A 273,060-nucleotide genomic window follows, 5' to 3' on the forward strand; every position below is an offset into this window, starting at 1 on the left:
GGCTATGGAGGAAGGAGCTACAATGGGGTCAAGGGAGCTACTCCTCTCTGACTATCGGTGCCATCTATAGATTTCCTAATACCAACATAGCTTCAATCTCAGTTAACGTAAAGAATCTTATCATAAATCACATCATTCTGGGAGGTGATTTCAATATTGACCTGGGTCTTCAAAACAACCCTCAAGTTGACTATTTCCGTAACAGCATGCACTCCTGTATGCTAATCCCTACAATCACCAAGCCCACCCGAGTCACTCAAACAGCTGCCACTACTCTGGATCACTTATGGACTAATATAACAGCTCCCCTTACATCTGGGGTAATCACCATTTGGTCACCACTTGGTCCGGGAGACATCTCCCGTCACGCAGGGTGCAGTTGCACCTCCACAGATCTCCAGTATCAGCTCTTGATACTGGTAATGGCTCAAAAGGGCCACCACTTACGGGCTATTCATGCCTGTGCCACCTTTTCGATGGTTTAATTGTCATCTTGGACACATTCATGGGAGACATCTCCCGTCACGCTGAGTGCACTTGCACCTCCACAGATCTCCAGTATCAGCTCTTGATACTGGTGATGGCTCGAAAGGGCTACCACTTACGAGCTATTCATGCCCGTGCCATCTTTTGGGTGGCTTCATCTTCATCTTCTTCATCTGTTTAAAACACGGGAGACATCTCCCGTCACGCTGGGTGCAGTCGCACCTCCACAGATCTCCAGTATCATCTATTGATACTGGTGATGGCTCAAAAGGGCCACCACTTACCAATTCATGCCCGTGCCACCTATTGGGTGGCTTCATCTTCATCTTAACACATTCACAAGGGAGACATCTCCCGTCATGCAGGGTGCATTCGCACCTCCACAGATCTCCAGTATCAGCTCTTGATACTGGTAATGGCTTAAAATGGCCACCACTTACGGGCTATTCATGCCCGTGCCACCTTTTGGGTGGCTTAATCTTCATCATCATCATCATCATCGTGTTTGACTACAGGCAGACCATCTGGTCACCATTTGGACCGGGAGACATCTCCCGTCACGCAGGGTGCAGTCGCACCTCCACAGATCTCCAGTATCATCTATTGATACTGGTGATGGCTCAAAAGGGCCACCACTTACGAGCTATTCATGCCTGTGCCACCTTTTGGGTGGCTTCATCTTCATCTTAAACACATTCACAAGGGAGACATCTCCCGTCATGCAGGGTGCATTCGCACCTCCACAGATCTCCAGTATCAGCTCTTGATACTGGTAATGGCTTAAAATGGCCACCACTTACGGGCTATTTATGCCCGTGCCACCTTTTGGGTGGCTTCATCTTCATCTTAACACATTCACAAGGGAGACATCTCCCGTCATGCAGGGTGCATTCGCACCTCCACAGATCTCCAGTATCAGCTCTTGATACTGGTAATGGCTTAAAAAGGGCCACCACTTACGGGCTATTCATGCCCGTGCCACCTTTTGGGTGGCTTAATCTTCATCAATCAATCAATCAATCTGGGGTAATCTATGACAGAACAACTGACCACTATCCTACCTTCCTCATAGCAAACATGGACACAGCACCACCAGAAAGCAAGAAACTCTCATTCAGGCTACACAGTGAATCAGCTTTAGGCAATCTTTCTAATGCACTTCACAATATTAACTGGGAATCTGAATTTAATAATACACAGGATATAAACTCATTAACTAACCTCTTTCTCTCCAAAACTCTAAGCCTCTACAACACTGTCCCCTCCTTACCAAACAAGTAACTGATAAAAGAAAAAATAACCCGTGGCTCACAAGTGGCATAATCAAATCAATCAACAAAAAACACGAATATGAAAAGAAATTTAGGTTTGGCCTAGTTACAAAAGGAAGTAGTTAAGAGGTACTCATCGGTGCTTACCAGTATCATAAGAAAAGCTAAACTTTCATATTATGAGACTAGATTCAAAGAAGCAAAAGGCAACATGAAAAGCACATGGAAAACCATCTCTAATATCCTAGGAACTAAACAACACTCCCACAACCAGATAACACACACTAAGGATGGCCTTACACTGTCATCTGATTTAGAAATGGCGAATGAATTTAATAGCTTCTTTTCATCGGTTGGTGCTAACCTTGCCAGTAAAATCCCACAGACTCAGACACAAGGGGCCTCGTAGCCTGGTGGATAGCGCGCAGGATTCGTAATTCCGTGACGCGGGTTCGATTCCCGCACGAGGCAGAAACAAATGGGCAAAGTTTCTTTCACCCTGAATGCCCCTGTTACCTAGCAGTAAATAGGTACCTGGGAGTTAGTCAGCTGGCACGGGCTGCTTCCTGGGGGGGGGGGTGTGTGGTGTGGAAAAAAACAAAAAAAAAGTAGTTAGTAAACAGTTGATTGACAGTTGAGAGGCGGGCCGAAAGAGCAAAGCTCAACCCCCGTAAAAAAACAACTAGTAAACACATATCTCTCAGGCAGCTATCCAAACTCTCTTCTCCTCTCACCAGTCAGCCCGACAGATGATGTGTCCATCATACACTCACTAAAAACCAAAGCTGGGAACATCAGTGATTGATTGATTGATGAAGATTAAGCCACCCAAAAGGTGGCACGGGCATGAATAGCCCGTAAGTGGTGGCCCTTTTGAGCCATTACCAGTTTCAAGAGCTGATACTGGTGATCTGTGGAGGTGCAAATGCACCCTGCGTGATGGGAGTTTTTTTTTTTTTTTTTTTTTTTTTTTTTTTTTTGAGATATATACAAGAGTTGTTACATTCTTGTAGAGCCACTAGTACGCGTAGCGTTTCGGGCAAGTCCTTAATCCTATGGTCCCTGGAATACGATCCCCTGCCGCGAAGAATCGTTTTTTCATCCAAGTACACATTTTACTGTTGCGTTAAACAGAGGCTACAGTTAAGGAATTGCGCCCAGTAAATCCTCCCCGGCCAGGATACGAACCCATGACATAGCGCTCGCGGAACGCCAGGCGAGTGTCTTACCACTACACCACGGAGACTGTATGGTCTCCCTTGTTAATGTGTTAAGATGAAGATTAAGCCACCCCAAGCACAAATACCATAGTTGAGATAAGGATAGATGAGAGAGTAATAGAGTGTCACCAGGGCAGGGCGAGGTACATAATATCTGATCTTAGAAAGAATGCCAACAGTTTTTGAAACTTTTTTTTATATATTTAGAATGTGTCCCTGGAAATTCAGCTTGTGGTCATTGAGAACGCCAAGGAATTTGGCGCTACAAATGATATACTTGAGTACCGTAAGATCCCTTAATTATTATGCTGCACCTGTCATTTCTTGTTTTGGTAAAGGTAGGATGGGCAAGTTGGAGAAGGTACAAAATGAAGCCATAAGAATTATCTTAAGATGCCCAAGAAATGCTATGATTGAGATAATGAGGATGGAATTGAATCTGAAGAGTATTGGGATAGAATTTCAGAGATAAATGTGCCTCTGCCATTAGATTAATGAGAGGTGGGGAGCTAATGAATTAATCCTCTCGGTTCAAAATGAGGGAAGTGATGAACAATGTATTTATTATTTATTTATTTATTTATTTATTTATTTATTTATTTACAAGAAGGTACAATGAGGGTTAACAAAGAACATAGAAATTAAGTTGAATTTACATTATTGTAAAGCCACTAGCACACATAGCGTTTCGGGCAAGTCCTTAAACTAACATAATTTTTAGATAATTTAACAGTAAAATTGACAAAAAATGTTTACAGGTACATTGCAAGAAATTTTGACACAAAAGCAGATTAGAATAATACACAATAATAAATACATAATAATGAAACAAGGATTACTAGGTACATTAGGATAACGTTTCAGGGTAATACATTGGCACACACTCGGCGTGTGTGTATGATAAAGAGGAGAGCATATATAAGTACCTTATGCTCTAATGTTATAAAATATGATGTTATTACAGAATGTATTGATCTGCCTAAGAGACAATTCACGCCACTATGGGAGGATTGTAATGTAGATGTAATAATTATTCCCTTGCAAAAGAAAAAAAAGTATGTATAAGATAGGAGAGCTGAGGGCAACATATGATTGTATAATTAGAAAATTACCTACATAAAACACTCTACATGTATACTGTGATGAGTTAGTAGCTAGGGATGGAAAGGCAGGATGTGGAGTCTTGATCAGGGAGTCCATTGACATCGGCACTGTAGATAGTTATTGGACGCCGCTTAACTGACAATGTCTCTTCAAGGTGTATTAGGAGGATTACAGGAAGTATTCTGTGGACAGGATAATTGAACTCCGGCTTAGTAATTATATATCATCCACACAAGCTGAACTGCAGGCCATTCTGGCGTGTTTGGAGGAAGTACGTCATGACGACAAAAATGTTTTTGTATTTGTCGATAGCCGAGGAGCACTGGAGTCCTTAAACAGTCGAAACCCAGTCTTCATGTCTATAGTGGAGGACTGTAAGAGAAGAATAACTGAGATACAGCTGAAAGGTTATAGTGTGAAATTCATGTGGATTCCGTCTCATGTTGGAATAGTGCTCAACGAGGTGGCGGATGACTTGGCCAAACGTGCCACATCAAAACCACAAGTTGACATTGAATGTGAATTCACAATGAGACAAATAAGAAGCAAAATCAGAAATATTCAGGCACAGGCGGGAGTGGAGAGGAGAGAGATAATGTATGAGAGAAGTCAAACCATGCAACACTACATGTATGTGAGTCAAAACACCCATTTCACTTATGGTAAAAGGAGAAATGCTTGGAGTGACTCTGTGTACATGCGGCTCAGGCTTGGGTACAAATATTACTGGGAATATGGGATAGATGTTCATGGTAATGACACGAAGTGTAAACTATGTGGTATGTTAAGGTCTCACACCCTTGCCCATTATATTCTTGATTGTCCGTTGATTAATGTATATAGAAACACTGAGATAAGGACTGTTCCTGAACAAATAGCCTGGATGTGTCACAACGGAAAGGTTGATGATATTCTTGAGAGATATAAGAATTTTGCACCAAGATTGTAATATTTTGTTGAATTATCTGCAGGTGTCTTGCAAATTGTCTATACAGTATACCTAGGTCATAAAAGTATTTGTGTGTACGTCTGATACCATACTACTTGTGAGGGAGGAAATGTATATTTTTACCTCTCAGAATGTTTGGTAATGTGTTTATTTGTGATGTGTGTCTATGTATATATTAACACGTTGTACTGAATGGGGTGAGAATAGCTTGAGCTACCTCATCCCTTTGTGTGTATTTTACCTCAATAAACTTATTTCAATTTCAATTTCAATTTACAGGAAGTAGTCAAATGTGGTAAAAATGCCTGCTTCTTTATTGACAGTAGAGGAGCGTTAGAGTCTTTAAATAGCAGACGCCCAGTTTACCAGAATATTGTGATAGTGTAGAGAGAATGTTAAGAAATTTGATAAAACTAGGTATAAAGTAAGATTCATGTGGATCCCTTCACATGTGGGAATACTGTTGAATGAGGTAGTTGACGAGATAACGAAGAGAGCCATGGAAAAAACTCTTGTTGATGTTGTATGTCAGATAACCTTGAAACAAATAAAAACAAGAATCAAGTTAATCCAAGAGGGTGAAGAAATGGTAAAGATCCACATGAATCCACATGAATGAAGAAATGGTAAAGAGAATGGCAATAGTGGACAGTAGTAACACACTTAAGAATTATTCAATAATAAATACAAATTCCTCCTTCACCTATGGTAGAGAAAAGTCTACTTGGAAGGATTCAATTTACATGAGATTAAGATTAGGATACAAATGTTCTCAATTCATTTTATACTTTAATCTCAATTAGTATTAAGTTTTAGTCTTTAATGTTTTTCCTGCCTGAAACGCTTTGCGTAATAGTGGCTTTAGGCATTGTATGTACTAGCTATAAATCTATCAATTTTTGTAAAACATCTTGTATGTATGTACTTTACCCGAATAAACATTTAGACATAGACATAGCCTAAGCTACTCTATCCCTTTGAGATGCATTTTTTTTCTTGTCTCAATAAACATACTTGAACTTGAACCCAGGATGATGCACATGACATCTTTCTGTACTACTGTACATCTAGGCCTTGTAATTGTTTAGGGGAAAAGTTAAGAAGATGCAAGGCATAATAATCAACAACAGGTCGTATAAAAACTACGAGTATATATTATGTTAATGTCAAATCCTTTGCCCCACCATGCCACACTTGGTCCGGGAGACATCTCCCGTCACGCAGGGTGCAGTTGCGCCTCCACAGATCTCCAGTATCATCTTTTGATACTGGTAATGGCTCGAAAGGGCCACCACTTACGGGCTATTCATGCCCGTGCCACCTCTTGGGTGACTTAATCTTCATCAATCATCAAATCTACTCATCCACGGGAGACATTTCCCGTCACGCAGGGTGCAGTCGCACCTCCACAGATCTCCAGTATCATCTATTGATACTGGTGATGGCTCAAAAGGGCCACCACTTACGAGCTATTCATGCCTGTGCCACCTTTTGGGTGGCTTCATCTTCATCTTAACACATTCACAAGGGAGACATCTCCCGTCATGCAGGGTGCATTCGCACCTCCACAGATCTCCAGTATCAGCTCCTGATACTGGTAATGGCTTAAAATGGCCACCACTTACGGGCTATTTATGCCCGTGCCACCTTTTGGGTGGCTTCATCTTCATCTTAACACATTCACAAGGGAGACATCTCCCGTCATGCAGGGTGCATTCGCACCTCCACAGATCTCCAGTATCAGCTCTTGATACTGGTAATGGCTTAAAATGGCCACCACTTACGGGCTATTTATGCCCGTGCCACCTTTTGGGTTGCTTCATCTTCATCTTAACACATTCATAAGGGAGACATCTCCCGTCATGCAGGGTGCATTCGCACCTCCACAGATCTCCAGTATCAGCTCTTGATACTGGTAATGGCTTAAAAGGGCCACCACTTACGGGCTATTCATGCCCGTGCCACCTTTTGGGTGGCTTAATCTTCATCAATCAATCAATCCTTTGCCCACAAGAGTTTTGAGAGGTTTAAGACGCTCAACAAGTATTTTGCACAGGTTGCTGATGAGATTTGTATCATTAACTTCGACTCCAAGATATTTATAAGACTCGCAAGTCTCCACGGGCACTCCATTAATAGTATAGTTAACATGAAGATAATGGGGAATAAGAACCCTTGTTTAATCAACAGATTATGAGGCCAGATTCTACTACTTTCTTGGAGAATACATCAAGTAATCCTTGTAACCTTGGTTTACTGTGTGCCATAAAACAAATATCATCAGCATAACATATAACAGTTTCAGTAGGTTGTACAGGTATGTCATGGATAAGTTTGTGCATAAGTACAGTATATTGAAGAGCATAGGGCTTAAGGACACCACCTTGAGGTGTGCCTAGTTCGAAGGCATCTTGTACTTTTAATTCCTTTAAGTAGGACACTAGCACGCCAGTTGGATAAGTAGCTCTTTATTCAACTCAGAAGATAACCCTTGATTCCAAATTCAGTAAGCTAGCTGCTATAATATTATTTCGCCATTCGCTACATCCAAAGCTGACTTTAGGTCAATAAAGGCTGCCTGTGTCCCATTCTGGGAGTTTACAAAATATTCAGCAAAACATGTTTGTGTGCTACAGTTGGGCATATTTTATTGTGAGGTGAATAGAGGCAATAGATGAGAGGAAACGTGCCCAACCATTTCTGTCATTTTGGGATTACCATTTGTGAAATAATTGAATGAAAATTGAGTATAGCATTTTGAGACAATTTTTAAATAAATAGTTATTCTCCCTTTTGTATTTATATTATAAAAATATGTACGGTTAATATATCAGAATGAGGAGCGCACCGCCCCCTTCACTTGTCCAGGTCACGTGACTAAGTCATCTGTTGTCGTCAGCTACTTTCCCTCGAGAAAGTTTCATTGAAAATTGTGCTGACCAGCCTCCCGACGTTGATATATCAAGTTGTTATATGCCAAATTGGGTAGTGAGTATGAGAGGAGGACGGTGAGGAGGAGGGTGAGGAGCGCGCGCGAGGCTGGTGTAGTGAGGAGACTTGTGAGTGTTGAGGCCCCGCTGCCTCCCGGGAATGTTTACACGGCGCGGCCCGCTCCTGCTGCTGCTACCCTGGAACCCTCGCTCATATCAACAGTCCCTCACATATACTAACTCTCATACTAGCGCCTCGTATATTTTGTGGTGGGAAAGACTTGTACGGTGAAGATGAGTCGGGTGGTCTAGTTGTGAGTTACGCTGATGTGGCCCGGTGACGGCGGCTCCCACAGTTTGACGACGGGATAACCCCCCCGGCTATTACGGCACCACTGCCTCCTACGGCACCACTGCCTCCAACGGCACCACTGCCTCCAACGGCACCACTGCCTCCAACGGCACCACTGCCTCCAACGGCACCACTGCCTCCAACGGCACCACTGCCTCCTACGGCACCACTGCCTCCAACGGCACCACTGCGGCACGACCGCCTCCTCCAGCACCACTGCGGCACGACCGCCTCCTCCAGCACCACTGCGGCACCACCGCCTCCAACGGCACCACCGCCTCCAACGGCACCACCGCCTCCAACGGCACCACTGACTCCAACGGCACCACCGCCTCCAACGGCACGTCTGGCAATAATGATTATCGAGAGCCCAGACCTGCTGAAGCAGTGGCTGACAAGCTATCTGGCGCCACTGTAAGTACCATGTACAACGCTCTTCGTTAGCTTCTCATTACTTGCCTTGGTATAACACACACACATAATGGGACAGTCTTCCTCAAACTTCAGATCGTGACCCATTACTGAACAACGGAAGGCTAACATGCATTATGCACAGTACAGTATATTCATATATAAAAAACCAAAACTTTTTAGAGAACTTTCATTAGAGTGTGGTTTAATCATGTACGAGATGGTACAACAAACAGCACTTTCCAGTTGTAGGAAGTTTTACATTATTAAATTAGACTGTATTAGTCTAAGTTAGGGTGTTAAGCTTCATTGGATAGGTTAGAATGGGTTAGGTTATATAGGTTTTAATGTGTTGGTGAGCTGTCATATGTGATGGGATTTGTATTGTATTTACCGGAGGGTTGGTACCAGCAGTCCCTTATTATATCATATCTCGCATATTTCCCAGTATAACCTTTGCATGTGATTTAAATTAATGAAATGCTTAATTTGTAAGTTTTGGTTTTTTATATATGAATATACTGTACTGTGCATAACGCATGTTAGGCTTCATGAAATCATTGTTCATAAAAATATAGCCTGCGAGTGACTAATGTTCCCCACCCCCCCCTGCTATTCACATGGACAAAACTGGGGCTAGCCAAAGGAAACAAGATGAAATTTATTATTAATGAATGAAACAAACTTGCTGTTATATGGTTCCCCAGTTTGCCCGAAACGCTTTGCGTATTAGTGGCTTTAGGCATGTACTTACTGTACTTAGGCATGTACTCAAGATAACCTCAAGATAACTTCTCTAACCTAAGAATCTTCCACCGTTCTTTTATCCTATGTATGTACAGTACTGTATGTATTTTTGTCTAAATATATTGTCATTATAATTGGAACTACTATTAAAAGTAATATAATTTAAGGCTAAAATATAAAGTTTTCTAAGAGCTCAGTTCATAGGCCAAATTTATTTGCTTTAGACTGCAATAAAAAACTGGAGCCAGTAAGAACAATTTAAACACCCTATAGATACATGAATGATTTGAACCATTTTTAATTACCATACTATATTGAGTAATTAAAGTACAGTATCTACTGTATTTTCCGGCATATAAGATGCATTTTTTTTATATTTTTAAATGTTTAAAAAAAAATTGCTGTGTCTAATGTAGCCGTATTACGGAAGTGAAATCAAGTGCCATAGGAAAGGGACCTGGACGAGCATACTGGGTAAGTTCGCTAGGCACAAAAATCATTGCTAATAATAAAATATGGAAAACAAGCCACATTATTACAGTAAATTGCAGTATTAAAAATAAAATATTGAAAACAAGCAGTTATCACGAACTTATGAAAAATTGCTTACGATATACGTCGGCAGTTATGAAGGAAGATCACATCATCTTGCCACCTTACCCAGCATACATAATTCACTCCTGATATGTCATACATAATTTAATGACGGTGTTACTTTTAAGAAACATTCATTATCTAAATAAAAAATGCTCTTTAAGCTTTAAAATGAACAGAATTTTAAACTCGTTCACCTGTCAGCCATTTGTAATAAGTGAATGACAACAAAACCATAGTGATGCAATGGTGCGCCACCCGTGGGTGCGCCGCCCTGCTGTACCTAGTAATGCAGCAACACAAAACATCACAGCCAGAAATACAAGTTTCACATCCTGTATAGCAATTCTCTTGCCCAAAATATAAACAACTATACAGCTGGACTTAGAGGAAGTAAGAGTTGACATCCCGTCTTCCATCCTTCTTACCGAGGATCTCGTCAATGGCCTTTGACCCGAGGGGGGGCTCCAGTGAGAGTGCTGCTCCCAGGCCTAATGACATGAACTCTGGGCAAGACAGATCTAATTCTAGCTATGATGTTTTGAGTTTGAGGAGACAACTTCACATTTGGAAGGGTTTAGGAAGAGACCCAGGTTTACTTCTTCTTTATTTGTCTGATGTCTTCCAAGAGGGGGTCTAGGGGGCCAGCTATAGTGCCATCATCCAAAATTTCTATTTATTATGTTCAAAAATTTATGAAAAATATTAAGAAATATGAGGAATATTGAGAAGTTTTAAAAATTTGTATATTCAGCACAGTCATGCAAATTCTATTATCAAATCACATTGTATTTTGCTTCTACTGCATTCTCTTGTGCATACATTTTCAAACATTTTGACTTAAAATTTATAGTAATTACCCAAAAATTAAGGTAGAAAACCTTGAGAGTATGAACATATTGTCACTGTACAGGGACCCTAAGGTGGCTGGAACGTTTATGATTAGGAATGTGCCAATGGGTCGGAATGTTAAAGTATTAACAGGAAAAGAATAGGGAACTTACTTATTGTACTTATTGAACACTTCATGAAACACATCTTGCTAATTCACACGCATCTTTCCAATCCTAGTTCTATGAGCTGTAGGCCTAGCCAACACTGACTTCTACATTCCAAGATTTTTCAGCTGAAAATACAAGCTCTGCCCCTAACTAGTAAGATCCAATCATGGCCATTCACAAATGAGCTATCAATCCTCAATTCAGTCTCAAAATCTTTTAGACCTACAAATGGTGATTTGGTGAGCACCCACTTTAGAAGTGTTTACTTAAGGGTACTATAGATGTTCCCATGACTAGAGAATGCCTATCCCTACCAAATGGAATACTATTTTCTACAGTCCTCACCTTTTACCCATTGTCTACCTTTATGCTGGTTCCGGGAATCAATGCCCCTGCTGTTCAGCCTCTGACCAGGCCTCCTGGTTGGTGGTCTGGTCAACTAGGCCCATTAGGTGCTACTAATCACAGTCTGACATATGAATCACAGCCCAGTTGATCAGGTGTTTTGGAGGTGCTTATCAAGTTTTCTTTCAAACTCCATGAGAAGTCTGCTTGCAATTATGCCAAGGTTATTTATGTAAGTGCAAATAGCACAAGAAAGTAAGTGGAGTGAGTGTATGTTTAGCATGTTTAGGGATTATAACAGAGGTGCTGTGTGTTGTCTGAAGTCAGAGTTTGTTACACAGTGGCATAAGCTTACAAATTTAATCCATTCCCAGAGACGGTTCGTAACCCAAAAATTCGCAAATTGAAGCAAATTTTCCCATAAGAAATGATGTAAATTGAATTAATCCGTTCCACACTCCCAAAAATATTTACTTCAAAGTAAATTTTATGCCTAATTCACCCAAATCTTTAGTACTAAAGTATGTACAAGTTATTGCTTATCTTTACTGATGACTTGTTGGCGTATAGAAGATGGTGAGGAGGGGGGTGGGGGGGGGGGGGGGCTGTCAAGGGGCCTGACAGCCGAGTGGACAGCGCTCGAGATTCGTAGTCCTGAGGTTCCGGGTTTGATCCCCAGTGGAGGCGGAAACAAATGGGTAGAGTTTCTTTCACCCAGGTGCCCCAGTTCTCCTTAACATGTTTGCTGGTGATGCCAAGATATTAGGGAAGTTAGGAGATGTAGATGATTGTCTTGCTCCTCAAATTGACCTAGGTAAAATAAGTGCTTTGAAATACCAGGTGGCAAATGGAATTCAATGTGAATAAATGTCATGTTATGGAATGTAGACTCGGAGAAAATAGATGAATGCAACTTGTATATATAGTTGCATTGGTCTTTAGTTGCAACTTTCCACATATAAATTATGTGGAAAGGAATTACATAACTCTAAGTATTAAGAACGAGACCTAGAGGAGGTTTTGGGTAGTGAGCCACACAGAGGAACACATAAAGAACATTGAGAGAGGAGCATATGCATCACTTTCCAACTTCAGACTTGCTTTTAACTACATGGATTGTGAAATACTAAAAAAACTTCATGACTTGTGAGACCAAAATTGGAATATGCAACAGTTGTAGGGTGCCCAAATCTCAAGAAGCTCATCGATAAACTGGAAAATGTGCAAATGCATACAACAAAATGGCATCTGGAACTGAAAACAGAAGTTATGAGGAGAGGCTAGAGGCATTAGAGATGCCAAAATTTGAAGATAGAAGAAAAAATGTGATGTGATCACCACTTGCAAAATAACAACAGGAATGGACCAAATTGACAGAGGAATTCCTGAAACCGTCAATTTAAAGAACAAGCGGACACAGATTCAGGCTAAGGAAACAAAGGTTCCAAAAAATATTAGAAAGTTTTCTTTTACAAACCGAGTGGTAGACGGTTGGAACAAACTGAGGTGGTGGTGGAGGCCAAAACCGATAGTAGTTTCAAAGGTACTGGTAAATGTACCAGGTTCAGGTACTGGCTAGTTTTCACTGTCAGATGTTATACTTACTGAGTCAGGGTTCTTCCCCTTTAGCTTGAATCTGAGTCCCCATGTGTTTACCAGGTTGGCATGGGTCATTGTGGCCTAGCTACATCTCTGGGGTTCTTGAGTTGGCTTACCTCGATGACTGGTGGGTGGGAGTCTCCAGTCAGTCCGCATGCCAGTGATGGTGTTTTTTTCCCAGCTTGCCAGGTTCAGACGTGGCTGGACCAAGTTTGGGACACTAGGTTGTCTTCTCTGTCCCTGCCTCTGGTGGTCTTGCTCTGCCTGCAGCTTTGTAGCCATCAGGTGTTGGATGGGGCCTGGGTGACTCGCTAGTTGATTGAATAATCGGGCGGGAGCCTGAATGTGGCCTCTGTGGTATTCCCACTGGACAGTGTTTTGCTTTGGGTACTGTACTTGCTTGTCTGGTTCTGCCCATTTTCCAGGTCAATTTGGGCCCCACCTGCATTTCTAATTGTTGGTTCCGGGGATCAGTGTCCCTGCGGTCTAGTTTCTGATCACTAACAACCTTATTCAAAGTTGGAGGATATGCAGATAACTTTCATGGCCTGAATTCATTGTTAAACATTTAAATGATTGGGGCCACTTAAAATTTCTGAAGCTGTTCTCTTTATAGCACAGGCGAGAGATAAATAAGAATTTACATTTGAAAATAGTGGAAGGAATGGTCCCAAATCTGTACACAGAAATAACCACTTAAGAGAGCAGGAGACACTACAAAAAGTGTTAAAATAGTCCTTTTTGAAAATTAGAGGTGTAATGGGTATGCTAAGAAACAACAGTAGTATCAACATTTTGGGATGAAGTCTTTTCAAAATTACCTATATACATTAGGTGCATAACTAGCTGACCTCTCATTACTCAAAAGAGAACATGATAAACTCACCCAAAAGATTACTAATCAACTTGGCTGTAATACATATACTGTACCATATTAGGCTGTAAATGCTGGAATCTAACAGCCTGGCTGACCAGACTACCAACCACGTGCCTAGTTAGAGACTGGACTGCAGAGACAGTGATTTTCAGTACCACCTCAAGGTAAGGTTTACTGGTGAAACTACTTTAGAAAGGTGTGATAGACCTGATAATTGTTTGTCCTATTAGTGGTGCTGAGGTGGATATCTTGCATGTGGCCAAAAGATTAGCCAAGAACTTATTTTGGCAAATATCTCGATTTGTGTGGCATCAACTGAATTATACAGATAAAACTCCTGTCTTAATTTATGCCATAGATCCAACATGTTATTAAGCATATTGTAAGTAGCATAGGCAACATTACCCTTATGTTACTTTGCTCATGTTTTTTTATTCAGTGTCCTTAATATATTTATTGATCTTTCAGTAGCAATGATTTTACTTAAAACCTTCTCCTCAGGTGTGATGCTGACCCCGAGGCATTAGCTAAATATTGTCTTGCTCTGGTCCGCAAAGACCGTCCTGTATCTGAACTGAAGGCTAGTATGATTGAGCAACTTGACGTTTTCCTTCAAGCAAGTAAGTATTGGTTTATTAGAGTGATAAATGTTCATTAATTATCAGATCTTAGTATTAGTATTCTTCATAATATAAAAATGGCTGTGTATATCTGTAAAATTCTGTGCCATACTACATGACAATATTCATTATTTTCACACTGTTTTTATCCCTCAAATAATTAATTTTAAATAAATAAAATTTAAAAAAATAAAACTTGGGCTTCCGATAGAAAGTCTCTTTCTGAATATGTTTATTCTACTGCTTTTCAAGGTTCACAGTACTGTACTGTACAGTATATCCAATCCTGTCCTCTCATTTAATGCATTGCAGTTTTAATTCACCGAAGTTTTGATTGTATTGATCACAGCATCAAAATTTTGATGCTTTAGTGAAATTAAATGAACAGCAATAATAATGCTGCTTTGGAAAAATTTGCATTGACTTCAATAGCAACCTATTAAAGTCAAGCAGTCTCCGTGGTGTAGTGGTAAGACACTCGCCTGGCGTTCCGCGAGTGCTATGTCTCATGGGTTCGTATCCTATCCGGGGAGGATATACTGGGCGCAATTCCTTAACTGTAGCCTCTGTTTAACGCAACAGTAAAATGTGTACTTGGATGAAAAAACGATTCTTCGCGGCAGGGGATCGTACTCCAGGGACCATAGGATTAAGGACTTGCCCGAAACGCTACGCGTACTAGTGGCTGTACAAGAATGTAACAATTGTGTATATCTCAAAAAAAAAAAAAAAAAAAAAAAAAAAAAAAATTGCAAATTTTTCCAAGTTTGGGTTCTCAAGTCTGTAATTACCCAAATACTGTGGAACCTCAGTTTTCGAATGCCTGTTTTCAGATTTTTCGGTATTTGAGCTCAATTAAAAAAAAAATTGACTGTACTAAAGGTTTGCCTCGGTACTTTGAGTTTGTTTATACACGAACGGGTCCACCGAGTGCGTGGTGTTGCAGTGAGGCACGCCTCAGTTTACCAGTGTCCAACCCCAGTGACGACTGCGCTTGAATTCTATGTGAAGAATTTAATTGTTTTTGTGCTTTTCTGTAGAGAACCCCTTCAGCTTCCTGGAGCTTCACGTCAGCTCCGTTCTGCAAGCTCTCTCGTGCGTTTTTTCACCTGTGGCCTGCTCATGCGTCGCCCAAGCCTTCTTGGTCTTTGGACTGGGTACTCTCATTTCTCTCTTCTCTGTTTGTAGTGGCCCCTTCAGTCCGGGTTTGTTTTCTAAAGGCCTTGTTCTTGTTGGCTTTTAGCCTCTGGTGGTTGGGTTGGGAAGCTTCATACTCTTCTCTGGTGCAGGGGTTTCTGCTCTTTTGGTCCTTGGGGGTCACTTTGTTCGTTTGCAGACTTCTTCTTTTCTGGCGAAGAACGAGATGGCTGGTTTCCAGAGGAGTCCGTTGGTTGGTTTGATCGGGGGTGCATCATGTTTTGTGTCCGGTTGCGGCTTTACATTGCTAGCTATACGCTACTGGTTTAGCGACAGTAGACATGCTCTGGGTAGACCTGATATCCCTGGTTCCCTGTTCCAGGGCTTGCCTCTCAGGTTGTCCTCAGGGTTATTAAATCTAGCCAGCCTGAGGTCTACCCCTCGTACTCATGATGTGAGGAAGTATGCAGCTCTTGCTGCCATCTTTGGTACTGTCTTTGGTCGACATTCGGAAGCGAGGGTTTTGGAAATCAAACAGGATCCTGGCCACCAGATATCTTGTCAACGCTCTGGACCCTCTGTGGCCTTCTTTCCTTGAGGTATCTGTCGCAGCCAGGTGTCTCGTCTTCGCCATGAGACCTGCGGTGCTGCCACCTCCCGGGGTAAGTCCCTGTTATTTACTTACCTGTGGGTAATTAGCTTCAGGGTGCCGACAGGGCTCCCCACAGAAAACCAGCGTTGAATGTAATGAAACACCATTTTCTGGGTGAACCCTAGAGGCTCCTGACTCTCCGCCTTCGGTTTGCAGTTTTCATTATTCTACAAATCATTCTAGGGGTGGTTTCCCCCAGCTTGCCTAAGTGGGTGTGCTAGTGGGATGATGATTTACTTGTTTCACTGTTTTCTTTTGGGGGAAGTTCTTTGGCTCAGTTTGGACATAGGTTAAAATTTGAACCAGTTAGAGGTTTGTATTGTTTCGCTTACTTTTCTGGTGGTATTCCCGGTCGATGGAAGACATGACAAACTCTAACTGTAGAGGGCTCATACCGGCCATTGCTCTCTGCCCCTCTCTGAGGGAACCAGGTTCTGGTGCTGGTCTCCGGTAAGCACTCGAACTCCAAGGACAGATGGCACCAAACTAATATGGCACATGTCAATTTGATAGCTTAAGGGAGCCTCCTGGGCTTCCCTGAAAATGGCGTTCCATTACATTCAACGCTGGTTTTTTGTTACAAAGTCGATCCTTTCAAGGTGCTTCACCATTCTTGACCTGATTACTTTCTCCACCACTTAACAAGAAATACTTTTCAATGACACTGGTATGTAATTTAGTGCCTCCTTTTTATCCCCCTTTTTGAATATTTGGATTACATGTGCCTTTTTTCCAAATTATTTGACTTTTTTCATGCACCTCAATCTTGAGTGGTATGAATTGTTCCATTGCATCGGCACATTTCCGAGTAGTGAATTCTATCATATTGTTTGCTGGCTTCCCTTCAATTTCCCTTCTTTTATTGGATTTCCTGCAGAAAGTCTTTCATTTTGTTGTAGTCCCCCATGTCTGTAATTTCTTCTTCAATGGGTTTCATTGTGTAACCAATTCCTTCAGCTCCACTATGTATTCAAGCATGACAATGCAGCAGTTGCTAGCTCTTAGAGGCATCTCATACTCTATTTTTTTTGAAAATCTGCTTCAATTTGGGAAATGCCAAATCTAGTGTTGCTGGTAGATTGCCCAAAAGGAATTTTATTTAGTTCTTATACTTGGTTCAAGGTTGCAATGCAGAGTTTGCCACTCCTATCAAGTTTTGCCTTTGGGCTTTTAATAACCTCATCTTTTTTGTTTACCATCTCTTGTAATTCTTGAAGCTCCCTTCCCAAGGAAGCTACATCTTCTTTAAGTGCCTGTATTTCTACTCCCCCTTGTCCTTTTCTCCTCTTTCAACTCTTTGTGCATTTTTACATTGGCCCTCACTAGTTCATCCATGCTGTTCCGAAGGTCTACTATGGTAATGACCTTCCCTTGCTCCTCATTCATGTGTTCCTCTCATGCCATAAATTTCTTCCATGTGGTAAGGTTGATATCCTTTGACTGCTCCATATCTATCCTATTCATCCCTCCTAGCTGTCTCTGGCACTCCAGCAACACAGCAGGTACACCAGCTAAGTATGTCTTGCACTAATTACATAACGACCCACCCTCCCACGACACTGATAAGCGTTGTGGTAGCTCCTGGTCAGTCTTTATGTTGGGGCAGGTGGTGGGGTGGTGCATTCTCTTGCCTTGCCAGTGAGGTCGCAGTTGGTGGTCAGGTCATTCGCCATACTTTGTTCCAATAGTAACTCTACAATGCATTGCAACACTTTCTTTCAAAAAAAAAAATACACCTTTTGTATACACCTTTTCACTGTAGTAGTGCATGTTTATCCCTCCCAAATTAATAGAAAACACTGGAGTTCCCCAGACCACAACCCTGACAATCCCAACAATAGTTGGGATCGTCTCAAAGCTCTCCAAATGTACTCACTAGAAAGGAGACGAGAGAGAGATCAAATAATATACACGTGGAAAATACTGGAGGGCCAGGGGCCCAGATCTACACAGTAAAATAACAACATGCTGGAGTGAACGATATGGAAGAAAATGCAGAATAGAACCAGTGAAGAGCAGGGGTGCCATAGGCACAATCAGAGAACACTGTATAAACATCAGAGGTCCACGGTTGTTCAACATCCTCCTGTCGAGTATAAGAAATATTGAGAAAAACCGTGGATATCGTGAAGAGAAAACTAGATTGTTTTCTAAAAGAAATGCCGGACCAACCGGGCTGTGGTGGGTATGTGGGCCTGCGGGCCGCTCCAAGCAACAGCCTGTTGGACCAAACTCACAAGTCAAGCCTGGCCTCGGGCCAGGCTTAAGGTATAGAACAACTCCCTGAACCCCATCAAGTAGGTATTGGTCATGGTCACACAGTGTGAATGTAGTCACATTTTTGTCAGCATCGTCTCTTGTGTTATCTTTCATTCTTTCACCTTCTGCCGATTTTCGCTTCTCTGGTGCCTTTCTGGTTTAGTTTCTGGCTTTTCATTCTTTCCTTTTTCTGTCTTCAGTTTTTTTGTCTTTGGCCTAGTTGGGCATTTTCTTTTTTCATATCTAGTCGCAGTGATCCACTATTCCTTACATGTCTCTCTCTAGTTTTCTTTGTTCGTTGGCTTTTCCTTGGCTCCTTGTGTTTGTACCTCTTTATCTTCAGTCATCTGCCATATTGTCCTGCTGCTATGCCCTGCGGACTCCCAACGGGCCTGTGGTGTGCATCGATGTGGAGTTCTGTCCATCTTCTTTCATGATGTGTATTGAAATGTTCTTTGTGGTGTCTTGTGGATTTCCTGGGCCTGCACTGGGCATTCATGTTGTTGAGTTTAGATGCCTGGTGCTGCCCTTTCCATCTTTGAGGACTCCTGGTTGTTGTTGCTCTTTCTGCCTCTAATAGGCCCCATTTTGTTTTATTCTCCGTGATGGGATAATTATAGGAGCCACCGAGGAGCTACTCTTGAACGCCAACATTCACCAGTATGGAACGCCTCTTTCTGGTGAGCCTTCTAGTGAGTCGCTGTTCGTGCCCATCTCCTCTTTGGGGCTATTTATTTAATATTTTATATATTTAATGCCCCTAGCCTCTCCTCATAACTCTTGTTTTTCAGTTCTGGAAGCCATTTAATTGCATTTTTTTTCTAGTTTATCGATGTGCTTCTTGAGATATGGGCACCATGCAACTGCTGCATATTCCAAGTTTGGTCTCGCAAATATCATGAACAATTTTCTTCAATATTTTGTCATTCATGTATTTAAATGATACTGAAGTTGGAGAGCACAGTGTAGATGCCTTGCACAATTTTCCTTGTGTGGTCTTGAGGTGACAGTTTTCTATCCTGGACCACCCCTAGATCTTTCTTTGAGTTGATGACCAAACCACACATCAGAAGATGGAGAAACGACAACGTTGTGGTCCGTCCTGGTCCATTATCAATCTGTGATGTCATTATCAAGTCATCACATGACTTGAAAATGGTCCAGGTCCTGGATGGACCAAAACATTGTTGTCTCCATCTTCTGATCTGTGGGTTGGTCATCATATCTTTTGCCATGTTATTGTGACTCATTGTCTGTTTATCATAGTTCTTTAAAGCTTTTTCACATAATTTGTATGTTGTGTGTAGCATATATTAAATTCCACAGTCCATAACATGGCATTTATTCACATTAAATTCCATCAGCCAAATGTTGCTTCATACATTTATTTTGTCCTGGTCATCTTGAAGGGCATGACAGTCATTTAAGTTTCCTATCTCCTCTAGTAGTTTGACATCATCAGGAAACCATTTTATTACAAATCACTCCCTATTCCTTTTGGTGGATCATTGTGTGTAACAAGAGGAGTTAACAACCTAATTATCGTGTCCCTAGTTTTCAAATTTATTTCTATTGGCTTTGCCATTATATACCCGGAGCATACCTAGAGAGAATTTTGGGAGTTCTACTTCCCGAGCCTGGCCTGAGGCCCGTGTTATGGTGCACTCTACCTTTGTGGTGGCATTTCCTCTTGGTTAGAATGATTTAGATAGTGGGCCAAATTCTCTGGTGTTTGGTTGGCATTTATGACTGACAAGGATGGTATGGCATATGAGTAGGACTATCCAGGTAGCTAGAGCTTCTGGGGGCCCACCAGAATGAGGCATTTCATTTAATTTTCTTAGTTTTGGGTTGATGTCTGATCTCCAGCTCTGTACCTCATAGGGCCAATTAGATTTTGGTCTTGTCTTCCGATAGGTAATGACAAGGCTCGGAGGCATGGTGGGATTAACTATGGCCTAGTGGTACCAGTGTTTAAGCTTGAGGAGTTACTGGAGACAACAGAAAATGGCATTTCATTACATTCAACCCTTGATTTGTTTTAGTTTATTATGAACTCTGCTAACTTAGTGTTTGGAGGCTAGCAACTTTGCTCAATATTTTTTCAATAAGACACAAAATAAATGTATCAATCCGCTCTCGCACAAGACAGCACATATGACTTATGCTTATAGTCAATATTTGGCTTATGAGTAAGTACATACTGTATGTGGTATATTCCAAGTACTAGTTTTTTTCAAGGCACTAACTCTTCCTCCCAGTTTTATTAAACAATAGAAGTTTTATACAAAATTTGACAATATCCTGAGTTACTTTACAATTTATTTAAATATTTTAGTTTTGTTTTATTATTTTTATAAAACTGTAATATCAATATAGGTATAGGTTAAGTACTAATAGTATCTTAACATACTAAGGAGGTTAGGTTAGGTCGTGGTTTTCTATTCAGCTTTTCAGGTAAATTTCAAATATTCACAATAAATTAGTATATATCACATATGTACTTATTCATAAGCAAAATATTGACCAAGCAAGTGCGAGAACGAGTTGCATGTGTATGTATGTATGTATTTATTTATTTATATGAAACTTGATATATAAATTAATTTTGTTACATGCAATTATGGCACCTTTATAATACATCAATAACCATATGAGTTTTATTCAATTTTTTTTTCAGACACAAAATCATTTGTTGACAAGTTTCTTCAGGTAACAACAGCAAGATCGTACTTGCCCAAACGGTCTGCTCCATCGTCGTCGTCAGCCAGCTCTTTTAACCTTGACGCATCGTCTACTAATTTTACCAGCAATACTGATGGTGGACCTCCACCATTACCCCCAACACCTACCCCTAAACAATCTTCTGGTCACTCCCCTGATTCTACTACTCCGCCCAATGCTGTACCGCCACCACCACCTGCTTCATCGTCTACCAGTGTACAGCCTGCCCCACCACTACCGCCACCAAGTTCTGCAATTGTTGCTCCTCCTCCGCCACCCCCTGAGTCTGCTCCCCCACCTCCTCCAGCCTCTGTTATCACTCGTAAAGAAGAAGTATCGTCATCGCAACGATCTAGAAAATCTGATTCTGTAAGTGTTAGTTTGTCAGTTGTAATTAACTTGTTTTATAGTTTATACTATACTTCTGATCTTCATGTCTGTATTTATTTATGAAGGAAAGAGGGATTACAATATTTTTTAAGTCAGATTGTTTGTGAGAAACTGAAAAATGCCTGCGAGAAGAGGCTGGAAGCAATTAGAGAGTTGCAGAACTTGAGTCATAAGGTTGATATAAAATAATGCTAAAGGGTTTTTATTCTTTAGTTAATAACTGTTAATATACTGACTCGCTTTCGGTTTGGAGTCTGCCCCCACACCACCTGAGGTTAACTATGTATGATATAGCTCCTTTCATGTTATGCAACATTCAGGTTCACTTCTCCCTTGGAGCCTATCTGCTCGTCTGGCTCCCTAGCCTCCGGCACTCGTTATCCTGTCCGTATTACAACCGTTTTCAATGTGGGGCTCATTTTATCCCAAAATGAAACAGTTTTAATACACACACGTATGTCTTCTCCGCCGTCAAATGCGGCAGGTAGGGCTCTTTCCCCCCCTCCCCCAGGTTTGTTTCAGGGAGCCCTTGGGTTCCTTGGATTAGTTTTTTTTTTTAGGTTTCTTCCTCTCGGCTTCTCCTTGGTGTAATTACCTAAGTGTAGTTACAGGATGAGAGCTACGCTCGTGGTGTCCCGTCTTCCCAGCACTCTTTGTCATATAATGCTTTGAAACTACTGACGGTCTTGGCCTCCACCACCTTCTCCCCTAACTTGTTCCAACCGTCTACCACTCTGTTTGCGAAAGTGAATTTTCTTATATTTCTTCGGCATCTGTGTTTAGCTAGTTTAAATCTATGACCTCTTGTTCTTAATGTTCCAGGTCTCAAGAAATCTTCCCTATCGATTTTATCAATGCCTGTTACTATTTTGTATGTAGTGATCATATCACCTCTTTTTCTTCTGTCTACTAGTTTTGGCATATTTAATGCCTCTAACCTCTCCTCGTAGCTCTTGCCCTTCAGTTCTGGGAGCCACTTTGTAGCATGTCTTTGCATCTTTTCCAGTTTGTTGATGTGCTTCTTAAGATATGGGCACCACACAACTGCTGCATATTCTAGCTTTGGCCTAACAAAAGTCGTGAACAATTTCTTTAGTATATCGCCATCCATGTATTTAAAAGCAATTCTGAAGTTAGAAAGCGTGGCATAGGCTCCTCGCACAATATTCTTTATGTGGTCTTCAGGTGATAGTTTTCTATCTAGAACCACCCCTAGATCTCTTTCTTTATCAGAATTCTTTAAAGATTTCTCACATAATATATAGGTTGTGTGGGGTCTATGTTCTCCTATTCCACATTCCATAACATGGCATTTATTAACATTAAATTCTATTTGCCAAGTGGTGCTCCATGTACTTATTTTGTCCAGGTCTTCTTGAAGGGCATGACAATCATCTAAGTTTCTTATCCTTCCTATTATCTTAGCATCATCAGCAAACATGTTCATATAATTCTGTATACCAACTGGTAGATAATTTATGTAGACAATAAACATCACTGGTGCAAGAACTGAACCCTGTGGTACTCCACTTGTGACATTTCTCCAGTCCGATACATTGCCTCTGATCACAGCCCTCATTTTTCTATCAGTCAGAAAATTTTTCATCCATGTTAGAAGTGTACCTGTCACTCCTCCAATATTTTCCAGTTTCCAGAACAACCTCTTATGTGGAACTCTGTTGAAAGCCTTTTTTAGGTCCAGATAGATGCAGTCAACCCAAATATCTCTTTCCTGTAATATCTCTGTTGCTCGATCATAGAAACTGAGTAAATTCGATACACAGGATCTTCCAGATCGAAAACCATACTGTCTATCTGATATTGTGTGGACCTAGGTCCTAGGTGTGGACCTCTTCCGAGACCCAGTTTACATCTCTGTTGGCTCCGGTTTTGTTTGAGTTCGGCTTCTCTTGCACTGATCAGGTGTGTATCGTGATTCCGATGTGTATCGTGATGTGTCTTCCTGGCTGGCAGCCTGCCTCGACGACTGGTTGGTGTGGGCTCCCTGCTAGTCTGCCTGTCTGCTGTCCAGGAGTTTTGGTTCTTTCCCAGCTTGGCGGGTTCGGGTTTACTGGTGCCTTAATCGAAGTCCCAGTTGGTTCCATGTCAGGTTCGGCCTTGACTGGGCCTAGTGTTAGTTTCTAGGACTGCGTCTGTTTCTTTCCCTCCAGCTTTGCTCTGGTTGCGGTCCCACCTTCTGCTGTTTTGAGGGGGGACCTGGCTCACTCGACGATTGCTCGAGTACTGTAGTTGTGCGGGAGCCTGCACTCCCTGCCCTGCTGGTTAATCTGCTGGGCAGATAAAGGCTGTTCTGGTATGAACATCCCTAGGCATCTTATTGGCCTATTTCAGACTTTCTTTGTACTCATGGTTCCCAGTCTAGTTCCTGGAGGCAGTTAGGTAGGGCTGGAGTGTTAACAGCTTTTGGTTGAGGAAAGCCTGTAGTGGAGCCAGATTACAATTTGTATACACGAGATCAATTTGAGATCACGGCACCTACCAGCAAAGGACTAACCGGCGTCCTTTGCTGGTCAGTGCCGTGATCTTGCTTCTTGGAGGGCTGCGGTTTCTTGTGGTTTGCATGCCAGCCCTTTTGCAATTCAACAAATCCCTCCCCTCCCCCATGCCTTTCTGGGAAGTGGTGGGGGGAATGGGAGCTGGATCGGTTTTCCAGCTTCTTTCTCCATAATTTGTGTGATTTTCGAGTTTTGTGTAGCCTATGGTGAAGTCGCTTACTCCCTCTCCTTTTCTTAGGGTCAGGGCTTTTAGGGCAATTGTCTTTTCATCGCATTCATGGGGTCATCTCGGAATGGGTTGCATCTGGCATGATCGGTACAACCATGTTTCTTTGGTGGGTGTCTAATCCTTTCCTTGTTTGTAGAGTTGACTTGGCCTCTTTTGTGCTTGAACAAGTATCGGCCCTGTATCGCCTCATATTAGAAGCAGGCTCCTGAATGATTTTCCATGGTTTCTCAAATGTGAACTGGCATGTCATTATTTATCTGTGGTTCAGGAATTGGTTAATTTTTGTAGTGGGGCATGAGGCATACTACTTTCAGGTTCATCACTTCAGGTTGATTTTGGCTCCTTGTGTTTTCACTAGGTTGATTCGGGTTTGGGGGTTTGTGTTCTACCCTACCTTGACAGCTTGCTGACTTGGAACCCCAGTCAGTCTGCTTATCTGCTAGCCTTGCCTTTGCTTTGGTTTGGAATTGGTGCCTTTCTCTTTGTGGCTGTGTTTCCTGATTGTGACGCACCCGCAGTGGATGCCTTTCGGCTGGACTGGTATGGGTTTCTGTAGCTCTTTATCCCTGGTCCAGCTATTGCTCTGGGTCCTTGCCAGGTCTTGGAGGCCTGCCAGGGGAGGTTGGTCCAGACTCCTTGGTGGTTGGCTCAGCCATGGTTTCAGGCAACGCTTACTCAGTGTCCAAACCCAGGGTTTTTCTGCAGCTCCGCCCCTTTCAGCAGATAGGCCCAGAGATGTACCTCACTGGTTCTACCTTCTCGTTTCTTTCCATCTGGTATTATTGTTGTGTTTATAGCCTTCTCTACTGCGAGTTGGTTCTTCCCTTCAGGAAGAAGGGAAGTGTATTGTGAGATTTTTTATCATTTGTTTACATTGTAGGGTGAGTTCGTTCGACTGGTTGTGATGCCTGTCTCTTTGCACCCAGCTGCGTTCTGTATTGGTTCGCTAACTTTTTGAATGCATTTCCCCAATGAGGTGGCAGTATGTCACCAGCTATCTGCACCTCTGTAAGGGGATTACATTTTGGCTCTGGTCTCCTTTAGACCGAACGGAACTCCACAGCCGATGTGATCCATTAGTTGGGGGTCATTTCATTGAGATAGCTTCAGGAAGTCATCGGGGCTCACTCAGATTTTTTATATTTATTTTCTTTTAAATTTAGCACTGGTTTTATTTGATATAAAATGGTTTTAGGTAATTGATACTTTATTGTTATTAGAAACTTCAATGTATTAATTTTATTCTAGGATACATTAATTTAGAAATCTTAATAAATGTGACTCTTATCTTTCATTGAAGGAGAGAGATAGAGATGATAGAAGAGGCAGACGCAGATCACCATCTCGAGGAAGGTCGCGTACTAGATCAAGATCTGGTTCCCGAAGTAGAGACAGATCTCGAAGGTCACGTTCTAGGGGCAGAAGTGGCCGTAGCAAATATGACGATAGAAGAAGAAGATCACCTATAAGCAAACGGTAAGCTTATTTGCTAAAATTTAATGTTAAGGATCAAACTACAGCCAAAGGTTTATAGGATTCCATGGTTTTATAGGTATGCTCCAGGATTCTTAAATAAATTACAAATAATAATTCAGAATGAGAGCTCAAAGTTTTTCAATTTACAGATATCGACGCTCTCGTACGAGATCACGTAGCCGTAGTCCGAGGCGATCTCGAAGTCCTCGTCGATCCAGGTCACGCGAGAGAAAATCTAGATCAAGAAACAGATCCCGTTCCATAACCCCAAGAAACAACAGATCCTCTGCCCGCGGAAGGTCGCCTCCCCCTATTCCTAGATCACCCAGTCCATCGAGAAAGTCAAAGTCTATTCCAAGGGGTAGGTTTTTATTTATACTGTACATAATTTTCTTTATTCTTATGTAACTGAGGAAGTTTGAAATTACCAAAGTATACATTGTTGTTAGTATTTTTGTTGATACATAGTTGCATTCTGACCAGATCTGCAATATCATCCTCTTGGAGAGGTGGCGGTTAAATGTTGCATACACTGTCACATTTCTGATAAATGGAGGTTTTTTGATGGAACACCTTGTACATTTGCCATATAACCCATGTTTATTTGGGCATCATATATACAAAGCATGTGCTTCTTGCTCACAGAGAGAAACAAGAATGTGTAACATTTAAGAAAATTACTGTTAAACATGTTTGGTAAGGACTTGCTTTATAATATAAAATCTTTTGGCAAAATGTTATCTCTAATATAGAAACATAAGAATAAATGACAGTGCAGAATGCCTATTATCTCTATGAGGCAGCTCCTATTTATGTCCACCCAAACTCAACCATGTGTGTGTGTTTAATCTATGAAATAGTCCAGCAATCCCATGTCTTTGTTACTTGGTAATTGGTTTCATAAATCAACAATCCTGTTTCCAAACCAATATTTACCAAATTTATTCTTGAATCTAAATTTCTCTAAGTTTATATCCATACTGTATTTTTTTGGGTCTCTCTGTTTTGTATTAATATATTTAAAACCTTATTTGTATCTCCCTTGTTATACCCCTTTAACACTTGCATTCCGATGATACTAAACTCGCCAAAGAAAATTTCATTGATCTTGAAATTACAGAAAATCAATTTCCCCCCCCCCCCAATCCCAAGCACAGTGCATGACTGTGCATGACCTTGCTGTTTGCGCAGATCCTCCGGGATGCGGTTTCCAATGTTTTTACCTCTTGCCTCGTGTGTCGGCAGGCAGTGCTGGCTCTTTCTTTAGACTCGCATCGGCCCTGGCTCTTTGGTTAGTGTTGCCTTTGTCCTCTTGTTTTCTGAGGACTGGGTTTGTTTGTTGGCTGTGGTGCTAGTGGCTGGGTTAAGGTGACCAGGTTTGGACTTGGCTGGGCTTTGTGTTGGATTCTTGGATTGTGTCCCTTTCTCTCTCCCTCCCGTTTCTCCAGCTGCAGTCTCGCTGTTGCCTGTTGTTGAGGGGGACCCGGGGTTACTCGAGCAGCTGTGTAGGAGCCTAAATTTTCTTTTTCTGGTTTACCCACTGGGCAGGATTTGGCTCGGGTGACTGTTCTGGTATCTACGGAGCAGTCCCTTTTGCCACTCTTGTGATTGTTAGTTTCATTCTCTGGTGCCCTTGCACCAGTTGCCGGTTTCACCGGCTTTCTCTTCGAGTTTCGGGGTTCGGTGCCATGGTGCCTTCCTCCTTCCTCTCTTGAGGTTCCACGGCCGCCTCGTATGTAGGTTGGGGCTTTGTGACCAGCGCTCACCAGTCCTGTCAGGGGCGTTGGTGGCCGTCCATGTGTAGGGCTCACAACATGGTTCGGAAGTTGCAGCAGTATGGCAGTCGCTGTGAAGGATTTGGATTCCTCAGGGCACATCCAACTTCATTTGGGCTGCTCCCCCCTGTGGTTCATTATCTCAACTTTGGGGAGGGGGGGTGGGGAGTGTGTCTGCTCCGTGTCTACGTGGAGCTGGCTGGGTAGCTTTTCTGCTAAGTTTTCGGGGTTTAGCTCACCATACTGTTCACGGTCAGGGAGTGTCCAATGTCCTGGCAGACAAACTGTCTCACTTCATTCCTTTTTCCACTGAGTGGTAGACGGTCATTGTCGATCCTTCCTTTGGCTTTGATTCGCCGATGCCGATTACTTTCCTTCCTTTAGGGCACCCAAAGGTGTACCTCTTCGCATCAGTTTGGTGTTTCTGCGTCATCCTCTGTATGTGGCACCATTACCCGACTGCAAGGCCTCTCGGTGTCCAAACCCGATTATTTTTCCATGGCTCCGCCTCTTTCAGCAGGTCAGGCCAGTACCTTGCTGGTTCGACTTTCTCCTCTGTGATACACGTCTGGTCTTTCTAACGTGTGTGAAACTCCATTTGTTTAGTGATCAGTTTTTTTTTTCGATGGTGTCCCACCTGCATTCTTCGCTGCGATAGTACAATGTTTCTTGGCAGGTTATCCACTATTTTCTTTCTCTTTGTAAGGCTTTGTCTGTGTCAGACAAGGTTGTTTTGGCTTTCCTCTCTTGGTTTTTCCTGGATCATGCTGAATACAGTCGCTTCCTTTCGTGCGGCATTGGCAGGGCTGCTGCAGCTTGCGTTCAAGGAGGATTTCACTTTTGCACCTTTCTGCCGGCTTTCTCGTGCATTTTTTCACCTCCAGACTGAGGTGTGCTACCTGTGATGTGCCACCTGAGCCGTCTTGGTCTTTGGACTGGGTTTTTTCCTTTTTCTTTCTTTACCTTGGTTTGTGGTGGCTCCTTCAGTTCGTGATTGCTTCTGGAAGGCTTTGTTTATGTTGGCTTTGACCTCTAGGTGTCGGGATGGGGAGCTTCATGCCCTTCTCCGGCACTGGGGGTTTTGTTCATTAGTCTTGGTGGTCATTTTGTTTGCTTGCAGCCAGCTACTTTTCTGGCATATTATGAGATGGCAGGCTCCTGGAGTGCTCTGTTGGTTGTGGATGCTTGGTTGCTTAGGCCGGGGTGCATCATGTGTTGTCCGGTGGTGACTTTACGTTGCTACCTGCGGGCCACTGGTTTTGTGATAGTAGTTCCGGTTTCCCCTTGTTTCCTGTTCCAGGACTCAGGTTGTCCGCAGTGTCATTCAGTCTAGCCAGTCTGGGTTTTACCTCATGCCCATGATGTTAACAAGTATGCTGCTCTTGTGACAGTTTTTGATAACGTGTCTTGGATCGACATACGGCGCTGGGTTTTAGAGGTCGCACTGGGTCCTGGCAGCCAGGTATCTCATGGCCATTTCGGTTTCTTCATGGCCTTGTGTGGCCTTGGGCTGCCTGTCTTCCTTGTCTTGAAACCTGCGGGGCTGCTGCCTCCCAGGTAAGTCCATGTTTTTACTTTTTTTTGGGTAGTTAGCTTCAGGGACCCAATGGGGCTCCCCGCAGAAAACCAGCATTGTATGTAATGAAATATGTACCAGTTTCTGGATGAGCCCTGGAGGTTTCCCAACCCTCTCCCTCCGGTTGGCAGTTTTCATCGTTCAAGAACTGGGGTTGTGGACTGCCGGCTTCCCCTCCCCTTCTTTAAGGGAGGGGGGGGGGGGGTAGTGCTAATGAGCAGAAATGCTAGTTGCAAGAAGGGTTGCTAGTTTGATTTTTTTGGGAGTTATTTTGATCTTTAAGGACATAGATTGCACAGGTTAACCAAACTGTAGTCTGTTGTGATTTGCCTACCTTTCTGGGTCGTTCTCTGGTCGATGACAATTATGACATTTTAAATGTAAAGTGCTCATATGCCATTGCTCCCTGCGCCTCTCTGAGGGGCCCAGGTTCTGGCTCGTGGTCCCTGGTAGGCATAAGGACTCCTGTGACTGATGACCCGAACTAATACAGTATAGCACGTATTAGTTTGGATAGTTTTTGGAAGCCTCTGGGGCTACCTCCAGAAAAGGGTATTTCATTACGTTCAACGCTGGCTTTTTCCTTCTCTGTGGGTAGTTAGCTTTAGGGTGTCGATGGGGCTTCTCACTGAAAACCAACATTGAATATAGTGAAACACCAGTTTCTGAGAGAGCCCCGGAGGCTCCCTGACACCCTCCCTTTTTCTGGTCATTATTGGCTTTCATCATTCAAGAACTGGAGGGTGGGTAGCCAACCTGTCCTCTTACAAATTACGTCTAAATTTAGCCGTTTGCCCATAAGCCAAAAATGGACGGACAGGGGTACCTTGGTTTTAGAATTTAATCCGTTCCTGGAGACAGTTTGTAACCCGAAAATTCGTAAACCGAAGCGAATTTCCCAATAAGAAATAATGGGAAATGAATTAATCCTTTCCAGACACCCCAAAAACTTCACTTCAAAGTAAATTTTAGACATAATTCACCCAAATCTTCACTACAAAAATATGTTCAAATTATTACTTACCCTTGCTGATGACTCCTGTTGGTGTATGGAAGATGGTGAGGAGGGTGAGAGAAGGAGAGGTGTTACTGTTTTGAAGGGGAGTCCCCTTCCATTATAACATCAGGCAGTGAAGATTTCTCTGGAGTGCACTCTGGCACATTTTGCCTGCATGCCACAAGGCCCTGGTTGTGGCTCGCTGCTTGGTTTTCTCACTTTTCTCACAAGGAAACGTTCCATTGAAGATTGAGATTTCCTTCTTTGCAACACTTGTCTGTAGTGTGGCATCTCATTGTCATTAAAAAGATCAATGCAACGGCCTACTACTGCTTTATCTGGGTGATTCTTTTCAGCAAAACTTTGCAGTCCTCCTCATACTGCACATGTTTTCTTAATTAGTGAGGAAGGGACATTCTCTACTGCCTCCTCTTCCTCCCCTGAAGATTTGTTGTACAGCCTAGCTAGTTCAACAACACAATGATCTCTTGTTTTTCCTCTATGGTCATTCTCACATGTGATTTCTTGCCTTGAACCTTACCACTGGCTTTCTTGGGATCCATGGCGAGATATATAACAACAACTTTTATGCTCAAATGGACAAAAATCCAACAAAAAACTGTAAATTCTTGTGAGGAATTTAGGCGGGATAGTCACTGGGCGCGAGGCACTGGTAAACTGAGGCGCAATCGCTGTGCCACCACACGCTAGGTCGGCCGTATGCGTATCAACAAACTCATATCCCGATGCAAAGTTCGTATCCCGATTCAAATTTTCCGAACAAATTGGGCATGTAACCCGAAAAGTTCGTAAGCAGGTATGTTCGTAACCTGAGATACCACTGTAATTTGAAAATGAGAAAATTTAAAATTAATTTTTGATTTTGTTTTTCCAAAACAGTAAGTTAAGGGTCCTCTGGATTATTAGGAGGGCAGGAAATTCTCCTAAAGTTTCAAAACATTGTGAAAAACATTAATTGAAAGTTTCTTCTCCCAATCTTACCGAGTTAGCCAGATGACTCAAACAGAAAACGGGACAGTACATCACTTTTGTGAGTCGATTTCATTTCAAATTATGTCCATTTTTGGCCATAGCGCGCATACGAGCAAAGAGTGATGGTATTTTTAGAGGATGGGTTGGGTAGCCTGGCTCACCTGGGCTGGCTTCCCCTCCCCCCTGCAGCCTTCCCCCTCCCCCCTTCCCAAAACAAGTGTTGCTTGTTTTCTTTCTGGGGGAGTTCTTTTGCTCTTTTGAGGACAAAGGTCATATTTTTCAACTAGACAGTGGTCTTTTATTTTGCCTACCTTTCTTGATGCTTTCCCTGGCAATTATGACTTGCAGTACTTTAAATGTAAAGTGCTCATGGGGCATTGCTCCCTGCATCTCCTGAAGGGGCCAGGTTCTGGCTCTGGTTCTTGATTGGCAACATTTACTCTGTGACTGATGACCCCAAATATAGGATAGCACTACAGTGGTACCTCGGAATGCGAGTGTCCCTGTATGCGAGTTTTTCGGAAGACGAGCAGGATTTACTCCAAAAATATGTCTCGGAAGGCGAGGGTTACCTCGGGACGCGAGTTTGTTGATACGTGTACAGGCCGACTGGCACGTGGTGGCATGGCGATCGCGCCTCAGTTTACCAGTGTCTCGTGTCCAGTGACTATCCCACCTGAATTCTTCACAAGGATTTACAGTTTTTTAACGGTTTTTTGGCCATTTGAGCATAAAAGTTGTCATTATATATCTTGCCATGGGTATCAAGAAAGCCATTGGTAAGGTTCAACCTAAGAAAATAGCTGTGAGTAGAGGCAGTAGAGGATGTCCCTTCTTGATTAAGAAAATGTGTGAAGTATGGGAAGAACTGCAAAGTTTTGTTGAAAAAACTCACCCAGATAAAGCTGTAGCAGGCCGTTGCATTGACCTTTTAAATGATAATGTGATGTCTTACTACAGACAAGTGTTAAAATGTAGGGAAAAACAAGTGTCATTAGATAAATTCTTAGTAAAACAAGCAAGTCCTAGTGGTATGCAGGCAAAATGTGCCAGAGTGTGCATACCAGTGAAGTCCTCACTGCCTGATGTGATAATGGAAGGGGACTCCCCTTCCAAACAGTAACTCCTCTCTTCCTCCCACCTCCTCACCATCTTCCATACGCCAACAGCATTCAACAGCAAGGTAAGTAATAACTTGAACATAGTTTTGTAGGTTTATTTAGATGAATTAGGTATAAGAATTTAGTTTGATGTGGGGTTTTTGGGGTAGTCAGGAACGGATTAATTCATTTCCCTCTATTTCTTATGGGGAAATTAGCTTCGGAATGCGAGTTTTCGGAATACGAGGCGTCTCCAGGAACCAATTAAACTCTTAAACTGAGGTATGCCTGTATATCAGTGGGATAGCTTCAGGGAGCCTCCAGGTCTCGCCAATAAACTATTGTTTTTTGCATTCATTGCTGGTGTTTTGGGATTTTAAAAACTGACTTACATTGTAAAAATATCTTTCTTGCTGCTTTCTCTGAAAAGTCTTTTAACATTTTGTCTTAAGTTTAAACTTCTGCCAATTTGCCACAAATATTTTCAGCAGAAACATTAAAATTGGCATTCATCACCGAACTGAGAGAGAGGAAAAAACCCTGTTTTGGTTGGTGTGGTTTGCATATCTTCATTCTGTTTGAGGGACTTAAGCACATTTTTTTTGTATATTTCTGCATTTGAAATATAGTTTTTTCTTGTATTGGCCTCAATTTGGAAGATATGTAAAAATTGGTATATTGAGGTTTTGTAAATTTTTGATGCAGCAGATGAAAAGCGAGAGTCCCCCCATGGAGCTTCACCGGTGTCCGAGACAAAGCTGGAGCCAAGGAGTGACCCTAGTTCCATAATGCAAAGTGTGGTTGCAGTCAAACATCCAGAGTTTACATTACCACCAGCTGGGAAGAAGCAGAGGTGTCGTGACTATGACGGTGAGTACTTGTTACCTCTCTATGGTACTTCTGCTTAGAAACATTTCTTTTGTTTAAAAAGTAATTACATAACTAAAAAAAAATTATCTGCTGTTTCCACAATGTTAATGGCCCTTTCGTTTCTTCGTCATAATTATCATTTGTATAATAAATATTTTATGGCTTATACATAGTTTTGAGTTTTTAGTTCAGTTGCATTTTATTGATACTTTGAAATTCATTGGATCAATAACCCCAATTTTTGTTTATATTCAATAATTGCTATTTTAATTGGAATTTGTTTATTTGTAAATAATTTTTCCACAATTTACTTTTAAATTATTTGCATTGTAATTATTTTGTATCTATACAAAATTAAATTATTGGATAGTGAATTAGGTTTCCAAAACTGATTTAAAATCTTTCAGCTTTCCATTATTTTCTTGATTTAATAAATTGCAGAAAAGGGCTACTGTATGCGTGGGGACATGTGCTCCTTTGACCATGGCTCTGACCCAGTAGTGCTTGAAGGGATCAGTGCTGTGCTGGACTTTCCCCCTCCCCCTGTGCCTGGAGCTGCGCCTAGTGCCCCTGGCTACACCCCGGCCCCAGCACCCCCTCAGGGGGTGCCCACACCCCGCCACCCACCTCCAAGACATCCACAGTTTGGTAAAGCATTATTTAGTTTGTGGTTATCTTCATTATTCCATTAATTCATCCTAAATTGGTATTCAAATCTGGGGTTTATAATTATTAGGTATCCATGCTTATTATTTCCTCCCAGATGAGTAGCTAGTAAGTTATGCTGGTAAGACCTTTTATTGTCATTCTCAGCTCAGAATAACTTGTCAGTAAATATGAATCCATTTGTAGTGAATGTATAAATTTCTATCCCTAATATATTTGATATGTTCTCTTCCTTATACACAACCTCATTTTCTCTGAGGAAAATTATCATGTTAAGAAAGTGAGTTTCAATTCAATCTGGAATCCTTAAAGTTTTAAAAACTTATAAATTTATACTGAATTAACCCTTAGAAGATGTCTCAATTTTAATTGAAGTTTTTCACCGTAGAACATTATGAGGATCAGGTTCTGCTTGTAAATTATTATACAGTATATACTGTGCTATAATTACCCCAAGAGTTTATATTTCTCTGGCAATTATTACTTGACAAAAAGACAAATATTATTATACATTTAAAATTATTAGAATAATTTTGAAGCGTGTGGCATCATTGTGCCCAAAATACTTTCACTAGCTGAAGGGAAAAGCCACCAGAAAGATAGGGCTAACCAAACAACAGCATGTTAAAATAAAAATTTAAAATAAGCGAAAAGAAAATGGGAAAATTATCCAAAAATTGGAGAGTATTTGACAAGATGAAAACAATACAGATATTGGGCAAGCAACACGTTCTCTTCATAACATCAGCTGACTGCTGCTGGATTACAGTACGTCAGCTGCTAGCCTCCACACATCCACATGGCCTGTTTTTATCCTGGTGTGACCATCAGCAGGTTGCTGATGTTACTTTTACTGTAGGTTGCCTGACATGGTGTAAACTTCCCTGGAGTCTTGCTAGCGGTGCCCCTGCCCTTTACATGGTCACCTTTCCTGGTGGGTTCGGGTTTTTCTCTCCAAAACGCTGGCCTCTTGAAGGAGGAAACCTCGCCCTGAATAGTGCAGTCAGTGACTCCTTTGTGAGACTGAGGTTGGGCACATTCTGAGGTTTTCCTCTTTGCTTGTTGCACAGGTTTTCTGTGCACTTGTTTTATGGCATACCAACTGTGCCTTTTGCAGCTGCATTTACCTAAACTGTCAGGTGTGGATTTTTATTGGCACGTGGATTACTGTGCCTTGGATGCTTGGTTTTTGTTTGCTTTTGAATCTTGGATTCTTTAGTATGAACTGGTTTGCTGAGGCTTCTCTCATGAAATGTGTCTTTACTGGATGTCACGGTCTTGTTTCACGTTGACGGTTATTCTTACTGCCTTTACCAAGCCACCTGTGGAGTGAAGATCCCTTTTAACCTGGAGCCTGCGATGTTTGTCATCACAGCATCATTATGAATTAGGTTTCCATCCCAGGGGTGGTGGGGGGGTTCTCTCTCATTCTACCACTCTCCTACATGCTCTACTTCCCCTCCCCTCCCCTCCCCTCCCCTCCCCTCCCCTCCCTGCCTTGCCCAGCCCTAGAATACAGGGATTATATGTTACGTTTTCTCTGGTGTGTGTTCTTCTGTGTGTAGAGTAATTTTGGCATCACATTTTCTGGCCAGTACAGGTTTTTAGCCTCGGTATTTGGTTTATCAGGTGGCTGTCGCTTTATGGGTCTGTTTTCCAGTATGTTGTTGGTACTTGAAATCTACCTGGATGTCCAAGTCAACCCTTTCTTGTTTTTCTGGTGCTGTGGTGGTGGAGGTTGGTGGTTTCCATATGTTCTCCTTTTGCCCCTCCATTCTTTCTCCCGGTCCTTCTAGTGTTTTGGGTCTCTTATTCTCTTCCTTTGTTCTGTTGTTTTTGGGATCTGGGGCTTGAGTTTCTTTGGGTTGTAGCTAAGCTTTCTCTGTGCTTCCCCTGCCACATTGGTGGCCATCTGTACAGTAGTAGAGCTGTTGTGCATGCTGTGGTTCCACTGCCTTCTGTTTCCCAGGGATGTCATTTGAGGCTCAGTTCCTTCCTTCAGGGAAGACACCTTTCTGTCTATGGCCATCTGGTGTGGAACTTGGCTTTGCCCAGGAGTCTTCATTTATAGGGAATTCCAGGGTTGGGGGTTGGAGTCCGAGGAGGATTCATTGATGTTCTTTGTGGGGTTCTTTCTTCACCCTGGCTAGCAGATATCCCTTCTTTTGGGGGTTTTGGTGTGTTACTTACAGTCCCCAAACATTCATCCTCTTTGAGTCAGTGGTACTTAACAGATTCAATGGCACTGTGGGTCTTTGTTTTATGCCTTACTTCTTTCTGTTGTCAGTATTTTAGTTTATTGGCTGTTTCTGTCTCTCTCTCATTCGATTGATTGGCTCGTGCCTCTTTCCCTTTATTGTTCCTGGGAGTTTGATGAAAGTTTTTGTCTTCTAGCTCTGCTGTAAGGGTTCTGGCAGCTCTGCCTTAGTTCTCTGCAGCTCGCTTCACTTGCTGATGGGCTGTTTTCGCCCGTGTTTGGAGTTGGTTTGATTTCTCTCCCAGGTTTCTTCTTTTCCCCCTTTCCATGTTTTTCTTGTATTTCAAATGGTGGTTGCCTTTGTTTTTCTAGTGATGGCCATGTCTTGGTAGCCTCACTGCCATGATTTTTTTCTGTTGGATTATGTCCCTGCTGTGGGCCTTGCCTTTTCTATTGGTGTGAATGTCCAGTGGTGCCTTTTTTTGCAGTTCACCCCTTAATGTTTCTATGCAGTGGGGTGTTGGTCCAGTTTTCTTTCTTGTGTTTAGGATGCTTGTGCCTTCTGGGTGAAGTCTGGTGACCTGGGGAGGGGGTTTCTGTTTCCCTCTTTGTTTTTGGCTGTGTTAGTCCGTGTCTGGTTTCTCTGTGGCTCTAGTTTGTCTTTGTGAGTTTGTGGGATGCTTGGTTGCTTGGTGTTCCGTTCCTTTTCCATGGATTTCTGTCCTGTCTTTCTTCCTTGCATGGGGATCTTGAGCTCTACTTTCTGTTTCATCTTGGAGTCCCTTTTTGCATTTCTCTGCCTTCTTGCTTGACCTTAATTTTTGTTGGCCTTGTGGATGGCTTCTTAGTGTGTGTTCCTGGTGCTGTGGGCCACCTCTTAGGGCATCCCATCATAAAGTTTTGGATGCAATAGGTCTCGGACAATCTTCTTTGAATGCATTCCACTTGCCGACCACTCTTACAGAGGACTAGAACTTCCTTATGTCTCTGAGATTGTGTGTCCAGCTTCCACTTGTGTTCCCATGTTCTACCATTTAATTTAAATAGGCTTCTATTGTACACTTTGTCTATTCCCTCAGGATCTTGTATGTAGTGATCATATCTCCTCTGTTCCTTCTCTAGATGTGGGTTCCATGCTGGTGCTGTATATTCAAGTAATGGTTTCCTATAGGCAGTATGTATGGACTTGAAAGCCTTGCCTTCTTGTTAAGGTTTTTAAATGATCTTATGTTTACTAAATTCTCATATGCTGCTTATGTTATCTAGTTCATAGGAGCTTCTGGCGTTAGTGTTGGGATTATGTCTACTCCAAGGTCTTTTTCTCTTATTGTTTCTTGTAATTACCTTCTTATGGTGTAGTTAAATACAAGTCATCTATCCCTCTTAGCCATTTTCATTACTTTACACTTACTTTGAATTCCAGCAGCTACTTATTTGCCCACCGTGAGGTTTGTTAAGGGTTTCGTGAAGCACCTTCTGTCCTCTTCAGTTCTCAGCATCTGTAAACATCAACATGAATTATTATGTATGGAATTTACACCAAGTCTTTCACACTCTTCCGAGTGCTTTGTCAAGGTCTGTGTGTGTGATTGGGATGAGACTTGCATTTCAGCTTCTAATGAGGCCGCTATCCTGGGTCCAGTCCCCTTATTCTTTTTGACCGCATGACTACATCACCTCTACTTCTAACTTCTGAAGTATCTGCGGTAATGTCTACTACAGAATTATGGTCATGTATCCTTTCTGTAATCCTGCTATTCTGAGAACTGGAGTTATTAATAGATGTGTTCATCTGGATACTATCCCTTGTAATCTGTCCAGACCCCAAGGAACTCTGCTAATGGCACTGCTTTCATTCATCCATTTATTGACATATAATTTTAATTCACTCAGAATCATTTTAATATAAAAAAAAATCCATTTTTACCCTTCTTTTTCTAATATTATTACTTCTATAGATTATTTCACATTTCTTAAAATCAATATTGTGATGCTTTTCCCAACTATGGTTTGCTACAGCACTGTTAAGAAAAGCATAAAATAGTTTTCAATTACCTAAATACAATTAGGGAAAGGATTAATAGAGTAGAAGAGGATGGAAATCCGGGTGGGGTTTATATATTAAGTAGGAGATTGTAATGAAGTTTACTTGGGGGGGGGGGGGGGGAAATAGTAAAATCTTGAGATCGAAATTGAAGAAAATAAGAATGTTGAATCATGGCTGGTAACAAGGCTGAAGCAAACCATAGTTGGGAAAAGAATCACAATATTTATTTTAAGAAATGTGAAATAATATATAAAAGTAATAATATTAGAAATAGAAGAGTAGTGGAAGGGGTTCTAATAAATACTTTGAATACTTTCTCTGGCAATAAAAGCTTTACTTTGGAGGATAGCTTTACTAGGGATAATTATTTTGAGTGAAATCTCAATAAATGAATGAATGAAAGCAGTCTCAGTGGACACATTCCTTCGGTTATTGATAGGGTTACGAGGGATAGCATCCAGGTGAACACCTCTATTAATAACTCCAGTTTTCAGAATAGCAGGACTACAGAAAGGACACATGACCATAATTCCGTAGAAGACATTACTGCAGATACTTCAGAAGTTGGAAATAGAGGTGACATGGTTAGGCGGGTAAAAAGAATAAGAGGACTGGACCCAGGATAGTGGCCTCATTAGACATTGAGATGTAAGTCTAGTCCCAATCACTCGCACTCAGACATCGACAAAGCACCCGAGAGAGTGCGAAAGACTTTATGTAAATTCCTTACGTAAATTTCACAAATACACAAGTGTGGGGTTTATCCTATATTATTATGTCTGTGAGAAGACATTACCATTACTAATTCTTTAATAATGTTACTTCACAAGTTTGAAACTTATGATTTTCGATCATTTACATAAAACACAGGTCTGTCGTGCCTAACCAGTACTATGACTGGCTTATCCATCTTCTGGCAGCATATATTTTAAAAGCTCTATAAGTGAAAGTTGATTTTGAATCTCATTCTTACATTTGTGCATTTTATTGAGAGATGTTTTGCAGGTTTAATAATACAGTATGCCAGTAAATGTTATTCATGTAGAGTCAGTCATTTGTATTATTAATAGATTCATACTTGAATAATATTTATCCAATTTGTAATATTTTTATTTTTTAGTATCTACAGGTGAATACACTCCCCGTGATCCAAGTCTTTGGGTTGGTCAAACCAACACTAACACAGGGCCCTATTATGGTGGTAATGGTGGGCCAGGCAGAGGAGCTAGTGTGGGTCCAAGATTTTCAGCTCCACCTCCACTTCTGCCCAATAGCACGTCACGGGAACTAATAAATGTTCCCGTAAATAATGGAGGTCACATGGGGGTGAGTACAAGTATTGATTACAATTTAATCCTGGTGATCAAAATGTCTAAATGTCTATCATGACAAATTTAAGAATGATATTGTGAGAGATAGTCATTTTCTTCATGAATTTGAATTTGGTGTACTTTTCTTGTGTTTGATTTAAGATAATACATTATTCAGTTATTGATAGTGGGTTGCAATAGGGTTTATGAAATAAGAGATTGCAGAAAATAAACATACACTACCAGAAATGTATTTGTTAAAGATCTGGCAAGCAGACACTGCTTAACCCGGCACTGCACAAGTATTTAACGAGGCATTCCCTCTCTTCACAAGAACAAACAAATTTCCCCAAATTTTGCCATATATTGTTAAAGTGTACAATGTTCTATACTGGTCATAGGAAAATTAGAATTATATTTTTTAAGTTACTTTGGCTGTAATAATGAAACAGTGAAGTCACAATGAAGGCATCAAGTTCTGTTCACTCGTAAAGCAATCTCCAGGTGGGGGGTGTCTCACGGCAGGATGAGAGGTTGATTTATCAGTGTAATTATGTTAGATTGTCAATAGTAGAATTTATATCACAAAATATGGAGAACATCATTAAGTACAGATATATTGGTCACTAATATGCTCACTGTATATTATTTTTAATAAAATACAGTTTCTCTGGGAAGCCCCTTATTGCAATCTGAAGTTATACACCTAGATGGTTCCCATCTACCAAGTCTATCAGCCGTATAGTTCTTAGGCCTACTGGGGACGAAAGCCAGAACCTAACCCCCCCCCTTCCTATCACAGAAGCGCAGGGAGCTGTAACAATGCGCTACCTCGCTGGGGTAAGTCATCCGGAAAGTCAGTGGGGTCAAAAGAAACCACTGCTGGGTTTAAAAACAAAAACAAAAAAACTGAAGCCTTGAAACCTACACAATGATTTCAACAAATCTATACAACAATGATTTGCCAACTTGGAATATATTAAAATAACTTCTCGATACCTGTACCATGACCACAAAATTTCATTCATTGGAAGCTTATCAGCCATCCAGGAAGAGTGGGAAACAAATAATAATGGAACAGGAGCCAAGACTATCCTGTCCTCCAAGTTTCAGGGAGGAAACTGAACTAGATATTCAGGAAGTTGTAAACTCTGATTCAATATGCTCGAAAAGGATGACAGTAGATGAGACAGTGTAACAGACAGCACTGACAGTTGAACAGATGCAGACATTACAACAGACATTGTTAAAGAGAGAGAGAGAGAGAGAGAGACCAGAAACAGACATCTGCAAATTCTATGTAAAGGGCATTTGCAGACAGATATTCTGGAAATAGAAAGGGATTAGAATGCAACTACCACAATCCCAGAAAATGTCTAAATATATTTAGGAGAGGAAAATGTCACTTTGGACCAACATGTAGGTTTTTCTGTCCAGACATGTGAGGAACCTGACTCGAGGACTGAAAATGCTATGATCTCAACTGCCCATACTTTCACGTGAAAGGCACAAAATGCTACATAAAGTGTGGCAAACAAGAAAATGACTTTGGAGGAAAGTCAAGAAACTGCCCATACTTTCACGTGAAAGGCACAAAATGCTACATAAAGTGTGGTAAACAAGAAAATGACTTTGGAGGAAAGTCTAGTAATTTTTTTTTATACCCAGACAAAAGAGGTTTCAAAAGGTGGAACAGAGAGAGTGAGTATGGAACAAGACCCACTTGCATACCAGAATCTAATGCAATTACACCCCACAACTGAAATATAAATACGTTGGGCAACAACCCTGCAACAGTCAATACTGGTGAGAACAAATCTGATATGCCCACACATAATGGAATTGCCAGACATATCTCCCATCAAATTATCCCAAATATAGTAACCTCATTTATTTTTGCCAACATACAAGGACTAACAACAAGAGCACAAAACAAAGTACCTGTACTGTTCATAAATGAATGGTCATTTGACTCTTACCGAATCAAACACAGTATTTGGAACCTTCACAGAAACCCATGCAGGGGAACTCTTGGATAGTAAGATTTGGATATTGTTCCAGAATATAATCTATATAATAGGGAGCCGGTCGGCCGGGCGGACAGCACGCGGGACTTGTGATCCTGTGGTCCTGGGTTCGATCCCAGGCGCCGGCGAGAAACAATGGGCAGAGTTTCTTTCACCCTATGCCCCTGTTACCTAGCAGTAAAATAGGTACCTGGGTGTTAGTCAGCTGTCACGGGTTGCTTCCTGGGGGTGGAGGCCTGGTCGAGGACCGGGCCGCGGGGACACTAAAAAAAAAAAAAAAAAAAAAAAAAGCCCCGAAATCATCTCAAGATAACCTCAAGATAATCTACATAGATATGATAGGGTAAATAGTTCACATGGAGTAGGTTTGTATATTATAGAAGATCTTGTATGCTTGTAGTTCCTTTTAACCCTTCCACTGCTAAGGGGTCCTGAGGACATTTACACCCCTGTGCGCAAGAAAACAAAATTCTAAAAAATTATTTCGTCTTCTAAAAATGTTAATTTGTGTTCCCTGAGTATGGGCAAAATAAAAAAAAATCGTAGGTGACATATTTTGGGCGCAATAGACCGAGGAAGTCTGGCAAAAAGTGGGCATTGACAGAGCGGGCATCAGAACCGGTCAACGTCACCCGCGCTGACAGGTGGGAGTTGCCACAAAGAAATTATCACTTAATTATTTCAATGTCTCTGATTGATTTTTTCTCAGTTTTTTTGCAGTAATATTATTCAGTAGTGTGTATTATATAAGAATCTACATGTTTTGTTCACCACAACTGTACAACTAAGATGATATAGTTAGTTCAGACACTAAGAGTCGTCGCTACACACACAGTCAGCTGGCGGCTCCCTCACTCATTCAAGGTCACACGCACTAAACTTTCTCCCCCAACAATACCGTTTGTGGTATTACACTATATACAGACGTTATATATAAGTATGTATATATTTTGTTCACCAAAACTGTACAGCTAAGCTGATATAGTTAGTTCAGGCACTAAGAGTCTACACACAGTCAGCTGGTGGTTCCCTCACTCATTCAAGGTCACACGCACTAAACTTTTTCCCCCAACAATACTGTTTGCAGTGTTATTACACTATATACACACATTATATATAAGTATCTACATGTTGTATGCACCGTAACTGTACACTCTAAGCTTGTAGAGTGCCCAAAGAGCATAGTGGCCACCCTCTACACAGCCAGACAAATCATGCAGACAATGTCACCTCCATCACCCAAATGGCTCCTCCCAACATAATCCTTTTGCTGTTATTACACTAAGACACACATTATATATACATATCTACATTTGTGTTCACCATAGAGAACCACTGACCTGGTATGGTGAATGCAGACAATAACAGGTGACCACACAGTCAGTAAACGATGCAATTTCCCTCTGTCCCTCAGCATCACTCCTCCCATAGCGCTAATTATTACAACAATCCTGCTATTATCACAACCCTGGTTATTTTGATCACAGTCAGGGGTCATCTATAATATTGTCATCGCTAAATAATAGCAATTATATATTTATTGACATTTTTCGGCGATGCTGTGGTCACAAGCTGAACAGCAATGTTGTTCGCTCATGCTGTGTGCACTAGCCTTGGTTGCTCCAACAGTACTGTAGCTCTCACACCTGAGAATATTGCCCAAGATTTTTTTTTTAAATGGCGTCTGTTTACAAGAGCCCTGAGGAAGCTAATGTGAACCCCGTGTAGCCGCGGGCCATTTGAATCGTTCCGGGCACCCTATGGCATATATATACGCCATGCACACCATGGGACATGTTACTCATGGCGTATATATATACACCATGCACAGTTTAAGGGTTAATCAAACTATATCCTCTCTATAGCCCCTATAATTCTTTGCTTATTTTTTCAAAAATTTGACTTTATTTTCTTTAATTTCATAAATTTAATTTTGCCCCAAAATCACACACACCGGAGATAATTCCTAAATAAATACCCGAGCATTAAGGGTTAAGGAAATTTCCCACGGTAAGAAGCCAGTTACATTTGAAATAGGCATTAGGTGGACATATGTACGAGTCAAGACTATGGAGTGGTGTGAAAAAATGTACAACATTCATATGGTTGCAAAACCTAATTATAGGCTTTAATGCTGCTGATGAATGGAGTTCTCAAAATATTCTTTAGGCATCATTCAAATTAACAATTAATAATTTTTGTGTCTCCAGCAGTGTGGTGGTGGTGGTGTTCGTCCATCCTTAGCAAAGCGACTGGGTCCAGCTGTTCCCCTTCCTCATAATTTATCTGTGATTCAAAAACCTGGACGTCCTGACCTTGATAGCTGCACGTTGGAGCTCAGGAAGATTCCTCCAGGTCTCAACACTATAGCTCACCTTAATGATCATTTTGCAAAGTTTGGGACAGTAGTTAATATACAGGTAATACTTAATTTTCACCTATTCTGCTATTTGTGCCATTATTCTTTTAGAATGCTTTAATGGAAAATATATACTTTATTTTGTTCTAGTGTATCGTACTATACATGAACGTTAAGTAAGGCCACTCCAGGGATGTTGTTAGCAGTAACTTTTTAATGGTGTACCAGTACATGGAATGAATAGGCCTAAGACTAACATGTTATTTTCAACATTACTGATAAGTATTTGTAAAGTAATAAAGCAGTAGCATAGAGGTGTGCTACAAGTATATTAGTGACCCTGGTATATACAGTACATTGCAATGCAAAATTATTTCAAATTTATTTGCTACTGTGTAGTGAGTGTTGTATTTACAAGTAAGTTATGGCCTCATTATTGAATATTTCCATTTCTTTTCTTTGTTCTATAAGAAATTTCTCGTCAAAACAGGTTCATCATGAAGGAAACCCAGAAAATGCCTTAGTCACCTTCAATAGCCACTCGGAGGCCAATGCTGCTTATCGTAGTACTGAGGCAGTTCTCAACAACAGATTTATCAAACTATTTTGGCATAATCCACAGGTAAGTTAATTCTTTTTGTCAGGTATTTTGAGTACTGATAACTGTACAAATAGTACCTGGTCTTCTTCCCTTCCACCTTCTTGTTTGGGCTCAGAAATGTCTGACGATTTCAGAGTCAATTCAAGGTTTAGCTGTGAATGTAGCTCATTTGACTGGGGGGTTTGCCTTGCCATTTTGACGGTGGAAACAGTTGAGTTGTCATTTTTTGCCATAGATGTCGTTACCATGTTTGGGCGTGAACCCACTCGTTGGCAAGCATAAGAAATATTGTTGGAACAACCGTGGACATCTTCAAGAGGAAACTAGATTTATTCCTCCAAGGAGTGCCGGACCAACCGGGCTGTGGTGTGTATGTGGGCCTGCGGGCCGCTCCAAGCAACAGCCTGGTGGACCAAACTGTCACAAGTCAAGCCTGGCCTCGGGCCGGGCTTGGGGAGTAGAAGAACTCCCAGAACCCCATCAACCAGGTATCAACCAGGTAACCAGGACTTCAAGTGTTAACCCTTTTTTTGGACTCTGGGACCTTCCTGCCCACTCATTGCAGTAGCCTTGTGGCTCTACCGCACCAGTAGTTTCTTTGCCTTGCTGCATATTTCATGTGTAGCCTTCCGGATATTTTCCTCATTCAATGCCTTGTGGCATTTGCGGGAAATTCGAGTATACCTTGAATATATGCAGCAATCGACCATTTCCCAGGATGTCATCCACAACAGTCGACTAACAACCAGGTTTCTAATCACTGCTAGGTGAATAGAGGCAATGGGTGCTTAAAGGAGACTTGCCCATATGTCTCACCCTGCCTGGGATGTGGAGCCTTTGCCATCACAACAATTATCTAGTTGTTATTATCTGGAGAGCAGTAGTACATCAAGAACTTCAACAAAATTTTGTAGACCTGAGGCAACGTGAAATCGACACCAGTAATTCCATCTATCATCATACTATCATGCAAAAGGAGCCACACATCTATGGTTCATCCAATAAAATCGGCAGACTTCTAGATGTTACTACTGCTCGGCTTAGACTCTGTTACAAGTATCTCTGGGAATTTTCATTATCTGCTGATGTAGACCTGACCAAATGTAAACTGTGTCAACAAAATTATTCGCACACCCTCCGTCACTGTGTGATGGAGTGCGAAAAGATATGTGAATTCAGAGACAATTCTATGACAAATGTTCAAGAACTGTGTAAATTTTTCATTTAAAACAATCTGCTAGAAGTCTTGGCCAAATATCCCCTAGTTTGCTAACTGTAGGTAGTAACTAAGTGATTGTAACCTATCCACCGCTGCCCATTGGATGAGGGGCGGTGTGCAGGACAAACATATCAATTGTGACACTAGCTCTCCACATATGTCAGTTGCTTGTGGTCGGTCCGGAGCCCATTGTTGTGACAATGTGCATTGAATTTTGTAACTAGCTCAAGATTGTAACTTGCTTAGCTAAATGAATTGTGGGGTTCAGTTGCTGAGCCCATTATATGCCTTTGTAACCCCTTTCCAGTACCAACCACAACATGGGTATGTGATGCATAATGAGTTAAACTAACATGTTCGGCATTCATAGACACGATAAAGACCTAATTTATTGGGATTGTCTAAATGCTCTCAAAATGCACTTTCTAGTAAGGAGATGAGAGACTTATCAAATAATACATACATGGAAAGTACTGGAGGGCCAGGTCCCAAATTTGCACCATAATAGTATCATACTGGAGTGAATGATATGGGAGGAAATGCAGAATAGAACCTGTGAAGAACAGAGATGCCATGGGCACAATCAGATAACACTGCATAAACATCAGAGGTCTTCAGTTATTCAACATCCTCCCAGCGAGCATTGTACTTAGGCTTGCTTAGGGTAGGAGGAAGGCCAAGGGATGGGGAAGCAGAGGGTAGTTGGGGTGAGAGGTGGGGGGAGGGAGGTTTTGGGTGGCATGGTTGGCATTGTGTAGGGGGGTCTGGGGGGGCTCCTTGGGTGTGGCAGGTGGGGTGTTGCAGTTCTTTTTGGGTTCCTGAATTGCTTGTTGTGGGTTCCCAACAACAAGCAATTAAGATTACCGCAGCAATTCAATTACAACAACTTAGGTAAGCGTAATTACCTATTGTGTAGTTACAGGATGAGAGCTACGCTTGTGGTGTCCCGTCTTAGACGCAAAATGCCAGAAGAAAAACTAAAGAAACCCCCAAAATCACGCAACTAGGAAACAAGCAGCTAGAGAGAAACATTGACTGCCGTGTAATAGTAATGCAGGCTGTCCAGCTGCAGTGTGCACCACCAGCAAACAAGCACTCTTCAACCCGGGGCAAGACTGACAGCCCAAGACCCCCAGCCTACCTCAGAGTGAGGACAACCCCCAAGCGAGGAAGCCCTCTAATGAGGAGTGAATCCCAAATACCCCAGGGAAGATAACCCTGAAATGCAAGGGCAGTACTGTACTTATGGAGTACCTAGGGAAGGGGTCCCTAGGCATGTGCAGCTCCTAGTACACTCAATACACCTGGCCACTGCACAACACACGTGTAAGAACAGCCCCTCAAGGCAAAAATCCAGAACAGGAACTTGAGGCCACAGATGACTGACCACCAGCACATCAGTTCAAGAACTGGAGTGGTGGGTTATCGGCCCACCCAGGCCGGCTCTGTAATGCTAATGAGGAGGGGGCTAGTTGGGTGACGTGTTGCTTTTTTTTTTTCTGGGGGAGTTCTTTTGCCATTTTGAGGATGTAGCTTGCATATTTTAACAGTGGTCTCTCTTGATTCGCCTACCTTTCTAGGGTTCTTCCCCGGGTCGATGGCAAGTATGACATACTTTAAGTGTAAAGTGTTCATAGACCATTATTACCTGCGCCTCTCTGAGGGGACCAGGTTCCGATTCGTGGTCCCCTCCCCCATCCTTTCCTGTAAGCTTAAAGACTCTGTGACTGATAACCTCAACATACTGTATAGCACTATATCAGGTTGAATAGCCTCAGGGAGTCTCCAGGGCGTACCCAGAAACTGGTGTTTAATTAATTACATTCAACGCTTTTTTCTGGGTTCAATGACATTGGTGGGTTCAGTTTTTTTCTTTTTTTTGAATGGCTGGGTAGCAGGCAGACTGGCTGTGGTCATGCCTGATCCACTCCTCAGCTCCCCCATCTTTGCTACATCCTACCCCTCTCCATCCCCACACCGGACTTTCCCATAAATATCCCCACCCCCTCCTGCAGCATCTAGACGATCAGTACGGGAGTAATACGGTTCAGATTCTTGGCTTCCGTCCTTCCAGATGGTGGCCTTGGTGAACAAGCCTTGGTTTGTAAACAAACTCATGCTGTTTACAAACTGTGACTGATTGCTACCACAACTGTGAATGCCTTCACAGTTGTGAAGGCAATGCAAATACAGTATGTGATATTATATTACGTTACCAACATAGACATACCCAGTGGATAATCCTCATGGATTTTCAGGCAGTGTGGTAAAGACGCTAATTGAATCACTGCTGAACAAGGGGCACATTTTGGATACTTAGTTATTATACCAGCCCCTTGCTAACTTTGTTGCTGCTTGAACATAAGACTGGAGTCTGTGGCACAGGTAAGTGACAGAAAGAAATGCCAGTGTCTGGTACAGGTGTTTCAGATGTTGGCTGAGAAAAGCGACAAAATTTGATCAGTGCGTTGGAAAGACATAAGAAGTGAAAATGTTGACAATGATTTGTACTGGTGACATGGTAGACAGTGGCAAACAGAACTTTGCAGCACAAGGTAAATCATATCGACCAAATTGTGTAAATCATATCGACCAAAATATAAATAAGAGAGTATGGATAAATGTGACATGATGGTAGGCTCTGAGGAATGGGTGCAGAAAACTGTAAAGTGGACCAGGAAATTGTTTTTCATGTAATTACCTAAGTGTAGATACAGGACGAGACCTACGCTTGTGGTGCCCCGTTTACCCAGCACTCTGTTATATGTAACGCTTTGAAACTACTGACGGTTAAAGATGATGATTCAGTCTTTGGGTGCAACTCTCGACTGTGAGGCCACGGAGGATGCTCCCACAGTTGGGCTACCACGGCTTCTAAGAAGACACATTTGGTCATTGGGTAGAACTTTGCACTGCACGGCCACTGAGGACGCTCTTAAAGCTGGGCTACGATGACTTACATGTGGGATGTGGTGGATGTAACTGTGCTGAAATGTTTCAACATGTAAATTGCCATCCACACTTCTGTGGAAATAAACATTCCATTCACATGGACTGTATGGGTCTCGAACTGTGGACCCCACTCGTGTGAGGCCGTAGTCTTGAAAAGGAAAGTTTCCAGAACTTTCCAGGGCACTCACATGTGGGGTCCACGGTTCGAGACCCATACAGTCCAGGTGAATGGAATGTTTCAACATGTATTTGGTGAAATCAGGCAAGAAACCACCGATCCGTAATTTTAGTCTTGCTCTGTTGTCGCTGTTACTTGTCAAGTTTGGCCAGGAGTGAAATGTTGCAAGGAAAGTTTTTATGCCAACAATGCCTCGCACTGCTCCTAACAGACATGGTTGCAAAGGCTATTTTTCACTACACAAGCTTAGTTATATAATAGGTACAGACAGACTTGCATAAGGTATGTGTTAGTGCATTGTCAAAAGCGCGCGCACAAAGAAGACAGTAGTAGTGGAAATTAGTATGTACCTGGTGCACAGAGTGCAAAGTTGCCTTGTGCACCATTGAGTTTTTCGGTAATTATCACCACCTGTGAAGTACAGTACTGAGTGTGTAGTATAGTGTAATTTTGTACTGTATGGATTTGTGAGCCCCTTGAGGGACTTAAATTAGACGAGAATAGAAATAGCCTAAGCTACTCTATCCTTTTGAGATGTATTTCATTACCTCAATAAATGAAATTGAACTTGTAGTATATATACTACATTTACAATTATTATTTAACCTATCAACAGTATAGGTTAAGTAATAATTGTAAATAAGAAGCAATAAGATGCTTATCTTAACATACTAAGGTTAGGTGAGGTCGATGTTTTCTATGAAGCTTTTCAAGGTAAACTAAAATATTTACAATCAATTAGTATGTCACATATGCACTTATTAAATAAGCCAATATTGACTATAAGCAAGTGCGAGAACGGGTTGGTGTGTGTTAGTGTAAATAGTGTTTATGAAGTGAATATTGAACAAGTATTATTATGACGATAAACATTTGTAGTGGACACATTAGTGACACGTTTGGCATACTTATTAGCAACACACATTCTACTGTGTACAAAACATAAATGACATCCATGTGCATAAGATAAGGAAAAACAAGAAAACAAATTAAATATATTAATAAAAATAGTAAAAAAAAAAAAATGTTGCAACTCATTGGTCTTGAATCTGCCGTACGACCGGCTTTAGGAGTCTCCTATATGAGTGACCATGATTTTATGACATGGTCATGCAACTTCTATGCTTTACTGCAGCCACAGTAAGTGGATTTTTTTATATTTTTGTGTTTCATGATCAGGAAAGGAATTTGAACAATATTAAAAGAAAAATTACGAATACATTTTTTATGCTTATCATCAAGCCGTCATGTTAAACGGGTGTGAATTTCAGTGCTTAAAAGAAATACAAAAAGGATATATATCTGCCTTTCTATAATTGGTTAGTATCATCTAATGTTGGAAGTAAAGGCCAAACAAATATTTTTTTTTTTTTTTGTGAATTAACACTTTCGCGCTCTCGGCGCTCAAAAAAAATCAATACCCTAGATGCTTTCGGCACTTCGCGCGCCTACGCGTAAGACCGAAAAAGTGTACACTCTTTTGACTGTCCTGACAATAATTGAAGGCGCACGTATTTAAATTTGGTATCACTGTGTTCGCAATGAAATTGTCTATAAGAGCATACCTATAAAATGCCGCCCAAGCATAAGGAGTATCAACACCAAATAAAAAACTATGCAGATCACTCGCCGAGAGCGCCAAACAGCAACAAAATGTTTCCACTCTCTTAATGGTTGCGAAGCCTACATTTGTCCTACATCGGTAATTTTGGTATCATTGGAATCGCAATAAAATTCTCTACACGGACATATGCATATGAATGTTTAATATAGGTAATTGCCCACCCGCAAGAGTGTGTGAAGTGGAGAGTAGTTAGCCGCGAGCGCACTGGCGAAAACACAGGGGGGAAATCATGCTTGGAAAGTTTATACATTTAAACGTTTCCTGACCCTACTTTTCTATGTACGTATTTCTTTTTTATACCAATGTGTTCGCAATAAAATTTTCTATAAGATGAAATGTATAACATTTGTACAAAGCATGTGTAAGAGAAGCGCCAAATATAGAACCACGTCGCTCAGTATGCGTTCGCGGCAGAAACGAACGCATTGTTTTCGTTCGTTTGATGTTTGTCATGTTTATACTTGTTGAAACATTTTATAATTTGTATGACAGTGATCGCAGTAAAATTCCCTACACAGACATATACATAACACATACAAATATTTCCCACGTGTTGGATATATCAACGGCTAAAGGGAACCCACTGTCACACGACCGCCACACCCGCCACACCCCCAAACATACTTTGTGTTTTTGTTTTTTTACTCGTAGAAGTTTATGTGATATAATATTCATTCTGGTACCAAAAAATTCGCAAATAAATTCTCTACAAATCATATATAATATAACTTCTTATAGATGATAAAAAATTCAAAATTGGTGTACTTACCCTGTCTATGTTGATTGAAGATCAACAGTTGAGCATTTTTTCTTCACTCCACCATCTTCAGGCTTCTGATCCTGAAGTTGCTCATCTGATGTTTCTTAGGTGGAGTGAAGCTGTTGCCGGTGGTTATTTTTTCTCCACCCAAAATATCTTTTTTCGGTGGTACCTTGTGTAGCAAGGCGCAGCGCACAGTGCCACATCACAAGTTTTACATCCATATATCACGTCCCTCCTTTTGCCAGACTAGTAACAAACACGGCATCTTTTTTTTTTAGCCAAGTGCACGAGTTCATGCGTCAACTTGTAGTTGAGACATTGTTCTGAATCTATAATTCTTGTATTTTTGGGATTCACTGGAATAATATTGTCTTCTACAGGAACCACCAAACTTGTAGTAGAATCTTCTATGAAATCAGAAACATCAAGTGGTTCTATGTCCTCAATGTCCATTTCAGAATTTGTGGTTGATGAGTGGGCTTTAGGTGTTGAGGTGAACAGAGGACGCCTCGCACCAGATGGCCCGGGTGTTGAAACTGCCGCGTCAGCAGGAGCTGCGCTGGCATCTATGTCGGGAACATGTGGTATACTTGTTGTTGTTGGCCATTCCTTGCTGTTCCACGCCAATAAGGCTTTTATTCCTACTGCGTGAAACTCTAATAGTGTTAGTTTTTTTTGTATCTGTTGAGTAATGGTTATACAATGCGTATGCATTGTGCATGGCCATTTGCAGAAAATAGAAAGTGATCTTCTTGGTCCATTTGTGGGTTTTTCTTGCAAACTCATAATATTTGACCATTTGATCAAAATGATCAACACCTTTCATGAACTTATTGTAATCCGCTATGGCCTTGGGTTTGTTCATTTTCACAATTTCTACTCCAGTTCTTCCGTCACCTTTACGAACGCGTTTCCTGCGCTGTGCTTGAGTAGTGTCGGCATTGTGGATATTGGTGATGACAGAGACGGGGCGCTTATCCTTCCAAACTATAACAAAGGTGTTATCCTTACGCATGTATACGGTCGTGTCGGTTGCCATTTTACCCTTTACAACTTGTTGCAGATCCTTGGGGGCGCCACGTTGGAGTCTAAGTGTGCCACATGTGTAAACACCAACTTCACGTAATTGTTCTGTTAGGCTTACCGAGTTATAGTAGTTATCCATATACAAATGATAACCCTTGTTGACTAGGGGCGCCATCAACCCCATCACGGTTTCCACTGTCGTTTTTCCAATTCCACAATACACATCAAATTTATATATGTAGCCTGATTTCCCTTCGGCCAACATATAAAATTTTACACTATATTTATCAGGCTTGTTGGGATTGTAGACCTTGAAAGAGAGGCGGCCTCGCCAAGCCATTGTACCCTCATCGAGACTCAATTCTTTTTTGGGGATATATACAGATTCAAATTTTTCTGAAAAATAGTCCATTAGTGGTCTAACTTTTATCAATCGGTCACTATTATTCACTGGAACGCCTTTTTTGTTATACATGTGGAAGAACTTAGAAATGTGTTGGAACCGAGCAGACGACATAAACAAGTTGAAGAATCGACAATGCCACATCTGATTCGTCTGCCAGTACATCCTCATTGTAGGCATCTTCACTATGCCCATCAGTATGCACAGGGCCAAATATCGCGCCATTTCTTTCACCGACACTGGTTTCCACGTTTTTCTTGCTGACTCGGCCATGAGATGTATGATGTGTGTGGCATGCAAATTTGTTTCATACGCTAAGTATTCAACCACTGCTCTAGTGAAAAATAATTGTAAAAACTGCAATGGAGTAGCAGGTAGTGGAATTGTTAGGCCAGGGGTTGCAGTAAAGTCATCAACGATGGGAGGAGTATTGCTACGATTCCACTCATCACCCAGCCTAGCCCTCTTTGGTACCGGACACGTGCGGTTACCGCGTGGCGGGGCTGGGGCTTCTTCATCACTCTCATCCTCACTTTCACTCGAAATATCTTCATCACTTGAGGAAACCTCATAAAGAACATCATTTTCCGGTTCGTCAGCCTCCAAATCATCATCAGAAGACCCTGAAAAGGCTTCAACAACGTCGGGAATCTTGGATGGAGTGAGATTGACCCCACGATACAGATCGAAAATCCTGGCGATCTCTTCTGTTTTCCTAGATTTCCTACCTTTGTTTTGCGTTCCACTGCTTGTTCCTGGTGCAGCATCCATGTTGAAGGTATTGAATGGGTTTTAGGCACACGAGAACGGAAATAAATGCGTAAAACGGGTCACGTTTGCCGCGAGAGGGGAGCGTAGTGTGGGCACTTGGCGTGTCAACAAAACAATGGGCCGACCACGTGACCGGGTAGGCCGAGATGCCATGTGTTCGGTGAGGGAGAACGGGAATTTCATGGAGAACAATCTGAGAGTATCCCCATCCATTTCGGTTAAAAAATGGAATTTATAGAAATATTTTTTCGATTGACGAGAAAAGTAGGCAATTATGCGGAATCGTAAGAAAAACCAGTGACGAGTTATCTCTAATCGAAAGCGCGAAAGTGTTAATATCTGTACAGTGGAACCTCGGGTTTCAAATGCCCCTCTTTTTGTATTTTGTGGTTCTCGAGCTCAATTTCTACAAAAAAATTGACTTGGTATTTGTAGCTTGCCTCGTTGCTCAAGTTTGTTGATACACATATGGGCCGGCCAAGCACACGGCACGCTTCAGTTCACCAGTGTCTTGCACCTAGTGATGATCGCGCTTGAATTTTTTGTGAAGAATTTAATTGTTTTGTGCTTTTTTGGTCTCTGAACATAAAAGGTCTTATTATATATCACGGTTTGTGGTTCCAAGAAAGTAAGTGGTAGAGTTCAACCTAAGAAAATAGTTGTGAGGATGACGATAGAGGAAAAAATAAGAGATCGTTCATAGTGAGACAGTGTGACGTCTCACTATAGACAAGTGTTAAAACGTAGGGAAAAACAAGTCTATAAATAGATTCTTAGTAAGACAAGCAAGCGGTGAGCCACAACCAGGTCCTAGTGGTTTGCCTGCAAAACGTAAAAAAGAGAGCACCCTAGAAATGTCATCACTGCCTGATGTTTTAATGGAAGGGGACTCCCCTTCCAAACACTTAACACCTCTCCTCCCCCCTCCCCTCCCCTCCTCCTCCTCACCATCTTCCATATGCCAACTAAAGTCCTCCATAAAGGTAAGATACCTATGAGTAGTTTTCTATATAAAATGTTGTTTTTAATTAATATTTTTGGAGGTGTGGAACGGATTAATTAAATTTACATTATTTCATATGGGAAAATTTGTTTTGGTTTTCGAACCGTCTCTGGGAATGGATTAAATTTAAAAATGGCGGTACTACTGTATAAGGATTGGGGGATGCCTCTCACTTAAGTGATTGCAACAAACGTGCTGCAGTTTGATTTGTATTTTTTAAAGTTGTTGGTCGTGGAATGTATCCAATTATTCCAATAAGCTCCTTCACGAAATACTACACTACATGGTCTGGTTTGACATGGTGCAGAAGGCAGCAGCCTACACAAAAGCACCATCTACTTGGAAAGAAGTATGTTTTCATACATATGTGGAGAAAGCTACAGTTCAGTAATCTTCTTGATGTCTTTGATCTCTGTTTCTTTGCAAAGAGATGGGAGATACCCGTTGAATATTTTTGTATATTCTGTTTGAAATTTATTTAGGTCTATTTTTATAAAAAAAATTCCTTATTCTATTCAAGAAAATAGCAGCTGCATATGAAAATTATAAGATTCTTGCTTAGATGAAATTATTGTGATTAGGGAAACTGTAATATTTGTAAGAGTTAATATGTAACATACTTAGATTCAATAAACTAAATCTTCTATTTAATTAATAGCTCTCTCTTTCTCCTCCAGATCAAAACTGATCGGGGAGGTACTTATGCATCTCACACAGTTAGGCCGGTACATGATAGATTAGGTGTACGTCACCCTAACAAAACCCTTAACAAGACAATTGTTGAACCTGTCAGTGAGGATAAAAATGAGAAGGTAAATGATTATTTGGAAATAGTTTTTACGGTGATTGTTAAACCATTTGTAAAAATAATAAATGTTAGAATGGTGTAGTATTTGGTTTGAAACAAATGTTTTGTTTCATATAGTGATTCAAGATTTATGTATGTAATTAAAGGATTTTTGTGAGTTTTTCATACAATAACCTTGATTCTTAGTTTTTAAAGATAAAAATATTATCATGATCTAACAAGTATCTAGATTTTTAGCATTATCACTGGTCAGGATTAAATTTTCTGGGGTTGCCCACTCTGTGACTTCCCAGAGCTTTTGCATTTGTACCATATGGTCATTATCATCTCGCTAGACTATCTCATTGCCTATTGTGAGTGGGGACCAGAATCCTGCCTCCCCACAGTAGTGGGGACCAGAATCCTGCCTCCCCACAGTAGTGGGGACCAGAATCCTGCCTCCCCACAGTAGTGGGGACCAGAATCCTGCCTCCCCACAGTAGTGGGGACCAGAATCCTGCCTCCCCACAGTAGTGGGGACCAGAATCCTGCCTCCCCACAGTAGTGGGGACCAGAATCCTGCCTCCCCACAGTAGTGGGGACCAGAATCCTGCCTCCCCACAGTAGTGGGGACCAGAATCCTGCCTCCACACAGTAGTGGGGACCAGAATCCTGCCTCCCCACAGTAGTGGGGACCAGAATCCTGCCTCCCCACAGTAGTGGGGACCAGAATCCTGCCTCCCCACAGTAGTGGGGACCAGAATCCTGCCTCCACACAGTAGTGGGGACCAGAATCCTGCCTCCCCACAGTAGTGGGGACCAGAATCCTGCCTCCACACAGTAGTGGGGACCAGAATCCTGCCTCCACACAGTAGTGGGGACCAGAATCCTGCCTCCCCACAGTAGTGGGGACCAGAATCCTGCCTCCACACAGTAGTGGGGACCAGAATCCTGCCTCCACACAGTAGTGGGGACCAGAATCCTGCCTCCCCACAGTAGTGGGGACCAGAATCCTGCCTCCACACAGTAGTGGGGACCAGAATCCTGCCTCCACACAGTAGTGGGGACCAGAATCCTGCCTCCCCACAGTAGTGGGGACCAGAATCCTGCCTCCCCACAGTAGTGGGGACCAGAATCCTGCCTCCACACAGTAGTGGGGACCAGAATCCTGCCTCCACACAGTAGTGGGGACCAGAATCCTGCCTCCACACAGTAGTGGGGACCAGAATCCTGCCTCCACACAGTAGTGGGGACCAGAATCCTGCCTCCACACAGTAGTGGGGACCAGAATCCTGCCTCCCCACAGTAGTGGGGACCAGAATCCTGCCTCCACACAGTAGTGGGGACCAGAATCCTGCCTCCACACAGTAGTGGGGACCAGAATCCTGCCTCCACACAGTTGTGGGGACCAGAATCCTGCCTCCACACAGTAGTGGGGACCAGAATCCTGCCTCCCCACAGTAGTGGGGACCAGAATCCTGCCTCCCCACAGTAGTGGGGACCAGAATCCTGCCTCCACACAGTAGTGGGGACCAGAATCCTGCCTCCCCACAGTAGTGGGGACCAGAATCCTGCCTCCCCACAGTAGTGGGGACCAGAATCCTGCCTCCACACAGTAGTGGGGACCAGAATCCTGCCTCCACACAGTTGTGGGGACCAGAATCCTGCCTCCACACAGTAGTGGGGACCAGAATCCTGCCTCCCCACAGTAGTGGGGACCAGAATCCTGCCTCCCCACAGTAGTGGGGACCAGAATCCTGCCTCCACACAGTTGTGGAGACCAGAATCCTGCCTCCACACAGTAGTGGGGACCAGAATCCTGCCTCCCCACAGTAGTGGGGACCAGAATCCTGCCTCCACACAGTAGTGGGGACCAGAATCCTGCCTCCCCACAGTAGTGGGGACCAGAATCCTGCCTCCCCACAGTAGTGGGGACCAGAATCCTGCCTCCCCACAGTAGTGGGGACCAGAATCCTGCCTCCCCACAGTAGTGGGGACCAGAATCCTGCCTCCCCACAGTAGTGGGGACCAGAATCCTGCCTCCACACAGTAGTGGGGACCAGAATCCTGCCTCCACACAGTAGTGGGGACCAGAATCCTGCCTCCACACAGTAGTGGGGACCAGAATCCTGCCTCCCCACAGTTGTGGGGACCAGAATCCTGCCTCCCCACAGTTGTGGGGACCAGAATCCTGCCTCCCCACAGTAGTGGGGACCAGAATCCTGCCTCCCCACAGTTGTGGGGACCAGAATCCTGCCTCCCCACAGTTGTGGGGACCAGAATCCTGCCTCCCCACAGTAGTGGGGACCAGAATCCTGCCTCCCCACAGTTGTGGGGACCAGAATCCTGCCTCCACACAGTAGTGGGGACCAGAATCCTGCCTCCACACAGTTGTGGGGACCAGAATCCTGCCTCCCCACTGTAGTGGGGACCAGAATCCTGCCTCCCCACAGTAGTGGGGACCAGAATCCTGCCTCCCCACAGTAGTGGGGACCAGAATCCTGCCTCCCCACAGTTGTGGGGACCAGAATCCTGCCTCCACACAGTAGTGGGGACCAGAATCCTGCCTCCACACAGTAGTGGGGACCAGAATCCTGCCTCCATACAGTAGTGGGGACCAGAATCCTGCCTCCCCACAGTTGTGGGGAAGTTTGTGTTATAAAATACCGCACACAGAGGAAAGCTATGCCAAAAAGTTCTACGAGAGGATCACAAAGGCTGTAAAAACACAGACAAATAAAACTCAAACTATCCCAGACAACTAAAAACCACTCCACAACTTCCGAATCCATCATCATGGTAAATTCCTATGCAGGATGGTCTGTCTATTAGTGAAGGGAATTTTGTTTCTGCACTCGTACATCAGTTTATTCCTTCCGGGCTTCTTAACAGATGTTTCTGAATGCCATTGGCCATTAGATTGGTTGTCTGAACAAAGTTTTCAGTTTAACTTTTTGTCAGTGCAAGTTGGACATTACCTGCTGGTCTTGCTACTGTATGGATGAGTACTTGCATTAGTTTTTTTCCAGATCTCTCTTGTTTACCTTTTCACCAGCTTTGTGTTTGCTGTTCAAAGTTCTTGCTTCCTCTTGGCAAGCACTTTCTCATTTTGATTTCTTTTTAGTAGAAGTCTAGTTCTGTGCTAGCTCCATTCTCCATTTTCATTGTTTCAGTTTTCTGCTGTATTCCTGGTTCACTAGGTCTTGAACCACTCTTGGCTTGTTTCCCTGTTTATTCAGCATACCTCTTAGTTTAGTCTGGGATTGCCCTTAGGATTGTCAGGTTTTGGATGGACACCTCAATGTCTACGTTTAAGCCTTTTTTTTTAGTTTTTCGGCCTCAGTTTTGCTTCAGGTTCTTTTTTTGGGGTCTCTTAGCAAAAGCTATCTTTGCAGCATCCAGACATGTGCTTTTCTTACCAGCTGGTAAGTTTAATTCCTCTGTTTCTTGATCAGCATTTGCCACTCTACTGACCCTCTCTTTCACTCCTAGTTTTAAACCCTTTGTTTGACTTAGTGTGATCCTTTCTTTGCTGCTATGCTTTTGGCATTTTAGTTGGCCCTGTCAAGTGTTTGGGTCTTCTGTCTCTTTTTAGCCTTTCATTCCTCCTGAACCATGACTGTTTATAGTATTTGCTCTTGCAAAGACTTATAAACACTGGTTTATAGTCATCTCAATAGTTTCCAAGTAATGCCATCAACGATACTTGTTATGTTACCAGCAGTTGTCTGGGTTGCACTTGGTTGGCCAGTCATATGGGAGAGCTCTATGCTCTACTGTACATCATTGTAGTGCTTGCTATTCTTTTGGTCTGGTGGTTAAGGTTAAATGGCTGCATGTGCCTCCTTACTACTAATGTTTACTCTTTGTAGGAATTCTGTACTTTAATTTTTGTGGCTTGGTTATACCTCTTGTCCAATGGCTACTGTTTGCAGATTCTACAGAAGAGTTAAATTTCCATGTGATAGCAAGGTGATATTTCTGGCTGATCTCTTCTTAAAACAGCATTTTGACCCTAGTCAATTTTCTACACTGGCAGCTTTCTTTTATTATGTGTCTAGAGCCATGTTCTGAGTCCGAGGCTTCTTGTGCTCATTTAAGTGATAGCAGTCATATGTCACTCACCTTCCCTCTTTCCCTGATAGTAGATGTTGTCTTGGGATAGGTGTTACATTCCTAAGTTCTTCCCATATTCATTTGAGTCCAGCATCTAGGAAGTTTATGTACCTATTTACTACAAGGTAACGGGTACATTAGGGTGAAAGAAACTGCCCATTTTGTTTCTCGCCGGCGCCGGTAATTTAACCCAGGCCACAAGATAACGTGTCCAGTGTGCTGTCCACACGGCCATCGGCACACACGGCCACACACCGGTGTGTGTGTGTGTAATTACCTAAGTGTAATTACCTAGTGTGTGTGTGTGTTTGAAATATGGTTTCCCAGCTGTCCCACTGTAAGGGGGCAGGATTCTGGTTGGTTGTTTCGGTCGTGTCACACTCGGTGAGATTGTATCGGTTCTGGTGTACCAGCACATATGCCTAGGGAAGTCACTGAGCAACTTGCAGAAGGGGCACTAAATTTTTTTTTGTAATGTTATAGAGATCGTTCATTTTAGTAAGCAAGGTGAGCTGTTTTGTATAATTGTCAGTGTATTTGTTTCTCATGTTTCTAGTAAAATGTTTCAAATTGTAATTAAATACATGTACAGTATTTAGATTACAGTATGCAGCATTAATAATTTATGAACAATTTATTAATGCCTAGTTTTACCCATGGTAGGCAGAGTTTGGGAATAAATGTTACGTTAATTTAGGGTTGGCTCAAATTAATAATTATTATTTAGTTGGCTTGTTGGTATTAATTATTGGGTAGTTGGCTTGTTGGTATTAATTATTGGGTAGTTGGCTTGTTGGTATTAATTATTGGGTATTTGGCTTGTTAGGTATTAATTATTGGGTATTTGGCTTGTTAGGTATTAATTATTGGGTATTTGGCTTGTTAGGTATTAATTATTGGGTATTTGGCTTGTTAGGTATTAATTATTGGGTATTTGGCTTGTTGGGTATTCATTATTGTGTATTTGACTTCTTAGGTAATTATGGTTATCAGGTATATGAGTATATGAACCCTGAGTAAATATGGTGAGCATCAAAGTTAAAGGAGATTATTGATATTATGTAGTAAAACATTTCAAATATGACTCCTCCAAATACATCATTCACAATATAATATACAGTACATCGTGGAAAACCAAATACAGTACTGCCACACCGGAGCAGTGATCCACAGGAGCAACCCACTGCTTCACAAGACAGGCATTGCTCCTCGTGGAATGGAACAGTACAGTGTACTCTCACTTGAACAAGCCCATACACAACAAACCCCTTCATACCATTCCACATTCCATTGCTTCTGGTGTTGGCTCGGGCATGATCATTTTCCTAACTTACATTTTGTTTTTACGGTTAACTATTCAACATTTATCATTATTTGTTAATGACACGAAAAACATTTAATACGTCTGTATAAACCCAAAAAGAAAATAATACATTATAGTATTTTTTTTTATATAATTGACCTTTGGAGTGAAGCTGCACTTCAGCCTTGAATGGGCAAGTGAGGTGTGTGTGTGTACTGTCATTTAGAGTGTTGTACCTGGTGCTGGTACCACTGCCATAGTCCATCACCAGGCTGGTGTTGCTGCACATTTGTCCTACTCCAATTGAAAAAAATAGAAATCTTGTAAAGTTCACAGTAACACACCCACATTAAGTAAAACATGGCAAACACTGGTGGGGTAAGCATGATGTGATGCTTACTGTGCTTACTGACTCCAGTAAGCACAGTACCGTACAGTATTTCTGAAAAAAATTATTGGTTAATATTAAATTGAATCTAATTTACTGTACTGTAATTAATTTAAAACAATTGTTAGTTTTTTTATTATATTTACTATTTCTAGTTAACAATTTTTTTTAGTGTATTGAGATAAAGTATTTCATTGATGCTGATGTCAGTGAGTACCTGTTCCTAAAAAAATGTCTGTCTGCCAATTGGGTAATTGACAAAATTATCCAGTGCTTCCAATCATCATCAGATTTTGCAAAGGAAGTAAAAGGTGTTACAAGCAGCATTCCAAAGGAACAGGTTTCATTAGTGCAGAAAAACACAGTCCATAATGTAGAAATGCATTTGTTTCCTTCTTACGAGCCACTTCCATTCATCCTGTTTTTTCTGCCCACCACCTTCTCTTACTGTTCCTCAAATTCACTTGATTCCACTCACTTGAGCAGTCTAATTTCATAAATTAATTTATTCAATTAACATACCTAAATCATCTCAGTATTTTCTCTAATCTTGAAGTTTATTCACTTTAGCACTCCACATATCTTTCAGGCATTAGGAGTGAGCAACTGAACCTTTGTGACATGTGGGGTGTACACTATACAAAATATTTTTGCTTTGGAAGTGTGTGTAGTTGCACAAACTGGTAAAATAAGAGGAGAACCTGCTTTGTAGGACAACAGTGTGACGATACATATGTGGAGAAAGCTACAGTCCAGTAATCTTCTTGATGTCTTTGATCTCTGTTTCTTTGCAAAGAAATGGGCGATACCCCATTGAATATTTTTGTATATTCTGTTTGGAATTTATTTAGGTCTATTTTTATATAAAATTTTTTTTATTCCATTCAGTAAAATGGCAGCTGCATATGCAAATTACAGGGTATAAGATTCTTGCTTAGATGAAATTATTGTGACCAGGGAAAATTTAATATTAACTTTTTTTCTTAACTGCTCTTGTCACAGTCATCCTACAAAGCAGGTTCTCTTATTATTTGACCAGTTTGTGCAACTACACAGACGTCCAACGCAAAAATTTTTTGTAAAGTGTACATTCCACATGTCACAAAGGTTCATTTGTTCATTGTGTCTTCTCCACCATTACTTAATCTTTTGTACTCCTTTACCAATTCTTTCTGATTTATTCCTCTTACATTCCCCACCGCCACACAAACCTGCATTGGTAAGAAAGTTTTAGATAGCTGGGTCCCCAGCCTAGTGTGTCTGTGCTTGTAATACATGATGAAGGGGAAGCTTTGCTAATTGCTCTCCTTCCTCACCCCCTAACACACTAAATCACTCAAATATACATACAAAAATACTCCAGATCAACATTAAACAAAATTATTATCTATATATATAGGCAAATTTCTTTGTTGCTTGTCCAGAAAGGCAAGAACAAAAGAATGACCCCCCCCTCCTTAATAGACATAATTATAGTTTATTTACTGTTTTGTACTTTGTACCATCCACTAATCTTCACACACAAATGTGTGTTTAGACATTGGCTATGGTGACTGAGCTTCCCCATGATGCTGCCATGTGTTTCATGATTATATATAGCTTGCAAATTGCCTGCATTAAGCTCAAATGTGCCAAAATCATGGAAGTTGATATATGCAGTTTCTTTGAATTATAAAGCTACATCATTTAAATTAGATTTGACATATGTATTTTACACAGGGGTATTGTGAAATTTTTTCAGATATTAGGAAGTAATTAAAAGGGTTTAGAGATTGAAAGCAAATGTGATTTAAATTACCTTGAGGTTGAAGCAGGTCATGTTTTTGTGTAACAAACATTCTGGCAAATATTCCCATCAATTAAGATTTTGAAGCATGTATGAAAATTTTATTTTGAGTCTGACAGAGTTTGTTCTGGTTTGACTCACTCAGTTAAGATTAGTTTTGATATTTTTAAGGTTATTTTGTACAAGTTGATTATACTGTATATTACTTTAGCCACTTATTGTTATTCAACTTTACTAGGTGATGATGTCACGTGGCAGCCTAGTCAAAACTGTTTATAATACCCACGCCCTTCATTCTGCTGCTGCTGCTGCAAGTGCTGTCAATGTATCTACTTACACTCCTACATCACCGGGAAGTGTCACCCCTACTTCTCCTGTCTCTGGATCCCATTCCTTACCGACAGCAACTGGTGCTGTCACACCCACCTCGCCTCTAGCAGGTCCTCCTTCATTGTCAACAATTGTCCCCGATTCTACACACGCTGCTGCTGTTGACACGAAGAGACAAGAGATTGAGTCGATTCTAAAACAGCGAGAACTCTTGGCTGCTGAGGTAATTAGATGTTTTATAAATGCAGTTTATAAAACAGTTTATAAATACTATTAATTTTAAGTAATAGTATTTTTAGCCTCAAAGTTTTAAATCAAGAAATTTTGATGTAGCAAGTTTTGAAATGAGAAAATGGTGCTGTTATATTTAGGTATCATTTGAAGGGATACCATATAGTTTTCACTTGTTTAAACAAAAAAACAAAATATACCAAAACACCCACCAGGAGGCCTGGTCAGAGACTGGGCTGTGGGGACGTTGAACCCCTGGAACCAACAACCCGTAGACAACAGGTCAACCCTGTTGACCTACTAGGATAGGTCAACAGAAATCTGAATTTCTTCTCTCCTCTACCATAGAGAGAAGAAACAGATGTGATATGTTTACAACACACAAGATACTGATGGGAATAGACAGAATGAATAAGGGCAGCCTCTTTAAATTAACCCTCAAACCGCGCATATCATATATAAATGATATCAGTGACAAAACCGAAACCGCGCACATCATTTATATATGATTTCGTGTCTAGCGCTATAATTTAAACGCCCCGCCTGGGATAGGGGCAGCTGTAGTACAGCCACGACCGATAGTTGCCAGATGCCACCTAGAAAAAAAATCCAGGCCAACATTCTTGGGTGTTACAGCGTCAGTATTGAGCAAGCCACCAAGGCTGGTGCACGCAGCACGAGCTCACAGCACCGCTGTTCAGCTTGTGACCACAGCATCGCCTACAAATACCATAATATAAATGATACTATTATTTAGCAGTGATAGTATTACTGAAGCCCCCTGACTGTGATAAAACTGACCAAGACTGATAATAGCAGGATTGTGGTGATATTTAGCACTGTGCTTCATGGAGGGAGGAGTAAGGCTGTGGGAGGGAGGGTTGTGGCGTCGTTTTCTGACTGTGTGTGGCCACCATTTATTGACTGCACTCACCATACCAGCTTAGTGGTTCGATATGGTGAACACAAATGTAGATACTTATATATAACGTGTGTATAGTGTGAGATAACAGCAAGAGGAGAAGGTTGGGAGCCGCCATTTTGGTGAGGGAGGAGCGTCGTCTGCACGACTTGGCATGTTGTTTACTGATGGCCACTATGGTCTTTGGGCACCATACCGGCTTATTTGTTCAGGTATGGTGAATAAAATGTCTCCGTGGTGTAGTGGTAAGACACTCGCCTGGCGTTCCGCGAGCGCTATGTCATGGGTTCGTATCCTGGCCGGGGAGGATTTACTGGGCGCAATTCCTTAACTGTAGCCTCTGTTTAACGCAACAGTAAAATGTGTACTTGGATGAAAAAACGATTCTTCGCGGCGGGGATCGTATTCCAGGGACCTGCCCGAAACGCTACGCGTACTAGTGGCTGTACAAGAATGTAACAACTCTTGTATAAACAACAACAACAGGTAGATACTTATATATAATGTGTGTATATAGCGTAATAACACCACAAACAATATTGTTGAAGGACAAATATTAGTGCGTCTGGCCTTGAGGGCGGCCGCCGATCAGCTGACTGTGTGAGTAGCTACGTCTTATGGTCTTTACTCACCATACAAGCTTAGATGTACAGTTATGGTGAACAAAACATGTAAATACGTATATATAACGTCTGTGTATAGTGAATAAATACAGAAAGAGTATTGTGGGAGGTGAATGAGGGTGAGTGAGGTGGTGTTGAGGGAGGGAGTGGCAGTGAGTGGCTCGCTGGTGTTTGGCGGTCACTCCTCATTGCTTTTTGACTCACAAGACCAACTTAGTAGTTCGTTATGGTGTACAAAACATGCAAATACTTATATATAACCTGTGTATATAGTGTAACAACAGCAAAACTATTTGTTTATTGTTTTATGAACATAATAATTGAATCACTAATATGCACACCATAATTTTGAGTACAGCAATGGTTCACACATTTCATAATATAAATATACCACAATTCACTGTATGGAATAATATTACTGCAAAAAAACTAAGAAAAAATCAATCAGAGACATTGAAATAATTAGGTAATAATATATTTGTGGCAACTGCCGTCTGACAGCTCGGGCGGAGTAGACCTCGTCTGGCGAAGGCTCTGCCAACGCCCCTTTTTTGCCACACTTCCCTACCCTATTGCGGCTAAAATATTCCACCTACGATTTTTTTTTTTTTTTCCGTGATCAGGGAACAAAAATGAACACTTCTATAAGACGAAAGAATTTTTTGGATTTTTTTTTTTTTGTTGCGCCTGTGGGTGTGAATTCCATTTGGGCCCCTAGCGGTTTGAGGGTTAAGAGAACATAGGACAAAAGGACATAGGTGCAAGCTGGAAATGAAGGTTAACCCTTAAATGGCGCATAGCTATATACCATTTGACACCCACAGGTGCATACCAAAAAAAAAAAAAAAAAAAAATTATTTTTTCTTCCTAACCTGTTAATTTGTGTTCTATGATCACAGGAAAAATAATAAAAAAATCGTAAGTGGCATATATTGCCCACTACAGGGCGGGGAAGTGTGACAAAAATCAGGCGCTGACTGAGCGTGCGTCCCAGGCGGTCTGTTGATCGCCAGCTGTCAGGCCAGAGTTTCCACAAAGAGATAATTACCTAATTATTTCAATGTCTCTGATTGATTTTTCGTAGTTTTTTTTGCTGTAATATTATTCAATAGTGTGTAGTGTGATATATTTATATAATAAAATGAGTGAATCATCGCTGTACTCAAAAATATGGTGTGCGTATTGTTGATTCAATTATGTTCATCAAACAGTGAACAAATACTTTGTTGGTTATTACACTATATACACAGGTTATATATAAGTATCTGCATGTTTTGTTCTCCATGACAAACCACTAAGTTGGTATGCTGAGTGGCAGTGGCAATGGCAGGCAGTGACTGGCTGCCACTGGCTGCCACTCCCTCCCTCACCTCACCTCACCTGCCTTGCCACCATTCTCCACCCACCATACTGTTTTTGCTTTTATATACAGACGTTATATATAAGTATTTACATGTTTTGTTCACCATAACTGTACATCTAAGCTTGTATGGTGAGTAAAGGCAGAGAGACGTAGCTACTCACACAGTCAGCTGGTGGCGGCCACCCTCAAGGCCAGACGCACTAATATTTCTCCTACAACAATACTGTTTGTGGTGTTATTACGCTATATACACACATTATATAAAAATATCTACCTGTTTTATTCACCGTACTTGTACAAGTAAACTGGTATGGTGCCCAAAGACCATCGTGGTCATCAGTAAACAACATAAGTCCTGCAGACGACGCTCCTCCCTCACCAAAATGGCGGCTCCCAACCTCCTACTCTCGCTGTTATCTCACACTATACACACGTTATATATAAGTATCTACATTTGTGTTCACCATAGCGAACCACTAAGCTGGTATGGTGAGTGCAGTCAATAAAAGGTGGCCACACACACTCAAAAGACAACGCCACCATCCTCCCTCCCACAGCATTACTCCTCCCTCCATGGCGCACAGCGCCAAATATCACCACAATCCTGCTATTATCAGAACCCTGGTCAGTTTTATCACAGTCAGGGGTCTTCTGTAATAATAGCATCGCTACATAATAGCATGAACAAGTATATTATGGCATTTTTAGGGGATGCTGTGGTCACAAGCTGAACAGCAGTGCTGTGAGCTCATGCTGCGTGCGTCAGGCTTGGTAGCTCACTCAATACTGAGGCCCCTAACACCCTGGAGTTTGGCCCACGATTTTTTTTAAAAATGGCGTCTGTTTACAAGAGCCCTGATGAAGGTGTGGTGAACCCCGTGTATCCGCGGGCCGTTTAAATCTTGCGTAGTACTCCAAAGCATCATATGATGCGATGCGCAATTTACTGCAAGTCGGTCAAAGCATCATATGATGCAATGCGCAATTGACGGGTTAAGGAAGCCACCTCCTTCCATAGCTTTATGGCAGATTAGACAGATTATTCGAATGTCATGATAGTTGAATTATAATGTAACACGTACAACAATGCAAGCTGTGGGCCATAAAGAGCTAGACCTCATTTACTTGTAGTTATTGTTTGGTAAGCAGTTAGGTAAGCACCACCACAATGCTACCACCGGTACCTCCACCACAATGTGTGTGTTCACCAAAACAACTTTCTCCCAACCTTCCTTCATAGTAACCTGTGCTCACTACACCTTCCTGAACTCATTGTTTTCCAGTATTTATTAACACTATCACATTCCTGGCAGAAGGCTCTTTAACTTTCCCTTTGTGCGCCCAGCATTTCGGGCGACCGCGCGGCGACACTGAAATATTTATACTCTTTTTGGTCTAACCTTAATTTTCCATTTATGTATTTAATTTTGGTATCAATTTGTTCGCAAGAGAATGCTCTAGAGGAATATATATATAAAATTTCACCAAAGCCGACATGAGACCCGCACCAAATAAAAAACTATGGCGATCGTTAGCCGTGAGTGCCAAACAGCGATGAAATGTTTATGCTCTTTTCAGGTTTGTCAACCCCAGAATTGTTCTACGTCGTTAATTTTGGTATCATTGTGATCGCAATAAAATTCCGTACACAGACATATGAATATAAAGTACAAGACATGGGCGCGTCCCACCCGCAAGACCGCGCGAAGTTGCCCAAGGGTTACCCCTACCGAGCGCCCAACTGCACATCGGCTACACTCCTACTGAAAAGTTTATACTCTTTTTCATGTTTTTGACTGTAATTTTCGATGTACGTGTTTCATTTTGGTATCAATGTGTTCTCGATGAAATGTTCTAGAGGAACATACGTATAACATGTCACCATAGCTAACGTGATGCCGGCACCAAATAAAAAACTTAAGTTGTTTGATTTCCGTGCACGCCAAACAGCGCGAACATGTTGCTACTCTTTTCAGGTTTATCAGGTCCAAACTTGTTCGACATCGTTCTTTTTTGTATCACTGTGATCGCAATAAAATTTCCTACACAGACATAAGCATATAAATTATTTAACATGGGGTCACATGTTAAAGACCCCTAAAGTTGCCGAAGCCTTTCCCGCTAGAGCACACTCATTGCCACACCCGCTACACCCAATACACCAGACAAACACATACAGTTTGCTAACAGAATTTTTGTGCAACATTGTTCATTGTGGTATCAAATTATTAGCAATAAAATGCTCTAAATAGAAAGACAATTATAAGCAATAACAACCGCAATATATATAAGCAATACCAATAACAAAGTATAGAGACTAAAGTCGGCCAAGTTACCTGTGAGCGTGAAAAATCTGTAACATGTATATACTCGTTTCAGTTTTCTCACCTTATTTCTCGTGCTACATTGTTCGTTTTGGTATCATTGTGTTCGCAATAGAATTCTTTATAGGGGTATATTCATATAAGATCTAACAGCCCGGAGTGAGTCCCACAGCAAAGCCTAAAGTCGGCCAAGTTACCCATGAACGAGCACCAATTGGCACACCTGCAGACTATTGTATATACTCGTTCAGTTTGATAACATAAATTTTTTACTGTGTCCTTCATTTTGGTATCAAACTGTTTGCAATTGAGAGGCGAGTGTTAAAAAACTAGTCCCATAATAATAGAACAATAAATAGAATTTAAACAAATATTTTAACTTTTTGACGGTTTTTGACGCTCATCACCACAAAATTATTTATATCTTTCCAGTGTTCTGACATTAATTTTCATGTTACATCTTTCATTTTGGTATCAAATTGTGCGCAATCTATAGGCGCTCATTTTGAAACCACCTAGAAGTTGATCAGATGAAAATTTAATTTTATACAAATATTTTAATTTATGACTCTCAAGATAGTCATCGGATTACGTTAAGGAGAAAAACTTATGACTATAAACTCGCCCCTCGGGGCAAAATTTAAAAAAAAAATTTATAATAGGAGGGCTCGGAGCGCAATAGTGTTAAGCATCTATAATGACTTCATTCTCTGTAATCATTATACCACTTAATATATTCTGAAGTATAAAGGCTTGACACCTGTCTTGATTGGCCATGGTCTAAACATAAAATTTTTAAGTTTCTTGTACCAATTCATGTTTTGTGTTTTTACCTCAGGTTGCAGCCAAGCACAAAGTAGAAAAACAGAAAGCTGATGCAATGAAACTGAGATCTGAGGTTGAGCAGCGGAAGAGGCAGTTGTTGGATAAGCAGATGCAGCAGCTCAAGGTAAAGGAAATATGTATTATTTGTTTCAGTGGGAGAAGTTCTGCTTTATATATGGACTTTTTGACCATAACTAGAGTGGGGGTTCTGGGAGTTCTTCTACTCCCCCAATCCTGGCCTAGGACCTATATTGATTTCTGATAACCTGGTCCTATTGATTGGTGCTTGGAGTAGCAGTACTATATGAGCTTTGTTTTCAAAAGCCCACTGAAGTGGATATTTGGGTTATAGAGCCAAATTCGTGTCGAGATAAACCTTCATATCTGGACAGAAATCTGGAAACTGGAGATTTGGCTGGATAATGTAGAATGGCATAGAATCTAAGTCAATTCCAGATAATTATCTAGATAAACTTTGCCATACCCGGACAGAAATCTGAATAACCCGAGATTAGGTTACGTAAATTTTCATAACTACACATTTCATGATCTAAAGTACAGGTATTAAAGACAAATTTCAAGGTAAACTGAAGTTTGTTTTAAATTATATTTTCTGGGGGGAGCCCCGTTGGCTCCCTGGAGCTTATCCAGGCTGATACGGTAATGTCAGACTTTGGCATCAGTCATTTGCATGGAGTTCTACGGGCCTACCGAGGACCATGAGCCAGAACCTGGTCCCCGTCAGGGAGGCAAGGGGAGCAATGGCCTATAGAAACCTCCCCCCCCTGTGTGGTTGGAAGGAGTCTGTCTGCCATCGACCAGGTCAGGCATCTAGAAAGGTAAGTGTCCCAAAACAAACCCTCATTCTGGTGAAAATTGCTTCAAAAAGCCGAACAAGTGGATAGAACTCCCTAAACAGAAACGAGCAAACGATCATGATGTCACTCGTCACAGCGCCGCTGTCTGCGCAGCTCCCCCCTGCTCCGGAAGGGGAAGCCACGTGCTAGGTTGGTTGCTACGCTGGATGCTCCGAGGCTACCCCGTTTTGCTTATAGGGACCCGGACTTGGGGGTGATGGTCGCTTCGACCTTGGTTTTGTCTGCACCCCTTGTCCTTTCCCTGTTGTTGTTCGGTCTAGTTCCCCCCCCCCCCCCCTACTTCCGGCGCAGAAAAGTCTGAGGGTTTCCAAGTCGAGGCAGGGTTTAGACGGTCTTGAGACTCGGGTAGTCTCAGGGATACCCCTTCCGGTGTGGCGATGGAGGCATTAGAGTCTGATCTCCCAGCTGAAGCCTCTGGGGTCTGACCACTGGGCCCCCTTCTGTCCGACTTTTATGGCTGTGCCAGCCTTTTCTTTTGAGGCCAAGGCTTTTGGGAGATGACTCACCCCGGGTCCAGATGCGAAGAAACTCGGGGCTTGGGAGGGGCTGACTTGGGGCCCTTACGCTCCGTTGGACCACGCCTGGAGTTTTCTGCCCTCTGAGCAGAACTGTTACTGTTACAAGGAGTGGGGTTTTCTTCCCCCCTCCCCCCTCTGCGTACGAATTGGATTTGGTGTCTGCCTCACCACCGGGTACAGTTGTGTCCCCCTTCAGGTGCTTCGGTCCTGTCTTCCAGAGGTTTTCGACTTCCCGCATCCAGCCTAATGTGGTGCGTGAGGCCTTTATGGTTTACCTTCTGTGCTAGTCGGATTATGCCTCTATCATGGATCCGTCTTCGTTCAGGTTTGGGTCTTTGTTTCCCTACTGGATCCGGTATGAGGTTCCGGAGTCGTCCTGGCTGGCGGACTGTCCTGTTTTTTGGTTTGGAGGCATGGCATACCTTCTGTCGTTACCGCACGCTTGAGTGGCGTGAGGCATTGACAGTGGTCCAGGTTTTCCTGGGGGGCGAGTTTGAGCACCTCAATGAGTGCTTGTTTGCCCCTGCCCTACCTCGGGATGTAGGCCAGGATTTTACACAACTCCCCCCTGCACCCGAGCTATGTCAATAGGCCGTTCTCCCTCTTCGTCCTTACATCATTTTGGCCTTGTTTGTGCCTCGGAGAGGCTACAGGATCCAGTAAGTTCAGTAGAACTTCGGTTTCAACTCTTTTAACCCTGTCGTAGCTCAGTTTATTAAGGCAGTGTCTGGGATGCTCCCGGACGCAGGTTCGAATTCTTGTCATGGCCCTTGTGGATTTGTTGGTATCTGAGATCATAACGTCCCTGATTATGTCTTCGTTGTATTAGACCAGATCTAGAATAGTCTCATTTTTAGGAAAAATGCAACTTCTCTAGGCCACTACAGCTAAACTGCAAGAGGTAGAGACCCTTTACTTGCATTTTCGTGCTTCATGCGGTGCTATTTAACAATACCAAAAGAAAAATTACTGATGGGACCTGGTACAGTATTATGTCACACGATCAAAGAAAGTAGCTTCAGGGAGCCACCGGACTCGCCCAGAAATTGGAATTTCGTTACATTCAATAGTGATTTTTTTTTATCAGCCTTATGGAATTGTACCATGATGTGTTGAAAAATCTTTTCCTGGTTTGTTCCTATATTTTAAAAGAATTTTTGAAATTTCCATACTATATTGTTAATAATACACATTTATCTGTTCATTCCAGGTACTAGTAAATAAATTGGAAACAAACAAAGCTAACATGAAATCAGAAGAAAAGAAAGTTCTTTTGGATACTATAAAGTCTCTTCAAGCAGCAATTGAAGCCACAAGGTCACAGGTAGTTGGAGGAGATGTACCAAAAAGTAAAGTCCAAGTAGACAGGGAAATCCTTGACACAGAATTAGAGTTGTATTCTGTTCAAGCAGAAGGTGGAGACATTACCAAGTTGCGTGTGCAGCTTAATCAGCTGCGAACACAGCAGCAAGCAGCAGGATACCTGCCTTCTCGCTCTCTTAGACATGGGCCATATGGGGCTGCAAGGTAAATATACTTTGTTATATTTGCTATACAAAAAGTACATCATTCTACTCTGGCCTTCTTATACTCATGGATTATATTAGTGTTAGTTCCAAAATAATTACAGTTCATTGAGTAAACTTAGTTTTAAAGATACTGTACAGTATTGTATACTGTATATAAATTAATTTTAAAATATAGTCTCATGACTGCATGGTGAATGTAAGCTATTGAGTTAGTAATTTTTTTTAACAACCTATTAACCTAAATATTGACATGTCTAGGGGTGGTCACTATATTCGTGGACGTGGAGTTGGTAGCCTGGGACGTGGTGTTCCCCGAGGTCGCGGAAGAGGTGCACGGGGATATGGTCATTCTTTTGCATCAGTGGACAGGCGAACTACGAAGTTAAATGCCTCGGGATTTGAGAGAGAAGACAAAGAAGAAGTCTTAGCTCATTTTAGTGTAAGTTGAACATCTTAAATGTATTTTTCTGGAAGTTCATGTAAGCATTTCAAGGATGTTTCTCAAATATATTTAAAAAACTATTTACTTGGTTTTGGAGTTTGAATTTAATTTTGTGCCATGGGTACATTTTCACATTTATAGTGTGAAAAAGTCAACAAATAAATTCTTAGGGTGTTAACACTTTCACACTCCCTGCGAGCCACCTGTAACGCACCGAAAGGTAGGCCGAGTATTGCCGGTGAACACACAACGCAATGCCAAACTCTTTAACTTACAATGTTTATACTTAACAATAAGTATATTATACTTACGTCTTATACGTAAGACTAAGCAAAAATTTAGGCTTGATGCAAAGAGCGTCATAACGTATTGTGTGTGTGTTGGTTTATGACGCTGAGAGCGGCATCAGGGTAGGAAAGTTTTAAAATCTTAGCTTGGTGCCCTTGCTTCTATTTTTGCCAATTTAATATTAATGAAGGTATAATGGAGCAAAAATATATATAATAGTGAATGAAAGTCCTAGAAGGAAAAATTTAATTCAAATTTCAGACAATGGTAAGCTGTTTTTTAAAGAAGTTGGTTATTAGTGGAAGTGCTACTGAAATTATTAATGCCAAACATGAGAGGGCATTATATGGTAAATATGAAATTACAAATGCTTCTAGCCTTCACTCTGCATGATAGATGTGTTATGGGAAAACTTTATGCTACACAAAATCATGCTTCAATAATTTAATGTTTTATTAGAAAAATATGAATGCATTCCAGAGAAACCTGAATATTACCCTTTCCACTTGTTACTATAAAATAATAGAATTTCTTGAACATTATTACAATGTACAACGTTCTTTATGTGGTCCTCAGGTGATAGTTTCTTATCTAGAAACACCCCTAGATCTCTTTCTTTATCAAAATTCTTTAAAGATTTCCCATATAATTTATAGGTTGTGTGGGGTCTGTGTTCTTCTGTTCTACATTCAATAAAATGGCATTTATTCACATTAAATTTCATTTGCCAAGTGGTGCTCCATATACTTATTTTGTCCAGGGCATGACAATCGTCTAAGCTTCTTATCCTTTCTATTATCTTAGCATCATCAGCAAACATGTTCATATAATTCTGTATTTCATCTGGTAGATCATTTATGTAGACAGTGAACAGTAGGGCTGATGGATCACCAGTAATCGTGGTTAGTCCTGATTCTTTTCAGCCAAGTGCCTTTCTGTGGGGCGCCCCATCAGCTCTCTGAATCATTCCGAACTGATATGTGCTTCGTTAGTTTGGCAGTCATTAGTCACAGGAGTTCTTATGTTTTCCGGGAATCACGAGCCAGAACCTGACCCCCTCAGAGAGGCGCAGGGGGCAATACCCTATGAGCACTTTAAATTTAAAGTATGTCATACTTGCCATCAACCGAGAAAGGACCCAGAAAGGTAGGCAAATCAAAACAGACCACTGTCTGATTAACCTGTGCAATCTACATCCTAAAAGATCAAAATAACTCCCTAGAAAGAAACCAAACAAGCAACAATTTCATACGATTAGCACTTCTGCTCGTTAGGGGGCAAGGGGGGAGCCGACAGAGCTCCTGTGTTGGTAGCTACTCAAATACCCTCATTATTTGGGGATGAGACTCGGGCGGCTTCAGGGGCTGCCCCATTTGATGCGGGGACAGGCATTTGAGACTTATCCTCCCGTCGAGGCTTCTGGGTCTTTCCAGTGGGTCTCTTTCTTTGATGCCTTTTCCTTGGACTGCCTTTTCTTCAAGAGTGGAGGGCATTGAGCATGGCTCTGCCCCAGAGCCTGGTTTGGAGGCTTCCGGGGCTGGGGGGTTGGCCTGGGGTGCTTTGGCCCCTTTAGATCCTACCTGAGCTTAGGTGCCCTTGCTTCCTTGTATGAGTTTGTTATGGTTCGGCTCCCCTCTTCCCCCTCTTTCTCCTAGGTTCGATTCCAGGTTCCCTTGGGTTCCGCGGCTTCGTCCTTCCAGAAGTTTTCTACTTTGATTTTCCCTGTGGAGGTTCAGGAGGCCCTCCTGAACCAGGAGGTGCCTACCTCCTGCAAGACCCAGATTTTGCCTCTGTGATGTACCTGATCTCTTGAGTTTGGGTCTTCATTCCCGTATTGGGTGTGTTATGAGGGTTTTTCTTTAATATATAGTTTGGTATGACTTAATTTAATGTAATTACCTAAGCATAGTTTCACGGTTTAGAGCTACACTTGTTGTAATGTTCCTCCTAGTACTCTGTTTTATAACGTTTGAAACTGCTGATGGTTTGGCCTCCGGCACCACCTCACTTAACTTGTTTCTACTGTCTACCACTTTGTTTGCAAAAGGAAACTTTCTAATATTTTTTCACCTTTTGTTTCCTTCGCTTAAAGCCGTGACCTCTTGTTCGCGAAGTTGCTGGTTTCAGGAATTTGTCTCTGTCAGTTTAGTTAATTCCTCTTAGTATTTCGTAAGTGGTAATCATATCACTTCTCTCTTCTTTCTTCTCATTTTGGTACGTTTAATGCCCCCTCTCTCTCCTCGTAACTTTTGTTTTTCAATTTCAGAAGCCATTTTGTAGCATGCCTTTGCACCTTTTCCAGTTTATTTATGTGCTTCTTGAGATTTGGGCACCATACAACTGTTACATATTCCAATTTTGGTCTCACAAAAGTCATGAACAGATTTTTAATGTTTCACTATCCATATATTTAAAAGAAAGTTTGAAGTTCGAAAGCGACTCATACGCTCCTCACAGAATGATGTGTGTATGTTCCTCTGGCAATTGCTTTCTGTCCAAAAACCCACTCCTAGGTCTTGTTCTTTATTAGAGTTCTGTAATTTCTTTCCACGTAATTTGTAAGTTGTTTCCACATTCCGATTCCACATTCCGATTCCACATTCCGTTTCCACATTTCCGATTCCACATTCCATAACATGGCATATATTCACATTGAATTCTATTTGCCACTTGATGCTCCAAGCACTTATTGTATCCAGATCAATTTGAAGGTCATTTCAATCGTCTGCATCTCCTATCTTACCCAGTAACGTAACATCATTCACAAACATGTTCATATAATTCTGTATTCCTTCTGGTAGATCGTTTATGTAGACGATGAACATTACCGGTGCAAGAACTGAAACCCTGAGGTACTCCACTCATGACATTTCTTCAGCCCAAGGGAGCCGGTCGGCCGAGCGGACAGTGCGCTGGACTTGTGATCCTGTGGTCCTGGGTTCGATCCCAGGCGCCGGCGAGAAACAATGGGCAGAGTTTCTTTCACCCTATGCCCCTGTTACCTAGCAGTAAAATAGGTACCTGGGTGTTAGTTGTCACGGGCTGCTTCCTGGGGGTGGAGGCCTGGTCTAGGACCAGGCCGCAGGGACACTAAAAAGCCCCGAAATCATCTCAAGATAACCTCAAGATAAGATAATACATTGCTTCTGATTACTGCCCTCATTTTTCTGTAAAAAAAATTCATCCATGTTAAGAACCTCTGTCACACCAGTGTGTTCCAGTTTCCAGGCACTTTGTGCACACAGTACGGTGCTGAAGTTGTGGCCAGAGGCTGATTTGGATTCTTCCAACCTCCATGCTACGGCTTCATTCGGACTGTGCCCCTGTGGTTCGTTTTCTGAACCTGTGAGAGACATTTTGGTCCATTACCTTTTGGAGCTAGATGTTTTGGGGAGCTTGTCTGAATTTCAGGGTTTAATTCTCAGTATTATTCACATTTAGGGAGTGTCCAATGCTCTAGCAGACAGTCTATCTTGTCTTGAGAATGGTCCAGGACAAACCAAAACGTCGTCGTCCCTTCACTTTCTAGTGTGTGGTTTGGTCAACAGTCTATCCTGGTTCCTTCCAATATCCACGGGGTGAATCATTAACACTGCTTCCTTTCTTTGGTATTGCAAGACATTCAGGCTCACTGATGTGGATCTCTTTGCATTGATTTGGATCCAGCACCTTTCTCTTGATGAGGCTGTTGTTCCTCGATCACAAGGCTCTCGCATTGGATTCCTTTAGCTGAACTGGTGGGGGTTTGTGACTTTCCCCAGCTCAGCGGTTGCTCTGGGTCCTGGCCAGGTTGGGGTACTAACAAAGGATGTTGGTCCTTCTGCCCCATTGGTGGCCAGCTGTACCTCAGTTTCAGGCGCTGTTTGCTGTGTCTGAACCTAAGCGTTATTCCGCAACTCCACTTCTTTTGAAAGGTTAGTGCAGTGACGTATTTTACTGATTTGACCGCTTCGGCTCTTTGCATCATGTATTTTTTACACATCCTTATTGCCATTTCTATGGCAAGCAGGTGGCTACTTTGATGGTGTCCCGCCTGCAGTTTTCTTGGCGACAGTATGAACCTTTTCTGGGGGGAGCTCCTACGGCTCCCCGGAGCTTACCAGGCTGATATGCTAATGTCAGACTTTGGCATCAGTCATGTGTACGGAGTTCTTATGGGCCTACCGGGGACCACGAGCCAGAACCTGGCCCCTTCTAGAGAGGCAAGGGAAGCAATGGCCTATAGAAACCCCCGTGTGGTTGAAAGCATTCTATGTCTGCCGTCGACCAGATTAGGCACCCAGAAAGTGTCCCAAAACAAACCTCTATTCTGGTGAAAATTGCAACCAAAAACCGAACGAGTGGATAGAACTCCCCAAACAAAAATGAGCAAACTAGTATGACGTCACCCGTCATCGCGTCACTGTCTGCGCAGCTCCCCCCTCCCCGGGAGGGGGAAGGGGTAGCCCCAGACCTACCAAGCTGGTGATCCACACCCCAGTTCTTCGGCTGATGCTAATTGCACCAGTTGTGTGCTCCGGTTCTAGTGGTTGTTTCAGCACTGTACCTAGAGTGTGGTGTCTGTCTTCTAGGTGGTGTGTGAGCCGGGAATGAGTCTCCAGTACTCTGGCTGCATGTGCCTAGGGTTACCTTCCCTAGGTGCCCTGTAAGTACTGCCCTTGGGGCTTGGGGTTACCTTCCACAAGTTCCTTGGGTCCTGCTTCTGCTAGGCCGTTTGCTGCTCGGTTTTTGGCCACCCTTTGTGTGATAGGGGGTTCGCCTTAGGGTAAGGGGCTATTTGCACTGACGGGGCGCAGGGTGCTGCACAGCTTGTTTTCACCAATCATAGCGGCCGACTCTGTTCCGCCTGGGTACGCTGTACTCTTGCGGAGTTTTCTTTTTCTGTTTGTCTACCTGGTGGGGGGCTCTGCCTTTGGTTTTTCCCCCCTTTGTGCCGGGTTCTCTTCCTTCTTCCGGTGGTTCCCCCTGCTAGGTTCCCGTGAGTGTACACGTCCCGGGGGTTCAGCTCTTAGAACGTTGTTTGGTAGCCATGGGCGGCGGTTTGCAGTACCCTACCTGGGATTACCTGAGCGTGAGTCCTCTTATAGTAAACGCTCAGGACACTGGGAAACCCCTAGGGTGAGCGTGGGCCCGATGGATGTGGCCCTGGAGTCCCCCCCCCCCTCGCTTTGTGCGAGTTCGAGGGTTGCTCTGTCACCTTGTCTCAGAGTGACTCTTCACTGTTTTGCCTCCATCTGCAGCCTGTGAGGTCGGTGACACCAATAAAATGCTCTAAATAGAAAGACAAAAATAAGCAATAACAACCGCAATATATATAAGCAATACCAATAACAAAGTATAAAGACTAAAGTCGGCCAAGTTACCCGTGAGCACGCAAAATCTGCAAAATGTATATACTTGTTTCAGTTTTCTCACCTTATTTCTCGTGCTACATTGTTCGTTTTGGTATCATTGTGTTCGCAATAGAATTCTGTATAGGGGTATATTCATATAAGATCTAACAGCCCGGAGCGAGTCCCACAGCAAAGTCTAAAGTCGGCCTAGTTGCCCGTGAACGAGCACCAATTGGCACACCTGCAGACTAATGTATATACTCGTTCAGTTTGATAAAATAGATTTTCGTGGTATGTCCTTCATTTTGGTATCAAATTGTTTGCAATAAAAAGGGGCGTATTTTAAAACTAGTCCCATAATAATAAACAATAAATAGGATTTTAACAAATATTTTAACTTTTGGATGCTTTTTGACACTCATCACAAGAAAATTATTTATATCATTCCAGTGTTCTGACATTAATTTTCATGTTATGTTTTTATTTTGGTATCAAATTGTGCACAGTCTAAAGGTGCTCATTTTGAAACCACCTAGAAGTTGAGTGGATGAAAATTTAATTTTATACAAATATTTTAGTTTGATTCTCAAAGATAGTCATCGGATTACGGTAAGGAGAAAAACTTGTGACTATGTTAGGAGGACTCGGAGCGCGATACTGATAATGTTCCCAGGCTTCATCAACCTTGTGCTGTTTTGGGGGTCGTGTCTTTTGACCTGCTGTCTTGGCCTCATTGTGACTACCTGCTGTTCCTTCTCCTTCCTGGTGTGTCCCTGTTTTTCTTCTCTGAGAAGTTAGCTTCAATGAGCAACAAGGGGCTTGAATTAAATGTCAATTTCTGGGTGACCCTTAGTGGCTCTCTGATTCATTTCTCCCCTCCCCTTCTAGATTATTGTTTGAGGGTATTTTGTGTGTGTGCATTTGCTGCAGAAGTGATTGCTTCAGCCAGTGGACAGCACAAGTCCTGGCACCCTCCCTTCCCAAATGAGTGGCAGGTGTGGGGTGGAACACCACATGTTTGTTTCAAGAGATTTGATAGTTTACATCGTTGGCAAGGTTTGTTTTGTGGGTTATCTGGCATTAGTCTCTCTTGAACCTAGCGGTTGTCTTAACTGGTTCGCTGAATTTCTGGGTGCCCCTTTGAGTTGGCCAAATGGCACCTGCTCCTTGTGATTCTGTGAGGGGGGAGCCAAGTTCTAGTCCTCGGTAGGCCAAACTGAATTCCACGGCTGGTGCAATCAAGTAGTTGGGAGCTGTCTTAGCAAGATAGCTTCAGGTACTTACCCGGGTCTCCCTGAAAGCGGCGTTTCATTACATTCAACACATGATTTTTCACTTGGCCACACTTGTGGAAAAAGAATTTGTGCACTCCACACTGATTTTTTTATTGATAAGAAGTGCATTAAAAAACAAGAAAGGAAGTTTCTCCTAGTACTTGGTTCATAACATAGACCACAATTACTTTATAATATGATAGTGGGACATTCGGAAAGTACAAAATGCTACAGCTACATAAAAACATGATTCATTTCAAAAATATAAGTTTGGACGGGTCTTGTACATATGCAATGTTTACAAACTCAGCGAGAGGTGTGAGCTTGTTTTTGTTAGGTAAGCTCATTTATATTAGGTCTAATTTGAGACACTCATCTCATCAACACGCACACAATCCTCTCTCTTTTCTTGTCTTTGATATTTGTCAGAGCTCAATATCCATGTGAAGAACATGTCATGGACACCTTTGCTTGTCCTTGACTCTTCCCGCCACACATGCCATCCTCTCTCGCTGCGCCCTTTGGGAACCACTACCACTAGGCCAGTACTGGCCTAGTAAGTAACTTGCAAATTCTTCACAAGTGAGAGGTGTATTGTAAAGTGTAGAAATGTATGAAGTGTTTACCAATTATCCATTCAAATATTAATCAGCTCTGATTATAACTCCAATTATCCATTAGAGTTATAGATCCATATCCATTTACTAATTTTATTGATGGGATGTGTGTGTCCCTATGTTTGGCTTTATCATACTCTATTTTAATGAGTGGCAACCATTTTCATTGATGAGTGTGTCATTTAATAATATTGTGTTTAATTATTACATTACAGTAATATGATATGCCTTATTTTTGTTATTTACTTTTTAAAGTAAAATGTTAAAATTGTAGGTGTTTATATATATCCTCTATATATGTTTCTCGCTCCTCTTGTAAAACGTCCATCTGACCCAAATTGATAATGAAAATGTGAGAAAATATAATTTAAAACTATTAAGAAGTAAGAAATTAAAATAAAATTAAACATTAAACACTATTAGAAAAAAGAATAACTTCAATACAAAGCATTGCTGCAAGGGAAAAATAAATTAAAAAATAAATGCACAAAAATTGAATTGGAAGGTAAATTAGTACCTTCAGTACTGATCTACAGACCCCACCCCCAGGAAACAGCCCATAACAGCTGTCAACTCCCAAGTATCTGTTTACTGCTAGGTGAACAGGGGCATCAGGTTGAAAGAAACCCCTGCCCATTTATCGATTCCCTAAGGATCGATCCCCGGTTCTTAGGGTTATGAATCCTGAGCGCTGTCCACTCGGCTACCAAGCCTCAGGTATCCTAATGTGTTGTAGGATACTGGTTGAAAGAGAGCAGGCCTGAAGGACACGTACTCACATACAGTAGTTGTGCTTGCAGGGGTTTGAGTTTCTGCTGTTTGGTTTCGCCTCAACTGTCGGTTAACTGCTGTATAGATCCCAAAGATATTTTTGGCTCTAACATATCTACATTGAAACAGTGCATGGAGTCTGCCTCCACCTTATCACTGGCTAGTGCATTCCATTTGTCACCTACTGATACTAAAAAAAAGTTCTTTCTAATGTGTTTGTGGTTTATTTGAGTACTGTACAGTGGAATCTCGGTTTTCGTATGCCCGTTTTTGTATTTTTCTGTTCTCAAACTCAATTTCTTCAAAAATTTTGATTCGGTACTCGTTATTTGCCTCGGTTTTCGGAGTTTGTTTATACACATGCAAGTCCACCAAGCGCGTGGTTCTGTTCTGCTGGGCGAGGGGCGGGACGAGGTGCACAGTTTACCAGTGTCTCCCGCCTAGTGACGATCGCGCTTGAATATTGTATTCAAGTATCATGTATTAAATCCTTATTTTTCTGGGGGGAGCCCCGTCGGCTCCCCGGAGCTATCCCAGGCTGATATGCTAATGTCAGACTTTGGCATCAGTCATGTGTATGGAGTTCTTAGGCCTACCGGGGACCACGGCCAGAACCGGGCCCCCTCAGAGAGGCAAGGGGAGCAATGGCCTATAGAAGCCCCCGTGTAGTTGGAAGCATTCTATGTCTGCCATCGACCGGAACAGGCACCCAGAAAGGTAAGCGCCCCAAAACAAACCCCTATTCTGGTTAAAATTGCTACCTAATACCGAACTAGTGGATAGAACTCCCCAACCGAAAACAAGCAAATTAGTGTGACGTCACACACTGCCGCGCCGCTGTCTGCGCAGCTCCCCCCTCCCCGGGAGGGGGAAGGGGGAGCCCCAGACCCCCCGCGCCGGCTACCCACACCTCAGTTCTTGAGGCTGATGCTATTGGCGGTGGTCGTGTGCTCTGGCTCCGGTGTCGCTACTGCACTGTGCTTTGAGTGTGGTGTTAGTTTTGTGGGTGCGAGAGCCAGGAGTTATCTTCAGTACTCGGGCTGCATGCGCCTAGGGCTGCCTTCCCTAGGTGCCCTGTAAGTACTGCCCTTGGGGCTTGGGGCCACCTTCCACAGGCTCCTCGGGGTCTGCCTCTGCTGGTCCGTTTTACCTTTCGGTTTTTCGGCCGCCTGTTGGGCTCTTGGGTGTTCTGTTCTCCCTTGTTACCGGCAGGTAAGAGGCAGTTTGCACTGGTAGGGGCGCAGGGTGCTGCTCAGCTTGTAATTCCCGACATCGCGGCCGGCTCTGTTCCTTGGGGTTCGCTGTCCTCTTGCGGGGTTTTGTTTTTCTTTGTTTTTTGCCTGGTGGGGGGTTCTGTCATTTTATTCAGTTTGTTTTTGCCCTTCCACTGTTCTCCTCGGTGGCGCCCCCTGCTAGGTCCCCGTGAGTGTACACGTCCCTGGGGTTCAGCTTTAGAAGTTTGCTTGGTAGTTTTGGGCGCCGGTTTGCAGCACCCTGCCTGGGACTACCTGAGCGCGAGTCCTCTTAAAGTAAACGCTCAGGACCCTGGGAATCCCCTAGGGGGCGCGTGGGTCCGATGGATGTGACCCCGGAGTCCCCACTCGCTGTGTGCGAGTTTGAGGGTTGCTCGGTCCCCTTGTCTCAGGGTGACCCTCATTGTTTTTGCCTCTGCCACGCTGCCTGTTGGGTCGGTGATACTTTCGACCCTGAGTCCTGTGAGTGTTGCTGCTTGCTTGTGACTCAATTTACCCAATCCTCTGATGATTCTATTCGGGTACAGGCGGCACGTGCGTTGCAGTCTAGGTTTCGTCTGTTGCAACGCGCTCGGTTGGTTGCTTCCCCGGATGCCCCGGGGCTGCCCCGCTTTGCTTTTCGAGACCCGGACTTGGGGGTGGGGGTCGCTTCGATCCTGGTTCAGTCCGCACCTCCTCGTCCTTCCCCTTCTGTTCGTTCTGGTCCCCCGCCCCTGCTTCCGGCCCCGAAGCGTCTGAGGGTTTCGGGGTCGGAGCAGGGGTTACTTGATCTCGAGACTCGGGCAGCTTCGGGGGTTGCCCCTTCCGGGGGGGCGGCAGAGGCATTCGGGTCTTGTCTCCCGGCCGAAGCTTCAGGGTCTGACCAGTGGGCCCCCCTTCCTCCAGCTTTTCCGGCTGCTCCGTCCTTGTCTTGTGGGGTCGGGGCTTGGGGAGAGGACTCGGCCTCGGGTCCTGTGGTGACGGACCTCGAGGCTGGGGAGGGGCTGACTTGGGGGCCTTGGGCCCCGCTGGACCCCGCCTGGGTTTTTCTTCCCACTGAGCGGGGCTTATTGTTACAAGGAGTGGGGTTTTCTTTCCCCCCCTCTGCGTACGAGTTGGATTTGGTGTCGGCCCCTCCCCGGGTACGGTTCCGTGTTCCCCCGGGTACGTCGGTTCCGTCCTTCAGGAGGTTTTCGGCTTATCGCATCCAACCTGGTGTGGTGCGCGCGGCCTTTGCAGCTTACCTCCTGCGTGACCCGGATTATGCCTCGGAAATGGATCCGTCCACGTTCAGGTTTGGGACTTCGTTCCCTTTCTGGCTCCGTTACGAGGTTCCGGAGTCATCCTGGCTAGCAGACTGCCCCTTGTTTGGTCTGGATTCCTGGCATTCCTTCTGTCGTTCCCGCACGCTGGAGTGGCGGGAAGCTTCCACGGTGCTTCAGGTTTTCCTGGGGGGTGAACTTGAGTACCTAAATGAGTGCTTGTTTGCCCCTGCCCTTCCCCGCGATGTGGGCGTTATTCAGCTCCATGTGCAGGTTCCCTCCCTTTCGGCGGCGCTCGTGGCGGAGGACTTGCGCGCTCGGGGCCTTTTGTGTTCGGCCTTGCGGTTCTTTTCCCTCCTGGAGCTGTCTTCGGATTGGCTCGTGGAGGATGTGGGGACGCTTGGGTCCGTCCCGGGGTCCGGCACCTTGTCCTCGGCTGCGCGTTCGTCGGCTGCCTTGTTGAAGCTGTTCACGCCGATTTTGCGGGATGCGGTTTCCCTGTTCTATGCTTCCCGTCTCGCGTGTCGGCAGGCGGTGCTGGGTTCCTCCGTGGAATCTGCTTGGGCTCTGGCTCTTAGGCGTTCTTCACCTTTTTGTCCTCTCCTGTTTGGGGAGTCGGCCGTGGCGCAGTTTATTCAGGCTGCGTCGGCGGCTTGTCGTCCGATGTCGGACTTGTTGGTTTTCCGGGGGTCCCGGGGTGGGTCTTCCCGGAAAGGTCGTGCCAGGGCTCGGGGTTCCTCTCGTCGTGGTAGGCCTCTGGTGTCAGGTTTGGGGTTGGCTCCTCCTGCGGACCCTCCCTCGTCTGGTCGGCGCGGTGTTCGCGCTGTGCGGGGTTCTGGGTCTCGTAAGGGTCGCCGGCCCTTTCGCGGTTTGCCCCTTTGACGGGGCGATGGGGGGGCGGCTTGCGCTGTTCGCCCGCGCCTGGTCCCACGATTCGTGGGCCTTTCGGGTCGTGTCTCGCGGCCTGCGGTGGCGTTGGGTGGCCCCTCCCCCCTTTGGGGGGTCGGGGCTGGCGGGGCAGGCTTCTTCCCCTGCGCTCTGTCGAGTCGTCTTGGAGTGGGTACGCTTGGGCGTCGTCGAAACGACGTCGTCCCTCAGATGGGTTTCCCGTCTGTTTCCGGTTCCGAAACGGGACTGCGCGGACCTGCGGTTCATTCTGGACTTGTCCCGTCTGAACCCCTGGGTTCATTGCCCCTCCTTTCGGATGACTACGCTGTCTCAGGTTCGGCTCCTCTTGGAGCCGGGTGCTTGGATGGTGTCCCTGGACCTCCGGGACGCTTATTGGCATGTCCCGATTCATCCGCGGTTCAGGGACTGGCTCGGTTTTGTAGTGGGGCGTCTGAGTTACCGCTTTCGTTGTCTCCCGTTCGGGTTGAACCTGGCACCTCGCGTGTTCACACGCCTTACACGGGTTGTGGTGGCTCGTTTGCGTCTCCTAGGTGTTCGGGTGTTGGCCTACCTCGACGACTGGCTGGTTTGGGCTCCCAGCCAGTCAGCTTGCTTGCTAGCCAGGGATTTGGTTCTTTCCCAGCTCGCCGGGTTCGGGTTCTTGGTGAACTGGAGGAAGTCCCATCTGGTTCCCTCTCAGGTTCGGACTTGGCTGGGTCTCGTGTGGGACTCTCGGACCGCCTCCTTGTCTCTCCCTCCGGAGTCTCTCCTGCGGCTGCGGTCCCGCCTTCGTCTGTTTCTGGAGGGCCCTCGGGTCATCCGGCGGTTGCTCGAGGGGCTGTGCGGGAGCCTGAACTTCGCGATGGTGGTCTACCCGCCGGGTCGGGTTTGGCTTCGACGGCTGTTCTGGTTCCTTCGGGGTTCCCCCTTCCGCCTCTCTCGCGATCGCAGAGTTCGACCCCCGGGGGACTTGCGTCGGTTGCTGCGTCACCGGCTTCCTCTTCGGGTTTTTCGGGGTTCAGTGCCTTGGCGCCTACCCGAGCCCTCGCTCGATGTGTACACGGATGCGTCGTCTCTCGGCTGGGGTTTTGTGACCAGTGCTCACCAGGCCGGCCAGGGGCGTTGGGATCCGTCCTTCCGTCGAGCTCACAGTACGGTGCGAGAGTTCGCGGCAGTGTGGTTTGCTCTGGGGAGGATTCGGGTGGCCCGCGGATCGACGATTCGGCTCCATTCGGACTGCTCTCCGGTGGTTCATTGCCTGAACCGCGGGGGTTCGATGCGGTCCTTGTCTCTTTGGGGTTGGTCGCTTCGGGTGACTCGTCTGCTGAGTTCTCGGGGTTTGGCTCTCCTGGCGGTTCACGTACGGGGCGTGTCCAACGTCTTGGCCGACGCCCTGTCTCGCTTCGTTCCCCTCTCCACGGAGTGGACGGTCGACGACGAGTCCTTCCGTTGGCTTTGCCAGACGTTCGGGCGCCCCGAGGTGGACCTCTTCGCGTCGGCGTGGTCGCGGCGTCTTCCCGTTTATGCGGCGCCCTTCCCCGATTGCGAGGCCGTCGGGGTCGATGCCTTTCGGCTCGACTGGTCGAGGTGGGGGTTCCTGTACCTCTTTCCCCCAGTTCGGCTGTTGCTCCAGGTCCTGACTCGCTTAGAGACTTACCAGGGGAGGGTTGTCCTTCTGGCCCCTTGGTGGCCGGCCCAGCCTTGGTTTCAGGCGCTGGTTGCTCGGTGTCCGAACCCGGGGTTTTCCCGCGGCTCCGCCTCTTTCAGCAGATCGGGCCGGTACGTCACGTAGCTGGTTCGATCTTCTCCTCGAGTCTTCGCGTATGGTTTTTTTGACTCGAGTCTATCATCATCTCTATGGTGATCAGGTGGCCTCCTTGTTGGTGTCCCACCTGAGGGCTTCTTCTCGGCGGCAGTATGAGGTTTCCTGGCGGTCCTTCCGTTTCTTTTTGCGTCTTCGTCGTGTTAGCTCCTTGTCTGTTCGGGTGGTCTTGTCCTTCCTCTCGTGGTTGTTTCAGGACCGTCATCTTATGCCTAACACTGTCGCTTCGTATCGTGCGGCGCTGGCGGAGCCGCTTCAGCTTGCTTTCGGTATCGATGTTACGTCTGCGCCGTTTCGCAAGCTGTCTCGTGCATTGTTTCACCTCCGGCCTGCTCATGCGTCGCCTGAGCCGTCCTGGTCTTTGGACAGAGTGCTCGCTTTCCTTTCATCTCCTCGTTTCGTTGTGGCCCCTTCGGTCCAGGATTGTTTTTCCAAGGCACTTTTCTTGTTGGCTTTGGCCTCTGGGGGTCGGGTAGGGGAGCTTCATGCTCTCCTCCGGCGCAGGGGTTTCTGCTCTTTTGGTCGTGGTGATAGTTTTGTTCGTTTGCAGCCGTCTCCTTCTTTTCTGGCGAAGAATGAGACTGCTGCGTTCCGGAGGGGTCCATGGGTGGTTGATGCTTGGTTGGTCAGGCCGGGGGTGCATCATGTTTTGTGTCCGGTTGCGGCGCTTCGCCGTTATTTGCGCGCCACAGCTTCTGTGTCCGGGGACGCGCTGTGGGTTGATCCGGTTTCCCTTCTTCCCTGTTCGCGGGTTCGGGTCTCTCAGGTCGTCCGCAGGGTTATTAGGTCTAGCCAGCCTGCGGTCTATCCCCGTGCCCATGACGTTCGTAAGTTCGCGGCTCTTGCTGCCGTCTTTGGGAATATGTCTTGGTCTGATATTCGGGCGCGGGGATTTTGGCGGTCGAACAGGGTCCTGGCTGCTCGTTACCTTGTGAATGTCCCTGGCCCTCGTCGGGCCTGTGTTGCTTTGGGTCGGCGGTTGCAGCCAGTTGTCTCGGCTTCGAGTTGAGGGGTGAGCGACGACCGCCTCCCGGGTAAGTCCCTCTTTTTCTGTCTGTGGGTAGTTAGCTCCGGGGAGCCGACGGGGCTCCCCCCAGAAAACCAGCGTTGAATGTAATGAAACGCCATTTTCTGGGTGAGTCCCGGAGGCTCCCCGGCATCCCTCCCTCCCTCCGGTCGGCGGTTTTTCGCGTTTTTGACATCCAGCCTCAAGAACTGAGGTGTGGGTAGCCGGCGCGGGGGGTCTGGGGCTCCCCCTTCCCCCTCCCGGGGAGGGGGGAGCTGCGCAGACAGCGGCGCGGCAGTGTGTGACGTCACACTAATTTGCTTGTTTTCGGTTGGGGAGTTCTATCCACTAGTTCGGTATTAGGTAGCAATTTTAACCAGAATAGGGGTTTGTTTTGGGGCGCTTACCTTTCTGGGTGCCTGTTCCGGTCGATGGCAGACATAGAATGCTTCCAACTACACGGGGGCTTCTATAGGCCATTGCTCCCCTTGCCTCTCTGAGGGGGCCCGGTTCTGGCCGTGGTCCCCGGTAGGCCTAAGAACTCCATACACATGACTGATGCCAAAGTCTGACATTAGCATATCAGCCTGGGATAGCTCCGGGGAGCCTCCGGGACTCACCCAGAAAATGGCGTTTCATTACATTCAACGCTGGTTTTTTACTGACTGGCTGATTGACTGTGAAGGTATGACTGACCATAAATGCCTAACTGATTGTTACCACAATAGTGAATGCTTGACTGCCTTTGGTTATGACTGCCTGTGACTGGTCTCGACTGTGAATGCTTCACTGACTTGTTGTGACTGTAACTGATTGGTTTTGACTGGCTGCCACATAAGAGGCAGTGAAATGTGTGAAAGGAAAATCTGGAACCAGTGATGCATATATAAAAGTGTTTAAGGAGAGCAGGGGACGGTCTCACCACCTCCCTCCTCCTCCTCCACACCCTCCCCATCTCCCTCCTCCTCCTCCACACCCTCCCCATACACCAACATCGCTACTCCCTCCCTCCCTCCTCATCGTTTCCCATACACCAACACTGCACCTCCCTCCTCGTCGTCTCCGATACACCAACACTGCTCCTCCCTCCTCATCGTCTCCCATACACCAACACTGCTCCTCCCTCCTCACCATCTCCCATACACCAACACTGCTCCTCCCTCCTCACCGTCTCCCATACACCGACACTGCTTCTCCCTCCTCACCGTCTCCCATACACCAACACTGCATCTCCCTCCTCACCGTCTCCCATACACCAACACTGCTCCTCCCTCCTAACCATCTCCCATACACCAACACTGCTCCTCCCTCCTCACCATCTCCCATACACCAACACTGCTCCTCCCTCCTCACCCTCATTGTTTTGTGTATGAAAAATGAGTAGTAGTATTCTGTATAAAATGTATTTTTAAGTTAATATTTTTTGGTGTGTGAAACGGATTAATTCAAATTACATATTTTCTTATGGGAAAATTCGTTTTAGTTTTCTTATTTTCGGTTTTCTTACTGTCTCTGGGAACGAATTAATATAAAAACTGAGGTACCACTGTACTAAGTTTCCACCTGTGTCCTTTTGTGCATGTACCACCTGTGTTAAATAAGCCATCTTTATGCCATCAATTCCTCTGAGAATTCTTGAATGTGGTGTTCATCTCTTCCCATAACTTTCTCTCTTCCTGTGACAAGATGTATAGTGCCTGTAGTCTTAACTTTTAGCTCATACCCATCAGCTTGGGTACTAGTCTGGTGGTATACCTTTTAACCTTCTTTAATTTAATCTTGTAATTACCTAAGTGTATAGTTACAGGATGAGAGCTACGCTCGTGGTGTCCCGTCTTCCCAGCACTCTTTGTCATATAATGCTTTGAAACTTTGTGTGTTACTAGATACGGACTCCACTCTGGAGCTGCATACTCAAGGATTGGTCTGACATATGTGGTTATCTTGAGATGATTTCGGGGCTTTAGTGTCCCCGCGGCCCGGTCCTCGACCAGGCCTCCACCCCCCAGGAAGCAGCCCGTGACAGCTGACTAACACCCAGGTACCTATTTTACTGCTAGGTAACAGGGGCAGGGCGAAAGAAACTCTGCCCATTGTTTCTCGCCGGTGCCTGGGATCAAACCCAGGACCACAGGATCACAAGTTCCGCGTGCTGTCCACTCGGCCGACCGGCTCCATGCATGGTATACAAGTTAGGAACTTGTATACCATGCAAGGCCTGTAGTTCAATGCTTCTGCCTGTCACATTTTTTTGTATACAGTATTAGGAGCTACATTAGCTGTCTTCCATATTTCTGGTAGGTCTCCTATTTCCAGTAACTAATTATATATCATGGAGACTGGCAAGCAAAGTGCTTCTGCACACTTCCATCACACTCATGGTGAGATTTAATCAGGTCCAACAGCCTTTCTCACGTCCAGATCAAACAAATACCTCCTAACTTCATCTCTGGTAATTTCAAACTCTTCCAAAGCTGCCTTGTTTATTGTAACCTTTCTTAGTTCAGGTACCTCTCCTCATTCTACTGTGAAGACCTCTGGGAATCTCTTGTTGAATTCTTCACATACCCTTTTATCATTCACTGTGTACCTGTCCTCACCTGTTTTTTCACTGTTGTTTTCCTTCTGATGTGACAGTGGATCAGTTTTGGGTCAGTCTTTGCTTTATTTGCTCTGTCATTTTCTGCGGGGAGCCCCTACGGCTCCCCAGGTTCTGGCTCATGGGCCTCGGTAGCTAAGACTCCAGTCGACTGATGCCACTGTCTAATACATACATATCAGCCCAGTAAGCTCTGCGAAGCCTCTGGGGCTCACCCAGAAAATGGCATTTCATTACATTTAACAATGGATTTTTCTCTGCTTCTCTTCTCATACTGATGTGACATACTGATGTTTTCATTCTTGGCCCTTGGGTATCTCCCACTGCTCTCTGGCATTCTATTACTTCTGTAGTTCCTCCACACCCTTATGTTTCATTGCCCTGCTTCCTCACATGCCTGATTAAACCATGGATTCCTTTGTTGCTTTTTCTTTTTTTCTTTTGGGATAAAAGATAAATATAAACAAAACATGTTTTGTTCATATTTAAACATGTTTACTCCTTCCTGACACTTTTGTGTGATGTAATCCATCAGAATTGACTCTGAATTCTGTTTTCCATGATATTTATGTTAGGATTTTTGTTATCTGCCCATAGTTTCCCCTTTTGGTAAGCCAGTCCTTTAGCTTTCTAATCCTTTTTTGGGGGGAAATTACTCCTAACTCCATGAAGTACTCAAATTTCTGTACACTGTGGTCACTCATTCCTCAGGAGGCTTCCAGCTTTACTTCTCTTATGTCCGATTCATTCAATGTGAATATCAGATCGAGTCTAGCTGGTTCATCTTCCCTTTTCATTCTTATGGGTCCCTTGACTTATTGGCTTAGAAAGTTTCTCGTTGCCACATGCAGTAGTTTATTTCTCCAGGTATCTGGTCCTCCATGTAGGTCTCTGTTCTCCCAGTCTTTATTCCCACTGTTGAAGTCTCACATGATTAACAGTGGATCTATTTCTGCAACCAACAGAAGTTGGTATCCTCTTACACCTAACAGTTGGCTGTTCTTTGCTAGAACTTCCTCTTTTGTGGTCTCGTTTGTGAACACTATTAGTCAATTTGTCTAAAGACAAATCAACCTAGCCAGAAAACTTTTTCTACACTTTTTTTCAGCCCCCTCCATCTCTAACCACTTTAGGAGAGGTGTTAGGTGGTTTGTGGGGAAGGTATGTTCTGTAAACTGGAATGCATAATTAGGAGAGTAAGTATTTATTAAGTAATAATATATTGATATCCAGTTTGGTACAGTATTTTACATTTTTCTACCAGTATATCTTCTGAAAGCTGAATATATATATACAGTGGACCCTTGGTTTACGAATTTAATCCGTTCCAAGAGATGGTTCGTACACCGAAAATTCTAAAACCGAAACTAGTTATCCACAAGAAATACTGTAATGTAAATTTAATTAATCCGTTCCACACACCCAAAAATATAAACATAAAATTAAATTTTATACAGAATACTACTCATATTTTTTTACTATACAGGTACCTTACACTTATTGAGGACTCTTGTTGGCTTATGTATGGAAGACGATGACGAGGGTGGGTGGAGAAGAGGTGTTAGAGTTTGGAAGGGGTGTCCACTTCCATTATAACATCAGACAGTGATTACATTTTTGGGGTGTATTCTCTCCTATATTATGCAGGCATACAACTAGGACCTGGTTGTGGCTCACTGCTTGCGTGTCTTAATAAGAATCTATCTATAGACACTTTGTTTTTCCCTTCATTTTAACACTTGTCTGTAATGAGACATCATATTGTCTCACTATGAATGCTCTCATTTTCTGTGGGGAGTTCCTACCGCTCCCTGGAGCTTACCGGGCTAATATGTATTAGACCGTGGCATCAGTCGATTATAGTTCTTTTGCCTACCAGGGACCACAAGCCAGAACCTGACCTCCTCAGAGAGGCTAGGGTAGCAATGGCCTATGGAAACCCCCTATGTGTTTGGAAGCATTCCATGTCTGCCATCGACCGGGGTTGGCACCCAGAAAGGTAGGCGTAACAAAATAAACTCCACTTTTTTTTTCTTTAACCCTTAGCTGCACAATACATACATATAGATGATTTCAGTAATAAACCCGATACCGGATAATACATTAATAGCTGTTTACGTGTCTAGCACTATAATTTAAACACCCCGCATGGGATAGGGGTAGTCATCGGCGAGCCGCACCCAACCATAAACAAACGCCACCTGGGAAAAAAATCCAGCGTAGGCTGCCATTGTGTACAGGCCTCGGTTACCCTTACCCAGCAGACACCATGGCGAGCACATCAAGTTCCAACGACCGACCCCGCTCAACGAGGCGTTCCTCGCGACCTCTGACCGAGGACGAAATTAATAAGAATTTGTTCCCGGATGGTGGTGATTCTGATATTGATGACTCTGACTTTGATCATGACTACACACAGCCCTCAGATGTGGATACGAACGATGATGAGTGTGAACATGCTGGCTCCATCAGGGCTAGGCCTAGCATCTCGCCCATGCCTCCTCGCCCTCACTCAACCCCACTCGACCCCACTTCATGCCAGACCACACAGTTCATGTGCTACCTTGCAGGATATTGATGTTTTGGTCGACGAGTCTGAGGAAGGCGAATTATTTTCCGGTTTTAGTGACTTAGAATCGAAAAATAGTTACGGTGCTAGTGCCAGTGGAGTGTGTGGTGTTGCCAAGCGACATTTTGTTGCATCAACAGCATCTAGCCCAGCCATGCAGCACCGCATGGGACCACATGGGGACGTTGATGAACAAAGACCCTCAACATCAAGTAATTTTCCGTCACCGTCCCTGCCTGCCCCTACTGTTCCTAGACCTGCTTCAGATCCTGGTCCACGGTTTTCTTGCTGTGGTGCTGCTATTGCCTCTTGAAAGACACCAGGTGTTTTTGTGTGGAGTGATGGGACAGATTTTGTTCCACAAATTCCTGTTTTTTGATAATCCAGATGTTGTGATTACAGACCTTTTCCCTGATAAAGGTCCTGATATGTATAAAATGGACTATTTTACCGCATATTTCGATGAGCCGCTCATGGAGTATATTGTTCAGGAAACGAACAAATATGCGGCTGATCTCATTGATGTGGAGGAGTTATCTGATTTTTCACGTTTACAGCAATGGAAAGATATGACTGGGTGAAATGTATGTGTTTTTGGCACTGTGTATGTTGATGAAACATTGTGTCAAACATGTACTTGATCATTATTGGAGCAAAGACTATACTGTTCTTCACCGATGTTCAGCAAATATATGTCTGCGAGACAGATTTGCAATAATCCTCAGGTGTCTTCATTTTGCAAATGATGAAGACAAGAATGATTATGATAGACTTTGGAAAGTAAGGCACATCCTGAATGAACATATTGGAAAGTACAGGGATTGCTACGTACCATCTTAGAAGCTGGTGATTGACGAATCCCTTGTGCTTTTCAAAGGACGTCTTACCTTCAAGCAGTATATTCCCTCCAAATGCCACCGATTTGGATTGAAATTCTTTGTACTGTGTGACTGTGAAACAGGAATTGTGTTACACATGATCATGTATACGGGTACAAATGTAGACATTCCTGCTAATGACTGACATGGCTTCTCAGGTAGTGTGGTGAAGTCACTGCTTGCACCATATCTGAACAAGGGCTACATATTGTACATAGATAACTTATATACCAGTCCCTTGCTAACTAGGTTCTTGCTTGATAATAGAACTGGAGTGTGTGGCACAGTGAAGGCAAAACGAAGGGAAATGCTAGTGTTTCACACTGCTATGCAGGTTGGTGACTGCGAGCTAAGAAAAACAGGAGCAATGCTTTCAGTGTGGTGGAAAGACAGGCATGAAGTGTACATGTTGACCACCATTCACCATGGTACAATGTTGGACAGTGGCAAGGTGAACAGAACAAAACAAATAATCTATAAGCCAGATTGTTTCTATGGATTTAAGATCAACATGCATTTGGTAGATAAATGTGATATGATGACCAGACCACACACTAGAAAGTGAAGGGACGACGACGTTTCGGTCCGTCCTGGATCATTCACAATCGACTTGAGAATGGTCCAGGACGGATCGAAATGTCGTCGTCCCTTGTCTTTCTAGTGTGTGGTCTGGTCAACATACTTTAGACACGTTATTGTCACTCATCACCTGCAATGTGATATGATGGTGGGGGCAGTAGAGTGTGTACGGAAAACAATGAAGTGGACCAAGAAAATGTTTTTCCACCTTGTTGACGTAACAATGCATATTGGCAAGTTACAATATGTATCTTGTCAAAAAGGTGGTAAACGAAATTTCTGTGCGTTCAGTTTTACTGTAGTGACACAATTACTAGAGAAGTTTGGCAAAGTAATTCCTGGCATACAGAGGCCCATTCTGAACCCGGTATTGCACCATGCTCCAGCACCCAGGCTTGCTTTCAAGGATGCCTTTGTCACACACACAATCTAAGGTATTTACCACCAACTGCAAAGCGTGCTGTTGGCCAGCATGAGTGCATTGTATGCAAGACAACATGCAAGAGGTAACAAAAACGAAAAATGGTGATGACTTGGTGCACAGCGTGTCAGGTCCCTCTGTTCTATGTCAAATATTTTGACGAGTATCACAGTCTTGATGAGTTCTACATGTTCAAGACTGGTGCAAAAACATGTAAATACAGAATAAGTGGGTGTAAATATTGAAAATAAATCATAAGAAATAGTATATTTTACTGAAAAATAAGACATTTTTGTGCAAATACTTGACACTAATAAGTGGATATAATATACATTGACAACAGTTCTATGATAACAAATCATCAAGTGAGAACATATTGAACCACACCAGTGAAAAAATGGGTGTAAAATATGCCATAGATACTGTAAATAATACAGCGAAAATAAATTCACGGCAACTCGGGCTCCTTCACCATCGCGCCTGACTCAGCCAGGGCGCACAGTGCTCCAGCGAAGATGAATTGTGCGTCATCGGCCAACTTCTCGGCTCATTTACGTCATTGGTAAGTACAATTAAATTTATTATTTTTCCCGTGCTCAGGGAACACAAATAAAGAGATTTAAAAGAAAAATAAATTTTTGGGATTTTTTTTGTTGTTGCGCCTGTGGGTGTTGAAGCCATTTGGACCCCTAGCTGCCCAAGGGTTAATCCAATAAAAATTGCTACCTAAAAGTCGAATGTTGGGAGGCATTGTGATGTTGGGAGGCTCCTCCTCCTCTGGGGGTGGGGGGGGGGGGGGGTTCGGAGCTGGCAGTGTGGGCTTCTTTCCCTTCGCTCTGCCTGGTGCTCTTGTTCCAGTTCCGCTATGGGACTGTGCGGGTCTTCGGTTCATTCTGATTTTGTCCTGTCTGTACCGCTGGCATCTTCTGGATGACTCTGTCCCTTATCTGGCTTCTTTTGAGGGCCGGGTTGTTGCGTGGTGTGTCTGGCTCTTGGGTCGCGTGTTGGCATGTCCTGTTTCCTCCAGGGTTCAGGGCCTGGTTTGTTTTCGTAATGGGGCGACTTGCTTCTCATCTTCATTGTTTTTCTTTTGGCCTGCTTTTGACACCTCGCATAACTGCAGCTTACCTGGTTCATGGTGGACATCTACAACTGGTTGGCATTCAGGTGTTGGCCCACCTCGAAGGATGGTTGGTGTGGGCTCCCAGCCAGTCTGCTTGTCTGCTCGCCGGAGGGGTGGTTCTTTCCCAGTTTGCCAGGTTCGGGTTCATGGTGCACTGGGAAAAGTCCCATTTGGTTCCGTCCTGGCTGGGTCTTGTTGGGGGACTCGAACTGCTTCCATCTTTCTCCCTCCGGAGGCATTACTGCAGCTGCGGTCCCGCCTTCAACTGTTATGGGGAGTTCCCGGGTCATTCGGGAACTCCTCAGTTCCTGAGTGACCCGGGAACTCCCCGGTTCCCGAGTAACCCGGGAACTCCCCAGTTCCCATACTCACTCGGCAGATGCTCGAGCATTTGTGTGGGAGTCTGACCATTGCCATGCTGGTTTACCCGCCGGGTCGGGTCTGGCTTCGGCTTCTGTCCCGGTTCCTTTGGGGCCCTCCTTTCTGCCTCTCGTAATTGCTGGGTTCGGCCTCCGAATGCCTTGCGTTGGTTGCTGCGCCACCAGCTTCCTCTTCAGGTTTTTTAGGGTTCAGTGCCTTGACACCTTCCGGAGCCCTCGTTCGATGTGTTCACAGATGCCTCATCTTTCGGCTGGGGTTTTTGTGACTAGTGCTCGGCAGCCTGGCCAGGGGCAGTGGGGTCTGTCCTTTCATTGAGCTCACAGAGCAGGGTGGGTGTTCGCTGCAGTTTGGCTGTCACTTCGGAGGGTTTGGGTCGTTTGGGGGTTCCGCAACCCGTCTATTCGGACTGCTCTCCAGGGGTTCACTGTCTGAATCACGGGGGGTTTCTTTGGTCCTTGGCTCTTTGGAGCTGGTCGCTTCGAGTGACTTGTCTGTGGGATTCTCAGGGTTTAGCTTTCTGTGTGGTTCCCATCCAGGGTGTGTCCATCATCCTGGCGAACGGCCTGTCTTGGTTCCCTCTGAAGTCCACAGAATGGCCGGTCGATGCCATCTCCTTCAGTTGGCTCTGCCGGACGTATGGGCTCCTGGAGGTGGACCTCTTCACATTGACGTGGTCTCGGTGTCTCCCAGTATATGTGGTGCCCTTCCCCGACTGCGAAGTCATCACTGTGGATGCTTTTGGCTGGACTGGTCAAGACGGGGTTACCTGTACCTCTAGCCCCTGTGCAGCTGTTAATTCGGGTTCTGGCTTAGTTGGAGACTTTCCAAGAGAGAGTAGTCCTGTTGGGCCCTTAGTGGCTGGCCCAGCCTTGATTTCAAGTGCTGCATGCTCGGTGTCCGAACCCGCAATGTTTTCTGCGGCTCTGCCTCTTTCAGCAAATCGGTTCAGTCGGTACCTGGCTGGTTTGGTCTTCTCCTCCGCTCTTCGCATCTGGTCTTTTGGTACAGGGTTATCGCCACTTGTATGGTGATCAGGTATCTTAGTTGATGGTGTCCCACCCGAGAGCTTCGTCTCTGCGACAGTATGAAGTTTCCTGGTGTTCTTTCCGCCATTTTCTCCCTCTTCGTAGGTTGTCTTCTGTTTTTTATCGGGTCGTCTTCTCCTCCTCTCTTTCTTGGCCTTTTTAGAGCTGTCCTTTGATGCCAAATACTGTCTACTTGTATTGTGCAGCACTGGCAAAGCTGTTCCCGCTTGTGTTCGGGGTGGATGTCACTTCCGTCCCATTCCGTAAGCTTCTTCGTGCTTTGTTTCATTTCTGGCCAGGTCATGCACTGCTTGAGCCGTCCTGGTTCTTGGACCGGGTGCTCTTTTCTCTCTTTTAGGTTTATGGTGGCCCTTTCGGTTCCAGATTATTTTTCCAAGGCTCTTTATGTTGGCATTGGCTTCTGGGGGTCAGGTTGGGGAGCTTCCAGCTCTCCTCTGGTGCAGTGGTTTCTGCTTTTTCAGTCCTGGTGGTAGGTTTGTTCGTTTTCATCTGTCTCCTTTTCTGACGAAGAATGATTCGGCAGCTTTCCGGAGGGGTCCTTGGGTCGTTGATGCTTGGTTGGTTTGGCGTGGGAGGGGGGTTCTGGGGCCCCCTTGAGGGGGTGGCAGTGGTAGTGATGTGTGCTTGTTTTAGTTTGGGAGCTATACCTTCCAGTTCGGCTTTTCGGTAGCAATATTTACCATGTGGAGTTTTTGTTATGCCTTTCTGTTCTTTCTGGGTGCCAACCCCGGTCGATGGCAGACATGGAATGCTTCCAAACACATGGGTTTCCATAGGCCATTGCTCCCCTAGCCTCTCTGAGAGGGCCAGGTTCTGGCTCGTTGTCTCCAGTAGGCAAAAGAACTCCAATTGACTAATGCCACGGTCTAATACTGTATATATACACATCAGCCTAGTAAGCTCCGGGGAGCCTTCGGGGGATCGTCCAGAAAACGGCGTTTCATTACATTCAACGCTGGTTTCTTTCCTCTATCATCATCCTCACAACTATTTTCTTAGGTTGAACTTTACCACTGACTTTCTTGGGACCCATAGTGTGATATACAGTATAACAAAAAGTTTTATGTTTAGAAACCAAAAAAAAACAAAAATAATTAAATACATCACAAAGAATTCAAGCGCGGTCTTCACTAGGTGGGATACATTGGTAAACTGAGGGTGCCTTGCCCAGCAGAACCATGCGCTTGTTGACCCTTACATGTACTATATCAACAAACTCAAAAACCGAGGCAAACCTCGAATACAGAGACAAATTTTACAAGGAACTTTACCTCGCATACCAAAAAATTTGTAAAGAGGGGTGTTCATGAACCGAGGTTCCACTGTACTGTACATTTATATTTTCTTGGAGGTATCTCGTCATCTTGTCAAGAGCTTGTGCACTGGTGTAGCTAAGCCTGAAGAAGTCCTCGAGGTCCTTGAGTTCTATACTGATATATTTGGCTTTCTTTATAAGGTGAGGGAGAGCTTGGAAGTCGGACATCTACCCAAAACCAAAAAAAGCTCTCCAGAAAGATTAGGGAAAATAAAATGAGCCACTGTGGGAAATACATAAGACTGGAGGCAAACAACCATTGCCACACATGAACAACTTAACTAACCACCAACAGATGGCATTCGAGGTCACCCAAAATTCTGGCCAACCACCCAATTTACTCACATTGGTCCATTTAATGGTGCACCTATCTGCTAAAACCTGAGAGTTACTCCTTTTAACTAACTTGTGTTGGTTACTGTTGGAGCTGTAGTTCTAAATCTTTATTCCATTTTCTTCATGATTGTTTAGTTTCACTCATGTTACGTGTTCTCTGTGTGCTATTTTGCTCGAGCTGTGTGCCATGGTTACCTTCCCCAGGTAGCTATCTTGCATTTATTCTGTTCCTTTAGAGATAAATTCGTGCTTTGAGGAGTTCAAGTTCTATTGGGTTATCTCATCTCCAGGTAGTACATGGGACTTTCTATTCACAGTGAGGTCCATTGTTGGGGAGTTGAATTTAGTCAGCTATGTGCTTGTGCATACTTTGCTCCTGATCCCCAATTCCTGTGCAATTTGGTGCCTAGTCTGGGTGTGCACTTGAGTTGTGCAAGTGGTTCTTCCATATTCAAGGGTTTGTACTCCAACTGGGTAAATCAGGTCATGATTAGAGGTGTGATTCACTGGTTCACTTACTTTGCACTTGTTATGCCTGCATGTTTGTGTAATGGTTCAGGCAACCAGTGCCTTTTGCTACGGTGAGATTTTTTTGTATCAAAATCACATTTGGTCAGGATATCATGGTTTCCCTGACCAATTGTATCCTGGATTTTGCTGCTTGCAGCTTTACAGAATGCTCTTGAGAATGTTTAAATGGTGATGTCCATTCCTACTGTCTCTTGTCATTCTGCTAGGAGAGTTCAGGGGTCTTTTCTTCCTGGGGTGTGTGCAGTTTACCAGTGTTGGATTCTAGTGCTAGCCAAGAAGCCCTCGGGAGCAATGCTCTATTGTTCTACAGCCTTGTCGCATGATCATGTCTTGTGATACTGGTAGTTACAACCTATAGTTGATGTCAGTAGTAGAAGCAGCCAGACCTTGTCTGGCTGCTTCCTCTGTCACTTCTTCTACCAACCCACTCCAGTGACCTACTGTGGGATGGTGCTACGTTCTCCCTAGTTGCTTATTCTCCATGGTTAGGTCCTGGTGGTTTTGGTCTGTATTCTTTTTTCATTTGTCACTTTGTCCTTTTGTGCTGGGGTGGATTTTCTTTTTGCCTTATTACTCTAGAACTAGGGTGTGTGCAATTGAAACTCCCTTGTCACCCCCTTGGCTTTTCGGTTTGCTTCGGGCGGTTAGGGTTGCCTGTTCCGGAAGGGTTCAGTGCCCGGCTTAGCATTCCATTGCCTAGGCTTCCTGCAGAGTTCATTCACCTTGCAGCCCCTGGAAACCTCCCCGTGGGCTCAGTTGTACTATGGATATCTCTATTCCAAGCCTGTTTTCAGTTAGTGTAAGTTTAAGGGTTGATTAAGGGCAGCAGGGAATATCCCCTCAATTATAGGCCTGTATCATTGCCAAGTGTAATACTCAAAATACTGGAAAAATAATTAAAGCTAAATGGGTGGAACACCTAGAGAAAAACGATATAATATCAGACAGACTGTATGGTTTTCGATCTGGAAGATCCTGTATATTGAATTTTCTCTGTTTCTATGATCGAACCAGTGAGATTTTACAGGAAAGAGATGGTTGGGTTGACTGCAGCTAACTGGACCTTAAAAAAGCTTTCGACAGAGTTCCACAAAAGGGATTGATCTGGAAACTGAAACATATTGGAGAGGTGGCAGGTAAGCTTCTAACAAGGATAAAAATTTTAACTGTTAGAAAGATGAGGGCAGTAATCAGAGGCAATGTACCAGACTAGAGAAATGTCACAAGTGGAGTACCACAGGGTTCAGTTCTTGCACCAGTGATGTTCATTGTCTACTTAAATGATCTGCCGGATGAAATACAGAATTATATGAACATGTTTGCTGATGATGCTAAGATAATAGGAAGGATAAGAAACTTAGATGATTGTAATGCCCTTCAAGAAGACCTGGAAAAAATATGTATATGGAGCACCACTTGGCAAATGGAATTTAATGTGCATAAATGCCATGTTATGGAATGTCGATTAGAACATAGACCTCCACAACTTATAAATTATGTGAGAAATCTTTAAAGACTTTTGATAAAGAAAGAGATCTAGGTGTGGTTCTAGATAGAAAACTATTACCTGATGACCACATGAAGAACGTTGTGCGAGGAGCCTATGCTACACTTTATAACTTCAGAATTACTTTTAAATACATGGATGGCAAAATACTAAAGAAATTGTTCACAACTTTTGTTAGGTCAAAGCTAGAATATGCAGCAGTTGTATGGTACCCATATCTTAAGAAGCACATCGGCAAACTGGAAAAGGTGCAAAGACATGCCACTAAGGGGCTCCCAGAACTGAAGGACAAGAGCTGCGAAGAGAGGTTAGAGGCAATAAATATGCCAAAAGTAGAAGACAGAAAAAGAGGCGATATGATCACTATGTACAAGATAGTAACAGGAATCGATAAAATTGATTGGGAAGACTTCCCGAGACCTGGAACTCTGAGAACAAGAGGTCATAGATTTAAACTAACTAAACAAAGATGCCAAAGTAATACAAGAAAATTCACTTTTGTAAACAGTGGTAGAAGGCTGGAACAAGTTAGGTGAGGTGGTCGTAAGAGGCCAAAACCGTCAGTACTGTGCTTTGAAAGTGTTATACGACAGAGTGCTGGTAAGACAGGACACCACTAGCGTAGCTCTCATCCTGTAACTTCACTTAGCTAATTAAACTTAGGTAATTACACACACACACACACACACACACACACACCAGATATTTGGTGCCAGATATTTGGAAAGCAGCTAACGTAGTCCCGATATACAAGAAAGGGGATAGACAGGAGGCACTGAACTACAGGCCAGTGTCCCTAACCTGCATACCATGCAAGCTGATGGAGAAGATTGTGCAAAAAAAAACTAGTGGAGCATCTGGAGCGAAGGAACTTTGTAACACAGCATCAACATGGGTTCAGGGATGGCAGGTCCTGCCTCACAGGGTTACTTGAATTCTACGACCAGGCAACAAAAATAAGGCAAGAAAGAGAAGGGTGGGCAGACTGCATATTTTTGGATTGTCAGAAAGCCTTTGATACAGTGCCACACAAGAGGCTAGTGCGAAAGTTGGAGATGCAGGCTGGAGTGAGAGGGAAGGTACTCCGGTGGATAGAGGAATACCTAAGCAACAGGAGACAACGAGTCTGTGTGAGGGGTGAGGTCTCAGATTGGCGAGACGTCACAAGTGGAGTCCCGCAGGGGTCAGTCCTTGGACCTATACTGTTTCTGGTATATGTAAATGATCTCCCAGAGGGTATAGATTCGTTCCTCTCAATGTTTGCCGACGATGCAAAAATTATGAGGAGGATTGAAACAGAGGATGATAGTAGGAGGCTACAAGATGACCTGGATAGACTGAGTGAATGGTCCAACAAATGGCTGTTGAAGTTCAACCCGAGTAAATGCAAAGTAATGAAACTAGGCAGTGGAAACAGGAGGCCAGGCACAGGATACAGAATAGGAGATGAAGTACTTAATGAAACAGACAGAGAGAAAGATCTAGGAGTTGATATCACACCAAACCTGTCTCCTGAAGCCCACATAAAGAGAATAACGTCTGCGGCATATGCGAGGCTGGCTAACATCAGAACGGCGTTCAGGAACCTGTGTAAGGAATCATTCAGAATCTTGTACACCACATATGTAAGACCAATCCTGGAGTATGCGGCCCCAGCATGGAGCCCGTACCTTGTCAAGCACAAGACGAAGCTGGAAAAAGTCCAAAGGTATGCTACTAGACTAGTCCCAGAACTAAGAGGCATGAGTTATGAGGAAAGGCTGCGGGAAATGCACCTCACGACACTGGAAGACAGAAGAGTAAGGGGGGACATGATCACAACCTACAAAATCCTCAGGGGAATCGACCGGGTAAACAAGGATGAACTTTTCAACACTGGTGGGACGCGAACAAGGGGACACAGGTGGAAGCTGAGTACCCAAATGAGCCACAGAGACGTTAGAAAGAACTTTTTCAGTGTCAGAGTACAGTAGTTAGCAAATGGAATGCATTAGGAAGTGATGTGGTGGAGGCTGACTCCATTCACAGTTTCAAATGTAGATATGATAGAGCCCAATAGGCTCAGGAATCTGTACACCAGTTGATTGACGGTTGAGAGGCGGGACCAAAGAGCCAGAGCTCAACCCCCGCAAGCACAATTAGGTGAGTACAATTAGGTGAGTACACACACACACACACACACACACACACACACACACACACACACACACACACACACACACACACACACACACACACACACACACACACACACACTAACATAGTTCCAATCTACAAAAGTGGCAGCAGGGAAGACCCCCTCAATTATAGACCTGTATCATTGACAAGTGTAATAGTGAAAGTATTGGAAAAACTAATCAAAACTAAATGGGTAGAACACCTAGAGAGAAATGATATAATATCAGACAGACAGTATGGTTTTCGATCTGGAAGATCCTGTGTATCGAATTTACTCAGTTTCTATGATCGAGCCACAGAGATATTACAGGAAAGAGATGGTTGGGTTGACTGCATCTATCTGGACCTAAAAAAGGCTTTCGACAGAGTTCCACATAAGAGGTTGTTCTGGAAACTGGAAAATATTGGAGGGGTGACAGGTAAGCTTCTATCATGGATGAAAAATTTTCTGACTGATAGAAAAATGAGGGCAGTAATCAGAGGCAATGTATCAGAATGGAGAAATGTCACAAGTGGAGTACCACAGGGTTCAGTTCCTGCACCAGTGATGTTTATTGTGTACATAAATGATCTACCAGTTGGTATACAGAATTATATGAACATGTTTGCTGATGATGCTAAGATAATAGGAAGGATAAGAAATTTAGATGACTGTCATGCCCTTCAAGAAGACCTGGACAAAATAAGTATATGGAGCACCACTTGGCAAATGGAATTTAATGTTAATAAATGTCATGTTATGGAATGTGGAATAGGAGAACATAGACCCCACACAACCTATATATTATGTGAGAAATCTTTAAAGAATTCTGATAAAGAAAGAGATCTAGGAGTGGTTCTAGATAGAAAACTATCACCTGAGGACCACATAAAGAATATTGTGCAAGGAGCCTATGCTATGCTTTCTAACTTCAGAATTGCATTTAAATACATGGATGGCGATATACTAAAGAAATTGTTCATGACTTTTGTTAGGCCAAAGCTAGAATATGCAGCTGTTGTGTGGTGCCCATATCTTAAGAAGCACATCAACAAACTGGAAAAGGTGCAAAGACATGCTACTAAGTGGCTCCCAGAACTGAAGGGCAAGAGCTACGAGGAGAGGTTAGAAGCATTAAATATGCCAAAACTAGAAGACAGAAGAAAAAGAGGTGATATGATCACTACATACAAAATAGTTACAGGAATTGATAAAATCGACAGGGAAGACTTCCTGAGACCTGGAATTTCAAGAACAAGAGGTCATAGATTTAAACTAGCTAAACACAGATGCCGAAGAAGTATAAGAAAATTCACCTTCGCAAATAGAGTGGTAGACGGTTGGAACAAGTTAAGTGAGAAGGTGGTGGAGGCCAAGACCGTCAGTAGTTTCAAAGCGTTATATGACAAAGAGTGCTGGGAAGACGGGACACCACGAGCGTAGCTCTCATCCTGTAATTACACTTAGGTAATTACACTTAGGTAATTACACCCACACTCCCACACACCAACAAATCAACACATGGACAAAGGAAGAGCTGGATAATAAACAAGAGGGTCTCATAACAATAATGAGAGAGATTATAGCGAGAGCGGATAAAGATAGATCACAACTGTTGGTAGTTGGGGACTTCAACTTGAATCTGTAGACTGGAAAGCTATGAAGCTAGAACAGAGGATTTTTGGACCTGTAGATTCATAGATCTCATCCTGGAAACATTCTTGTATAAACATTTTAAACAAGCTTCGAGGATGCGGGAAGGGGATGTTCCCTCCATGGTAGATTTGATATTTATCAGGAAGGAGGAAGATATTTGACATTTAGTACCTTTTGCCCTTGGGTGAAAGTGTCCATGTCTTTTTAGGAATAAAGTATGCAATGCATTATAATCTGGAAGAAAATAAAAGTGGTTAAAGCAGTAGAAAAACCTGACTTCAGGAGAGGACATTATGGGGACCTTAGAAAATTGTTTAATGAGTATAATTGGACAGACTTGTTGCTAGGCAAGGAAGTAAATGAGATGTATGTCAAGTTTTGTGAAATATATGATAAAGGCACAACAAAATTTATACCAAAGCAGAGATGCAGAACCAGGAAACAGGATTGGTTCAACAGAAATTGCGAGAGGGCCAGAGACCAAAAGACACAAAAATGGAAACAATATAGGAAGAGGCCAAACCCCCAAACATACCAGCGATACAGAGATGCAAGAAACAACTACAAGGCAGTGAGGAGAGAGGCAGAAAGACATTTTGAAAAAGGAATTGCAAACAAATGTAAAACAGAACCAGGCCTATTCTATAAATTCATGAACAACAAATTGTGGGTAAAGGATAATATTCATAGGTTGAAAATGGGAAACAGATTCACGAAAAATGAAAAGGAAATGTGTGAAACATCAAACAAAAAATTCCAAAGTGTGTTTGTACAAAGGGAAATTTTTAGGGAACCAGACACAATAAGAATTTCTGAGAACAACGTTGAGCACATAGAGGTGTCTAGAGACAAAGTGGAAAAAATGCTCAAGGAACTACATAAGAACAAAGCTGTTGGCCCAGATGGAGTTTCACCATGGGTTCTGCGAGAAAGTGCATCTGAGCTCAGCATTCCACGTCAACTGATTTTTCAGTCATCCTTGTGTACAGGAGTCGTAGCAGACGCGTGGAAAAAGGCTAACATAGTTCCAATCTACAACAGTGGCAGCAAGGAAGACCCCCCTCAATTATAGACCTGTATCATTGACAAGTATAACAGTCAAAATATTGGAAAAAATAAATAAAAGTATATGGGTAGAACACCTGGAGAAAAACAATATAATATCATAGAGACAGTAGGGTTTTTGATCTGGAAGATCCTGTGTAACAAATTTACTCCGTTTCTATGATCAAGCCACAGAGATTTTACAAGAAACAGATGGTTGGGTTGACTGCATCTATCTGGACCTAAAAAAGGTTTTCAAAAAGAGTTCCATATAAGAGGTTTTTCTGGAAACTGGAACATATAGGAGGGATGACAAGTATGCTTCTAACATAGATGAAAAATTTTTTGATAGAAAAATGAGGGCAGTAATCAGAGGCAATGTACCAGACTCGAGAAATTTCACAAGTGGAGTACCACAGGGTTCAGTTCTTGCAGCGGTAATGTTCATTGTCTACATAAATGATCTGCTAGATGGAATACAGAATTATATGAACATGTTTGCTGATGATGCTAATATAATAGGGAAGATAAGAAATGCTAAAATAATAGGGAAGATAAGAAACTTAGATGATTGTCATGCCCTTCAAGAAGACCTGGACAAAATAAGCTTATAGAGCACCACTTGGCAAATGGAATTTGATGTGAATAAATGCCATGTTATGGAATGTGGAATAGGAGAACATAGACCCCACACAACCTGATAGCTGAGTGGACAGCGCTTCGGATTCGTACTCCTAGGTACCGGGTTCAATCGCCGGTGGAGGCGGAAATAAATGGGCAAAGTTTCTTTCACCTTGATGCCCCGTTACCTAGCAGTAAATAGGTACCTGGGAGTTAGACAGCTGCTATGGGCTGCTTTCTGTTGGTGTGTAAAAAAAAAGAGAAGGCCTGGTCAAGGACTGGGATCGCGAGGACGCTAAGCCCCGAAATCATCTTAAGATAAGCTATAAATTATGTGAGAAATCTTTAAAGACTTCTGATAAAGAAAGAGATCTAGGGGTGGTTCTAGACAGAAAACAATCACCTGAAGACCAGATTAAGAACATTGTACAAGGAGCCTATGCTACACTTGCTAACTTTTGAATTGTTTTTAAATACATGGATGGGGAAATACTAAAGAAGTTGTTCATGACTTTTGTTTGACCAAAGCTGGAATACGCAGCAATTATATGGTGCCCATATCTTAAGAAGCACATCAACAAAATGGAAAAGGTGCAAAAACATGCTACTAAGTGGCACCCTGTATTGAAGGACAAGAACTACAAGTTAGTGGCATTATAAATGTGCTAAAACTAGAAAATAGAAGAAAAAGAGGTGATGTGATCACTACTTTCAAAATAGTAACAGGAATTGATCAAATTGATGGGGAAGATTTCCTGAGACCCCGGAACTTCAAGGACAAGAGGTCATACATTTAAACTAATGAAACAAAGCTGCCGGAGAAATATAAGAAAATTCACTTTTGTACACAGAGTGGTAGACAGTTGGAACAAGGTAGGTGAGAAGGTAGTGGAGGCCAAATATGTCAGTAATTTCAATGCGTTATATGACAGAGTGCTGGGAAGACAGGACAGCACAAGCGTGGCTCTCATCCTTTAACTACACTTAGGTAATTACAGGTGACACCCAGCATGGAGTCCGTACCTTGTCAAGCACAAGACCAAGCTGGAAAAAGTTTAGAGGTATGCCACAAGGCTAGTCCCAGAACTAAGAGGCATGAGTTACGAGGAAAGGTTGCGTGAAATGCACCTCAAGACACTGGAAGACAGAAGAGTAAGGGGGAGACATGATCACTACCTACAAAATTCTCAAAGGAATTGACAGGGTAGATAAAGATAAACTGTTTAACAAGAAGGCAAAGGCAAATACAAAGGCAAAGATTGACAATAAAAGTGTCCCCTCGTTCGAAACGTCGGGTACCGCAGTCTTAAGGGTGAGAGTGTGTGCCTCCCAAACACCCGGCATCAAAAGAAAGAATATTCAACAAAGGCAAAAAGTTGGCGGGAAGTGACAATCAGAAAGGAAGAGAGTGGGGAGTCAAAAAGAAACATAAGGAAGAGGAAAAACCATCCTGCACAATTTGTGAAGATGGCAGCAGGAGCATAAGGCTTCAAAAGGACAGAGGACTGCCCCAAGGAGCATCACACCCCGGCAGCCACCCACCAAGCCCCCTCATGACGACAACGGGCTGGAAGGGGAGGGGGTCTGGAGGTGTAAAGAGGAAGAAGGTTGTGCTAACAATTAAGGACAATTTATGTTATTTTCACAAGTTACTCTGTGAAAATGGCTGGTTGGATGTGAGTGTTGCTTAGGAATTTGGTATAGTTACTAGTACTGTCTCTGATATAAGTAAACAAAAACATGAATACTTGAAATACATTTCAACCAGTAACATAACAGTGAAGGTGCAAGCACTAATAGAGGATGCAGTAAAAAAATCTCTAAAACCTTCACAGAATGCAGTTGGATGAGGCTTTGCACAGCACTTCACAGATGGTGTGACAATTTGAGTGCAGAAATAAGAAATGCTGCAAGCAGGTTTGCAACCAGCCTTGGAATATAGGATTTCCGAGCAAGTGTTAGTGGATTGCAGGGTTTAAAGCGAGGCACAATATTGCGAGGATAAAAATTGTCAGTGAAAAATTGAGTGCAGATACAAGCAGTGTCGAACCATTTAACCTCTCAACTGCACGGCTTCCAAATATGGCACCCCCCTAATGCGCAGGAAATAAATTCTCTAAGTTTATCTAAGTTTTTTTTTTTTTTTAAATGTCAAAAACCCTTCCCTGAGTATGAGTATAGTAACTGAAAGTCAAAATTGTACCTACTTTGGCTGCTATGGGGTCCGTAAGTTGGCGTGTGACGTCACCATTCCCCGTTTGCCCGTGGCGTACGCTTCCGGGGCCAGTAGGGCACCCGGGGCATGATGCTCGCGCTGCCGCGAATATATTTTTGTTCATTTTTTGCGTACAGTTCCAAATACATTATTTGTTTTTACGTGACAATCCTTTGTATAATGAACACGTACACTATATTATGGCAATAGAACATCCATAGTGTTCTAAGACACTGTTTTGTGCACATATCCGGCACATATTTCCAATGTATCATGCTAATTTATGTATATATACAATCTATTTACACACTGTACAGTATCACACACTATATACACACTCACCATAAACACACTCAGAACTCCAAGAGTGTGAGCTGCCACACCCAGCCAGCCAGTTCTCTCTCCTCCAACATCGTACTCGCCATTACTCTTCCTCCCACCATACTGTTATTGTTTTCATTACACTATTTACATATGCTATGTATACCTATCTACATGCTTTATTCACCAGAACTATGCAAGTAAGCCGGTATTGTACCCAAACAGTACAGTGGCCACCTGCTGTCTGCTGCATGAGAAATCACACAACAGACAGCAGACGACGCTACGATTACAACGTCGTCACCTTCACCAAAATAGCTATCTTGAGATGATTTCGGGGCTTTTTAGTGACCCCGCGGCCCGGTCCTCGACCAGGCCTCCACCCCCAGGAAGCAGCCCGTGACAGCTGACTAACACCCAGGTACCTATTTTACTGCTAGGTAACAGGGGCATAGGGTGAAAGAAACTCTGCCCAATGTTTCTCGCCGGCGCCTGGGATCGAACCCAGGACCACAGGATCACAAGTCCAGCGTGCTGTCCGCTCGGCCGACCGGCTCCACTCAACATAATCCTGTTGCTGTTATTACACTGTATACACACATTGTACTGTCTCCACTCGATCATCCGGACTATATGGGAAGGACCCCCAGCCGGATTATCACATTTTTCGGATAATGGTACTTTTTCACCTACGAGTCCAAAAGTGACCATTTCCAACTATTTTTATACAACAAACAACATAATTTGAATTGCCTTGCCACATACATTTATTAAATATTCAACTAGAAACCTTAACTTACCTTGTTGGTGTTCGTCTTCTTGATTGATGCCACACATCTTGAAGTTAAAAATTCTTAACAATTTACGTAACCTATACTAACACAACACTAAAATTAACACTTAAAATTACTGTACAGTTCATTAACCCCTTAACTGCGTTGCCTCCAAATGTGACACCCCCGCAGTGCGCAGGAAATAAATTCTCTGGAAAAAATTCTTTTTTCTTTTTAAAGTGTCAAAAACCCTTCCCTCAGTATGGGTATGTAAAAAAAAAGTCGAAATTGTACTTACTTTGGCTGCTATGGGGTCCGGAAGTTGGGGCGTGACGTCATCATTCCCCGTGCGCTCGTGCCGTAAGCTCTCGGGGGCGGTGGGGCGCTCGGGGCGGGGCGCGTGAGTTGCCGCGAATATATTTTCGTTCATTTTTTGCGCACCTTTCCAAATACATTTTCATTGTTTTTATGTGCCAATCCAATGTATAATGAACACGTACACTATAATATCGCAGTACAACATCCGTACTGTCCGTAGACACTGTGTTACGTGCATGAAACTTGTGTACACATATGCAGCACATATTTACTATGTATCATGCTAATTTGTGTATATATACAATCTATTTACACACTATACACTGTCACACACTATATACATTCACTATCAACACATTCAGAACACCGTGTAGCAGCTGCTTCGTATGGGCCAATAGCAGCTGCCTCGTATGGGCCAATAGCAGCTGCCTCGTATGGGCTAATAGCAGCTACCTCGTATGGGCCAATAGCAGCTGCCTCGTATGGGCCAATAGCAGCTGTCTCGTATGGGCCAATAGCAGCTGCCTCGTATGGGCCAACAGCAGCTGCCTCGTATGGGCCAACAGCAGCTGCCTCGTATGGGCAACAGCAGCTGCCTCGTATGGGCCAATAGCAGCTGCCTCGTATGGGCCAATAGCAGCTGCCTCGTATGGGCCAATAGCAGCTGCCTCGTATGGGCCAATAGCAGCTGCCTCGTATGGGCCAATAGGAGCATTTGGCCATGAACACATTCAGAACACCTCGAGTGAGAGCAGCCACACCCAGCCTGTCTCCCTCACTCCAACATCTTACTCGCCAACATTGCTCCTCCCACCATATTGTTATAGTTCTTATTACACATGTTCTATATACCTATCTACATGTTTTATTTACCAGAACTATGCAAGTAAGCCGGTATTGTGTCCAAACAGTACAGTGGCCACCATACACTGCATGAAAAATCACACAGCAGACGACGCTACGATTACGTCACCTCCCTCACCAAAATAGCTCCTCTCAACATTCTTCTGTTGCTGTTCTTACACTATATACACACACTATATATACCCATGTACATATGTGTTGCCCATAGCGAACCACTAAGCTAGTATGGTGAGCAAAACATTGTGTGTGTGGCAGCCACACACACAATGAGGCTACCTCAATTCTCGCCCTCCCTCCCTCATCAAAATTCCTCCTTCCACAATACTACGCACAACGCTAATTATAACCACATTCCTGCTATTATCACAATCCTGGTCACTAATTCCTGTAAATGAATAATTGACCACACGTTTATTTTGAAAAGGAACCTAAGAAATCATTTGAAGATTCCTAGATGAACGAAATAATGCTGTGGTGCTGTGGCTAGCGCTGTGAACATCGTGAACAGCATTGAATTACTGATATTTGAACATTGTACCCAGTCATTATCACACTCAGGCTCTAATATAACACTATCATAGCTAAATAATACAAGTTATATATATATTTTGACATTATTAGGCGATGCTGTGGTCACATGCTGAACAGCAGTGCTGTGCGCTCATGCTGCGAGCGCCAGCCTTGGTTGCTCACACACTACTGAGGCCCACACCCGGGAATGTGGACCACGATTTTTTTTAAAGATGGCGTCTGTTTACAAGAGCCCTGAGGAAGCTGATGTGAACCCCATGTAGCCGCGGGAGTTTTGAATGGAACGTGAAAAATACAAATACCCGGAGGCGCGTTGCGCAAACCAGACGTGAGCCTGCAGGCGCGATGCGCAGTTTAAGGGTTAAGCTAAGTTAGTTTTGACTGCCAGCTGCTGAAGCCTCACTGGTTGAGGGCATTTGGGTTGCCTGTGAGGCCTCACTTGTTGAAGGCGCTTGCTTGCACCTCACTTGTTGAAGGCGCTTGGCTTGCCTGTGACGCCTCACTTGTTAAAGGCGCTTGCTTGCGCCTCACTTGTTGAAAGCGCTTGGCTTGCCTGTGGCGCGTCACTTGTTGAAAGTGCTTGGCTTGCCTGTAATGCCTCACTTGTTGAAGGAGCTTGACTTGCCTGTGGCGCCTCACTTGTTGAAGGCGCTTGGCTGCCTGTGACGCCTCACTGGTTGAACAACACGTAACTTGTCTTTAATTGCTAGGACAATCTTCTTCCTCTTAACACTTCCAGAACGATTGATGCTGCTACCAGACATATTCTTGGCCAAAAATGTTCAAAATTACTATGAAAATTAAGAAAGTTATTTAAAAAAATATTTCACTAATGGCGCAACACTGTGAGGCCGCACTGGTTGAGGTGTATAACTGTGACTTGTCTTTTATTGTTAGGACAACTTTCTTCCTCTTAACACCTCCAGAACGATTGATGCTGCTACCAGACATAGTCTTGGCCAAAAATGTTCAAAGTTACTATGAAAATAAAAAAGTTATTTAAAAAAATATTTCACTAATGGCGCAGCACTGTGTATAACACGAGGGACGGACGCACATGGGTTGACCAGTGTTGGACGGGTCCACTTGGGATAGCGCGTTACGTAGGCTGCCAGGAGGAAAAAAATTCACAATATTTTTGAAGGAAACTTCAGCCTGTGCACAATGCTTTTAGGAAACTTATTTATTTGTTATTACATAATTACTAGTAGTTATTTCATTTGTTTTTGGCTATGATTAATTGTTCTAAAATTATTGGTAATTCCTGTACCCAGGTGGTCCCTCCTGATGCACCCCTCCCACCCTCCCAACACCACCCACCCACCCCACCCCCCTCCTCCACCATGCGTCTAGAGCCACAGACGGGATTAATACGGTATGGCTATATTTTCATCCGGCCAAACCAGCTTTTATCCGGTTCCTGTGGCCATTTTGGCCGGATATTGTGATAACTTTATCCGATCACGATTTTGGCCGTATAAGGGCGTTTTCCGGATGTTTGAATCCCGGATAATCGCGGGGTTACAGTATATACCCATGTACATATGTGTTCCCCATAGTGAACCACTAAGCTAGCATGTGAGCAAAACAAGAGTGGCTGCCACACACAAAGTGAGTCTACCTCGATTGGTACTCAGTGCTAATTATCCAATAATTATCACCACACTCCTGCTATTATCACAATCCTGGTCACGAATTCCTGTAAATAAAAATTTACCACAAGTTTATTTTATAAAGGAACCTAAGAAGTCATTTGAAGATTCCTAGATGGACAAAATAATGCCGTGGTGCTGTGGCTAGCGCTGTGAACATCGTGAACAGCATTGAATCACTAATATTTGAATATTGTACACAATCATTATCACACTCAGGCTCTTCTGTAATACTATCATGGCTAAATAATACAATTTATATATATATAATGACATTATTAGGCAATACTGTGGTCACAAGCTGAACAGCAGTGCTGTGAGCTCATGCTGCATGTGCTGGCCTTGGTTGCTCACTCAGTACTGAGGTTCTCACACCCGGGAATGTGGATCACGATTTCTTTTAAAGATGGCGTCTGTTTACAAGAGCCCTGAGGAAGCCGATGTAAACCCCCATGTCGCCGCAAGAGTTACGAATGGAACGTGAAAAATACAAATGCCCGGAGGCGCGTTGCGCAAACCAAACAAGGGCCTGCAAGTGCACAGTTTAAGGGTTAAACACAAATTAAGACCATACTTTTGGCTAATAATTTTTATTCTTATCAAATCTATAATGGTGATGAAATTGGGCTGTATTTGAGTAGTTTTCCAGAAAAAACTCTAGCTATGAGGAGTTTGGGTTGTGTGCCAGGGCATAAGGTCAACAAGGACAAGCTGTCAGCCATGATGGGTGCCAATGGCACAGACAGAATCACGTGTGCAATTTTTGGCAAATCCAAGAAACCAAGAGTCTTTCAACATTGCTTGGACAGACTGCCTGTGAAATATTGTAGCTCAAAGAATGCATGGTTTACACGGGAGATCTATCTTTCTTGGTTTTGTGATGTGTTGTGCAAGGAAATTCGTTACCATCAAATTAAGAAATTCAAAGTGAGGCCAAGCAAAGTTCTGGCTTTGCTGTTGCTTGATAATGCACCTGCCCACCCCAGAATTGGCACCTTATCCTTGCATGATGGCAAGATAACACATATGGCACTTCCTCATACCACCTCTCCGTGTTATCCGTGCCACAAAGAAATTGTACACCAAAAAGACACTCGAGAAAGATTTGGTAGTTTTGCCTCTCGAGGAAGATGAAGAACTTGGCATGGACAATAGGGCTAAAAGAACCCTTGAAAATTTGAAGAACTACTCCATCAAGGAAACAATTTATAACTGGGCCAAAGTGTGGAGTGAAGTAAAGGAATTAAGTTTGAACAATTTCTGGAATAAAATCCTCAAAGCAACAGTCAACAATGAGGAGGAAAATATGAATTTTTAGGGATTTGCAGATGAAATCCATGAAATGTTCAGAAATGGTGTGTTCAGAAATGCCGGCAAAAATTTAGACATACATGATGTGGTTGATTGGCTTGAAAGAGATGCTAATAACCCAGGATATGGTGTGATGAGTGAAGAAGAAGTTGGCCAGTCCGTTACTGGTGAGGTTGATGAAGAGACAGAGGATGACCATGGAAATGATGAACCAACACCACAGACAACAAAATACAGCTTACTCGTTTTCTGTTGACATGTTAATTAATTTTTCATCTCACTGTGCTAATCCAGAAGTTAGTAACATATATCAGTACTAGAGGCAAACCAAAGAGCTGATCATAAGAGAGGCTAATGAACACAGGAGGGAAGCTAAGCTCTATTCTTATTTGGTAAGAACAGCCAGCAAAGGCTCTTCAACCAGTGAAGCCTCACAAGTAAGCCTAAGACCTTCAACCAGTGAAGCCTCACAAGCAAGCCAAGGATCTTCAACCAGTGAAGCCTCACAAGCAAGCCAAGGATCTTCAACCAGTGAAGCCTCACAAGCAAGCCAAGGATCTTCAACCAGGGAAGCCTCACAAGTAAGCCAAGGGCCTTCAACCAGTGAAACCTCACAAGCAAGCCAAGGACCTTCAACCAATGAAGCCTCACAAGCAAGCCAAGGGCCTTCAACCAGTGAAGCCTCACAAGCAAGCCAAGGATCTTCAACCAGGGAAGCCTCACAAGCCAAAGACCTTCAACCAATGAAGCCTCACAAGCAAGCCAAGGATCTTCAACCAGTGAAACCTCACAAGCAAGCCAAGGACCTTCAACCAATGAAGCCTCACAAGTAAGCCAAGGGCCTTCAACCAGTGAAGCCTCACAAGCAAGTCAAGGATCTTCAACCAGTGAAGCCTCACAAGCAAGCCAAGGATCTTCAACCAGGGAAGCCTCACAAGCAAGCCAAGGATCTTCAACCAGTGAAGCCTCACAAGCAAGCCAAGGATCTTCAACCAGGGAAGCCTCACAAGCAAGCCAAGGATCTTCAACCAGGGAAGCCTCACAAGCAAGCCAAGGATCTTCAACCAGGGAAGCCTCACAAGCAAGCCAAGGATCTTCAACCAGGGAAGCCTCACAAGCAAGCCAAGGATCTTCAACCAGGGAAGCCTCACAAGCAAGCCAAAGACCTTCAACTAGTGAAACCTCACAAGCAAGCCAAGGATCTTCAACCAGTGAAGCCTCACAAGCAAGCCAAGGATCTTCAACCAATGAAGCCTCACAAGCAAGCCAAGGATCATCAACTAGTGAAACCTCACAAGCAAGCCAAGGACCTTCAACCAGTGAAGCTTCAGCAGCTAGCAGTCAAAACTGACCTTGCCAAGCTCATGTAATGTTAGCGTTGTTAGGTTAGGTTATGTAAATTTGTCAGAATTCTTAACTTAAAGATGTGTAGCATCAATCGGGTGTAACTTACCTTCAACAAGGTAAACCGAAGTTTGTTTTAAAATTAAAGTGCTAATAAATGTTTTTTTTTAACACTTTCGTCCGGTGACGACGCAGCATTGCGTCATCAGTTTACTGTCGGTAATCTCGGTAATGACGCAATGCTGCGTCGTCCACTAAAATAATTGCAAAAATCAGGTTTTTATCCAATTTTTTGGGGGACTGGTTTTAAAATGCGCGCGATAAAACAAATGTTCAACCCATGTTATTAAGAACTCCATACACATGACTGATACCAAAGTCTGACATTAGCATATCAGCCTAGTAAGCTCCAGGGAGCCTCCGAGACTCGCCCAGAAAATGGCATTTCATTACATTCAATGCTGGGTTTTTTAATGTTACAGTGCCTGTTTTGTATATTAAACAGTTGGATACTGTGTAACCAATTGCTGTTCTTTTTAAACATTAAATGTAGAGAAATAATCAAGGTAAGAGTAGACATTAATTGTAGATAACTTTTTGCATTTATAGGCAAAATGTTACCAAGTGTTAAAGTTTACTCTGATACAGTAATTGTGTTTCTCTGCACTGTTGTCACCACTTTATTGTTTTTACTACCAATTGGATTAAACTCTGCTTATAAATCCTAATTTGTTTCCTTAACAGACTTTAGGCAAGATAACCAATTATATATGGGATGGACAAACTCCTGCTGTGACTATTCAGTATGCTTCACGGCGTGAGGCAGAGAAGGCCATGAGCGAGGGTCGGACTCTTGGAGACCGTCTTCTCACCCTTACGTGGGTCTTTGATACTGCTCTCCCAATCTCCACACAGTCCACAGCAACGAGTATGGCAGGACCTCATCACGTATCGTCACATACATACACCAGTGTTGCTCCACACACCACTACGCCATTGCTCTCTTCAGATGACACTCTGGTGAGTGGTGTTAGGTATTCATTGTTATATCCAGAAAATAAACTAAAACAAATTCATGCATAGTATAGACTTTTTAAGCTGGAAACTTATGAGTTGTAATACTGTATTCATCATCTTGCAGGTTGTAGTGATAATACATTCCCAATATATCATGAGCAATGTGTAGGCTTCAATTTTTATTTATTCTTAAATTCTTCTCTTTAGGAGGAGATTACAGAAGAAATTGTAGAAGAAGTCGAGACAGAAGAAGGTGAGCAACCAGTTCTGTTTGAAGAGGAAGAGGAAGAAGTAGAAGAAGATGAGGAAGAAGTAAGATCCTGGAGGAGGTAGATATGGCATTAGTGAAAAGTGATGGACATAAGAGGAAATGTGTGAATTTACTGATAACAAATAAAAATTTGTTTGGTTTAATAATGCAGTGCAAGTCGTTCAGACAGACGTGATAGATTCGAGACAGAACAATTAAGAAGGTTCTCATTGTTAAACTTTAACTTGTAAGAAAATGACATGCAGGAATAAAATTATCTTAACAGTTATTATTTTTTTTTTAACTAATTTATATTAGTAGTAGCAACAAACTATGACTCGGATGAATTGATAAGACCAGATATTGCCCATCACTCATTCTTGATATCAGTTGTTTCTTTTCAGTGTTAACTTAAGTGCGTATTTTTTGTTTTGTGGTTGCTCATCAGTGTAATAATGGTATCTAGGTTGTACAGTTTCCAGCTCTGATGGATGGCAGTGTTTTGTATATAAAATGAGATGTCAGTCACAATGTTCATTGATATCTATTATTAAGGTTAACGTGTATGACACTTTTTACTAATCCTTAGAAACCCAATTTGCATTTAATTGGTGCAGTACAGTAGGTATATGAAATCACAAGCAGGAAGTTGCGGCAAAAAAAAAAAAATTGTATTATGGCTAATTGATTTTTAATATTTTTTGAGTAAATTAAACAACTAAATACTGTATGTGTGAAATGTTTTTTTGCTAGTTAGATATGGTAAATGTAATTGTTTAAAGTAGCATCTAATCCATAATTAAGTTTATCTTAGATATGATATTAGTTGGTAAAATTTCAGCGGGGTGATTTAAACCAGTAGCACAATACATCATAGTAAAAAAAGATCAATAAAAGTATCATTTTGATTGACAAAGATAGCTTTGTTCATTTAAAGATAGCTAGTTATTAGTACAGAGAGATTATTTTGTTTCAGTAGGTAATATAATTGTCTTAGAGGGTATGGTGCATAATTTCAACGTTAAGAAATGTTGATTCTGTATTGAAATTGTTATACTTATAAATAATCAATATATTTATGTATACTGTATATCAAGCATTTGATTATTTTGAATCTACTGTTTTAATGTACTCAGAGTAATAATTTGATGAACATTTAGTATGGTATTATTTATTAACCATACTCTCGTACCAATATCGATTCCATTGAACCATTGTTTGGCCGAACATTCCTGCCATATTTGAGGTGTAAGATCGTGATTCTTGTCTTCTGTCACTGATTTTCTGAATCTTCAAGGAATATAAATGATATTTAGGACCCCTTGAATGTTCTGTAATGCAGACAGTGCTATATAGCCTTTTGGTCTTGGCTCTATTATTATTATTTTTTAAATTTTGGACAGTCACACTAGATTTGCATTGATACAATAATGTCAAATTTTTACTGATTTGTTTTATTGAAGAAGACAGTGCTAATACCGCCTGTTTTGTAGACTTGTAAACATGATTGAGGATTCTTAGAGTATGGAAATATACTGTATATACTATACATGTATAGTATACATAGTATATTATGGCCATTTCATCTGCTTTTACATACAGTATTAAGCTTTGATGGAAAGTTTGTGAGAAATAATTGAAATATTCACAAAACATGTTGTGAGAAAGATGTTTTCCATGGTTTCAGGTAAATAAGGTCGAGCACTGAGAATGTTGACAGTTTTTATCATCATGTTTCTGAGTGCAACCAAATTTCAAAACCTATGTAATTCAATTAAACAAAAATAACTATATGAGATAAAAAACAAATGGGAGTGCTTTTGTGTATTAACTCATTATTATGTTTCTTTTTTTTCTTGTATACTTATATGTGATATTCCTTTTTCATTGAAAAGATTTAGGTGCTCTTTAGGAGCACCTTTAGGAGCACCAAGTCACTTTAGGAGATTTACCTTTTCAGTTCTTCTAATATGCAAGTTAAATTATTTAAATCTACAGGTAAATATTTGTTGAGCAACAAAGGAAGAAGTAATGATGTTATCAATCCTTTTTAATGTTATCTTGAGGTTATCTTGAGATGATTTCGGGGCTTTAGTGTCCCCATGTTGCTCACTCTCTCAATCTCTCTTGCTTTAAACATTAGTTCATAACAACCTAATAAGCTAAAATGTTAGTATTTTCGATGATTTTCATCTTACCCAGTGATTATATTAGCAGCTTGCCGTATTCTCTCACATACACACACTTCTTATTAATGTGGCATAATTTTTACTGATTTAATTGTAAAAACTTTTATGTTCTTTATAAAATTATAGTATACAAGATTTCCATGTTAATTTGAGAATAATATTTTGGCAGACTTAAATTAAGAAAGAAACCCTTTAAGTAAATCTTAAAACCAGTTCCATAACTTGCTTGGTAATTATAAATGTTATTTTATTAATCTCTACTATATATATGCAGTTCTTACGTAAATCAATAAAAATTGTGGTTACTGTTTAACTAATGTGGCAGTTTTAACATCCCATTCTTTGTTATCTTGCATTTGTTGGCAGTCAATCATATTATTTTAAGCTATCATTTATTGAATAAATTTTGTAATATATTTTTTTGCCTTTGTGCCATAAAATGCTCCATAATGAAGAACAAATATTGCCCATGCTCTGCACAACTGCTTTGTCAAATAGATTGTGATAGAAAAGTTGCAGGTTGATGGGATATGCGTGTTTGGTTGACTATAGACAGCAGTTGAAGGTTAAATGCTTACTTGATATACCAAGAGGTCACAAAATTATCTAGGCAGGCATCCAGTGAAAAGTTGTAAGTTGGGGAAATTTACATGCTGAAATTTTAGGTACATCAAACAATTTGTTATAGATTAACTATCAACTCGGTGATGATTAATTTGTGGTGCATAATTACCCAGACTGGTTTAATACACACAAGCATTACTTAAAATAAATATATATATAATATATATAATTATATAATATATATATATATATATATATATATAAATATATTATATATATATATATATATATATATATATATATATATATATATATATATATATATATGTCGTACCTAGTAGCCAGAACTCACTTCTCAGCCTACTATGCAAGGCCTGATTTGCCTAATAAGCCAAGTTTTCATGAATTAATTGTTTTTCGACTACCTAACCTACCTAACCTAACCTAACCTAACTTTTTCGGCTACCTAACCTAACCTAACCTATAGAGATAAGTTAGGTTAGGTTAGGTAGGGTTGGTTAGGTTCGGTCATATATCTACGTTAATTTTAACTCCAATAAAAAAAAATTGACCTCATACATAATGAAATGGGTAGCTTTATCATTTCATAAGAAAAAAATTAGAGAAATTATATTAATTCAGGAAAACTTGGCTTATTAGGCAAATCGGGCCTTGCATAGTAGGGTGAAAAGTGTGTTCTGGCTACTAGGTACGACATATATATATATATATATATATATATGCGAACAAGCCTGAATGGTCCCCAGGACTATATGCGAATGAAAACTCACACCCCAGAAGTGACTCGAACCCATACTCCCAGAAGCAACACAACTGGTAACTACAGGGCGCCTTAATCCGCTTGACCATCACGGCCGTCAAAAGGAAGTGATAGCCGAGGCTATTTGAGCCACTTCCCCGACGGCAACTCGGATGGTAATCTTGGGCATAGCATTTCACCAAATCACCTCATTCTTTGGGGCACACGTGAGGAACACAAATGCGAACAAGCCTGAATGGTCCCCAGGACTATATGCGAATGAAAACTCACACCCCAGAAGTGACTCGAACCCATACTCCCAGAAGCAACACAACTGGTAACTACAGGGCGCCTTAATCCGCTTGACCATCACGGCCGTCAAAAGGAAGTGATAGCCGAGGCTATTTGAGCCACTTCCCCGACGGCAACTCGGATGGTAATCTTGGGCATAGCATTTCACCAAATCACCTCATTCTTTGGGGCACACGTGAGGAACACAAATGCGAACAAGCCTGAATGGTCCCCAGGACTATATGCGAATGAAAACTCACACCCCAGAAGTGACTCGAACCCATACTCCCAGAAGCAACACAACTGGTAACTACAGGGCGCCTTAATCCGCTTGACCATCACGGCCGTCAAAAGGAAGTGATAGCCGAGGCTATTTGAGCCACTTCCCCGACGGCAACTCGGATGGTAATCTTGGGCATAGCATTTCACCAAATCACCTCATTCTTTGGGGCACACGTGAGTTTTGTTCGCATTTGTGTTCCTCACGTGTGCCCCAAAGAATGAGGTGATTTGGTGAAATGCTATGCCCAAGATTACCATCCGAGTTGCCGTCGGGGAAGTGGCTCAAATAGCCTCGGCTATCACTTCCTTTTGACGGCCGTGATGGTCAAGCGGATTAAGGCGCCCTGTAGTTACCAGTTGTGTTGCTTCTGGGAGTATGGGTTCGAGTCACTTCTGGGGTGTGAGTTTTCATTCGCATATAGTCCTGGGGACCATTCAGGCTTGTTCGCATTTGTGTTCCTCACGTGTGCCCCAAAGAATGAGGTGATTTGGTGAAATGCTATGCCCAAGATTACCATCCGAGTTGCCGTCGGGGAAGTGGCTCAAATAGCCTCGGCTATCACTTCCTTTTGACGGCCGTGATGGTCAAGCGGATTAAGGCGCCCTGTAGTTACCAGTTGTGTTGCTTCTGGGAGTATGGGTTCGAGTCACTTCTGGGGTGTGAGTTTTCATTCATATATATATATATATATATGTCGTACCTAGTAGCCAGAACTCACTTCTCAGCCTACTATTCAAGGCCCGATTTGCCTAATAAGCCAAGTTTTCCTGAATTAATATATTTACTATAATTGTTTTCTTATGAAATGATAAAGCAACCCTTTTCTCTATGTATGAGGTCAATTTTTTTTTATTGGAGTTAAAATTAACGTAGATATATGACCGAACCTAACCAACCCTACCTAACCTAACCTAACCTATATTTATAGGTAAGGTTAGGTTAGGTAGCCAAAAAAAGGTAGGTTAGGTTAGGTTAGGTAGGTTAGGTAGACGAAAAAACATTAATTCGTGAAAACTTGGCTTATTAGGCAAATCGGGCCTTGAATAGTAGGCTGAGAAGTGCGTTCTGGCTATTAGGTACGACATATATATATATATATATATATATATATATATATATATATATATATATATATATATATATATATATATATATATATATATATATATATATATATATATATATATATATATATATATATATATATATATATATATATATATATATATATATATATATATATATATATATATATATATATATATATATATATATATATATATATATATATATATATATATATATATATATATATATATATATATATATATATATATATATATATATATATATATATATATATATATATATATATATATATATATATATATATATATATATATATATATATATATATATATATATATATAAAATATAAGACATTGGTGTTCATTGTTTTATTAGAATTGTCATAATAAAACAATATGCAGTAGGCACTTTTATTTTATTTTAATTGGAAACACTAATTAGAAACTGGTTTGCTATTTAACATATGTTGATCATGAAGTTCCATGAGACAAAACATTACATTAGTTTTGTTTGTAAATTAATTATTTTGGGCACTTTGAAGATGTGACTAGACAAAAATTATATATTAATATAAGTATTTGTGACTTGGCTTGCTTAAGCAGCTTCTTGATTCTACTAGTATTTGTTAGTGAAAGAGTGCAATAAAACGCTGCTATTCAGGTACACAGTCATAGATGGCTCCATACCAAAATTAACCATTATGAAGAACTGAAAAAAAAATAATGACTAGATTTACTGTCTAAATTGTCATTATCAAAGTTGATTTAGTATTACTTAAAAAAGCATCATGTCTGTGTACATTAATTTTAGATCTAGGAAATAACATGACATGCACTTAGCAGCCTCGTGTAACCAGCATTTAATAGTTACTCCTGGATTAAAGTTCAATGTTAAAATAGCAAGCACAGTATTATGAATATTGTGGAGACAGTGCCTCTTCAATGAACATTTTTAATATAAAAATAACTGACATTTTGTAAGAGACGCTATACTTAAAGCTTATATTAACAGCTACATTATTATAAATTGTTATATCAGTGATCTATATTGGTTGCTTTAGGGTTAAATGACATGCTTTGCATTTTTGGGAAAGATTATATGGTGAGGTCTCTGGTAATTAATATTAATATCTTGAAAATCACCACTGGTCTTAACATGGCTTGATCAAATTGTCATTAATTTTAAGGTGGCAACACACTTGCCAGCTAGTCTACATCTTGTTTAAGTGTGTATTCTTCATATTAGACATTGACCATTAGTGCTGCAATGCACCATTTGTATGATAGAGCAGAGCACCACATTTGTTATATTAAATATATTCATTTAAGTGTACTTAATATCTTTAGTAAGCTATATGAAATTACCTTTTCCTGAAGATAATTTTTAGGGAAAAGGTAGTTGCATTTCAGAGAGTTAAGTCTAAACACAAATTGGAAATGCTTTTTCTTAAAAGTAGAAGGAATATATGAATAAAATATAATTTTTTTCTTTCCCCAGTTATTGTTAATGAAGAGATCAGTATATACTATTAGACTTGATTACACAGCTGATGATTAAAATTTAAGTAACTTGAATGTTATATAACTTAGTTGAAGGAAAAAACTGAGTCTGTTTAATATTAATGTTTGGCAGTGTGTAGTTTCCTCTTCCACTATACTGTATTGTTATTGTGCTCATCGGTATTCTTCACTTATCATTATCAATGAAGTAATGAACTAATAGTGTCATTTGATGAGTAACAGTATTAAGGTACTTTTTTTGGTTTTGGATGAATTTGTTATAAAACAAAACTTGGTGTGCATTAAATTATACATTAGTGTTGGGTACAATATTAAGCTGTTACCCATGTTCATGAAGGTGTTAATGACCATTACTCAACACTGACTACTGCATTGGTTGCAATAATAGCACACAGTTATTCATTTATTTATGTTAGATAAATTTATTGGTGTGGTATTTTTTTTCCTCCAAGACAGAAATAGCTTATGTGCAGTTTAGTGTTAACTGTTGTACTGAAGTAGAGTAAAGATCTCTAAAAGGAAATGTATTGGTTTTTGTCATTATAGATGATCTGACCATATGCTCTGTCAGTTGTCTGAAAATGGACCACCAACTTTAGGTTTTAAGGCCTTAGTACTAAGAGTATAATATGTCAATTGAAATAGCCTTGCTCTAAATATTCATCATCAAAGATTTTGCTTCACCATGGCCTAGGGCTTTTTATTATTTTTGCATGTGCATGTTTGTGCACATACAGGTATGTGTGTGTGTGTTGTTTTAGTGTCTACACCTGTGTGTATGCACACAAGTGGCTGTGTGTATTGTGTACTTTTTCATATTTTAGTAAGCTATATTTAACATGTCATTCTTCATAATTATGACAAAAAAATTGCACAGGCATTGCAGTGCATAGTTTGGCATGTAGCTCATTCAGTCACTTAAATCAGTCATATGTATTTGAAATATAAATTTTGTTCTTAGTTATTGTACATTGTTGTAGTCAGAGTTTAAACTCTAGGAATTCCTATTAGAGTCTTAAGCCAGTGTTTCACAAATATGTCCATTTGATATTTAATGATGCTGTTGTATACACCACTGTATATAAATACTTGTTTGTATCGTTGAGATATATTTGAAAAAACAACATATGGACCAAACAAGATTGCAAAACAAAGCATGCAAAAAATATATTTTTAAAGCATGCACATTAAGGTCCTGTACAAAAAAAAATATGTATATACATGGTTCATTGAATACAATATAAAAAAAAAAAGGAAAATGAACCACAAAATATAGTTACAAAAGGGATTATATAGACAACCAATCATCTCATTATTCCATTTCACAAATAAATTAAATTGCATCTCCATACTATCATAATATTTATTGTTTTACTGACAAATTGATCCTCATACCTAGTGCCTTTGTCCCCATTCCATTCCAGCTCGTTGTTGCCGTGAGGGGGGCATGGTGGGCGGCTGCCGGAATGTGATGCTCCTTGAGACAGTCTTCTGACCTTTTGTACCCTTGTGCTCCTGCTGCTGTCCTCTCTGATTGTGCTGGACAACTTTACCTTTTCCTTATGTTTTGTTTTTGTCATTCCCCGCCAACCTTTTGCCTGTTTTGATTCTTTCGGCCTTCCTTTATTTTGGTGTCTGGGTGTTTGGGGAGGCATAGTCTTGCATCCGTAGAACTGTAGTACCCAACGTCTCGAACGAGGGGACCCTTTTATTGTCACTCCTCCTTTCGTCACTGAACCCGATCTCGACTACTGACGGTTCTTAAGGTGGCATTTGTGGGGCGTATACTCACGCGTATACTCCAAGGGGGGGGGGCCCCCGGCAAGATCGGCAGCATGTCTTTTGTTGGGTGTCCTGCCACTAATTGTGGCTTCATGGTGGGTGTGGTGGCACATTCGTGAATGAAAGTCTATCATCATTTTTTGTCATAATGTTTTTCTTGTACATTCTCAGGCTTGTGGGTTGGACAACCAAGCCCCTGAGTCTGACTTTGTTGGAAGACCTGGCTCTGTAGCCCCCGCTGCATTGGGCCCTGACCTTGCTCCTCCAATGACCCCCCCCCCCTCACTGTCTGGCTCCTCTCCGTGAGGGAGCTTGGTGGGCAGCTGCCGGAGTGTGATGCTCCGTGGGTCAGTCCTCTGTCCTTTTGCAGCCTTATGCTCCTGCTGCTGCCTTTACCAATTTTGCCAGGCCGCTTTTCCTTTTACTCGTGTTTCCTTTTTCTCCCCCCTCTTCTCTTATCTAATTGTCATTTCCTGCCGACCTTTTGCCTGTTTTGATTATTTCTTTCGACCTTCTTTTGTTTCGAAGCTCGGGTGTTTGAGGAGGTATACTCTTGCACCCGTAGAACTGTAGTACCCAACGTCTCGAGCGTGGGGACCCTTTTATTGTCAATCCTCCTCTCGTCACTGAACCCGCTCTCGACGGACTCACGGTTCTTAAGGTGGCGTTTGTGGGGCGTATACTCACGACGCACCCCTGGGGGGGCCCCGGCAAGATCGGCGATAGCTTCTTGTTGGGTGTCCTGCCTCTAATTGTGGCTCCATGGTGGGTGTGGGGGGGGCATTCGTGAATGAAAGTTTTTCCTCGTTTTCATGGCTGATAATGTTTCCCTTGTATTTTTTCAGGCTCGTGGGGTGGGCGACCAAGCCCCGAGTCGGACTGTGTTGGAAGACCAGGCTCTGTAGCCCCTGCTGCATTGGGCCCCGACGACCTGACTACTCTCCTCAGCTCCCCTCCCTCCCTCTGCGGTAGGGTCGAGTCCCCAGCCCCCAGTGGTGACCACCTCGTCCCCTGGCACGGTTCCGTCTCTCATTGTGACTACTGCGCCTTTTACCCCTATGAACTCTGGGGGTTCTCAACGCCGTTCCCGCCACGGCCGCACTCGCACGATCCCTTCCCGTAATACGCCTTGTTTGGTCCCGCTACGTGGGCTAAATACTTTGATCTCCACCATCTGGATTCTTCTACTGACGATTTCTCCCTCCATAAACACCTTGTTGATTAAGTAGATGCCTCTGTTATTTTTAACTCCACCAGTTACGGTACGCGTGTTGTCGCTGCTCCTTCTCAGGATGCAGCTACTCGCTTGGCCGCTGTCCTGCATTGGAGAGACCCCTGTTCGGGTCTCCAAGAACGCTCGGTTAAATGCCAGTGTTGTTCACTGTTCTCCTCCCGCACCATGTTGCAACTGGTGTTCGGGACCTCAACGATTGCCATGAGGATATTAAACATATCCTCGAAGCCTAAGGCCATTCTGTCCTCCAGGTGGACACGTTTACTACACCCCCTCGTGGTCATCGCCGTCAGCCCCTTCGAGTTGTAAAAATCACCTTTGATAGTAGGACCCTTCCGCCCTCTATTATTCTTGCTGGTGCTAGATGCTCCGTTCAGGAGTACATTCCCCCTCCTAGACTATGCAATAAGTGTTGGAAGTTCGGGCACGGTGTCCTCAAATGCACCAGTACTGTGTGTGTGTGCCTCATGTGTGGGGACGATAGTCATTCAAGTCCGAGTGCACTTCTCCCCAGGCTCGCTGCCTCAATTGCGGTGAAACCCACCCTACCTTCTCACGCTCGTGTATGCACTACAAACTCGATGAAGCCGTCCTCAACTTGAAGCACCGTGATCGTCTGTTTTCCTGAAGCGAGACGCCAAGTTCGTCGTCTCACCCCTTTCGCGGGCGTCTCCTACGCTCGCGTGTTGCGTTCTACCTCTCCTCGTCCTTCCCGTCTTCCTCAGTCTCACAACCGTTTCCAGGTCTTAAACCCGTACACCCACCACCACCTCCCCTATTCCTTTGCCTCCTGTCCCGGATGGTCTCCCTCCCGGTTCTCCGTCTGGGAGAAATTACCCCCTTCCTACCCAGTCCGCCATATCTCCTTTGTCTTCTTCCCCATCTCCCCCCACTCTTTCTTCCCGACCCTCCCCCCATTCTCTTGACCCTCTACGCCACCTGTCTGTTCAGGCTGATATCCATCATCCTTCCAGCAATCTTCGTGTTGTTCGCTCTCGTTCCTCTTCTCCTGCTGAGACCATTGAGTCTGTCGCCCGGTACGTTGTTACTGGAACGCCTGTCTCTTTGAGCCAGAAACGTAAGCTTGGCTCCTCTCCTTCTTCCTCTCCGGCGGGTAAGAAGGTTTTGCTTTCTTCCTCGCCCCCTCCCTCTGACTCTGTCACTACATCCCCTCCCATTTCAGTAGTCGAACCCCCTGTCTCTGATATGGAGGTTTCTTCCGCCCCCGATGCCCCCTCTGTTGCTGCCCTTCCTGAGGTGCACTCCCTGATTTCTGCCCCCCCCCCCCTCCTCCAACTGTCCTTGCCTGCCCCTCTCAGTTGTCCTCTCCCCTCCGGACCCCGTCAATCCGCCTCTGGTCTCTTCTCTCGCTCCCTTCCCTCTTTCCTTACTAAGTTTACCCATGCCCCCTAACCCTGATTTTGCCGACCCTGTTCCTGATCCTGAGATCCTTTAGTAAACTGTGTTCCTCTTTCCCTTAATTTCTTTCTTGTTCTCTGTTACTGTCCTTTCTCTTTGATAATGTCTATTCTTCAGTGGAATATTCGTGGATTTTATGCCAACTTCCATGAACTCCAATTGGGGTGTGGGTTCTTCTGTTTTGGAGGGGGTGCATCGGCCGTGGGAGGTGCCAGCCATGCCTGTGTGTATCGACGACTGTAGTTCTAATGCTTTCATCCCTTTGCAGAAGCGTGCGCGCCAGTGTTCCGAGGCAATTTCCCTGGATGACATGGACAGTGTGGGCGGTGAGGCCTCTGTGGGTTCTTCGGATGGTGAGGGTGTGGACCGAGTGGATGCGGTGATGGTGGCCGTGCCTGTTGTGGGGCCTGGTGGGAGTGGTGTGGTGCGCCCTGTTTTAAAGCACTCGAGGCGGGCTCAGTGTGTGTCTCCTTCGTGGTGTGCCTTGGGAGGAGGTGGGGGAGTATAGTGCTCTAGTGTCCCCTGCTGTAGGCGACGGGGTTGCGAGGGGCTCCGAGTTGCTTCCTGTGCCTCCTGCTGTTGGCTCCCCGCAGTGGAGGGTTGCCCCTGATGATCGGGACCTTGTCAAGTTGCTGAAGAAGGATGTGTACCGGGAGGCCTTGGCTCCTGTACCCAGTGATGAGGTCGATACCGTGCCAGCGTCCCCTGCGGTTCCCCCTCCTTCGTTGCCTTGTCCCGGCTGCCGGGGTCGTGACCCGTGAGGATCAGGTGTTGGGTCCTTCTCGGGATGCCCGAGTGCTTCTGATCTCGTGGTGCTATTCCTACGGGCAAAAGAGTTTGTTTATGGGGTGCTGGATAAGATGTCTCTGCCGTGGGCGCCGCCTGGTGGCCGGGTGTCCACTGACATGTTGCTGATTTGGGAAGCATACTTCTTGCGCTTTCCGATACGGAAGATCCCGGAAAAATATTAGTAGGCGTCATGCGCTCAACGTACCCCCCTCCGGAGCAGCACGTCTCTCTCTAACGTCCACCTCAGTTTTCGTCGCCGCCCCCTCTATCTACAGCTCCTCCCGCCCAGCACTTTTGACCCTTATCATTCTCAATATTCACGCATCTCCTAACATCTGTACTGGTGCAGTCATCGGGAGGACGAACCCTTCATGCAAACTGCACCTACTTTTAAGAAGTAGAAGAAGAAGAAGAGGTGCAAAATAATCCACTAAAAATCTGATATATGCAAGGTACATCATTTTGACAATTCTGATATTGGCACCATAGCCTGAGTGATAACCTGCAACAGCCTTGAGAGCTTGGAGCCTCTGTATTGACGACAGAGTCTGAATACAATTAACCAACCCGTCCTCGACTCAAGTCCATTACATTCAGCGGTCAACCCCACAGACGCATTCGTAAATTTTAACATGCTGTTCATTCAAAACGGGAATTTTCGCAAGTATAAATTAATATTATAATATATTAGCATATTGTGCACATATAGATATAGGATAGGTTAGGTTAGGTGTTTAGGTTCTGTTGGCGATTATTTGTATTTGTAGTATGTGGGTGAAGCATTTATAGCGTTGTGATTCGAACAAAATTCGTCAGTGAAGCACTTGTTCCGGATATGTTCGAACGTTAGCAGTTGTGAGTCGTGTGTAAACCGCTTTTCATTCATAAACAGGGGGTTTGGTGGGTGGATGGAATCACTTTTGGATCTTTGTTTGGAGGACGGGCTGATACAACAGGACCATACAGTGGTGCCTCAAGGCCAAGGTATTTCGTTCGAATAAAATTTGTCAGCGAAGCATTTGTTTGATAAGTGTTCGAACGTCATCAGTTGTCTTCTTCTTGATAGTAGGTGCAGTTTGCATGAAGGGTTTGTCCTCCCGATGACTGCACCAGTACAGATGTTGGTAGAGGCGTTTATGTTGAAGATGATAAAGTTTTTCAAAAGTGCTTGTTGCGTTGTGCTGTAGACGGGGGAGCGGCGACTAAAACAGAGGTGTGTGTTAGAGGGAGACTTGCCGCACCGTAGGGCGGTATGTTGTGTTTATCATCATCATCATCATCAGTTGTCAGTCAGCCCATCCTTATAAAGGCCAAAGTTCATTCCATGCACCCGCCAAACCCCCCTGTTTACCTGTTTATGAATGAAAAACGATTTACCAACCCGTCCTCGACTCAAGTCCATTACATCCAGCGGTCGACCCCACAGACGCATTCATAAACTTTAACATGCTGTTCAGTCAAACCAAGAATTTTCTCAAATATAAATTCATATTATAATATATTAGCATATTGTGCATATATAGGCGTAAGGTAGGTTAGGTTAGGTGTTTAGGTTCTGTTGGCGATTATTTGTATTTGTAGTACGTGGTTGAAGCATTTATAGTGTTGTGGTTTGAACAAAATTCGTCAGTGAAGAACTTGTTCCAGAAGTGTTCGAACGAAATCAGTTGTGAGTCGTGTGTAAACCGTTTTCATTCAAAAACAGGGGCTTTGGTGGGTGCATGGAATTACTTTTGGGTCTTTGTTTGGAGGACGGGCTGTGGTTTACACATGACTCACAGCTGATCAACTGATGACGTCCGAACACTTCCGGAACAAGTGCTTCGCTGACGACTTTTGTTTGAACTACAACACTGTAAATGCTTCACTCGCGTACTACAAATACAAATAATCGCCAACAGAACCTAAACACCTAATCTAACACGCCTAACTTTACATTTAAATTTAATGCAAAATAATAGCAACTTATATATGAGAACAAACCAATTTTTCTCTATACAGTATGTTAAAATTGAATGCGTCTAGGGGGAAGAGGGGGGGCGGGCAAAGCTGTAAGGAGCCTGGCCTGAGGACGGGTTGGGTCGTGAGCCGACTACGCTTGCCACAACCATGGGTTGTTATGGGAACTGCGTCGTTGACTTGGATCAGTTTCTCCACGAGGCAGACAGTGAAACTGGCTGGCAGTGGCGCTCTCTCAGCTCCCCTGGACGCGTCCGGACGCTCACCCACGTGACTTGGGTAGCAAGACGAAAGTGAGGACCAGAGGCAAGGAGTAATGGTAAATGGATTACAATTTAATATAATTTACCACTTTGTCTCCCCCTTGCACACCTATTATTACCACTGTTCCATGGCTTCATACACCCAGGTGTATAATGTGTGACGAGTCTGCAGCCATAGACAGGTAATACCAATATCTGTAACAATTCATTTTGTTGGGGGACAAGCAGACTGTGTACGTATATACGTTAGGCATATATCAAGGTCCCCAAGGTCGAATTACTGACCGTCCCCAAGATGTACCCCTACAACAGTTGCATAACTGTTCACTGCTAGGTGAACAGAGACATTAGGTGATAGGGAACGTGCCCAACCGTTTCTGTCCCGCCCGGGATTCGAACTCGGTATTGACATTAAGGTCAACCGACCGCGAAGCTCATTAAGGTCACCACCTGATTAGTGATGATCCGTTCAAGTTTACTCAAGTCTTCAACAGATAAATTGAAAACTTGTGATGAGCCCCTGAAAAGGGGTAGGGCAAACTTCTGGTATATTTACCTGAATTTACCTGAGGGCCACTGACATACTATAGGGGCCTCGATGAGGACAGGAAGCTGGCGGATTGTCAAAGGTTCCCCCCATTTGTCCTGATGATTTTTTTAAGCTGGATTTTAAAGTTCAGCAGAGTTTTAGCATATACGGCTTCGGCGGGTAGGCGGTTCCATGGGTTTATAACCCTGTGGGTGAGAAAGCATCTCCTGTACTCGGTCCTACTTTGTGGCTTGTTGAGCGTGAAACCTTTGCTCCTTGTTTGTGTTACATCTGACCTTTACATTTAAAATATTGTCCAAATTAACACCCTCCAAACTGTTCAATATTTTTAATGTTTCGATGAGATCAGCTCTATCATGTCTGGTTTCCAATGTTGTTAATTAGCCCTGTGACCCTCAACCTGTTCTGGTATGAAAGTTGACTTAGTTCTGACATTGTTTTTGTTGCCCGGTGTTGAACGTTCTCCAAAAAAAACTATGTCTTTCTAGAGATGAGGTCATCATGCCTGGATGCAATACTCCAGGAGGGGGGGGGGGGCGCACCAGAGACTTACACAATTGAATGACTACTTTATTTTTCTTAAAGTCAAAGGTACGCCTGATTATTGCCAGGGTTTGGTGCGCTATTTTTTTTTTTTTTACCGCCGCTCCCACCTGTTGTGCAACTTTTAGTGATTTTGTTCAACGGTGCGGTGGTCACGGTACTGTATATGTCTTGGAGAGATCCTGGTCGTCATGGGTTCGAATCCTCGTCGGGTCATTTAGCGTCCTTAGTGATTATATATAATATAATCATTTTGAAGGATTTTGTAAAAAAAATGGTTGATATACTGCAAAATAAATTATTTATTATAAATTATTATATAATATATATATACAGGGTGGTTCAAAAGTAGGTGGACAGTACATGATAACATTTATGCTGCGATTATGTTTACATACAATTATACTTACTAACACAATTATTACACAATTATACTAACATAATTATTACATCGTCAATTAAATTTGATTGAGTTTTGTGTCTTTTAAATTTTGTGTCAATTAAATTTTTATTGTCTTGTGTTTCTACAAAAGCCATCAACGCAGGTGCTCAAACTGTCTCCCATCACAATTATTCCACATACTCTCCACCTACTTTTGAACCACCCTGTATATATATATATATATATATATAATATATATATATATATATATATATATATATATATATATATATATATATATATATATATATATATATATATATCTAACTTCATTAGAGATAACAAAATCTATATTTCTTGACCAGCAAGCTTATAATTTCACCCTCCTCTGGCATATGCATTCTATATATATATATATATATATATGTCCTCTATGAGTTATAATTATACATGCAATATGTTGGAATTTAAACATTCCAAGTACAGTTTTATAAATAGTTAAGGCTAAGTTAGGTAATCTAGAAGCTACTTTAAGTATAACAATGTACACTGACTTTGTTCTCAACATCAATACATGTCCATCCAATATATTCTGTTAAGGGCGGTCAATAATGTTCAGTGTGTACTGGTTATTCGACGGCTTCCGAACCTAACACGAGGACGCACTGGGTGTACACACCTGGATAAACAGGTCCAGTTATGGGTAACGAGGTAAAGTCATGCTTGTAAATTATTACGTGAAGGCTAGCAGGCGGGATATAAAGAGCTAGCTCTCACTTTCTCGTAGACACTGTTGGGTAAGCACTGCTAGGTAAGGTAAGCACTGTCTTGTGTTTCTACCAGGAATATGTGTTGGATTCCCAAAGGAGAGCCAACAATATCCCGTCAATGCAAGGACGAAGGAGAACCCTTGAGGTCATGTTCCTATTATTTTGGTAAAACAAGACACGTTTCGCTTTGGGATTTGCTTGTGCACTGTGCAGCCACAGGGGAGGGGACCTCAAGGGCTGGTCCCGTTGTTTGTGGTGTGGCTGGAGGCGCAGGGGGGACCTCAAGGGCTGGTCCCGTTGTTCATGGTGTGGCTGGAGGCGCAGGGGGGACCTCAAGGGCTGGTCCCGTTGTTCATGGTGTGGCTGGAGGCAGATGGTTCGGGAACAGAGCTGAAGAAGGAGTAAGGACATGCCTGAAAGTAATGTAGGCAGCGATCCTCAGACTTGCCCTGCTGCTCAGCTTCCGTGTACTCCTGCAGGCGATGGCGCGTTGGGGACGTGGACCTGCTGGGACTGAGACAACCACATTACACTCAACAACTGCTTCATAGTGATGAACAAGACAACACACACAGTGATGAACAAGACAACACACGCATAGTGATGAACAAGACAACACACGCATAGTGATGAACAAGACAACACACACATAGTGATGAACAAGACAACACACACAGTGATGAACAAGACAACACACATAGTGATGAACAAGACAACACACACATAGTGATGAACAAGACAACACACATAGTGATGAACAAGACAACACACATAGTGATGAACAAGACAACACACATAGTGATGAACAAGACAACACACACATAGTGATGAACAAGACAACACACACACAGTGATGAACAAGACAACACACATAGTGATGAACAAGACAACACACATAGTGATGAACAAGACAACACACATAGTGATGAACAAGACAACACACATAGTGATGAACAAGACAACACACACATAGTGATGAACAAGACAACACACATAGTGATGAACAAGACAACACACACATAGTGATGAACAAGACAACACACACACAGTGATGAACAAGACAACACACATAGTGATGAACAAGACAACACACATAGTGATGAACAAGACAACACACATAGTGATGAACAAGACAACACACATAGTGATGAACAAGACAACACACACATAGTGATGAACAAGACAACACACAGTGATGAACAAGACAACACACACATAGTGATGAACAAGACAACACACACATAGTGATGAACAAGACAACACACACAGTGATGAACAAGACAACACACATAGTGATGAACAAGACAACACACACATAGTGATGAACAAGACAACACACATAGTGATGAACAAGACAACACACATAGTGATGAACAAGACAACACACATAGTGATGAACAAGACAACACACATAGTGATGAACAAGACAACACACACAGTGATGAACAAGACAACACACACAGTGATGAACAACACAACACACACAGTGATGAACAAGACAACACACATAGTGATGAACAACACAACACACATAGTGATGAACAAGACAACACACATAGTGATGAACAAGACAACACACACAGTGATGAACAAGACAACACACATAGTGATGAACAACACAACACACATAGTGATGAACAAGACAACACACACAGTGATGAACAAGACAACACACACAGTGATGAACAACACAACACACATAGTGATGAACAAGACAACACAGTGATTTTATCAGAATTCTTTAAAGAATTTTGATAAAGAGATCTAGGGGTGGTTCTAGATAGAAAACTATCACCTGAGGACCACATAAAGAATATTGTGCGAGGAGCCTATGCCACGCTTTGTAACTTCAGAATTGCTTTTAAATACATGGATGGCGAAATACTAAAGAAATTGTTCACGACTTTTGTTAGGCCAAAGCTAGAATATGCAGCGGTTGTGTGGTGCCCATATCTTAAGAAGCACATCAACAAACTGGGAAAGGTGCAAAGACATGCTATTAAGTGGCTCCCAGAACTGAAGGGCAAGGGCTATGAGGAGAAGTTAGCATTAAATATGCCAAAACTAGAAGACAGAAGAAAAAGAGGTGATATGATCACTACATACAAAATAGTAACAGGAATTGATAAAATCGATAGGGAAGATTTCCTGAGACCTGGAACTTTAAGAACAAGAGGTCATAGATTTAAACTAGCTAAACACAGATGCCGAAGAAATATAAGAAAATTCACTTTCGCAAACAGAGTGGTAGACGGTTGGAACAAGTTAGGTGAGAAGGTGGTGGAGGCCAAGACTGTCAGTAGTTTCAAAGTGTTATATGACAAAGAGTGCTGGGAAGACGGGACACCACGAGCGTAGCTCTCATCTTGTAACTACACTTAGGTAATTACACGACGCAACACACACAACACAACACACACGACACAACACACATGATTCAACACTTAAGACACAAGACACACACACAACACACAAAAGATAGGCCACACTCCATATAGCCAGGCTGACCAGAGCGGCGGGTGTGGTACACACGCCTGACTCAGGTATATATAGAGGTGGCGGGAGACAGGTGTGTGTGCGGACTATGCCTCAACACCCGACATGAAGGCGGATGTGGCCTCACGCGGTGAGAGTTGCCCGCCACCAGGGAAAGTCACTCGGCTGTCCGTTCATGGAGCTAGGGAGCCGGTCGGCCGAGCGGACAGCACGCTAGACTTGTGATCCTGTGGTCCTGGGTTCGATCCCAGGCGCCGGCGAGAAACAATGGGCAGAGTTTGTTTCACCCTATGCCCCTGTTACCTAGCAGTAAAATAGGTACCTGGGTGTTAGTCAGCTGTCACGGGCTGCTTCCTGGGGGTGGAGGCCTGGTCGAGGACCGGGCTGCGGGGACACTAAAAGCCCCGAAATCATCTCAAGATAACCTCAAGATGGAGTGTGAGATTCTGGACAGGAATTGTTATTTATGTGAATGAAAGAAGAATTGAATGAGACGGATGGAATAAGAATCGTGGATGATAAGAGACTAACGAAGCTCATCGTTAAAAATCTATCTTATAAATGAGAATGATAATAAGGACTTATACATACTCCTTATAAGGAATGACAAGAGTTATACATACTAGCGAAGCCACTAATGTAAAGCCAAAAAAGGAAATGTTTGCAAGGAAGAGCGGATTAGCAAATGTACTGAGGTCCAAAAAAGTATTCCTACAGAAGGATATGACAAGGGACGAGAGAATGAGAACAGCAGCCGCGAGGAGGGAGTGCAGGGAGAAAGAAAAGAATCAGGGAACCACAATCCAGAACCCTACAATCCCAGAGGGGAGTGGGGAACCCTCCACAAGCAGTTCAACAACCACAGTGAGAGGAACACCACCCCACCTTCCACCCAATAGACGTCCTACCTGCCCCAACCCCTACCAGCCCCCCATTAGGTGCCCACCTAAGGCACCCTCCCCCCACTCCCTCCTCCCCAGGACCTTCCTTCTCCCCCAAGCCCCCCATCTCTTCAAGCCCTCCCTCCTCCCATACCCCCCCCCCAAGCCTCCCCTTCTCCCACACTCCCCCAAGCCTCCCCCCTCTCACCTACCCCCCTAGCCTCCGCCTATCACCTTCTCCTAAGCCTCCCCCTCTCCCCCACCCCCGAAGCCCTCTCTACTCCTCCACACCCCCCCCCCCCAAACTAGCTAATCAGCTGTTAGCCAGCCAAGTTGGGCTTGCAACTTGGATCAGATTAGAATGTTGATCTGATTGATCAACATGATTGATCAACAATCAGAACAGCCTTCAGGAACCTGTGCAAGAAATCATTCGGAACCTTGTATACCACATATGTAAGACCAATCCTGGAGTGTGCGGCCCCAGCATGGAGCCCGTACCTTGTCAAGCACAAGACGAAGCTGGAAAAAGTCCAGAGGTATGCCACTAGGCTAGTCCTAGAACTAAGAGGCGTGAGTTACGAGGAAAGGCTGCGTGAAATGCACCTCACGACATTAGAAGACAGAAGAATAAGGGGAAACATGATCACTACCTACAAAATTCTCAGAGGAATTGACAGGGTAGATAAGGAAATATTGTTTAACATGGTTGGTACGCGAACAAGGGGACACAGGTGCAGACTAAGTGCCCAAATGAGCCACAGGGACGTTAGAAAGAACTTTTTCAGTGTCAGAGTAGTTAACGGATGGAATGCATTAGGCAGTGATGTGGTGGAGGCTGACTCCATACAGAGTTTTAAATGTAGATATGATAGAGCCCAGTAGGCTCAGGAACCTGTACACCAGTTGATTGACGGTTGAGAGGCGGGACCAAAGAGCCAAAGCTGTACCCCCGCAAGCACAAATAGGTGAGTAAACTATTGTGAAAACACAAGAAACATAGAAGATTCGTTCCAATGATCCTATGAAGATACTCAACAAAGACACATACGCCTATGTCAGGTGTCCGGGCCAGACATTGGCTGGTTGGAGTAATCCCAAGTTAAACGATTTAAGAAATACTAAATATTTAAGTCTGTAACCTTACCCACCTCCCGCGTGGCTTAGGACGATAACCATGCACTGTCCCTGGGGTACAGTGCATGACTATCATCACCTCCCCTGAGGTACACAGTGCATGGTTATCATCACCTCCCCTGAGGTACACAGTGCATGGTTATCATCACCTCCCTGGGGTACAGTGCATGGTTATCATCACCTCCCCTGGGGTACACAGTGCATGGTTATCATCACCTCCCCTGAGGTACAGTGCATGACTATCATCACCTCCCCTGAGGTACACAGTGCATGACTATCATCACCTCCCCTGAGGTACAGTGCATGACTATCATCACCTCCCCTGAGGTACACAGTGCATGGTTATCATCACCTCCCTGGGGTACACAGTGCATGGTTATCATCACCTCCCTGGGGTACACAGTGCATGGTTATCATCACCTCCCTGGGGTACAGTGCATGGTTATCATCACCTCCCTGGGGTACAGTGCATGGTTATCATCACCTCCCTGGGGTACAGTGCATGGTTATCATCACCTCCCTGGGGTACACAGTGCATGGTTATCATCACCTCCCTGGGGTACACAGTGCATGGTTATCATCACCTCCCTGGGGTACACAGTGCATGGTTATCATCACCTCCCTGGGGTACACAGTGCATGGTTATCATCACCTCCCTGGGGTACACAGTGCATGGTTATCATCACCTCCCTGGGGTACACAGTGCATGGTTATCATCACCTCCCTGAGGTACACAGTGCATGGTTATCATCACCTCCCCTGAGGTACACAGTGCATGGTTATCATCACCTCCCTGAGGTACACAGTGCATGGTTATCATCACCTCCCCTGAGGTACACAGTGCATGGTTATCATCACCTCCCTGAGGTACACAGTGCATGGTTATCATCACCTCCCCTGAGGTACACAGTGCATGGTTATCATCACCTCCCTGAGGTACACAGTGCATGGTTATCATCACCTCCCTGAGGTACACAGTGCATGGTTATCATCACCTCCCCTGAGGTACACAGTGCATGGTTATCATCACCTCCCTGAGGTACACAGTGCATGGTTATCATCACCTCCCTGAGGTACACAGTGCATGGTTATCATCACCTCCCCTGAGGTACACAGTGCATGGTTATCATCACCTCCCCTGAGGTACACAGTGCATGGTTATCATCACCTCCCTGGGGTACACAGTGCATGGTTATCATCACCTCCCTGGGGTACACAGTGCATGGTTATCATCACCTCCCTGGGGTACACAGTGCATGGTTATCATCACCTCCCTGGGGTACACAGTGCATGGTTATCATCACCTCCCCTGAGGTACACAGTGCATGGTTATCATCACCTCCCCTGAGGTACACAGTGCATGGTTATCATCACCTCCCCTGAGGTACACAGTGCATGGTTATCATCACCTCCCCTGAGGTACACAGTGCATGGTTATCATCACCTCCCTGGGGTACACAGTGCATGGTTATCATCACCTCCCTGGGGTACACAGTGCATGGTTATCATCACCTCCCTGGGGTACACAGTGCATGGTTATCATCACCTCCCTGGGGTACACAGTGCATGGTTATCATCACCTCCCTGGGGTACACAGTGCATGGTTATCATCACCTATGTTTTCATGAAGTCTGAATTGAAATGAGCGAAGAGATTTCCATACAGTTTATTGCGAACTTTCACGAGTTACTGGAACAGACAAACTGAACTCATTTGGGGTTGCAGTGATGGAATACGCGAGTATGGTTAGTGGGGAAAATAATGAGTAGTGAAGATGATTGTGATGAAGATAGTTCTGCATACACAGTGATACAGACAGTGAGTAGTGACGACGTAAAATGAGGGGAAGAGGGGGGGGGGGAACAGGCAGGGGACGAGTGGACTAGATAGACAGAGATATATTGTTAGATCCCTCTATATTGATAGAGGTAAATATATAGAAGTAAATAGATAGAAAAGTAGGGAGAGAGAGAGAGAGAGAGAGAGAGAGAGAGAGAGAGAGAGAGAGAGAGAGAGAGAGAGAGAGAGAGAGAGAGAGAGAGAGAGAGAGAGGAGAGAGAGAGGAGAGAGAGAGAGACATACACCAGGTACCCCCACTGTTATATAAACCAACTCACCTGAGGAAGAGCTGGAGGACCTCACCAAAGAAGCCGTGGTTGGTGAGGGGGGACTGTGAGAGCTCGCAGATGGCTCGCAGGAGGCACGCCTTCCCGTCCACACCCAGAGCCTCCATGCTCTTCTCTACCACCCTGTACATCACCTCCCTGAGGTAAAGAGTGCAAGGTTATCATCATCTCCCTGAGGTAAAGAGTGCAAGGTTATCATCACCTCCCTGAGGTAAAGAGTGCAAGGTTATCATCATCTCCCTGAGGTAAAGAGTGCAAGGTTATTATCATCTCCCTGAGGTAAAGAGTGCAAGGTTATCATCATCTCCCTGGGGTACAGTGCATGGTGCATGGTTATCCACCCCAATACTGACTCACTCTAAATTGTTACAGATTTATATGAAATGTTTCTGCTAGAATTTGTTCATAAATAGTCAACTTCCACTCCACAATAATGCAATAATATCTCACACAGAGCGCTCATAGTCACACTACATAAGTACTCGTGCTGCTAGTACGTACCTGTCGCCTCCAGCCAGGTCACCAGGGGTCGGGACCTCGCGCTTCTTCCTATTAATGCCCCAGGTGTTGTCCTCGGAGGTCATGCCCAGGGTATCAAAGTCGACTGCAACAACAATAACAACACTTGGTCACCGGCCCGTCTCCCACTCCACCTTACAGTATCATGTGTGTTAATATGTTGTGTAGCGCCCTGCACCTTATCGTCTCTAGGAGTCCCAGCCGTAGTGCTCAGCTGGGGACGCAAGTCCTGAGTCATAGTGCTCAGCTGGGGACGCAAGTCCTGAGTCATAGTGGTCAGCTGGGGACGCAACACGTGAGTCATAATGGTCAGCTGGGGACGCAACAACTGAGTCATAGTGGTCAGCTGGGGACGCAACACGTGAGTCATAATGGTCAGCTGGGGACGCAACAACTGAGTCATAGTGGTCAGCTGGGGACGCAACAACTGAGTCATAGTTTAATGTTTGTAACATGGGAGTCTTTACTAAAAGCGAGAATAAAATAAACAAATAATGTTGTTGTTAAAGATTCGCTGCCTGGAACAAAAAGTTCCAAGTAGCATGGGCTATGGTGAGCCCGTAGTAAAACAAATAAAGCCAAACAATATATATATATATTTACTTAAGGGGGATTATATTTAATTTTACAAACAAATATTTCAAAAATTATTTGTTTGGGAGCATCAGAAAGATCAAATAGAGTTGTATCATTTCTATTTACTTTTCTTACTTTTATTTTTATTTATATTAAACAAACATATATTTGGACCAAAAATATAATTAAAAATTTATAATTTGAACAACTAATAACTATAGATAACTACATAGGTGGCTCAGTGGTAACTCATTCGCCCTGGCGCTTCGCGAGCGATTTAGCTTGGGTTCATATCCGGGCGGCAGAGGATTGACTAGGCGTCAATCCTTAACTGTGCGCCTCTGTTCGCCCAGCAGTGAATGGGTACCTGGTTGTTAAACGATTTGGCGGGTTGTATTCCGGGGAGACTAGTGGGTAAGGCTTACCATGAACTATGGGAAGGGAAAGCTCTCAGCCTGCTAACAACAGTCATCTGGTCCTCTACCCACCTGTGTGTATAAAAAAGTCTGAACATGTAGAAAGTGACGTCGTTGTGCCCATAACCCTGGATGACTCACGCCAGCCAGAACGTCGTCACTCGCTGGGTTTTTCTGATTCGTGGGTTGGGTGCCTAAATTTCAATCATATTATTGTGATTTACTGTGTTCCTATTAATTGAATTATGTTTATTTTATAGCAAACAACTAATGCAACTTTGCAATGTTCCCTTTATTTGTTTGCGGTGTCACCTTTGGAAGAACTAATAGGATACGAACAACAAATTTGGTAATGACGCCCAAAATATTTTTCACGTGTTATGAATAAACGAATTTTGGTTGTTTAATCTTTGGCCACAACTATCATTAACTAACATTATTGATACCGTAATGAATTCTGCAATGTATCAGACCTATCAATAAACGTTAAATATTGACCATCATGAAATGCAAAATAGATTATGTTCAATTTTGTCCGCAAGAGAATGCGTATCGATACACTTGAGTCGAACCAAATGATAATCAAATTTATCGCAGAAGCGATAAAGATTATTGACGAGAAACTTAAGGAGTTAAGAGTGAAGGAGCAACCTCACTGATCTGAGTACCGTGGAAAGTGTTAAGAACAGGTTAGGTAAATACGAGATGAAAGTGGCTGGACGCCCGCAGGCCGCCTTACCACCACCACTAGGCTTCCTCAAGTCTTTGTTACATTTTGTTGGTAAGAATTTGTTGACAAAATGTTACTACTGATGTACATTTCCTAGTATTTTATGTATGAGCTAAGTCACTATCAAGAACAAAACTGTTCACTGATACGATATACAAACCACAAAAAATATTAATGAATCAAGTCATTCCTGGTGTGGAGTCACTAGCACTAACACAAGGTGAGTGCCGGAAGTGTACATCCCATTAACTGCGAGGATATTGATGTACTATTTGGGATTTACCATCCACTGGGGACATGTTGTGTTGAATTAATGGGCGACGACGATCTGGAGATCGGATGCGCCCCGGCGTACCCGTAAAGGGTTAATCGCCAAGCCTAATGACAATAGATGATGCGGACCACCTGAGGCAAATATGCCTCACGGCATAGACACGCACAGGTACACCAACACACAAAACATAGATACGACACAGACACACACACAGTGCCAACAAGGGACGCAGCCCTCAATTATTTCCAGTAAGCACCCACCTCTGCCACTTATCATGGCCACCCCCCCCCCTGTGGACCACAGGAGCGAGACGAGACTGAAAGCAGACGAGGAGAGGACCCAGGCTACTTCTTCATCACGAGTACCAAATCGCGCTGCACACGACCGCCATCACTGGGATCAACAATCCCCCACCTTGAGGTACCGGCAACCGAGGGCGATGGGCAGTCAGGAACATGCATAGAGGCCACTCCTCCCCGACCCTGCACCACCACAGGCATGTCCACCCCCACCTCTTCCTCTCTATCCACATGGACAAAAGCGGCTCCACAACCAGGGGAAAGCGACCTGGCAGACCCTTACCTATGTTTCTGGGAAGGAATCAGGTCATCCAAAGACAACGCATCCGTGAGGCGACGAGAAGGACGCTCATCCAATGTAAACAAAGCACCTGGAGCCGCATCAGGAGACGAGGAGGAAGCCACATCACGCACGTCAGTCGCACCACATCAGACGAAGATGCCTCACGGGGAGCCGGGACCACCTCCACAGAAGCAGGTACAGCGTGGACTTCCACCGGAACAGACTAAACCACACTCCCCGTGGTCACAATGCCCACAACCGGCTCCGTGAAAACCACAGGAACCTTCACAACAGCCGGAACCGCAAGAGGGCAGTCGAGAACTTCAGGGACTGCAGGCACAGCAGTCAGAACTCATAGTGTCATGCCGGCATAGTGAAGGAACAACCGTCAAACTTTTCCAGAAATGCCCGGAACACCTCAGGGCGAATAAACTTCACCACATCTCGGTGAGCTTGAAGAAGCTGCACCCCTACCAGGTACGACAGCTTCACACTAGTACCTCCAACAGGGCAATGCCAAGTCCAGTTTGGCATTGGTATTGCACTGGACACGCAGAACACCACTCAACCTCCAACGACATGCTTCGCCCAGCAACTGAGAGAAAGGATGGGGTCACGTCTGCATCCCTCTAGCGGCCGACCAGCGAATCCCACTGAGGACATGGTCATACGCTTTACACCAGCCACGACACTAACGTTGCCACCCTCAGGAAGCACCAAACTCGGTCTTGCCCAGAGATCAGGTAAAATACTCACTTCTGAAGGGAAAGGAGGTGGTCATGGAGGCGCCAAAGCCGAGGCCGAGGTTCCTGTCCATGGGAAGACTGAGCGTCGGGGTGAGGATGAGGACGCTTGCTGGCGGCATCTTGAGGCGTCGTTCCGGGGTCACGTACAGGAACCCGCTCTGATACCCCACCGACGACGTTCTGTCAAGGTCATATCCGGTCACATTCATGCTCGGAATCAACTAATCATATTTGATACTAAGTTTGGTTGTGATATTTGTAAGAAAATGTATTTTGATCTAACATAAAATCTCCGGACTGGACCACTAAATGTGTAATATCACCCATAGATGTGACCTCTGCCATTTAACACTACTAGACAAGATACATTTGAAACTTTACTTGTCGTTAATGAATAACGTCGTAACATTACTGGTCGTGTTAGAGAGGTTTACCAAGGCATAAACACTTACTGGTTGTCACTTGGTAGAGTGTAGCAGAGGTTTACCAGCGTCACCACTACCGTCACCAGGCAGGCCTCCAGACGAGCCATCGTCCTGGTGAGACAAGTGTTAGTCAGTGCCAGCAACATTAAACACTGGTGTCTGCATTATCGCCTCGTTGTCAAAACAATGCAAGTGTCTGAATTTTTCAGCAATAAATTATTTACAGGTATATTACATTTCTGTTCATCCGGAAGATAGTAAATGTATACAATAACGCACTAATACATCGCAGCTTAAAATTTTCAGGAATTTATCAGATTAATTACAGGTATTCAGGCTGACTGTAGTAGACTTGTCGGGAGAAAAAAGCTGAGGTTAGCAAGAAGTGGCGAGGAGTAACACTGTTTTCTTGACAGTCGCTGGCAGACTGACGGGCGGCGGGCGTCTTCTGCTCTTATATACCTCAGCCTCGCCTGCCTGCCCATCTGACCCGCAGTATGGCAACACCACCTGCGCACGACCCATAACTAGTAACACCCGCACACGACCCATTGCTAGTAACACCTGCGCACGACCCATTGGTAGTAACACCTGCGCACGACCCATTGGTAGTAACACCTGCGCACGACTCATTGCTAGTAACACCTGCGCACGACTCATTGCTAGTAACACCTGCGCACGACCCATTGCTAGTAACACCCTTGCACGACCCATTGCTAGTAACACCCGCGCTAGGCTAACACGACACTAGGATTTTTATGAGAGTAGACAACATAGAGGACACGGCAAACCTCCAGTCAGACGTAAACCAAGTCTTTCTATGAGCTACAGAAAATAATATGGTGTTTAACGAAGATAAGTTCCAGCTCTTGCGCTACGGAAAAAAAGGACAATATAAAAACGGAAACCACGTACAAAACGCAGTCAAATCATAACATTGAACGAAAAGGCAATGTAAAGGATCTGGGTGTACTCATGTCGGAAGACCTTACCTTTAAAGAACACAATAAAGTAGCCGACAAAACTGCAAGAAAAATGACAGGTTGGAAAACAAGAACTTTTCACATTAGATATGCTATACAGATGATGATACTTTTCAAGACGCTAGTGCTTTCTAGAGTGGAATACTGCTGCACAATGACAGCCCCTTTCAAAGCTGGAGAAATTGCTGACCTGGAGAGCGTGCAGAGATCCTTTACTGCTAGAATTCATCCAGTAAAGCATCTAAACTATTGGGACCGACTAAAGAGCCTAAATCTGTATTCTCTTGAGCGCAGACGGGAGAGATGCATAATAATTTACACGTAGAAAATAGTAGAGGGGCTGGTCCCAAACCTGCACACAGAAATAACATCACAAGAGACCAGAAGACATGGCAGGATGTGCAGAATACCCCCATTGAAAAGCAAAGGGGCAACAGGTACTCTGAGAGAGAACTCTACCAACATCAGAGGCCCGAGACTGTTCAACACGCTTCCACTACACATAAGGGGCATAACTGGCAGACCCCTCACAGTGTTCAAGAGAGAACTGGATAAACACCTCCAAAGGATACCTGATCAACCAAGCTGTAACTCATACGTCAGGCTGCGAGCAGCCGCGTCCAACAGCCTGGTTGACGAGTCCAGCAACAAGGAGGCCTGGTAGAGGACCAGGCCACGGGGTCGCTAAGCCCCGAAATCACCTTAAGGTAACCTGAAGGTAAGGTGGTCCCAGCGATCAAGACCACTAAGGTCCCAGCGATCACGTCCCGTGTGATCCTAACGATCAAGCCCTCAGAGGTCCCAACGATGAAGACCTCAGAGGTCCCAACGATCAAGACCTCAGATGTCCCAACAATGAAGACATTACCCTGTTGCTCTTAACCGATTCACGATTTACTGAAACCCTTTCAAATTCACTGATGTTTGATTTTGAATTTTTAAATTTGAATATTACAAAAGTACCTAAAATCGCAGCCGAAAACAAAGAAAATTGAGAAAATACAGAGAAACAAATCAGAAAGTTGAGAAACAGAAAGCTGAGAAAGCAAAGAACTGGGCAAACTTCGTGATCTAGATCATTTCTGTGATGTCGTTGATGTCATTCCCAGCTGAGAAAGTTTACCCGGTGTTCTGATTATGATGGTCCCAAAATATAACAATAACGAGGGTGAAAGGAACTAACGCGACCTCCAGCAAAAGTTTCCTAGTTAACAGCCTGACCCGCGTCACCCTTGACCACAGGTTCCGGGCTCCCTCGCCGTGTGTGTGTTGGTCCAACCACTTGGGCTGGACGGTAGAGCCAAGGTTGCCTCCCTCATCAGGCAGGTCGGCGTTCAATCCCCGGCCGTCCAAGTGCTTGGGCACCATTCCTCCTCCTCCCACCCCGTCCCTTCCCAAATGCTTGTCCCGACCCCTTCCAAGTGCTCTATAGTCGTATTGGCTTGACACATTTTTCCTGATAACTCCCTCCCTCCCTCCCTCCTGTGTGTTGTGCCAGCTTTCCTTTTCTACGAAAGTGAAACCATGAGCTTCCACGAATAGATTTACAACTGGGTGAATGTGTTTGATATAAAGTGCTTCTGATATATCCAATCTCGAATTGTCGTTGTTTCTGTCCATAGTTTTGGTCATAACCAGATGTGGCCTGAAAATAGGTCCTGGTGTTCTATGATGTTGGTAAAGAAATGTTATTGACTTAGTTTATGACCAGTGCAGAAGCTTCGTCATAAAATGAGTCGCATTCATAAGTCAAATATATTACAGAGTTGTTTTTGCTATTTACAGCAATACATGACTCATAATTGGGTGTAGCAAGAGGCGGACCACAGGTCGTCACCTCAGAGTGCTGCGCTCGCTTGCCCTGCACACAGCACCGGGGGGCCGCCTCCTCCCCAGCCAACTTTACATTCCATTGTTCTGCCAGTTATAGACAGGAAAGATCCACGTCCTTGTCTCTTTCACAGTGACACATGTAAACTAGAAGACTGTTTACTTGTCATATTCAACGTTCAAATTGTCCACATTGTGTCCCTCAGCTACTCATTCGTTATTCCTCAATTATATCTCAGTTATTCCTGTTACTCTGCTGTTATTGCCCCAGTTATTTCTTCGTTATTCCTCCGTTACTTCTATGTTATTGTTCCTCTCCATTACTCTGCTAGTTATGTTCCTCCTGCACTTCCTTTATGTTATTCCCTTGTCATTTCACTCCAATTTGGAACAAGAATTCTATTCACATTCCGGAAAAAATGGTGTGTAGAATATCTTTGCTGCGTCTCAGAAGTGATGAGTGTTTGTTAATACATATAAGGAGTTGCCTGGCACAGATGTCTTCACTTGAGGTCAACTCCAACTTGCACCTTCCTCATTAAATCTTGATTCATAGTTAAAACTAGAGGCAGTGTGTGTGTGAGGCAGTGTGTGAGAGGCAGTGTGTGAGAGGCAGTGTGTGAGAGGCAGTGTGTGAGAGGCAGTGTGTGAGAGGCAGTATGTGAGAGGCAGTGTGTGAGAGGCAGTGTGTGAGAGGCAGTGTGTGAGAGGCAGTGTGTGAGAGGCAGTGTGTGAGAGGCAGTGTGTGAGAGGCAGTGTGTGAGAGGCAGTGTGTGAGAGGCAGTGTGTGAGAGGCAGTATGTGAGAGGCAGTGTGTGAGAGGCAGTGTGTAAGAGGCAGTGTGTGAGAGGCAGTGTGTGAGAGGCAGTATGTGAGAGGCAGTGTGTGAGAGGCAGTGTGTGAGAGGCAGTGTGTGAGAGGCAGTATGTGAGAGGCAGTGTGTGAGAGGCAGTGTGTGAGAGGCAGTGTGTGAGAGGCAGTATGTGAGAGGCAGGGCCACAAAATGTTTTGCCAGTTTGGTATTGGAATATAATTTCAGTGTCTGAAAGAGTTCTCCCTCATCTAACGTTGAAAATAATGTGACACATTAAGCATTACTGTGACTAGTATAGCGGTTATAGTATAACCAGGCTGATATGCTCCTGTTATACACCTACACTAGTATATCGTTTATAGTATAACCAGGCTGATATGTTCTTGTTATTACAACTTTCTAAAAATGTAAATGAAAATTAAGAGAATATGTGGCGTGTGGGGAGAGTGAGGGAGGTGAAGACTGGCATCACACACACACTCAAGTGAAAGTTGTGTTGGCGCCGTGGGCAGGAGGTGACGCCGTCACTGTGGGAGGGTGTAGGGGGTCGTGGGGGGCAGGGGCGCTAACTCTCCTACCAGTGCCTCCAGGGAAGTGAGGCCCAGTAGCTCCTGGTGCCCCGCCAGCCAACCTTGTGCTTGTTTAAACTTAACTGCTCTGACCTGTGAAGGTACCACTGAATCACCAATATTTGTGCGGTAATAACGCACATGTGCAAGGAGGCAAGAATCGTGCAAGAACGATGAGACGGTGATAGGAGATATAATTGACAGGAATGAACAAATCTAACAGGAGCCGTGATGAGGGTGCGAACCTATGCGCTGGGTGTTCCCTGTATAGGTTCGAACCCTCATCACCGCTCCTGTTGGATTTGTTCAGTGATATATCACATTAATGTAATTTCTCTGTGTATTGACAAGAATTACAGATTTGCAATGAAAACGAAAGGATTCGTCCTGTCATGTATGATAACAACCCTCGGACGTCTTCCCTCATTATGAGAAATAACATCTCTGTCTCCTCTGACACACTGAAGTGTATTACTGTAGTGTATCAATACAACTGCAGCTCTGGAGACTGTGCGGAATATGTGCTACACTGGACATACCACTAATACACGCAGTAAACATCTTACACTTCAGTTGCAAGCGGGAGGTATTAAGCAACAACATTATCAACACACCATCATCCTTAATCGTCAAGACACAGTGAAAGATACGACAATAATCACACACACCGACGACCGTTGGAGGCTTCGTACGCTTGAGGCCGCGTTCATCCAGGAGCTGACACCAGTAATCAACATCCAGATGAACTTGACTTCCAGCATACAGCTGTTTGATGGTCCTAAATTGATCCAGAGGGAAGATGGAAGATCTGGCAAACAGCCAAAAGCCGGAGACAGGCAACAATCACCTCACCCTATAACAGCACTCACTCGGATGGTGAGTGCCGGCGGGGAAGTGGTTCAAATAGCCTCGGCTATCACTTCCTTATGTCCGGTCGTGATGGTCATGCGGATTAAGGCGTCCTGTAGTTACCAGTTGCGTTGCTCCTGGGAGTATGGGTTCGAGTCACTTCTGGGGTGTGAGTTTTCAGTCGCATATAGTCCTTGGCTATCTTAATCTTTGTCACCTGATCGTAGAATTTTATCAAGCCTGTAAGGCAAAATTTACCCTCCCTGAACCCATGTTGGCGATTTGTCACGAAGTTCCTTCTCTCCAGATGTGTTACCAGGTTTTTTCTCACGATCTTCTCCATCACCTTGCATGGTATACAAGTCAAGGACACTGGCCTGTAGTTCAGTGCCTCTAGCCTGTCGCCCTTTTTGTATATTGGGACCACATTCGCCGTCTTCCATATTTCTGGTAGGTCTCCCGTCTCCAGTGACTTACTATACACTATGGAAAGTGGCAAGCAAAGTGCCTCTGCACACTCTTTCAGTATCCATGGTGAGATCCCGTCTGGACCAACAGCCTTTCTAACATCCAGATCCAGCAGGTGTCTCTTGACCTCCTCTCTCGTAATTTCGAACTCTTCCAAGGCCGCCTGGTTTACCTCCCTTTCTCCTAACACAGTGACCTCACCTTGTTCTATTGTGAAGACCTCCTGGAACCTCTTGTTGAGTTCTTCACACACCTCTCTGTCATCCTCTGTATACCTGTCCTCGCCTGTTCTAAGTTTCAATACCTGTTCTTTCACTGTTGTTTTCCTTCTGATGTGACTGTGGAGTAGCTTTGGTTCGGTCTTGGCTTTGTTTGCTATATCATTTTCAAAACTTTTCTCTGCTTCTCTTCTCACCCTGACGTACTCATTCCTGGTTCTCTGGTATCTCTCTCTGCTTTCTGGTGTTCTGTTATTCCGGAAGTTCCTCCACGCCCTTTTGTTCAGTTTCTTCGCTTCCATACATGCCCTATTATACCATGGATTCTTCTGTTGCTTCTCGGATTTTTCCCTTTGGGCCGGGATGAACCTGTTTACTGCCTCCTGACACTTTTGGGTAACATAATCCATCATACCCTGTACAGACATATCTCTGAGGTCTGTGTCCCAAGGTATTTCACTTAGGAAACTTCTCATCTGTTCATAATTCCCCTTTCGGTATGCCAACCTTTTGATTCCTAGTTCTTTTTGGGGGGAGATAATTCCTAGCTCTACCAGGTACTCAAAGTTCAATACACTGTGGTCACTCATTCCCAAGGGCGCTTCCATCTTAATTTCCCTTATATCCCACTCATTTAGGATAAATATCAAATGAAGCATTGCTGGTTCATCTTCTCCTCTCATTCTTGTTGGTTCTTTGATGTGCTGGCTTAGAAAGTTTCTTGTTGCCACGTCCAGCAGCTTAGCTCTCCATGTTTCTGGTCCTCCATGCGTGTCTCTGTTCTCCCAATCTATCTTCCCATGGTTGAAGTCTCTCATAATTAGTAGTCCAGATCCATTCCTGCTAGCAACAGAAGCTGTTCTTTCTATTATGTTAATGGTGGCCATGTTGTTTCTGTCATATTCCTGTCTAGGTCTTCTGTCATTTGGTGGTGGATTATATATGACTACGACTATAATTTTTTTCCCTCCATTTGTTATGGTACCTGCTATGTAGTCACTGAAACCTTCACAGCCCTGAATACCCATCTCCTCAAAATCCCAGCCTTTTCTTACCAGCAGAGGTACACCACCCCCACCTCTTCCTTCCCTCTCTTTCCTCATAACATAATAATCCTGTGGGAACACTGCGTTTGTTATCGTTTTCGTTAGCTTTGTTTCTGTGAGGGCTATTATGTCTGGGTTTTCCTCTAGTACCCGTTCTCCAAGCTCATTTGCTTTATTTGCAATTCCATATATGTTAGTGTACATTGCTTTGAGGCTCACTTTCTTCTGTCCCTTCTCAAATCGCCTCCTTGGTGAGTGTTCTGCTGGTGGGGGAAGCTGTTCCATGGGTGTGAGGTCCTGTGAGGTGGATAACAGGGTCTCAGAGGATAGTGGGATGAGGGGCAGGGGATCCAGTGAAGGGGGAGGGACAGGGAGGGTATGGGGTGAAAGGGGAGGAAGGAAAAGTGGGGGGGAGGGAGGACTCGGCAGGAGGAGGGGAGGGGTAGAAGGGTGAGGATTGGGTGTGGGGGGAGGGAGATTTGGCTGAACATTTGAGTGGGGGCAGGGAGGGTTTGGGATAGGGGGGGGGGGGTTTCTATGCAGAGGAGGGTGGCGGGGTTGTCCTCCCCTCAACCCCGTGTGTGTGTGTAAAAGAATAGTAGTTAGTAATAGTTGACTGACAGTTGAGAGGCGGACCGAAAGAGCAAAGCTCAACCATCGCAAGCCCAACTAGGTGAATACACACACACACACACACACACACACACACACACACACACACACACACACACACACACACACACACACACACACACACACACACACACACACACACAATTGGACAAATATTGTGTTGACTTTGTCTTCCTTTGTTCCTGTTCTTGGTTCTTGTGAAATGTTCTAACCACCAAAGCCTTTACGTGCATCATATTTAACCCCCAAGCCAGCCTAGCGTTGCTCTCTGTACGTAAAGTTTGTGTCTTGTTCAGAGGGTTGAGGCGAATCATACACTCCGCCTCTAGTATCATTTATTTCATTTATGAATCAATACAAAAATGATTTAAAAACATACAAAATATAAATATGCAACAAATAAAATTGCACAATGGGGAAAGAGTTACATGTTATTAAAGACTAGACATTTTGGAGGCGGTAAAACTGATCGTCACACTAAGCTTTTCTACACACTCCTGCAACACTCCTGCAACACTCAACATATTCACACTGCTCAGTGTTGCAGCGGGGAGTGTGTGTAAACTGTTAGTGAACCTGTGTTGTACTGCTGGGCAGGTGCGTGCGTTTGTCACACACTGCCAGCTGTGTGGTGGGCCAGTGGTGCCCGAACCCTGGCCGGTCACCACCGGCCCCAGTCCGGGCACCACCGGCCCCAGTCCGGGCACCACCGGCCACAGTCCGGGCACCACCGGCCGCAGTCCGGGCACCACCGGCCACAGTCCGGGCACCACCGGCCGCAGTCCGGGCACCACTGGGTATAGTGAGGGAGGTGTACCTGACCGGTGGCCTAGGCCCTCAGAGGTCAGAGAGGGACCCTTGTGGTCTGTGCGGGAGGACCATCACCCTGCAGGGACCATGCAGGCAGCGGCTCGAGTCCCACACACAACTCTTCATTCTTACCCCCTGCTGAAAGGCGCCTATTTAACTGTATACTTAGATGATGATGACACATTTCACTGAATATTAGAAACCTAACCCATTAGTTCTGAATAGCTATTGCGCACGCACACGCGCACGCACGCACACGCGCACGCACGCACACGCGCACGCACGCACGCGCACACACACATCCATGGTATAATAGGGCATGTATGGAAGCGAAGAAACTGAACAAGAAGGCGTGGAGGAACTTCCGGAATAACAGAACACCAGAAAGCAGGGAGAGATACCAGAGAACCAGGAATGAGTACGTCAGGGTGAGAAGAGAAGCAGAGAAAATTTTTGAAAATGATATAGCAAACAAAGCCAAGACCGAACCAAAGCTACTCCACAGTCACATCAGAAGGAAAACAACAGTGAAAGAACAGGTATTGAAACTTAGAACAGGCGAGGACAGGTATACAGAGAATGACAGAGAGGTGTGTGAGGAACTCAACAAGAGGTTCCAGGAGGTCTTCACAATAGAACAGGGTGAGGTCACTGTGCTAGGAGAAAGGGAGGTAAACCAGGCAGCCTTGGAGGAGTTCGAAATTACGAGAGAGGAGGTCAAGAGACACCTGCTGGATCTGGATGTTAGAAAGGCGGTTGGTCCAGATGGGATCTCACCATGGGTACTGAAAGAGTGTGCAGAGGCACTTTGCTTGCCACTCTCCATAGTGTATAGTAAATCACTAGAGACGGGAGACCTACCAGAAATATGGAAGACGGCGAATGTGGTCCCAATATACAAAAAGGGCGACAGACAAGAGGCACTGAACTACAGGCCAGTGTCCTTGACTTGTATACCATGCAAGGTGATGGAGAAGATCGTGAGAAAAAACCTGGTAACACATCTGGAGAGAAGGGACTTCGTGACAAATCGCCAACATGGATTCAGGGAGGGTAAATCTTGCCTTACAGGCTTGATAGAATTCTACGATCAGGTGACACAGATTAAGCAAGAAAGAGAGGGCTGGGCGGACTGCATTTTCTTGGATTGTCGGAAAGCCTTTGACACAGTACCGCATAAGAGGCTGGTACATAAGCTGGAGAGACAGGCAGGTGTAGCTGGTAAGGTGCTCCAGTGGTTAAGGGAGTATCTAAGCAATAGGAAGCAGAGAGTTACGGTGAGGGGTGAGACCTCCGATTGGCGTGAAGTCACCAGTGGAGTCCCACAGGGCTCTGTACTCGGTCCTATCTTGTTTCTGATATATGTAAATGATCTCCCGGAGGGTATCGATTCATTTCTCTCAATGTTTGCGGACGATGCTAAAATTATGAGAAGGATTAAAACAGAAGAGGACTGTTTGAGGCTTCAAGAAGACCTAGACAAGCTGAAGGAATGGTCGAACAAATGGTTGTTAGAGTTTAACCCAACCAAATGTAATGTAATGAAGATAGGTGTAGGGAGCAGGAGGCCAGATACAAGGTATCATCTGGGAGAGGAAATTCTTCAGGAGTCAGAGAAGGAAAAAGACTTGGGGGTTGATATCACGCCAGACCTGTCTCCTGCAGCACATATCAAGCGGATAACATCAGCGGCATATGCCAGGCTGGCCAACATACGAACGGCATTCAGAAACTTGTGTAAGGAATCATTCAGAACTTTGTATACCACATATGTCAGGCCAATCCTGGAGTATGCAGCCCCAGCATGGAGTCCATATCTAGTCAAGGATAAGACTAAACTGGAAAAGGTTCAAAGGTTTGCCACCAGACTAGTACCCGAGCTGAGAGGTATGAGCTACGAGGAGAGACTACGGGAATTAAACCTCACTTCGCTGGAAGACAGAAGAGTTAGGGGGGACATGATCACCACATTCAAGATTCTGAAGGGGATTGATAGGGTAGATAAAGACAGTCTATTTAACACAAGGGGAACACGCACAAGGGGACACAGGTGGAAACTGAGTGCCCAAATGAGCCACAGAGATATTAGAAAGAACTTTTTTAGTGTCAGAGTGGTTGACAAATGGAATGCATTAGGGGGTGATGTGGTGGAGGCTCACTCCATACACAGTTTCAAGTGTAGATATGACAGAGCCCGATAGGCTCAGGAATCTGTACACCTGTTGATTGACGGTTGAGAGGCGGGACCAAAGAGCCAGAGCTCAACCCCCGCAAACACAACTAGGTGAGTACAACATAAGAACATAAGAACGGCATAAGAACCAACATAAGTTGGTTGACCAACATAAGAATGGCATTCAGAGACTTGTGTAAGGAATCATTCAGAACTTTGTATTCCACAAATGTCAGACCAATCCTGGAGTATGCAGCCCCAGCATGGAGTCCATATCTAGTCAAGCATAAGACTAAACTGGAAAAGGTTCAAAGGTTTGTCACCAGACTAGTACCCGAGCTGAGAGGTATGAGCTACGAGGAGAGACTACGGGAATTAAACCTCACTTCGCTGGAAGACAGAAGAGTTAGAGGGGGACATGATCACCACATTCAAGATTCTCAAGGGAAATGATAGGGTAGATAAAGACAGTCTATTTAACACACGCACTAGGGGACACAGGTGGAAACTGAGTGCCCAAATGAGCCAGAGAGATATTAGAAAGATGTTTTTTAGTGTCAGAGTGGTTGACAAATGGAATGCATTAGGCAGTGATGTGGTGGAGGCTGACTCCAAACTGCCTTTAGAAACTTGTATTGTTTAGAAACTTGTAAGGAATTGTTCGGGACCCTGTATACCACTTATGTAAGACCAATCCTGGAGTATGCAGCTCCAGCCTGGAATCTATACCTAGTTAAACACAAGACGAAGTTAGAGAAGATTCAGAGGTATGCCACCAGACTGGTCCCGGAACTGAGAGGAATGAGTTACGAGGAAAGGCTAAGGGAGTTGAACCTCACAACCCTGGAAAACAGAAGGGTAAAGGGAGACATGATAACCACCTACAAAATTCTCAGGGGGAATTGACAGGGTGGACAAAGTCAAACTCTTTAGCACGGGTGGAACACGAACAAGGGGACACAGGTGGAAACTTAGTACCCAGATGAGCCACAAAGACATTAGAAAGAATTTTTTCAGTGTCAGGGTAGTTAACAAATGGAATGCATTAATATTGTGGTGGAGGCAGACTCCATACACAGTTTCAAATGTAGATATGATAGAGCCCAATAGGCTCAGGAATCTGTACACCAGTTGATTGACAGTTGAGAGGCGGGACCAAAGAGCCAGAGCTCAGCCCCCGAAACACAACCAGATGAGTACACACTCATATATACATACATTGTTTAAGCAAAACTTACTGATATAAAACAGCAATTATATATTCAGCAATCAGTAGATATGTTTTTCTAGACAGGTGAGAGAGACGACTATGACAAGAGACGACTACTGTTAGCAGGCTGAGAACTGAGGTGGAGTTGAGGCTTGTTGGCGGAGTCAGTAGTGGAGAGAGCCGTGTTGCTGGAGACAGTGGTGGAGAGAGCCGTGTTGCTGGAGAGAGTGGTGGAGAGAGACCTGGGTTGAGTACTGACGCTTACTTGGGCTCACAGTTATGGTAGAGAAAGTCTATTTCTGAAGCGACTTGGACCCCGCAGGAGGAGCAGCGAGGCAGGGGGTCGGTGGGCAGTTTGAGCGGGAAGGTGTGGGCGGCGGGGTGGTGGGGGAGAAGGGGAGAGAAGATGTAAGGCAGGCGGCGAGAGTCGTAGAGGGAGAAGGAGGGGAGGGCGGAGGTGAGGGAGGCACGGAAGCCATGGAGGTAGTCTGCGGAGACTGGCGGAGGCCGCTGCTGCTGCTGTTGCTGCTGCTGCTGGAAGGACCAGTCCACGCTCACACCTGTTGGAGGAGGTGGCATTAGTGGTGCTGGTGTAAGCTGCAGGACAACTTGCAATGCTTGTATATACGTGCAATAGAGGGTGAGGGTTACGGCTCTGGGGCCAGATTCACGAAGCAGTTACTAAAGTACTTACGAACGTGTACATATTTCCTCAATCTTTGACGGCTTTGATGACATTTATTAAAGAGTTTACAAGCATGAAAACTTCCCAATCAACTGTTATTATTGTTATAAACAGCCTCCTGGAATTATTAAGTAAGGTTAATAATTCTAACACGAATTTCCTCAATATTTCTTATGTTTCTTTTTACTGTTGATGGTAATTGAAAAATCAATTCTCCAAAATTAATTTTAATTTCTAGTCTGACGCGACACTTGAACGCATTTCGTAATAACTTATTACATTTTCAAAGACTTTAGTTTACACACACAAAACTATAACCTGCAAACACTAATGGGTCGGTGGTGGGAGGTGTTGAGGGACCAGGGACGGAGGTGTGAGGTGTTGAGGGGCCAGGGACGGTGGTGGGAGGTGTTGAGGGGCCAGGGACGGAGGTGGGAGGTGTTGAGTGGGGGTGCATGGGAGGTATGGTAGTGGAGCAGCTCAGATGGAGAGTGTTCTTGACAAGGTCCCAGGAAATGGAGGAGTGTGTCAGCACATGTTAGTGTGGCTGCTGCCACCTTCCCAGAGTCCGCGTCCTGACTCGCGGGTCGTTATCAGCAGGTAGGCCGGAGGAGGCCGGATGTGTCCCGGGGAAATATTGGTGTCGGCGAAACACAACTCTGCCATCTGGCAACTTTGGCTCCACCTCAGTACACAACATATAACAGAAAACACAGTTTTGGTTCATTTTGCATATATATATATATATATATATATATATATATATATATATATATATATATATATATATATATATATATATATATATATATATATATATATATATATATATATGTCGTACCTAGTAGCCAGAACGCACTTCTCAGCCTACTATGCAAGGCCAGATTTGCCTAATAAGCCAAATTTTCCAGAATTAATATATTTTCTCTAATTTTTTTCTTATGAAATGGTAAAGATACCCATTTAATTATGTATGAGGTCAATTTTTTTTATTGGAGTTAAAATTAACGTAGATATATGACTGAACCTAACCAACCCTACCTAACCTAACCTAACCTATCTTTATAAGTTAGGTTAGGTTAGGTAGCCGAAAATGTTAGGTTAGGTTAGGTTAGGTAGGTTAGGTAGTCGAAAAAGCATTAGTTCATGAAAACTTGGCTTATTAGGCAAATCGGGCCTTGCATAGTAGGCTGAGAAGTGCGTTCTGGCTATTAGGTACGACATATATATATATATATATATATATATATATATATATATATATATATATATATGTGTATATATATATATATATATATATTATATATATATATGCGAACAAGCCTGAATGGTCCCCAGGACAATATGCAACTGAAAACTCACACCCCAGAAGTGACTCGAACCCATACTCCCAGGAGCAACGCAACTGGTATGTACAAGACGCCTTAATCCACTTGACCATCACGACCGGACATAATGAGGTGATAGCCGAGGCTATTTGAACCACCCCACCGCCGGCACTCGGATAGTAATCTTGGGCATAGCATTTTACCAAATCACCTCATTCTTTGGGGCACACGTGAGGAACACAAATAATTTGATTTGTGTTCCTCACGTGTGCCCCAAAGAATGAGGTGATTTGGTAAAATGCTATGCCCAAGATTACTATCCGAGTGCCGGCGGTGGGGTGGTTCAAATAGCCTCGGCTATCACCTCATTATGTCCGGTCGTGATGGTCAAGTGGATTAAGGCGTCTTGTACATACCAGTTGCGTTGCTCCTGGGAGTATGGGTTCGAGTCACTTCTGGGGTGTGAGTTTTCAGTTATATATATATATATATATATATATATATATATATATATATATATATATATATATATATATATATATAATATAATTTTTTTTTTTAAACCTAGAAGGGGTACCACCTCTGGTGCAAGTGTAGGGACCCATAGCCTCGGAGAAGAAAATAAAGAGTACTCAGAGAAGACCTTGTGGATCCTCACTGAACACTTTGATATTTTCTTCTCCTACCACCCCTATTCTTTTGGTATGTGTGTATATTTATCTAACTTTATTTGAAAATGTCATTACACACAAAAAAGTTATAATATTGATTACATGCAGGGTACAAGGCTGCTTGTCACAAGTTGAACAGCTCCTCCAGCTCCTCAGATGGCGGGCAGGAACCATGGATGCAGTGAGCATTTCCTCTCTAGATTGCCACACTAAGGCGCTGAAAAAGAAAACTGGCAGCTCTAGGGTCTCTAGTTGTTTCGATTAGCTTAGACCCCAACTCCTTCAAAAAGCTAGCAGCACTTTTACCCCAGGCACCAAGTGTCTCTGAGGCAATGGGGACAAAATTGTAGTGGTGCTCAAGGTCTCTGTATTTACGTGACTTGGCCGCTTCCCGGTGATTGGCAGCTCCTCCTGCTTGTGTAGCACTGAAGTCAACATAGGTATTGGCTAAAGTTGAAACGCAAGTGTAGTCAAACACCAACTGTCTACCATTCTTCCAGGGGTTCACCGTGATTCGGTCTGGGCGACCGACAGGCTCATCAGAGTTGCGGGACATTAGGTAACGGGGCTCTCTCTCTGCTGGACAACCAGCTGTGGTAAGGCTCCTCTTAATAATGTCATTGACCTCGCCGTGTCTTGCATGCCATCCTCCTGTCCTTTGGCAGAGAAGGCCATGCCGTCCGTATCTGTCGGCCTCTGCCTCGCCGCAAATACACCTGTATTCGGTGTGGATTGGGGCAGCGAGGCGGAGAGCCACGGCAATTCGGGGAGGGCCTGCGGTGAGAGACGGGTGCCGGTTGCTGACATTGGGGTTGCTAATAGGAAATCACCTGCAAGATAGAAAACCATACTGTCTGTCTGATACTATATCATTTCTCTCCAGATGTTCTACCCATTTAATTTGTATTAGTTTTTCCAATATTTTGACTATTACACTTGTCAATGATACAGGTCTATAATTGAGGGGGTCTTCCCTGCTGCCACTTTTGTAGATTGGAACTATGCTAGCCTGTTTCCACACGTCTGCTACGACTCCTGTACACAGGGATACATGAAAGATCAGGTGAAGTGGAATGCAGAGCTCAGATGCACATTCTCCCAGAACCCATGGTGAAACTCCATCTGGACCAACTGCTCAGACATACGGTGTGTGTGTGTGTGTGTGTGTGTGTGTGTGTGTGTGTGTGTGTGTGTGTGTGTGTGTGTGTGTATGTGTACTCACCTAATTGTACTCACCTAATTGTGCTTGCGGGGGTTGAGCTCTGGCTCTTTGGTCCCGCCTCTCAACCGTCAATCAATAGGTGTACAGGTTCCTGAGCCTATTGGGCTCTATCATATCTACACTAGAAACTGTGTATGGAATCAGCCTCCATCACATCACTTCCTAATGCATTCCATTTGTCAACCACTCTGACACTAAAAAAGTTCTTTCTAATATCTCTGTGGCTCATTTGGGCACTCAGTTTCCACCTGTGTACCCTAGTGCGTGTGCCTATTGTGTTAAATAGCCTGTCTTTATCTACCCTATCGATTCCCTTGAGAATCTTGAATGTGGTGATCATGTCCCCCCCTAACTCTTCTGTCTTTCAGCGAAGTGAGGTTTAATTCCCGTAGCCTCTCCTCGTAGCTCATACCTCTCAGCTCGGGTACTAGTCTGGTGGCAAACCTTTGAACCTTTCCCAGTTTGGTCTTATCCTTGACTAGATATGGACTCCATGGTGGCCAATCCATGTCAGGCCAATCCTGCATACTCCATGATTGGCCTGACATATGTGGTATACAAAGTTCTGAATGATTCCTTAATCACGTTTCTGAATGCCGTTCTTATGTTGGCCAGCCTGGCATATGCCGCTGATGTTATCCTCTTGATATGGGCTGCAGGGGACAGGTCTGGCGTGATGTCAACCCCCAAGTCTTTCTCTCTCTCTGACTCTTGAAGAATTTCATCTCCCAAATGATACCTTGTATCTGGCCTCTTGCTCCCTACGCCTATCTTCATTACATTATATTTGCTTGGGTTAAATTCTAACAACCGGAATTCGACCATTCCTTCAGCTTGTCTAGGTCTTCTTGAAGCCTCAAGCAGTCCTCCTCTGTTTTAATCCTTCTCATAATTTTGGCATCGTCAGCAAACATTGAGAGGAATGAGTCTATACCCTCCGGGAGATCATTTACATATATCAGAAACAAGATAGGACCGAGTGCAGAGTGTACTCGGTAGTGTGTGTGTGGGCGCGCGCGCGTGCGTGTATACACTTACCATGGAGGGGGCGGAAGGGGTGGAGGTCCCTGGAGAGGTGATGCTTGAGCAGGTGAGACGTGGTGGGTGTGGGGAGGAGTGCGGTGGAGGCGCCGTCGTCCCGCCAGCGTCCCTCACACTCCGGGAGGCTGGTGGTGGTGGGCGAGGCTGCGGGCGGGCACGTCAGCGCCTCCCTCAGGTCAGTGCTGGCCCTGGCCTCGTCCTGGTCCTGGGCGCGACGCAGGGCCACCTGCTGCGCCATGATCTTCTGCCGCTGGACGGTCAGCTCGCAGCTGGCACACTGACACTCCTTGAACGGGCAGTAGCGCTTGTGCCCTCTCAGGGGCGTGTGTTTGTTGTGGTTGCGACAACGGGCGCATTTTGGCACTCTGTTGCTGCCTCCTGGTGACTGCTCCAGCTGCTGCTGCTGCTGTGGCGGCGGCGGCGGGGTGACACCGTCGCTGAAGCCCTCGTCGCCCGGGCTCGCGGTCCGCAAGTTGAGAGGTCGGCCGTCCGCCATGTTCCTCGTCTCAGTTTACCTTTTGTAGAAAAGTTTATGTAATATAATGGGCCAATAGTCGGACATGAAGGATAATTACCACCGTCCAGGTATTACAAATCACTTCGCTAGTATGCAACACTTATTTACTTCACAAAGGTCACTTTCGCACTCCAGTCACTCGGCACTCCCTCGTGGAGTGTGGTGGAGGCGGCGGCAGGTGAGGTGGAGTGTGGTGGAGGCGGCGGCAGGTGAGGTGGAGTGTGGTGGAGGCGGCGGCAGGTGAGGGTGGAGTGTGGTGGAGGCGGCGGCAGGTGAGGTGGAGTGTGGTGGAGGCGGCGGCAGGTGAGGGTGGAGTGTGGTGGAGGACGTGGGAATGAATGGTGGAGGTGCGGGATGGTGGCTTTCGTCCATCCAGCCAGAGCGCATGCGCACTCCGTCGTCAGCAAAACGGATATACTTGTATATACCCGCGGCGTGTCGACAGTGTTGGTCGTGTCAGGTGGCCACGAGTCAGTACTGTCCAATTATGCTTACTGCAGAGTGGTCCTCGACCATCATTACAGAGTCCTTCACATGAACACGGTCCTAGACCACGTGTTCCAAACATTTCTATCATACAGGTGGCCAGTGTCACGCCGGGCTGGCTGACCGGTGTCACGCCGGGCTGGCTGACCGGTGTCACGCCGGGCTGGCTGACCGGTGTCACGCCGGGCTGGCTGACCGGTGTCACGCCGGGCTGGCTGACCGGTGTCACAGCAGAGTGCTTACCAACCGATACTAACTATCAGTCATCACGGGGCAGTGAGGTCTAACTCTTTATGCCCCGCGTATTAATCTTGTCTCACCTGTTGCGTAAAAGTGTAACTATTTTGACGTTCGAATTCCCTGTAGAATCACGTCTTAAAGTTGTGGATGGAGGTGACTTCAAGAACTTCTTTTTGTGTGTTCCACTTATACACACATAAACTTCCTGTTCACATTACGAGAACGTTCGAACATTTCCGATTCGTTTGCGTGTCCAACTGCCATTTGAATCTATCCATTTACATTTCGTCAATCTTTCTCTAATTTTAAAGATGTTTTCCTTGTTCACCTTAAAATCTGTCCCAAGTATCTTGTATGTTACCTTCATGTCTCCATATGTTTCTGCTCTCCTTCAGGGTGTGATGTGTATGTCCCTTAACCTGTCTTCATAGTTCAACCCTCTTAGCTCTGGCAGTAATCTTGATGCTAACCTTTGTACTTTTCAATTTTGGTTTATGCTTCTAATGGTGAGCATTCCAGGCCGGTCCTGCACATTTTAGTATTGGTCTCACAAAGTCTATAGATTGCCTTACAACAGCCGTGTTTGTGGGTGACGCTGGAGATATTGGAATTATATCCACTTCCAAAGATAATGGATATCCACTTCCAAATACTTTGATCTCTTCGACTGTTGTAGTGGCCACACCAGGCAACCTTGACTCCCTGATGGTGTACACACCTTCAGGTCTCTTCTCTTTTCTCATCTTCGTTACCTTAATCTTGTTGGGATTGAATCCTAGTAAACATTTGTTTACCAACTCTTGTAATTTGTCCAGGTAACATTCTGTAACTGTAACCTTCCTCCTTAGCTTTGAGTGTTCTGCAAACATTGACATGTGTGAGCTCACTCCTTCCGGTTGGTCATTCACGTAAATTAACAAGAGTAGGGATCGCAGGACCGCTCTTGGGGAACTCTACTTGTTACTTTTCTTCAACTCGAAGCCTCATCTCTGCCTGTGACTGTTTTCTGACCTTGAAATAGTCCCTTTTCAAGTTCATTATCTCCTCGCTTATCCCCACCTTGTGGCGGGTGTTGATGGTGGTGGTTGTGGCGGGTGTTGATAGTGGTGGGTGTTGATGGTGGTGGTTGTGGTGGGTGTTGATGGTGGTGGTTGTGGCGGGTGTTGATGGTGGTGGTTGTGGCGGGTGTTGATGGTGGTGGTTGTGGCGGGTGTTGATGGTGGTGGGTGTTGATGGTGGTGGTTGTGGTGGGTGTTGATGGTGGTGGTTGTGGCGGGTGTTGATGGTGGTGGTTGTGGCGGGTGTTGATGGTGGTGGTTGTGGCGGGTGTTGATGGTGGTGGTTGTGGCGGGTGTTGATGGTGGTGGTTGTGGCGGGTGTTGATGGTGGTGGTTGTGGCGGGTGTTGATGGTGGTGGTTGTGGCGGGTGTTGATGGTGGTGGTTGTGGTGGGTGTTGATGGTGGTGGTTGTGGCGCGTGTTGATGGTGGTGGGTGTTGATGGTGGTGGTTGTGGCGGGTGTTGATGGTGGTGGTTGTGGCGGGTGTTGATGGTGGTGGGTGTTGATGGTGGTGGTTGATGGTGGTGGGTGTTGATGGTGGTGGTTGTGGTGGGTGTTGATGGTGGTGGTTGTGGCGGGTGTTGATGGTGGTAGTTGTGGCGGGTGTTGATGGTGGTGGTTCTGGCGGGTGTTGATGGTGGTGGTTGTGGCGGGTGTTGATGGTGGTGGTTGTGGTGGGTGTTGATGGTGGTGGTTGTGGCGGGTGTTGATGGTGGTAGTTGTGGTGGGTGTTGATGGTGGTGGTTGTGGCGGGTGTTGATGGTGGTGGTTGTGGCGGGTGTTGATGGTGGTGGGTGTTGATGGTGGTGGTTGTGGTGGGTGTTGATGGTGGTGGTTGTGGCGGGTGTTGATGGTGGTGGGTGTTGATGGTGGTGGTTGTGGTGGGTGTTGATGGTGGTGGTTGTGGCGGGTGTTGATGGTGGTGCTTGTGGCGGGTGTTGATGGTGGTGGGTGTTGATGGTGGTGGTTGTGGCGGGTGTTGATGGTGGTGGGTGTTGATGGTGGTGGGTGTTGATAATGGTGGTTGTGGTGGGTGTTGATGGTGGTGGTTGTGGCGGGTGTTGATGGTGGTGCTTGTGGCGGGTGTTGATGGTGGTGGGTGTTGATGGTGGTGGTTGTGGCGGGTGTTGATGGTGGTGGGTGTTGATGGTGGTGGTTGTGGTGGGTGTTGATGGTGGTGGTTGTGGCGGGTGTTGATGGTGGTGGTTGTGGTGGGTGTTGATGGTGGTGGTTGTGGTGGGTGTTGATGGTGGTGGTTGTGGCGGGTGTTGATGGTGGTGGTTGTGGCGGGTGTTGATGGTGGTGGGTGTTGATGGTGGTGGTTGTGGTCGGTGTTGATGGTGGTGGTTGTGGCGGGTGTTGATGGTGGTGGTTGTGGCAGGTGTTGATGGTGGTGGGTGTTGATGGTGGTGGTTGTGGCGGGTGTTGATGGTGGTGGGTGTTGATGGTGGTGGTTGTGGCAGGTGTTGATGGTGGTGGTTGTGGCGGGTGTTGATGGTGGTGGTTGTGGTGGGTATTGATGGTGGTGGGTGTGGTGGGTGTTGATGGTGGTGGTTGTGGTGGGTGTTGGTGGTGGTGGTTGTGGTGGGTGTTGATGGTGGTGGTTGTGGTGGGTGTTGATGGTGGTGGTTGTGGTGGGTGTTGGTGGTGGTGGTTGTGGTGGGTATTGGTGGTGGTGGTTGTGGCGGGTGTTGATGGTGGTGGTTGTGGCGGGTGTTGATGGTGGTGGTTGTGGCGGGTGTTGATGGTGGTGGTTGTGGCGGGTGTTGATGGTGGTGGTTGTGGCGGGTGTTGATGGTGGTGGTTGTGGCGGGTGTTGATGGTGGTGGGTGTTGATGGTGGTGGTTGTGGTGGGTGTTGATGGTGGTGGTTGTGGTGGGTGTTGATGGTGGTGGTTGTGGCGGGTGTTGATGGTGGTAGTTGTGGCGGGTGTTGATGGTGGTGGTTGTGGCGGGTGTTGATGGTGGTGGTTGTGGCGGGTGTTGATGGTGGTGGTTGTGGTGGGTGTTGATTGTGGTGGTTGTGGCGGGTGTTGATGGTGGTAGTTGTGGTGGGTGTTGATGGTGGTGGTTGATGGTGGTGGTTGTGGCGGGTGTTGATGGTGGTGGTTGTGGCGGGTGTTGATGGTGGTGGGTGTTGATGGTGGTGGTTGTGGTGGGTGTTGATGGTGGTGGTTGTGGCGGGTGTTGATGGTGGTGGTTGTGGTGGGTGTTGATGGTGGTGGTTGTGGCGGGTGTTGATGGTGGTGCTTGTGGCGGGTGTTGATGGTGGTGGGTGTTGATGGTGGTGGTTTTGCCGGGGGTTGATGGTGGTGGGTGTTGATGGTGGTGGGTGTTGATGGTGGTGGTTGTGGTGGGTGTTGATGGTGGTGGTTGTGGCGGGTGTTGATGGTGGTGCTTGTGGCGGGTGTTGATGGTGGTGGGTGTTGATGGTGGTGGTTGTGGCGGGTGTTGATGGTGGTGGGTGTTGATGGTGGTGGGTGTTGATGGTGGTGGTTGTGGCGGGTGTTGATGGTGGTGGTTGTGGTGGGTGTTGATGGTGGTGGTTGTGGTGGGTGTTGATGGTGGTGGTTGTGGCGGGTGTTGATGGTGGTGGTTGTGGCGGGTGTTGATGGTGGTGGGTGTTGATGGTGGAGGTTGTGGTGGGTGTTGATGGTGGTGGTTGTGGCGGGTGTTGATGGTGGTGGTTGTGGCGGGTGTTGATGGTGGTGGGTGTTGATGGTGGTGGTTGTGGCGGGTGTTGATGGTGGTGGGTGTTGATGGTGTTGGTTGTGGCGGGTGTTGATGGTGGTGGGTGTTGATGGTGGTGGGTGTTGATGGTGGTGGTTGTGGCGGGTGTTGATGGTGGTGGTTGTGGCGGGTGTTGATGGTGGTGGTTGTGGCGGGTGTTGATGGTGGTGGTTGTGGCGGGTGTTGATGGTGGTGGTTGGGGTGGGTATTGATGGTGGTGTGTGTTGATGGTGGTGGTTGTGGCGGGTGTTGATGGTGGTGGTTGTGGCGGGTGTTGATGGTGGTGGTTGTGTCGGGTGTTGATGGTGGTGGTTGTGGCGGGTGTTGATGGTGGTGGTTGTGGCGGGTGTTGATGGTGGTAGTTGTGGCGGGTGTTGATGGTGGTGGTTGTGGCGGGTGTTGATGGTGGTGGGTGTTGATGGTGGTGGTTGTGGTGGGTGTTGATGGTGGTGGTTGTGGCGGGTGTTGATGGTGGTGGTTGTGGTGGGTGTTGATGGTGGTGGTTGTGGCGGGTGTTGATGGTGGTGGTTGTGGTGGGTGTTGATGGTGGTGGTTGTGGCGGGTGTTGATGGTGGTGGTTGTGGCGGGTGTTGATGGTGGTGGTTGTGGTGGGTGTTGATGGTGGTGGGTGTTGATGGTGGTGGTTGTGGCGGGTGTTGATGGTGGTGGTTGTGGCGGGTGTTGATGGTGGTGGTTGTTGTGGGTGTTGATGGTGGTAGTTGTGGCGGGTGTTGATGGTGGTGGTTGTGGCGGGTGTTGATGGTGGTGAGTGTTGATGGTGGTGGTTGTGGTGGGTGTTGATGGTGGTGGTTGTGGCGGGTGTTGATGGTGGTGGTTGTGGCGGGTGTTGATGGTGGTGGTTGTGGCGGGTGTTGATGGTGGTGGTTGTGGCGGGTGTTGATGGTGGTAGTTGTGGCGGGTGTTGATGGTGGTGGTTGTGGTGGGTGTTGATGGTGGTGGGTGTTGATGGTGGTGGGTGTTGATGGTGGTGGTTGTGGTGGGTGTTGATGGTGGTGGTTGTGGCGGGTGTTGATGGTGGTGGTTGTGGTGGGTGTTGATGGTGGTGGTTGTGGCGGGTGTTGATGGTGGTGGTTGTGGCGGGTGTTGATGGTGGTGGTTGTGGCGGGTGTTGATGGTGGTGGGTGTTGATGGTGGTGGTTGTGGCGGGTGTTGATAGTGGTGGTTGTGGCGGGTGTTGATGGTGGTGGGTGTTGATGGTGGTGGGTGTTGATGGTGGTGGTTGTGGTGGGTGTTGATGGTGGTGGGTGTTGATGGTGGTGGTTGTGGCGGGTGTTGATGGTGGTGGTTGTGGCGGGTGTTGATGGTGGTGGTTGTTGTGGGTGTTGATGGTGGTAGTTGTGGCGGGTGTTGATGGTGGTGGTTGTGGCGGGTGTTGATGGTGGTGGGTGTTGATGGTGGTGGTTGTGGTTGGTGTTGATGGTGGTGGTTGTGGCGGGTGTTGATGGTGGTGGTTGTGGCGGGTGTTGATGGTGGTGGTTGTGGCGGGTGTTGATGGTGGTGGGTGTTGATGGTGGTGGTTGTGGCGGGTGTTGATGGTGGTGGGTGTTGATGGTGGTGGTTGTGGTGGGTGTTGATGGTGGTGGTTGTGGCGGGTGTTGATGGTGGTGGGTGTTGATGGTGGTGGGTGTTGATGGTGGTGGTTGTGGCGGGTGTTGATGGTGGTGGTTGTGGCAGGTGTTGATGGTGGTGGTTGTGGCGGGTGTTGATGGTGGTGGGTTTTGATGGTGGTGGTTGTGGTGGGTGTTGATGGTGGTGGTTGTGGCGGGTGTTGATGGTGGTGGGTGTTGATGGTGGTGGGTGTTGATGGTGGTGGTTGTGGTGGGTGTTGATGGTGGTGGTTGTGGTGGGTGTTGATGGTGGTGGTTGTGGCGGGTGTTGATGGTGGTGGTTGTGGTGGGTGTTGATGGTGGTGGTTGTGGTGGGTGTTGATGGTGGTGGTTGTGGCGGGTGTTGATGGTGGTGGTTGTGGTGGGTGTTGATGGTGGTGGTTGTGGTGGGTGTTGATGGTGGTGGTTGTGGTGGGTGTTGATGGTGGTGGTTGTGGCGGGTGTTGATGGTGGTGGTTGTGGTGGGTGTTGATGGTGGTGGTTGTGGTGGGTGTTGATGGTGGTGGTTGTGGCGGGTGTTGATGGTGGTGGTTGTAGTGGTTGTGGTGGGTGTTGGTGGTGGTGGTTGTGGCGGGTGTTGATGGTGGTGGTTGTGGTGGGTGTTGATGGTGGTGGTTGTGGTGGGTGTTGATGGTGGTGGTTGTGGCGGGTGTTGATGGTGGTGGTTGTAGTGGTTGTGGTGGGTGTTGGTGGTGGTGGTTGTGGCGGGTGTTGATGGTGGTGGTTGTGGCGGGTGTTGATGGTGGTGGTTGTGGCGAGTGTTGATGGTGGTGGTTGTGGCGGGTGTTGATGGTGGTGGTTGTGGCGGGTGTTGATTGGTGGTGGTTGTGGCGGGTGTTGATTGTGGTGGTTGTGGTGGGTGTTGATGGTGGTGGTTGTGGTGGGGTGTTGATGGTGGTGGTTGTGGTGGGTGTTGATGGTGGTGGTTGTGGCGGGTGTTGATGGTGGTGCTTGTGGTGGGTGTTGATGGTGGTGGTTGTGGCGGGTGTTGATGGTGGTGGTTGTGGCGGGTGTTGATGGTGGTGGTTGTGGTGGGTGTTGATGGTGGTGGTTGTGGCGGGTGTTGATGGTGGTGGTTGTGGCGGGTGTTGATGGTGGTGGTTGTGGCGGGTGTTGATGGTGGTGGTTGTGGCGGGTGTTGATGGTGGTGGTTGTGGCGGGTGTTGATGGTGGTGGTTGTGGCGAGTGTTGATGGTGGTGGTTGTGGCGGGTGTTGATGGTGGTGGTTGTGCGGGTGTTGATGGTGGTGGTTGTGGCGGGTGTTGATGGTGGTGGTTGTGGCGGGTGTTGATGGTGGTGGTTGTGGCGGGTGTTGATTGTGGTGGTTGTGGTGGGTGTTGATGGTGGTGGTTGTGGGGGTGTTGATGGTGGTGGTTGTGGCGGGTGTTGATGGTGGTGCTTGTGGCGGGTGTTGATGGTGGTGGTTGTGGCGGGTGTTGATGGTGGTGGTTGTGGCGGGTGTTGATGGTGGTGGTTGTGGCGGGTGTTGATGGTGGTGGTTGTGGCGGGTGTTGATGGTGGTGGTTGTGGCGGGTGTTGATGGTGGTGGTTGTGGCGGGTGTTGATGGTGGTGGTTGTGGTGGGTGTTGATGGTGGTGGTTGTGGCGGGTGTTGATGGTGGTGGTTGTGGCGGGTGTTGATGGTGGTGGTTGTGGTGGGTGTTGATGGTGGTGGTTGTGGTGGGTGTTGATGGTGGTGGTTGTGGCGGGTGTTGATGGTGGTGGTTGTGGCGGGTGTTGATGGTGGTGGTTGTGGTGGGTGTTGATGGTGGTGGTTGTGGCGGGTGTTGATGGTGGTGGTTGTGGCGGGTGTTGATGGTGGTGGTTGTGGCGGGTGTTGATGGTGGTGGTTGTGGTGGGTGTTGATGGTGGTGGTTGTGGCGGGTGTTGATGGTGGTGGTTGTGGCGGGTGTTGATGGTGGTGGTTGTGGTGGGTGTTGATGGTGGTGGTTGTGGTGGGTGTTGATGGTGGTGGTTGTGGCGGGTGTTGATGGTGGTGGTTGTGGCGGGTGTTGATGGTGGTGGTTGTGGTGGGTGTTGATGGTGGTGGTTGTGGCGGGTGTTGATGGTGGTGGTTGTGGCGGGTGTTGATGGTGGTGGTTGTGGCGGGTGTTGATGGTGGTGGTTGTGGCGGGTGTTGATGGTGGTGGTTGTGGTGGGTGTTGATTGTGGTGGTTGTGGTGGGTGTTGATGGTGGTGGTTGTGGTGGGTGTTGATGGTGGTGGTTGTGGCGGGTGTTGATGGTGGTGGTTGTGGCGGGTGTTGATGGTGGTGGTTGTGGCGGGTGTTGATGGTGGTGGTTGTGGTGGGTGTTGATGGTGGTGGTTGTGGCGGGTGTTGATGGTGGTGGTTGTGGTGGGTGTTGATGGTGGTGGTTGTGGCGGGTGTTGATGGTGGTGGTTGTGGTGGGTGTTGATGGTGGTGGTTGTGGTGGGTGTTGATGGTGGTGGTTGTGGTGGGTGTTGATGGTGGTGGTTGTGGTGGGTGTTGATGGTGGTGGTTGTGGCGGGTGTTGATGGTGGTGGTTGTGGTGGGTGTTGATGGTGGTGGTTGTGGTGGGTGTTGATGGTGGTGGTTGTGGCGGGTGTTGATGGTGGTGGTTGTGGTGGGTGTTGATGGTGGTGGTTGTGGCGGGTGTTGATGGTGGTGGTTGTGGTGGGTGTTGATGGTGGTGGTTGTGGCGGGTGTTGATGGTGGTGGTTGTGGTGGGTGTTGATGGTGGTGGTTGTGGCGGGTGTTGATGGTGGTGGTTGTGGCGGGTGTTGATGGTGGTGGTTGTGGCGGGTGTTGATGGTGGTGGTTGTGGTGGGTGTTGATGGTGGTGGTTGTGGTGGGTGTTGATGGTGGTGGTTGTGGCGGGTGTTGATGGTGGTGGTTGTGGCGGGTGTTGATGGTGGTGGTTGTGGTGGGTGTTGATGGTGGTGGTTGTGGCGGGTGTTGATGGTGGTGGTTGTGGCGGGTGTTGATGGTGGTGGTTGTGGTGGGTGTTGATGGTGGTGGTTGTGGCGGGTGTTGATGGTGGTGGTTGTGGCGGGTGTTGATGGTGGTGGTTGTGGTGGGTGTTGATGGTGGTGGTTGTGGTGGGTGTTTTTCACTTTGTTTTTTGTTTCACTTTTTTCAGAAAGTGAAAAAGAAGTCTTGTTTAGGTAAACAGTTTACAGCGTTGTCAAGCCAGTTTATTAACATATACATCAACAGTCATATGACAGTTTGATGAAACATGCTCGTGGTCCCAAGAGACCCAAATAACACAACGAGTGAGAATGTTTTTTAGTATATTTTAGTATTTTTAATATAGCGTTTTTCTGCCCGAAACGCTGCGCGTACTAGTGGCTTTACAAGATTGTAAATACCATGCTATGTATTCTCACAAACCCAATGACCTTCTTGTATATAAATAAATAAATAAATAAATTAATTTATTGTGGACGCCATTCCTATGTTGTTGGTCAGTAGCATAAGGCGCCGGTGTCACACAAAGCGACCACAACTGTCTTTAAGCTAAACAAATTTGTTTTTTATTAATTAATCGTTTTGAATGAAATATTTGCACATTTCTTGAACATTTGTGATGAGAGAAATTTCTAAATCTTTTAAAACAAGTAACACTTAATAACGTAGTGACGTCACGTGTGTAAATGCAGACATTCTGGGCGTCATGTGTGTGAGCTGAGGCTAAACTGCTGCCACACACCAGGATGGCTCAGAGATGAGGCCCTGGGTGGGGATCTGAGATTTAACATTTAAAATCTGAGAGGTGAACCTACACACACCACACCACCACCACCACACCACACACACTACCACACACCACACACACTACCACCACCACACACATACTACCACCACCACACCACAACACACACTACCACCACCACACATTACCACCACCACCACACCACACACACCACCACCACACACACATCACCACCACACACTACCACCACCACCACACCACAACACACATAACCACCACCACCACACACAACCACCACCACCACACCACACACACTACCACACACACACTACCACCACCACACACCGCCACTACCACCACACACCCACCACCACACACACTACCACCACCACACACAGTACCACCACCACACCACACACTACCTCCACCACACACACTACCACCACACACACTACCACCACCACCACACACACTACCACCACCACACACACTACCACCACACACACACACTACCACCACCACACACACTACCACCACCACACCACACCACACATAACCACCACCACACACATTACCACCACATACCACCACCACACACAACCACCACCACCACCACCACCACCAGCAGCAGCAGTCGGAGCCTGGGAGAAGCAGCACGTGGCACAGGGTGTCCACAAGGCGCGTCAGGTGCTGACTGGGACTCTGGAGGCTGCAGAGGGGAGTGATGGGCAGGGCGAGGGGAGGGCGAGGGATAGGTGAGGGGAGGGGGAGGGCTGGGCGAGGGGAAGGCTGGGCGAGGGGACGGGTGGTGGCGTCAGTTGGTCCCAACACCCTGGGCTAAGACCCGTTGAGGGAGGCTGGGAGTTCATCTCTTGTGATGGTCTGGTCGGCACTCGAAAAAAATGGATTTAGGGTGGGGAGCTGCTGGTGTGGTCGTGTCTGGGGGCTGCTGGTATGGTCGTCTCTGGGGGGGCTGCTGGTATGGTCGTCTCTGGGGGGGCTGCTGGTATGGTCGTCTCTGGGGGGCTGCTGGTGTGATCGTCTCTGGGGGGCTGCTGGTGTGGTCGTCTCTGGGGGGCTGCTGGTGTGGTCGTGTCTGGGGCTGCAAGCGTGGTCGTGTCTGGGGGCTGCTGGTGTGGTCGTCTCTGGGGGGCTGCTGGTGTGGTCGTGTCTGGGGGCTGCTGGTATGGTCGTCTCTGGGGGGGCTGCTGGTATGGTCGTCTCTGGGGGGGCTGCTGGTATGGTCGTCTCTGGGGGGGCTGCTGGTATGGTCGTCTCTGGGGGGGCTGCTGGTATGGTCGTCTCTGGGGGGCTGCTGGTGTGATCGTCTCTGGGGGGCTGCTGGTGTGGTCGTGTCTGGGGGCTGCTGGTATGGTCGTCTCTGGGGGGGCTGCTGGTATGGTCGTCTCTGGGGGGGGCTGCTGGTATGGTCGTCTCTGGGGGGGCTGCTGGTATGGTCGTCTCTGGGGGGGCTGCTGGTATGGTCGTCTCTGGGGGGCTGCTGGTGTGATCGTCTCTGGGGGGCTGCTGGTGTGGTCGTCTCTGGGGGGCTGCTGGTGTGGTCATGTCTGGGGGCTGCTGGCGTGGTCGTGTCTGGGGGCTGCTGGTGTGGTCGTCTCTGGGGGGCTGCTGGTGTGGTCGTGTCTGGGGCTGCTGGTATGGTCGTCTCTGGGGGGCTGCTGGTATGGTCGTCTCTGGGGGGGCTGCTGGTATGGTCGTCTCTGGGGGGGCTGCTGGTATGGTCGTCTCTGGGGGGGCTGCTGGTATGGTCGTCTCTGGGGGGGCTGCTGGTATGGTCGTCTCTGGGGGGCTGCTGGTGTGATCGTCTCTGGGGGGCTGCTGGTGTGGTCGTGTCTGGGGCCTGCTGGTATGGTCGTCTCTGGGGGGCTGCTGGTATGGTCGTCTCTGGGGGGCTGCTGGTATGGTCGTCTCTGGGGGGGCTGCTGGTATGGTCTTCTCTGGGGGGGCTGCTGGTATGGTCGTCTCTGGGGGGCTGCTGGTGTGATCGTCTCTGGGGGGCTGCTGGTGTGGTCGTCTCTGGGGGGCTGCTGGTGTGGTCGTGTCTGGGGGCTGCTGGCGTGGTAGTGTCTGGGGGCTGCTGGTGTGGTCGTCTCTGGGGGGCTGCTGGTGTGGTCGTGTCTGGGGGCTGCTGGTATGGTCGTCTCTGGGGGGGCTGCTGGTATGGTCGTCTCTGGGGGCTGCTGGTATGGTCGTCTCTGGGGGGCTGCTGGTGTGATCGTCTCTGGGGGGCTGCTGGTGTGGTCGTCTCTGGGGGGCTGCTGGTGTGGTCGTCTCTGGGGGGCTGCTGGTGTGGTCGTGTCTGGGGGCTGCTGGCGTGGTCGTGTCTGGGGGCTGCTGGTGTGGTCGTCTCTGGGGGGCTGCTGGTGTGGTCATGTCTGGGGGGCTGCTGGTATGGTCGCATCTGGGGGGCTGCTGGTATGGTCGTGTCTGGGGGGCTGCTGGTGTGGTCGTCTCTGGGGGGCTGCTGGTGTGGTAGTCTCTGGGGGGCTGCTGGTATGGTAGTCTCTGGGGGGCTGCTGGTATGGTAGTCTCTGGGGGGCTGCTGGTGTGGTCGTCTCTGGGGGGCTGCTGTTGTGGTAGTCTCTGGGGGGCTGCTGATGTTGTCGTCTCTGGGGGCTGCTGGTGTGGTAGTCTCTGGGGGGCTGCTGGTGTGGTCGTCTCTGGGGGCTGCTGGTATGGTAGTCTCTGGGGGGCTGCTGTTATGGTAGTCTCTGGGGGGCTGCTGATGTTGTCGTCTCTGGGGGGCTGCTGGTGTGGTAGTCTCTGGGAGCTGCTGGTGTGGTCGTCTCTGGGGGGCTGCTGGTGTGGTAGTCTCTGGGGGCTGCTGGTGTGGTCGTCTCTGGGGGGCTGCTGGTGTGGTCGTCTCTGGGGGCTGCTGGTATGGTTGTCTCTGGGGGCTGCTGGTGTGGTCGTCTCTGGGGGCTGCTGGTGTGGTCGTCTCTGGGGGGCTGCTGGTGTGGTCATGTCTGGGGGCTGCTGGCGTGGTCGTGTCTGGGGGCTGCTGGTGTGGTCGTCTCTGGGGGGCTGCTGGTGTGGTCGTGTCTGGGGCTGCTGGTATGGTCGTCTCTGGGGGGGCTGCTGGTATGGTCGTCTCTGGGGGGGCTGCTGGTATGGTCGTCTCTGGGGGGGCTGCTGGTATGGTCGTCTCTGGGGGGGCTGCTGGTATGGTCGTCTCTGGGGGGCTGCTGGTGTGATCGTCTCTGGGGGGCTGCTGGTGTGGTCGTGTCTGGGGGCTGCTGGTATGGTCGTCTCTGGGGGGCTGCTGGTATGGTCGTCTCTGGGGGGGCTGCTGGTATGGTCGTCTCTGGGGGGGCTGCTGGTATGGTCTTCTCTGGGGGGGCTGCTGGTATGGTCGTCTCTGGGGGGGCTGCTGGTGTGATCGTCTCTGGGGGGCTGCTGGTGTGGTCGTCTCTGGGGGGCTGCTGGTGTGGTCGTGTCTGGGGGCTGCTGGCGTGGTAGTGTCTGGGGGCTGCTGGTGTGGTCGTCTCTGGGGGGGCTGCTGGTGTGGTCGTGTCTGGGGGCTGCTGGTATGGTCGTCTCTGGGGGGGCTGCTGGTATGGTCGTCTCTGGGGGGGCTGCTGGTATGGTCGTCTCTGGGGGGCTGCTGGTGTGATCGTCTCTGGGGGGCTGCTGGTGTGGTCGTCTCTGGGGGGCTGCTGGTGTGGTCGTCTCTGGGGGGCTGCTGGTGTGGTCGTGTCTGGGGGCTGCTGGCGTGGTCGTGTCTGGGGGCTGCTGGTGTGGTCGTCTCTGGGGGGCTGCTGGTGTGGTCATGTCTGGGGGGCTGCTGGTATGGTCGCATCTGGGGGGCTGCTGGTATGGTCGTGTCTGGGGGGCTGCTGGTGTGGTCGTCTCTGGGGGGCTGCTGGTGTGGTAGTCTCTGGGGGGCTGCTGGTATGGTAGTCTCTGGGGGGCTGCTGGTATGGTAGTCTCTGGGGGGCTGCTGGTGTGGTCGTCTCTGGGGGGCTGCTGTTGTGGTAGTCTCTGGGGGGCTGCTGATGTTGTCGTCTCTGGGGGGCTGCTGGTGTGGTAGTCTCTGGGGGGCTGCTGGTGTGGTCGTCTCTGGGGGCTGCTGGTATGGTAGTCTCTGGGGAGCTGCTGTTATGGTAGTCTCTGGGGGGCTGCTGATGTTGTCGTCTCTGGGGGGCTGCTGGTGTGGTAGTCTCTGGGAGCTGCTGGTGTGGTCGTCTCTGGGGGGCTGCTGGTGTGGTAGTCTCTGGGGGCTGCTGGTGTGGTCGTCTCTGGGGGGCTGCTGGTGTGGTCGTCTCTGGGGGCTGCTGGTATGGTTGTCTCTGGGGGCTGCTGGTGTGGTCGTCTCTGGGGGCTGCTGGTGTGGTCGTCTCTGGGGGCTGCTGGTATGGTAGTCTCTGGGGGGCTGCTGGTGTGGTCGTCTCTGGGGGGCTGCTGGTATGGTAGTCTCTGGGGGGCTGCTGGTGTGGTCGTGTCTGGGGGCTGCTGGTGTGGTCGTGTCTGGGGGCTGCTGGTGTGGTCGTGTCTGGGGGCTGCTGGTATGGTAGTCTCTGGGGGGCTGCTGGTGTGGTCGTCTCTGGGGGGCTGCTGGTATGGTAGTCTCTGGGGGGCTGCTGGTGTGGTCGTCTCTGGGGGCTGCTGGTGTGGTCGTGTCTGGGGGCTGCTGGTGTGGTCGTCTCTGGGGGGCTGCTGGTGTGGTCGTCTCTGGGGGCTGCTGGTATGGTAGTCTCTGGGGGCTGCTGGTGTGGTCGTCTCTGGGGGCTGCTGGTGTGGTCGTCTCTGGGGGCTGCTGGTATGGTAGTCTCTGGGGGGCTGCTGGTGTGGTCGTGTCTGGGGGCTGCTGGTATGGTAGTCTCTGGGGGCTGCTGGTGTGGTCGTGTCTGGGGGCTGCTGGTGTGGTCGTCTCTGGGGGGCTGCTGGTGTGGTCGTCTCTGGGGGCTGCTGGTATGGTAGTCTCTGGGGGCTGCTGGTGTGGTCGTCTCTGGGGGCTGCTGGTGTGGTCGTGTCTGGGGGCTGCTGGTATGGTAGTCTCTGGGGGGCTGCTGGTGTGGTCGTGTCTGGGGGCTGCTGGTGTGGTCGTGTCTGGGGGCTGCTGGTGTGGTCGTCTCTGGGGGCTGCTGGTATGGTAGTCTCTGGGGGGCTGCTGGTGTGGTCGTCTCTGGGGGGCTGCTGGTATGGTAGTCTCTGGGGGGCTGCTGGTGTGGTCGTCTCTGGGGGCTGCTGGTGTGGTCGTGTCTGGGGGCTGCTGGTGTGGTCGTCTCTGGGGGCTGCTGGTGTGGTCGTGTCTGGGGGCTGCTGGTGTGGTCGTGTCTGGGGGCTGCTGGTGTGGTCGTCTCTGGGGGCTGCTGGTATGGTAGTCTCTGGGGGGCTGCTGGTGTGGTCGTCTCTGGGGGCTGCTGGTATGGTAGTCTCTGGGGGGCTGCTGGTGTGGTCGTCTCTGGGGGCTGCTGGTGTGGTCGTGTCTGGGGAGGGATGCGACTGATAGTACTCATCCATGACTACTAGGAAGGAAGGCCTAGCCCGTTGAGCCGTGCCTATAAGCCTTATTGAATCTGTTGCGTTACATGTTAACTATTCTGCCGTTCAAATTCCTTGTCGACTCTGACCTTAAATATGTGGATGGAGGTGGCTTCCACAGCTTCCCTGAGTGCATTCCACTTCCATTCATACAGGGTATGAGTATTGCCTTATGTTTCTTCAACACTCAGCTTCCACTTGTGTACTCTTGATCAAATCCTCTTTCTTCTCCAGTTCAGGGTTGTGAGATCCACGTCCCTCAACCTCTTAGCTCAGGCACCAGTCTTCTTGGAAACCTCTGTGTCTTCTCAATTTTAGTTTTATGCTTCACAAGGTGCGGATTCCAGGAGTGTGCTGCATCTTCCAGTATTGGTCTAACAACAGTTGTGTAGGTCGCCTTTAAATAGTTGTGGGTGTTTGGTCTTCTAAACAATATTCTAATGTTTGCCAGCGGCCCGTGTGCTGCCCACGTCACCCTCTGTGTGTCCCTCTGTTTTTATTATTATTATTATTATTATTATTATTATTAACACATTAGGTGTACCTGCACTTGTGCAGCTGCCCTAGACTATATGAAGGGGAGTACAGTGTGTCCAAAAGCGCGGGGTAGCATGTGGGGAAGGTAGCATGGGTGTAGGTGGGGAGGGTAGCATGGGTGTAGGTGGGGAGGATAGCATGGGTGTAGGTGGGGAAGGTAGCATGGGTGTAGGTGGGGAGGATAGCATGGGTGTAGGTGGGGAAGGTAGCATGGGTGTAGGTGGGGAAGGTAGCATGGGTGTAGGTGGGGAGGATAGCATGGGTGTAGGTGGGGAGGGTAGCATGGGTGTAGGTGGGGAGGGTAGCATGGGTGTAGGTGTGGAGTATAGCATGGGTGTAGGTGGGGAGGGTAGCATGGGTGTAGGTGGGGAGGGTAGCATGGGTGTAGGTGGGGAGGGTAGCATGGGTGTAGGTGGGGAGGATAGCATGGGTGTAGGTGGGGAGGGTAGCATGGGTGTAGGTGGGGAGGGTAGCATGGGTGTAGGTGTGGAGGATAGCATGGGTGTAGGTGTGGAGGGTAGCATGGGTGTAGGTGGGGAGGGTAGCATGGGTGTAGGTGGGGAGGGTAGCATGGGTGTAGGTGGGGAAGGTAGCATGGGTGTAGGTGTGGAGGGTAGCATGGGTGTAGGTGGGGAGGGTAGCATGGGTGTAGGTGGGGAGGGTAGCATGGGTGTAGGTGTGGAGGGTAGCATGGGTGTAGGTGTGGAGGGTAGCATGGGTGTAGGTGGGGAGGGTAGCATGGGTGTAGGTGGGGAGGATAGCATGGGTGTAGGTGGGGAGGGTAGCATGGGTGTAGGTGGGGAGGGTAGCATGGGTGTAGGTGGGGAAGGTAGCATGGGTGTAGGTGGGGAGGATAGCATGGGTGTAGGTGGGGAGGGTAGCATGGGTGTAGGTGGGGAGGGTAGCATGGGTGTAGGTGTGGAGGATAGCATGGGTGTAGGTGTGGAGGGTAGCATGGGTGTAGGTGGGGAGGGTAGCATGGGTGTAGGTGGGGTGGGTAGCATGGGTATAGGTGGGGAAGGTAGCATGGGTGTAGGTGGGGAGGATAGCATGGGTGTAGGTGTGGAGGGTAGCATGGGTGTAGGTGGGGAGGGTAGCATGGGTGTAGGTGGGGATGGTAGCATGGGTGTAGGTGGGGAGGGTAGCATGGGTGTAGGTGGGGAGGGTAGCATGGGTGTAGGTGTGGAGGATAGCATGGGTGTAGGTGTGGAGGGTAGCATGGGTGTAGGTGGGGAGGGTAGCATGGGTGTAGGTGGGGAGGGTAGCATGGGTGTAGGTGGGGAAGGTAGCATGGGTGTAGGTGGGGAGGGTAGCATGGGTGTAGGTGTGGAGGGTAGCATGGGTGTAGGTGGGGAGGATAGCATGGGTGTAGGTGTGGAGGGTAGCATGGGTGTAGGTGTGGAGGGTAGCATGGGTGTAGGTGGGGAGGGTAGCATGGGTGTAGGTGGGGAGGGTAGCATGGGTGTAGGTGTGGAGGATAGCATGGGTGCAGGTGGGGAGGGTAGCATGGGTGTAGGTGGGGAGGATAGCATGGGTGTAGGTGGGGAGGGTAGCATGGGTGTAGGTGTGGAGGATAGCATGGGTGTAGGTGTGGAGGGTAGCATGGGTGTAGGTGGGGAGGATAGCATGGGTGTAGGTGGGGAGGGTAGCATGGGTGTAGGTGTGGAGGATAGCATGGGTGTAGGTGTGGAGGGTAGCATGGGTGTAGGTGGGGAGGATAGCATGGGTGTAGGTGGGGAAGGTAGCATGGGTGTAGGTGGGGAGGGTAGCATGGGTGTAGGTGTGGAGGGTAGCATGGGTGTAGGTGGGGAGGATAGCATGGGTGTAGGTGGGGAGGGTAGCATGGGTGTAGGTGGGGAGGGTAGCATGGGTGTAGGTGGGGAGGGTAGCATGGGTGTAGGTGTGGAGGATAGCATGGGTGTAGGTGTGGAGGGTAGCATGGGTGTAGGTGTGGAGGATAGCATGGGTGTAGGTGGGGAGGGTAGCATGGGTGCAGGTGGGGAGGATAGCATGGGTGCAGGTGGGGAGGGTAGCATGGGTGTAGGTGGGGAGGGTAGCATGGGTGTAGGTGTGGAGGATAGCATGGGTGTAGGTGGGGAGGGTAGCATGGGTGTAGGTGGGGAGGGTAGCATGGGTGCAGGTGGGGAGGATAGCATGGGTGTAGGTGGGGAGGGTAGCATGGGTGTAGGTGGGGAGGGTAGCATGGGTGTAGGTGGGGAGGGTAGCATGGGTGTAGGTGTGGAGGATAGCATGGGTGTAGGTGTGGAGGATAGCATGGGTGTAGGTGGGGAGGGTAGCATGGGTGTAGGTGGGGAGGGTAGCATGGGTGTAGGTGTGGAGGATAGCATGGGTGTAGGTGTGGAGGATAGCATGGGTGTAGGTGTGGAGGATAGCATGGGTGTAGGTGGGGAGGGTAGCATGGGTGTAGGTGGGGAGGGCAGCATGGGTGCAGGTGGGGAGGATAGCATGGGTGTAGGTGGGGAGGATAGCATGGGTGTAGGTGGGGAGGATAGCATGGGTGTAGGTGGGGAGGATAGCATGGGTGCAGGTGGGGGAGGTGCCAGCTCCTGCCTCACCTGTGCCGGCCAGGTGTCCCCAAGTGGTCGTATTGTTCACTATCAAGTGGAACACTCTGGCCTCTGCTCTCTCAACCATCATTATTGCTTTACATATTATATATTAATATATATGTGTATGTATGCATGCATTTTATGCTCCCTCTAGTCTTAGATATTCATATAGGAAGCCTCTGTCGGGAGCGTAAAGATTTAACCCCAAAAAACACAATACACTTAGAACCGTCTATGGGTCCGGTCCACCCTCCGGCGCGTCACGTGTTGTGGAGAGCTGTAGTTGTTGGAGGACGTCCACCCGTGAACACTGGCCGTGTTCACGGGGACTCCCGCGATCCCTCCCTGTTTAGGCGCCATTTTTTATGATTGTGTTTTATTCGCGATGATTTGAGGGTAATTAGTGATTACCCCGCCCCCCTTGTTGAGCACTTGAGGGTCGGGCTGAGGGGCAGCGGGGCTTGGTGAGGACTGACGGGCACCGTCACCTGGCCGTCACGGCCCCGTCCCCTGCACGTTGTCTCACCGCCCTCACCTGTCTCTCTACCGTCCGCAGTGTCTTCCTCACCGCTCACCTCTCTGTGTTTACTAGTTGTGTTTTTACGGGGGTTGAGCTTTGCTCTTTCGGCCCGCCTCTCAACTGTCAATCAACTGTTTACTAACTACTTTTTTTTTTTTTTTTTTTTTTGTTTTTTTTTTTTTTCTCCACACCACACACACACACACCCCAGGAAGCAGCCCGTGACAGCTGACTAACTCCCAGGTACCTATTTACTGCTAGGTAACAGGGGCATTCAGGGTGAAAGAAACTTTGCCCATTTGTTTCTGCCTCGTGCGGGAATCGAACCCGCGCCACAGAATTACGAATCCTGCGCGCTATCCACCAGGCTACGAGGCCCCTACGAGGCCCCTCTCTGTCAACCTTCACCACCTAGGACAGTACTCGTCGCCACTAGCTAGGCCAGTCACCACCACACAAGGGGATGGCAGTCACCACCATACAAGGGGATGGCAGTCACCACCATACAAGGGGATGGTAGTCACCACCATACAAGGGGATGGTAGTCACCACCATACAAGGGGATGGTAGTCACCACCATACAAGGGGATGGTAGTCACCACCATACAAGGGGATGGCAGTCACCACCATACAAGGGGATGGCAGTCACCACCATACAAGGGGATGGCAGTCACCACCATACAAGGGGATGGGATATTACTAATTGTAATATCTTAACATACTAAGAAGGTTAGGTTAGGTTGTGGTTTTTATTCAGATTTTGAAGTTAAACTTAAATATTCACAATAAATTAGTATGTCACATATACACTTATTCATAAGCAAGATATTGACTAAAGCAAGTGCGAGAACGGGTTGCTGACTCCATACACAGCTTCAAGTGTAGATATGACAGAGCCCAGTAGGCTCAGGAACCTGTACATTAGTTTTGATTGACCATTGAGAGGCGGGACCAAAGAGCCAGAGCGCAACCCCCGCAAGCACAACTAGGTAAGTACACTCCACATTCCCAGGATGTGTGGCTATATTTACTAACAAAACCAGCGACATTCCTCACTTACAGGATGAGTGCCACTTTTAACACAAAGATTGAGTGGCTCTATTAGCTCACAGGATTGATCATTGGTCAATATGCTATGCGTGCTAGTGAAAAGTCACCCGAGTGATACTATACACTTGCATTATTCACTGCATAATACAATCCTTATGACGGTATATTCACTCGCTGAATTATGCATTACAAATAAATTCGCCAGTCTGTAAAAATATAAACATTCCAACAGTTTATTTCGTAAATCATCAAAACTACTAGTTTATCTTAGTCTTCCTCTACTGATATATTCTCCGCAGCAGATTTAGCTTATCTGATTATCTTGATAACAAATAAAGATCCCGACTTGTTGCCTCAATAAAAACTTAATCATTATGAATGCAGTAAAAACAGCAGAGCATTATTGGAGACGGGAACAAGGCTTGGATAAACAGTTCCCCCTCCCATTCCCGAAGACCTTGCGCCCTCCCTCCCGCCAGCCCGCCCTCCCACTAGTCCTAGCTCCCGCCAGCCCGCCCTCCCGCTATCTCTCCCTCCCGCCAGCCCGCCCTCCCACTATCTCTCCCTCCCGCCAGCCCGCCCTCCCACTAGTCCTAGCTCCCGCCAGCCCGCCCTCCCGCTAGTCCTAGCTCCCGCCAGCCCGCCCTCCCACTAGTCCTAGCTCCCGCCAGCCCGCCCTCCCACTAGTCCTAGCTCCCGCCAGCCCGCCCTCCCACTAGTCCTAGCTCCCGCCAGCCCACCCACCCACTAGTCCTAGCTCCCGCCAGCCCGCCCTCCCACTAGTCCTAGCTCCCGCCAGCCCGCCCTCCCACTATCTCTCCCTCCCGCCAGCCCGCCCTCCCACTAGTCCTAGCTCCCGCCAGCCCGCCCTCCCACTAGTCCTAGCTCCCGCCAGCCCTCCCTCCCACTAGTCCTAGCTCCCGCCAGCCCGCCCTCCCGCTAGTCCTAGCTCCCGCCAGCCCGCCCTCCCACTAGTCCTAGCTCCCGCCAGCCCGCCCTCCCGCTAGTCCTAGCTCCCGCCAGCCCGCCCTCCCACTAGTCCTAGCTCCCGCCAGCCCGCCCTCCCACTAGTCCTAGCTCCCGCCAGCCCGCCCTCCCACTAGTCCTAGCTCCCGCCAGCCCGCCCTCCCACTAGTCCTAGCTCCCGCCAGCCCACCCTCCCACTAGTCCTAGCTCCCGCCAGCCCGCCCTCCCACTAGTCCTAGCTCCCGCCAGCCCGCCCTCCCACTAGTCCTAGCTCCCGCCAGCCCACCCTCCCACTAGTCCTAGCTCCCGCCAGCCCGCCCTCCCACTAGTCCTAGCTCCCGCCAGCCCGCCCTCCCACTATCTCTCCCTCCCGCCAGCCCGCCCTCCCACTAGTCCTAGCTCCCGCCAGCCCGCCCTCCCACTAGTCCTAGCTCCCGCCAGCCCTCCCTCCCACTAGTCCTAGCTCCCGCCAGCCCACCCTCCCACTAGTCCTAGCTCCCGCCAGCCCGCCCTCCCACTAGTCCTAGCTCCCGCCAGCCCGCCCTCCCACTATCTCTCCCTCCCGCCAGCCCGCCCTCCCACTAGTCCTAGCTCCCGCCAGCCCGCCCTCCCACTAGTCCTAGCTCCCGCCAGCCCTCCCTCCCACTAGTCCTAGCTCCCGCCAGCCCGCCCTCCCGCTAGTCCTAGCTCCCGCCAGCCCGCCCTCCCACTAGTCCTAGCTCCCGCCAGCCCGCCCTTCCACTATCTCTCCCTCCCGCCAGCCCGCCCTCCCACTATCTCTCCCTCCCGCCAGCCCGCCCTCCCACTATCTCTCCCTCCCGCCAGCCCGCCCTCCCACTAGTCCTAGCTCCCGCCAGCCCGCCCTCCCACTAGTCCTAGCTCCCGCCAGCCCGCCCTCCCACTAGTCCTAGCTCCCGCCAGCCCGCCCTCCCACTAGTCCTAGCTCCCGCCAGCCCACCCTCCCACTAGTCCTAGCTCCCGCCAGCCCGCCCTCCCACTAGTCCTAGCTCCCGCCAGCCCGCCCTCCCACTATCTCTCCCTCCCGCCAGCCCGCCCTCCCACTAGTCCTAGCTCCCGCCAGCCCGCCCTCCCACTAGTCCTAGCTCCCGCCAGCCCTCCCTCCCACTAGTCCTAGCTCCCGCCAGCCCGCCCTTCCACTATCTCTCCCTCCCGCCAGCCCGCCCTCCCACTATCTCTCCCTCCCGCCAGCCCGCCCTCCCACTATCTCTCCCTCCCGCCAGCCCGCCCTCCCACTAGTCCTAGCTCCCGCCAGCCCGCCCTCCCACTAGTCCTAGCTCCCGCCAGCCCGCCCTCCCACTAGTCCTAGCTCCCGCCAGCCCGCCCTCCCACTAGTCCTAGCTCCCGCCAGCCCGCCCTCCCACTAGTCCTAGCTCCCGCCAGCCCGCCCTTCCACTAGTCCTAGCTCCCGCCAGCCCGCCCTTCCACTAGTCCTAGCTCCCGCCAGCCCGCCCTTCCACTAGTCCTAGCTCCCGCCAGCCCGCCCTCCCACTAGTCCTAGCTCCCGCCAGCCCGCCCTCCCACTAGTCCTAGCTCCCGCCAGCCCGCCCTCCCACTAGTCCTAGCTCCCGCCAGCCCGCCCTCCCACTAGTCCTAGCTCCCGCCAGCCCTCCCTCCCTCTAGTCCTAGCTCCCGCCAGCCCGCCCTCCCACTAGTCCTAGCTCCCGCCAGCCCGCCCTCCCACTAGTCCTAGCTCCCGCCAGCCCGCCCTCCCACTAGTCCTAGCTCCCGCCAGCCCGCCCTCCCACTAGTCCTAGCTCCCGCCAGCCCGCCCTCCCACTAGTCCTAGCTCCCGCCAGCCCGCCCTCCCACTAGTCCTAGCTCCCGCCAGCCCGCCCTCCCACTAGTCCTAGCTCCCGCCAGCCCGCCCTCCCACTAGTCCTAGCTCCCGCCAGCCCTCCCTCCCACTAGTCCTAGCTCCCGCCAGCCCGCCCTCCCACTAGTCCTAGCTCCCGCCAGCCCGCCCTCCCACTAGTCCTAGCTCCCGCCAGCCCGCCCTCCCACTAGTCCTAGCTCCCGCCAGCCCGCCCTCCCACTAGTCCTAGCTCCCGCCAGCCCTCCCTCCCACTAGTCCTAGCTCCCGCCAGCCCGCCCTCCCACTAGTCCTAGCTCCCGCCAGCCCGCCCTCCCACTAGTCCTAGCTCCCGCCAGCCCGCCCTCCCACTAGTCCTAGCTCCCGCCAGCCCTCCCTCCCACTAGTCCTAGCTCCCGCCAGCCCGCCCTCCCACGAGTCCTAGCTCCCGCCAGCCCGCCCTCCCACTAGTCCTCGCTCCCGCCAGCCCTCCCTCCCACTAGTCCTAGCTCCCGCCAGCCCTCCCTCCCACTAGTCCTAGCTCCCGCCAGCCCGCCCTCCCACTAGTCCTAGCTCCCGCCAGCCCGCCCTCCCACTAGTCCTAGCTCCCGCCAGCCCGCCCTCCCACTAGTCCTAGCTCCCGCCAGCCCGCCCTCCCACTAGTCCTAGCTCCCGCCAGCCCGCCCTCCCACTAGTCCTAGCTCCCGCCAGCCCGCCCTCCCACTAGTCCTAGCTCCCGCCAGCCCGCCCTCCCACTAGTCCTAGCTCCCGCCAGCCCGCCCTCCCACTAGTCCTAGCTCCCGCCAGCCCGCCCTCCCACTAGTCCTAGCTCCCGCCAGCCCGCCCTCCCACTAGTCCTAGCTCCCGCCAGCCCGCCCTCCCACTAGTCCTAGCTCCCGCCAGCCCGCCCTCCCACTAGTCCTAGCTCCCGCCAGCCCGCCCTCCCACTAGTCCTAGCTCCCGCCAGCCCGCCCTCCCACTAGTCCTAGCTCCCGCCAGCCCGCCCTCCCACTAGTCCTAGCTCCCGCCAGCCCGCCCTCCCACTAGTCCTAGCTCCCGCCAGCCCGCCCTCCCACTAGTCCTAGCTCCCGCCAGCCCGCCCTCCCGCTAGTCCTAGCTCCCGCCAGCCCGCCCTCCCACTAGTCCTAGCTCCCGCCAGCCCGCCCTCCCACTAGTCCTAGCTCCCGCCAGCCCGCCCTCCCACTAGTCCTAGCTCCCGCCAGCCAGCCCTCCCACTAGTCCTAGCTCCCGCCAGCCCGCCCTCCCACTAGTCCTAGCTCCCGCCAGCCCGCCCTCCCACTAGTCCTAGCTCCCGCCAGCCCGCCCTCCCACTAGTCCTAGCTCCCGCCAGCCCGCCCTCCCACTAGTCCTAGCTCCCGCCAGCCCGCCCTCCCACTAGTCCTAGCTTCCGCCAGCCCGCCCTCCCACTAGTCCTAGCTCCCGCCAGCCCGCCCTTCCACTAGTCCTAGCTCCCGCCAGCCCTCCCTCCCACTAGTCCTAGCTCCCGCCAGCCCGCCCTCCCACTAGTCCTAGCTCCCGCCAGCCCGCCCTTCCAGAATCCGTCGGTAGAACACGTGGTTATCGGGTGGTGTCGGCTGGTTCTCCGGGTGCCTGGACAGGGGCCACCACCATACACTCAGGGGCCACCACCATACACTCAGGGGCCACCACCATACACTCAGGGGGCCACCACCATACACTCAGGGGCTACCACCATACACTCAGGGGCCACCACCATACACTCAGGGGCCACCACCATACACTCAGGGGCCACCACCATACTCTCAGGGGCCACCACCATACACTCAGGGGCCACCACCATACACTCAGGGGCCACCACCATACACTCAGGGGCCACCACCATACACTCTGGGGCCACCACCATACACTCAGGGGCCACCACCATACACTCAGGGGCCACCACCATACACTCTGGGGCCACCACCATACACTCAGGGGCCACCACCATACACTCAGGGGCCACCACCATACACTCAGGGGCCACCACCATACACTCAGGGGCCACCACCATACACTCAGGGGCCACCACCATACACTCAGGGCCCACCACCATACACTCAGGGCCCACCACCATACACTCGGGGGCCACCACCATACACTCGGGGGCCACCACCATACACTCAGGGGCCACCACCATACACTCAGGGGCCACCACCATACACTCAGAGCCCACCACCATACACTCAGGGGCCACCACCATACACTCAGGGGCCACCACCATACACTCAGGGGCCACCACCATACACTCAGGGGCCACCACCATACACTCAGGGGCCACCACCATACACTCAGGGCCCACCACCATACACTCAGGGGCCACCACCATACACTCAGGGGCCACCACCATACACTCAGGGGCCACCACCATACACTCAGGGGCCACCACCATACACTCAGGGGCCACCACCATACTCTCAGGGGCCACCACCATACACTCAGGGGCCACCACCATACACTCAGGGCCCACCACCATACACTCAGGGGCCACCACCATACACTCAGGGCCTACCACCATACACTCAGGGGTCACCACCATACACTCAGGGGCCACCACCATACACTCAGGGGCCACCACCATACACTCAGGGGCCACCACCATACACTCAGGGCCCACCACCATACACTCAGGGCCCACCACCATACACTCAGGGGCCACCACCATACACTCAGGGGCCACCACCATACTCTCAGGGGCCACCACCATATACTCAGGGGCCACCACCATATACTCAGGGGTCACCACCATACACTCAGGGGCCACCACCATACTCTCAGGGGCCACCACCATATACTCAGGGGCCACCACCATATACTCAGGGGTCACCACCATACACTCAGGGGCCACCACCATACACTCAGGGCCCACCACCATACACTCAGGGGCCACCACCATACACTCAGGGCCCACCACCATACACTCAGGGGCCACCACCATACACTCAGGGCCCTCCACCATACACTCAGGGGCCACCACCATACACTCAGGGGCCACCACCTTACACTCAGGGGCCACCACCATACACTCAGGGGCCACCACCATACTCTCAGGGGCCACCACCATATACTCAGGGGCCACCACCATATACTCAGGGGCCACCACCATATACTCAGGGGCCACCACCATACACTCAGGGGCCACCACCATACACTCAGGGCCCACCACCATACACTCAGGGGCCACCACCATACACTCAGGGCCCACCACCGTACACTCAGGGCCCACCACCATACACTCAGGGGCCACCACCATACACTCAGGGGGCCACCACCATACACTCAGGGGCCCACCACCATACACTCAGGGGCCACCACCATACACTCAGGGCCCACCACCATACACTCAGGGCCCACCACCATACACTCAGGGGCCACCACCATACACTCAGGGGGCCACCACCATACACTCAGGGGCCCACCACCATACACTCAGGGGCCACCACCATACACTTAGGGGCCACCACCATACACTCAGGGGTCACCACCATACACTCTGGGGCCACCACCATACACTCTGGGGCCACCACCATACTCTCAGGGGCCACCACCATACTCTCAGGGGCCACCACCATACCCAACTTGTATAACAAACAATAACGGCTGTATCAGGAACATTCTAACTTACCAACATTATGTCAGAGGATGGATATCTTGGCCGTTCGGAGAAAATTTGATGTTTGCAACGTCATCAAATATTCATTTATGTATAACACGTATATTTAAATCTACCAGCCTGGGGAGTAAATATGATACAAAAGTGTTCTCCATTACTAAATTTAATTAAATACTCAGCAAATACATAGTCTACCTCCCTAAGTTGATAATGACGAATTGGCGTCTCCCGAGCCGAGAGGAGCAGACGCCATTAATTTTAACATCTTACAAAGTTTGACTTGGAACAGCTTGAAGCTTCGCAATTATTTCCCTCTAGACGCAAATGTCTCGGGACGCACGTATCTCCCGTCGTCAGCACCATCTTCCTCAACAGTAAGGGAAGTGTTCGGTACCCGATAACCCATTATGTCGAGCTATTTCTGGCCAGTAATATAGATTAGGTTAGACCGGTGAACACACCAGGCGAGCCACCCGCTGGGGTGAATTATATTAATCAATTACAAAATTTTCCCCTGATATAGCCGTCATATATTGGTTACCATTATTATTGTGAGCGGCTTTTGACAAGTGAAATTGAAGGGGAAGTAGTATTAGCAGCAGCTACCCTTCCCTACCTGGACCAGCTACCCTTCCCTACCTGGACCAGCTACCCTTCCCTACCTGGACCAGCTACCCTTCCCTACCTGGACCAGCTACCCTTCCCTACCTGGACCAGCGACCCTTCCCTACCTGGACCAGCTACCCTTCCCTACCTGGACCAACTACCCTTCCCTACCTGGACCAGCTACCCTTCCCTACCTGGACCAACTACCCTTCCCTACCTGGACCAGCTACCCTTCCCTACCTGGACCAGCTACCCTTCCCTACCTGGACCAGCTACCCTTCCCTACCTGGACCAACTACCCTTCCCTACCTGGACCAACTACCCTTCCCTACCTGGACCAGCTACCCTTCCCTACCTGGACCAGCTACCCTTCCCTACCTGGACCAGCTACCCTTCCCTACCTGGACCAGCTACCCTTCCCTACCTGGACCAGCTACCCTTCCCTACCTGGACCAGCTACCCTTCCCTACCTGGACCAGCGACCCTTCCCTACCTGGACCAGCTACCCTTCCCTACCTGGACCAGCGACCCTTCCCTACCTGGACCAGCTACCCTTCCCTACCTGGACCTACCTGGTGGCTTCCTGTCTTCTCGCACCCATAGTATACATGCACACCTCTTGTGTACATCTTGATATATGTTGTCAAGATCCCCACACACCTCATATTGTTGTCTTATATGGGGATGCAATACGAGACACACACACAGGGAGGAAGAGCAGACAAGGCGAGAGAGAGTAAAAGAGTTAGTTTATTTGTGGGGATGTTGTAACCAGTGGCAATAATATATATATATATATATATATATATATATATATATATATATATATATATATATATATATATATATATGTCGTACCTAGTAGCCAGAACTCACTTCTCAGCCTACTATTCAAGGCCCGATTTGCCTAATAAGCCAAGTTTTCCTGAATTATTATATTTACTATAATTTTTTTCTTATGAAATGATAAAGCTAGCCTTTTCACTATGTATGAGGTCAATTTTTTTTTATTGGAGTTAAAATTAACGTAGATATATGACCGAACCTAACCAACCCTACCTAACCTAACCTAACCTATATATATAGGTAAGGTTAGGTTAGGTAGCCAAAAAAAGCTAGGTTAGGTTAGGTTAGGTAGGTTAGGTAGACGAAAAAACATTAATTCATGAAAACTTGGCTTATTAGGCAAATCGGGCCTTGCATAGTAGGCTGAGAAGTGAGTTCTGGCTACTAGGTACGACATATATATATATATATATATATATATATATATATATATGTCGTACCTAGTAGCCAGAACTCACTTCTCAGCCTACTATTCAAGGCCCGATTTGCCTAATAAGCCAAGTTTTCCTGAATTAATATATTTACTATAATTTTTTTCTTATGAAATGATAAAGCAACCCTTTTCTCTATGTATGAGGTCAATTTTTTTTTATTGGAGTTAAAATTAACGTAGATATATGACCGAACCTAACCAACCCTACCTAACCTAACCTAACCTATATTTATAGGTAAGGTTAGGTTAGGTAGCCAAAAAAAGCTAGGTTAGGTTAGGTTAGGTAGGTTAGGTAGACGAAAAAACATTAATTCATGAAAACTTGGCTTATTAGGCAAATCGGGCCTTGAATAGTAGGCTGAGAAGTGCGTTCTGGCTATTAGGTACGACATATATATATATATATATATATGTCGTACCTAGTAGCCAGAACGCACTTCTCAGCCTACTATGCAAGGCCCGATTTGCCTATTAAGCCAAGTTTTCATGAATTAATGGTTTTTCGGCTACCAAACCTACCTAACCTAACCTAACCTAACCTATAGAGATAGGTTAGGTTAGGTAGGGTTGGTTAGGTTCGGTCATATATCTACGTTAATTTTAACTCCAATAAAAAAAATTGACCTCATACATAATGAAATGGGTAGCTTTATCATTTCATCAGAAAAAAATTAGAGAAAATAAATTAATTCAGAAAAATTTGGCTTATTAGGCAAATCGGGCCTTGCATAGTAGGCTGAAAAGTGCGTTCTGGCTACTAGGTACGACATATTATATATATATATATATATATATATATATATATATATATATATATATATATATATATATATATATATATATATATATATATATATAAGAATATGTATACATATGAATATAAGAATATAATATATATATATATATATATATATATATATATATATATATAATATATATAATACAAATATATATATAATATATACATATATATCGTACCTAGTAGCCAGAACACACTTTTCGGCCTACTATGCAAGGCCCAATTTGCCTAATAGGCCGAGTGATTTTCTTTATTTTCAATAAATTGTTTCCAATTAGTTTTTTTTAATTATTATTATATTATATTAAGAACATAAGTTATTGAATTGTGTTAGTTTAGGTTAGGTTAAGATAGGTTAGGTTAGGTAGGGTTGGTTAGGTTAAGATAGGTTACGTTAGGTAGGGTTGGTTAGGTTAAGATAGGTTACGTTAGGTTAGGTTAGGTTAGGTAGGGTTGGTTAGGTTCGGTCATATATCTACGTTAGTTTTAACTCAAATTTAAAAGAATTAACTCATACATAATGAAATGGATAGCTTTATCATTTCATAAGAAAAAAATATTGAAAAATATATGAATTCATGAAAACTTGGCTTATTAGGCAAATCGGGCCTTGCATAGTAGGCTGAGTACGACGTTCTGGCAACTAGGTGCAACATATATATATGCACCAGGTCGACACATATTGGTAAAAAGTACAAATTAATCCTATGGCAAAAGTGTCTTAGCTGTACCTTAATCAGGTGGTCCAAATTTCTCAAGACGGAGGCCAGGATCCGTGTCAGAAAATGTGGCAGCACAACAACAGGAGTGGCAGCAAACCACAGGTGTTCAGGTTGTGTCTCCCGTAGTTGTGGGCTGTATAAGGTGAGGATGAAGTCATCTCCGTGCCCCTGGCTGTTAACTAGCATCATGGGTACATACTGTGAGTGAAGACAAGGAATAGAGAGCGAGGATTATAGACTTGTAACACGATCTATAATTCTTGTGTTCCCTTTAAGTCGTCTGACGTCTTGCAAACAGTACCCTTCCCCTCTCTGCTATAACAGTCACGAGGTCTTTGGCTGAGGTTTTTTGCTTGTTCAGCTGCGCAAAAGATTTGGACGATAGATTTTGCTGTATCAGTCGTTCTGTGTACCCTACATGCTTAACCTCTTCTAGATGCCTCAAATAGGCAATCACAAACACATTTGTACTGGAGGCCAAGTCCCTACAGCTTCAAGAGTGGATGCAGGGCAAATGAGAGTTGGAAGTCAATGTATCAAGCGACAGCCAACTGGAAAGGAGGCCCCACGGAAGGTGAGTTTCGGTGAGCGCACACAAAGCTAAACAAACGGTAAAGCAGAGATGATTTAAACGACGAAATGCCAGTATCAAGAGTCTGAAGATGGCAGTTTGGATTGTCTACAGTAGGCGGGGATTGTTGGGGAAGGGGAGGGGAGGGGGGGGGGGCAAAGTGGGTAATGATCAGCTGTTGCCACTCACAGGCAGCATGTGGCGTCAGGCAGGGACGGTGGGTGGGGTGACCAGGGACAAGGGGTAGGTACGTAGGCAGGAACTTTTGCTAGGGGAGAGTGGGGGGTTTAAGAGGGGATCGCTGGAGCAAAGGACTGGCAGGGGTGGAGGTGAGTAGGGGAAGAGAGCAGGGGTCCCTGTGGGGGGGGGGGGGAGCAAGAGGGTCCCCCGCCACCACAACCCACCATACAAAGTCAACACCTTTGCCAAACAACGGCTAACTCCACCGCAACCTCCCTCAAACAAGCAAGCTGGTATTTCCGCTTGTTTAACTATTAATATTAGTTGATCTCTCCAGAAACAGTTCCCATGTTAACAACTACTGCCTTGACCATTCGCCAAATATGCCCGAGTTATGAGAGGTTAACACAAGGCAGTACATCAGTTCCAGTCGTGTTGACACCACCCAGCCAGGGCTCTCAAGTCCTATACAGATGGCGTCTCCTCGACTTTCTTTATGTTATGTTCTTCAAGATATTATGTGCATATTTGTCGGGCATAACTGACCGACGCCTCAGTGTTCAAGAGAGAACTGGATAAGCACCTCCAAAGGATACCTGATCAACCAGGCTGTGACTCATACGTCAGACTGCGAGCAGCCGCGTCCAACAGCCTGGTTGATCAGTCCGGCAACCAGGAGGCCTGGTCGACGACCGGGCCGCGGGGACGCTAAGCCCCGGAAGCACCTCAAGGTAACCTCAAGGTAAGGTAACCTCCCTATCTGTGAATATTTATCTTATCAGATTAGGAAACATTTGCTTAAATTACTTTTAAGTTATTTTAATATTAGATTAAAATTTAACTTCGTTAATTCTAATAGTATTCGAATATATGTCAAAATCAAGGAATCTCTACCCAAAATGCTGCGTTCTAATGATAAGAAATTAATCGTTTTTTAAATAAAATGAATTAAATCAATTTTACTTGATCACGTTGAAGATTAACTGGTCAACGAAGATTAGTTTCCGCGTTTGTTTTCTTCTCTTGTACATGTTTTTTATTGATTTCCTGCATGTGAACTGTGACATTATCCCTCTGTGGTTCTCATCATTCCGTCCAGTTGTGGCTTCCTGTCAGCCTGTCCTGCATTCCAGTTGTGGCTTCCCTGTCAGCCTTTCCTGCATTCCAGTTTAAGCTTTAAGTTTTGTCCAGAAAGGAGAGTTTATTGGGCAGCGTCACTCATCCTGTGAGTAGACACACCGCCATAGCAGCATGGACAACACTCCCCAATAGGAAGAAAACCCGCTGGGTTGTTCATCCTGCCACTTGTACCCAGACACACCTAGGACTTGCTTAACTGTCTCAAGTGAACAGCTCCTCAAACAAAAATAATATTTGTCAACCCTTAAAAACTTATCTTGCGGGTGCAAAATGGGGGAATCTTATGAGAATTTTCTTTTCTTGTTTCTTTTCTTTTTCTTTTTCTCATTTCTTGCCCGAAACGCTATGCGTACTAGTGGCTTTAGGTATTGTATGTACTACCTCTATCTTTAAATCTAACAGAATATTTGTACTGTAACTCTGCAACTATGTATATATATAAGTATATATATACTTTTCCTAAATAAATTATTATTATTATAGAACAGCGTTTATATTTGACAGATAGTATTTTCCTAACTCAAACAATGTGGAGTTTACCATGCTACACACGTTTCTAATTTCTCTTAGATGTCCACACACTCTCAGGTAGTGGTCAAGGCGGTGTCCACTCTCACCATAGATTTTGCAACTCCGCTGCTCATCTGTTGTTTCCATCCCGAATCTCCATGGGTATTTGTATCCAAGATGGATTCTTGCTATTACTGATTTTCTCCCGTGGCGGCCACCTCCTCTTCGTCCATAATAATTAAGATTGCCAGCTGCAACCATGTTGTACCAGCGAACAAATTCACTGGTTTGTGTTTCTGTCCCTCCTTTCCTAAGTCATCTTGTCACGGTGATGTTGCCTGACAATACCTCTAATTTATAGAAGAGACTTGGGTATGAAGTATTCAATATGGTCTCCTTTAGCAGCCAGCACATCTGCTCGTTCATTTCCACATATTCCAACATGGGAGGGGATTCACAGGAATTTGACGACTCTTCCATGATTGGTTACTCTTGTTATTGAAAAACCACCCCCTCCACCACCTGAAGAACCACCCCTCCATCCCCCCACCACCTGAAGAACCACCCCCTCCAGCCCCCCACCACCTGAAGAACCACCCCTCCAGCCCCTACCACCTGAAGAACCACCCTCCAGCCCCCGCCACCTGAAGAACCACCCCTCCAGCCCCCCACCACCTGTAGGATCACAACCCCACCGAGCACAACACAAACAAAAGACAATTTAACATTAACCCGCCACAAAAATCATCCGTCACCCCCCAAACCAATCCACATATAAACCAAAGTGACACAATGACTGATTGGTTACCCCCAACACCTCCACACTCCGCACAGCGAATCTTTGGAATTGTCGGTAAAGTTTATGATTGATCTCAGTAATCCTGGGCGTGGGCCGGGCCGCAGCGGATCAACACGGCCCGCCATCACTCAAACTGACGCATTAAAGCCGCAGATTGCCGCTCCTGCCGGTCGATAATACTGGAGGATTTTCCCGAATATATCCCAAGCTCACACAACACATTCATACCGTAATTGTAAATTAACTCAACTGGTGAAAATATCAACACATTAGCCTAAGTAGTAGAAATAGCCTAGTATTCTATTATTTCTATTAGTAGAAATAGCCTAAGGTACTCTAGTCCTGTGAGATGTATTTCTTCCTTGTCTCAATATACATATTTGAACTTGATATCAACAGATTTATTGTTTAAAGGATTTAATAATTGTTTATTGTTTCCTCTGTTTCTTAAGAAATAATAAACGGACCTAGAGCATAGTAAACCTAAGCTTCCTAACCTATGACAGAAAAATGTATTTGATGGTTAAGTTACAGTATACTGTTGAACATTGATGGTTGGGTTACAGTATACTGTTGAACACTGGGGTAGTACTGTACCCCCACGGGCCTGGTGGCGGCGCCGCGGGTACACACACCAAATACAGAATAAATTACTTGTCTACAGATAACATTTTCAGGATCACTTGAGTGTCATTCACAGCGGTTGATGGCCGCAGTTGCCACCTTCTCTTTAACATTAACTCATTATTTTAACCTACCTGTTTGCTGATTGATGCTTGATATCCATTTGTATTAATGAGCAATTAACATTTGTTTACGGTAAATAGTTGTGTTGAATAATAGCAATATTTTATAGTTATAAATATATTTGATTCACCAGTGAAGGTTGTGCTAGGCCCCGCCCCTACGACAGCTTTTGATGAGTCTATTGGTCCAGCGCTCATGATATCAAAGGGTGATGGCAAACTTTTGTTTTAGCAAATTAAAAATAACTCATGTAATTTAAATTTGTAATATTCTCGCTCTTTGCCGAGAGATATTTATACGCATCATTCTTATCATAATATACTATTATCAGCTAAGTAAATATATCTTGGTTCATATGGCAAGCTTGCCGTATGAATGGACCGAGATTTACTAACGTGGCAAGCGAAATCAGTCTTTGTCTCCCCAAAGCTTAAAGATCATTTTATTGTGAAGAGCAAAATCAGCTTGTAGAGCGCTGAATTTTAGCCTTTAGGTGACAGTATATTAAGAGTTATTATGGTACGCGCGAGGGTGGCGTCTGGCAGGGGGGTGTGTGGCGCGCTAATGGTACTGACGACCGTAAACACTACATCAATAATTACCACAATCTGGCCGCCTCCATAACCTATTGTGAGGAAATTATGCCACAGTCTTAATTATTGGCCTTCTGACACGGAGAGACTACACTTCTGGCTGACATGATACAGCGGCATTACTGTATTTTTATTTTTGTAGGCGTGTTGTAGAACAAGGAGCGGTTAGTGAATGTTGTATATATGAGCGGCTGTCATAAAAATCTCAATTCAATGTTATATTTAAACTTACATTTTAAAATGCATTTAAATCTACATGTGCCCAGACATGATTAGAACTGCAGCTAGTTCGTATGACAATTGAACACTTGAACACGAAGCATACCCTAAATATACTATTATAATAATCCTCAACATTTATGTTTCCAAACTCATATTTTTTTAATTTACATATTATATTAAAAATATTTTGTATTGTGTATGTATATATGTAATGCATATATGTATAAATGTATGTATATATATGTATGTCTAAATGAATGTATGTGTCTATATGTATGTACTCGCCTAGTTGTGCTTGCGGGGGTTGAGCTCTGGCGCTTTGGTCCCGCCTCTCAACTGTCAATCAACTGATGTACAGGTTCCTGAGCCTTTTGGGTTCTATCATATCTACACTTGAAGCTGTGTATGGAGTCAGCCTCCACCACATCACTTCCTAATGCATTCCATTTGTCAACCACTCTGACACTAAAAACAATTTTTTCTAATGTCTCTATGGCTCATTTGGGCACTCAATTTCCACCTGTGTCCCCTAGTGCGTGTGCCCCTTGTGGTAAATAAACTGTCTTTATCTGTCCTATCAATTCCTTTGAGAATTTTGTATGTGGTGATCATGTACCCCCCTAACTTCTGTCTTCCTGCGACGTGAGGTTTAATTCCCGTAGTCTCTCCTCGTAGCTCATACCCCTCAGCTCGGGTACTAGTCTGGTGGTAAACCTTTGAACCTTTTCCAGTTTAGTCTTATGCTTGACTAGATATGGACTCCATGCTGTATATGTGTGTAAGTGTATATATATATATATAAAGTATATATATATATATATATATATATATATATATATATATATATATATATATATATATATATATATATATATATATATAAAGTATATATATATATATATATATATATATATATATATATATGTCGTACCTAGTAGCCAGAACGCACTTCTCAGCCTACAATTCAGGGCCCGATTTGCTTAATAAGCCAAGTTTTCCTGAATTGATATATTTTCTCAAATTTTTTTCTTATGAAATGATAAAGCTACCCATTTCATTATGTATGAGGTGAATTTTTTTTTATTGGAGTTAAAATTAACGTAGATATATGACCGAACCTAACCAACCCTACCTAACCTAACCTATCTTTATAGGTTAGGTTAGGTTAGGTAGCCGAAAAAGCTAGGTTAGGTTAGGTAGGTTAGGTAGTCGAAAAACAATTAATTCATGAAAACTTGGCTTATTAGGCAAATCGGGCCTTGCATAGTAGGCTGCGAAGTGCGTTCTGGCTACTAGGTACGACATTATATATATATATATATATATATATATATATATATATATATATATATATATATGTCGTACCTAGTAGCCAGAACTCACTTCTCAGCCTACTATTCATAGCCCGATTTGCCTAATAAGCCAAGTTTTCCTGAATTATTATATTTACTATAATTTTTTTCTTATGAAATGATAAAGCAACCCTTTTCTCTATGTATGAGGTCAATTTTTTTTTATTGGAGTTAAAATTAATGTAGATATATGACCGAACCTAACCAACCCTACCTAACCTAACCTAACCTATATTTATAGGTAAGGTTAGGTTAGGTTGCCAAAAAAAGCTAGGTTAGGTTAGGTTAGGTAGGTTAGGTAGACGAAAAAACATTCATTAATGAAAACTTGGCTTATTAGGCAAATCGGGCCTTGAATAGTAGGCTGAGAAGTGCGTTCTGGCTATTAGGTACGACATATATATATATATATATATATATATATATATATATATATATATATATATATATATATATATATATATATGTCGTACCTAGTAGCCAGAACGCACTTCTCGGCCTACTATGCAAGGCTCGATTTGCCTAATAGGCCAAGTTTTTCTGAATTAATATATCTTCTCTAATTTTTTTCTTATGAAATGATAAAGCTATCCATTTCATTATGTATGAGGTCAATTTTTTTTATTTAAGTTAAAATTAACGTAGATATATGACTGAACCTAACCAACCCTACCTAACCTAACCTATCTTTATAGGTTAGGTTAGGTAGCCGAAAAAGTTAGGTTAGGTAGGTTAGGTAGTCGAAAAACAATTAATTCATGAAAACTTGGCTTATTAGGCAAAACGGGCCTTGAATAGTAGGCTGAGAAGTACGTTTTGGCTACTAGGTATATACTACTAGGTATATATATATATATATATATATATATATATATATATATATATATATATATATATATATATATATATATATATATATATATAATATATTATACCCCCTATTCGCGTACCACCAGTGTTGAATAGTTTATCCTTGTCTACCCTGTCAATTCCCCTGAGGATTTTGTAGGTAGTGATCATGTCTTCCCTCACTCTTCTGATCCGTCACTGTGTATGGGGGATGTGAACCTGAATGACTTACCATTCTGTGAGAGCGCCGCCCTGCTCCTGATTGTCCAAGCTGCATTGTCCCTCTTACGGTGGTGCATATCCTTGTTGAATGTCCTGACTTCCAGGACGAGCGTGTGTCTTGCTCCCTGACCGTCCCTCGCGGTCACTTGTCCCTCGATAGTATTCTTGGTGACTCGGATACTTTTGATATCGTTCACCTTATGCGTTTCTGTTCTCGTATTGGCATCCTTGGTGATATTTAGCGCCCTCTGATGGTGCTACACAGCCTTCCCAGCTTGGTGCCTTCTTTTGATAATTACTTACCATTCTGTGAGATGGGGATTGTGTTTCAGCATCACATAGCTCTTGAGAGTAACTATGTGACGCTTCACATAATGTAGAGTAGTTGTATAAGCACAGGTGTACCTCAATATGTTGATAACAAAGTGGTTGGGTATGAGAGCTGCCGCCTACACGCCTTCACTAGTTTACTGTCTTATTGAGTCCTTTGGTGTTTCCTTGAGAGAAGCTTTCATAAGCTTTTAGGCTCGGTGGCTGCCACAGAAGGGAGAGGAATTATCAGGGGAAAGCACGAAGCCGTTACGACTATATAACACTTGGAAGGGGGTCAGGATAAGGATTTGGGATGGGACGGGGGGAAGGAATGGTGCCCAACCACTTGGACGGTCGGGGATTGAACGCCGACCTGCATGAAGCGAGACCGTCGCTCTACCGTCCACCCCAAGTGGTTGGGGAGATTTTTTGTAGTTTCAAATTTGTCGTTTATTATAGTAGTGACCCATTAGAGGAACATAAAGTGCTATGGGTATAACTGCGCATTTCCACGCAAATCTAAACACTGACCAGAGTTTTATTACGTAAATCAATTTTCTTCAGATTTGTTCATAACTGTTTACTTCCAGTATGATTATCAGATTCCATTAGCAGTGTAGAGGGCTGCAGTAATTAATATTTAATTAGTAACGTGTATTATCCCTCCCCTCTCCCCTCGGCCCATCCCTCCCCTCTCCCCTCAGCCCATCCCTCCCCTCTCCCCATCCTCCTCTCACTTCCAACCTCACCCAGTGCTCTTCACGCTCCTCAATTAATCGCCATCCAAAGCCCTCCCCCAGTTGCCTTTTCTCTCCCCTTTTCCCTTAGATTTCCCCCTAGGTCCCCCTCGCCCTCCCCCTTTCCCTCCCTCGGGTCGGATGACAAGTGTACAGTCAACAGAGGGGAGTCGCTCCACTCCGGATTACCGACACAGTCAATTGAGCAACTAATGCTTCTTCATATACCCATCTTTTATCCCTTTTCTTATTTTGAATCAAGTAATAATGCGAAAATATAGAAGAAAATGCAATCATATATAATATTACATTATAAACAATGGCATAGCGAGGTCTTCGCGCCGACACGAGGAACGAATGAGGCGGGAATATGAAGCAGAAACGTATTTAATAGCGAGCAAACGCCCCGTGACGACCAAGTGGCGCGGGGCAGCACGTGCGTCGCCCGCCATTAACCCACATTATCGTTGTTTATTCTGTCTTGTGGGGCACCCCAGTCCTCGCCGCCGTGTCCGTCTTGGTGGATTTTTATTGTTTGGTGTTGCCGGGATCAGGGGCGCGTGCTGGACCCTCTCAGGGCTGCTTGAGGCTCGGGGCATCCTCTTGGCCCTTCCTCAGATGGGAATCAATGCTGACGTGACGATTTGGCATTCCCCAGCAGCACCGTAATAGTTAATACACAGAATGGCATTTAGGTCACTGTCTTTTTGGATAATATTTTCTTATCTATAGGATAACGTAGTTATAAATTATTTAATTATAAATGACATTTTCCCCAGTCTCGTTCTTCACTTGACAGTGTGTTGGTTAACATGGCTTCTGGATACTTAATGAAGATGTGCTGTAAGTGTGTGCTCGGACTCACCCCAAGTCTCTCCTTGTACTCTGAAGAGTGTGCTCGGACTCATCCCGAGTCTCTCCTTGTACTCTGAAGAGTGTGCTCGGACACACCACTAGTCCGGTGTGGTGTGTCCGAGCACATCCCCTTGTACTCTGAAGAGTGTGCTCGGACACACCACTAGTCCGGTGTGGTGTGTCCGAGCACATCCCCTTGTACTCTAAAGAGTGTGCTCGGACACACCACTAGTCCGGTGTGGTGTGTCCGAGCACATCCCCTTGTACTCTAAAGAGTGTGCTCGGACACACCACTAGTCCGGTGTGGTGTGTCCGAGCACATCCCCTTGTACTCTAAAGAGTGTGCTCGGACACACCACTAGTCCGGTGTGGTGTGTCCGAGCACATCCCCTTGTACTCTGAAGAGTGTGCTCGGACACACCCCGAGTCTCTCCTTGTACTCTGAAGAGTGTGCTCGGACACACCCCGAGTCTCTCCTTGTACTCTGAAGAGTGTGCTCGGACACACCCCGAGTCTCTCCTTGTACTCTGAAGAGTGTGCTCGGACACACCACTAGTCCGGTGTGGTGTGTCCGAGCACAGTCCCTTGTACTCTAAAGAGTGTGCTCGGACACACCCGGAGTGTATGAGGGAGTAATTTACAGGAAATATTACTTATCGGATTATTATTCTCAGTGTTCTCCTGTTATTCACCTGTGTTTTGTTCTTCATCAAAGTTCTGTTGTTTACAGCACATATACTGTGGCAGGCATTATGGTGACTACTACATGGGCCAGTACCTCGGTCACCACTATCCTCACCACAACCACCAGGAGTCACCACAACCACCAAGAGTCACCACAACCACCAGGAGTCACCACAACCACCAAGAGTCACCACAACCACCAAGAGTCACCACAACCACCAAGAGTCACCACAACCACCAGGAGTCACCACAACCCCCAAGAGTCACCACAACCCCCCCAAGAGTCACCACAACCCCCCAAGAGTCACCATGTACCTCGGTCACCACCACCACCCCACCAGGGCAGGACCTGCCTGGCGCGTGTAGGGCAGGTTCCTGGTCAGCTGGTGTGTGCCACGTGCAGCCCAGCTGACGCTTCCCACGCGCGTGCATCACTATATAGCCGCACGCGCGACACGTGCGCGCACTTGTACATCAGCCGCCCGCACGTGCACGCTAGCCTCGAGGGGCGTCCCGAGAGCACACGACCGGAAGAGTGAAAGTCTGGAGTCACGGGAGAGGTCACGGCGCCCGTGTAACGGAGAAACCGAAAGAAACAAGAGATTTGTGGACAAGTGGCATGACCGTGGGCGTGATGGTGGGCGGCCATGGGCGTGAATGGGCCGCGTGCGTTGCCCCGACGACCGCCCACTCTGAGACAAACACGATCCCCACGCACTCTTGCGTCCGTGTCTCCGTGGAGCCGGCGGCCGCCCGCACCGCCACGCCCCTGCTGCAGGTGGCAGCGGGCGCCGACCTGCCCAGGGCAGCGGCCACCCGCGCCCACCCCGCCCACCACCTCAACCTGGCCCTCACACAGGACAAGTTCCTCCAGCAGCGACACCTCCAAGACGCTCTCACACTCAAGCTACAGGTGAGTGTCTGTCTCTGTCTCTCTCTCTGTCTGTGTCTGTCTCTCTCTCTCTCTCTCTCTTTCTGTCTGTCTCTCTCTCATCCCCCTCCCACCAACTTCTCACTCTCGTCAGTAGAACAGGACCTCCCCACAACTCTCCTCCAGCCTACTGACACACTGCTATTTCCTAGATAAGAACAACTCACACCTGAAACAGCTACGAGAACACTCCAGGTTTCAGTGCCCGTCTTAACTACATGGTAAACACCACATATTGTTCTCAAGTTTCAGTACACTCACACTATGTCATTATTGCGCTTATTGTACAAATCTCCTCCAGGTTTTCCACCTGTGTCGGTCCCAAGGTCACGTGATGTTCTACCTGCTGGTGCTGAACACTGTGGTGGTGAACACCGTGGTGAACACTGTGTGAGGGAACACTGTGGTGGTGAACACTGTGGTGGTGAACACTGTGGTGGTGAACACTGTGGTGGTGAACACTGTGGTGGTGAACACGGTGGTGGTGAACACGGTGTCAAGAACGCTCTCGCTAATTATTCACGGAAACGTAACTTTTTTTCATGGCGTTTGTTAGCGGCTCCTGTTTCTTCACTAATGTTCTCCTGTTCTTCACAATGTTCTGTTTTTCAGCAGTGTTCTTCTATCCTTCGTCAGTGTTCTCTTGTTCTTCACAGGGGTTCATTAGTGTTCTTCAGCTCTTCACCTATGTTCTATTCTTCACTGTGTTTCTGCTCTTCGCAATCAGTGTTCTTTTCTTACCATTTTTTTTTTGTTCTTTCCAAAGTTTCATTGTTTTTATTAGTGTTTTTGGCCAGTGTTTTTATTAGTGTTTTTGGCCAGTGTTTTTATTAGTGTTTTTGGCCAGTGTTTTTATTAGTGTTTTTGGCCAGTGTTTTTATTAGTGTTTTTGGCCAGTGTTTTTTTATTTGTCAGAGTTCTCCAGTTCTTCATAATATTATTTTTTTACCCGTGTTCTATTCCTAACCAGCGTAATTACGTTATTCACGAGTGTTTGGGTTCTTCACTTTTGTTCTTCATCGATGTTCTTCTGGTCTTCAACAAGTATCTTCTGTTCGCAAACAGCACTTTACTGATCTTTACCAGCGTTCATCTGTTTTTCACCAGTGTTCTCTTCTGCATCGATGTTCTCTTCACCATTGTTATTCTGTTATTCAACAGTGTTCTGTTCTTTACCAGCGTTCTTCTGTTCGTCACCAGTGCTATTTTTTCCTTCTTGTATAGTGTCTTCTGCGTTCTCTTTCTACGTTGGATTTCTTTCTGGCTTTCCTCAAAGGAACTTGCTGTTGTTGTTGTTATAGATTCAGCTACTCGGAACAAGTTCCAAGTAGCACGGGCTATGGTGAGCCCGTAGTGGACTTACCTGGCACAGGAGCGGTGCGTGATGAAGGAACATGTTTCAGATAGACTTAATATGCTTCCGAAGGCAGTTGTTCTATCCCTTGTGTAGGATTTTTATTACTTACACACATTCCATGGGAAACTGTTCCAAGTTCCCTGTTTATTGTCTTCCAGTCTAACCTTTTATTATTAAAATTATATTTACTGAATAACCCCTCTCGCTTGATCATTGTTTTAGGTCCATTCTGGGTGTTGATGGTAGTTTGCACTTCAGTAAGCGGCGGAGCAGGGAGGTGCGTTGTAGACAAGGGGCCAGATTCACGAAAGCACTTACGCCAGCACTTACGAACGTGTACATCTTTCCTCAATCTTTGACGGCTTTGGTTACATTAATTAAACAGTTTACAAGCATGAAAACTTCCCAATCAACTGTTGTTATTGTTATAAAGAGCCTTCTGGTGTTTCGGAGCTCATTAACTTTAATAATTGAAAACAAAGCCGCCAAAGATTGAGAAAAGATGTACAGGTTCGTAAGTGCTTTAGTGAATCTGGCCCAAGTGTTGTGCCTTGTTGTGTTGTCTGAGGCTGTGGTGTTCCCCAGGTGAAGGACGGGCTGCTGGTGGCTGGCGATGGCGTGGATGTGGCCACCTGGCTGCCCCTGCTGCCCCTGGCCACGGACGTGCACGCCGAGGCTGCTACACTCACCTACGCCCACCACCACCACCACCACCAGCAGCAGCAGCAGCAGCGGGAGGGCGGCGGCCCGACCCTCAGGGTCACGCTGACGAGGACCGTCAAGGAGGGAGAGACGCCGCCCCTATGGTTCTCATCCGAGGTCGCCGCCCATCTTGGCCTCCCGTTCCTCAACTTCTCCCACATTAGAAGTAAGTGGTAAGTTTTTGTACTAATACTTACGTAGATCAATTAAATATTTATTGGTATACTATTTAACAAATTTAAGAGCTCTTGAAAGTTATCCATTTTCTTCTTCACTAACCCTTGAACTCTTGGTTCCATTTTTTATTATTATTGTACTTTTAGAAAACGTGATTATACAATTGCAATTTTTTTATATAAAAAAAACTAATAGTTATGAAAACTAAAAGTTTTAATAAAATAATTTATTAAATAAAATATTTATAGAAGACCACATCTACGTTAATAGATAAATAAAGTTAATGCACGGGATGGAAAAAGTTAATTTATAGATATATAGTAGGGTAGCTAAGTGTGCTTGGGGTGAGGGAGGCCACACACCACCACACACCACCTCACCACACCAACCATTGACACTTCACCTCATCTCCAACACTGTAACCATCGGCACTACACACGACCTTCCCTTTTAACGACCATTATCACTGTAACCATCTGTTACACACCATCTTCTTCACTGTCACCATCTTCATCACTATCCGGACACCTCCATGTACCCCCATCTCACCACCTTCCCTTCCCTCTTCACCATCTTCCCTACCCATCACCACCTTCCCTACCCTTCACCATCTTCCCTACCCTTCACCATCTTCCCTACCCTTCACCACCTTCCCTACCCTTCACTACCTTCCCTACCCTTCATCACCTTCCCTACCCTTCACCACCTTCCCTACCCTTCACCACCTTCCCTACCCTTCACCACCTTCCCTACCCTTCACCACCTTCCCTACCCTTCATCACCTTCCCTACCCTTCACCACCTTCCCTACCCTTCACCACCTTCCCTACCCTTCACTACCTTCCCTACCCTTCATCACCTTCCCTACCCTTCACCACCTTCCCTACCCTTCACCACCTTCCCTACCCTTCACCACCTTCCCTACCCTTCACCACCTTCCCTACCCTTCACCACCTTCCCTACCCTTCACCACCTTCCCTACCCTTCATCACCTTCCCTACCCTTCACCACCTTCCCTTCCCTCTTCACCATCTTCCCTACCCATCACCACCTTCCCTACCCTTCACCATCTTCCCTACCCTTCACCACCTTCCCTACCCTTCACTACCTTCCCTACCCTTCATCACCTTCCCTACCCTTCACCACCTTCCCTACCCTTCACCACCTTCCCTACCCTTCACCACCTTCCCTACCCTTCACCACCTTCCCTACCCTTCACCACCTTCCCTACCCTTCACCACCTTCCCTACCCTTCATCACCTTCCCTACCCTTCACCACCTTCCCTACCCTTCATCACCTTCCCTACCCTTCACCACCTTCCCTAGCCTTCACCACCTTCCCTAGCCTTCACCACCTTCCCTACCCTTCACCACCTTCCCTACCCATCACCACCTTCCCTACCCTTTACCACCTTCCCTATCCTTCACCACCTTCCCTACCCTTCACCACCTTCCCTACCCTTCACCACCTTCCCTACCCTTCACCACCTTCCCTTCCCTTCACCACCTTCCCTACCCTTCACCACCTTCTCTACCCTTCACCACCTTCCCTACCCTTCACCACCTTCCCTACCCTTCACTACCTTCCCTACCCTTCATCACCTTCCCTACCCTTCACCACCTTCCCTAGCCTTCACCACCTTCCCTAGCCTTCACCACCTTCCCTAGCCTTCACCACCTTCCCTACCCTTCACCACCTTCCCTACCCTTCACCACCTTCCCTACCCTTTACCACCTTCCCTACCCTTCACCACCTTCCCTACCCTTCACCACCTTCCCTACCCTTCACCACCTTTCCTACCCTTCACCACCTTTCCTACCCTTCACCACCTTCCCTACCCTTTACCACCTTCCCTAGCCTTCACCACCTTCCCTAGCCTTCACCACCTTCCCTAGCCTTCACCACCTTCCCTAGCCTTCACCACCTTCCCTAGCCTTCACCACCTTCCCTAGCCTTCACCACCTTCCCTAGCCTTCACCACCTTCCCTAGCCTTCACCACCTTCCCTAGCCTTCACCACCTTCCCTACTCTTCACCACCTTCTCTACCCATCACCACCTTCCCTACCCTTCACCACCTTCTCTACCCTTCACCACCTTCCCTAGCCTTCACCACCTTCCCTAGCCTTCACCACCTTCCCTAGCCTTCACCACCTTCCCTACTCTTCACCACCTTCTCTACCCATCACCACCTTCCCTACCCTTCACCACCTTCCCTACCCTTCACTACCTTCCCTACCCTTCATCACCTTCCCTGCCCTTCACCACCTTCCCTACCCTTCACCACCTTCCCTACCCTTCACCACATTCTCTACCCTTCACCACCTTCCCTACCCTTCACCACCTTCCCTACCCTTCACCACCTTCCCTACCCTTCACCACCTTCCCTACCCTTCACCACCTTCCCTACCCTTCACCACCTTCCCTACCCTTCACCACCTTCCCTACCCTTCACAGTAGGGTTTGCAATCAAAACGTCCAACCAGTTTGACTGGATGGTAGAGCGACGGTCTTGTTTCTTGCAAAATCGGTGTTCAATTCCTGAACTTCCAAGTGACTGAGCACCATTCCTTCCCTTCGTCTTATCCCAAATCCGTCTCCTCATTCCTTCCAAGTGCTATATGGTCATAATGGCTTAGCGCTTTTTCCTGATAATTACCTTACAATTTAAACGACCATCCTCATTACTGCGACCATCTTCACTAAACTGTAACCATCATCACTACCTGCGCACCACTGCTAGGTAGTGGTGTCCGCACCACTACCTATCCGCTCGGGATCCGGTGGCCGAGCGGACAGCACGCTGGTCACGTGATCCTGTGGTCCCGGGCGCCGGCGAGAAACGATGGCCAGTTTCTTTCACCCTATGCCCCTGTTACCTAGCATTAAATAGGTACCTGGGAGTTAGTCAGCTGTCATAGGATGCTTCCTGGGGTATGTGTCTGTGTGTGGTGTGGGTGAAAAAAAGTAGTAGTAGAGTTGAGAGGCGGGTCGAAAGAGCAGAGCTCGACCCCCTCAAGCACAACTAGGTGAATACTGGACTCCCCATTAACACGATTCTCTCTCCTCCATCTTCCTTACCTTTCCTCTCCTTCGCAAGGTTTCTTACCCCACTACCTTCTGGTTCCTTGCAGACGGAGTGTACGTGTGTCCGCACTGCAGCCGACCCTTCACGGCCCCTAACCCCCTGAAGCTGCACTTGGCGGCCCGCTGCGACACGCTGGCCTCACACCTGCTGTGGGAGCGCCTCTCCTGCCTGCCCGCCCGCACCACGCCCAAGCCCTGGTTCACGCCTCTCCTCTCATCCCGCCCTTTCGAGATGGTCTCCGTGTCGCCCAGGCCCCAGACGCCGCCCTCTAGACCCGTCAACAGGTCCCCAGGAAGACCTGCAGAGACGTCAGGGGGCCGAGGGTCGCCCGGTGGCAGCAAGTCTGTCTCTCCCGATTCCACAAGCTCTCACATGGGCGACCCCAGACCCTCTCCACCCAGGTCCTCCCTCCAACAGGAGCCACGGTCTGCTTTTCGTAGAGTCAATAGCAACACCACGGGGCCCCCAGAGAGCCCGGGTCCCAGACTCCAAATTTGCCCAAGGCCTCCAAGTTTCCTCCCTGCCGGACCTTCCCGGGCTTCCTTCCGGTCTTCCACAGTGCATCCACTCATCATGGGAGGCCCGCCGCCCACAAGCAACCATGATTTATTATTTCATCCACGTTTGCTGTTCGGTACACTGCTGCCCCCGCACCCCCAGAGCACCAGTGCTGCCCAGCCTCTTATGCCCGTCATGCCCCTGACGAGTGCTGCCCGCCCGCTCCTGGAGGCGGATCCTGCAAGGGTCGTGGTGGACCCCTGCGCTGAAATGGAGACGCTGGTGTCAAACTTAGGCCGCAGCCGACGAGGTCACCTTTGTCTGTACTGCGGAAAGCTCTACTCCCGTAAATACGGCCTCAAAATTCACATCCGCACTCACACAGGCTACAAGCCGCTCAAGTGCAAAGTTTGCTTGCGACCGTTCGGCGACCCCAGCAACCTGAACAAGCATGTGAGGCTGCACGCGGAGGGCGAGACGCCCTACAGGTGCGACCACTGCGGGAAGGTGTTGGTGCGACGCAGAGATTTAGACAGACACGTTCGCTCGCGCCACCCGGAGGTCCTCCCGCCCTCGGCCCACCCGCTCACCGACACCGAGGATGAAGATATTCTCGATGTGGAAGACGACGACTTCTCGTCGCAAGCTGACGTACACGACTCTGCTTAAGTCACGCCCGTCCACACGACCGACTGCCTAGGTCACGCCCGTCCACACGACCGTGTAGCAGGTTGCCGAATGCTCTCTCTGTCAGCTCTCAAGCTCGGCTTAATTAATTAATTAACACCAGCTTCATTATCTACTCAAAATAACTGTCTGGTCCAAACCAACCATACAGAGTGCCTCACGCTTTATGATACTGTTACCTCTTTATTTGGATCAAATAGTGCCAGATTTTTAATTAAAATAAACTCAAAGGCACAGTTGTCCCTTACTACTTTCAAAATAAAGTTAAAAATGCTAATAGTGACAATAATAAAGTACATATTGTGCTGGTACCTGGCGACGTGTCGCATCGTTATCAAAGCCAACCTCTTAAAGTGACGGTATACTTACAGCAACTGTTTGGTCGAACGCTCAATAAGAATCACGTTTTTTACAATTAATTTTTTAGAGGACAGGAAAAAAAGACAAAAAACCAAACAAACATTTTTAGCCTAGTATAACGCATATATATTTACAATATAGGGCTAGGATAGCGTATATTAGCCCTAGGATTGGAGAGGTTATATTATGTTCTTTATTACTTTTCCATTTTTCTTGTATGCCATCTGGGTTAATTATATAATACTAAGCGTGAAGCTTTTGAGCCCAACAGTCTGTTTGGTCAAATATTGCTAAAAGTATAGTCATTATTATTGGAGGCTGGGCTGTGATATCTTATTTAACTTACGTAATATGTAACATAATCTTTAACTTCTTTCATCTTTACCTCATCTCCCTTCACCTCACTGTCCTTACCCACCCTTCTGTCTCACTGACATCAAACTTCTCGGACCTCATCCCCGCTACTTCCACCTCACTGACACCACCCCACCCACACATAAACACCACCCCACCCACACGCTGACACCACCCCACCCACACGCTGACACCACCCCACCCACACGCTGACACCACCCCACCCACACATTAACACCACCCCACCCACACGCTGACACCACCCCACCCACACATTAACACCACCGCACCCACACACTGACACCACCCCACCCACACTCTGACACCACCCCACCCACACGCTGACACCACCCCACCCACACATTAACACCACCCCACCCACACTCTGACACCACCCCACCCACACTGACACCACTCCACCCACACGCTGACACCACCCCACCCACACGCTGACACCACCCCACCCACACTCTGACACCACCCCACCCACACGCTGACACCACCCCACCCACACGCTGACACCACCCCACCCACACATTAACACCACCCCACCCACACTCTGACACCACCCCACCCACACTGACACCACTCCACCCACACGCTGACACCACCCCACCCACACGCTGACACCACCCCACCCACACACTGACACCACCCCACCCACACGCTGACACCACCCCACCCACACGCTGACACCACCCCACCCACACTCTGACACCACCCCACCCACACGCTGACACCACCCCACCCACACACTGACACCACCCCACCCACACGCTGACACCACCCCACCCACACGCTGACACCACCCCACCCACACACTGACACCACCCCACCCACACATTAACACCACCCCACCCACACTCTGACACCACCCCACCCACACTCTGACACCACTCCACCTACACGCTGACACCACCCCACCCACACGCTGACACCACCCCACCCACACACTGACACCACCCCACCCATACGCTGACACCACCCCACCCACACGCTGACACCACCCCACCCACACGCTGACACCACCCCACCCACACGCTGACACCACCCCACCCACACATTAACACCACCCCACCCATACACTAACACCACCCCACCCACACACTAACACCACCCCACCCACACACTGACACCACCCCACCCACACGCTGACACCACCCCACCCACACGCTGACACCACCCCACCCACACGCTGACACCACCCCACCCACACGCTGACCCCACCCCACCCACACGCTGACACCACCCCACCCACACACTGACACCACCCCACCCACACACTGACACCACCCCACCCACACACTAACACCACCCCACCCACACACTGACACCACCCCACCCACACACTGACACCACCCCACCCACACACTGACACCACCCCACCCACACGCTGACACCACCCCACCCACACATTAACACCACCCCACCCACACACTGACACCACCCCACCCACACACTGACACCACCCCACCCACACATTAACACCACCCCACCCACACATTAACACCACCCCCACCCACACACTGACACCACCCCACCCACACGCTGACACCACCCCACCCACACGCTGACACCACCCCACCCACACATTAACACCACCCCACCCACACACTGACACCACCCCACCCACACACTGACACCACCCCACCCACACATTAACACCACCCCACCCACACATTAACACCACCCCACCCACACATTAACACCACCCCACCCACACACTGACACCACCCCACCCACACACTGACACCACCCCACCCACACATTAACACCACCCCACCCACACATTAACACCACCCCACCCACACACTGACACCACCCCACCCACACACTGACACCACCCCACCCACACATTAACACCACCCCACCCACACACTGACACCACCCCACCCACACACTGACACCACCCCACCCACACGCTGACACCACCCCACCCACACATTAACACCACCCCACCCACACACTGACACCACCCCACCCACACATTAACACCACCCCACCCACACATTGACACCACCCCACCCACACACTGACACCACCCCACCCACACGCTGACACCACCCCACCCACACGCTGACACCACCCCACCCACACACTGACACCACCCCACCCACACACTGACACCACCCCACCCACACATTAACACCACCCCACCCACACACTGACACCACCCCATTCACACCTCTCTTTTGCCTTAGATATTTATACATAGTCTCTATTTTTATCTTTGATTTATGATAATTTAATGTTATAAGTGTTCCGGCAGTCAGCAGGAGACGTGCCATCGAAGTTGGTCGAGAGGTGGTAACTTATAAGGTCTCCCAGACAGTGTTTGTTCCAGTAGAGTTTTCATCTTATGACGTATGCGTCTTATCACACACTTGCCCCTATGACGCTCACGGTCTCAATATTGAGGATATTTTCCAAATTACCTGACACGAATTCTCCTTGTGAGGCCAACTCCATGACTTGATGACTGCTGCTCGAATATGAGCAATTGTCTTGTGAACTTGAAGTTCAAACTTGATCTCAACTGTGTTGTGAGATATAGCCTTTTATAATAAGCTTCCCTGTGCCAATCTCCTGTGATGAATCAATTTTTATCCATATACTCATATTCTACATTTTATGACATTTTTATACCATAATATGCAAAGATATCTGATAGACAATAGAGATTTTTTACTTTAATATTTAAGGATAATAAAAAAGTGGAAGATCTTTTGTTTTTTTTATTGGCAAGATAAACTAGACTAGATTTATCAACAATGTGATGGGTGAAGCGCCTCGCTCTCTTCACCACAACAGAAAACAGTAGTAGCCTAATGTTACACGCACTACCTCACACTCTACAGTAAACTCCCTCCAAACTGTGTATAACGAACACCTTCGTAATCATTTGTTTGCAATACACACAGACCGTAAAGATTTCAATGCACCAATCTCCTTATAAATCTAAATATAGGGCGTTAGCGGGGTAGGTGTTTCATAATAAATATACAAAAATAAATATTGGTATATAGAAGCTGCACATTCAACATTCACCTCGACACAACTTGGATCAAACACGCCGATCCATGTGCAAACATACGGGTTATGCCTTGTAAATAAGCTGAGAATGCGGGCAATTGTGTGTCTCAGCCCAATTAAACCAAACATTCTTCGCAGGATTTTTACTTTTTGTACATACAAAATATATAAATAAAAACACACAAAAGAAAAATTACAAATAATTACTTGCCTACTCAGCAAGTAGCCACTCGAGTACAGGAACAGCAATGATTGTTCTCAACGGGTTCAGTTCCGGCTCCAGCAACGCGACACCAATTTTGAGGAGGATTAAGACGGAGGAAGATAGTATGAGGCTACACGATGACCTAGACAAACTGAAGGAATGGTCCAACAAATGGCTACTAAAGTTCAGATCAAGTAAATGTAAGGTGATGCAACTAGGCGGAGGATATAAGTGGCCAGTCACAGAATACCGAATGGGAGATGAAGTCCTTCGTGAAACGGACAGAGAGAAATATCTAGGAGTTTATATCACGCCAGACCTGTCTCCTGAAACCCACATCAAAAGAATACCATCGGCGGCGTATGCGAGGCTGGCTAACATCAGAACCGCCTTCAGAAACCTGTGTAAGGAATCCTTCAGAACCTTGTATACCACATATGCAAGACCAATCCTGGAGTATGCGGCCCCAGCATGGAGCCCGTACCTTGTCAAGCACAAGACGAAGCTGGAAAACGCTCAGAGGTATGCCGCTAGGCTAGTCCCAGAACTAAGAGGCATGAGTTATGAGGAAAGGCTAATGCACTAGGAAGTGATGTGGTGGAGGCTGACTCCATACACAGTTTCAAATGTAGATATGATAGAGTTCGAGAAGCTCAAGAATCTGTACACCAGTAGACTGACGGTTGAGAGGCGGGACCAAAGAGCCAAATCTCAACCCCCGCAAGCACAACTAGGTGAGTACAACTAGACGAGTACACACACATTCAATTGTTGGTTGGAGGTGGTGCGGCGGCCCTCCGGAGGTTGGGTAAAGACTTGTGGCTTCAAGTTCAAGTATGTTTATTGAGATAAGAAAGACAGACATCTCAAAGGGATAGAGTAGCTTAGACATTTTCTACCCCCCATACTTGTGGCTTGTACCTGTCGTAGGTGGATCAGCAGACTGTAGGTTCCTGTTGTAGGTGGATCAGCAGACTGTAGGTACCTGTCGTAAGTGGATCAGCAGACTGTAGGTACCTGTTGTAAGTGGATCAGCAGACTGTAGGTACCTGTCGTAGGTGGATCAGCAGACTGTAGGTACCTGTTGTAGGTGGATCATCAGACTGTAGGTACCTGTCGTAGGTGGATCAACAGACTGTAGGTACCTGTTGTAGGTGGATCAGCAGACTGTAGGTACCTGTTGTAGGTGGATCAGCAGACTGTAGGTACCTGTTGTAGGTGGATCAGCAGACTGTAGGTACCTGTTGTAGGTGGATCAGCAGACTGTAGGTACCTGTTGTAGGTGGATCAGCAGACTGTAGGTACCTGTTGTAGGTGGATCAGCAGACTGTAGGTACCTGTCGTAGGTGGATCAGCAGACTGTAGGTACCTGTCGTAGGTGGAACAGCAGACTGTAGGTACCTGTCGTAGGTGGATCAGCAGACTGTAGGTACCTGTTGTAGGTGGATCAGCAGACTGTAGGTACCTGTTGTAGGTGGATCAGCAGACTGTAGGTACCTGTTGAAGGTGGAACAGCAGACTGTAGGTACCTGTTGTAGGTGGAACAGCAGACTGTAGGTACCTGTTGTAGGTGGATCAGCAGACTGTAGGTACCTGTTGTAGGTGGATCAGCAGACTGTAGGTACCTGTTGTAGGTGGATCAGCAGACTGTAGGTACCTGTTGTAGGTGGATCAGCAGACTGTAGGTACCTGTTGTAGGTGGATCAGCAGACTGTAGGTACCTGTTGTAGGTGGATCAGCAGACTGTAGGTACCTGTTGTAGGTGGATCAGCAGACTGTAGGTACCTGTTGTAGGTGGATCAGCAGACTGTAGGTACCTGTTGTAGGTGGATCAGCAGACTTTAGGTACCTGTTGTAGGTGGATCAGCAGACTGTAGGTACCTGTCGTAGGTGGAACAGCAGACTGTAGGTACCTGTTGTAGGTGGATCAGCAGACTGTAGGTACCTGTTGTAGGTGGATCAGCAGACTGTAGGTACCTGTTGTAGGTGGATCAGCAGACTGTAGGTACCTGTTGTAGGTGGATCAGCAGACTGTAGGTACCTGTTGTAGGTGGATCAGCAGACTGTAGGTACCTGTTGTAGGTGGATCAGCAGACTGTAGGTACCTGTTGTAGGTGGATCAGCAGACTGTAGGTACCTGTTGTAGGTGGATCAGCAGACTGTAGGTACCTGTTGTAGGTGGAACAGCAGACTGTAGGTACCTGTTGTAGGTGGAACAGCAGACCGGACCCAGGATGCAACCGAACAACAGTTGCCTGTCTACCCATTTACTGGTAGGTGTACAGACATATTAAGTGAATGGAAACATACCCAAGCATTTCTGTCCCATCCGGGAATCGATCCCGGGTTCCCTGATTGCAAGTCGATAATAATATATACATAACAAATTATTACAATATATATATAAAATAAAGTATTGGAGCTACACGACTAAGCATTTTTAAATATTTGTAAATCCTTTTACAACAGAATTGACGCCTCTCAATTAGAGCTTCAGGAATATTACACCATTACAACAGAAGTCAATATTAGCGCAATATTAGCGTATTATATTAACTTCAGCTTCACTAGTCGGCAACACCAGCGATGTAGAATTCAAACGGGGTTCGTATTTCATTCTTATTGAAACCCACAAGTGATTATTATGACAAGAGAACGTTACGTTCTTGTCCTCTTCTAAGATAAGAGAAGGTTACGTTCTTGTCCTCTTCTAAGACAAGAGAAGGTTACGTTCTTGTCCTCTTCTAAGACAAGAGAAGGTTACGTTCTTGTCCTCTTCTAAGACAAGAGAACGTTACGTTCTTGTGCTCTTCTAAGACAAGAGAACGTTACGTTCTTGTGCTCTTCTAAGACAAGAGAAGGTTACGTTCTTGTCCTCTTCTAAGACAAGAGAAGGTTACGTTCTTGTCCTCTTCTAAGACAAGAGAAGGTTACGTTCTTGTCCTCTTCTAAGACAAGAGAAGGTTACGTTCTTGTCCTCTTCTAAGACAAGAGAAGGTTACGTTCTTGTCCTCTTCTAAGACAAGAGAAGGTTACGTTCTTGTCCTCTTCTAAGACAAGAGAAGGTTACGTTCTTGTCCTCTTCTAAGACAAGAGAACGTTACGTTCTTGTCCTCTTCTAAGATAAGAGAACGTTACGTTCTTGTCCTCTTCTAAGACAAGAGAACGTTACGTTCTTGTCCTCTTCTAAGACAAGAGAACGTTACGTTCTTGTCCTCTTCTAAGACAAGAGAACGTTACGTTCTTGTCCTCTTCTAAGACAAGAGAACGTTACGTTCTTGTCCTCTTCTAAGACAAGAGAACGTTACGTTCTTGTCCTCTTCTAAGACAAGAGAACGTTACGTTCTTGTGCTCTACTAAGACAAGAGAACGTTATTACGTTATTATACCGTCTATTAATTGAATATGAAATTGAATTATGGAGAAAGAACACCACTGCCATCTTAGGAAGACTCACTGTCGCGTAGTAAATATTAAGCTCCTGGGTAAAATATACGACCAATTCATCCTGGTCATTAGCGAGCGGTTGTTAACGCGTGCTGTAAGGCCTCGTTGGTGCTCTACAGGATGACAACGTCAGGCGTCAGTCTCGTTGGTGCGCTACAGGATGACAACGTCAGGCGTCAGCCTCGTTGGTGCGCTACAGGATGACAACGTCAGGCGTCAGCCTCGTTGGTGCGCTACAGGATGACAACGTCAGGCGTCAGCCTCGTTGGTGCGCTACAGGATGACAACGTCAGGCGTCAGCCTCGTTGGTGCGCTACAGGATGACAACGTCAGGCGTCAGCCTCGTTGGTGCGCTGCAGGATGACAACGTCAGGCGTCAGCCTCGTTGGTGCGCTACAGGATGACAACGTCAGGCGTCAGCCTCGTTGGTGCGCTACAGGATGACAACGTCAGGCGTCAGCCTCGTTGGTGCGCTACAGGATGACAACGTCAGGCGTCAGCCTCGTTGGTGCGCTACAGGATGACAACGTCAGGCGTCAGCCTCGTTGGTGCGCTACAGGATGACAACGTCAGGCGTCAGCCTCGTTGGTGCGCTACAGGATGACAACGTCAGGCGTCAGCCTCGTTGGTGCGCTACAGGATGACAACGTCAGGCGTCAGCCTCGTTGGTGCGCTACAGGATGACAACGTCAGGCGTCAGCCTCGTTGGTGCGCTACAGGATGACAACGTCAGGCGTCAGCCTCGTTGGTGCGCTACAGGATGACAACGTCAGGCGTCAGCCTCGTTGGTGCGCTGCAGGATGACAACGTCAAGCGTCAGCCTCGTTGGTGCGCTCCAGGATGACAACGTCAGGCGTCAGCCTCGTTGGTGCGCTACAGGATGACAACGTCAGGCGTCAGCCTCGTTGGTGCGCTACAGGATGACAACGTCAAGCGTCAGCCTCGTTGGTGCGCTACAGGATGACGTCAGGTGTCAGCCTCGTTGGTGCGCTACAGGATGACAACGTCAGGCGTCAGCCTCGTTGGTGCGCTACAGGATGACAACGTCAGGCGTCAGCCTCGTTGGTGCGCTACAGGATGACAACGTCAGGCGTCAGCCTCGTTGGTGCGCTACAGGATGACAACGTCAGGCGTCAGCCTCGTTGGTGCGCTACAGGATGACAACGTCAGGCGTCAGCCTCGTTGGTGCGCTACAGGATGACAACGTCAGGCGTCAGCCTCGTTGGTGCGCTACAGGATGACAACGTCAGGCGTCAGCCTCGTTGGTGCGCTACAGGATGACAACGTCAGGCGTCAGCCTCGTTGGTGCGCTACAGGATGACAACGTCAGGCGTCAGCCTCGTTGGTGCGCTACAGGATGACAACGTCAGGCGTCAGCCTCGTTGGTGCGCTACAGGATGACAACGTCAGGCGTCAGCCTCGTTGGTGCGCTACAGGATGACAACGTCAGGCGTCAGCCTCGTTGGTGCGCTACAGGATGACAACGTCAGGCGTCAGCCTCGTTGGTGCGCTACAGGATGACAACGTCAGGCGTCAGCCTCGTTGGCACTTGTGGAATTTTGAGCCATCTTTACCACCCTCTTGCACGAGGAGCTCCGTAGTAACTACAGTTACACCAGGTGTTCCTTACCTTGCGGTTACCATGCGTTGGTTTCCGGGCCCATTGTCCCCGCGGTCCGGTTCCTGACCAGGCCTCCTTAGCAAACATCAGTGTGGTGAGCTGTCAACTCTCCAGCCCTTCACGAAAGCACTTACGCAAACACTTACGAACGTGTACATCTTTCCTCAATCTTAGACGGCTTTGGTTATATTTATTAAACAGTTTACAAGCATGAAAACTTCCCATTCAACTGTTGTTCTTGTTATAAACAGCCTCGTGGTGCTTCGGAGCTCATTAACTGTTTAATAATTGGAAACAAAGCCGGCAATGATTGAGAAAAGATGTACAGGTTCGTAAGTGTTTGCGTAAGTGCTTTCGTGAATCTGGCCCCAGCAGCCTCCTAAAGTGAAGGTTCTCACAGAGACTGGCGGGAGCACCAACATGTAGTGATGAACCACTGTCATGGTATCAACACCGTTGTTGATGTGTGGAGGAGTGATTTCAGCGCCATCTATGGACCTGCACTCCAACACCAAGGCATTAGGTGAGATGCAGACAACGCCATCTGTTGACGGAGGGGTGGCGTCAGTGAAGACGACAGTAGTGACCGTCTGCTGAGAAGGGCTGCTAGTGTGTGTTGCTAGAGACTTCTGCCAGGGTTATAGAGACCTCTGGAAGTGATTTGTGACCCCTGTCAGCGTGTAGCTGAAGCCCTCTGCCAGTGTGTTGGTGGAGAGTAGATGTGGGAGCATTAGGACATTGTGACGATACGGTCTGTGGACTGGCCCATGTTGTGAGTAAACTCGCCGGTGATTACCATTAAAAGTGGACGCCGTATACTTGAAGATAATGGACTCACCGGGTTTTGAAGAACACTGCAGATATATTGAGTGTCCTGTGTGAAAGCGACACTGTGTATATAAGTGCAGTTATATTTCTATAGATAATATATTGGTGAAGGTGTAATTGTGTCTTGTTTAACTCTTTATTCCTTGCACTTTCACCTGTTACCGCTAAACCTTGAGAACTTACTATTGACTTTGGGTGGGATCATAAGAGGAGACTATGGCCCATTAAGTAAAATGAACCCGGTTACTGGCTCAAGCAGGACCACCACCACATGGGGTGGTGGTTCACCGACATGGGGTGACGGACCACCACCACATGGGGTGACGGACCACCACCGACATGGGGTGACGGACCACCACCGACATGGGGTGACGGACCACCACCGACATGGGGTGACGGACCACCACCACATGGGGTGACGGACCACCACCGACATGGGGTGACGGACCACCACCGACATGGGGTGACGGACCACCGACATGGGGTGACGGACCACCGACATGGGGTGACGGACCACCACCACATGGGGTGACGGACCACCGACATGGGGTGACGGACCACCACCGACATGGGGTGACGGACCACCGACATGGGGTGACGGACCACCACCACATGGGGTGACGGACCACCACCACATGGGGTGACGGACCACCACCACATGGGGTGACGGACCACCACCGACATGGGGTGACGGACCACCACCGACATGGGGTGACGGACCACCACCGACATGGGGTGACGGACCACCACCGACATGGGGTGACGGACCACCACCGACATGGGGTGACGGACCACCACCGACATGGGGTGACGGACCACCGACATGGGGTGACGGACCACCACCACATGGGGTGACGGACCACCGACATGGGGTGACGGACCACCGACATGGGGTGACGGACCAGAAAGTTAATTCCTGTATTACTGAATTTGGACAAACCAGAAACTTTTTTTTTTTTATTTTTTTTTAAAGCAACATTAATATAAAAGTTAACCTGAAGTAACCTGACCTCTTCTAGCAGTCCTAGGAGAGGTTAGTTGGGTCTAGGTCAGATTACATGCTTTCTTAGGCCCAACATAGTTCATATATGTCCTATACTAGGCCTATAATATTTAAACTTGGTTCTTAGCTTTCCCCCCCCCCCCCCAGACTCTATAAATATAAAAGTACAAAAAGTGACTTACTTCCCCTTACTACTTACTTCCCCTACTTTACTTACTAGTGAGGTCCATCATTACATGTTGGTGGGTTCCATCAAATACATATTGTAAATATAATAATTTCAGGAGGATGGTTGAACTACAGATTTGAATGACAAACTAGAGAGAATATATCATTAAGTTACAGGTCAATTATTACTACTTATTATTAAGATAATGAATGGAAAGCTCTTATAAGGCGCTCTCAGTAATTCTTTGTTCTTACCTATTGTTATAATTCTCATAGACTCTTATCCGTGGATAATGACAATAGATTTCAAAGTAATTAACATAACTTATGCCACACTGCATTGCCTAATCTGCGTATCTTAACAGCAGATTAATTATAAAATAAGCAAAATAGACAATCTATTAACACTGAACAATGTATATGCTTGTAAAGGCTTCGACTACACACTACATATACACACACAGTAGAAATTGTTGTTGATAAACTATGATTGACAACTTGGAGGAGATACGTTTTGTTGTGGTGTTGAACAGTGCACGACACCCCACTCATGGTGTCACCCCACTGGTGTCACCCCACTGGTGTCACCCCACTGGTGTCACCCCACTGGTGTCACACCACTGGTGTCACACCATGGACGACCTTATGCAACAGTGGAGGATGTGTGTGGTGCTACACATACACCCGTTGTCACACTCTCACACCACGGGTGTGTGTACTCAAATTGTTTGTATTCACTTAAATGTGCCACTTGTCTAGTGTAATGACTCCCGACCTATTTTCCCTGTCATGCCTACTTGGTCAAGTACTGATCACTCTCAGAAGATAATTTACAGTAGTCAAGTCCCAGGTACCTGTTTCCTGCTATGTGAACATAGGCGTCAGGTGAAATTAAATGAAACATTGCTCAAACGCCCCCCCCGTCATGGGCGGAAGCGTTTGAGAAACATGCACACACATACTGCATAACCCTGTGTGTGTGTGTGTGTCTACTCACCTACTTGTGCTTGCAGGGGCTGAACTAGCTCTTTTGCCCCGCCTCTCAACTGTCAACAGGTGTACAGATTCCTGAGCCTTCTGGACCCTTATCATATCTACACTTGAAACTGTGTATGGAGTCAGCCTCCACCACATCTCTGCCTAATGCAATCCGTCTGTTAACTAGTAAGTCCGTCTGTTAGCCGTCTGTTAGCAAGTAAGTCGCCATTAAAATCCTATCAATCTCGCTGGCACAAATGGAGCTCCAATAACTTCCCCTTGAACAACAGTGTTATGGGAGTAAAGTGCTCCCATTATCAACATGATCTACATCTACTATAAGGGAAGTGTTCTACCGAAACCCATTTCTTATCTTTACATTGCTGGCCAGTAATGTTAGGCAGTCTGTAACTAGCTGACTTTGTAACTATAAGGTGTGAAGGATAGATGCAATTGTTTATGTAATAATCTAAGATGAGGCCTGATAAAGACCTTTTGTGCCCTCTGTAATGCTTTTGCGCTACCGCTCACAGGATGAGTATGGGGTGCACAATAAACTAGCTCTTTCCGGCGGCAACAATCACAAATGAACAGGGCGGCCCGGTCACAATGTATTCCCAGTACAAACAACAGGTGAGCAATATTCTCATATCTTTATTTAAATTGCCAATATTTCCTCTGAAATAGCTGTCATATTTAGGATTACTGCCATTATTGTGAGTTCCCTTTAACAGGTGTAATTGAAGGGGGAAGAAGAAGCACAGTTAACTATTTGGCACAACCAGTAACATAACAACCCAGCGGGTTTTCTTCCTATTGGGGAGTGTTGTACATGCTGCTATGGCGGTATGTCCACTCGCAAGATGAGTGGCGCTGCCCAATACTGTCACTATGGCGGTATGTCCACTCGCAAGATGAGTGGCGCTGCCCAATACTGTCACTATGGCGGTATGTCCACTCGCAAGATGAGTGGCGCTGCCCAATAAACTCACCCCTCGGGGCAAATTAAATTAAAAAAATTTAAATGAAAAAATTCAGTAACATGTGGATATACCAGCCTCACCCACCAGGACTACTTGGTGTAATCACCCTTGCTCATAACTGGTGGACCAGGCCCACTACAATACAGATAAGGCCTCCCCATTTTAGTTAATAACATATATAGTCTAATACTGTAGTGAATGTCTACTAATCAATAATTTAGTTTGATAGACTATATATCAATTGGATAAAGCCCCAGAGTGGGTAAGGAATCGTTATGTGGGAATTCTTAAATCAATTCCACTTTAAACATCATAGTTTGCTATCGAAAAATATAAATTAACATAAAATATAAATTATTATATAAATTAATATAAACTAGATATAAATCTCACAAGTCATTTCCCCACATTGTCTTCCCCAGACACATTCATCAATGTTAACATACTGTGTATTAACAATTGGTTTGTTCTAATATATATATTATTATACATAAAAACATTATTTATAGTTAGGGGTAGGTTAGGTTAGGTGTTTAGGTTCTGTTGGCACAACCCGTCCACGACTCAAGTCCATTACATCCAGCGGTCGACCCCACACACGCATTCATCAATTTTTACATGCTGTTCATTTAAAACGGGAATTTTCTCAGAAATTAATTAATATTGTGCATATATAGGCATAGGTTAGGTCAGGTGTTTAGGTTCTGTTGGCGATTATTTGCATTTGTAGTACGTGGGTGAAGCATTTATAGAATTGCGGTTCGAACAGAGGTAGGTGAAGCACTTGTTCCAGAGTGTTCGGATGTCATTAGTTGTGAGTCGTGTGTAAACATCTTTTCATTCATAAACATGGGGGTTTGGCGGCTGGATTAACGAGCTTGGATCTTTGTATGCGAAGACGGGCTGCCTAACCTACTAGACTTCAGAGGACCCAAAACAAAAATGGGACAATGTGTCACTTTCGCGAGCCGCTATTTTCTAGTACGACCATTTTTGGCCGTAGGTAGAGTATGCGTCAAGATGCGACGCTATATTAGGAGGACAGGTTCAGGCGCCTCTTCCTATTCAAGGATCTAACCCAGTACAGTCGAAACTGTTCGCGTGTGTGTGGCGAATGTGTGGAGCGTATGTGGCGCATGTGTGGAGCGTATGTGGCGCATGTGGCCTGTGAGGTATGTGTGTGTGGCCCGTGTGTGGCGCATATGTGTGGTGAGCGCCCCACCACATAACGCAACTGATTTTTTTTACACAGGTGTATGTGTACAGTATGTCTGTAATGTGTGTATACCTACAGAGTTGAATGTATATTTGTAGTGTTGTTTGTATACCTAGGGTGCTGTGTGTATATCTGTATTAGTATGTGTACACCTGTATTCACCTAGTTGTTCTTGTGGGGTTGAGCTCTGCTCTTTCGGCCCGCCTCTCAACTGTCAATCATCTGTAAATAACTACTAACTGTTTTTTCCACACACACACACACACACACACACACACACACACACACACACACACACACACACACACACACACACACACACACACACAGAGGACCCAATGATTTAAGGGCATTTTGATTTAAGGGCAGCAAAGGAGGAGATAAGATACCTAAAGGAGACTCTTCCACAATACCAGGCACAAACCGTACCCCAGGGAGATGGGAATGCTACTGTGGAGGGGACCACCACAACCCAGATCTCATTTGCTGAAATGCTTAAAAAGAGCCCTGAAGCTAGGTCTGCGGTTAAGGAAGTTGCCATGGAAGTGGCTTCCTCTCAGGAAGCAGCTAGATGTACTAGCCGGCTGATAGAGAGAAATAGAGCAGTAGTAGTAGCAGGCATTGAAGAACAAACAGGGACCAGACCAAAGGAGCGGAGAGACAAGGACAAAAACATGATTAAAGAGATCCTTAAAGAGGTAAGGATGGAGGGAGCTGAGCGAAATGTTGAAAAGGTTTTCAGGTTTGGAAAGTACAACAAGGACAGAGACCGAATGATAAAGGTGGTTTTCATGAGCGAAATCGCGAAAGAGGAACTGCTAGCAAGGAAGTGTTGTCTAAAAGGTGTAGAGAAGTTCAAGAAAATATTCCTGCAGAGGGATATGACAAGGGAAGAGAGAATACGGACAGCAGACGCGAGGAAGGAGCGCAGGGAGAGAGAAGGAAATCAGAGTACCACAACCCAGAACCCTACAATCCCAGAGGGAAGTGGAGAACCCTCCTCAAACAGTGCAACAGCCACAGGGATTGGGGCACCACCCCCAAATTCTACCCAACAGACACCCAACCTGCCCCATCCCCTGTCAGCCCCCCACTAAGTACCCACCTAGGGCACCCTCCCCCCTCCCCCCACTCACCCCCCTTCTCCCCCTCACCCCTCTCCCCAGGACCTCCCTTCTCCCCCATCCCCCATGCCCTCCCTTCTCCCCCTCCCCCCTAAGCCCCCCACTCTCCCCCACCCCACCTAAGTCTTCCCCTCTCCCCCACTCCCCTAAACCCTCCCCTCTTCCTCACCCACCTCAGCCCTCCCTTTTCCCCCACGCCCCCAAGCCCTCCACCCTTTTCTCTCCCCCCAAGCCCCCCCATCTCCCCTATCCCCCACAGCCTCTCCTCCCCCCATGCTTCCCCAACCCTACCTCTCTTACCCACCCCCTGTACCCTCCCCCTCTTATCCACCCCCTGTACCCTCCCCCTCTTATCCACCCCCTGTACCCTCCCCCTCTTATCCACCCCCTGTACCCTCCCCCTCTTATCCACCCCCTGTACCCTCCCCCTCTCCCCCACCACCCCAAGCCCTCCCTCCTCCACCAATCCCCCGGTGCCAGGTCCCCCCAGCTCCCACTCACCCCAGATCCCAAAGGTCCCCCCCAGAAAAGAAGCAGAAGAGAGTCAGTTTCAGGGTGATGTACTCGAACATAGATGGGATCACAAGCAAGACAAGTGAACTAAGGGAAAGAGCACAAGAAGTTAACCCAGATGTAATCGGACTCACTGAAACAAAACTCTCTGGAATCATAACGAATGCCGTGTTTCCCCAGGAGTATACAGTAATAAGGAAAGAGAGGGAAGGTAGAGGAGGAGGCGGAGTGGCCCTACTCATGAGAAGGGAATGGAGTTTTAAGGAGATGGCCATCCCGGGCTGTGAGGAGTTCAGAGACTACATAGCAGGCACCATAACAATGGGAGGACCAAGAATAGTAGTAGCAGTAATATACAACCCTCCACCAAATGACAGGAGACCCAGTCAAGAGTATGAAAACAACAACAAGGCAGTTAACACTATAATTGAGAGGGCAGCCTCTGCTGCCTGTAGAAATAGATCCCACCTGCTCATCATGGGCGACTTCAATCACGGAAAGATTGACTGGGAGAACAAGGAACCGCATGGAGGCGAGGATACGTGGAGAGCCAAACTATTGGAGGTGGTGACAAGCAACTTTTTAACGCAGCATGTCGGAGAACCCACAAGGATGAGAGGCAATGACGAACCAGCGAGACTCGACCTAGTCTTCACTCTGAACGACTCCGACATAAGAGAAATCGGTTTTGAGGACCCAGTAGGAATGAGCGACCACAGTGTACTGGTGTTTGAGTACTTGATTGAAGAAGGGTTATTGAACTCGAGGAGGGATACCGAAACCAAAAGGTTAGCATACCGAAAGGGAAACTATGAGGGGATAAGAAAATTCCTAACAGATATAGCATGGGAAACAGAGCTCACGGGAAAGACGGCCCAAGATATGATGGATTACATCACGCAGAAGTGCAAGGACGCAGCAAACAAGTTTGTCCCAGTCCAAAAGGAAAACAGAGAAATGAAGATGAGAAACCCATGGTTTAATCAAAGATGTAGGCTAGCTAAGCAGCAAAGTAAAAGGGCATGGAGAAACTATAGGAATAACAGGACACTGGAGAGCAGAGAAAGATACCAGAATGCCAGGAATGAATATGTCAGGATGAGAAGAGAGGCAGAAAGACAATACGAAAATGACATCGCAAGCAAGGCAAAGACTCAGCCTAAATTGTTGCATAGCCACATTAGGAGAAAAACAACAGTAAAGGAACAGGTTATGAGATTAAGGATAGGGGCGGAAGGATTCACTACAAATGACAAGGAAGTGTGTGAGGAATTGAATAAGAAATTCCAGGAGGTCTTCACCTTAGAACAAGGAGAAATTCCAGAGGTAAGTGAGGGAATAGCTAACCAGGAACCACTGGAAGAGTTTGAGATTACCAGTGGGGAAGTAAGGAAGTGTTTACTAGAGTTGGACGTGACGAAGGCTATAGGCCCAGATGGAATCTCCCCTTGGGTTCTAAAGGAAGGAGCAAGAGAACTGAGCCTACCACTCTCCATAGTGTATAACAAATCACTGGCAACAGGGGAACTGCCAGATACTTGGAAAGCAGCTAACGTAGTCCCGATATACAAGAAAGGGGATAGACAGGAGGCACTGAACTACAGGCCAGTGTCCCTAACCTGCATACCATGCAAGCTGATGGAGAAGATTGTGCGAAAAAAACTAGTGGAGCATCTGGAGCGAAGGAACTTTGTAACACAGCATCAACATGGGTTCAGGGATGGCAGGTCCTGCCTCACAGGGTTACTTGAATTCTACGACCAGGCAACAAAAATAAGGCAAGAAAGAGAAGGGTGGGCAGACTGCATATTTTTGGATTGTCAGAAAGCCTTTGATACAGTGCCACACAAGAGGCTAGTGCGAAAGTTGGAGATGCAGGCTGGAGTGAGAGGGAAGGTACTCCGGTGGATAGAGGAATACCTAAGCAACAGGAGACAACGAGTCTGTGTGAGGGGTGAGGTCTCAGATTGGCGAGACGTCACAAGTGGAGTCCCGCAGGGGTCAGTCCTTGGACCTATACTGTTTCTGGTATATGTAAATGATCTCCCAGAGGGTATAGATTCGTTCCTCTCAATGTTTGCCGACGATGCAAAAATTATGAGGAGGATTGAAACAGAGGATGATAGTAGGAGGCTACAAGATGACCTGGATAGACTGAGTGAATGGTCCAACAAATGGCTGTTGAAGTTCAACCCGAGTAAATGCAAAGTAATGAAACTAGGCAGTGGAAACAGGAGGCCAGGCACAGGATACAGAATAGGAGATGAAGTACTTAATGAAACAGACAGAGAGAAAGATCTAGGAGTTGATATCACACCAAACCTGTCTCCTGAAGCCCACATAAAGAGAATAACGTCTGCGGCATATGCGAGGCTGGCTAACATCAGAACGGCGTTCAGGAACCTGTGTAAGGAATCATTCAGAATCTTGTACACCACATATGTAAGACCAATCCTGGAGTATGCGGCCCCAGCATGGAGCCCGTACCTTGTCAAGCACAAGACGAAGCTGGAAAAAGTCCAAAGGTATGCTACTAGACTAGTCCCAGAACTAAGAGGCATGAGTTATGAGGAAAGGCTGCGGGAAATGCACCTCACGACACTGGAAGACAGAAGAGTAAGGGGGGACATGATCACAACCTACAAAATCCTCAGGGGAATCGACCGGGTAAACAAGGACGAACTTTTCAACACTGGTGGGACGCGAACAAGGGGACACAGGTGGAAGCTGAGTACCCAAATGAGCCACAGAGACGTTAGAAAGAACTTTTTCAGTGTCAGAGTAGTTAGCAAATGGAATGCATTAGGAAGTGATGTGGTGGAGGCTGACTCCATTCACAGTTTCAAATGTAGATATGATAGAGCCCAATAGGCTCAGGAATCTGTACACCAGTTTATTGACGGTTGAGAGGCGGGACCAAAGAGCCAGAGCTCAACCCCCGCAAGCACAATTAGGTGAGTACAATTAGGTGAATTAGGTGAGTACACACACACACACAGGAAGCAGCTCCGTAACAGCTGTCTAACTCCCAGGTACCGATTTACTGCTAGGTAACAGGGGCATCAGGGGTGAAAGAAACTTTGCTCATTTGTTTCTGATTGGTCCGGGAATCGAACCCGGGCCACAGAATTACGAGTCCTGCGCGCTGTCCGCTCAGCTCCCAGACACCTCTGTGGTGAAGTATACCTCTGCAGGTGGTGACCTGACCGCAGTGTTCGTGTAGCAAGTCTAAATATAAATGAAGACGAGGTTACGTTTATAGGGAAATGCCGCAACACAGCGTCTTTCTGAGCCCATTGGTTGGTGGGGACGTGGGCCTCCCCTCTCGGGGCTCCCTGAACTCCCTAATGCTTCATACACCACAAATAGTATTTTCTGATATATATAAATTATAATCCCAGTAGAACTAGCTGCGAATACAACTTCATGTTGGTATATGTAATATTATATATATATATATATATATATATATATATATATATATATATATATATATATATATATATATATATATATATATATGAATGAAAACTCACACCCCAGAAGTGACTCGAACCCATACTCCCAGAAGCAACGCAACTGGTAACTACAGGGCGCCTTAATCCGCTTGACCATCACGGCCGTCAAAAGGAAGTGATAGCCAAGGCTATTTGAGCCACTTCCCCGACGGCAACTCGGATGGTAATCTTGGGCATAGCATTTCACCAAATCACCTCATTCTTTGGGGCACACGTGAGGAACACAAAACAGAATGGTCCTGGGGACCATTCAGGCTTGTTCGCATATATATATATATATATATATATATATATATATATTATATCTTATATATATATATGTCGTACCTAGTAGCCAGAACTCACTTCTCAGCCTACTATTCAAGGCCCGATTTGCCTAATAAGCCAAGTTTTCCTGAATTAATATATTTACTATAATTTTTTTCTTATGAAATGATAAAGCAACCCTTTTCTCTATGTATGAGGTCAATTTTTTTTTATTGGAGTTAAAATTAACGTAGATATATGACCGAATCTAACCAACCCTACCTAACCTAACCTAACCTAACCTATATTTATAGGTAAGGTTAGGTTAGGTAGCCAAAAAAAGCTAGGTTAGGTTAGGTTAGGTAGGTTAGGTAGACGAAAAAACATTAATTCATGAAAACTTGGCTTATTAGGCAAATCGGGCCTTGAATAGTAGGCTGAGAAGTGCGTTCTGGCTATTAGGTACGACATATATATATATATATATATATATATATATATATATTATATCTTATTATATATATATATATATATATATATATATATATATATATATATATGGCACAACTCTCCTAAACACGAGAGTTAAGTATACAACTTTAGAACACTTTCCCACCAGGAGACTCGAACCCTAGCCAGCACAGAAGCCTTCCAGCAACTGGCATAACAGGTACGCCTTAACCCTCTGCACAGGGTTAAGTGCAGAGGGTTAAGGCGTACCTGTTATGCCAGTTGCTGGAAGGCTTCTGTGCTGGCTAGGGTTCGAGTCTCCTGGTGGGAAAGTGTTCTAAAGTTGTATATATATATATATATATATATATATATATATATATATATATATATATATATATATATATATATATATATATATATTATATCATTATATATATATATATATATATATACATATATATATATATATATATATATATATATATATATATATATATATATATATATATATATATTATATAATATAACATAATATAACACAACACTGTTATAAAATGAAGGTCGCGTCTACAAGTATAGCATTTTGTGTGGATGAAGCTTCACCAGCCAGGCTGCCCCGGGCTTGGCCGGAGAGTCTACTACCCTCACATCAGTCATACACCTGGCACATATATAACAGTCACTCCAACGTAGGTGAAGTCAGGTAATATCTAAGCAAAGCACTGTATCTGGATGGAATGATGGTATTATATCACTGTTATCACATGACGGCAGTATGTATTATAGCAGCTTTTACATATACGCCGATGTTTCTGATGGCACCATTGGTCAGCTGATGCTGAGTGGAGCAGGCCAGGGTAAACTATTGTGAACCACCTGACTGAATTAGTCCTGCAGGAAACCCTGTTGTCTCATAAAATTGCCACACTGGCTTAAAATCACAATGAACTATCAGGTATATTACCAAAATATAATTTCTCTCCATATTTTTCACAGCCTTCATTTTACTTCCGTTCATCTGAGAATGATTCAAAGAAAACGTCTCAAAACATTGCACTTTCAATGTGTAATATTATGGCAAACTATACAAAACGGATCATACACTAGTCTGCGTGTGACTTCAAACGTCGAGTAAAGTGACCCACATTATATATATTACCAGTATTAGTGTAATGGCGAGCTGCACTGTTTTTGATCACGTTGATCATGGCTACAACGCCATGGGGCCCAGTATTTTATCTACAGTTATATTTTTCTTGGAAGTAATGGGCAGATAGCCGAAACGTTTCATCACAGGTCCACAGGCCTCCTGCACAGCTTTTAGCTTGATGGAGGAGAGTCTGGAGACCCAGTAGGTCACTCTGGTCTTGGACTCGCGCGAGGTGCTCCAAGGCTTGTCAAGGTTTTTAGTTGTATGTGAGTCAAGAAACTCCTCCATTTTAGGCTCAAAGTCGAGGCCGATATAATCTAGTAATTCACGAGTCTTATTGGCCGGGTTGAGGGACATGTCTTCATACCTGAGGATGTAGATCTTTCCAGGGAATTCCTCCTGGAGCTGTAGCGCCGCCGTAAGGTCGGCCTCCATGTCACTACAGAGGGTCTCCGGGTTGCTACAGTCGGGAGTGTTACACCAATTAACGGTGTCGGTGCGGGAGTTGATGACGCCCCTCGGGTCCCTAACCAGGTACACTATGTGAGCGTTTAACTTGCTGTCTTCCAGGATTGGCCGCAAGAACTTGAGACGAAGTCTGACGATCTTCATGGTGGCCCAGGGGAAGAGCTCACACGCCCCCGTCAAGAAGACTTCGTTAAAACAGAGGGCGTCTCCCCAGTCTTTGATGCTGCAAGTGTTCCACAACTGGACGTTGCGGGAAATCATTTCCTTGATGTTCTGGGCTGTCTTCATGTATTCTTCATGTCCTGAATACCTAGAACGAGATAAATAATCAGGTCATGTAACAGAGACGCAGTGCATTAGTTTAATAATATAGTTTCTGCGTATTTTGTAGAAAATTCAACTAGAGAAAATACAATTCTGCAGATAATTGATTCATAGTTATTATGAATCCAATTACGACAATTGGAGTCATAATGAGTATGAAATTGGAGGGCACATAAACTGAAGATAAACTATGTGATGCACGAGGAGAGAAAGATGGCAGTAAGCAGTAGAGCTGCTGTGTCTCGGGGCACAGACAGCTGTGTAGCCTCGCTACACACCGCCGCCACATTACTAAACACACTCGTGTATCATGAGACCTTCTATTTATCTACATGACATATGTACATAAACGTCTATTGCACGAGGTTACATTTATTTATTTATTTATTTATTTATTTATTTATTTATTTATTTATTTATTTATTTATATACAAGACGGTATAGTACATTGAGTTCATGAGAGTACAGAGACTGGATGTTTATATTCTTGTAAAGCCACTAGCACGCATACCGTTTCTGGCAGATCCTTACTCTAACATAATTTTAAGAAGGTAATTTCTGGCAAAATTAAAAAAAATGTTTACATATACATTGCAAAAAAGTATAAAAATACATTATAATAAAGTACAACAAAAGAACATTGTATAAGAAATTTGACAGAAAAAAAGTAGGTACATTAAAGTAAATTTAAGGGCAATCCACAGGAACATTTCCATATGAGGGTTACCTGCACGACAGGAGGTCATGGATGATCTTTTGAGCTTCAACAGCATCTTGTCCGTCTCTGATCTGACGGAGGCCGAACTGCAGTAGAGGCTCGTAGTGGTTGTAGACGGCCGAGTGGGAGGCCAGCAGCTCCTCCAGGAAGGTGGAGCCCGAGCGCCAGGTGGTGGCGATCACGACCTGGGGGGACGGTGGAGGCATGAGACGCGCCCCCAGGCACACCCTGTGAGCCACACCACGCCACACACCCCGTGAGCCACACCACGCCACACACCCCGTGAGCCACACCACGCCACACACCCCGTGAGCCACACCACGCCACACACCCCGTGAGCCACACCACGCCACACACCCCGTGAGCCACACCACGCCACACACCCCGTGAGCCACACCACGCCACACACCCCGTGAGCCACACCACGCCACACACCCCGTGAGCCACACCACGCCACACACCCCGTGAGCCACACCACGCCACACACCCCGTGAGCCACACCACGCCACACACCCCGTGAGCCACACCACGCCACACACCCCGTGAGCCACACCACGCCACACACCCCGTGAGCCACACCACGCCACACACCCCGTGAGCCACACCACGCCACACACCCCGTGAGCCACACCACGCCACACACCCCGTGAGCCACACCACGCCACACACCCCGTGAGCCACACCACGCCACACACCCCGTGAGCCACACCACGCCACACACCCCGTGAGCCACACCACGCCACACACCCCGTGAGCCACACCACGCCACACACCCCGTGAGCCACACCACGCCACACACCCCGTGAGCCACACCACGCCACACACCCCGTGAGCCACACCACGCCACACACCCGTGAGCCACACCACGCGCCACACACACCACCACCTCTAGGATCCCAGCCAAAGATTACGTAACACAGAGAAACTAGTCAAATGCTTTTATACACAGAAGCGTTGATCAAAGAATATCTGATGTGATCTTATGATTAAGATAATGTGGTCAATTACCTAAGCAATATAAAGGATGTGAATTATGGTGAAAGTGTAAAGAGCAAAGTGAAGAAGAGAAAACGTCGTTTTCGAAGAGAACAAAACAAAAACAGAAAAAACGAAAGAGAAAACGTAAACGAAACTTTACAGTCTTAATAAGGGTGTCGGAAGGCGAGTTAAACGTACGCTTAAAATGTGCGCTTAACTCACCTCTTACACTCTTCTAAAAATATCAACCTAAGATAACTCACCAAATAATTTTTTTCCTAAACTTAAATTGGTCAAATATATATTTAAACGTTCATTCGTACATAGTTACAGATGTGTGGCGCAGTTATCATGTCACTGAGGGGACTCACCACAGGGACATGGTACCAGGGGAACACTGAGGGACTCACCACAGGGACATGGTACCAGGAGAACACTGAGGGGACTCACCACAGTGACATGGTACCAGGAGAACACTGAGGGGACTCAACACAAGGACATGGTACCAGGGGAACACTGAGGGACTCACCACAGGGACATGGTACCAGGAGAACACTGAGGGACTCACCACAGGAACATGGAACCAGGAGAACACTGAGGGGACTCACCACAAGGACATGGTACCAGGGGAACACTGAGGAGACTCACCACAGGGACATGGTACCAGGGGAACACTGAGAAAGTGAGAGAGAGACAGGTATATAGAGATACACATATAGGACTGCGTACCTTGAGCGTCTTGGGACGAGGCTGGGAGGAGAGTGGCCGAGCATTATGAACAGCCTCCATGATGCTCCAGTACTTGCGTCCGCTCACCTCCTCCATCATGCTAACCTGCGCGAAAACAACCAACCATTAATACACGTCTGTCAGTCCATAACCATGTACTAGAAGGTGGAAGGACGACGACGTTTTGGTCCGTCCTGGACCATTCTCAAGTCGATAGCCTCAAGACTATCGACTTGAGAATGGTCCAGGACGGACCGAAACGTCGTCGTCCCTTCACCTTCTAGTGTGTGGTCTGGTCAACTTACTTTAGCTATGTTATTGTGACTCATCGCCTGCATGAACATGTATGTTAACCTTTACCTAATTGTATGTTTATCAACACTTCTCTCTCTGACCAATACTGGCGGCTCAACCTCAATGTTTTAGTCGCTCTTATATAAAATAACGACCGGCATGGGATTGGTTATGCAAATGTATAACTATTAGTATATCTGGTGTTAATACATTAGCAGAAATACATTACAGTTTACCACCACTCTTTTAGCTGGTAAAGGGCGAGGTGTAACCCTATTGATTTGTTGGAGGTGAGGTGTAACCCCTGTTGGCTAGTTGGAGGTGAGGTGTAACCCCTGTTGGATAGTTGGAGGTGAGGTGTAACCCCTGTTGGCTAGTTGGAGGTGATGTGTAACCCCTGTTGGCTAGTTGGAGGTGAGGTGTAACCCCTGTTGGCTAGTTGGAGGCGAGGTGTAACCCCTGTTGGCTAGTTGGAGGTGAGGTGTAACCCCTGTTGGCTAGTTGGAGGTGAGGTGTAACCCCTGTTGGCTAGTTGGAGGTGAGGTGTAACCCCTGTTGGCTAGTTGGAGGTGAGGTGTAACCCTGTTAGCTGTAAGAGGTCAAATGTATCTCTACTAATTTTAACATAAAATTGACAAACAAATCAAAATGCTCCAGGAAATTCTGGTTGAACTGACGAGAAGTAGTTTGACTTTTACTTAACAATATTAAGCCAAGGATTATGCACGGAAGAAACCACACCAAAGCTTGCCCTGAAGACGCATGCGGGCCGCCTCAAGGGAGCACGTCTTGACCCTCACCATTAATCTGGCCAAGATGCTTGCAAAGATCACATGGAGTCACAAGCACTCCCCCATCCGCTCACAACACAATTAACATCAACATTTCTGGCGACAGACATTGTGTGTAAGACCCTCACCTCATAGGGGGTGGATAAACCCCCCATCATAACCAACCCCCCACCAATGAGGTCTTGAACGCATCAGTGCGTTGTGGAGTGCCATCACATGTCCAACAGATGTTGAACCAAACAGTCAACAAGTGATTGATGGTATTGGAAGAGCAATGCACACTGTTCTTCAAGGAATGAAAAGTTGACATACATTTTAGGGTTGCGGAAGGTCTCACCCAATACAGTGACTGTCTCCAGCAGTGCACCCGTCCATGGGGACACTTCCATGGGGACGCACGTCCATGGGGACACTTCCATGGGGACGCACGTCCATGGGGACGCTTCCATGGGGACACACGTCCATGGGGACACGTCCATGGGGACACACGTCCATGGGGACACGTCCATGGGGACGCACGTCCATGGGGACGCTTCCATGGGGACGCACGTCCATGGGGACGCTTCCATGGGGACACTTCCATGGGGACGCACGTCCATGGGGACACTTCCATGGGGACGCACTTCCATGGGGACGCACGTCCATGGGGACACTTCCATGGGGACGCACGTCCATGGGGACGCACGTCCATGGGGACACTTCCATGGGGACGCACTTCCATGGGGACACTTCCATGGGGACGCACGTCCATGGGGACACTTCCATGGGGACGCACGTCCATGGGGACACTTCCATGGGGACGCACGTCCAAGGGGACGCACGTCCATGGGGACGCACGTCCATGGGGACGCTTCCATGGGGACGCACGTCCATGGGGACGCTTCCATGGGGACGCACGTCCATGGGGACACTTCCATGGGGACGCACGTCCATGGGGACACTTCCATGGGGACGCACTTCCATGGGGACACTTCCATGGGGACGCACGTCCATGGGGACACTTCCATGGGGACGCACTTCTATGGGGACACTTCCATGGGGACGCACGTCCATGGGGACACTTCCATGGGGACGCACGTCCATGGGGACACTTCCATGGGGACGCACGTCCATGGGGACACTTCCATGGGGACGCACGTCCATGGGGACACTTCCATGGGGACGCACTTCCATGGGGACACTTCCATGGGGACGCACTTCCATGGGGACGCACGTCCATGGGGACACTTCCATGGGGACGCACGTCCATGGGGACGCACGTCCATGGGGACGCACGTCCATGGGGACACTTCCATGGGGACACTTCCATGGGGACGCACGTCCATGGGGACACTTCCATGGGGACGCACGTCCATGGGGACGCACGTCCATGGGGACGCACGTCCATGGGGACACTTCCATGGGGACGCACGTCCATGGGGACGCACGTCCATGGGGACGCACGTCCATGGGGACGCACGTCCATGGGGACACTTCCATGGGGACACTTCCATGGGGACGCACGTCCATGGGGACGCTTCCATGGGGACACGTCCATGGGGACGCACGTCCATGGGGACACTTCCATGGGGACGCACGTCCATGGGGACACTTCCATGGGGACGCACGTCCATGGGGACACTTCCATGGGGACGCTTCCATGGGGACGCACGTCCATGGGGACACTTCCATGGGGACGCTTCCATGGGGACGCACGTCCATGGGGACACTTCCATGGGGACGCACGTCCATGGGGACACTTCCATGGGGACGCACGTCCATAGGGACACTTCCATGGGGACGCACGTCCATGGGGACACTTCCATGGGGACGCACGTCCATGGGGACGCACTTCCATGGGAACACTTCCATGGGGACGCACGTCCATGGGGACACTTCCATGGGGACGCACGTCCATGGGGACGCACGTCCATGGGGACGCACGTCCATGGGGACGCACGTCCATGGGGACGCACGTCCATGGGGACGCACGTCCATGGGGACGCACGTCCATGGGGACGCACGTCCATGGGGACGCACGTCCATGGGGACACTTCCATGGGGACGCACGTCCATGGGGATACTTCCATGGGGACACTTCCATGGGGACGCACGTCCATGGGGACGCTCGTCCATGGGGACGCACGTCCATGGGGACGCACGTCCATGGGGACGCACGTCCATGGGGACACGTCCATGGGGACGCACGTCCATGGGGACACTTCCATGGGGACGCACGTCCATGGGGACGCTTCCATGGGGACGCACGTCCATGGGGACGCTTCCATGGGGACGCACGTCCATGGGGACGCTTCCATGGGGACGCACGACCATGGGGACACTTCCATGGGGACGCACGTCCATGGGGACACTTCCATGGGGACGCACGTCCATGGGGACACTTCCATGGGGACGCACGTCCATGGGGACGCACGTCCATGGGGACACTTCCATGGGGACGCACGTCCATGGGGACACTTCCATGGGGACGCACGTCTCCATGGGGACACCGGGGAATATAGCAGGAGCCTCTATGCTCACAATAAAGTGAGGTGAAGTTCAACGTCAGTAATGTGGCTATGTTATTCCCGCCTGTGGCAGAGCGTGGCGCAGCGTCAGTGATTACCTTGCCTCCAGTGTCATGTGTCCCTCGCCTCCAGTGTCACGTGTCCCTCGCCTCCAGTGTCACGTGTCCCTCGCCTCCAGTGTCACGTGTCCCTCGCCTCCAGTGTCACGTGTCCCTCGCCTCCAGTGTCACGTGTCCCTCGCCTCCAGTGTCACGTGTCCCTCGCCTCCAGTGTCACGTGTCCCTCGCCTCCAGTGTCACGTGTCCCTCGCCTCCAGTGTCACGTGTCCCTCGCCTCCAGTGTCACGTGTCCCTCGCCTCCAGTGTCACGTGTCCCTCGCCTCCAGTGTCACGTGTCCCTCGCCTCCAGTGTCACGTGTCCCTCGCCTCCAGTGTCACGTGTCCCTCGCCTCCAGTGTCACGTGTCCCTCGCCTCCAGTGTCACGTGTCCCTCGCCTCCAGTGTCACGTGTCCCTCGCCTCCAGTGTCACGTGTCCCTCGCCTCCAGTGTCACGTGTCCCTCGCCTCCAGTGTCACGTGTCCCTCGCCTCCAGTGTCACGTGTCCCTCGCCTCCAGTGTCACGTGTCCCTCGCCTCCAGTGTCACGTGTCCCTCGCCTCCAGTGTCACGTGTCCCTCGCCTCCAGTGTCACGTGTCCCTCGCCTCCAGTGTCACGTGTCCCTCGCCTCCAGTGTCACGTGTCCCTCGCCACCAGTGTCACGTGTCCCTCGCCACCAGTGTCACGTGTCCCTCGCCACCAGTGTCACGTGTCCCTCGCCTCCAGTGTCACGTGTCCCTCGCCTCCAGTGTCACGTGTCCCTCGCCACCAGTGTCACGTCTCCCTCGCCACCAGTGTCATGTCTGCCTCGCCACCAGTGTCATGTCTGCCTCGCCACCAGTGTCATGTCTCCCTCGCCACCAGTGTCATATGTCTCCCTCGCCACCAGTGTCATATGTCTCCCTCGCCACCAGTGTCATGTCTGCCTCGCCACCAGTGTCATGTCTCCCTCGCCTCCAGTGTCATGTCTCCCTCGCCTCCAGTGTCACGTGTCCCTCGCCTCCAGTGTCACGTCTCCCTCGCCACCAGTGTCATGTCTGCCTCGCCACCAGTGTCATGTCTGCCTCGCCACCAGTGTCATGTCTCCCTCGCCACCAGTGTAATGTCTGCCTCGCCACCAGTGTCATGTCTCCCTCGCCACCAGTGTCATGTCTCCCTCGCCACCAGTTTCATGTCTCCCTCGCCACCAGTGTCATGTCTCCCTCGCCACCAGTGTCATGTCTCCCTCGCCACCAGTGTCATGTCTCCCTCGCCACCAGTGTCATGTCTCCCTCGCCACCAGTGTCATGTCTCCCTCGCCACCAGTGTCATGTCTCCCTCGCCTCCAGTGTCACGTGTCCCTCGCCTCCAGTGTCATGTCTCCCTCGCCACCAGTGTCATGTCTGGTCAACGTGTCCTCTTGTAACATGAGTGAAGGTTTCAATATCCTTTGATATCTGTGTACCATTTTGTGCAACAATATTCAAGAATTCTATATAAAGTTATAATAGTCTGACTCCAGACTACTTTATCTTAGTGGTAAGCCATTTTGTCAAATGTCACATCACTCCTAATAAAGAGTGAGTGATACTTTTCACAACGAGAGCATGTGTCATCAGGTTTGGCCGTGAAGCTGTGAGTGCTGATTCACCTGACGTCTTCACCCTCACACAGACCTTTGATCAAGCTTTAGCTTCATCAAGCACCAGCTTCATCAAGCACCAGCTTCATCAAGCACCAGCTTCATCAAGCACCAGCTTCATCAAGCATCAGCTTCATCAAGCACCAGCTTCATCAAGCACCAGCTTCATCAAGCACCAGCTTCATCAAGCACCAGCTTCATCAAGCACCAGCTTCATCAAGCACCAGCTTCATCAAGCACCAGCTTCATCAAGCACCAGCTTCATCAAGCACCAGCTTCATCACGCATCAACTTCATCACGCATCAACTTCATCAAGCACCAGCTTCATCAAGCACCAGCTTCATCAAGCACCAGCTTCATCAAGCACCAGCTTCATCAAGCACCAGCTTCATCAAGCACCAGCTTCATCAAGCACCAGCTTCATCAAGCACCAGCTTCATCAAGCACCAGCTTCATCAAGCACCAGCTTCATCAAGCACCAGCTTCATCAAGCATCAACTTCATCCATCACCAGCTTCATCCATCACCAGCTTCATCAAGCACCAGCTTCATCAAGCACCAGCTTCATCAAGCATCAGCTTCATCAAGCACCAGCTTCATCAAGCACCAGCTTCATCACGCACCAGCTTCATCAAGCACCAGCTTCATCAAGCACCAGCTTCATCAAGCATCAACTTCATCCATCACCAGCTTCATCAAGCACCAGCTTCATCACGCATCAACTTCATCAAGCACCAGCTTCATCAAGCACCAGCTTCATCAAGCACCAGCTTCATCAAGCACCAGCTTCATCAAGCACCAGCTTCATCAAGCACCAGCTTCATCAAGCACCAGCTTCATCAAGCACCAGCTTCATCAAGCACCAGCTTCATCAAGCATCAACTTCATCCATCACCAGCTTCATCCATCACCAGCTTCATCAAGCACCAGCTTCATCAAGCACCAGCTTCATCAAGCATCAGCTTCATCAAGCACCAGCTTCATCAAGCACCAGCTTCATCACGCACCAGCTTCATCAAGCATCAACTTCATCCATCACCAGCTTCATCCATCACCAGCTTCATCAAGCACCAGCTTCATCAAGCACCAGCTTCATCAAGCATCAGCTTCATCAAGCACCAGCTTCATCACGCACCAGCTTCATCACGCATCAACTTCATCCATCACCAGCTTCATCCATCACCAGCTTCATCAAGCACCAGCTTCATCAAGCACCAGCTTCATCAAGCACCAGCTTCATCAAGCACCAGCTTCATCAAGCACCAGCTTCATCAAGCACCAGCTTCATCAAGCACCAGCTTCATCAAGCACAATGTTTATACCCAAGAAGTAGCTTCATCAAGCACCAGCTTCATCAAGGAAGCTGGTGCTTGATGAAGAGAGGATAGAGACCTTGAGGGTCTGGAGAGCGTGTTCTATCCTGGTGGTGGGGACGGCGGCGGGGTTGTTGGTGGCGTCCAGGAAGCGCTGCACCTTCTGCAGCTCCTTGGTCTGCAGCTGAGACAGTCCCTCCAGGATGGCGTTCCGCGGGTCCTCCTTCCCGCTCGCCTTCCAGTCCTTCACGTCCACCACGTCACCCACACGTCACATCAATACAAGATAGAAAAAACAATTCAACATTATTTTAATTATTTTTGTAATATTTAAATATTTGTGTGTTTAGCTATTACATATTTTAACAGCTATTTAAATATTATTTTATTATTTTAATAAATATTTAGTTATAAAATATATTTGTGTTTAGCTATTTAAATATTTTTATATATAAATTTTTAATAATAACTTTTCATATATAAACTGTTAAATGGATTCTTTTTTAAATATTATTTTTTTAAATGTTTAAAGTTTGTCATGAACCTCAGTTGTTTTATTGTGTCTCGATCATGTTCAAGTTCAAGTAAGTTTAGTGAGAAAGGTAAGTAGTAGATTAATTAAGAAGACTCAATTACTGCTGTACAAGCGAGGCGGCTGGGTTGTGTGGGTGGCCAGCCAGGGTCGGGGTTGTGTGGGTGGCCAGCCAGGGTTGGGGTTGTGTGGGTGGCCAGCCAGGGTGTGGGGTTGTGTGGGTGGCCAGCCAGGGTGTGGGGTTGTGTGGGTGGCCAGCCAGGGTGTGGGGTTGTGTGGGTGGCCAGCCAGGGTGTGGGGTTGTGTGGGTGGCCAGCCAGGGTGTGGGGTTGTGTGGGTGGCCAGCCAGGGTGTGGGGTTGTGTGGGTGGCCAGCCAGGGTGTGGGGTTGTGTGGGTGGCCAGCCAGGGTGTGGGGTTGTGTGGGTGGCCAGCCAGGGTGTGGGGTTGTGTGGGTGGCCAGCCAGGGTGTGGGGTTGTGTGGGTGGCCAGCCAGGGTGTGGGGTTGTGTGGGTGGCCAGCCAGGGTGTGGGGTTGTGTGGGTGGCCAGCCAGGGTGTGGGGTTGTGTGGGTGGCCAGCCAGGGTGTGGGGTTGTGTGGGTGGCCAGCCAGGGTGTGGGGTTGTGTGGGTGGCCAGCCAGGGTGTGGGGTTGTGTGGGTGGCCAGCCAGGGTGTGGGGTTGTGTGGGTGGCCAGCCAGGGTGTGGGGTTGTGTGGGTGGCCAGCCAGGGTGTGGGGTTGTGTGGGTGGCCAGCCAGGGTGTGGGGTTGTGTGGGTGGCCAGCCAGGGTGTGGGGTTGTGTGGGTGGCCAGCCAGGGTGTGGGGTTGTGTGGGTGGCCAGCCAGGGTGTGGGGTTGTGTGGGTGGCCAGCCAGGGTGTGGGGTTGTGTGGGTGGCCAGCCAGGGTGTGGGGTTGTGTGGGTGGCCAGCCAGGGTGTGGGGTTGTGTGGGTGGCCAGCCAGGGTGTGGGGTTGTGTGGGTGGCCAGCCAGGGTGTGGGGTTGTGTGGGTGGCCAGCCAGGGTGTGGGGTTGTGTGGGTGGCCAGCCAGGGTGTGGGGTTGTGTGGGTGGCCAGCCAGGGTGTGGGGTTGTGTGGGTGGCCAGCCAGGGTGTGGGGTTGTGTGGGTGGCCAGCCAGGGTGTGGGGTTGTGTGGGTGGCCAGCCAGGGTGTGGGGTTGTGTGGGTGGCCAGCCAGGGTGTGGGGTTGTGTGGGTGGCCAGCCAGGGTGTGGGGTTGTGTGGGTGGCCAGCCAGGGTGTGGGGTTGTGTGGGTGGCCAGCCAGGGTGTGGGGTTGTGTGGGTGGCCAGCCAGGGTGTGGGGTTGTGTGGGTGGCCAGCCAGGGTGTGGGGTTGTGTGGGTGGCCAGCCAGGGTGTGGGGTTGTGTGGGTGGCCAGCCAGGGTGTGGGGTTGTGTGGGTGGCCAGCCAGGGTGTGGGGTTGTGTGGGTGGCCAGCCAGGGTGTGGGGTTGTGTGGGTGGCCAGCCAGGGTGTGGGGTTGTGTGGGTGGCCAGCCAGGGTGTGGGGTTGTGTGGGTGGCCAGCCAGGGTGTGGGGTTGTGTGGGTGGCCAGCCAGGGTGTGGGGTTGTGTGGGTGGCCAGCCAGGGTGTGGGGTTGTGTGGGTGGCCAGCCAGGGTGTGGGGTTGTGTGGGTGGCCAGCCAGGGTGTGGGGTTGTGTGGGTGGCCAGCCAGGGTGTGGGGTTGTGTGGGTGGCCAGCCAGGGTGTGGGGTTGTGTGGGTGGCCAGCCAGGGTGTGGGGTTGTGTGGGTGGCCAGCCAGGGTGTGGGGTTGTGTGGGTGGCCAGCCAGGGTGTGGGGTTGTGTGGGTGGCCAGCCAGGGTGTGGGGTTGTGTGGGTGGCCAGCCAGGGTGTGGGGTTGTGTGGGTGGCCAGCCAGGGTGTGGGGTTGTGTGGGTGGCCAGCCAGGGTGTGGGGTTGTGTGGGTGGCCAGCCAGGGTGTGGGGTTGTGTGGGTGGCCAGCCAGGGTGTGGGGTTGTGTGGGTGGCCAGCCAGGGTGTGGGGTTGTGTGGGTGGCCAGCCAGGGTGTGGGGTTGTGTGGGTGGCCAGCCAGGGTGTGGGGTTGTGTGGGTGGCCAGCCAGGGTGTGGGGTTGTGTGGGTGGCCAGCCAGGGTGTGGGGTTGTGTGGGTGGCCAGCCAGGGTGTGGGGTTGTGTGGGTGGCCAGCCAGGGTGTGGGGTTGTGTGGGTGGCCAGCCAGGGTGTGGGGTTGTGTGGGTGGCCAGCCAGGGTGTGGGGTTGTGTGGGTGGCCAGCCAGGGTGTGGGGTTGTGTGGGTGGCCAGCCAGGGTGTGGGGTTGTGTGGGTGGCCAGCCAGGGTGTGGGGTTGTGTGGGTGGCCAGCCAGGGTGTGGGGTTGTGTGGGTGGCCAGCCAGGGTGTGGGGTTGTGTGGGTGGCCAGCCAGGGTTGGGGTTGTGTGGGTGGCCAGCCAGGGTTGGGGTTGTGTGGGTGGCCAGCCAGGGTTGGGGTTGTGTGGGTGGCCAGCCAGGGTTGGGGTTGTGTGGGTGGCCAGCCAGGGTTGGGGTTGTGTGGGTGGTTAGTCAGGGTTGGGGTTGTGTGGGTGGCCAGCTAGGGTTGGGGTTGTGTGGGTGGCCAGCCAGGGTTGGGGTTGTGTGGGTGGCCAGCCAGGGTTGGGGTTGTGTGGGTGGCCAGCCAGGGTTGGGGTTGTGTGGGTGGCCAGCCAGGGTTGGGGTTGTGTGGGTGGCCAGCCAGGGTGTGGGGCCTGATTAGTGTATTATTTGAGGTGGTGGCGGTGGCCTGCTTAGCATCTGGCTTGGTAGCCGGCTAGGATAGTGTCTGGCTGGGGATTGCTAGGGTCTTGGGGGTTGGACAGAGTCTTGAGGGTTAGAGGGGTGGTGGTGGCCGGCTAAGATAGTACTTATGACACCAAGAGTGTCACCTGTAACTCTTCGTCTTCGTTATGGTACGGTATGGGCAGTTTGTGTCAAGGTTGACTGGACGAGTGGAGGTGTTGGGGGACGCGTCACAATGGCATGTCAGTCTTTAATTGGCAAGACTAAGCCAGTGTCTGGGATGCTCCCGGACGCAGGATCGAATCCTCGTCACGGCCCTTGTGGATTTGTTCATTTAATTGGCAAGGCTCACGAGTTGTTGGTGTTGATTTCTTGTGTGCTACAAGGGCGACAGCTAAACTAGACAGGTGTTACAGATGGAGTTGATGCACTTGTTGGCGAAGGCTAGATGGTGTATGTATGGCGTCAGCTGAGCGTTGCTGATTTTTTCGACCCATCCTCGGACCAAGTCCATTCCATCCAGTGATCGATCCCAAAGACGTATTCATCAATTTTAACGTAGTGTTCATTCAAAACAGAAATTTTCTCAAATATAAATTAATATTATTATATATTAGCATATTGCGCATGTTTAGTCATAGGTTAGGTTAGGTGTTTATGTTCTGTTGACGATTATTTGTATTTGTAGTACGTGGGTGAAGCATTTACAGCGTTGTGGTTCGAACAAAAGTCGTCAGTGAAGCACTTGTTCCGGAAGTGTTTGGACGTCATCAGTTGCGAGTCATGTGTAAGGCGTTTTTAATTCATAAACAGTGGTGTTTGGCGGATGAATGGAATGGACTTTGGCCTTTCTTTACGAGGACGGGATGCCTCAAAAAAATAAATATATTGTAACACACCATGTTAGAATAAAAGATGTGATTAGAGTAGATATTAAGGCCATTGTGAATCAGTAGTTATTGCACTGAAGGCAGTGTTAGTATCATAGTAAAGTCAGCACTCTATTCTTATATATATAAGAAGATATCAGTAATGAAATAATTATACATTTAAGCAAATAATATACAAGTAACCGAACTAATGCAGAATAAAGACCATTGTCGACTCTCGAAATGTCTAGAGGTGAAACCTAGTTGTGTAAAGAGTCAGTTATCGGTTACTGTCACGTTAATATGCAGACGAGGTGAGCGTGGAGCGGGTGCACCAACACAGAGGCGGCGGCAGAAGCAGCAGCTGTACCAGGCTGTGTGCTACGGTACCGTCAGCAGTGACAAGACTCACGTCAGTGTTAGGGGTGGGCGACGGTGCGGGAGTCTTGGCGCCCTCAGCCTCGCCGCCAGCCTGGTGCTCCACCACGGTCGGGTCAGGCGGCTCGCTGACCTCCACTTCAGACACTGTCAACAACACCAGAAACAAAACCATTGGTTCAGAAGAACTTTTAGAATACGTAATTATATAATATAGGATAGTTAAAACCACACTGAAGCACAACTTATACATTTGCACACATACTCAAACTCAGTGAGTTCGAGGCTCTAATGAAAAGTTATAATGAAATAAAAATGTAATTTTGTAAATTGTATATGATGAAATTTGTTATTATATAAATAATATATATATATATTATATATATTATATATATATATATATATATATATATATATATATATATATATATATATATATATATATATATATATGTCGTACCTAGTAGCCAGAACGCACTTCTCATCCTACTATGCAAGGCCCGATTTGCCTAATAAGCCAAGTTTTCATGAATTAATTGTTTTTCGACGACCTAACCTACCTAACCTAACCTAACCTAACTTTTTTGGCTACCTAACCTAACCTAACCTATAAAGATAGGTTAGGTTAGGTTAGGTAGGGTTGGTTAGGTTCGGTCATATATCTACGTTAATTTTAACTACAATAAAAAAAAATTGACCTCATACATAATGAAATGGGTAGCTTTATCTTTTCATAAGAAAAAAATTTGAGAAAATATATTAATTCAGGAAAACTTGGCTTATTAGGCAAATTTGGCCTTGCATAGTAGGCTGACAAGTGCGTTCTGGCTACTAGGTACGACATATATATATATATATATATATATATATATATATATATATATATATGCGAACAAGCCTGAATAGTCCCCAGGACTATATGCGACTGAAAACTCACACCCCAGATATATATATATATATATATATATATATATATATATATATATATATATATATATATATATATGTCGTACCTAGTAGCCAGAACTCACTTCTCAGCCTACTATGCAAGGCCAAATTTGCCTAGTAAGCCAAGTTTTCATGAATTAATTGTTTTTCGACTACCTAACCTACCTAACCTAACCTAACTTTTTCGGCTACCTAACCAAACCTAACCTATAAAGATAGGTTAGGTTAGGTTAGGTAGGGTTGGTTAGGTTCGGTCATATATCTACGTTAATTTTAACTCCAATAAAAAAAAATTGACCTCATACATAATGAAATGGGTAGCTTTATCATTTCATAAGAAAAAAAATAGAAAAAATATATTAATTCAGGAAAACTTGGCTTATTAGGCAAATCGGGCCTTGAATAGTAGGCCAAAAAGTGAGTTCTGGCTACTAGGTACGACATATATATATATATATATATATATATATATATATATATATGCGAACAAGCCTGAATAGTCCCCAGGACTATATGCGACTGAAAACTCACACCCCAGATATATATATATATATATATATATATATATATATATATATATATATATATATATATATATATGTCGTACCTAGTAGCCAGAACTCACTTCTCAGCCTACTATGCAAGGCCAAATTTGCCTAGTAAGCCAAGTTTTCATGAATTAATTGTTTTTCGACTACCTAACCTACCTAACCTAACCTAACTTTTTCGGCTACCTAACCTAACCTATAAAGATAGGTTAGGTTAGGTTAGGTAGGGTTGGTTAGGTTCGGTCATATATCTACGTTAATTTTAACTCCAATAAAAAAATTGACCTCATACACAATGAAATGGGTAGCTTTATCATTTCATAAGAAAAAATTTAGAGAAAATATATAATTCAGGAAAACTTGGCTTATTAGGCAAATCGGGCCTTGCATAATAGGCCGAGAAGTGCATTCTGGCTACTAGGTACTATTATATATATTATATATATATATATATATATATATATATATATATATATATATATAATATATATAATAGTACCTAGTAGCCAGAATGCACTTCTCGGCCTATTATGCAAGGCCCGATTTGCCTAATAAGCCAAGTTTTCCTGAATTAATATATTTTCTCTAAATTTTTTCTTATGAAATGATAAAGCTACCCATTTCATTGTGTATGAGGTGAATTTTTTTATTGGAGTTAAAATTAACGTAGATATATGACCGAACCTAACCAACCCTACCTAACCTAACCTAACCTATCTTTATAGGTTAGGTTAGGTAGCCGAAAAAGTTAGGTTAGGTTAGGTAGGTTAGGTTGTCGAAAATAAATTAATTCATGAAAACTTGGCTTATTAGGCAAATTGGGCCTTGCATAGTAGGCTGAGAAGTGCGTTCTGGCTACTAGGTACGACATTATATATATATATATATATATATATATATATATATATATATATATATATATATATATATATCTGGGGTGTGAGTTTTCAGTCGCATATAGTCCTGGGGACTATTCAGGCTTGTTCGCATATATATATATATATATATATATATATATATATATATATATATATATATATATATATATATATATATATATATATATATATATATATATATGCGAACAAGCCTGAATAGTCCCCAGGACTATATGCGACTGAAAACTCACACCCCAGATATATATATATATATATATATATATATATATATATATATATATATATATATATATAATGTCGTACCTAGTAGCCAGAACGCACTTCTCAGCCTACTATGCAAGGCCCAATTTGCCTAATAAGCCAAGTTTTCATGAATTAATTTATTTTCGACAACCTAACCTACCTAACCTAACCTAACTTTTTCGGCTACCTAACCTAACCTATAAAGATAGGTTAGGTTAGGTTAGGTAGGGTTGGTTAGGTTCGGTCATATATCTACGTTAATTTTAACTCCAATAAAAAAATTCACCTCATACACAATGAAATGGGTAGCTTTATCATTTCATAAGAAAAAATTTAGAGAAAATATATTAATTCAGGAAAACTTGGCTTATTAGGCAAATCGGGCCTTGCATAATAGGCCGAGAAGTGCATTCTGGCTACTAGGTACTATTATATATATTATATATATATATATATATATATATATATATATATATATATATAATATATATAATAGTACCTAGTAGCCAGAATGCACTTCTCGGCCTATTATGCAAGGCCCGATTTGCCTAATAAGCCAAGTTTTCCTGAATTATATATTTTCTCTAAATTTTTTCTTATGAAATGATAAAGCTACCCATTTCATTGTGTATGAGGTCAATTTTTTTATTGGAGTTAAAATTAACGTAGATATATGACCGAACCTAACCAACCCTACCTAACCTAACCTAACCTATCTTTATAGGTTAGGTTAGGTAGCCGAAAAAGTTAGGTTAGGTTAGGTAGGTTAGGTTGTCGAAAATAAATTAATTCATGAAAACTTGGCTTATTAGGCAAATTGGGCCTTGCATAGTAGGCTGAGAAGTGCGTTCTGGCTACTAGGTACGACATTATATATATATATATATATATATATATATATATATATATATATATATATATATCTGGGGTGTGAGTTTTCAGTCGCATATAGTCCTGGGGACTATTCAGGCTTGTTCGCATATATATATATATATATATATATATATATATATATATATATGTCGTACCTAGTAGCCAGAACTCACTTTTTGGCCTACTATTCAAGGCCCGATTTGCCTAATAAGCCAAGTTTTCCTGAATTAATATATTTTCTCTAATTTTTTTCTTATGAAATGATAAAGCTACCAATTTCATTATGTATGAGGTCAATTTTTTTTTATTGGAGTTAAAATTAACGTAGATATATGACCGAACCTACCCAACCCTACCTAACCTAACCTATCTTTATAGGTTAGGTTAGGTTAGGTAGCCGAAAAAGTTAGGTTAGGTTAGGTTAGGTAGGTTAGGTAGTCGAAAAACAATTAATTCATGAAAACTTGGCTTATTAGGCAAATCAGGCCTTGCATAGTAGGCTGAGAAGTGCGTTTTGGCTACTAGGTACGACATATATATATATATATATATATATATACATGTTGTACCTAGTAGCCAGAACGTCGTACTCGGCCTGCTATGCAAGGCCCAATTTGCATAATAAGCCAAGTTTTCCTGAATTTACATATTTTTCTAATTTTTTTCTTATGAAATGATAGACCAATCTATTTCATTATGTATGAGTTCATTTTATTTGTTTTGAGTTAAAAATAACGTAGATATATGACCGAAACTAAACTACCCTACCTAACCTAACCTATCTTAACCTATCTTAAGCTAGCCTAAACTAATATAACTAAGTCAATATTTTATGTTCATAGTATACTATAATAATAATAATTCAAATAAACCAATTGGAAATAATTTATGGAAAATAAAGATAATCACTCGGCCTATTAAGCAATCAAAAACATTGAAATTGAAACATAACATATTTAGTATTAGTATTGTGTTGCTCTTACATGCAACAGATGGCGCTGTTTTTCCAAAAAGCATGTTTTTACCTCTTACAGGTATGGCATCTATATAGAAGGTATATAAAAACACAGGTGTATTCAAATGGAAGGTTGTGTCAAAATTTCAAGGCAATCAGTGAAAAAATTTAGGAGATTACAGCGTGTGTTGCTCTTACGTCCAACAAATGGCGTTGTTTTCCAAAAATAACATGTTTTTACCTGTCACAGGTGAGGCATGTATATAGTAGGTATATAAAAACACGCGCCTATTCGAATGCAACGTTGTGTTAAAATTTTAAAGTAATCGGTAAAGAGGTTTCGAAGATTTCCCTCACATAAAAACAGTTAAAAAAAAAAAAACATTTTTTTTTTCCTGTCACAGACGTGACATCTATATAGTATGCATATAAAAACCCGCTCGGATGCGAATGGAACTTTGTGTGAAAATTTCAAAGCAATCGGTGAAGAACTTTCGGAGATTAGCGATTTTGAAGAAACGAACATTTTAATTTTTATTTATATAGATTTAGTGCAGAGTTAACCCACGTGTTCCTAGATACCATGATACTGAAACCTATCTCCTTCATTTTCTTCTTGAGCGGGGAGTGGCTTAAGGGCATTCATTTTTAAGATACGTAAAACATGTGCGTCTTGATTCGTCAAACACTTGTTTTTAACGAATTTTACGGGGTGTTACCAACAGGAATTAGATTTTCTTGCAAGGGGAACAATATCTATGTCTTCAGTCATATCCTTGTGATGGAAGTCAGAATATAGTTTTCTAAGAGAAGCAATGTTCCATCACAGTATACTGGTGGCACCATGCTTTTAGATATTACTGAGGATGGCCGCTATTTTTCTCGCGTTTATATTTGCTAGATATTTTTGTCTCGGAATCTACCAGGTTATGATACTGTTCCAACTGCCTTTATAAAGTTATATCCTCTTCGAACAGCGTATGGTCTTCCAGGAGTATTATAATTCCATTACGTTTGAGCAATCAGGGATGAGGTCCGCGCTTCTTGATGGGGGTACTCCACGGTCTAGGCACACCATCTACCATCAACGGATGCTGGTCTAGAAAGTCATCATCCTGTACCTGTCCTGTTCCTTGTGTTCACTATATTGTCGTCCATAGACACTATACTGTCGCATATGTACACTATACTGTTATCTGTGTTCATTATTGTCACATGTGTACACTGTAATGTTACTTATATACACTATACTGTCACCTGTGTACAGTAAAATGTTCTAATCTATGGTAGGCATAGATTAGAACCTCAAGGTACAGGAGCCACGAGAAGCCATCAGAATGGCGTCTGCTGGCGTATCTGGGTGGCTCTGTCGACGACATGCATACCGCTGTACTATGACTTGTCTCTCCTCCACACATGGTTATCACCCCCTCTCCCTCTCCTGTGCCCTTGGGCCAGATTCACGAAGCAGTTACGCAAGCACTTACGAACCTGTCCATCTTTTCTAAATCTTTGGCGGCTTTGTTTACAATTATTAAACAGTTAATGAGCTGCGAAGCACCAGGAGGCTGTTTATAACAATAAGAACAGTTGATTGACAAGTTTTCATGCTTGTAAACTGTTTAATAAATGTAACCAAAGCCGTCAAATAATGATGAAAGATGTAGAGGTTCGTAAGTACTTGCGCAACTGTTTCGTGAATCTGGGTCCTTGTCTTCAAGACTAGCCAGTCTACAGTGTTTGGGTGAGGATGATTGGGAAAACAGAGAGCTGGTTTCTTTGCTTTTTAAGCAGGCGTCAGCAGGCGCTACTCCGCTTGTCTTGTGTCGAGTGAAACCGGAGCAGGTTAATGATATTTCAGAGGACCAGGTGAGGTGGTACACAGCCGATCAAGCAAGTTTCTGGCGCCCAGCGGGCAAGCAAGTCCTCGGTGTTGTTGTCGTTTTAGATTCAGCCACTCGGAACAAAAAGTTGCAAGTAGCACGGGTTATGGTGAGCCCGTAGTGGACTTACCCGGCACAGGAGCGGCAAGCAATACGGGTTATGGTGAGCCCGTAGTGGACTTACTCGGCACAAGAGCAGGGCTGTATGCTCAGTCCCGGGCGGCCGACCACTTGTGATGGAAGGATGGAAGCGCAACCAAAGGTGAGTGAACTCAGGTTCCTCCTGAGGCAACTGGTCTGTTAATATCCGGTTTCTCTTGACAAATATTGGCCTGAGTAGGCCTGGTTGACAAATCAGTTACGAGACATAAGAACCTCGACACATTTCTTGAGGATTGATAAAAACATGGGAGCGTTCCATGTTTTTGCGGTCGGGGATCCGCAAAAACACGCCACTGACGATTGCCTTAAATCTTGCAGGAACCTCGCCACATGCCCGGGAGCCACCTCGCCACATGCCTGGGAGCCACCTCGTCACATACCGGGGAGCCACCTCGCAACATACCGGGGAGCAGCCTCACCACTTGGTTGGGAGCCACCTCGCCACATGGCTGGGAGCCACCTCGCCACATGGCTGGGAGCCACCTCGCCACATGGCTGGGAGCCACCTCGCCACATGGCTGGGAGCCACCTCGCCACATGGCTGGGAGCCACCTCGCCACATGGCTGGGAGCCACCTCGCCACATGGCTGGGAGCCACCTCGCCACATGGCTGGGAGCCACCCTGAGAACACAATGATCAAGAGCTAACATAAGTTTGACCAGTGCGGCAGAGAGCCACTTAAAGTCTTGGTTGTGAATGAGTGAAGACATTTGTTTAAGGTTTCTTGTAGTGTTTAGAACCCCGCCTTGTTAAGTCACGTATGTGTACTGTACTCTCACTGGAAGCTGTGTACACTTTACTGTCACCTTTGTACACTTTACTGTCACTTGTGTACACTATAATGACACTCGTGTACACTATAATGACACTCGTGTACACTATAATGACACCCGTGTACACTATAATGACACTCGTGTACACTATAATGACACTTGTGTACACTATAATGGCACCCGTGTACACTATAATGGCACCCTTGTACACTTTAATGGCACCCTTGTACACTTTAATGGCACCCTTGTACACTATAATGGCACCCTTGTACACTATAATGGCACCCGTGTACACTATAATGACACCCGTGTACACTATAATGGCACCCTTGTACACTATAATGGCACCCGTGTACACTATAATGACACCCTTGTACACTATAATGGCACCCTTGTACACTATAATGGCACCCTTGTACACTATAATGGCACCCTTGTACACTATAATGGCACCCTTGTACACTATAATGGCACCCTTGTACACTATAATGACACCCGTGTACACTATAATGGCACCCGTGTACACTATAATGACACCCGTGTACACTATAATGGCACCCGTGTACACTATAATGGCACTCGTGTACACTATAATGACACCCGTGTACACTATAATGGCACTCGTGTACACTATAATGACACTCGTGTACACTATAATGACACTCGTGTACACTATAATGACACTCGTGTACACTATAATGACACTCGTGTACACTATAATGACACTCGTGTACACTATAATGACACTCGTGTACACTATAATGACACTCGTGTACACTATAATGACACTCGTGTACACTATAATGACACTCGTGTACACTATAATGACACTCGTGTACACTATAATGACACTCGTGTACACTATAATGACACTCGTGTACACTATAATGACACTCGTGTACACTATAATGACACTCGTGTACACTATAATGACACTCGTGTACACTATAATGACACTCGTGTACACTATAATGACACTCGTGTACACTATAATGACACTCGTGTACACTATAATGACACTTGTGAATAATTATTAATTAGTTATATTATTATAAAAATTATTGTAATAATAATTGTTGTATTTAATAATTATCACTCTTCCTGCTGCTGGGTCATGAAGGGAACGGGCCTCGGGTGGAAGAGGGCTGCGACGACCTGTGTCTGGAACCCGTAGGTACGGGACCGGGCCGTCCGCCCCCCGGGGCTCGGGCGGCCCCCCAGGCTCTGCTTCAGGAGACTGGGGTCGTTCTTGCCCTTGCTGGGGTGGTTCTTCTCCGGCCCCGACCACGGCGGTCTCCGGGTCTGGCGTCCCTGTGTCTTCTTGCACCAACTTCGAGGTCAACCCCGGAGCTGGAGCCCCCTGGGGGCAGTTCGTTGTTGCCTTCATCCTCGTTCTGACAGTTCCTGCGACGGCGCTGGAACCAATCGTATTGGCGTTTGCCTTTCCATTGGAGACTTTCGGGGTTCCGAGGGGAAACCTGCTGCTTGGGTAACAGCTTCTCCTCCGTATCAACCTACTCTGGCTTTGCGCCCGGGAGAGGCCGCTCCAGTCCGACAACCAGAGAGCAACTCCATAGTCTCCTGACACTGATGGATGCCTACTACTACTCATGACTCTTGAGGACTCACCTGGGCGTCTCGAGGACTCACCTGGACGGGCGTGATGAGTGACGATCTGGGAGGCGAGCAGGAGGCTGATGAGCAGGAGGAGGAGCAGCACCCTGCGGGCCCGGGTCCCAGGCACCAGCATCCACACCTGCAGCATCACCCGCATCTGTGGGGCACCACAACGGTCGTTACTGCTGGGGGATGATGCGGCGGGGCTACGGGACGGGGGCACTCTGGGGGGGGGGTCAAGTTTGGAGGGGTGATGCTGGGAGGGGTGTTGCTGTGAGTATGGTGCTGCGGGAGGTTATATCTGAAGGGTATGCCGCTGGTGAAGGGGGTTGCTGTGAGGGGAATTACTGAGAAGAAGAGGGGAAGGGGCGAGACATGTGCTAGAGGGGAAAGATAAAGTGAGAGTGAGAGACAAACTGTAAATAGTTCATCAACACACAACTCTGCCGTCAGCCCAGATATAGGCACGACAACACGACTGGGAAACACGGAGCTCGGGTTGTGTTCAGGTGCACTCACAACAGCCTCCACACACACACACACACACACACACACACACACACACACACACACACACACACACACAAGCTGGAGAAACAGGCAGGAGTAACTGGTAGGGCGCTCCAGTGGATAAGGGAGTATTTAAGCAATAGGAAGCAGAGAGTTACGGTGAGGGGTGAGACCTCCGATTATCGTGAAGTCACCAGTGGAGTCCCACAGGGGACCTATCCTGGTACTCGGACCTATCCTGTTTCTGATATACGTAAATGATCTCCCGGAGGGTATAGACTCATTCCTCTCAATGTTTGCGGACGATGCCAAAATTATGAGAAGGATTAAGACAAAGCAGGACAGCTTGAGGCTTCAAGAAGACCTGGACAAGCGGCAGGAATGGTCGAACAAATGGTTGTTAGAATTTAACCCAAGCAAATTTAATGTAATGAAGTTAGGGGTAGGGAGTAGGAGACCAGTTACAAGGTATCATTTTGGAGATGAAATACTTCAAGAGTCAGAGAGAGAAGGCTCTGGGGGTTGATATCACGCCAGACCTGTCCCCTGAAGCCCATATCAAGAGGCTAACATCAGCGGCATATGTCAGGTTGGCTAACATAAGAACGGCCTTTAGAAACTCCGGTAAGGAATCTTTCAGAACATTATATACCACATATGTCAGACCATTCCTGGAGTATGCGGCTCCAGTATGGAGTCCATATCTAGTCAAGCATAAGACTAAACTGGAAAAAGGTTCAAAGGCTTGCCACCAGACTAGTACGAGGTCGTCACCACGTACACCCAGTGGTCGTCACCACGTACACCCAGTGGTCGTCACCACGTACACCCAGTGGTCGTCACCACGTACACCCAGTGGTCGTCACCACGTACACCCAGTGGTCGTCACCACGTACACTCAGTGGTCGTCACCACGTACACTCAGTGGTCGTCACCACGTACACTCAGTGGTCGTCACCACGTACACCCAGTGGTCGTCACCACGTACACTCAGTGGTCGTCACCACGTACACCCAGTGGTCGTCACCACGTACACCCAGGGGTCGTCGCCACGTACACCCAGTGGTCGTCACCACGTACACCCAGGGGTCGTCACCACGTACACTCAGTGGTCGTCACCACGTACACCCAGGGGTCGTCACCACGTACACCCAGGGGTCGTCACCACGTACACCCAGGGGTCGTCGCCACGTACACCCAGGGGTCGTCACCACGTACACCCAGGGGTCGTCGCCACGTACACCCAGTGGTCGTCACCACGTACACCCAGGGGTCGTCACCACGTACACCCAGGGGTCGTCGCCACGTACACCCAGGGGTCGTCGCCACGTACACTCAGTGGTCGTCGCCACGTACACTCAGTGGTCGTCGCCACGTACACCCAGTGGTCGTCGCCACGTACACCCAGGGGTCGTCGCCACGTACACCCAGGGGTCGTCGCCACGTACACCCAGGGGTCGTCACCACGTACACCCAGGGGTCGTCGCCACGTACACTCAGGGGTCGTCACCACGTACACCCAGGGGTCGTCGCCACGTACACTCAGTGGTCGTCACCACGTACACCCAGGGGTCGTCGCCACGTACACCCAGGGGTCGTCACCACGTACACCCAGGGGTCGTCACCACGTACACCCAGGGGTCGTCGCCACGTACACCCAGGGGTCGTCACCACGTACACCCAGGGGTCGTCGCCACGTACACTCAGTGGTCGTCACCACGTACACCCAGGGGTCGTCGCCACGTACACCCAGTGGTCGTCACCACGTACACCCAGGGGTCGTCGCCACGTACACCCAGTGGTCGTCACCACGTACACCCAGGGGTCGTCGCCACGTACACCCAGTGGTCGTCGCCACGTACACTCAGTGGTCGTCGCCACGTACACTCAGTGGTCGTCGCCACGTACACTCAGTGGTCGTCACCACGTACACCCAGTGGTCGTCACCACGTACACTCAGTGGTCGTCACCACGTACACCCAGTGGTCGTCGCCACGTACACCCAGTGGTCGTCGCCACGTACACCCAGTGGTCGTCACCACGTACACCCAGTGGTCGTCACCACGTACACCCAGTGGTCGTCACCACGTACACCCAGTGGTCGTCACCACGTACACCCAGTGGTCGTCGCCACGTACACCCAGTGGTCGTCACCACGTACACCCAGTGGTCGTCACCACGTACACCCAGTGGGTCTGACGCCACAAACTTGGACAGCGTCAAGCCAGAGACCAAAATAGTCCCAGTGCAAGACCGGATGGTGAAATATAATGACCCATCAGCCTCGCTGTATAATGACCCACCAACCTTGCTGAATAATGACCAACCAACCTTCCTGTATAATTACCCACCAACCTCGCTGTATAATGACCCACTAATTTTGTTGTATAATGACCCACCAGCCTCGCTGCATAATGACCCACCAACCTTGCTGAAAAATGACCCACCAACCTTCCTGTATAATGACCCACCAACCTTCCTGTATAATGACCCACCAACCTTGCTGTATAATGACCCACCAACCTCGCTGTATAATGACCCACTAATTTTGTTGTATAATGACCCACCAGCCTCGCTGCATAATGACCCACCAACCTCGCTGGATAATGACCCACCAATCTTGCTGTATAATGACCCACCAATCTTGCTGTATAATGACCCACCAATCTTGCTGTATAATGACCCACCAACCTTGCTGTATAATGACTGTGTTGTATAATGACCCACCGCCCGTGTTGTATAATGACCCACCGCCCGTGTTGTATAATGATCCACCGCCCGTGTTATATAATAATCTACCACCACCATCACCTCTACACCACCACCATCACCTCTACACCACCACCATCACCTCTAAGTAGTAGGGATGACGTGCCACAGGTACCTTTTTTTGGGGGGGAGAGGACCCCTGTGGACTGTACAGTCCACAGGTAACTTTTTTTTTTTTCTGGAAATTCGTGTGTAGCGCTTGGGGGTTTTCAGGTAAATTTTGTCAGTCACAGATTTTAGAAGTAAGGATTTCTTATGATGAAAATAATTTCCAAGACTTAGAAGTTTGTTAAGGGCTTATGGGAGAAATTCAAATAACGTATGTAGCTCTTTAGGGTTTCCAGGAGAACTCTACGGACATATTTTACATGTTTTCAACTTACAAAAATCGTCTATGTAAGCCTTAGTTATTCATGTAAATTTAGAAAGTTATCTGTGTAAGTCAGGGTTTTCAGGGGTTCGTACCTCACATCACCTCCCTCCCCCCCTTACCTCGCAATCTCTCGCGTCACCTTTATTTACCTTAAGCCCAGCCAGCCAGACGCTTCGTGTAGGTCTCCTCTTATCATATCTTATCTTATCTTCTCCATAATATCTGGACCGTCCCTCCTCTCTCTCTCTCCACTTCATATTATTCTCTCTCTTCCTATTTTCTGACATACTAATGTTTTATTCCTTTTTCATTAACCAGTCAGTTTTATACAAATCAACCGAAGCATCTCAATGTAACCTTTAATACTGAAACTGTCTCAGACTAACTAAGCTGGCCCCAGCTACCTGCCCCAGGCTATCTGCCCGAGGCAATCATCACCTGATTACCTGCCCTGTCATCTACCAGTCATTGTCAGCGTTCGCCACCGTAATAATTTATATATATTGCATTAGGCGTTAATAAAACTTATTTATTTATTTATAATTTATTTAGTCATCTAATTCATAGTTTACACAATTTATAATAAACTACTCATTTAGCCCAAAGTTCTAAGAAGCTCACTCCTCAATCTGGTTCTATAATATCCGTCCTATTCGTCTGTAAGAATAACCATTTTAGTTAGCGTTTACGCATGTAGCCGCTACCTCCGTCCCTATCTCACAAGGCGGAGGGTCATCTCCGTAATCATACATTATCTAGCGTCGCCTCAACACCTGTTCATACCTCTCACCCGCTCCACATCTCACTCCCGCATCACCTACACCGACCCCCACCGAACACCGCTGCTATCTTATCGTCACAATCTTATCTAGACCAGTCTCTCTCTACCTGACACCTTACTCTCCCTAATCATTATCATTAATATTGTTCTTTCTCAAATCCGTACAGCTATATGAACTTCGTAATACTAGTTCCATACATTAAACAAAACAGTTTTCTCAAATCAATCGATTCAATTGTCAAAACCTTAGCTCATGTCCTCGCATTACTTCCCTCGCACATCTTGTTTATTAACCCAGTCATACCCGGTAAATAAGATCAAGTCAGTTACTGAGCTCCAGCTCTCGTCCCCGCCTTAGTTCTCTTTCGTATCTTTGTAAATAATCCATCAATTCCCCTGAAATTTTTTACCCTCTGTATTTCAGACACCGTAAATAAGATCAAGTCAGTTACTGAACTCCAGCTCTCGTCCCCGCCTTAGTTCTCTTTCATATCTTTGTAAATAATCCATCAATTTCCCGAAAATTAAAAAGCAGACATACTTCAAAGTTAGTAAATAAGATCAAGTCAGTTACTGAGCTCCAGCTCTCGTCCCCACCTTAGTTCTCTCGCGTATCTTTGTAAATAACCCATCAATTTCCCTTAAATTTTTACCCTCTGTATTTCAGACATAGTAAATATGATGAAAACAATTATAAAACTCTAGCTCTTGTCCTCTGTCCGAGTTCACTCCTGTAAATTCATTACTATCAGTCCAAATCCCCCAGAGATTTAAACACCCAACTACATTTTCAGACATAGTAAATAAAACCAGTTCAGTTATCAAGTTTCAACTCTTGTCCCCCAGCTTAGTTCATTTTGTACAAGTTCTTTATTTCCAACTAAATCACCTGAGATTTAAGATCACCTTATTTCTAACGTAGTAAAATTAATCAGGGCATTAACCAAGCTACATTTCCTCAGCCTTAGATCATCGAACATAATTATATCCGACCAAGTTCCTCTCCAGCCTATCTGTTTATCAGAATAATTACATTACCCTCCCCTCCCCAACGTATCCAAACCTTCAATAATCATACTGTATTTGCATATTTTCTCTATATTCAGCTGTGTTCTTCACTTTTTGTCCATGTTTTCTGTGTTCATTCCATGTTCTACAAATGTTCACAGCATGCTCAGTTCAAATTTTTTCTGCCGTTTTCCCTGTATGTTCACTATGTTCTTTGTCATGTTTTCATGTGCATCATATGTTCTCTGTATAACTTTTATACTCAATATTCATGTTCTCAATGTTCTTAGCGCATTCTTCACATTTTTCCATGTTTTCTGTGTTCATTCCATGTTCTACAAATGTTCACAGCATGCTCAGTTCAAATTTTTTCTGCCGTTTTCCCCGTATGTTCACTATGTTCTTTGTCATGTTTTCATGTGCATCATATGTTCTCTGTATAACTTTTATACTCAATATTCATGTTCTCAATGTTCTTAGCGCATTCTTCACATTTTTCCATGTTTTCTGTGTTCATTCCATGTTCTACAAATGTTCACAGCATGCTCAGTTCAAATTTTTTCTGCCGTTTTCCCCGTATGTTCACTATGTTCTTTGTCATGTTTTCATGTGCATCATATGTTCTCTGTATAACTTTTATACTCAATATTCATGTTCTCAATGTTCTTAGCGCATTCTTCACATTTTTCCATGTTTTTCTGCATTCATTCCATGTTCTATAAATGTTCACAGCATGCTCAGTTCAATTCTTTTCTACCGCTTTCCCCGTATGTTCACTATGTTCTTTGTCATGTTTTCATGCACATCATATGTTCCCTGTATAACTTTTATACTCAATATTCATGTTCTCAATGTTCTTAGCCTGTTCTTCACATGTTCAGTGTTCATTCTTTGTATTCCCTATGTTCCTTATCATGTCTTCATATTCTCTATAAGTTCATATTCCCTGCATGTTCACTCTATTCATCAACTTTTTCTTACATGTTTTCTGTGTTCACCGTATGTTCACTGTGTTCATTCCCCTACTTAACCTCAATTTTTTATGTTCTTTGTTTCTTTCATTCACTAACTAGTTCTTTGTCAAATAATATTATACTGCATTACAGTTCCCTCAACAATTTTAGTCACCAAGTTTTTATTTGCAAAACTATGTCAAAGTAATTCTCGTAGTCAACTTATTAGTTCTACCAACCCCGTTCTTAAACAAAATCTACACTTTATTCAGTTCCAAATTTACAAAGACAAACCTTTCTCGTAACTTCTTAACTAAAAATCTTTCGCCAATCAACTAAAACATAGTCACTTTCGTCATTTTTCAACTAAACTTATCCATAGTCAACAGAAAATTGTCAAAGGAAACTTCTTTCAGCACTTTCTTAACAGCCGCTATGTTTCATCAAGAAAAAATTGTCAAAGGAAACTTTCCAAAACTGTTCATAACTAGCTTTTATCCATCGTCAATCAACTAAAAATAATAACTTTCATCATTTCTTAACTAAACTTATTCCCCAGTCATCAGAAAATAACCGTGTTCTTCATGTTTCATTGTCATTTCATAACTAAAATTATCCATCAATCAACAGAAAAAGCCATGTTCATCATGTTTTGTCTTTTTGCTTAACTAAAATTATGTTTTGTCAAGTAAGAAAAAATAACCAAAGATATCTTTCATCGCTGTTCTTAACTGACATTATACTTTGGGGAGCACAAAAATAGTCTCCCTCGTCATGTTTTGTCTTTTTCCTTAACTAAAGTATTCATCAGTCAACTAAAAAATAGTTACTTCATCATGTTTCCTTGTCATTTCTTACCTGAAATATCACTTCTCTCATTTAAAATAGTCAGGTGTAGCCTCTTTCCAACACTGTTCTTAACTAAAGTAACCTTTCACTTCGCTAGAATAGTCATATTCATCGTTGTTCCTAACTAAAATTATATGTCGTTAAGTAAGAAATATAGTCAAAGACACTCTTCGAGACATCAAGGACTTACTCAAAGACATCAAAGTTGCACTCAAAGACATCCTTTGAGACATCAAAGACATCCTTTAAGACTTCAATGGGACTCTTCGAGATATCAAAAGACACTCTCAAACGCTCAAAAATTTACTTGCATCCTCAAAGTTATTCTCAGAGGCATAAAAGTCATTCTCAGATCTATCAAATTATTCTCGATGTCATCAAAAAGTATTTTCTCGTTCATCAAAGTTAATCTCAGAGTTAACAAAGGTAATCTCTAACTCACTCTCGAACATCAAAGTTGTTTCAAAGACATCAAAGTTAATCTCAGAGTTATCCAAAGATATTCTCATGTCCACAAAAGTTAATCTCAAACATCTCCGTTCATAAAAGTTATTCTCTAAGAGCAATCAAAAGTTATTCTCAGTCATCAAAGTTATTCCAAGAGACGTCAAAGTTAATCCAAGACATCATCTTTCATCAAAGATATTCTCTCTAAGCCATCAATGTTCTTCTCTAAGACATAAAAGTCATTCTCTATGTCATCAAAAAGTTATTCTCTGAGCTAACAAAATACTACTCATGTTCTCAAAGACATTCTCCAATTCATCAATGTTGTTTCAAAGACATCAAAGTTAATCTCAGAGTTATCCAAAGACATTCTCAAAGTCATCTAAAGTTATTCTCTAAGACATCAAAGTTATTCTAAGAGTTATCAAAAGTTATTCTCAGTCATGTTATGTTATTCTCTAACTCACTTCCATTCATCAAAGACATTCTCTAAGCCCTCAAAGTTATTCTCTAAGACAACAAAGTCATTCCCAGAGTCATCAAAAAGTTATTCTTCGAAACATAAAATTTGCTCTGTAAGATATCTTCGTTCATCAAACTTATTCTCAGAGATATCTAAAGTTATTCTCAGAACAATCAAAAGTTATTCTAAGACAACAAAAGTTATTCTCAGAGCTACCCAAAGCTATTCTCAGAGTCACCTTCGTTCGTCAGAGAAACTTTCAAAACATCTTTGTTCATCAAACTTGTTTTCAAAGTCATCAAAAGTTAATCTAAGACATCTTCTTTCATCAAAGTTATTTTCAGAGTCATCAAAGTGATCTCTAATTCACCTTTGTTCTCCCAAAGTTGTTCTCTAAGACACCTTCGTTCATCAAAGAAACTCTCCTTCTTCCATCATGTTATTCTTTAAGACATCTTCAGTCATAAAATTTCTCTCCAAAATGTAACTAGTTCAGCTTTTCATACCAAACCTGCATTTCTGTTAAAACATATTTTCTTAGTTGTTTTACCCTAAAACTGTTCTCTGAACTACACTGTTCAAACCTACGTAACCTATCCTCTCCACCCAATGTTACTTAGTTAACGTAACGTTCCTAAACCTAACTTTACCTATCCTAACATAACTTACCTTACCTATCTTACGTAACTTTACCTATCTTACCTAACTTAACCTGCATAACCTAACTTTACCTATGTTACCTTACCTTACCTATCTTACCTAACCTAACTTTACCTATGTTACCTTACCTTACCTACCTTTCCTAACTTAACCTGCTTAACCTATCTTACCTATCTTACCTAACTTTACCTATCTTACCTAACTTTCATAACCTAACTTTACCTATCCTAACATAACTTACCTTCCCTATCTTACCTAACTTTACCTATCCTAACATAACTTACCTTACCTATCATACCTAACTTAACCTAACTTTACCTATCCTAACTTAACTTACCTAACTTATTCTGCTTAACCTAACTTACCTACATTACCTAACTTAACCTGCTTAACCTAACTTACCTTACCTTACCTAACTTAACCTGCTTAACCTAACTTATTTAACTTATCTTACCTATCCTAACCTAACTTGCTTTACCTAACTTAATCTTACATTCCCAAACTGATGTATCCTAACTTATCTAGTCAAACCAGACATGATCTAACTTACATAAGTATTCCTTCTTGTCTTTTGTGTTTCGTCAATCATTGTCTCATATTCATTTACTCATTTCATTAGTTAATTTCTCAAATGGTCACTTATGGATTTCAAGTGCTATTTGTTAGAGATTGGATATTTAAGCATTTCAAAGAATTTTTGTTATATATGGGCATTTACTCATTTCAAGGGATAATTTCTCAAATGGACGTTTTTGCATTTCAAGTGTTATTTGTTTAAGATTTGGTGTTTAACCATTTCAAAGGATTTTTGTTATATATGGGAACTTACTCGTTTCAAGGGCTAATTTCTCAAATGGTCATTTTTGCAGATCAAGGGTTATTTGTTAAAGTTCATCAAGTTGCTCAAAAGTTGTATTTATTATGTTTGTTATCATATGTTCTTATTCCCCAACCCCTTAACCTAACCTCTTGTAATCTTAGTGTATTTGGTAGGTTCTATCATATGTTCTTATTCCCCAACCCCTTAACCTAACCTCTTGTAATCTTAGTGTATTTGGTAGGTTCTATCATATGTTCTTATTCCCCAACCCCTTAACCTAACCTCTTGTAATCTTAGTGTATTTGGTAGGTTCTATCATATGTTCTTATTCCCCAACCCTTTAACCTAACCTTTCAGATGTAGTTTATGGTGTTTTTGACGTATTTGTTGAATATATTATCCTTTTCCTAACCTTTCTGATGTAGTTTTGTTTCTCCTTTGTATATTTTTACCCAAACCCACAATCCCACTTAACCTTCTTTTACTTTGTTTTACTCCCACTCCTTCTAACCCTCCTTTTCTATCTCTCTCCCTTATTCTCTCTCTTCCTCCCCCTCTCACTCACTCATTTGCTCAAATGCTCTCTTCTTTCTCAAATTCAAGTCTTAATGCACCCATTCTATCCCCCTTCGCTCACTCTCTCTCATTCTCTTATTTTTCTTTTTCTCAAATTCAAATCTTAGTTCCCCCATGCCCACACTCTCTCTCTCATTCTCTCTTCTTCGGTCCCATTTTCGTCCGCCCCCTCTCTCCTACTCCTTGCTCTTCTTTCATGCTCTCACTCCCTTGAGCTCTTGTTTCTCAAATTCAAGTCTTAGTAGATCTGATTCTTTACTATTGTAATTTTTATTATTACTATGATAAAGAATGAACTTATATGTGAAAACAAAGTAAAAGAAGGTTAAGTGGGATGGTGGGTTTGGGTAAAAATATACAAAGGAGAAACAAAACTACATCAGAAAGGTTAGGAAAAGGATAATATATTCAACAAATACGTCAAAAAACACAATAAACTAAATCTGAAAGGTTAGGAAAAGGATAATATATTCAACAAATACGTCAAAAACACCATAAACTACATCTGAAAGGTTAGGTTAAAGGGTTGGGGAATAAGAACATATGATAGAACCTACCAAATACACTAAGATTACAAGAGGTTAGGTTAAGGGGTTGGGGAATAAGAACATATGATAACAAACATAATAAATACAACTTTTGAGCAACTTGATGAACTTTAACAAATAACCCTTGATCTGCAAAAATGACCATTTGAGAAATTAGCCCTTGAAACGAGTAAGTTCCCATATATAACAAAAATCCTTTGAAATGGTTAAACACCAAATCTTAAACAAATAACACTTGAAATGCAAAAACGTCCATTTGAGAAATTATCCCTTGAAATGAGTAAATGCCCATATATAACAAAAATTCTTTGAAATGCTTAAATATCCAATCTCTAACAAATAGCACTTGAAATCCATAAGTGACCATTTGAGAAATTAACTAATGAAATGAGTAAATGAATATGAGACAATGATTGACGAAACACAAAAGACAAGAAGGAATACTTATGTAAGTTAGATCATGTCTGGGTTGACTAGATAAGTTAGGATACATCAGTTTGGGAATGTAAGATTAAGTTAGGTAAAGCAAGTTAGGTTAGGATAGGTAAGATAAGTTAAATAAGTTAGGTTAAGCAGGTTAAGTTAGGTAAGGTAAGGTAAGTTAGGTTAAGCAGGTTAAGTTAGGTAATGTAGGTAAGTTAGGTTAAGCAGAATAAGTTAGGTAAGTTAAGTTAGGATAGGTAAAGTTAGGTTAAGTTAGGTATGATAGGTAAAGTAAGTTATGTTAGGATAGGTAAAGTTAGGTAAGATAGGGAAGGTAAGGTAAGTTATGTTAGGATAGGTAAAGTTAGGTTATGAAAGTTAAGTTAGGTAAGATAGGTAAAGTTAGGTAAGATAGGTTAAGCAGGTTAAGTTAGGAAAGGTAGGTAAGGTAAGGTAACATAGGTAAAGTTAGGTTATGCAGGTTAAGTTAGGTAAGATAGGTAAAGTTAGGTAAGATAGGTAAGGTAAGTTATGTTAGGATAGGTAAAGTTAGGTTTAGGAACGTTACGTTAACTAAGTAACATTGGGTAGAGAGGATAGGTTACGTAGGTTTGAACAGTGTAGTTCAGAGAACAGTTTTAGGGTAAAACAACTAAGAAAATATGTTTTAACAGAAATGCAGGTTTGGTATGAAAAGCTGAACTAGTTACATTTTGGAGAGAAATTTTATGACTGAAGATGTCTTAAAGAATAACATGATGGAAGAAGGAGAGTTTCTTTGATGAACGAAGGTGTCTTAGAGAACAACTTTGGGAGAACAAAGGTGAATTAGAGATCACTTTGATGACTCTGAGAATAACTTTAGATGTCTCTGAAAATAACTTTGATGAAAGAAGATGTCTTAGATTAACTTTTGATGACTTTGAAAACAAGTTTGATGAACAAAGATGTTTTGAAAGTTTCTCTGACGAACGAAGGTGACTCTGAGAATAGCTTTGGGTAGCTCTGAGAATAACTTTTGTTGTCTTAGAATAACTTTTGATTGTTCTGAGAATAACTTTAGATATCTCTGAGAATAAGTTTGATGAACGAAGATATCTTACAGAGCAAATTTTATGTTTCGAAGAATAACTTTTTGATGACTCTGGGAATGACTTTGTTGTCTTAGAGAATAACTTTGAGGGCTTAGAGAATGTCTTTGATGAATGGAAGTGAGTTAGAGAATAACATAACATGACTGAGAATAACTTTTGATAACTCTTAGAATAACTTTGAAGTCTTAGAGAATAACTTTAGATGACTTTGAGAATGTCTTTGGATAACTCTGAGATTAACTTTGATGTATTTGAAACAACATTGATGAATTGGAGAATGTCTTTGAGAACATGAGTAGTATTTTGTTAGCTCAGAGAATAACTTTTTGATGACAGAGAATGACTTTTATGTCTTAGAGAAGAACATTGATGGCTTAGAGAGAATATCTTTGATGAAAGATGATGTCTTGGATTAACTTTGACGTCTCTTGGAATAACTTTGATGACTGAGAATAACTTTTGATAGCTCTTAGAGAATAACTTTTATGAACGGAGATGTTTGAGATTAACTTTGATAGCTCAGAATAACTTTTGTGGACATGAGAATATCTTTGGATAACTCTGAGATTAACTTTGATGTCTTTGAAACAACTTTGATGTACGAGAGTGAGTTAGAGATTACCTTTGTTAACTCTGAGATTAACTTTGATGAACGAGAAAATACTTTTTGATGACATCGAGAATAATTTGATAGCTCTGAGAATGACTTTTATGCCTCTGAGAATAACTTTGAGGATGCAAGTAAATTTTTGAGCGTTTGAGAGTGTCTTTTGATATCTCGAAGAGTCCCATTGAAGTCTTAAAGGATGTCTTTGATGTCTCAAAGGATGTCTTTGAGTGCAACTTTGATGTCTTTGAGTAAGTCCTTGATGTCTCGAAGAGTGTCTTTGACTATATTTCTTACTTAACGACATATAATTTTAGTTAGGAACAACGATGAATATGACTATTCTAGCGAAGTGAAAGGTTACTTTAGTTAAGAACAGTGTTGGAAAGAGGCTACACCTGACTATTTTAAATGAGAGAAGTGATATTTCAGGTAAGAAATGACAAGGAAACATGATGAAGTAACTATTTTTTAGTTGACTGATGAATACTTTAGTTAAGGAAAAAGACAAAACATGACGAGGGAGACTATTTTTGTGCTCCCCAAAGTATAATGTCAGTTAAGAACAGCGATGAAAGATATCTTTGGTTATTTTTTCTTACTTGACAAAACATAATTTTAGTTAAGCAAAAAGACAAAACATGATGAACATGGCTTTTTCTGTTGATGGATAATTTTAGTTATGAAATGACAATGAAACATGAAGAACACGGTTATTTTCTGATGACTGGGGAATAAGTTTAGTTAAGAAATGATGAGTTATTATTTTTAGTTGATTGACGATGGATAAAAGCTAGTTATGAACAGTTTTGGAAAGTTTCCTTTGACAATTTTTTCTTGATGAAACATAGCGGCTGTTAAGAAAGTGCTGAAAGAAGTTTCCTTTGACAATTTTCTGTTGACTATGGATAAGTTTAGTTGAAAAATGACGAAAGTGACTATGTTTTAGTTGATTGGCGAAAGATTTTTAGTTAAGAAGTTACGAGAAAGGTTTGTCTTTGTAAATTTGGAACTGAATAAAGTGTAGATTTTGTTTAAGAACGGGGTTGGTAGAACTAATAAGTTGACTACGAGAATTACTTTGACATAGTTTTGCAAATAAAAACTTGGTGACTAAAATTGTTGAGGGAACTGTAATGCAGTATAATATTATTTGACAAAGAACTAGTTAGTGAATGAAATAAACAAAGAACATAAAAAATTGAGGTTAAGTAGGGGAATGAACACAGTGAACATACGGTGAACACAGAAAACATGTAAGAAAAAGTTGATGAATAGAGTGAACATGCAGGGAATATGAACTTATAGAGAATATGAAGACATGATAAGGAACATAGGGAATACAAAGAATGAACACTGAACATGTGAAGAACAGGCTAAGAACATTGAGAACATGAATATTGAGTATAAAAGTTATACAGGGAACATATGATGTGCATGAAAACATGACAAAGAACATAGTGAACATACGGGGAAAACGGCAGAAAAAATTTGAACTGAGCATGCTGTGAACATTTGTAGAACATGGAATGAACACAGAAAACATGGAAAAATGTGAAGAATGCGCTAAGAACATTGAGAACATGAATATTGAGTATAAAAGTTATACAGAGAACATATGATGCACATGAAAACATGACAAAGAACATAGTGAACATACGGGGAAAACGGCAGAAAAAATTTGAACTGAGCATGCTGTGAACATTTGTAGAACATGGAATGAACACAGAAAACATGGAAAAATGTGAAGAATGCGCTAAGAACATTGAGAACATGAATATTGAGTATAAAAGTTATACAGAGAACATATGATGCACATGAAAACATGACAAAGAACATAGTGAACATACGGGGAAAACGGCAGAAAAAATTTGAACTGAGCATGCTGTGAACATTTGTAGAACATGGAATGAACACAGAAAACATGGACAAAAAGTGAAGAACACAGCTGAATATAGAGAAAATATGCAAATACAGTATGATTATTGAAGGTTTGGATACGTTGGGGAGGGGAGGGTAATGTAATTATTCTGATAAACAGATAGGCTGGAGAGGAACTTGGTCGGATATAATTATGTTCGATGATCTAAGGCTGAGGAAATGTAGCTTGGTTAATGCCCTGATTAATTTTACTACGTTAGAAATAAGGTGATCTTAAATCTCAGGTGATTTAGTTGGAAATAAAGAACTTGTACAAAATGAACTAAGCTGGGGGACAAGAGTTGAAACTTGATAACTGAACTGGTTTTATTTACTATGTCTGAAAATGTAGTTGGGTGTTTAAATCTCTGGGGGATTTGGACTGATAGTAATGAATTTACAGGAGTGAACTCGGACAGAGGACAAGAGCTAGAGTTTTATAATTGTTTTCATCATATTTACTATGTCTGAAATACAGAGGGTAAAAATTTAAGGGAAATTGATGGGTTATTTACAAAGATACGCGAGAGAACTAAGGTGGGGACGAGAGCTGGAGCTCAGTAACTGACTTGATCTTATTTACTAACTTTGAAGTATGTCTGCTTTTAAATTTTCGGGAAATTGATGGATTATTTACAAAGATATGAAAGAGAACTAAGGCGGGGACGAGAGCTGGAGTTCAGTAACTGACGATCTTATTTAAGGTGTCTGAAATACAGAGGGTAAAAAATTTCAGGGGAATTGATGGATTATTTATAAAGATACGAAAGAGAACTAAGGCGGGGACGAGAGCTGGAGCTCAGTAACTGACTTGATCTTATTTACCGGGTATGACTGGGTTAATAAACAAGATGTGCGAGGGAAGTAATGCGAGGACATGAGCTAAGGTTTTGACAATTGAATCGATTGATTTGAGAAAACTGTTTTGTTTAATGTATGGAACTAGTATTACGAAGTTCATATAGCTGTACGGATTTGAGAAAGAACAATATTAATGATAATGATTAGGGAGAGTAAGGTGTCAGGTAGAGAGAGACTGGTCTAGATAAGATTGTGACGATAAGATAGCAGCGGTGTTCGGTGGGGGTCGGTGTAGGTGATGCGGGAGTGAGATGCGGAGCGGGTGAGAGGTATGAACAGGTGTTGAGGCGACGCTAGATAATGTATGATTACGGAGATGACCCTCCGCCTTGTGAGATAGGGACGGAGGTAGCGGCTACATGCGTAAACGCTAACTAAAATGGTTATTCTTACAGACGAATAGGACGGATATTATAGAACCAGATTGAGGAGTGAGCTTCTTAGAACTTTGGGCTAAATGAGTAGTTTATTATAAATTGTGTAAACTATGAATTAGATGACTAAATAAATTATAAATAAATAAATAAGTTTTATTAACGCCTAATGCAATATATATAAATTATTACGGTGGCGAACGCTGACAATGACTGGTAGATGACAGGGCAGGTAATCAGGTGATGATTGCCTCGGGCAGATAGCCTGGGGCAGGTAGCTGGGGCCAGCTTAGTTAGTCTCTGAGACAGTTTCAGTATTAAAGGTTACATTGAGATGCTTCGGTTGATTTGTATAAAACTGACTGGTTAATGAAAAAGGAATAAAACATTAGTATGTCAGAAAATAGGAAGAGAGAATAATATGAAGAGGAGAGAGAGAGAGGAGGGACGGTCCAGATATTATGGAGAAGATAAGATAAGATATGATAAGAGGAGACCTACACGAAGCATCTGGCTGGCTGGGCCTAAGGTAAATAAAGGTGACGCGAGAGATTGCGAGGTAAGGGGGGGAGGGAGGTGATGTGAGGTACGAACCCCTGAAAACCCTGACTTACACAGATAACTTTCTAAATTGACATGAATAACTAAGGCTTACATAGACGATTTTTGTAAGTTGAAAACATGTAAAATATGTCCGTAGAGTTCTCCTGGAAACCCTAAAGAGCTACATACGTTATTTGAATTTCTCCCATAAGCCCTTAACAAACTTCTAAGTCTCGGAAATTATTTTCATCATAAGAAATCCTTACTTCTAAAATCTGTGACTGACAAAATTTACCTGAAAACCCCCAAGCGCTACACACGAATTTCCAGAAAAAAAAGGTACCTGTGGACTGTACAGTCCACAGGGGTCCTCTCCCCCAAAAAAAAAGGTACCTGTGGCACGTCATCCCTACTACTCCTCTACACCACCACCATCACCTCTACACCACCACCATCACCTCTACACCACCACCATCACCTCTACACCACCACCATCACCTCTACACCACCACCATCACCTCTACACCACCACCATCACCTCTACACCACCACCATCACCTCTACATCACCACCATCACCTCTACACCACCACCATCACCTCTACACCACCACCATCACCTCTACACCACCACCATCACCTCTACTACACCACCACCATCACCTCTACTACACCACCACCATCACCTCCAATGTTATCCTTCATATTTCAATATATTACACACCCCTTACCCATGCCGTGAGCAGCAGTGGAAGAGGTCAGAGCCACATACATAATATGTGGCTCTGAGCCACATACATAATATGTGGCCCAGAAAGTGGAACCCCAAATTCCTTGAGGTGAGTAATGATCGAGTAGAGCAACCTACACCTTGTGCCCTCGTGCGACCAAACCTGCAATGTGTTCCGCGCTTCTCAAAACCCAGCTGCAAAGTCAAGGTCGCTTCGCTTCAGTGTATAATTAAGGATGATTAACTTTATGAAGGAATATTGAGGAAACAACGTAAATTCCCCAGAGACGTGGAGTGATAGAAGACAGAGGTAAACTTTGTACAGCAGTACAAAGATGAGTGACAGAGGTAAACACGTGTGATTCTTAAATTACAAACAATATTAAACCAAGGAGCAACGCATCTCAATTTCATATAATTTAAGTTTACGTAAGCTAGCCAATGGCAGGTTGGGCAGTAGGAGTAGAGGTGGGTGCAGCCACTTATTGGGAAACATTACAAGGGGCAAATTGGTTGTATACATTGACCCACACAATACGTTTTGTATGGCGGAAGCTGAATAATGGCAGGAGCTGGCGCGCGCGCGCCCGTTCACAATCCATTATTGTTGTGTTCATGACTGTCCTTGAATTAGGAGTCCTTGACTAACCCAATAACACACCTGAGTGGCTTGAGCTACCTGCAGCCTGCATATCTCTGCACAAGAGAAAATGTCATAATAAATAAGAGAAATAACTACTTTTCGGTAGTTATAGAGCACCACCACACACCCTGGGGTCGTCCCGAGTACACACCCTGGGGTCGTCCCGAGCACACACCCTGGGGTCGTCCCGAGCACCACCACACACCCTGGGGTCGTCCCCAACACCAGCACACACCCTGGGGTCGTTCCGAGCACCAGCACACACGCTGGGGTCGTCCCGAGCACCAGCACACACCCTGGGGTCGTCTCAAGCACCACCACACACCCTGGGGTCGTCCCCAGGGTGTGTGGTGGTGCTTGGGACGTCGACGTGTGGGGTGGTGCTTGTTGATGTCGACGCATTCTCTTGACGCTCGTCCCACACGTCCCAGGCTGGAGCATGGCGTCAAGGGGGGTGTTGACGGTCGTCCCACACGTCCCAGGCTGGAGCATGGCGTCAAGGGAGGTGTTGACGCTCGTCCCACACGTCCCAGGCTGGAACATGGCGTCAAGGGGGGTGTTGACGCTCGTCCCACACGTCCCAGGCTGGAGCATGGCGTCAAGGATGGTGTTGACGGTCGTCCCACACGTCCCAGGCTGGAGCATGGCGTCAAGGGAGGTGTTGACGCTCGTTTCACACGTCCCAGGCTGGAGCATGGCGTCAAGGGAGGTGTTGACACTCGTCTCACACGTCCCAGGCTGGAGCATGGCGTCAAGGGAGGTGTTGACGGTCGTCCCACACGTCCCAGGCTGGAGCGTGGCGTCAAGGGAGGTGTTGACGCTCGTTTCACACGTCCCAGGCTGGAGCGTGGCGTCAAGGGAGGTGTTGACGCTCGTCCCACACGTCCCAGGCTGGAGCGTGGCGTCAAGGGAGGTGTTGACGCTCGTCCCACACGTCCCAGGCTGGAGCGTGGCGTCAAGGGAGGTGTTGACGCTCGTCCCACACGTCCCAGGCTGGAGCGTGGCGTCAAGGGAGGTGTTGACGCTCGTCCTAATGTCAAGGTCGCGCTCAACGTGAGTAATTGTTGCCTTTATCTTGTGCACTATACCGTAGTGAGGCTTGACGCACCACCTCACAGTAGCATGCCTTGACCTACAGCACAGTAGCATGCCTTGACCTACATCACAGTAGCATGCCTTGACCTACAGCACAGTAGCACGGCTTGACGTATATCACAGGAGCACGGTTTGACGTATATCACGGTAGTATGACTTGACGTACATCACGGTAGTATGACTTGACGTACATCACGGTAGTATGACTTGACGTACATCACAGTAGTATGACTTGACGTACATCACAGTAGTATGACTTGACGTACATCACGGTAGTATGACTTGACGTACATCACAGTAGCACGGGTTGGAAGTGCTACTGTGTTAGTGGTGGTGGCATTTATAACAATGTTCTAAAGTTATGTTATGCTCTGTTCTTGTCTATAGCGTGTGATGCAGATATCTTTAGTTATCTGCCTGGTGCCCACTATCTGTACATATATATTCATATTTTGTTGTAAGTGAAAAATTAAATTTGAGAGACCACAGAAAGGAAATTTTCTGAATACTTCCTCAAGCTGCTGAACCTAAACAATTTATTTGATGCGGAAGTTTGTAAATTATATATCAACACATTCTTTGGCTGATGATGAAGCCAAATGGGTTGGAAATGTTTGCTAATTAAGTAACCAACAGTTGCCTTGAGGGTGTACCCAATTCCTCCACAGGTTAACCAACAGTTGCCTTGAGGGTGTACCCAATTCCTCCACAGGTTAACCAACAGTTGCCTTGATGATGTACCCAATTCCTCCACAGGTTAAGCAACAGTAGCCTTGAGGGTGTACCCAATTCCTCCACAGGTTAACCAACAGTAGCCTTGATGATGTACCCAATTCCTCCACAGGTTAAGCAACAGTTGCCTTGAGGGTGTACCCAATTCCTCCACAGGTTAAGCAACAGTAGCCTTGAGGGTGTACCCAATTCCTCCCCGTGTTAAGCAACAGTTGCCTATATCTGTATCAGATCTCCAACTCGTGTATATGCAAGAGAGAGTTGGGTTGACCTTCGTCGCTACTGTTTGCTGTAAGACGCAGAGGAACAAGTTATTTTATGGATTCTTGCATATTTAACTAGTTGTACCTGATGCCACCACCTTACGCGCGCCTTGCTCTGTGGTGGTGACGTAGCAGTTTGTGCAGCTCACCTATACCTATCTTACAGCATGACAAGCTGGTACATGCCACTGATCTCATCATCTATACAAGCTGTGCTGCTACATGTTATAGTTATAACTGAAGATAAAACTTTTCAGGTCATAAACGTGTCTGGTACATGAAGAGAGAGGTTGGGGGACCATCCCATCCTCACACTAAATGTATATTTATTTGTTACATATGTAGAAAAAAATAATGAATTGAGAGGATTTTTGCAACATCAAGGAATGAACATTATTATTGGTTGGGTTGTACGCGTATTGTAATGTACGCCCGAGCACAGTCTCCGTGGTGTAGTGGTAAGACACTCACCTGGCGTTCCGCGAGCGCTATGTCATGGGTTCGTATCCTGGCCGGGGAGGATTTACTGGGCGCAAATCCTTAACTGTAGCCTCTGTTTAACGCAACAGTAA

At 45.7% G+C, this 273,060-nt stretch overlaps 7 protein-coding genes across 14 annotated transcripts in view; 2 read left to right on the top strand and 5 right to left on the bottom strand.

Moving 5' to 3' along the window:
* The first annotated feature begins 7,895 nt into the window (after window positions 1–7,895).
* swm (Zinc finger protein swm) lies at window positions 7,896–116,853 on the top strand. 6 transcript variants are annotated; one of them, XM_045769259.2, is made up of 17 exons: window positions 7,896–8,726; window positions 14,388–14,506; window positions 21,235–21,647; window positions 25,714–25,889; window positions 26,039–26,250; window positions 33,036–33,200; window positions 33,642–33,848; window positions 39,231–39,436; window positions 43,658–43,867; window positions 44,297–44,428; window positions 55,024–55,158; window positions 62,965–63,279; window positions 69,358–69,468; window positions 71,951–72,267; window positions 72,528–72,708; window positions 116,042–116,317; window positions 116,522–116,853. In XM_045769259.2, the coding sequence occupies exons 1-17, from the start codon at window positions 8,668–8,670 to the stop codon at window positions 116,645–116,647; spliced, it is 3,360 nt and encodes a 1,119-aa protein (XP_045625215.1). In that variant the 5' UTR covers window positions 7,896–8,667; the 3' UTR covers window positions 116,648–116,853. The 6 variants fall into 6 exon arrangements, with proteins under 6 accessions (XP_045625215.1, XP_045625217.1, XP_045625216.1 ...); XM_045769261.2 differs by having other exon boundaries at window positions 43,661–43,867; XM_045769260.2 differs by having other exon boundaries at window positions 33,039–33,200.
* A 10,689-nt stretch (window positions 116,854–127,542) lies between these two features.
* Prdm13 (PR/SET domain 13) lies at window positions 127,543–208,924 on the top strand. 2 transcript variants are annotated; one of them, XM_069310876.1, is made up of 4 exons: window positions 127,543–130,762; window positions 200,579–201,445; window positions 203,406–203,688; window positions 206,832–208,924. In XM_069310876.1, exons 2-4 carry the CDS (start codon window positions 201,152–201,154, stop codon window positions 207,950–207,952), a joined length of 1,698 nt encoding a protein of 565 aa, XP_069166977.1. In that variant the 5' UTR covers window positions 127,543–130,762; window positions 200,579–201,151; the 3' UTR covers window positions 207,953–208,924. The 2 variants fall into 2 exon arrangements, with proteins under 2 accessions (XP_069166977.1, XP_069166978.1); XM_069310877.1 differs by lacking the exon at window positions 127,543–130,762 and adding an exon at window positions 191,898–191,972.
* LOC123774702 (uncharacterized) lies at window positions 133,196–144,299 on the bottom strand. 2 transcript variants are annotated; one of them, XM_069310874.1, is made up of 6 exons: window positions 144,186–144,299; window positions 143,887–143,970; window positions 143,445–143,614; window positions 140,093–140,195; window positions 139,583–139,729; window positions 133,196–133,464 (listed from the first exon to the last, which is right to left on the bottom strand). In XM_069310874.1, the coding sequence occupies exons 2-6, from the start codon at window positions 143,964–143,966 to the stop codon at window positions 133,284–133,286; spliced, it is 681 nt and encodes a 226-aa protein (XP_069166975.1). In that variant the 5' UTR covers window positions 143,967–143,970; window positions 144,186–144,299; the 3' UTR covers window positions 133,196–133,283. The 2 variants fall into 2 exon arrangements, with proteins under 2 accessions (XP_069166975.1, XP_069166974.1); XM_069310873.1 differs by having other exon boundaries at window positions 143,887–144,297.
* Window positions 154,299–161,251, bottom strand: LOC123774664 (doublesex- and mab-3-related transcription factor 2). Its single transcript, XM_069310875.1, has 2 exons — window positions 160,407–161,251; window positions 154,299–156,022 (listed from the first exon to the last, which is right to left on the bottom strand). Exons 1-2 carry the CDS (start codon window positions 160,903–160,905, stop codon window positions 155,724–155,726), a joined length of 798 nt encoding a protein of 265 aa, XP_069166976.1. The 5' UTR covers window positions 160,906–161,251; the 3' UTR covers window positions 154,299–155,723.
* Window positions 171,602–173,749, bottom strand: LOC138355652 (putative uncharacterized protein ENSP00000383309). Its single transcript, XM_069310973.1, has one exon. The coding sequence runs from the start codon at window positions 173,747–173,749 to the stop codon at window positions 171,602–171,604; it is 2,148 nt and encodes a 715-aa protein (XP_069167074.1).
* On the bottom strand, window positions 174,884–176,248 carry LOC138355653 (proline-rich protein HaeIII subfamily 1-like). Its single transcript, XM_069310974.1, has one exon. The coding sequence runs from the start codon at window positions 176,246–176,248 to the stop codon at window positions 174,884–174,886; it is 1,365 nt and encodes a 454-aa protein (XP_069167075.1).
* A 20,143-nt stretch (window positions 208,925–229,067) lies between the features above and the next one.
* The window catches only part of LOC123774731 (carbohydrate sulfotransferase 1), a 77,260-nt gene continuing 33,267 nt past the window's right edge, over window positions 229,068–273,060 (bottom strand). The window contains exons 2-7 of the mRNA XM_045769268.2: window positions 252,482–252,605; window positions 243,581–243,693; window positions 239,090–239,254; window positions 232,388–232,492; window positions 230,690–230,865; window positions 229,068–229,948 (exon numbers count right to left, since the gene is read on the bottom strand). Coding sequence (XP_045625224.1) covers window positions 229,231–229,948; window positions 230,690–230,865; window positions 232,388–232,492; window positions 239,090–239,254; window positions 243,581–243,693; window positions 252,482–252,605 — 1,401 coding nt within the window. The 3' untranslated portion in view covers window positions 229,068–229,230. The remainder of the gene's footprint in view (window positions 229,949–230,689; window positions 230,866–232,387; window positions 232,493–239,089; window positions 239,255–243,580; window positions 243,694–252,481; window positions 252,606–273,060) is intronic.

This window comes from Procambarus clarkii, chromosome 68 (genome assembly GCF_040958095.1).
Source record: "Procambarus clarkii isolate CNS0578487 chromosome 68, FALCON_Pclarkii_2.0, whole genome shotgun sequence".
In the NCBI taxonomy this organism is placed as follows: domain Eukaryota; kingdom Metazoa; phylum Arthropoda; class Malacostraca; order Decapoda; family Cambaridae; genus Procambarus; species Procambarus clarkii.

Bases quoted from the DNA above. Each gene is read 5' to 3' on its own strand.
- swm (XM_045769259.2), top strand. From the start codon at position 8,668: ATGATTATCGAGAGCCCAGACCTGCTGAAGCAGTGGCTGACAAGCTAT. The intron at 25,890-26,038 runs GTAAGCTTATTT...TTCAATTTACAG, and splicing joins AGATCACCTATAAGCAAACG to ATATCGACGCTCTCGTACGA. The intron at 39,437-43,657 runs GTGAGTACAAGT...TTGTGTCTCCAG, and splicing joins ATAATGGAGGTCACATGGGG to CAGTGTGGTGGTGGTGGTGT.
- LOC123774702 (XM_069310873.1), bottom strand. From the start codon at position 144,005: ATGTTGCTGGCACTGACTAACACTTGTCTCACCAGGACGATGGCTCGT. The intron at 140,196-143,444 runs GTGAGTATTTTA...TTGTTGTTGCAG, and splicing joins CACCTCCTTTCCCTTCAGAA to TCGACTTTGATACCCTGGGC. The intron at 139,730-140,092 runs GTACGTACTAGC...TCTTTACCTCAG, and splicing joins GACCTGGCTGGAGGCGACAG to GGAGGTGATGTACAGGGTGG.
- LOC123774664 (XM_069310875.1), bottom strand. From the start codon at position 160,905: ATGGCGGACGGCCGACCTCTCAACTTGCGGACCGCGAGCCCGGGCGAC. The intron at 156,023-160,406 runs GTAAGTGTATAC...CTCCTCCAACAG, and splicing joins CCCCTTCCGCCCCCTCCATG to GTGTGAGCGTGGACTGGTCC.
- LOC138355652 (XM_069310973.1), bottom strand. From the start codon at position 173,749: ATGACCACACCAGCAGCCCCCCAGAGACGACCACACCAGCAGCCCCCA.
- LOC138355653 (XM_069310974.1), bottom strand. From the start codon at position 176,248: ATGGATGAGTACTATCAGTCGCATCCCTCCCCAGACACGACCACACCA.
- Prdm13 (XM_069310876.1), top strand. From the start codon at position 201,152: ATGACCGTGGGCGTGATGGTGGGCGGCCATGGGCGTGAATGGGCCGCG. The intron at 201,446-203,405 runs GTGAGTGTCTGT...GGTGTTCCCCAG, and splicing joins CTCTCACACTCAAGCTACAG to GTGAAGGACGGGCTGCTGGT. The intron at 203,689-206,831 runs GTAAGTGGTAAG...GGTTCCTTGCAG, and splicing joins CAACTTCTCCCACATTAGAA to ACGGAGTGTACGTGTGTCCG.